Source organism: Phaethon aethereus, assembly GCF_964289735.1.
Source record: "Phaethon aethereus genome assembly, chromosome: 5".
NCBI lineage: Eukaryota > Metazoa > Chordata > Aves > Phaethontiformes > Phaethontidae > Phaethon > Phaethon aethereus.
Genome location: NC_138579.1, coordinates 37352782 through 37641139, shown reverse-complemented (window position 1 = coordinate 37641139; position 288358 = coordinate 37352782). Strand labels below are relative to the sequence as shown.

At 40.2% G+C, this 288358-nt stretch overlaps 5 protein-coding genes across 5 annotated transcripts; 3 read left to right on the top strand and 2 right to left on the bottom strand.

Annotated features, from left to right (window-relative positions):
• Positions 1 to 45624: 45624 nt before the first annotated feature.
• Positions 45625 to 48901, top strand: SRP14 (signal recognition particle 14; the record flags this gene model as incomplete). The annotated part of the gene is made up of 5 exons (XM_082000912.1): positions 45625 to 45648; positions 46090 to 46162; positions 46731 to 46843; positions 48424 to 48456; positions 48812 to 48901. The coding sequence occupies 5 exons, from the start codon at positions 45625 to 45627 to the stop codon at positions 48899 to 48901; spliced, it is 333 nt and encodes a 110-aa protein (XP_081857038.1).
• A 2088-nt stretch (positions 48902 to 50989) lies between these two features.
• EIF2AK4 (eukaryotic translation initiation factor 2 alpha kinase 4) lies at positions 50990 to 94022 on the bottom strand (the record flags this gene model as incomplete). The annotated part of the gene is made up of 39 exons (XM_082000740.1): positions 50990 to 51044; positions 52231 to 52355; positions 53475 to 53519; positions 54143 to 54211; positions 55956 to 56053; positions 57182 to 57240; positions 58771 to 58883; positions 60415 to 60501; positions 62120 to 62248; positions 64203 to 64310; positions 64440 to 64574; positions 65177 to 65347; positions 65874 to 65939; positions 66593 to 66709; positions 67192 to 67360; positions 67452 to 67501; positions 69734 to 69855; positions 71549 to 71624; positions 72223 to 72459; positions 73473 to 73523; positions 74138 to 74239; positions 74928 to 75007; positions 75696 to 75753; positions 75988 to 76092; positions 76497 to 76619; positions 77844 to 77924; positions 79046 to 79115; positions 79886 to 80298; positions 80641 to 80798; positions 81346 to 81455; positions 81830 to 82365; positions 82794 to 82951; positions 84001 to 84116; positions 86348 to 86496; positions 87002 to 87082; positions 87930 to 88103; positions 90635 to 90737; positions 91928 to 92043; positions 93882 to 94022. 39 exons carry the CDS (start codon positions 94020 to 94022, stop codon positions 50990 to 50992), a joined length of 4956 nt encoding a protein of 1651 aa, XP_081856866.1.
• A 5077-nt stretch (positions 94023 to 99099) lies between these two features.
• On the top strand, positions 99100 to 149697 carry GPR176 (G protein-coupled receptor 176; the record flags this gene model as incomplete). Its single annotated transcript, XM_082000678.1, has 3 exons — positions 99100 to 99328; positions 146669 to 146921; positions 148590 to 149697. 3 exons carry the CDS (start codon positions 99100 to 99102, stop codon positions 149695 to 149697), a joined length of 1590 nt encoding a protein of 529 aa, XP_081856804.1.
• Positions 149698 to 161029: 11332 nt separating this feature from the next.
• FSIP1 (fibrous sheath interacting protein 1) lies at positions 161030 to 245285 on the top strand (the record flags this gene model as incomplete). Its single annotated transcript, XM_082000005.1, has 12 exons — positions 161030 to 161155; positions 162480 to 162669; positions 164653 to 164751; positions 166138 to 166310; positions 167231 to 167315; positions 169903 to 170001; positions 173011 to 173111; positions 173843 to 173950; positions 179551 to 179715; positions 184577 to 184714; positions 243326 to 243868; positions 245166 to 245285. 12 exons carry the CDS (start codon positions 161030 to 161032, stop codon positions 245283 to 245285), a joined length of 1947 nt encoding a protein of 648 aa, XP_081856131.1.
• Positions 245286 to 257073: 11788 nt separating this feature from the next.
• Positions 257074 to 269762, bottom strand: THBS1 (thrombospondin 1; the record flags this gene model as incomplete). The annotated part of the gene is made up of 20 exons (XM_082000149.1): positions 257074 to 257296; positions 257407 to 257504; positions 257924 to 258195; positions 258349 to 258576; positions 258942 to 259176; positions 260831 to 260949; positions 261348 to 261507; positions 261890 to 261997; positions 262579 to 262797; positions 263316 to 263468; positions 263587 to 263714; positions 263902 to 264075; positions 264414 to 264590; positions 264979 to 265152; positions 265488 to 265581; positions 267041 to 267166; positions 267345 to 267541; positions 267788 to 267863; positions 268410 to 268987; positions 269690 to 269762. The coding sequence occupies 20 exons, from the start codon at positions 269760 to 269762 to the stop codon at positions 257074 to 257076; spliced, it is 3612 nt and encodes a 1203-aa protein (XP_081856275.1).
• Between the last annotated feature and the right edge of the window lie 18596 nt (positions 269763 to 288358).

The following is a 288358-nucleotide window of genomic DNA, read 5'->3' as shown; positions in this document are numbered from 1 at the left end:
GTCTACCCGTAGCGATGTGAGACTCAGCCTAGGATGGAAAACCAGCCCAAGAAAACTAAATATTTGAGCAGCTAATCTGTGCCACATTATCAGTACCTGAGCTAGGTAATCAAAGCTGGCTCTTGCACAGCTACAAAGTCTTTGGTCATACCTTTAGGTTGCAGCGTAGGCATACCGCTGGTGCCTGAGAAATTTGCTTCAAGCCTCAGTTTGTAACTATTTAATGTGCTAAATGCATTGTAAGGTGGGGTTCAAGCATATTTAGGTAGACAGAAATATCCCTGTGGATATGGTGGAGAGGACTTCTTGATGCAAAATGCTACTCATGCTTTGGGATATTACGCTCCAAGAGGCTGCACTGTGCTGGGACAGGCAGGTCACTGCTTCCCAGGAGGAAGTGACCGTGAATACACTGTACACACAGTTCGTCCCTTCCTTTCTGCCCTTCAGCCTGCCAAGTGCTTTGGTGGCCTCACAACTGCAGGCATCATGTGAGCAAATCTTTGGATGTTTGCTCTTCTCAGTCCTGTTGGTTAAACATTTGGGAAAGCTGGCTATACCATGCAGCTCACTGAAATGCAGGAGAGATCCCAGTGTTTTACAAATGGTATTTAACTCATGATTCATCCCACTTAATTTAAGGAGTTCAGCTGGAATACTTAAATTGAAGCTTTGGCACTTCAGTTCAGTTCCTATCACCCAGAGTAAGTCATCTATCTCCTAGCAATCCCTTACCCACTACTGAGGTGCTGCTTCCCCAGCCTGAAACACCAACTCCCATCCCAGGAGAAGAAGCTGGGGACCAGGAGGTGCACGTCTTCATCTCACTGGGAATTCCCCTGCTTGCAGCGGGATGGGGTGGAGGGGGGAAGTGCTGTCTCATGGAATGCCCAGGATATGGGCAAACCCCTCTGTTTGCTGGCCTTGACTGCTTCACATCCCTGTCAGGTGTGATCATAGAATCATAGAATCATTTAGGTTAGAAAAGACCTTTAAGATCATCAAGTCCAACTGCCAACCTAGCACTGCCAAGTCCACCACTAAACCATGTCCCTAAGCACTACGTCTTTTAAATAACTCCAGAGATGGACTCAACCACTTCCCTGGGCAGCCTGTTCCAACACTTGACAACCCTTTCAGTAAAGAAATTTTTCCTAGTATCCAATCTAAACCTCACCTGTGCAACTTGAGGCCATTTCCTCTTTTCCTATTGCTTGTTACTTGGGAGAAGAGACCAACACCCACCTCGCTACAGCCTCCTTTCAGGTGGTTGTAGAGAGCAATAAGGTCTCCCCTCAGCATCCTTTTCTCCAGACTAAACAACCCCAGTTCCCTCAGCTGCTCCTCATAGGATTTGTGCTCCAGACCCCTCACCAGCTTCGTTGCCCTTCTTTGGACACACTCCAGCACCTCAGCATCCTTCTTGTAGTGAGGGGCCCAACACTAAACACAGGATTCAAGGTGCGGCCTCACCAGTGCCGAGTACAGGGACACGATCACTTCCCTACTCCTGCTGGCCACACTATTTCTGATACAGGCCAGGATGCTGTTGGCCTTCTTGGCCACCTGGGCACACTGCTGGCTCATATTCAGCCAGCTGTCAACCAGCACCCCCAGGTCCTTTTCCACTGGGCAGCTCTCCAGCCACTCCTCCCCAAGCCTGTAGCATTGCATGGGGTTGTTGTGACCCAAGCCCAGGACCCAGCATTTGGCCTTGTGGAACCTCATACTGTTGATCTTGGCCCATTGATCCAGCCTGTCCAGATCCCTCTGTAGAGCTTTCCTACCCTCAACGCTCTCACTCAACTTGGTGTCGTTTGCAAACTTACTGAGGGTGCACTTGACCCCCTCGTCCAGATCATTGAGAAAGATATTAAACAGAACTAGCCCCAATACTGAGGCCTGGGGAACGCCACTTGTGACTGGCCACCAACTGGATTTAACTCCATTCACCACAAAAATTTGGGCCTGGCCATCCAGCCTGTTTTTTACCCAGTGAAGAGTGTGTCTGTCCAAGCCATGAGCAGCCAGGAGTACGCTGTGGGAAATGGTGTCAAAGGCTTTACTAAAGTCCAGGTAGACAACATCCACAGCCTGTCCCTCATCCACTAGGCAGGTCACCTTGTCATAGAAGCAGATCAGGTTGGTCAAGCAGGACCTGCCTTTCATAAACCCATGCTGACTGGGCCTGATCTCCTGGTTGTCCTGTACATGTCACAAGATGACACTCAATAGGATCTGCTCCATAACCTTCCCTGGCACTGAGGTCAGACAGACAGGCCTGTAGTTCCCCGGATCCTCCTGATCTAATGCACAATAGTGTGTGTTGCCCTGAAACGACCGTTCTTACCACTGGAAACACTCCGGGATGCCGGTTTGCTCAGCCAAAGCTGGGAGAAGCAAGTTGCTCCTTTGCAGGAAGCCAGGGAAACCCCTGACTGCAGAGGCAAGGCTTGGGGGTGGAAGGCACAGAGATGAGCCTGGGCCCCGTAAACCCACTGGCCACACAGGAAGGTTAGGAAAAGGAGTCAGAAAGAGAGGAACATGCTTCAGAGCACATGTAGCTGTGGAACCTGTGTGTACAGAAAGATTCTGTGGTTCATAGGACAAGCTATGAACTGCTGGAAAAGGGTCATGGACCCCCGCCTTCCTAAGCCCAGCTCGGAGCTTGTTCTGCACTGCAAAGGAGCCGAGGTGGGGAAGTGCCAGTGATGCTCACTACTCTTGCCAAGGTCTACATATTGTGCTATCAAAGGGACAGATTACTTGTTTTAGGGTCCTGGGGAAAGTCTGCATGCTATGTGCTGTACCTAGTGCGTGCCCCACATACCGCATCTGTATGTTTAACAGATTTAAACCATTCCCTGACGCAAGCCTGGAGCTTTGGGACAGGGTGTGCTGGAGCTTCCATAGGTCTCTCTAGTTGAACTTGTCCTTGGAGCCTAGCACAGCTGGCTGTGTTAGCCTTTCTGCCTGTGAGAGGGCAGGGGATGGAAAACTGAAGGAAGATAGTGCTGTAGCCCACTTAAATCACAGGATTCTTAAATATAGTGGATTATGGACCAATACAGCCACCAGGCCCCCTTCTGGTCTTGCTGCAGTAGCAGTGTACACCACGCACGCCTTGCTCAGGAGGATAAGTGAGCCCTCTCAAGGACAAGGAGCTTGATGGATGTTTTGAAAATGCCAGTCCTCGTGGGGACAGGAGGGATGCCGTGTGCTTTCTGACCCAACAGGTCTAGCAAAATGCCTAGAGTTTGGCATCATGTCTGCAGATCTGCAGTGAGTGTATGTGTCTCAGGAGGGATGGTGGTTACTTTGCGCCCTTCTGTGCTGTGGTGGCAGTCCATTTTCACCTCTCTGCTGCTGGTGCAGTGGTATGCTGGGCCATCTGCCCACTGCCTTTATTTTTCAGATGCGGTATGTAATTAATCAGTGGGACTCACTGCCACATCACTGCATCCAAGAGTGAGTAAACGAAGCTAGATGGTTCTGTGCAAGAACATTGCCTTTCAACATTAAATTAAAGAGAGATGTGATATGAAGAACGTAAATCAAACTCTTGCTATTGGCAACAGAGAAGCAGTTTTCCCCAGGACAGATTACTGCAGAAGATTTCTTGCATCTTCTGGAAAAAGAAACGTTGGCTGCTGCCAGAGAGACAATACCAGAATAAACAGACTGCCTGTAGGAATGACATTGCATGTCCATGAGTGAATGGGCCACAGTGGCAACAAATGGCTATCGCCCACTGCACTGCTAAACATGTTTCCTGAAGTGAGAGCAAAATACTTGTTGCCTGTGTCGTCAAACTCAGAGGTAATAAAAATCAGCTGGCCACGTGCAAAGCCACCCTGGCTTTTTCCCCTCCCCTATCTGCAGTAAACAGCCTGGGCTACTTGCATGGCAAGGCGGCAAGCCACCCTGCTCCTCTCCATGGCCGCCCGGCTCCCCTTGCTCCCCAGATAGCCCTCCATCCCCACCACAGGGCTGCCTTCCCCACCCCAGTGGGGAGGGTTAAGCTCAGCTGCGTGTAGTCTTAACGTGATACGTGTACAGGCTCTTCTTGTTACACTCAGGCTCAGTTAGCAGGTACAAGCAGTGATGGTGAGTATTAAGAGCTGCTTAGAGGATTGATTTTTCATTAAGATGAATGTGTTGTAATTAAGCCTAACAAAGATGTTCGTGCTAATGCTGTGTTATTTATTGCCTGAATGCAGTCATGCTAATTTTTTTTAAAAAAAAGCATGTGAAGTTTCTTTACCTTTCTTTCTTTTTCTTTCAGTCTTCTACTATTCCTGTTTCTCCCTCTAGAATATCTGTTGGTGTGCCTTTTCTTCTTTCAGTGTCTGTTTTCTCTCAAGGCCAATTTTTTTCTGTTGTGTTTAATTGTTTTTCTCCTGATTTATTGTTCCAAGCCCATACTAGGCAGTCTGTTTATTTATAATTTGGATTATTTTAAAATGGATCCAGAGCTCTAGGTCAGTGTTTAAAAATTAACTAATAAAATACACAAATGAGGCCCAATGGTCAACATAAGATTACACATCCTCTAGGATTCGCATGCTACTCCATATAAACCACTGGGGAATACCAGCCCCAGGCCCCAATAGCATGGAAAATTCACTGATCTGGACTGAAATGGGCTGGTATAGAAAACATATATGGGGACCCTTCACTGATAGCACTGGGCCATTCTTCTTCTGATTGCACCAGCGGGTGTTAGTGTGAGCCCTTGGGAGGAACAATGGCGATGGTGGGGTACGGCAGGGAAATTCTGGGCTCTGCCCAGCACAGGTGTCCACCTCCTAAGAACCAATCCTCTCACTTCTGGGTGTTTTGGAAAAACGCAGCTCAAAGGTCCCAGACTGCTGCTGCACCTTCCCCCTTCCACCACAGAGGCTGCTGGTTCCCATTTGAAAAGAAAACCGGTGGGAGGCAGCCTGTGGCTGTTCTGCCCAGAGATGCAAACCCACCCAACACCTCCTCACCACCGTTTTGGCACTACCCCATGCGTGGTACCCTGACGGTTATATCCCTCCCTTCACACTCCATTGCAAAACTTCTCCAGTAAACAAACAAGTGGTATCAGCCACTGCGCATATTTGGAGCGGCAGCTTTGGCTTGTGGAGGAGGACGGGCAGGAGCGGCAGACCTCGGGAGGGAGCGCGGCGTATAAACAGCCCCGCTGGCAGCAGGCTGAAGGGGCAGCCATGCCGCAGCCTGGCTCAGCCGCTTGTGGTATGGCCGGGCAACGGGACCAAGCCAGCGCGTCACCCGAAGCGAAGCCATCGCGGTGGTCAGCTAGCAGCCACAGATACCACCCCCCGGCAAACGTGGTGTCCCACGGCTGGTGCCATCAATGCTGCGAGGTCGATTGTCCCCGCGTAAAGTGTGCGCGCAGGCACCGGGCTGGCTTGAGGCCGCGAGGAGGAGGCAGTACCCTTCATCATCCTCAGAGATGCCTCGCCGGCCAAGCCAAAGAGAAAAGCACAGAGACAGCAGGCTTTGACGCGCTGGTTTGACGGCTGGGCACGTTTAGTTGGTGTGCATGAGCGCATGAAGCAGTGGCAGGGGGTGGCCAGAGCAGCGTGTCCTGCTCACCTCCCTGCAGAGACAGGGGCACGTCCAGCATGGGCAAGAAAACTTCTGGAGCTGCAGGAACTACATCCACCTGCTCCGTCAGTCGCAGCCCGGGCTTGCTGCTGCCCTGAAGACACACGGGTCTTTCATATTGGTGCACAGCGGGAGCAAAATCCTCCCCGGCCCCGGGGGCTGGCGGTACGATGTCCCCAGACAGAGGTACGGCCGGTGTGCGGAGATGCTGATGCTGAACATGGGAACCAGCGCCACTCCCACTGCGAACAGAAGGGTGTTTTTAGCAGTCGCCCCAATGAAAACAAGATCAGGCTTTTTAGTGCGGTGTTAACAGCTATGTTAAAATCCTCACACTTTCCAACAAAAGAAAGGCCCTCAGAGAAACCCAAACAAACACTCACACAAGCAACACTGGAAGTTGGCTTGAGTTACAAACACAGGAAATTAAATACAAAACCATGTTACAATAGCATTGAGGATCTGACTTAAAACAAGCCAGACAAGAGCATGCACTGTTCAGATTGCCGTATTTTTCCCTACCTCCTCTCCCAGGGGGATTGCCTCTATAAATACACACATGCGTGTAAGTAGCGTATGTTTGTACACACACATGCATGCACAATTTCTACCATGTTAAATAAACCAGCAGAATTAAAATAATACAGTAGCCTTTCTCTGAACTGAGCTTACCCAGGTATACATGCACATGAAGGTGCTTTTACCCAGGACTGCAAATACCATATGTTATGGGGGAAAATGGTTCTTTGTGGGGTTTTTTTTCTTTCCTAAACAGAGATCCTTGCAAAGATTCAGTCTACAGCACAATTTCACAACAAACGAAAGCGCAACTGAGAGCTGAGCAAAGGTGAGAGAAAGGATAAGAAGGGAGAAGTTCCTTAAATACTTTTATTGCTGAAGAAAACACAATATTTAATCTTCAGCTTCAATTGCATTAGCAGAAGACACCTTTACTCCAACAGAAATGCACACCGAGGGTTATGCCAGTACAGCAGCATTGCCTGGAAAAATATACCCTCCTGGTGGACAAAACTTTACCGGGCTTTACAACTGGTCTCCTCATGTGCCCTTTCATATCACAGCCAGCAGGCTGCTATCAGGTGATACTATGTGCCCTCTGCAGAAGCCTCGTCCCACCTCCAACCGCAGCCGCACACTGCTGGAGGTCAGTGGAAAGGGGAGGGTGGCCTCATGGTAACATGTCTTGACTTGTCCCTTTCTTGAAGCAAAGCCCTTTCCCTTTGCCGCAAATCCCTATCTCGTGGCCTCAGTCCTAGGGTACGCGCTTGTTTTTCTCCTTTTATCTTCAAAACACTTGCAAATGTATTTCAAATGAGAACTCTATTATGTTTTCCTTTCCTTTATTACACTTTGCTACAGTTTGTCAATACTGGCTACCGGTGTTATTTGAGGCCACAGTTAAAAAAAAAAAAGAAAAAGGTCCTTCCCGAGCGCTGAACATTTATCTGAAGTTCTGCGTAAGGTCACATGTCTCCTCCAGCAGAAGGTCTTGCAAAGTTAAACAAAGTCCCCTCGCTTGCTCTGTCTGAGTAAATACAGACCATATTGGAGTAAATAAACAGCCAGGCAGTGTCTCAGACAATGGGGCTTGGCGATGAATTAATAAACTCTGCCTCTCGCATTAGCAGAGTGTGACTGGAACTGGCAGGAGGCCCTGGCGGGACTCCAGAAACGATTATTACTAGACAGAGCCAAAGGAGACTTGGCACGGCGCGGAGCCCACAGCTGGAGATTAGGTAACAGAGTCAAAGCGCTCGCGGAGCTGCCAGGGCGTTGGTTACCCTGCCGGAGAGGGTCAGGACTCTGTTTTTGTAACTCGTATTCACGCAGGGTGCCTATCTCCGAAACCCACGCTGCTCCGGTTTGTAATCCATAGATTTATTCTGCAGGATCAAATTGCCATCCCAAACCGAGGTAGTCAACCAAAAATGCCTGGCTGGTGAAACTACAGAGGATGAGCCTGCACCATCCCTATTCTCTCTACCACCCGGAGACCCTGGTGTCCTTGGGTGAAACAGGGCTTGGGGGTACTGCAAAGGGCACAGCCAGGCCATGCAGCTGGGCAGTGCTATTTTGGTTGAGGGAGCAAGGAGGCTTCTGTAAAGAAAAGCTTTATCTGGGTTTGTCTTCTGAGCTGGGTGTTGAATCCAGAGGCAGGAGGTCTGCTGAGGAAGCAGAGCTCCCCTAATGGCTCGCACTGGGGGTGGGCTGACACCCATGGGGAGCCACTTCTAAGCCAGGCTCTTCCTCAGCTGGACAGAAGTTGTCACTCAGAAGCACTAATGAAGGAGGTGTAAATAGGAAGGGACTGTGGATGGCTGGTAAAAGTCATCCCCCCAGTTTCCACATCCCCAAAAAATGGCGGCTGCATTTCTTCATGGGCTGTGGCGCAGCAGCCCCTTGAGGTCTCTCCCAAACCAGAAGAACCATCACCTTGGAGCCTGGAAGCCCAGCAGCCACACTGGATGAGTGCTGCAGCAACTTCAGGTAGCGGGTTTATCAGCTGGGCTACCTCCAGCATGGATACCCTGCTGACACAGCTGTCCTGCTTCCAAAAGCTGAGCTACTTTCTTCACCCGGTGTTGTACTGGTTTATTTAGACCTATTTCTTGGATCTCTGACATGGGTCCGCTCATTGCCATGCACAGACATGCCTGTGTTTGCAACTCACATCCCTACAACAAGCTATAAACATGTTAGCAACGTCAGGTGGGCTTGGCACTTGTGTGCTAGAGCATGGGTGGAGAGGGAAGTGATACCTACTCCTGCTGTGAAGCATTTTGAGAAGTATGAATGAAAAACTCGGGCTTTTTCAGTGTCTGCTGAAGAAGGGAGGCTGTATGCTAAACCACTCTCTTCTCATTCATACATGGTGAGAAGAGTGTGGTCTGAACTCCGTCCCTTAGGGCCCCCACACCATTTCGATGGCCCTAACTGCAGGAACATCTCTGTTTGGAGCCCATGTCTTTTACATCTCAATGACTGCAGCCCTGGAAATGAAAAAGAGAAATAAATCAGTCTTTCCTACTGCCATTACCATGAATGGAACTACCTGGATTGCTTGAAAACACACCTTACCATATGTACGGTGTTCAGTGAAGTTACCAAAATGAAGGGAATTAAGTCTTTTATTTCACATATATGCTATAGTAAATGGCATTTCTTATCCTCATTTACTGCTGAATCCCCAACCTGTCCTGGACTGAATGCTTCCAAAGAAAAACAATAATAGTTTCCAGCTCTGAATACTGCCTTTTGTCATCAGGTTTGAAAGCCCTTCACAAAGGAGAGGAATCTCATTTTCTGTGTTTTTCCACAGGGAGAAATGGGGTCACGCAGGCATAGCCCGAGCCCTGCTCTGCTCAGTGCCAGCCTGCTGCCACGCCACCTCCTCAGGACACCGCTGTGCCCTCGCCAGCCTGCCCCGCGCTGCAGAGGCCGAAATGCCGAAGGTGCCTTGTGTGGACTTGTCCTGAAAACATTTGTTATCTATGCAGAAGACTACAAATGCTCCTGGTGTGAGTAGCTGATGGTTGGGTCAAACGGAGGAGTCTTCCACTTAATGCTGACAAGCGCTAAGGCGAATCAGACTCTGCAGCCCTTTGCTCCCCAAGCTCCTTCCTCCTCGGCAAGCAAGTGGTTTTTTTCTTTCATAACAAAATCTGAAGCGACGAATTGCTTTCCACTAGCCAAGGCGCAGATTTTGTTCTCCTTAAATCACCTTCAGCTTGATGAGCATGGGCACTCCTTGCTGGTGCCTCTAAACATTGCCTGGAGAGAAAACCTCTGTGGAAAGTGAAATTCAGAAGAGCTAATAAAACATTTTCTGAAGGGTTTGAATCTCTCATTCCAAAGAAAACAAAGAGGTCGGCTGACCTTTCAACCTGACCCTTTTCTTTTTTTTTCTAAGGCATTAAGAAAAACATTCTGCAAACAATGAGTGCTCATGGTAATTGTCCCTCCCTTGTGCCCCAGTTCTTGCCAAAAGCAACATTTCAATGGCTATGGGGGGTGGAGGTTGAAAGCAAATGAGTGAGCAAGCAAATGCTGGCTTTCACACATCAGTGGCTGGCTATGCCCTGACCACATCCAAGGAGGTTCAAGGTGAGGGAGTCAAGCGCTCAGGCTGTTCCTCATCGAGTTTTACCATTGCAGGTATCTGAACTATTGTGGTCCAAGGACGGAAATCTGTGTCAGAAGCATTCAGAGAGCCCAGTCAAAGGGTAAGGAAAAAGGTCACACAGCGATAAAGTGGAGTATAATTTAGATCAACATCTCTTCAACTGACTGTTGAATTCCACCTTCATGTCACACGCCACATCCACTCATCCCTCAGCCTGCCACAGTCCTTCTCCTAGTGTTGGGGAGAGGCCTGGTGTGAAAACAATTTCATGTCAGAAAACAAAAAGTGCTGGGTTTATATGAGAAAAACCTTCCTGTACCGTTTATCTCCATTGTTTTCCAGCACTAGGACCTGCAGAGGATCCTGCTGTGACATGTTTCCAGCTGCAAAAGGAATCAAAAGATTTAGGGTTGAGTTCCCTCCTGATTCTGGAACATGTTCCACTGTGCAATCTTTTGTAATATCTCTCTGCAATAAAAGCACTAATGCTCTCCAAGAGGCCTCCCCCTTTCACTTTCCTCATAAGAGGTGATGACAAGCTCCCAGCCCAATTGTCTACACACATCCTTAACTGCAGGGAGCCAGAGATTTAGCTACCTTTCCTGGTTCTGACACTAACCTGTCCACTGTCCTGAGCAAATCGCTTAAGCTTTACCCCACCCCGGGCAAATTTTTTGTTAGAAATCCCTTGCTCCTAACACTGGAGCAGCATTGTTAGCGCTGCTGGGAGATGGCTGTAGACAGGGGGGCTTTCTGCTGTCGTCGGGACTCTGCTGCCAGAAAAGGAGACCTGCCTATGGCAGGGCTCATCTTGCTCATTCTGGGGCAGCTGAACCAGTTTTGTGAAAGCACACTGGTACTGTCAATGTCCTGCCTTTGAACGTGTTTCTCCATCTGTAAAATGTGGATAGAAACACTGAGCCAGCTCTGTAAAGGTCTGCTGAGATTTAAGCTATGTTGGCATCCTCCTCCTCGGTGTCAGTAGAGCTGGCAGGCACAAGGAGAGCGCAGGACGGTTTCTACTTTTCTCTGAATCATACTGTAAAGCCCCGCAACCCTGAGAACAGACCTCGTAATTCCCAACAAGCACACAAGTGGGTTTAGGTGCTCGTGTGGGAGGGAAAGAAGAGGTTCGGGGGGGTTAAGTAAACAGTGCATCCAGAATCTTTTTGTTATCCTCCAGATTTACTTCTTCTCTACAGCAGGAGTTTCTACAGCAAAATACAATTTTGTGGCTCTTCTTCAAGACCATTAACTCAATATAAAAATATCAGCACTGTTTTTATTATCTGAAAAAAAGAGCTCAGAGCTGATTTTTTGCGAGCAATGCTCGGTTCATTAAACAATGACTCAGAGTAGGTTTTGTGGTGGAGGATTCAGCTTTTCCTTAGCGGTAGGATCAAGATGTCCTGTTTTCATGATAATCTACCTTTCATCTCTCTCACGTTGCAAAATTCGTTTTTGCCTTGATCCCACACAAACCTCTTAGTTTCTTGCTTTTGTTATTGTAAATTATTTACTTTAGAAATGCTGAATCATGACACTGAGGTTAGAGAAAATTGCACTTGTATTTAAAGTAAGAATTGTTCCCACATCTTCTGAAGATTCCTGGACTACTATTTTTGTGTGTCCTTACGTTTTATGGTTTAAAAAAGTTCAAGTCGCACTTGGTTTGGCCCTCCTCGGAGAGGTCTAAACCTGAACCTTTTGCCCCGGAGGTACTCAATTCTAGCAAAAGATGCCTGCTAACATTACGTGGGAGGAACTGTGCCTAGACAATGGAGGGCTGCATGGGCAGTCATGGTGCTGGCTTCTCTCAGACCACCCCAGAGCGTGTCCTCCTGCGCCACTGCCTGTTGGCCTCCTCGAAGCCTGGAGAGGCAGAGCACTGGTGTGTCCTGGGCTGCAGCTGCACAGGCTGATGTTGTTCGTGAACAGCATGGCATGGGTGAGGTGGGTGTTGGTCTCCTCTCCCAAGTAACTAGCGACAGAATGAGAGGAAATGGCCTCAAGTTGCGCTAGAGGAGGTTTAGACCAGATATTAGGAAAAATTTCTTTACTGAGAGGGTGATCAGACAGTGGAATAGGCTGCCCAGGGAGGTGGTGGAGTCACCATCACTGGAAGTACTCAAAAAACATGTGGACATGGCACTTCAGGATATGGTTCAGTGGGCATGGTGATGTTGAGTTGGTGGCTGGACATGATGATTTTAAAGGTCTTTTCCAACCTTAATGATTCTGTGATTCTGTGAAGTGCTCCAGAGTTTGTGTGAACACCTGAAGCTTATGTTAATACCTTGGGCTTTCAAAAAATGGGCTAGAAATCTGCTGAAGAAAAGATATTTGTAGTTCCCAGTTCTTACTTGCCCAGAAATACTAAGAAAGGGAGCCGGAGCCCTAGCCCCAGGCGTGCACTGCAGCCTGCTGAGCAGCCTGGAAACACAAGGATGTCATGGCCTCAGCCCACAGCTTGGTTATTACCCAGCTGCAACCCCAGGCCACCAGCGCAAGGGCTCTCTCTCTCCTGTGCTGCTCACCATAAGCTATGCCCTGGCAGCTGAATCGCATCTGCTGCAACCGAAGACATGTGTTGGTTACCCGTCATCTGGTGACAGGCAGCTACCAAGGGGCCCTCCATACGCAGTCACGAATTAAACTAGTAACTTGTTAGTGTGTCAGATGGCTACAGTGAACGCGAAAGCTGAGTTAGGGTGACCTGCAAGGTGGTATGCGTAGTGCAGCAGTGAGTGGCAGATAAAAACAGGTCAGAGCCCGGTATCCCTTTTTTTACCCCGTTTTTATAGGTTTTTATGAATGCAAAGATGAGATGCAGCAGGGCAGGTATGAGTGTGCATCTGGAAAAGCCGTAACTTACACTTTGCTGTGTTATATCTGCTTACAGGTGCCTGCTTTACCACCCCGTGCACTGCCTACGGGATTACTGCAACACCAGCACCTCCTCAAGAGTAAACTGGGTTGGGATACAACTGGCAGGCTGGTGCTGGCAGCTGAACCGCTGCTTTGAGCAGTGGCTAGCCCCGGGCCATCATGCACAGCTCCTGCGCCCTCTTCTCTGAGCCGGTCAGTAGCCCACCACGTCTAACAGTGGCGGCTGCTCGCCTGCTGCAACTCTGCTCCTCTGAGCAGCGTCTGACATGCGGGAGAGGCAGACAGGGGCCACCTCGTTAGTCATTTAATGAATAAACAAACCATTTCTCCAGTGTTATCCAGGATCACTCAGCCTGAGCCGGGACGCCAGCCTGGCAGTAAAGGGGCTCTTGTTCTGGCCCCCCTCTGCAGCAGCTGGCGAGGGGCTTGTCCTTCAAAGCAGAAGGGGGCTGCCATGCAAACGGGCCCACGGTCTACAAAGCACGTGGGACAACCTGTGCCAATGACTTTTTCCAGAGGCCAGCTCAACCTGCATCAGTTATCCATGTTCTCTCTGTATTAGACCACAAGTTTTTATATTACAGCTGATAGCTGAATTTTCCCTTTCCGTGTCTCTCATCTTTGGAGATGTTAGCAGTGCTCTGTAATTGTGGATTATTTAAGCGCCAGCACACCTCTAAGGCAGGTTTTATACCCCTCATTTTACAGAAGGGCTGGGTGAGGCCTGGCAGCCATTGGAGGGTACGTGCCAAGCTGTGTCATGGCCAGGGCTAAAGCCCTGTTCTCTGTTTCTGCAATGAGACGTTTGTTTAATCCAGGCAACTGTGTCAAGGGATGGGGTTTCCCAGCAGCACAGCGTGATCATTTGTGTGCATGTGAGAGCCCAAGCAGAAGCCCAAATGACTGCTGAAGTGCTTCTGACTTCTCCAGTAGCAAAGCAGCTTTGCCTTGCGTGTTACAGCCCTTCCCACCCTGCCATCACCTCACTCTTTCATGGATGGGCTCTCAGGTAGTGGTTAGCCTGCTTACAGCCACAGCTACAGGGCAGCCACTAATTTAACTCAGGCTGTAAGGAGAGATGTTGGAGTGCAGAGCTGCGAGGAGCTATAGGACAGCAGTAATGCCACCAGCCTTTTCTTCTTCCAGGCTTTACCAGGACACCATGCACGCACCCGATGCTTGCTCCTGCTCCATATGTGATCCTTTGACACCCTGTCAAGGAGTTGCATGCATGGTCTCCCTGCCAGCTCGGAGGCAGCACTGCAGGCAGGCAGACCTCCCTCCCCTGCTGCCTGCACCCCGGAGCGGCAGCAGCGGGAGAAGCATGCTGGGGGACTTTGAAGCAATGCAGGACTCGGGCAGGAGAGCGCAGGACCCACAGAGCCAGAACCTTTGGGTTGCGTGTTAGTGGTAGAAACCTGCCAGAAACGGGACAAATGCAGGAGTGCAATTAGTGAACCATATTCCCGGCTGTTTCCAGGGAGTGTTCATTCTCCCTTCCCAGCTGTGCTGGGGTGGAGGTGAATTTCCAGTGCAGCGGGAGCACTAACAAGTTAATGTTTAACATTATTATTACCTCATCTTCCAGAGGCTCCTTCTAAACATAACAATTGACGACAGGCTCCTGATAGTTTGGAGGAGACCGACCTCAGTCCTAAGACTATGATGAATATGATTTCCCTTCCCCCTCTGTTTTGATTTTCTGCTCTGTTACTCCAGAGCATTGGCTGGCCATGACCCCTGGCTGCTTTTTCTGTAATTACCAGCTCCTGCCAGATTTACTGTGGAAGTTAATGTCTGTTCCAGCCAAGTCAGCCCCACTGTTATATTGTATGAGACAGTAACCCCTTCAGTACAGGCTGAGCTGTAGCGAAGCAAAACAAAGAGTCAGGAAGGGGGCTTCTCAAGGCCCTGGGGAAAGCCTCACGTGCTTGACGAGGGTGCCGCGTTAACACTAGCTCTTTCATTATGCAGAGGCAGGCCACAAAATCTTCCTCAGCGTCTTTCAAATCCTGCAGAGCACACGAGGTGCTCGACGAGGAAAGCGACTCTTACCAGAGCTCTGACAAACTCTCAGGCTTTCCTCTCAGTCCACTATGGTCCTCCGGGCCTTTTCTTCAGAGCCTGTGCATGGTCTGGTGGGACTTTCTTCAATAAATTAACATTCTGGACGGTTACCCTCTAAAATTGGAAGGACTTTTTTCAGATGTTGTTTTTGCAAGCACTTTTTTACATGCTCAACTGAAGCTTGCTAAAAAGGGCAAGAATTGGACTCTGATGGCTATCCAGTAGAGGCACATGTCTCATCTTCAGTCCAGCCATCAGAAACACCTCGTCTTGCATCCACACATTCTGCCCAGCCGATCAGAGCAGCTCCTGGACTGCGGCTATGACAACAGCGCACAAACGCAAGAGTATTTTGAAGGTCTGTGGAAGATGAAACATTCTTGAAACAGTCAAGGGCTAAATGCAGTTAAAATAAAGGCCAGATTCTGATGAAAATTATATTCAGTTATGTCTGGAATAATTCTATCTATTTAAGCCATTGGAGTTGTGGGGTGCAAATCCTGTGCCATGGGGTCATGGGAAAATTCATAGAATCACAGAATCATTAAAGTTGGAAAAGACCTTCAAGATCATCAAGTCCAACCATCAACCCAACACCACCATGCCCACTAAACCATGTCCTGAAGCGCCACGTCTACACATTTTTTTAACACTTCCAGTGACGGTGAATCCACCACCTGCCTGGGCAGCCTGTTCCAATGTTTGACCACTCTCTCAGTAAAGAAATTTTTCCCAATATCCAATCTAAACCTCCCCTGGCGCAACTTGAGGCCATTTCCTCTTGTTCTATCGCTTGTTACTTTGGAGAAGAGACCAACACCTCACCTCACCACAACCCCCTTTCAGGTAGTTGTAGAGAGCGATAAGCTCTCCCCTCAGACACTTCTTCTCCAGACTGAAATTAACTGAGTAGCCTTAGTACGGTGTGCACCACACGAGCAGAAGTGGCCACAATAGCAATAAGCAATGTCAGAAACTTCTGCTCTAGATGCAGCTGGGAGATAATTGTAAGGAATCAAAGAGATGATGCAAGTACCAAACTGTTAATGCGACCCGTTACTACAGATGGGAAGACACTAAGAATAGACCAAGTAGGCTTGAGTAACACATTTGCAGCAAATTCTCCTCTAGGGTTCCCATATTCTGTTCAAGATTTTGCAGACAGATGCACAGTAGGTGCATGGTATAAGCAAGTCTGGTGCTTCCAGGAAGTATCATCAGATGTGCTGCCCTGTACAGTTATTCTTTGCATTTTAGATTCATATTTAGATATATCGGGCAGTAAACGTACAGTCGGTCTGTGCATCAGACTTACCTCATGTGGCTGGTTTAGCAGAGTGCATGTGCACAACAGCGTGGGTTGGGGTGCTGCCTGTCCCAGGTACCCCGGGGTGGTTCCTGGGCACCTGTCTGAGACTCTGGGACGTGCTGTGGCGTAGCAAGGGGCTTTTGACCTGATGGGCCAACAAGATATTTGCAAAACCACAAGAAATCCATAAAGCTTAAAAAAAAAAAATCCAAAAAGTTCCAACTGGAGATGTTTATGTGTGGAAAAAGAGGACACATCTGAAAATGTAGATGTATGGGCAGCCCTAGTCTTCACCACAATTTGAATCTGTGGTTCATGGCAGATGGCCCACTCCTGAGGAAAAAACAGCACTCTCTTCTTCACCAAGGCCATCAGAGCCAACTTCAGGGTTTGTGGGTCTGTGAGCAGGACAGGGTGCCGGAGCCGCTTGGAAGGAGAAGCTCTGTGTTTATTCCCACTGTGGAAGCTGGGACTGGAGATGTGCCGGGACAGTGGGGCTGGAAGTAGCAGTTTGACATGTGGGGGCTCACACACAATCCAGCTTTTGGGTAAAAGACTTTTGGACCAGCCAGCGATTACCGCCACACCTCTGGCGTGAAAAGAACTGCTGGCTTTCTGCGTCCAAATTTGACAAGAGCTCACCTGTACCGACGTCCTGGCGGGTGGATCGGTGTGGGTCTGGGGCTCACCTGGGCTGCAGCTTCTCTGCACTGACAGGGAGTGGGAAGGGAACATCTCTGCCCAGGCCACATTGACAGCAGATTGCAAAACACAAACCAGAGTAAACACAGGATATCCCCACCAGAAAAAAAGGGGAGCTGAAGATCATCTGAAGCCATCCGCAGCACTCTGGGCACTAATTCTGGACCAAAACCAGGAGGAAGCTCACCCGCCAGCCCCTCTCAACCCCGGGCTGGGTGAGGACAGCGAAGGGGACCCTACGTGGGCCTCTCAGTGATGAGGCAGACCGCTCAAATCTTTTCTAGCGTGTGAGGCAACCCAGTGGCCTGTCACGCGACGGGGGGACGTGTCTGGCAGGCTGGCCCTGCAAGATGCAGGGGCTGTGGCAGGAGGCCACGGCGGCCTGGCCGCCCGCCAGCCTGTGAGGTTCGCCTCCTCCAGCAACCTGCCAATCTGCCGCCCCTGGACGTGCCGTTGGGGAGCGGGAGAGCAGCCTGGCCGCGCGCTGCGCTCAGGCGTGAGGTATTTATTATCCCAGCAGCGGGGAGGCGTGGGGTGGGAGACAGATCTGCGAGGTGCACGGGGGCTGGCTCTGCCCTCGGCGTAGGAGACGCCTGAGCCGGGGGCAGGAGGGTGCGGCGGGAGCCATGGCACTGCGGATGGAGGTCTACGTCTTCTCAAGGTGCACCCGGGTGCCACAGCTGCCTGTTGTTGAAAGTTGGCTAAAATAATCCCTGCCAGCATAGGGTGGGAGCACTGCCCTCTCCCTGCACTGCTTAGGGTGGCATCTCAGCCCAGTTCCCAGGAGATCCCCCCACGGCTCCAGCTCTCTGCGCCCAGGCTGGCGAGGCCTGCAGCACCGCCTGCAGTGTCCCGCACGGAGTGTGCCGGACACACTCGGGCACACTCATCTGCCCCCTGGGTGCTGCCACTGGCTTTTGGGAGGACCCTGGGCTGCCGCTGAGGGAGGCTGTGGCAGGCATGAAGAGATGCTGATGAGTGTCCCAGGGTGAACCAGGAACAGAGTCGTGCTCTTCGTCGCCGTCCCATGCATGCTGAAGCCCTGCATGAATGCTGTTGCACAGGCCGAGTTGTTTCAAGGCACGCGCGTGAAGCACCCTGCAGGGTGTCGGGGACCGCCGTGGTAGGGCCGGCTGTTGATCTGGTCCGGTTAGCCGGCTGCCCGCCTCTGGCCACGGCCCGTACCCACACTGCGGAGAGCGAGGAAGATCTCATTCCTGCACCTGAGCGGTGACGCAGTGCAGGACTCGGCAGGCAGGGAGCCCCCCACTACCCCTGGGGTACTGACCACCTCGCCGAGGCACAGGGCTATTGTATCATCCCTTCGGTACGGGGTACATTCCTGGCCGTGTGGGAAGCCGACAGGTATTTTCATGTTAGGAATCATACAGGGCAGATAGATAAACATGTCTTACAGGCCATTTGCAACATCTTCACCTTCTTAAAGCAGAGGTTAAAAGTTTCCAACCGTTGCAGCCTGGCATCATCTCGGGCACTCAAATAATTTTCAAACCTTCAGATTCTCAATATTGAAAGAGTTGGATTGGTGAAAAACAAGAATTAAGCTTTCTTTTATATTGCTCACTGTCTCTTTTTGAAAAGGTATTTTCAACCTATATCGAAAGGCGAAATACATTGTCAGTATCTTTTTAAGTGTCTTCAGGTGCAAGGAGATGTGATGGGAAGCCCTCAAACGAGGGCAGGAGTGGGAGGTGGCCCCGTCGATCCCATTTACGATGCAGACAGGGATTTGCTGCAGAATTTGTTTGAGTTTGACTGCAGCTTTCTTTTGATTTTGGAGTGGCTAGTTGTTGCGTTTGAGTAACTATTTTAATAGTTACAGCCTGGGAGAAGAGCTTTTTGTCTCTGTAAATCTGCTGGTAAGGATGTGTAATTTGTCAGTTTGAAAAACCGAAGGATTACACCTATGTTGGTGTGTTGGTCAACAATGATACATATGCAGCCCGTTTATTATTGGCAATTACGTGCACCGAAAAGCCTGCGTAGTGAAACCCTCCCTATCGTAAACACGCTCAGCTATCTGGTCATGAAGCTGTGGGTTTCTTCTAGTGGGGATGGAGGCTGACACCAAACCCAGCAAGAGAACAAAAGCTTGGTCTGAGGGGAGGGGGTTTGCAGCGTATGAAGTGAGTTTTGATTCATTCCCGAGCTCAGATGTTGCTTTGGGAAATGTATTCACTTCAGGTCTCTCGCTGTGACTTTATAAACAGAGGCAGCGACTTGCATTTGGAGGCACTAAAAGTGATTTAAATGATTCAGCCTGGGATTTTTGCCAAGCAGCACCTCCTTCTGTTTGCTGCGGGGGCTTTTCTGCCCTCCCCCTTGCTGGTGAGTTGGTTGTTTTGGTTTTGGTTTTTTTTTCCCCTCCTTCCACGCAAAAGTTTTTGAGACTATCCTTTGAGACAGTCTCTTTCTCCTAAACGAAGAAAGGGGGTGGGGGGAAAAGTTTGCTTCTCCAGATGGACAGCTGCTCCCTGCTCCTTTTGATGTTGCTTTTATCTGCCAGGCCAGTGCTCTCTCACCCTCTCCCCTCCCCCGGAGGCAGTTTCCATGGGGGTCTCAGGGGAGCTTTGTCTCTCACATGTGTTTAAAGAGAAATGTGGAGCTGACACAAAGGCTCCACGGCTCGACCTTTCGCCCTGCGGAGTTATGAGGGCCATAAAGCTCGAGTCCCTGGTAACAGCGCCGATGACCAGGGCAGTTCTGGACACAGACAGAGCTTTTTTGGCAGAAAATTGGTTAACTAAAAATAGTTCTAGGGAGGAAAATAAAAGGTTGTGCAAACTAAGCAATGTCTTTTATTGCCTTATTTGGTGTTACTGGTAGTAGTATGAATTTCTTCAGTATGGCCAGAGGCAGTTTCGTTGCATTTACTATCAGATTTTAAATGCATGGGGCACAGATAAAAAGCAACGCCCGCTGAGGCACAGGGCAGCAAGCCTGTGATTGCAGATCCGCAGATGCAAAGGATGAAGCCTGCTCTGCTGCAGCACCTGACCTCCACGCAGAGCTCAGCGGTGGCCCGCGATGAGGCACAACCTTCAGGCATTGAGGCTTTCCCTACCAGGCAACAGGACAGCTGCTTCTCCTTGCTAGAGAGGAGGAACCTCAACGTCCAGCAAAGGCCTGAGGAGCCACCAAGCCAGCCACCAAGCCACCTTTAGCCTCAGGTCTCACAAAAGTACTCAAGCGCCTTAGCTCCAGAGCAGAGGAAGGAACCGCTGTTCCCTTACAGCTCACAGCTGTGAGGATCTCTGTGAGCTAGGTGTCCAAACTGGGTGTCTCCCACCATGGTTTGAGTCATTAGCAGTGCAATCTTCCTCTTCTTTTAAATTCCTGTTCAGCCTTGGATCCAGGTGCTCCACAGTTAAGGCAAAAGTTTCACTCTCATTTGCTTTCCTGCTGAAGCTCTTGCCTTCTGCCTAAAATGGGCCAGACATAGAATGAAAGGGGAGAACGTCCCCTGGATTTTCTTGCCTCCTGCAGAAGGTGTTTATTTGCAGGAGGGTTGTCAGAGTGTTGAGGCCCTATGCATAAGTCATAATAAGTGGAAAAGCTTCCACGAATGAGTGACTTGCCCAGGATATCTATTAGCCTAATGTCAAAGCTGGTCTCCACAGAGGTGCCAGCTACCAGAACAGAAATTCAGAGATGAATCCTTCATTTCCTTGAGGGAAGCTCTAATGTTTGAATGCTGGCTGTGATAAAGGACAGGTGACCATGAAGCCTTGTCCCCCAGTTTTCTTTCCTTCGGGTTAAAGGTGCTGCAGTGTGGCCTGGCCGTGCAGACAGCACAGGCGGCGGGGGGTCAGCTGCTGCTGAGCTGCGGTGGGACTGTGTGCATGAAGACTCTGAGCAGGAGTTTCAAAATCTTTATAGCTTTTAAATATGGTGAGGAAAATGCCTCATTCTCTTTGGGAGCAGGTTGTTTGGGAGCAGGGGCCACCTGTTACATATATATGTGTGGGTATATCAGCTCAACGGGGTTCTTATCAAGGCTTATGGCTATGGGAGTAATAAGACATTTCCCAGGAATCTTTCCTTAAACTTTTGTTCTTCTAAACAAGATAAAGTGAGGGTCACTTGCTGTGCAACAGAGGGATAGGTTTTTCCTACTCACAAAAAAAATTCAGGAGAGTTTTAATTTAGGTTAAAATAAACAAAGCCAAGAAGCAGGGGGGAGGGGAGAAATCAAGTCTCTGAAAGAAAGAAAAACCTCAGTGATTTATGCTGAGACATTTTGTGTTTTTAACCTAAATACAGCTACTGTTAGAGCAGACAGGGAGAATTTTTACACCAAAAAGTACACATAGAAAAGACAGCCAGCATCTCTCTCCACTTACATAATCTCTCACCCTGATAGTCTTTTTGCTTGAAACGAGCAGCTTTGTGCATGAACACGAACTAAAATTCCCTGTGCAACCATGTACCAACAACCGCATGCAGTAATTCTTCATGTAGCTACGTTTGTCTGCCTGTCTTGCATGATAAGGTGCACATATGCACTCTCATTTTCTTCCTATAAATCTCCTTTTCTTTTCAGAAAGTTGTAAACCTAAAGATAACAGCACACACTCTCTGAAAAGCGAGGTTGACACTGAAATCCTTGGCTTAAAAATGTTGCCTGGAGGAGAAAAATCTCCATCAGCTCAAAAGCAGCAGATTTGGCTCATGTGCCAGTTGTCACTCTCCCACCACACCATGGGGAACACGCTGAGGGGAGGAACGGTGCAAAAAAAGGAGTGCAAAGGGCAAGCAATCCTTCGGCTCTGGCGATCCTTCAGTGGTATATGAGCCTTAAGGGGATCACATGATGGGAATAGAGTAAAACAACCCTCTAGCTCCTCTAAATCACATCACCTTGTAGAATCAGCGAACACAATCTCTTCCCTCCCATATATCACCCTCACACCAGACAGATCTCGAATGCAGAGGAGAATTGAGCACTTCTGCTCCAGAGCATGCGTCTGCGGTTAATAACAGATGATCCTAATCACCGCTCCTGGAGCCCAGGGCTAGCTGATAACTCTCTCTTCTGACTACTGACCCCCAGAATCTTCTCGTTCCTGAGAAGGAGCAGATATTATAAACGATAGGTTTTAGCCATTGGGACAAAAATAGCCCTCCTTCTGCTCAAGGAATTCAGATAGCAAACTAAGGGAGCAGCAGAGCGGCTGAGCAGCCAAACTACAGGGCTGGGAAAGATCTGCATCGTGTATCTGGCTCTGCCACAGGCTTGCTCCTGGCGACCTTAGGAACATTAGTTAAGGTCTCACAGCCTAATTGTCTTCCTCTGGAAAAATCAAGATAATAATAGACAGCAACTCTGGAATGGCATTGTGAGGATACATTATTAACTGGTATTTATAATACGCTTTGAATTTTCCAGAGCAAGGTGGGATATGATATTAACAGCTGAGAAACAGGCTTTACCAAAAGTGCTTCTTTCCTAAGAGTGGTTTCACTGCTTCTGCAGCAGCCCTTGAGGCTGCATTACCACCGAAGGGTAGCCTCACCAACTCTCCATTTATACTTTAAAACCTCTGCACAGGCAGCAGCAGAGTCACAGATGCAGCTGCAAGAAGAAACCACACACCACAGTCGTGCAGGTGCATGTGGGCCCCAGTGGGAAGGAATATTAACTATTTCCTGGTAATAGGGACACAGAGGTCCTTCACGCAGAAAAAATAATCTCAGCACAGTTCCAGGACACAGCCTGTGTGGGAAGCTACTATCCGAAGGAATACTCAGCTGTGCTTAACACATCCTAGCTTAAATGACTACAGCCTACGTATTCTGGATTCTCTTTCAAATTCAGCTACGTTCCTGCATTATGTGCTCTGTATTTCCATTGTGGCAAGGAAAGCTTTCATCCTACGATTTCCATTAGTGTTAATTTAAAGCTTTGTGTCTGGAAGGCATAGTTGATATTTACCACAGTATTTCAAGATTGGATCATTTTTTTTTTTTAACAAGCTAATTGTATTATTGGCATCTGTCCTTGACAAAAAGTTGCAGCAGGATCTTTCTTTGTGCCTGTAAGGTACCTGGGAATTAGAAGAATGATTCATAACTGATACTTTTTGGAAGCATTTTATCTTTTTGGAAGAAAATTGTCTGTTTTGATTCTCTCTAATATATTCTTTAATTACAATTATTGTCTGAAATGGAAACCACATGATTGCTCGCAAAAGTAACAAGGCATGTTTCCCTTCTCTAAAAAGACTGAAGTGATAATCAGGCCTCCGGTATGAATGTATACATAAACTACATTTAAAAATAATTTTCTATGAAATTGCTTCCAGTTATCTGGTTTGCCAGAATATTAAGATGCAAATCTAGGCAAAGCAGATTTTTTTTAGACACTTAATATCTGTGAACCTAGTAGGGTTGGCTGAGCTGAAGCTGCTGCCAGAGATAATGATGTTCTGCTGAAACACAGCAACGCTTCAATAAACCCTGATGATGATAATGCATTGAAATAACAACATGTGGCACTGCAATCCACCCACGCATCATCATGCATCACACCAAAAATGTCACAATGTGCTGATGGTTAAGTTTCTCTTCTAAAATGACAAAGCTGGCAGTTCTAGCTGCAACGTTCACAACAAACTCTGACTTTTTCATTTCATGTCTTTGGCTGGATCTTTCTTACCCAGGATCTTTCTCACTTGAGATGGTGATGGGGGATGCTCCTTAAGCATTTAAAAATGAGATTTAGAAAAATGCTTAGTTGTCCAAGTTTCCACTCTTACAGAGCCCCACCTGAGCAGTAGGAGGCTGTAAGATTAGGCAGAAAATCTAGTAAGAAAGATGTCTGGCACCAGATTGCCATGCCTTCTTGCTTTCAAGCAGAGCAGAAAGTAGCCTCTGTCTTTCAATTCTACTTGAAATACAACTTCTGCAGGTTTTCCAAATGCCTGTGAATGTATACACATTTGAAAGTTCAGATTTGGCACAAGTTTCAGCAAAGGTTTAGAGTAGTAGCTAGTTGGAATGATGGCAGAGGTGGAATTTTACCTTTCCTTTATGTCATGATAACAAAATAGTTATGAAAACTTTTTTTTATGTTTGCCTTCTTGTCTGTTTGATAAATAAGACAACACATTCACAATCACTTACCTTCAGGAGCCTCCACTTTTCCTACTACTGGTGGAGCTAAAGTAAAGATGAAAAATTTTAGGGAAAATTGCTTGAATGGATCAGGCTAAATTCAAAGAAGGCCTGCCTGTATTTAGGTCCTGGATGGAGTTTTGGTGCCTATACCCTAAATTTTAACTTTGATAACCTCAGCTACTGCTTAACTCTGCACATACCTACTTTCAATAGGTGCTTCAACTCTTAACATCAAAAAATCCTATTTAAGCACTCTTAAAGTTCTGTTTCTGCTTACTAGTACTTCAGTGTTCGTAGGTCAGAGTAAGTGTGACTTCTACCCCACATTGAAGGTCAATGGAGACCCAGACACAAACCATTTCTTCTCTCCACCCTTCCCTCTTTGTACTTGTTGGGCTGGATGATAGTGCCTGCTGCTTTTTTGTTTTTCCTCCGAGCAACAGCGATGATGATGATAACCCTGTGTTTTCACACAAGAGCTTGGCAGTTGCAGCAGTCTTCCCAGGATATACATTAGATGCCACAAAGTAAGTGACAGTCTGAAACATGGTTAAAAGTCCATTAGGACTTATTCCATCCTAACCTGTCCTGCTCTCATTTCATGTTTCCAAGGCACTGGGGAGATGGACATAATTTCCTTCAGAAGGTCTTGAAATTCACATTTCCTGCCTCCCTAGAAAGTGTTACAATGATCAGAGGAGAGACTGGGGTGGGGCAGTTCTCTTCTTGTAGGTCTTCCAGCAGGGAAGGGAAAGAAAATTGGATTCACTATGTCAGAGAGAAGAGTAGCCATGGCTGATACCTCCTGGCTAGGGCACTTGCTTTGGCTTCCTTGCCCTGCCTCAGGATTGCTTCTGCATTTTGCACGAAGCAGCTATTGCGTGAAGTACCTAAACAGCCCTGCGTGTGGAGGCCAGGACATCCCTTACTGCCTGAGTGCAAAATGAACAGAGTTACATACTTCCATTCTGGTCCGACTAATTTCTAAGTCTTTCCTAAAGTTGTCTTTCCAACAAGAAAGCTTGTGAGTACCCCCAAATCTCTTGTCTGGTGGCCAGAATACCCTAAACAGCCGTGGCTTTATGGGGTGCAGAGGGGTAGGAAAGGGCAATAGCAGGACTTCACTGCATTTCACTCTTTTGGCCAATTGCACCTGCTAAGATACCACACGCTCATTAAATACATGATGTGACAGCAGCCATGCAATTGCGCTACGTATTTCCTTCCCCACTTAGATCAGAGCTGTGGCTGTCCTTGCCTCCTGGGAGGTCTGAACCTCCTCAGGGTCCTGGCTTCTGCTCCATGGGGCTGCAAATTCGGTATTGCAAAGCCTGGCCCTGCACTGACAAAGTTTCTCTTTTGGACCCAGCAAGTATAGTGTGGGAGTGAAGCTTAATTGTATTTTGGTACCATTCAGTCCTTGATCTTTTAGGTGATACTGCCAGTAATAACTGGTAATGATGGACATTCAGTTTTGGCAGTGATATTTTGTTATGGGAGCTCCATCCACTGCCCACTGAACTGAGATGGCAGGTGTCACATCGCAAAGGCACGCGAGCAGTTCCTCTCTAGTGAGAGCTTTGGATGGGTCTGGTGCACAAACAGGTTTAAAAACAGGGAAAGGTCTTACATTACTGCTCAACAGAGCCACCGATTCCTGAAGCATGGCCAGCACACAAATATAAAAGTAAATGTGACGCAGTGCACGGTCTTCGTAGGGAAAGGACTTTGGGAACTTCCTGTACAGACATGGGCTATGTCTCCTCCTTGTACGTACCGCAGGGGAAATGGAAGATGAGAAACACCAAGGGTGGGAATTAAGACTGTGTTTTCATTTCCTCTTTCTTGTTTGTTACTTGGTCCTTCTCTAGTAAAAGGAAAAAAAAAAAAGACAACAAAAAACCCAGCTGCACCTGGGTTTTTACATAAATGTTCTCTTGCACTTCAACTCGTTCACCTCCTGGCAACACTGAACTCCAGAAAATACAGTGTGCGCTCTCTTTAAGAAAGACTGCTCCCCTGCCCAGCTGTTGACTTGCCTGAAGGTGAGACCTCTGCTTAAATTCATGGCTCCAGCTGTCAAAAGCAAAGAAAAGCAGCTTTTCCTTGGCGGCTCTCTGCTTTGGGTAGAATTTGACATTTTCCTCAGTCAGCAGAATTTAATCAGCATCAAGTGCCCAGAGCCGCTCAGCTCCACCACTGCTGGGCTGGGGCTGGGGAGCCAGACCTGCGGAGGAGAAGAGGGGGAGAGTCCGCAACGCAGCAGGCACAGACACAGCCACAGTCGCTCATGTCTGTAAGAAAACCAAAGCTTGTCACCATCTAGGGAGAGCCTCATTATACCCATTGAGAGCCTCATTATACCCATTGACTTAAGAACTGCTGTTATCTTGCAGTAACCTTACCCAGCTCAGGCGCTGCTGTGTCCTCCGGAGCAGCTGAGAGCAGTAAATGGAGTGAGTTACTGACAGCTGACAATGATACCGATTTCCAAAAGAAAGCTGGTGAAATGGGCTCAGGGATATGGTTTCCCAGACTTGAACAAACAGGTAAAGCCAAGAGGGCAACCCCTGAGATTGCCATGCCCTGCTTGCCTTCTGCCTAGGGAAGAGAGTGTCTTCAGTTATTTTCACATAGATGTCAACAAACTAAATGATCCAGTAGCAAAACTGTTAAGCCGAGTGTCTAACCTATGAAGTCCAGCATTTGAAGTATTCACGAACCTCAAATGGTCAGATCGGACCGGCACATGCAGGCGTAGGGACGTGCAGGTGTAGGGACATGCAGACTTGCGTACGGACGCGCTGCAGCAGGAGGGCATTTGCTTTTCCCCAGTGCTGCCACCTCCTTCCAGCGACCAAGCCCCAAACCCCCGCAGAGAGAAACGGCCTGGGGAGAGATCAGGGTACGGTGGCAGCAGGGAGGTGGTGTGGCAGCTCCCCTTACCGGTTTCAGCCCTGCGACCTGTGCTGGGGGGCTGTGCCGGTTGCTTCCCTCCTGCTGCGCTGTGCCATCGCTGGGGAGCCAGCCTGGCTGCCCCGGGACCCTCTTTTTGGGGGGCTCGGTAAGTGCAAGATGGCTGCTGTTACAGCTGGAGTGTGCGTGGGGTGTTTTCTCACGCAGACTTTGTATTAGTGGTTACCCGTTGAAAATAACCTGTTCACAGTAAGCATTATCTGCCTATGTGTTTTCGACACGCGGACTCCAGACCTTCCGATACATGTAGTTCATTTCTAGCACCTGCAGCTGTTACCCATTTCCTGACAATATCATCGTGCCCATTGAGGAGAGGAAGGACATGTTGAGGAGTTGGGGTTTTTTTAATGTTTACCTCCTCCACCTGTTTGATACGAGCCTGCATAATGGCACGCAGTGTTAAGGCAGGGGAGGTGGCTGCTGGAAGCAAACAGGAGATGAAGCAATGTCCGAGGCAAGGGCAGCAGGGCTGTGGAGAAACAAGAGTGCGGGGGTATTAACTGGTGAGTATCTACTTGCCTCTAAGCAGAGGGGTCATTTAGTTCTTCCCCAGATCCAAGCTAGGTATTGGAGGGACGCTGAAGCAGCGAATGCCCCCACCTAGAAAAGAAGAGAGGTGAGAAGGAAGGAGCCGCATGAGGGGGCAGACGCTGTGGGTGGAGGTGGGAGTGCAGGTAAGGGCTTGCTGCTCCGGCAGCGGGGGAGAGCTCGCAGGTGCATTGCAGCCCAGGAGCTTGACAGTGATCAATGTAGAGCTCAGGCTGTGAACTGTGTCCTCTCGCAGCCTGTAGCCATGAATGTGGCGGGTTCCCCCCTCTCCCCCCCATCCCTTTGTATTTGGGGAATGAACTTCATAAAACCTGCATTCATCGTTTCTGCTCAGCCACATGACAAACTTCTACTGAACTGTGTCCTGGAGGGGTGATGCAGCCACAATAACAAGATCCCTCCTGCTCCAGTCATTAAGAACACTGCATTTCTCATCTCACAGCGCTGGGGGAGGGCACCGCGAGCAGCCGAGGAAGCAAACCCCACTGAGGGTACTCTTGCAATATGAAAGATACCATTAACCCGGAGCATTTACCTACAGAACTTAGCAAGAAACGCCCTACCAAAAGAGCTACTTTTAATCTTATCCCGGTATTGCTCATCTTCTTTAACATTTACCTTCAAAAAAGCGGTTCCTGATAAGCAAAATTGCAATCTTGCTTCTTTCTTAAACCTCTACTATTTAAAACTTTGCAGTGCTAAAAGGTACAACGCTGATCTTGCACAGTGCCTGGAGTCTCCCCTTCACAAATGATATCCCCCTTATATGAACAGCTAACTGAAGACATATGTTGGATGCAATTATCTGAATACTGCACATTTGTTATACGTATTATTTTTTATATTACTTGGGGATAATGTATCTCATTATGTTTTTCTGACAGTGATGTTATTTGTGAAGATGGTTTTCTACTGTCCACCAAATCCAGTGAGTGGTCAGATATTGCTTGTCAAATTTCTAGTACAATTTTTTTATCGATTAGTGATGTAGATGTGCATATTTAATTATTTTAATAATTCTTCCCTGCCTCCTGTAACTAGAAGAGGTGAAATGCACATTCAGGTGCAGATCCTTAGCTTTCCTTAGCTTTAGTTTTCCCTGTAACACAGTTTCATGGCAGGTGAACTCTGCTACAAGCTTTGTCTGTGGGATTACCTGCTGTACAGCGCTCTGCTTGTGGGAAATAGGCCAACTAATAACGTTGGATTAAAGAATAGATGGAAATGACTGAAACATATTTTCTTTTGGAGTCAGAAATATTTTGCTAGAAGTTCTAAAATTTTCATTAAATTTTGTGACAGCAGCTCACATGACTATTTTATAAAGTACCAGGGAAAACACTTTCAGCAAATGTCTGCAGAAAGCCTTTCTCTACCAACTCCATTTTATCTGTTTTCTAAAAAAAGGCCCTATAGACTCTGACACAGCCAAGTGGCTGTGGCTTACTAAAATACCAGTGTTAGCTGAACCCTGGTAATTGTACAAACACGTGCTTTTAGCTGGGGCAAACACAAGATAAATGACATTAACTTTTCTCTAGGGTATAAACTAACATGTTTCATCTCACAGTGGGAGATGTGATTGCAGGTCAGGCAGTGTAACTTGCTAACAGAGGATAGCCTGAAGACGCGTCTCAGCTTGGTGTGAAGCCCTGGTCCTTCCCAACAAGGACAACAAGGGTCCTTCCCTCGTGCCTGACCTGGTGAGCACAGAGGGAAAGCGTATTATTAGTGTTATTTAATTTGCATTACTGTGATACTTAAGAGCTCCGGTTTGGATTAGGACTCTGTTGTGCTAGGCACTGTATAAACACACATGAAAGCATGACACTGTCCTCAAGAGCTGCCTGCCTTATACAAACACACACGGGAGTCGGGTATGGTTTCACACTGAGGTTGGGCTTTGCCCTCCTTAGTGCCTTGTGCCGTGCCGAGCATGTTGCCAGCTCTTGCAAATCCTCCGTATTTAACAGCCCACACCTCAGCCTGCTCTTTGCTGAATTGGTAATTTGGCAAGTGCCCGTGTTTGTGTAGCATGCAGTAAGTTACCCAGAAGGATACTTGAGGCCAAGCTGGGATAGACCACGTGAGTCTATTTTAAGGGCAGCTACAAAAAGTCCCCACGTATTGCAGTTCTGAGTGGAGAGAACTTGAACTGGCTGAGTGTAGAAAACAAGCGCCTAGCACTAGGCAGCTCGGGGTCAGGAGGAGATGGAGCTGAGCCGGCACCGGCAAAGCTACGAGGCTGCTTGGGTCTGCTACATGCTTGATCCATGCAGAATGACTGAGCAACCTGAAGGGCTGCAGGGCTCACCATCCCATGGGAAGCATCTCTCCATCAAATCTGAGGCAGGCTGTTAATAAACAATAATAAAATTGTCTTTTATACCTCAGAGGACTGAAGCAGGACCAGAGAAAAGCAGTTAGTTTACTCTGAGAGAAACATTTATTCATTTTCCCCATAGGCTGTTAATAGGATTTCTGGCCTTAGGAGAAGAAATTCCACCTTGTTCCCTGAAACTTCCTCAGTAAAGATGAGTCATAAGCAAATTCTGTGTTTTGAAGCAGTGATCCTTCCTTCACCCTGTGTAGGAACGGTGGCGTGACTGGATAAAAGGAACAGGATAAAAACCTGTTTGGATAATACACTGTTCAGAGGCCTGTAATGACAGTCTCATAGTGGTGTGCATCCAAACAGTGCTTGGGATTTTTCATTTTCTAAAAGTCAGTAAAGAGCGCTCTATGCAGTAATCTTCTCCTAATTTCCCCTCTTTCTCTCAACATTAAAGATCTGACTACATTACTCCTTCAAAACTCATTTAGAAAAGCTACATCGCTTTTTATAGATAGCAGGTAAGTTCAGGACTCCGCAGAGTGCCCGTCAGGACAGAGCTCACCGGTATGGCTCCGGCATCGTTTACACGTACGCTGTATGGATATGTGGTGTGCTGCTCGCAACTGCAGCGCCTTGTGGGCTAAACAAGTGATGTGGGCAGCTTGCGACGGGAAAGCGTTTACATCAAAAGATGTAAGAATTCTCAAAACTGGTATAAACCTAATAAACAAGTCTCATCAGGTGTTGTTCAAGGCGGTTTGGTTTTGTTCGGAAGTAAGAATGCAATGCAGTCAAGGTGTTGCGGTCTGACTGATAAACCAGTTCTGGTCAAGACGGGGCACAAAGCCTGCGTCGTTTAGCTATCCTCGCCGCAGAAGTGAAGCCTCTCTCCTTTGTTTCAGTGCACTGCACTCTGGCTCACTCATGCGATCAGTCACTCCCTATTAAAAATACACATCTTTACTCTTGTAGACAAAATGCAGAAACATTTGACCCCTGGAAATATGATATACAGCTAAAGACAGCCTTTGAAAAACCTGGAGTGTACATGTGCATTATAAATTCCTCCTATCTCACAGGACCAGTGTAGTAGGAAAAAAGATAATTGGTTGTGTCTCTTGGTCTCGCTCTCCACCCCACTCCCTCATCTCCCTTGCGCTCCCCCTCCTTTTTGCTGCGGGATGTGCCAGCACTTGTCTTGGCAAAAGCCAGCCTTGGATCTTAAGGCTGAAGGAAACTCCAGTGCGTTCGTGACTAGCTCAGCCTTTACCAGGCCTCCCCCGCTCGCCGTTCAGTCTGGTCTTGGTCTGTGTTTTCAGTGGGAAGGTCGAATGAACAAGGGCTTTGCCGGCAGCTACAGGGACCTGGGTCCTTCTCTGTGCTCGGGGCCAGTAATGTCAGCTGACGACCCCGTGATTTCCACCCACCACTCTCCACTACACTGCACCCAGCTACTGCCTTGTTCACTCTCCCAGTCCAGGCAATCTTTGGCCTTTCTAGAAAGATTGCCTGCAAAACTTACCACCATCACCACTTTTGGCGGTGGTGATTTCACGACACAGAAAACCACCCATTAGGAGCTGCACAGCAGCTCATTTTCCGGAGAAGCTACCAACCAACAGCTGAGTGGTAAAGCCCTAATTCTTCTTCAGCCACACGCAGCCTGGTCTAGATTTCAGCCAGGGACCGAGATATGACAGGTTTCAGTTCTCATCCCCAGCACCTCACAGTGTCTTGTCCTGATCATTAAAAATTAAATCACCCCATAAAATGAGTAAACACCCACGCTGTTCTTAATGCATACGCACCTTTAAAGTCCACACCAGGACTTTGGATGGAAAGGGACAACTGGGCCTTCCACATCGTAAAAAGTTGTTAATAATTTGTGAAGCTTCATCCTAAGCTTGTTCTCTATTTTTGCCTTGTTAAACTTAATGGACATTTTTTATACAAGCTTGTTCCCCTAGTCATTATTTTATACCATCTTGTTCTTGTGTTAAAGTCACGCTTTAGTTTAAATGATTACTTTTCTCTCCCTGCTGTTTTCTCCTCTGGCATATTTAAAGGCTCCTGTTCCTGCTCATCCATTTTTGTTGTTTTGTTGCTGTATCAATCAGTTTCTTTTACAGACTTCTAAGACAGACTCTTCATTTCCCTGATCATCAGCTGATCTGGTCTATCTTTTTTGTAAATATGGGTGGCAAATGCTGTATATGTTGTTCTGGATGATGTTTTGTTACAGCCTTACACAATGGCTGTAATGCTTTTCTAATTAGCAAAAGCATCCTGTCTAATACCTCCTGTGACTGCATTTACCTCTTCTATGGCTGTCACGCTGGTGGCTCAGTTACCCTGTAATGGATGACAATACCTTCATCTTTCTTCACCGCTTTTTCTTCCAAATGCTGTGTCCCTGTCTTTACAGCAGGAACTCCTGCTGCCTAGGTGTATGACCTTTTGCGGTGTGAATTTCTGAAGTAACCAATTTTTTTTCTGATATTCTACTCATCCTGGCTGTTGATGAGACATCTCATCTTCAGTAAATTTCATTAGCACATCATTATTATTATTATTATTATTATTATTATTATTATTATTATTATGATGCCTCCATCAGCCCTGCTTAAGACAATTGATAAAAAAAGCTCCTTAACTTTCATCTCACGCTGTTCCTGGTGGGAACCTCATTCCTTAAGTTACAACACAAAACTTCTGTTGTAACTTCTTTTCATCCATGGCAGAAGGTTTGCATCCACCTTTACCCATGTATTTCTGCTGGACGATTTTCTCCCATGCAAGAAAGGCAAGAGTTTCCTCTTGCAGACTTCTTAACCACGCAGCAGAGAACAGAAGCACGCTGCGGTATGATCACCCTTGAGCAGAACTGAGGGAGGGATTCCTAGATGTAGTTGGCAAAGCAGCTGACATACCTATGGAGGGGGACGGAAAATGATTTCTGCTACTTGTATACTCTTCCCAAATGGGCCTTATCCCAGAGCAATGTGGGAGCCGCTGTGGAGGCACGTTTTACTGGGGTTCAGCAACATCTAGCTGTGCCCTTTACTCCAAGTACAGAAGCAGCTAGGGATAAAAAAACCAGTCTCGAGTTTGTGTGGCAGTTCATCGTCTTCAGTCTGGTCAGCTCCACAGGGGAAGTCTCAGGGCTCTGAGTGCAGCGTTTCCAAACATTGAGAACAAACCCTGAGCATTTGTAAAAACCGCAGAGCGTACAGTTAATACACCCAGATGTGCTGTCAGCCCCACAGCACTGCATCGGAGTGGATGGAGTGTGTAAATCTTGGAAAGGTTAAAGCTGAGAGACCAGCGATATGCATAAAGACTCGTGTTCCTTCCAGGAGAAGGAGGGGGGTGAGGTGTTATCATTCTCCATTAATCACTTACATCTCCAACCTGCCTAAATCCTCTGAAAAGAACCAGCAAAGAAAACACCAGCTGCTGTAGCTCCTACTTTTTCCTCCATACCCACCCTCCAGTCTCCCTCCCGCCTCCCTGCCTTCCCCAGACTGTTTATTTTTACTGCTCGTGAATCAGCCAGGAACTTGCTCCCTGCAACAGGATCAGCTGAGAACAAGCTGAAGATTGAACATTCCCTGAAATCCTGGGTTTGTTTTGTAGCTTACCACCAGCAGCAAAACAGTGCAGGAAAGGAGAGAAAGTGATACACGTCTTATTTCTCTCCTGAGGAGACGGGACTTTCATTCTGCAGAGAGCGGGACTTCCCCAACTTGCTCTTTGAATGCATGGCAGTTTTCACTAGAGATTTTGAGCATGCTTCGCTTATGAAAGTCACTTAAACGGCGAGCACTTTGGGAAGGGAACCATTGTTCTATACAGGAGCGCCTAGCTCCTGCAGAGACCCGCTGCACCAAAACACCGCGCTGCACCGCGAGCAGCGCAGCAGCTCTGCCGTCGGCAGCAGCTATTCATTCTCACCTCTCTGCGACGTAAGAACTGTCCTGTCTTGAATAACAGAAGGATTCACCGTCCAAGCTTGATTGCGCTGTGGCTGCCCCAGCTCTGGCATTGGTGCGACGGCTCGCACCGGGAGCAGGGGCAGGCGAGCCCCTGTGTTAGGGAAGTCACTGCCCTGCTTAGCAAAAACCATCCCGGGTGACAGGCAGGTACGCGACAGCGTGTAGCGAAGAATGGCAACTGGTGGTGGAGGAGTGACGCACAGGGAGGAGAGAGATGAGACAGAGGGGAACGAGAGGGGAAAAAATGGAAGGGAAAAAGGAATTTAAACACCCCTGAAAAGGTGTGGGGGGGGAAATAGAAAAAAGAAAAGGGTGAGTGTGGCAAAATCATTCTTGGGAGAACGAGCATCTTCCTCAGCCGGGGCTGGGTTGTCTCCCTGGTGCCTCTCTCAACCAGCCGTGTCTAACCAGAGCACCCACGAGGGCAAGACCCGTCCCAGGATGCATTCTCCCACCATGCTGCCATCCCAGTGCCTAAGAGGACCACACTATCAATCCCCAAGCAGTGAGAATTAGGGGAACCAGGTTTGGAGTCCTGTATTTACAGAGTCACTGAAATAACAGCTTCCTCCAGACTCTTGTGTTCAAACAGTCCAAAGGCCACCCGGACATTTGCCATCTGACAAATCATGTCATCCGATTTAAATCCAGCATTTCAATTCATACGCCTTCAAAAGGCATGAAGTTCTACCCTCGTCTCCAAGCCAAATGGAAAAGCACTCGACTCGTGGAAAGGCGTGTGTCCCCTGCGCAACGCTCCGTCACGGCACGCACCGGGAGGCTGACTTGTCACTTCGGCACTGGTCTGGTGCAGAACTGCTAATCTCTTTCAGACTGAAGAGGCTGTTTGCTGCCAAGACTTCTCTGCCAAAAGATAACATTATAATACTGATAATCAGGCACCCTGTGATGATAAAATGCCTGTTGCTTGCCTCTGTATGAGGAGTTTCTTGCTGACAAACTGCTTATTATGGCAAATCATTTGTGTTAGGGAAAGAGCAGAGCCTTTTACTGAAAAGTAGCAAAAAAAAATCTTAGCCTAGAAGTCGAGAAAGTGCAATTAATTAATTTGTTTCTGAGTCTGACCTCTAGACATAATAGGTTTTATAGTACAGCTATATATTGTAATTACAGGATAGAGCAAGCCTATACTGTAGCTTGTAGTTGAGTGTGTAATGAGGAGTGAAAGATTGATGTTCGGTGTGGTCAGATGACTAATACACTGGTAACAACTGAACTGGTCGAGCAGGAGAAACAGGCACCTGAGATAGATAGCATTTGATGTCTTGCTGAATAATGACGTTGTTTCCTGTGTTGATTATCTTCCTCTAACCTGGTAGTCAACTTGTCCTAACAGCACTGAGTGCAACACAACATTCAAGACACCACTGCTCCATGTGTAGCCACTGCTCACCCCTGTGCTCTTTATCCTCCCCAAAGGAGCACTGTGGGACTTTCCCCAGTGCACACAAGTAGGCAAGGATATATAAACACTTATGACAGATGACAGATGCCTTCTGAGAAACTTGCGTTAATGATACTCTTCAATCTTGTCCGGAAAGACAAAGAAAGAAAAGATGAAGGTGAGAGAACATCATACCTTGATTGCAAAGTAATGTTAGGTAAACCTTTAGTGTAGATGAAGCCAGTTTCATCCTCGGATTTGTGGGAGGGTTCTTTTGGTCTTGAATATATCCTTTTTGTGATAGTTTTCATAAAGACTGAGGCACTCTTCCTCCAAAGCAGTTCAGTTGGAGTTCTAGCTCTCCTGCTATGTTCAGGTGATGCTAAAACACCGTTGGGTCATTGTAAGGTTTAAGCATGATAGATGGTCTACTCTGTCTCACTGACTGAGCTCTATGCAAAACTTCACCGTGTGCTTAGTAGTTTAAGCCCTGGAAATTTTCCTGCTTTTTACTGGCACTATAACCCAATCACAACTTGTCAGAAAAAAACCCCAAAGCAAAACCAACAGGTGGTATTCTTAGGTGAATATTCCCTTAAAAAAAAAGAAAAAGAAAGAAAAATTAACAAAAATCTTTTGATGTGGAGGTTTCTGGCACACTTTTCTGTAAACCTCGTGTAATACTTGCATGCCATATCTTCAAGCAATGCCACTCTTGAACTTTAAAAGCTGCAGGACTCAATTGTCACAGGTTTTTAAGGCTACAGGCAATAACAAATGAATTGCATTTATAATACCTGTATTGCTTCTGAGAACTTCCTTGGCAGGGTTGCATTTAAGGCTCCGTGAGCTTGTTTGGCAATGGCTAGGTTACCTGCTACTGCAAGCAGGGGTGACTCACCTGGGATTTCTATAGCCTGAGCACTAACAAAGAGCCTGTGACTTCCAATGTGCCTGGGGCTCCTGTCTGCTGCTCTGTGTGCATTTGAAAACATGTATTCAGAAACAGAGAGGGGGAGGCAGAAATAAAGGGACGACGATAGCAACAAACTCAGATTATAGTTTGGGTACCTGTGTTTCCTGTTTCTGAGCGACTCCAGTCGCAGTTAGAATGCTTAATCTGCTTTACAGAGCTACCCCCTGTAACCCTTACTCCCAGAAGATGCATTTGAAAAACAAGGCCAGTAAGTGAGGTACAATTTGGATATGAAGGGGGATCATGCAAGCCAAACTCCGGCGTGGTAGCAAGGGATGCTGCCCGAGTGCGTAGGCAGTAGGAGAGTAAAGGCACTCTGTGAGCTGATAAGAGTGGATTAAGGATTTGGCACTGAGCAAACCATTAAAGAAGGACGTTGTTGAGAAAAGCAGAGTGAGGGATCGCTGCCAATGCCGTTCCCACTCTAACGAACTGACCGCGGCTGGAAATGGTTATCTCAGGACAGTGCTGAAAACCATCTACTAGGACGGATGAGATGTTTTAGGTGTTGTAAGAAGGCATGAGTGACTCTTGCTGACACTGATGCTCCAGAAGCACTGCATGTGGATCTCATTTTCTCTCTCACGGGAGGCAGAAGGAAAGACACACACTAGTAATATTCAGCCTGCTATTTCAGACCTGCTGCCAAAGGGATCCAGGCTGTTTAAATGGCAGAGATACCTACGAGCCCTCATTACCACAGCCTCGAGTGCCTCTACCTCCTCTCCTCCACTGCCGTCCACCGGCCGGGGTGGGTGCGTGAGGTGGGGGGTGGCCAGGGCAGAGCGGGGACGCAGGCGGACAGCTCATGTAGAAAACAGTTTTGCTATGCTTAGATCCTGCAGTTTTTTCTTTCCCCCTATTGTTAAGTGGCATTGAGCACCAGCAAAACAGGAAACAGCTTCCTCCAGCCGCTGACCCAGCAAACCCAGGGCAGCTGCTGGCTGCACAGAGTGGCCTCCTCACGCCACCCTGTTCCTAGAAAGTGTCTGGACATTTGGAGAAGCCTGAGGGAAGAGCAAGAAATACCAGTAGAGCTTGAATAAGCAGGTACACTTACTTGGCAGCTCTTACAAGAAAGGAGTCATACTGGAAATAATCTGGCGGTAATGGTCAAAGCTGTCTCAGTTTTTCCAAAATTAGGGCGCATGGAAGTGAGAGCAATAATGTCTAAGCCAATCTCGATCACCTCACTCATCTGGTAACTAACTTAATTGTCTCTTTGTTGTGCTGTGCAGCTCTTGTATCAGGCATCCTCACTTGGGCTGTGAAGAAGCTATTGTTTTACAGGCACTGCAGCTTGTGTTGTGAACCTTAAATCTCAGAAGTCCAGCCAGGTCTCGCTTCGCTGGGCGGCCTCAGCAGAGGCAGGAAACAGTACTGGTGAGGTGGTAGGTGACCCTTTTCTTCCTGAGAAAGCAACACCCCACGGTATCAAGAGAATATACGCTGCTTGGGTTTTTGTCCTTCTGAAGAGACTACAAATGGAGGATAGCAAAGACCTTGTGGCTCCTTTTCTAATTGCACATCCCCTGGTGTTCTCTGATATCAAGGACAATGTCGTCCTCCCTGGTGACATTCTGCTGACTTAGAATTCCCATTGACTTGTTTTGTTGGGTTTTTTTAACATGGTGTGATATTCTTCATTCTGTCTCTTAAATACTTATATAGAAAAAAAAATCCTGTAACCTCACTCGGAATGTCTGGTGGAAATTTTTCACAACTGCATTTCTGTATTTCTGAAAGTAGGACACATCAACATGAAAGAAATGATGCTCAACCCAATCTTTGTCACCTCATTACTCTTGAGCTCCAACTTAATTACCTCCCTGATGCTTTGCACAGCTCTTAACCAGACGTTCTGTGTCTGCTTAGAAATCTGCCATGCAAAATGAAGTGATGACTATATACCCTCTTCCTGCTGGAGAGATGAGCTGTGAGGTTTGGTAAATATAATTTCTAGAGCACCCAGAAGGTGCATCATATTGTACAGGCCTGATCCTGCACCACTGGAGTTCACAGATGACTTACAGCATGAAACCAAGCTGAAAGCTCATATCACAAAAGTGGTTTAAAGATAATAGCAAAGTTTTAACCCCAATGAATTTGTGGTTTATAGTTTACAGCTCCAAAGACAGAAGTTACGTTAACAGCTCCCACGTTTTGACCTCCTGTATACCACTATGGCTGTATTGATGCCAGTGGGATTGCAAGGAAGAAGAATTTGATGGTTTATTTTCAGAAAGTCTTTGGGTCACTTTTGTGAAAGTTCATACCCCAAAGTGGACATGTCTGAACGCCTTGTAAACCTTACTCCTGGTTCAAACACAGACCAAGGTCTGCCATTTGAGTAGCTCTGCACCCTACAGGCAGCTGCCAACTGAGAACTGCCAGAGGAAAGCGGCAGTGGGGACAGGACAGCTCAGCTGTGTCACCTTGCAGGTGCACTCCTTCAGAACAGGCTGTTCTTACACTTCCCTCTGCTCTGCTCGCAACTGAAAGTTATCAGGACAAATGTACCTTCAAAACACAGTGTGGATGCCCATACTGCATCTCTCTCTTTTTTTTTTTTTTAATCTGACTTTTACTGCAGTGTTTTGCATTTGTTTTGGAGGTCTGTGAAACTGTGTTTTGTTTGCCATGTCCTTCAAAAGCAAACACATCTGGAAACATGTTGCTGCTTCTCCCTAGGCCTTTTGTAATACTCAGGGTGTTAACTAAATTGCCTCTTTAATTTCACCGTTCCCAGAGGTGTGTTGTGCACTATGGCATTTTTCATGGATTCATAACATACATGTCATTGCAGGGGTGCACTCTCTCTGCTGCATCGTCCCCAGGGTGAGCTGTGCTGCAGGGCTTCCCTAGAGAGCACAGATGACATCATCAGTTGTACAGATGACCAATTCAGCATCTGGGCTTCCTTTCTTTTGGCCCTTTTTCCCCCCATTTTTTGTGAGACAGGGCTTGTCAGAAAACCATTTTGAGCATGTGTGAGACACTTACCAATATGGTAAATATACATCCCTTATCTTCCCTGACAGTGAAACTTTCTAAAATCTGGATGGTACTTCAAAACCATGAAGTTCCTCTCCAACAAACAATCCTTTTGTGTCTCACTCCAGATAGGCTTTGGTTTTAACTAGTAATGTGGTGTATTTGAATTTTAAGAAACGTGTCTCTATTTCCTGGTCTCCCTCAGAAAATATAAATCACCATAACCATTGCTATTATGCAATGAAAGTCACTGCCTGCTGAACTCAAGGTTACACTTAACATATCTTTGAAACTCATTTTGTGTAAATAAAACATAACATTAAATAGGAGGAATTCAAGATGAACAGAAGTGTTTAGGAAAGAGCTCAGGGTACATGAACTGGTTCCTAAGACATGAGAGAACACCTCCTGTTTCTTGTGGGGAGCTTCTCTTTGGAAGTTGGCCTTCTCACAACGGGCTCCCTTATAAAGAAGGTTAAGACCTGATCTGGGGACTGACATTCACCTATACCCACATAACCTGCTAATTTCTTTGTTGGAAATCTACCTACCACTAGAAAAAAGAGTAACTGTTCACTGCTGTAGTTAGAACTTTTCTTCTTTATTTCCCTGGCACAGAGCTTGGGGATGTTTTGGTAGCTATTCCAGGGTTAATTGTCTTTCTGCCCAACCAGCTGCTGTTAAATCTTGGCTCTCGGAGGCTTTTCCTTTGCCCATTAATCTCAGATCTGGTGAGGCCAGTAAGGCAGTGAGGTGTGCATCTCTGCTTTCACAGTGCTAATGATAGACTTGTAAAGGAGGGGGAGGCTGTTACTGGGGTTTTGCTATAACACTGACTCTTTTTCCTGTGCATAGCTATACTTTGACGTCGTATGCTTGAACTTATAGATCAAAGAGAATTACCAAAATGATCCACTTGTGAATTGTGGGCCATTATCTGTTATTAACTCATCTTGAGCACTGTGGTGAGCAAACTGTAATTTACAGTATGTTATTACACTTCTGCTCACTGTGGTGTGCAGCAGCTGAATGCGTGTGATAGTCCATAACAAGAAGTAATCTTTTCTAGCTAATTCAAATAGGTTTTTGCCAACCTCTACTAGGGTTGAACAAGAATTTAATTTACTTCTAATAATTTTGTTCTTCTGCTTCCTGCCCCTCCCACCACATTTAGAAGGGGAGAAGGTTTCACCTTCTCCATTTCTCTTCAGTACACGCTTGCTTCCAGGAAAACTTGGAAGCGCAGCAACAACCTCCTCCAGTTCTCTGCCAGATTTCCTTCAGGATTTAATGATTCAGGTGGCTTCATTTGCTAAATTTTTGCCAAAAAAAAGTAGTTCTCTACTGACACCATATAATAAAGTTGAGCAAACAGGAGGGCTGGTAGGAGACTTATTTTTATTGCCTGGCTCTAGTCACATGACAGATCAGGTTACAAAATACTAATACCCCTGCCAACTCTCAGGATCCACCAATTCCTCTTGCTACTGTTTTAATCCAACCTGTCTTTTCTTTTTTTTCCTTCTTTTTTTTTTTCTCCTTTTTTTTTTTCTGAGGGCATGGGGTGAAGGGGAAGGCATTAGACTAGGGCAGGAGATAGAGTGAAAAGCAAGTATATCATGATTGGGAGTATCCCTTTAGCTCCTTCAATGTTTGTTCAGCACTTTTTCGCCAGCTGAATAGCTTATTCCCTCAGAGTGTTGGCAGCCTTTGGCAAAAGTAAAGCAATGTCAGCATTCCCCTGTTCCATCTTTTTTTTGGAAAAGAATCGTTAAAAATATTCCATTTTCACCTTGTTTGCAAGTTGTGATGAAGGCTTCTCCCCCAATTAAATTGTGACATTCTGGCTTGAAAAACAACTTCAAGATCAGGAAGATAAGCTAGCACACACACAAAAAACTCCTCCTTCTTTCTTATGAAAAGAAATTCAGCACTTCAGTGGAGCCACTTCTTTCATTAGCAGAGAGACAAATATATTTTCAGAAAAATTGCTGATAAAACAATAGATTTGAAAAATGTAAACTTTATGCAACTCTCAGGAGTTCTTCACAGTGGTTTCCCCTCTGTCTCTTCTTCTAGCATACAGCAGTACCAGAAAATTTGGTGCTACAGGTTCCTGCAAGGAAGCTACCTAGATAGGTAGATGCCAAATATCTTTGTACAGTCTCTGATGTCATAGATACACTGCTACTGGTATCTCAGCTACATTTAGGCGGGCATGACTATGTCCATGGTGTACCAAAGGCACACCTCAGCAACAGATGTATCTCCTAATAGAATCATAGAATGATTTGGGTTGAAAAGGACCTTAAAGATCATCTAGGTTCAATCGCCCTTCCTGGAGGGGGCAGATTCCCCACTACCTGGACATCTTCCACTAGACCAGGTTGCTCAAAGCCCCATCCAACCTGGCCTCGAACACTTTCAGGGATTGAGCATCCACAACTTCTCTGGGCAGCCTGTGCCAGTGCCTCACGACCCTCATAGTGAAGAATTTCTTCCTTATATCTAATCTAAATTTACCCTCTTTTAGCTTAAAGCCATTGCCCCTTGTCCTATCACTACATGCCTTTGTATAAAGTTTCTCTCTAGCTTTCTTGTAGGCCCCTCTTCAGCCCTCACCAGAGCCTTCTCTTCTCCAGGTTGAACAACCCCAACTCTCTCAGCCTGCCCTCATCGGAGAGGTGTTCCAGCCCTCTGATCATCTTCATGGCCCTCCTCTGGATCTGCTCCAACAGGTCCATGTCTTTCCTGTGCTAAGGGCTCCAGCGCTGGACACATTCTCCAGGTGGGGTCTCACCAGAGTGGAGTAGAGGGGCAGAATCACCTCCCTTGACCTGCTGGCCATGCTTCTTTGGATGCAGCCCAGGATATGGTTGGCCTTCTGGGCTGCAAGTGCACATTGCCAGCTCATGTTGAGTTTCTCATCAACCCAGAGACTCTCCTCAGGGCTGCTCTCAATCCGTTCTCCACCCAGCCTGTAGTTGTGCATGGGATTGCCCCAATCCATGTGCAGGACCTTGCACTTGGCCTTGTTGAACTTCATGAGGTTCGAACAGGCCCACGTCTCAAGCCTATCAAGGTACCTCTGGATGGCCTACCTTCCCTCCAGCACATTGACCACACCACACAGCTTAGTGTCATCAGGAAATTTGCTGAAGGTGCACTCAATTCCACTGTCTATGTTGCCAACAAAGATGTTAAACAGCACCAGTCCCAACACTGACCCCTGAGGAACACCACTCGTCACTGGTCTCCACTTGGACACTGAGCCGTTGACCACAATTCTTGAGTGAGACCATCCAACCAATTCCTTATCCACGGAGTGATCCATCCGTCAAACCCATGCCTCTGCAATTTAGAGACAAGGATGTTGTGTGGGACAGTATCAAATGCTTTGCACAAATCCAGGTAGATGACATCAGTTGCTCTTCCCTTATCCACCAACACTGTAACCCCATGGTAGAAAGCCATCAGATTTGTCAGACATGATTTGCCCTTAGTGAAGCCATGTTGGCTGTCACCAATCACCTCCTTATTTTCCATGTGCCATGTTCATAACAGTGGGTTGAGGTTTTTGTGCAAAAGGGGAAAAAAACTCTATGGTGCTCATCCCACAGGCATTGATGGTTTTGTTGCCTAACAGGTATAGAGAATAACTACATATCTTTCTTCACCTTTCTGAAAGAAAAGCTGTGGTACAGGCAAGTTAGGAGACCAGTTCAAGGTGACACAAGACTGCTCTGGTGAATTCAAGGGCCAGAATTCAGGCAAGAGTTGTAGTCCCTGTGTTTCAGCTGCGAGACCACCCATCTTCTCTTTTGGCAAGCATGGGTGGAAAAGCACTTCTGCCTTGCAGTGTCTGTGACCATGGTAGCTTCCAAGGGGGACTATGTTGCAATTGTTTTAGTTTTCCATTTCTGCTCTTCTTTCACAAGTTGACTATAAAAATCTGCAACATTGTTGCACTATTGCACGGTCCTCATTCAGAGCTCTCTTGAAAACTCGACCCTGCTCTGATTTCTGACAAAACAACCTCTGATAATTAGGAGTTTGTTATGACTGCTCCTGCAACCAGGCAGGGTTAGAGGAAATAGGTGTCAGCAGTGAATGACTCCTTGCATCTACCTGTCTTCACTTGTTGTGGACACTTGACTGTAAGCTCTTAGGGGCAGGGACCATAACTTTCTGCAACTGTACAAGGCTTTGGCCTGTCAGTACTTCCAGCCACAGCACTGATGATGTCCCCTTAGAATGCCCGTTTTCAGAAGACTTAAATAACATATATTCCTCACTTCAGTTTTTATCAGTTTTTAATGCTACGAGAAACAACAGAATTTATTTTTCTGAAGTCTTTCCTCCTCAACTGCAAATAATACAAGTGCAAAAACATCAGGAGGATAATACCATCCACAGCTAGGGAACGGCAGTGTTGGATCTCTACACTTGCTTTGACTCCAACATAATGGAGTTAATTTAATAAACTGATAGATTTTGATAAACTGTGTAGTGATGACCTGCTGCTTAGGTATTTGTTTCCTTGTTCTTTAGGCAGTTTCATTGATGTGTGTGCAATCACAGCACCCTCTACTGCCTCCTGCTTCACCTGCAAAAAGACAGCAAATTCTAAAAAGGACTTTTGGGAGTGTTGAGACCAACTGATTATGAAGTGTTGTTTTATATATGACACAACACCCTCACCATGAGAATGATAATGCAAGAAGGTATTTTAGTTCTGTCTAGAATGCAGTCCTGAGCTCCTGAATGAACGGTATGAGTTCCACAAGAGCTCAAATACCTATCAGCCCGAGAGCAGTTTTCCCCTTTTATCTGTATGTAAGGCACTATCTTCTACTTTTATTAGGTCCATGGAGGAAAAAGAAATCCATTTTCCTAGTGAGAAACATGAGAAGGCACCAGATCAAATGCTAATTCTGTGTGTTCCCAGATCAACTAACATGGGCCTGACAGAAAACAACCCCTTTCCAGAATCTGCCCCTCAGATTGGTTGGGTTTGATCATCTTAAAGGTCTTTTCCAACCTAAATGCTTCTGATTCAATTCTATGATTCTAACTGTTTCTGGTAATCTCAAAAGTGGAATTTTTTCCATTTTTTCCATAGATTCAGCATAAAAATATAGATTCACCATAAAATAAAAAGTTTCTTTGCTCTGATTCCACTGGGGATCATCCGAGTTGTATGTAAATGAATGTGTTCCACTGAATTTTATGTCTTTTTTTAAGGCTGACCCAGACTCTGATTATTGAAAAGAGCTGGAAAAGAAGAGCGAAGTCAAAGTTGTAAGGGGAGAAATAAGACAAAGACCAAATAATTAAAAGAGGCAGTCCAGGATTTTTCAAAGTGAAAGTACCCATCTATAAGTATATCCATCACTAGATGAAAACTATATGAGGCATATTTAAGTCTCTGCTGTTGGTTTTAGTCTGTTACAGTTGTTTAGTTGGCTGTTCATAACATACTTCACATTATCTTCCTCCTTCTACTTCTCAGGACCTTCAGGTAAAATGGCTGTGAAATGCCCTCTCACCCCACCCACATGCTGGTGGCCTCTTAGCTGTTTCTTGGACAAATCTGGGGGTCTTGCTCCTTTAGTCTCAAATCACACCCTTCACCCCCCAAGCCTTCAGCCGGTCGCACTCGCCAGGACCCTTTGCAGCCGCCATTTCAGCGCTTCACCGGGAAATGACGGCCCGTTGCAGGTCTGTGTTTCCACGTGAGGCGAACATGGCGGCTTGCCGCCGTTGCTGGCGCCTGGGGACGCCGAGGCACACGCGCCTCGAAACACCCGCTCCGAGGAAGGGCAATCCGGGCGTCGGAGCTGGCTTGGGACCTCCCACCCCTGCGGTTCGGTGCGGCGCCCAGGCGAGCGGCCAGCCGCGGCCGCACCACGGCCTCCTGTCGGGCCATGGCTCGGACCCCCGAGTGCCGGCCGCTACGTGAGGCCGCAGAGACAGGGCCGCTCGGGTGAGGCAGCCACGGGCCCGCCGCGTTAACGCGGCGTTGGAGGAGGAGCCGAACTCTCGGCGGCCGCTCTTCCAGGCTGCGTGCACACGAGCTGTTTGCCTGGGGAACACCCCGCTACTGCGGCCGCTACCGGCCGCCAGCCGCGGAGGGTAGAGCGGGTGTTGCGTGCATAAACGGCGGCGGCTGCATAGCGCCAGCCGGAGACGAGCCCCCGAGGCCCGGCCCCTCCCGCCGGCCTGCTCGGCGCCGCGGGTCAGGGCGCGGCTGCTCCTCCCCGGGGCGCGTGAAGGCGGACCGCAGGGCGCCCCTCAGCCCCGGGGACGCGCTCGCCGCGCGCCTCCGGCCATAGGGGCGCCGGGGCGGAGGAGGGGCGCTAGCAGCGCGGGGCTGACGTGGCTCTCCCGCGGGGCGGGGCCTCGCCGCCGCGCCCCGCCCCCTCAGCGCGAGGCCCTCTCCGCTCGCTCCGTTCCTCCACTGGCGCGAGCGGCTGGGGGGCGTGGCCGCGCGCGCGCGTCCGTGGTTTCCGGCCCGGCGGGGCAAGATGGTGCTGCTAGAGAGCGAGCAGGTGGGGCTGTCAGCTTCCTCCCTGGGCGGGAGCCATGGCCATGGCCGTGGCCGGGTCCTCAGGAGTCGGCTGCTTCGCTGGCTGCCTGGGGTGTGCCCTGTGCCGGCTGCGGTGGGAGGGAGGCCACGCAAGGCCGCGGGGTGCGCCAGGCCCGCACAGGGCCGTCCCCTCGCCTCCCCCGCGTGGAAGCGGCGGCGGGGGAGGGGATGGAGCATCATGGTTGTACCATGGTTGTGCCTCGTTGTCCGGACTCGGAGCCTCGGGATGGGCCGCCCCTGGCTGGGACCTCGAGTGCTGCAGCTTCGGCCCGGGGTCTCCTTTCCTTGGCCGCTATTCCCGCGGAGCTGGGAGAGCCCGGCCTGCGGTAACGGCGGGGCAGCAGCCAGCCGCTGGCTGCGCGGCGGCCTGCAGCCAAGGACGGGGTCTCTCTCTCTCTTGCAGTTCCTGACAGAGCTTACCAGACTCTTTCAAAAGTGCAGGACATCGGGGAGCGTTTTCATAACGCTGAAGAAATGTAAGTTTTAATTACTGGGTTAAATAGGTGTTCGTCTAAATCAAACCTACGGTGGTGTTTGCATATATTCAGAGTATCTGAAAACGAGAGTAGTCATAGGGACAAATCAATCAGCTGCAGTATTAATAGCCTTGAAGTAAGACTGTATTTCAAACTGCATATTGGAAATACTGTAGATTTCTATAAAAGGAGAATTAGAGTGTTGCTTTAGCGTGTTTTTTGTTTCTGTGGTTTCTGGCTAGCTGGGGACTGCTTGAGAAGTCAAGTGTCCTAGGCTGCAGTTTGACATGTGTTTAAAACATAACTGCTGTTGAAGCGCGCAGTTCATGCAGCATGTAAGGGGAAGGATTACATTTTTTTCCTGGCAGACATAGTTTATGGAACAGATCATTCTGGGACTACAGGGGAAGGTGTCTGTGAACAATTTGGCAGCAATGTCAGTTCAGATGGCCTTACATTCCAAGGTGTTTCACAGATCTCTTCATGAGCAATTTTTAACATCTCGTGTCAGGAGGCATCTAGTGATTTTACTGAAATATGAATAAATATTCTCTGTTTTTCCATTCAGATGATGGTCGAACAAAACCAGTCCCACGCAAAGGCCATGCAGAAAGTTTTGAACCAGCAGACAATAAGTGTCTTCTAAGAGCAACTGATGGAAAGAAGAAAATTAGCACAGTGGTAAGTGACAACTTTGCGTTAGAAAGATTAGTGGCCCTACTTGTCTTTTGTTGAATGCCCCATATTTTAAGTTAAATTTGTCTTTACATGAATTTCTTGAGAACTACCCTTTTAATTTAACACATGGTAGCTAAACACGCAGCTGATATTGGGATACTGAAGCGTTACACTTAACCTGAAGTCTTAGCAATGCTTACACTCAGCGTTACAGATGGGGTAACGCATTAGTTGTACTCTGTATACTGGACTTTGTTTCAGAATGGTATTGCAGGACAGCAAAAAGGGACCCTGCTTGTTTTAAGCAACTGTGGCCGTTGTGTTGCAAGTCAGCTGAAATTGTTTGGAGGGGAGAGCAGAACTGCTTCTAGAGGCATAGGCGGAAGGACGCAGGGCAGATACAGAAGCTGCAGTATGAGGACAAATGGTGTGGCTCCAAGGAGAAGAAAGGTCCTGCACGCCTACAGTCAAGCCGGAGGTGGCCAATAGGTAGATTCCTATAGACCTGATGGAATTGCTGAAGGTTCTTGAAACCAGCCAAGAACTGAATGTTCCCAGACTGTGAAACAGTAGGAAAGGGATCCTTGTTTTCAGTCAAGAACATGTAGGCATGGGTAGACTCTCCTAAGCCTTAATCTTGCTTAGCACACCTATTTTTTTTTTTCCTCATTTACAGAGCTATTTGTATTTCAGGAAATGTTAACTAGAATCAGAATCAGAATCACAGAATCACTAGGTTGGAAAGGACCTTCAAGATCATCTAGTCCAACCATTAACCCAACACCACCATGCACCCTAAACAATTTCCTGAAGCGCCACATCCACACGTTTTTTGAACACTTCCAGAGATGGCGACTCCACCACCTCCCTGGGCAGCCTGTTCCAATGCCTGACCACCCTCTCAGTGAAGAAATTTTTCCTAATATCCAATCTAAACATCCCCTGGCGCAACTTGAGGCCATTTCCTCTTGTCCTATCACTAGTTACTTGGGAGAAGAGACCAACACCCTCATCGCCGCAACCCCCTTTCAGGTAGTTGTAGAGAGCGATAAGGTCTCCTCTCAGCCTCCTCTTCTCCAGACTAAACAACCCCAGTTCCCTCAGCCGCTCATAAGACTTGTGCTCCAGACCCCAGTTGAAAACCTGATATGTGTTTCCTTTGAATGAGAGATTGGGAAAGGCTTTAGCTGACTTTAGCTCTCCTCTGTGATGTAACCCAAGGAAAAACATTACTTTCAGAAATAGCTGAGAGGATCTGGGCTGCAACATACTTTTAGGGCCCTACAGGTAAATAAAACCTTCCTTAGAATGTTTATTCACATTCTTCCCCATTGAAAACACATGGATTTGGGAAGAATGGCCTCCAGAGGCTTTTATTAATCAAGTAAGGACTGTTTTTCACTTTTCTAAATTGGTGAAGTTCTATGACATGTCAGTGCAGCCTACATACCACTGAACGTGAGGAGTTGATCCAACTGCTGCTAAAAAGACTAGATGATCACTGTTGGGTAAACATGTACTGGTACTTGGTTTGCTGTGGAAGCCAGTGTTTTCTTGGTTAACCTCCACTATTACTCTTGCAGGTTAGCTCAAAGGAAGTAAATAAATTCCAGATGGTAAGTTTTGTGTGCCTTTTATCTTCCTCTTCTGTAGGTAGTGGGGAGAGGCCAGTAGGAAGCACTGGACAGCTGTGGACGGGTTGATTCAGTGCTGAACTGGCACACAGATTAACCTTAGACTATTATTCTATTTGTTTTAAAACATATATTGTTTTAAAAAATGAAATCCCATTTTATTTTCTTTCTGCATTGATTTAGAAACAATAGTTTCCCAGTGTAGGGTGTAAGAGCATGATCCTCTAACTAACTGAGGAAATGCAGATACCTATCCATAAGCAATATGTAAAATTTTACCTCTAGTGTATTGTCACTTGAGTATTTGTTTATATAATGGCTCTGATTGTTGTTTCAGGCATATTCAAATTTGCTGAGAGCTAACATGGATGGCTTGAAGAAAAAAGACAAGAAAAGCAAAAACAAGAAGAGTAAAGCAACACAGTGATGGAACAGTGTCCTACCATCACTGGAACAGACTTGACCCTTGCTCAAAGCAAAGTCCATTTCTTTTTGAGTTACCACTTGTCTTTAGCTTCCCCTCCAGCAGGATACTGAGATGCAATCAGTACTACTGTTTAAACTGAGAGCAGAAGGTGCTTCCTATGGATTGTTGTATGGCAGGAGTATTTACAGGGTTATACTGAAGTAGCTTTACACTCAGCTGCCAACTAGTTTTGTACTTACACTGCTGTTTGGTTTGTATTATACAAGTGGGCAGTGTAAAACCTGTCTGGAGGTGACACATGGTGAAGTGCATTGTACCATGAGCAAAGTGAGACTGGAGCAGGAGTCTCAGTGACAGATGCCCAGTTTGTAGATAAGCCTCAGTAGTACTAGGGAAAGTGGGTGCCAACATATCAGAAACAGCAGCTTTCCTATTTCTGTCTTGTTTTGAGTGGTGTGTCTACATGATGCAGGGCAGATATCCCTAAGGCAGCCAGCACAATGCTTGAGCTCTTTGCAGAGCCAGGCAGCTGTGCCTTTGCTCCATGCTGATCCAGTTGTGCTGACCCTGGCTTAGGGTGGGGGGGAAGGCAAGACTCTGCATCATGTTCCCTTCAGGCATGGCTTAAAAATGCTCATGTCACCTGAACTTTTTTTTTTAAAACTTCATCCTTCAGTATATTCAGGGTTCTGAATTTGCCCATACTTCACATCTTAAAGTAGCTCCTTCATATGAGCAGCTGTAAAAGGTGAATATTTAATTGTTCCTATTAAACACAATAAGAAATGGATTTTGTTGTAATGACTGATGTGACTTGTCTTGGTGAATTGCTAGGAACAATACTGTTATCTGCATCTTTACACCTGACTCCCTGGATGCTGCTTTGTGTGTTGCTGTTGCAACTTCCACAGTTCTTCGGTTTGTCTTTAAAGTTACCTCTTCACACACTTTAACTTTGCCTTCCTCTTTCCTGCCCTTTTCTTGTAGTAAAAGCAGGTATTTCTTAATGCAATGAGCCTGCAGAGCTAAAGGCAATCATTTGAGTTAGAAAGAGGAGTAAGCTGTTTGAACAGAAGGTTCCAGGTGGGGAGGGAAGGTAAACACAAGTATATTTCCAGAAATCCCTAAATTTTCTGCATATTCACTCCAGTAGTCATGTAATTTGATGGGAAATATAATGCATAGTTAGCTAGAGCTGCTATAACTCATCTTCAGCTTCACTCAGCTTAATTCTTCCTTGATGGGGTTGTGTTACAGTTTAGCTTCAAGAAGATAATTAAAAGATTCCCATCATTCCTATGTCTTTAACTTCAAATCTAATCTGACAACCCATCTGAAGAAAGCTAGTTCAAACCTTTGGTTATGCCTCTAGCACATGTAGGCTACTGCTTCTCTTAAAAAGTCTTAGGTTTAGGTCCTTTAGGTCTGAAAAAATGTTTTTCCTGTATTAGGTCTTGTTTCATCTCCCAGGAAGCTGCTGCTTGATTTGAATGCAAAAGTAGAGGCAGGACAAGCGTAGGCAGGCAGGCTTGCAACAACTCACTGAACCTGAAATCTACCATCTTTTATACAGAAATTAGAACAGCAGGTTTAGAAAAAAATACAAAAAGCTTGTAATACATATTTCAAAAAGGCTCAGTAGCCAAACTTTTTATTACATAAAAACCCTTCTTCAAAAAAGTTTAAAACAGTTTGTTAGAGCTGAAGATAATTCATCCTCTCTAATTGTTGAACTAAATTTCTCCTTTCAGTACTACTGCTGCATGTTGACCTAAAAGGCATTCTGAAACTTTTTTTAAAAGATACAATGTAGTTTTACACCCGCACAGCTGATAATCTCTTTTGTGGCATAAGGGGGCAAGATTTATAGGTCTCTGGTTGTAGTCAAGCTTGCTCCTTGAGTGCCTATAAAACATTTATTCCCACTTTTTAGCATGAAATTTACAGTTTTATATTACACCTGAAATTCACTCTGGACACATAAAAAGGCCTTAGTTGCCCGTCTTGCATTATGACAGCTTTCTGAAGTTCCTTTTGACAAAACTGTTGTCTGTTAGTAAAAGCATCCCATAGAAGGTGCTTTAAGCACTAAAACAAAACCTTGTATTCGTCTCGGTAACTGTACAGGATAAGTGCAGGAACCCTGCAGAGGGAAGGAAAAGACGATTTTTAAACTGCAGGTTCAAAAGCTACAAAACATGGCAAATCTTAGCAATAAGCTAACAGCAAAGATTCAGCAGAAGAGCAATGAAGTCTTCGTTCCTTTGGCTGTGACTACAATTTTCCCCTCCATTCTCCTTCCATTGATCTAGCCTGTTCAGTTTTCATTCAGTGACCTGAAGGCTTACGGCTAAGCAGTGTTTTGTGTGCAGGCATCAACTGAGAAAGGAAGACTTCGTCAGCAACTGCATTACATTCACACCCAACACTGCATGGAATATTATTCACATGTAGTAACTGGGTTCTGTTGCTTACAGCCTTGGAAACACCAGGAAGTAAAAAAAAAAAAAGTTTCACTGAGGCCATTTTGGTGCATCTCTATAAGAAAAAGGAATCAAAGTAAATTTTAGTCTCATTTAAAGGTTAAGTAGTACCTTCAAGCTGAACATAGGTTTAAGAAAATGTATTCTAAATGAAACCTACAATAGGACATAATTACCCAGGTCTTGCTTAACTGTGCCAGTACATACAAGGGTTGAAAATTAGAGGCTTAAAACTGGATGTGCCCAGACTATCTGTTTTTGGCCTCGCCAGAATCCACCAAGGAGACTACGAGTTGAACATAAATGTTTTTATGCTTAGAAAACAGAAATGGGCTTTACTGTACATGTTGGGATAGCATGCCTCGCGTTTGCTTAAAGCTGGGCAGTCGGTCAGCTGTGCCAGATTCCCACTGCATTCCTTCAAAGCAGGAGGAACTAAATGTGCTCACGAGTTTTAAAAGGCAAGCCGAGTCCCTCCCATGAGAAAAGAGGGTTACTAAGTAGTAGAGCAGCAGCATACCTGAATGTATATAGTTGTTTGCTATTCAGTTTTAGGAACAAAGCAGCAAATGAGGTAAGGGTGGGAACACATTTTAGAATTTCTTGAAAAGGGTTATCAAAATGAAGACTTTACATGGCCAAGAATTTACATTTTAGCACAAGAGAGGATTAGATGAGCAGTAAACTCTTCCCATAGTACTCGATGAAGCATACATGTTTCCTGAGTATTTCTTTTTTCCTCAGAAGGAAATGGGAGGACAAAATAAGAGCAGCTTATTTAGTAAAGTTTGAATGTAGAAATAATTAAAGATGTTTTATGTATATATAAGAGCTTAACAAATTTACCTCTTTTCCATTTTGATACTATAAATTTCATCACAAATTGCTTGTAAGTATGAACATCTCTGTTTTGGCCATCGTGACATCAGTTGTCTCACAGTAGCATCAAAGGCTTGTCTATCTCCATAAAACTAAGAAACAAAAATTGACAAGGAACTATGATACAGTTGTACATTCTCTTGAAAGAAATACTTCTAACAGGATTCAGTCTTTTGGATACTATGTAATGCTCCTTAATTAAACAGGTTTCAAACAAAATTCATATAAACAGTATGTGCAAGTTGATATTTCATTTTTTTTAAAGAAAATGTATTAAGAATTTAGTGATCAGTTTCTTAACACAGATAGGTTAGTGATAAAATGGCATAAGCAATGAAAGGGCTCTATCCATTTTGCAATGCTGGATAGAACATAAGAACTGTGGTGTAAGTGTGGTCAAAAATGAATGATGCAAGCTGATCGTGTGCATTTAAAAAAAAAAATTAAAGTAAAAGGTATTAAACTATCTCCATGATTTGGACAGACTGGATGAACTAAGTATTTTGAAAATATTTTCAAATGTTTCGCTGGGGTTTGATTACCAGACAAGCACTGCTTCAGAGCAGAAGGTGTAAGGTATGAAAGTACAAAATCCACTTCCAGGCAGGACACCATTCCTGAGTTTGTTTTTTGGGTGAGTGGGGAGGTGTCCATCTCTCTAGTAAGAACTGATTTTAAAGCTACTGCTGTCATTGGAGGAAAGAAAAGAGCTTTGTCTTTGGTGGGTTTTTTCACCTCATTGAGCAGTTTCTGCGTTGTTAAAGGTGTCAATGTAATACTTATACATTCTCTTTTTCTCTTGGCTTCAGAGATGTTTCAGCTACTCATAACAATTGCCTCTGTATTTTGGGTCCTCTTTCATTAACAGTTTCAAGAAACACCTTTGTTGAAACTGCTGTTAACGCTTACTGGTTTCTGAAAATGAGCAGCAAGACTTAATTTCAGTTAACTGTTCTTGGGAAAGAAAACCAGAGCTTTGGATTAGGACTTCTGAATAGTGTCCTGTGTAACTCCGGTGTTTGACAAAAAGATTTTTCTAGTCTCAGTCAAGCTGTTTCGGTAAGAAAAATCCTTTTAAGTTTTAAAACCTAATTCAAACTCCTTACAGGAGAAAAACTACAATGGGTGAATTTTACATTCCACTTCATTAGGAACAGAATTTATCATCTATAGTTCAATTAGAGTTTCAATGACAATACTTTATTGCTTACCTCTAATGATAAGAGGTGTATCACAGTTGCTTTTGGCAGATCTACCTGTAACAATACCATAAAAAAAAAATCAATACTTAACAGTTCTTTGTTATCAGCTTGCCAAGTACAGATTAGCTACACTGAAGGGAGTCAGACTTTTTGATTTCCAAAGAAGCACACATGCTGATAGAGCTGGGAATTTACCAAGGTTTTAAATATTTTTAACAAACTGTTCATGACAGATTCCAATATGAAAAGTTCCAAATAGGCATAGGCAAATAGGCAGTATGTTTTCCAAAAAGCATATACCATTTTAAAGTCCTCTGTGACATGCTCAGCAAAGTCTAAAAGCTATACACAAACAAAAGCTATGCTGGTTTAAATGTAAGAGCAAATCCAGCAGGAACAGGTTATTAAATCTACCACAATAGTTAGCATAAGTACAGCTACAGAGTTTACAACTAAATACTTGTTTTGTTCTATGCAACTGTCCAATGAACACAATTTGAGATATACTTTTCAAGCATTAAAGAAACATGCCATAGGTCTTATTTAAAAACCAGAAGTTTGTTTCATTTGGTATCTCTGAAGTGATGGTATTGAAAATATTTTGTTCCAGATAGCAACTGCATCATCCAGTTCAATTAAGAATTCAAAATTAATTTAGGCTTCTCTCAGATACTTACTGCTAAAATCTCAATCTCACTTGTTTTCTGTTGCAGGCCAGAAATGAATGTCTGAAGTCTTGTTTGCACCTGGCAACAACAAAAATAGGCAAAAGTAAAACACGCTGCTTCTGTGACACATGTTTGGAACACTTATTTTCTATTTCATAGATGATGAGAACAGGAGGCTACTTCTAACACAAGATGTAGAACTACATTATATTTAAACTAAAATTTACATATAATTTTCAATAACAATTCCACAATAATCCTTGATGAATTCACAGGAAGGAGACTGGGGCTGAGCCACTCTTGCAGCAGTGGTAATAACTTCATAATACTGGTACTGTACCAAAGCAGATAGAACCTGCACGTTACAATGTGAATTCTCACGTACATAGTTAAAAACTGCCTTTCTGTTTCTGGGTGTTTGTTAGATAACTTTTCAGAGGAATGTCAGAACCTGTGACTGGATGCAGTGAATCATCTCTAGCTGAAGAAGGATGACTGATTTGGAAATCAAACCAAAGTATGGGTCATGCATTGTAACACTTTTTTCCAGAGTGAGCTAGTAATCCTGCACAGCTAGCACTTTACAAATGTAGTTGCAGCCTTGCACTATGTTGCCTTTTGTACCTTCGAAAGATGCTTTTACACATTAAAAACCTGAAAACAGCAATTCTGTTTAGCTCAAAGATCAGAGAATAGCATCCACTTCTTTATTTGGGTTCTGAGAACTATTTATAGGGGGGATTTTTTTGTTGCTGTGGTGGTACATTTCCCCCTGTGTATGTATCTCTTTATATGTCTCTATATCTACATCTCTCTGTGTGTATAATTAGAGAAGTTTATCTAAAGTTTTGAAGTTGTTGTGGTGTTAAGCTTTATGAGAAAATTATATAATCTAACATTGTGATTTGCCTTAATAGTGAATTTTAAATTGCTGCTATTTTATATAAGATTGTTGCTAAAGTTACACAAAACACAAAATCCTATGTTACATCACCACAGCAAGATCCCCTGCATTTAATTCCTTTAGTCATAAACCGTTGACCAAGTATGGGACTAGGAGTAGATTGAGCTGCACCTATACTGCTCCAAGTAGGAGTTTAGAAAAGAAGGGGGTCCATCCTGAACCATGTGACTCAACGGAAGGGTCTCCATCACTTACTTTCCCTAATCCACGTAAGTCACACCAACCTGATTCAATTTCCCTGACTCTGTGAAAATAATTTCCTCTGATCCATGTGTAAATCATTCTAACCCAATTTTAATTTGATTTCTCTTTGTATGCTTTTTCCATGTTGAATAAGGAACATCATGGACCTTGCCGTCAAATTCTGCTAAGTCACGCGAAATTCTACATTATTATAATATCACATTTTAGGCATGTGGGTGGTGTTTTTTGTTGGTTTTTTTTTTTTTTTTTAAATCTGCAATTTTTTCTTAGGCCTTTAGTCTGAGACAACATAATGAAATACATGGAGCATCTGTCACAAACTTATTACAAATTACAAATGCTGAACATGCACCTTTAACACTCTTCAGCATTTATTAAGGAAAAAAAAAGGAGGAAAATTCCAGAACCATGGTTCCTGCTAAAAGAAGATTTCCTATATGTATGTACAATGAGGGCTGAGCCACAACAATGTCACAGATAATCCCCAAGATCCAAAATGTTAAAAAAGATGGTCTTCAACCTTCTGTGTTGTTCAGTCTATTTTATAAATAAAGAACAAACAAGATGTACTTGTGTAAGTTAGGCTATAGTGAAAATATGAATTCTACCATTCCTTAACTTCTAAGGATCACTCCTTGTTTGATGTGTGTGTACCTGAATTTCTTGACGACGCCTGGCACTGGCAGATAATTTTTCAGGAGCTATAACACTAACATTAGGCACTACAAGAGTTCCATGTGATTCAAATACACCTAAAATGCAAACACGAGAGTTTAGACTATATTATTACTTTAGATGAGAAGTAACAAGAAATAGCTTATTAATATTTGTGAATTTTCTAAGATCTGCATAGTATAGGGTTTGAAAAGCTGTTAAAAAAAAAAACCTCAAAAAGTCAGTCAAGTAGATAGGATAGCAAAACACATGCATGTAAATTCTCAGATGCTCACTTATGACTTTGAAGGACTGGTTGGTAAGACTAAGAAATTTGGTATTTTACATCAGTGTTCCCTGAAACTAATAAAAGGTTCCAAATGGCTTGCAGAATTTTACAGAGGAATGTAGGATACCTAATATAAAAACAAGAAAAGCTATTACAAGAATGAGGCAAGTATTTAATGCAGTCCCACAGCAGAGTCAATGACAGAACAAACAATAAACTCTAGCCTCCAGCTCCCCCAAATAATAATAATTAAAATTTGAAACTACTTATTTTGAAATCTGAATTGCCACTTCTGGTAATCACACACACACACACACACACATATACAAACAACCCCCAAACCCAAGTTAAGCATGGCTACTTCTCTCCCTCAGTGTTATGCAAGTGGGGAAAATGAGTTTCTTTAAACACACCACCACCACCACCACACCACACTCTATCAGTACTTAATAAAATAATTATCAAAAGGCAAAACTTTATCCACACAAAAAAGTACTTATGTTTTATATACAAACTTCCATTATCAGACTAAGCAGTATAAATCTGTAGGTAGAAATGTAAAGGCATTTTCATTTGATGAAAATCTTAGTAGAAGAACAGGTCAACGTACACGCGTCTCAACACTGTAACAATCACAGGTCACAAAATTTTTCATCAAGATGACATTTAATTTCTCCTCAGTTAGGAAATCTTCATGATTTTTGGCTTTTCCCCCTCCTGAATCACTGCATCAATGAATGCCTGTATGGGGAATATTCTATGTGCTGGTCTGAGCACTTAGTTTGGAGAACATTTTGGTTTCAAAAAGTGCTGCTAGAAAACACTGTCTTGCTCTGACTTTGGTAATACTTTTATGTTCCAGCAATATTTTCTTATAAAACCGTTTTTAAGCAGAAAGAGAAACAGTTTGTGCATTCTGTAACTAGAGACTAAATACCTGAAATATTAGTAAATGATCCCTTTTGATTTGGTACTGAAAGATTATCTGAGGTTTCTCTAAAAATAAAACAAAGATAGTTAGGGAAACAAATTTACAATAACCAAGAAATACTGTAACAAGACATGGTTTCAGATTATCATACAACATACTTATTTCATTCCAACAGATAAAGAAATTTATGGAGACTTCCCAGCACATATCTGCAGATTAAATTCTATTCTGGAACAGACAGGAAATCATACAAAATTACATTACAAAATCAGATCTAAAAGCAATCTTTATGTTTCCTATGGATACAAAAAAATGTGCTCCCCATCATGCAAGAGCGGTTTAGATCCTAGTACCAGAATATACTATAAGAATATTCTCTCTACATTACTAATTTAATCGACAACTTCTTACAGGTTTCTGTGAGATAATACTAAAGTATCAAAGTAATATTTATACTTAAGACCACAAATATTCAAAGAGGCTTTCAATAATTAGTTTGTATCCCTTTACTTTGCACATTCAGGATTCATTCAACAAAGAAATTTGCCAGTGTTATTACAATCATAGTTACTGCATTTCTCTGTTCAGTACTACCAAAACCATGTTTTGCTGTATTCTGCTCTCAGTATCTAGAAACAAAGTAGCTTTTAGAAAGAATTATTTTCTTTCACAGCTTCTAACAGATCCTGTACATCTGTCACAACACACCTGTTATTAGGTTAGTTGCAAAGTTAAATGCCAAGACTGGCTGAGGCCAGACAGAAGAGATGGAAGAGGTGGGTAGCAGGAGATGTCAACCACCTGCACAAACTACTGCTTGAGTTAAGCGTTTCCCAGCTTAACTATTTCCTGTATTGTTTCTGAATTGTAGTTTGTGTGACTAAACCACGTCTGTTTCTGCTGCCAGTACATGCATACATATATATGTGCACACATATAAATATATAGATGTGTGTATAATTATATATTTACAAAGGGATACGTGTGAATAACAGCTATACTGCTTATGCACAGAGGTGTAACTGTAGCCCCTCCTGTGATTTCCATACTAACTTCTACTGGTGACAAAAAACAACAGTAATTTCAGCAAAGTGAGGATGATGAGGTATTACTGTGTACCCCGAGTCTTTGCCAGGTGTTACTTTCACTTGTGCCAGCCAAAGTGTGCTGCAAGTACACCTCGTTTTTACCATATCAACACTGCCTCAGAATGAAAGGCATTTTCTGCTTTAATTCTTTGATTACACAGCACACAAACGTAATGGACTTCTGCTCAGTAACAGGGACCTACAGGCAGTCCTGCCATGCAAAGAATACTGGTGTGCTAGTAGCACTTGAGCTGGATAACTGCATGGACTTTTAATTTGTGAAGTACTGCAGATGTCCGAATGTAACAAGCAGCTAGGGAAATCAATAGAATTCTATAACCAAGCCTTTTCTTTTCTTTTCCTCCCCTCAAATGGAATTCAGCAAAGCTCTTTTTTATCAAATAAAAATCAAGGTTTAACTGAGCATATCTTAGAATTATTTCATTAAAACAAACATACACTCACTTCTGATTTTGGCTATTCATATTCACATGTTATGCTACTTACCTACTACATCTTTCATCACAGATTTTAGTTTTCAGTTTCTGGATCAGGTGATCTAGTAAGTCAGATTCTAAAACCCTTTTCTCCGTCTGTCTGTCTTTCTCAAAGGATTTCACCTGCGATGTAGTTCAGTGGTTCTTAAGATTGTTGATTCTTAAAATGGCATATGAATAAACTTATCAAATTTAATCAAAACCAAACTGGATTATTCACCTGTTAAAGGTGAAGCAGTGAAAGGCACAAGCCATCATCATTACCAAGCGATCACTGCCAATTAAATTTTTTGTAAGATTTTTTTTTTCCAACCAACTAATTCTTTCTGAATTCCCAAAGCTTAAACAAGCTTGGCTACTCGTCTTTAATATGTGATAATTACTTTTTTAACAGAATGATTTATAGATGCAAATACCATATAAATAATAACATATTTGGTTTGGGGCTGTTTTTGTTTGTTAAGGAATTATTAGAATAAGGCCTGCCTTTCAGTTTGCAAGAGTTACACTCAAGCATTCAAAACTTAGGAATATCTGCTCCATCTTTACTGGGAAGACATTAATCAGTAACAATACTATTCACCTCATTATCATATTCGTGGCTGGTTTTGCTCCAATACAGCTGCATTTAAAAGAAAACTGTAATAGTCTTATGGAAGACAGGATGATTCGCATCGATACTTGATGTATCGCATTCTCATCATCAAAATCTACTTGTTCATACAGTTATTGCACAGTTATTTGCTATCTGTTACAATGACAAGGAGAGTGAATAACAAGTTAAAAATATTTTAGTAATGTACACTGGCTAGGTAACATGGTATTGACAGATTCTGTCAAATGGTTATTTTTTTTTTCCCCAGTCAAAGAATTAATCTTTATTCAAAGAATTATGATCTTTTTCCTAATGATCCAGAATCAAGAATATTTTAGAATCATAGAATCTTTGGGTTGGAAGGGACCTTTAAAGGTTATCTAGTCCAACCTCCCTGCAATGAGCAGGGACATCTTCAACTAGATGAGGTTGCTCAGAGCCCCGACCAACCTGACCTGGAACGTTTCCAGGGATGGGGCATCTACTCATCTTTAAAACTTTTAACTTCTAAAAAGGTACCAGAACCTACAGGCTGCAGAGCACAGAAGGTGGTTAATTCATGTTGTGACACAGTCCAGTCTTTTCACCTTAACTTTAGCTTAGAGGGGTAAGGAGGGTGGCTCAGACTCTGCTGTCTCAATTACATGGATTTTTTTAGATTTATGTTTTAGTTACATTTGTTTTGTAATACGGAAAGCTGTCAACTGGCAAGATGACCGAGTCAACTAATTAATTGTAGATTAAAAAAAAAAAAAAAAATCAGACAACAGGAACATTTTTCCATGTAAAGACAGCAATAACTCAAAGTCAAGCAATGTTTGCACTCATTTTCAGACTTCCCTAAATGAAAGGAGGTCTGTGACTAACAGTGTTATGAACAGATAAAAAGCAGGCTTCTTCAGAACTTTCTGCTACTTAGGAACTGAAACCGTTTACCTGAATTCAATCTACTTAAATACTTTACTGAAAGTAATCATGATCTTAAAAAAATGAAATGCAGAACTACAGATTATAAATCTGAAACACTATGAAGCAAGCATCCTCTGGTCTGACGCTTACCTTCACATGGCTTCCTTCTTTATCTGACACAAGAGCCACATACGTAATTCCAGAGCATCTGCAATATTCCTGCAGTTCTTCCTGGGACTAAAATGGGAAGAGGGAAAGAGGAATAGGACAGATTATAAAATGATCACATTAGGAATCTGTTTAATTAATAAATCTCCTGTCCTTAATTAAAATAACTTCATATGCAGCAGTTATTATATAGGCTTCTGAGTGAGGAAAACTTTATTAACAAGTCCAGGAGGTGAAACTTCATTACGCATATATTTATCTACTTAATGCTCCTTAAATATTGAACTCTGTCTACACCTACACTAGACTGAGACAATGCCTAGGGCCTGCAGTTCTAGTTCCCACATGGAAGAGCTGGCTGGATCTCGAAGTGCAAGTTCTAGGTAACTGTAAAATTTGCTATGTAATGTCAATCAAACAGTTACCACCCCACTGTCTGCAGCTTTCAGTAACAGCTCAGTCCTGCATGACTGGTAGTCTGTCATGAAAGCTGGGTTTCAGGTAAACCTGAGGCTGACTTACATCATTCTTGGTGCTGACTTTACTGAAGGGTTTGCTATGCTGACTTAGCAGTGGGTTGCAGGATGGCATTAGACAGAGGCAAGAACTACCCAAATCTTCATTCCTTAAGAATTGCAAAATGAAAAGAACCCAGGGTGATAATAGGAAAAGCATAACGATCTGGATTTTTTTTAAATTCTGAGGGATTGAAACTGTCAGAAATGTTACGGCAAAAGATTACAAAAAAAGTCAATGAAGTGAGCAAGCTCCAAACTGTCTGCTCTACAGCACATGACTCAGAATGGGCAACTGCACAGTGTTTCTTATGTTAGTCACCAACTGGCATACTTAAAGGTGAACCCAGACTCATAACTCTCATACAACTGCCACCACTATTAAAAGGGACTTCGGCATCACCACGTAGCTCACTACTCCAGTGAGGCAGTAGTGGCTAAAGGTCTGCTTGGTTTCAAGTGGAGAAAAAAGGGCACAACTCAGCTTGCCACCTTCTCTCCCTCCTACCACATCTCTCTCCGGGGACTACATGGGGACCCCATAGTGTTACCTGGTAGCTCAGTTTACAAAACTGTTTTTCTAACAGTAGGATGATGTCAGTATTCCCTCTATATCTCATAGTCTTCAGGCATCTGGATATATGTAAAAGTTGATGCTACTGTTCTGTTCCAGACGTGCCCTTTATTAAGGATTAACTCATTAATTAAGGGATCCTACTTGCAGCCATCATCGACAGGAAAATTTATTTCCTTCACTGGTACAAAATATGCTTCTGCTTTGAAGCATCCTCACTTCACTTAATCGGAGCTAACCGGCCTCATTTTAAATTCATTATGCAACTTTTCCCCTTGATTTCAATAGGCCTTAGACTCCACACTCAGTGTATAATTGCAGAAGGTCACTTAATTCTTCTGTGCTCTGAGAAGCTCATAAACATCCTCCCTCACACTTTTAAATACTCCGCAAGATAAGAGATGAAGAATACTGCAAGGCCAGTGAGACCTTCTTAACATTATTGTATCTGAATAGAACCCTACAAGCTCAGTTATGAGTTATGAGTCTGTAAGTCAATAAAAACTAGAAAAAAAAAAAATCAAAAAAGGATGGTCTCAGGCTGCACTAATCTTAGAGAATGACGATAATAGTTAACACATGGAGATAGAAATGCTACCTGGGACCAGTCATACATTATTTCGGCTGGAATTCCTGCAGTCCAGAGTTTCTGAACAATATTGATCGCTCTACTCATTGACATCTGACCAACACTTACAACCAGCAGGTCACATGAGCTGACAGAAACCTAAAGGCAAAAGTAAAAACAAGGAGGACAATATTAGCTACAATACCACCTTTTCTCCTCCATAAGGGAGTTAAAGTAACAAAGAAGGATAAAAATACTAATGTTTTTCAAAATGCATCAAGCTGAAAAAAAGGGGTTATAGCCAGCTCTTTTTAGAGCCACAATCTACCTAAGCATGTTTGAAAGTCACTGAAGCTTCATCTTTGATGAAAAGCATCTGCACAGCCTCAGCTTGCAAAGTATCCCAGCCTATTCTGGTCTTTCCTGCCCACTCTGCTTAGCAATGTTAATTTATTCTTATAAAGAAAAGTTAATAAAATACACATTCCACAACCAAGTGAAATTGTGTGACTGTGTACAAAGTAGTCCCATTTTCCGAACCTTCCTTCCAATCTCCATCTTCTATACTTTTTTTAAATGGAGAAGTGGTAGTGGGAAAGTAACACTTTGTTTTGGGTTTGCATAGCAAGGTTTTGGTAGTGGTGGGGGTTGCTGCAGGGGTGGCTTCTGTGAGAAGCTGCTAGAAGCTTCCCCTATGTCTGATGGAGCCAGCTGGCACTGGTTCTAAGACAGATGTGCTGCTGGCCAAGGCTGAGCCAAACAGCGATGGTGGTAGCATCTACGGGATAACATATTTAAGAAAGGAAAAAAAAAAAAATGGCAGGCAGCAATTCCAGCCGGGGAGAGGAGTGAGAACATGAGAAAACAGCTCTGCAGACACCACAGCCAGTGAAGAAGGAGGGGCAGGAGGTGCTCCAGGTGCCAGAGCACAGATTCCCCTGTAGCCTGTGAAGACCATGGTGAGGCCGGCTGTCCCCCTGCAGCCCAGAGGAGGAGGAGATATCCACTTGCAGCCCGTGGAGGTTAATGGTGGAACAGATATCCACCTGCAGCCTGTGAAGGACCTTACACTGGAGGTGGATGCCTGAAGGAGGCTGTGACCCCATGGGAAGCCCACGTTGGAACAGGCTCCTGGCAGGACCTGTGTCGACCCATGGAGAGAGGAGCCCAGGCTGGAGCAGGTTTGCTGGCAGGACTTGTGACCCCATGGGGGACCCACGCTGGAGCAGTCTGTTCCTGAAGGACGGCACCCTGTGGAAGGGACCCAGGCTGGCGCAGTTCGTGAAGAACTGCAGCCCATGGGAAGGGCTCATGTTGCAGAAATTCGTGGAGGACTGTGTCCCATGGGAGGGACTCCCATGCTGGAGCAGAGGAAGAGTGTGAGGAGTCCTCCCTCTGAGGAGGAAGGAGCAGCAGAAACAAGATGTGATGAGCTGACCGCAACCCCCATGCCCCGTCCCCCTGTGCTGCTCAGGAGGGAGGTGGTAGAGAAATTGGGAGCAAGATTGAGCCCAGGAAGAAGAGAGGGATGGGGGATGGGGGGGAGGTGTTTGAAGATGTGGTCTTATTTCTCATTATCCTGCTCTGACTTCTGATTGGCAATAAATTAAATTAATTTCCCCAAGTCGAGTCTGTTTTGCCCATGATGGTAATTGCTGAATGATCTCTCCCTGTCCTTACCTCAACCCACAAGCTTCTCGTTATATTCTTCTCTCCCCTGTCCAGCTGGGAATGGGAGTGATAGAGCGGCTTTGGCGGGCACCTGGCATCTAGCCAAAGGCCAACCCGCCACACTCATTTACAACCAAATATCTACGGTTGTACTCTTCCGTCTCAAACAATCCACAGGCTGAGAAAAATGTCCTATTTACATTAAAAGGGTATAAACCTGAAGGAAGATCCTCTCTTCCCTCAATTCTTATTTTACTAAATAATTCTATGTAGAGAAACACAAAAGAAAACAGGTCATCTTGATGTTTGCTATTTCAGTACAGTATTGTTCTGGAACACATCTGAACATCTTATTTTTTGCCTATCTGTAGCTACAGTTAGGTTACTGAACTGTCAGGAGTAAACAAACAAACGCCTGCCCCTCCCAAAAAAAGAGACTTACAGAATCCTCCACACTGGAAACAGCAGCAGTTATTTTATCTATAGCTATGCTGACTCCAACAGCTGAAGGAATTGGTCCTACTGTCTGTGGACCTCTAAATTGTGGAATCTGAAACAAGACAAAAACAAAATGGAAGACCCAAATAGTTATCTTTGCAAAATGTCAAAAAGGTTTTTAATTTTTTCATGTTTTTTTTAAACAAATTTAGATTTTTTTGTTAAAGAGATGAGCACATACCAGATGATCATATCTGCCCCCTGCAGCAAGAATTTCAGGCACAGTTCTTTGTCTCCTTTTGATGTATGCTATAAACTGAAAGATAATACCATTGTGCTGCTGTATTTTGTAAACTAGTCCCAGATTTATAGAAACCTGTAAAATAAAAATGAGTATGTGTATAAGACCTGTACCAATATTACCAGTTAATTAATTTCCTATTAGCAGTATGGACTGAAAATACTGTTCTCACACAAGGAAGACATACAGAAACACTCCTTATCTCCAAAAATTTAAAATACAATTAAAAATAAGAAAATGGTGCTTTAATCTTAAAGCATCCCAAGAGACCTACAGCACAAAACCCAAAAAGCAAGACCTAAGGAAGGTGGAGGAGGGGAGGAGGGGAGGCCTTTAGTAGTCATCAGCTTTCTATGTTTTTAAAATATTTATAGTTTGTTTCAAAATTTAAATTTCTTTTATGATCTAAGTAATGCCTTCAGTCTTGGTTGGAAAAAAAAAAAAGTCTGTGTGTCATTAGATAGAAATTAATCCAGACTTCTGCCTGGAAGAGTCTTAATTCTTAAAATGAGTCTTAAAAAAAATATATAAAATCAGTACCAGTATTATTACTTATCATCAGAAGATACTTTGATGTGTTTTTTCTATTCTAAAATATAATTAACTTGTTTCCTGGCAAATTACAAGGCCCAGCAGCCTATAAATCCATTAATTTATTAGCAGAGTATTTTACAAACCTGAAGTTTTATTCCAAGTTGCTTTAATAGACCAATGATTTCCTCCAAATCCTTCATGCCATGCTTCAACAGCTGAGTGACACCTGGCTTTTGTTTTATCATTGTGTTTAAAAATGGAAATACATTACTTGCTTCTCCTTTCTGCTCAATGAATCTGTAGAGTCGAGAAAGCTAAAACCAAGAATCAAATCAAAGACATAGATAGCACCACTGACAGCGCTCGTAATAGGTCACATCTTAAAAATGAAAAAACAGATTTGACTTGGTGTGAGTAAGATATCTACCTTTTTTGCCTGTTTTGCCCAGCAGCCTGTTTTTACCTCATGAGTTGAGGAAAGGAATGGACAGGCACAGTCTCATCAGGGTGCCCAGAAGCTAACCTCAACTCTTTACGCACATTCATCAACATCTGCAAACAGCTTTTTTAAAAAAAGTTTCTCTCAGTTTGTTTTACTAAATACCACTATACAGTATTCCATACACCCTTTAATTCCACTTCATGGTCTGAAAAATACATTTAGAAGAAGAAACAAAAACAAAATCTGACCACTTCCAAAAAGAGACTGATCTATTTTCAACAGCAAATGTTTACAGTTTATTTTTCTTACTCTGGTTGATAAAAAATTGCAAAGTAAATGAAATATTACTGACTTATGGCACGTTACAGGGAAATTAACACTGAATTAAAATTACTTACACTATTTGATGTGAGAGAAAGATTACAGAATTTGGCTTCTACTTCTCTTTTAGTTAGTTTTTCAGTCTACAAGAGAAACAGATGCAAACATATCCAACAACTCAGTTACCAAAAAAAAAAATTACTATTGCTGAGAATTAAAACACAACTTTCCAATACCTTTAATTAAAGGTTGCATTTACAAACTGCAGTAACACTCTAGAAGAACAAAAAAACAATAACACATTTTTCCACATATCTTGTAATAGGGCTATATTTAGCTTGGTTTCACAAAGCAACAAAAAGTATAAAAATAACAACTTTGTGGAAAAGCACTTCTGCATAAATACTGAAATGCTTATGTAAATTAATAGACTAAAAAAAGAAAAGAATGAAACAAAAAAGGCATTTTGTGGGATTTAAACAGTACCTTAATTATTCAAATGAATTCAGTCTATTTTCTCAGCTTGTAAGTAGAAAAGACCAACATGATATTAAGATACGTTTTAAAGTTTTTATTGACTAGCCTACCAGTTCTTATTTATACAGATGAGTAGTTTTCTTGTAAATAAACATTTAAAAATCATCTTAAAATGGCACAAAGATAGTCAGCCTTTTTTTCTGTCAACAGGATATTCCTTGTTATGATGGCACACTGTTACTCATTTTTAGAGATAAATCCATGAAATAAAGATATACAGTGATGATTACAGAGGTTAGATTGATGACTACTATCTTACCACAGCATCATACAGAATGATGTAAACTTGATTGAGTTTATCCTCTGGTATCCCACAGTGCAAAAGTATAGCTTTCAGTAACGCAGTGTGGTTCAAGTAAATACTGTAATTTCTTTCCTAACAAACGGTAAAGAAAGAAAGAAAAAAAAGGAAGAAAGAAAGGGGAAAAAAAAATTTATTTGCACGCCATTTTGCTGGGGGCAGGGGAAGAGGCTTCCTAAATGTTTAACAATAATTCAAAACTAACTTCAGACCTCTTGCTACCACCTTACCTTCCATCTATAACTGAAGAATGGCAAGGCTTGTCCCATTCTACAATAATCATTGCTTGACAGAGGAAAGATGTTATTTCAATAGCACTGTAAGGGTTCAATTAGTATCTCCTTTGTCCACAAACCTATGCTACATTTTAAGTTTACCTACAAAATATATTTTGATTTAAATGACCGTGTTCTATAACTGACTATCAATAAAATGTGAAAACAGTTCTGTACTTGTTAAGGTTAAAGGAACTATCATTTATAAACACATTAGACTGAATACTTAGATTAAAACTTTAGAATGGAAAAGAGAGCGAAAGAGATGAGTAGAGAATCTACCTGTAGCACTGAAAACTCCTGAATGATTTCTGAAATGGCATAAATTGTTTCTGCTATGGGCAAAAAGCTATTTCCAGAAGACGTAATGATGTCAAATGCACATTCCAGGAGTTCTTTGGGATGACAGCGGTCTAACTTCCGAGGTCTGAAAACTCGCTCTATACAGTATCTAAAGGAAACATGGAAGAACATATAAGCAACTTCAGTGGTCACTGTCATAAAGTATGGCATCTGTGCAACACAATCTCTGTGTCACTTACCTTTTCAAGTTTGATATGTTATTTCTAGCAACAAATCTTGCAAATGGAATCTGAAAAACAAAATACATTAAAACTGTTGGAACAAAACATTCAGTCTGACTAGTCTCTGAAACTGGAGATGAATTACTACTGTGCAGTAACACTTGTACTCTCACACGTGTAATAATGCCTTAAGATATGTGCCATAACCAAGTAACAATAACCTAATCATTCTTGCTGCAAGTTTTATATAAAAACATCCAAGAAAAGCTTGGAGAGGGACAGAAGGACCTTTCTTAATTACTCTAATGCATGGAAAATGGATCATAAATCGTCTATGAGCATATTAAAATATACAAGCAGACATTTTGCTGTTCACATAAAGATATAAAGGAGGGTTTTTTAAATAAATCTTTGGCCAACACATTTTCCAAAACAAGTAATTCCAACACAAAAATCAATACTGTAGATCCTGCACAAACCCCTAACTATGAATCATATTCCATAGCTTGATGTTATAAATGCAAAGGATAGATGAATGTTGTGGGTTGATCCTGGCTGGATGCCAGGTACCCACCAAAGCCGCTCTATCACTCCCATTCCCAGCTGGACAGGGGAGAGAAGAATATAACGAGAAGCTTGTGGGTTGAGGTAAGGACAGGGAGAGATCATTCAGCAATTACCATCATGGGCAAAACAGACTCGACTTGGGGAAATTAATTTAATTTATTGCCAATCAGAAGTCAGAGCAAGATAATGAGAAATAAGACCACATCTTCAAACACCTCCCCCCCATCCCCCATCCCTCTCTTCTTCCTGGGCTCAATCTTGCTCCCAATTTCTCTACCACCTCCCTCCTGAGCAGCACAGGGGGACGGGGCATGGGGGTTGCGGTCAGCTCATCACATCTTGTTTCTGCTGCTCCTTCCTCCTCAGAGGGAGGACTCCTCACACTCTTCCTCTGCTCCAGCATGGGAGTCCCTCCCATGGGACACAGTCCTCCACGAATTTCTGCAACATGAGCCCTTCCCATGGGCTGCAGTTCTTCACGAACTACGCCAGCCTGGGTCCCTTCCACAGGGTGCCGTCCTTCAGGAACAGACTGCTCCAGCGTGGGTCCCCCATGGGGTCACAAGTCCTGCCAGCAAACCTGCTCCAGCCTGGGCTCCTCTCTCCATGGGTCGACACAGGTCCTGCCAGGAGCCTGTTCCAACGTGGGCTTCCCATGGGGTCACAGCCTCCTTCAGGCATCCACCTCTGGCGTGGGGCAGTGCTCTGGTGGGGTCCTCCATGGTCTGCAGGGGGTCAGCCAGCCTCACCAAGGGCTGCAGGGGAATCTGTGCTCTGGCACCTGGAGCACCTCCTGCTGTTCCTTCTTCACTGGCCTTGGTGTCTGCAGAGCTGTTTTCACATGTTCTCACTCCTCTCTCCGGCTGCAATCCCTCCCTTCTCTTTTTTCACTTCTTAACCATGTTATCCCAGAGGTGCTACCACCATCACTGAGTGGCTCTAGCTTGGCCAGCAGCGGGTCTGTCTTGGCTGGCACAGGCTCTATCGGACATAGGGGAAGCTTCTAGCAGCTTCTCACAGAAGCCACACCTGCAGCACCCCCTGCTACCAAAACTTTGCCACACAAACCCAATAAAATTAGTCACACTGGCATCCATGGAAGTCATAAAAAGTCATGTTGTCTAACTGTGAATAATAAACAAAAAAATACATACATTGAGGTGTTAAATTAAGTGCAAGGTAATTAACTAGGCCAACACTGCACATAATTGGGTAGTATTGATAGAGGAATCCCAGACAGTAAAATTTCAATTGTACAAACAGGAATTCCTCTCAAGAGTAGAATGATGCTTGACAATATCTGTTTGAGGAGAACATATAACTGGACAGTCTGTTACCCACATTCTCTATAAAGACATATAAATAGGAAAGGGATGGGAATATAAGATTTTTCACTGGTCATCAGAAAAGTCTCGTCTCATACATACAAGAACAACAAACAAAAAACCACAAACCCAACCCAACAGTCACATCTACCACATTTATAATACAGCATTATTTTCACCTATGTTAAGCGGGTGGAAGTATATTTCTTCCTTATGTGGTCAGGGCTTCAGCTGTCAAAACCAGGACAGCACTAAGGCATACAGGAACAAACACTGGAAGACACACTGCTTCAACAGTCAGAAGAAATATAAGCCTAAACCAAATTTGTGACTAGTGAATTGAAGGTATCTACAAATACCACAGCACTCTTCAGACCCAGCCTTGCCTGCAAAGATGATACTACTTACTCTGAGGTCATAAGGAAGCATTACCAGCATCCCACTGTGATCCATGAAATACGAAGCTTCATTATGTTCGTATAGTTTTTTATTTCTGGGCATTAGCAGTGGAGTATGCAGCTTGATGGCTCCTGCACAAAAACAGCAAAATACGATTATCTCCCATTTCAGAAGTAACATCTGCTTTTCACAAGCTCAAGAATAACCTTGCAGGGTATGACAATCTCAACCGATACTTTTAAAAAACGGTATTATTTTAAGTGTTCTTAATAGACTTTCCTCTTCCACTGTTTAAGGAAAGCCACCAAACAAACTTCGATGTTCTATCTTGCACATTTCTTGGGCTCAGCAGGAAGACCACAGAGAAACAGAGGACAATCGCCAATTCCACAGCCCCAGCAGAATCCTCACCTTGCCCTCCCTCTTTAACACCACCTTTCGCAAAAGCATGCATAAAAAACAGATGAGAAACACTACAGGTACCAGGAGAAATGTTTTGGTTTAGAGGCACTTCCATAGAGAACAAATATTGTTCAGACATTGTTCAATATCCTGCGTCTCAAAAACATACTAGAAGTGTTTATGGTTCACTTTAGAACCTCATGAATACCATGTTTTGCTGGCTATATTTTGCAGCCATCTATCTGTATGAATCTAATCTTTACTGAAATGTTACTATTAACAATAACATCACTAATCATTGAATTGTTTCCTGTTTTAAATTCTATACTGATTCTCAAACAGCTATTTTATTATAGAAGCTTTACTCATGTCTTCAATTAGATTTCAACATAAGCATTTAAATCGGGGTGGGGGGCAGGGGGGGGAAGTGCCCCAAATACAAGGACATGCTTCTAACCATTACAGATGGCAGATATGATCTAATGGAAAAAAATATATATATCCAACCCCTCTGCCCCCCCCCCCTTTTTTTTTTTCCAGAAAAATGAAAACATTTCAATCTCTAAAATGCTGACAAACACTTTCCAAAGTTTGGCAAGCTTTAAATGTGGGGTCGGGGAGAGAAAGTAACTTCTCCTTACTTGAGTTGGCATTTATCAGTTTCCCATTATTTTGTATTGCCAAACCCTGGTCATACTTAATCAGATTATGATAAATTAGGAAATCTCCCAGTTTCTATTTTAAAATTCTCCATTTTTACATAAAATAGTATCATGAATGCCTATAAAAATACAATTTGTAACATTTCAAATATGACAGTGTGTGCATAAATTTTCTTCCTCTCTTAAAAGCAAATACTGTTACTAATGACCAGATATAGAGTCATGGAAAGAAAAAGCATCAAAGACTATTAAACACCATGACACAAGCTCTGGCTCAGGAAGTTCCTAAACAGCAAATCATTGCTAAGGGCAACATCACTGAGAGTACCACTATACACTTGCTCTGTTTCCACGCTCTTTCTTAGGCCATTCCCATTCTTGCTATGTTCACAGAGAGGTTACTGCACTACGTAGATGCTTGGTCTTTCACTACAGAGATATCTTTATATTCAGATCTGGACTTTATGTAGCACTCCCTACCTCTAAAAGCTCATACAGACCTATTTGAACCACCAAATACATTCAGAGATACAATTCAGATTTTCACTGTTCTTTCTATAGAAAATTTAAATAATTCAGATCTGAAGTTAACAGCTATTACTAGGATACTAAAATAACAGCAAAAAACAATGCAGTAGTTGCATATCATTTGAAGTTTTGAACATGCTTTGACTCATGTGATAGCAGTAAAACCATTCTATTCTCTTAAATCCATTCAATCATGAAAAAGAAAATCAACAACTTTTGTAAACACACCCACCGTGTCTTTTAAATATCCGGCTGACAATCTCACATACATGCTGCTGTATCTTGGCTGCCCAAATAGAAAAACTACCCTGAAACCATCACAAATAAAAAGTACATATATAATTCATGTGGCATGAATACTCGATGCAATATAGGCAATCATTCCACATAATATAGGCAATAATAATTCTGCTCTATCATCCTACTATCATAAATTGTAATGCTTACATAACAAAAAACAGTAAGAGCTATACAAAGCATTATTGTACTGTGTTACCTTGTATTTCTTTAGATGTAGAAAGATTACTTTGATTGGCATGATCAGAAAGGGAAGAAAACAGTCAGAGGCAACACATTCCATTGGCAATCAGATGCAAGTACCGTTAGTTTGACAGAAATTCAGAGTAAAGAAACTAATCACCTGGACAGAAGCTTAAAGCTTTAGCTGCTACAATCAAACACTGCTTGTTTCTTCATTGAAGAATGAATGTAAGGTTCAAATGGGAAGTACTTATTCAAGCCCACATAGTACAGAACTGTAGCTTTAAATAGGAACTGTGAAGGTTAATCTTAAGAGATAATGCAATTCTCTCAAACATGTTTTGAGTTTACCCGTATAAACACTTTTTTTTTTTTTAATTCAACAAAGGAAAAGAAACCCCACATGTTCCCTGAACACCTACAAACCTTCAGCATATCACTGTCGTAAGTATAGTCAATAGCTGGAGATATACGCTGTGAAAATATCTGATTCATCATAGTCCGGTAGGCCTTTCCGTCCACGTTCGCTAAGGTATGGTGGAGTACTTCATGGAGTTCAGACTCTTCCATTTGTGGTGGTGGAAGATGTTCACTTTTTAACAGCTCCACAGCTGTTGGTCGTGCTGCAGGATCATGGTTCAGAAGCCATGTAATCACTGATCTCTATAAGTTAAATCAAAATTGTACAGTTCAGAAAAAGTTTCTGTATTAGCAGTATTTACAACTTCTTAGTCACATCTCATTAATAAAAAACATTATGCGACTACAGGGGACAACAAAGAAAGCAGGATCTGAATCCTTGGGGTGGATATTCTTTGCTTATTAAATTCCAAGTATCTTTTCTTGTGTTATTACCTGAATAAAATTTACTGAAACACAAAAATTAGTAGAAAAGTGTCTCCTGGGATGACAAAATATGTAGTATCCTTTGTTGTTCTATGTTATTTGAGTTCTGGCATCTCTTTATTAAAAAAAGGTAAGAGAAAACAGAATCATATGCATAACTAACTCTCAAATCTTTGTTGTTATGAAAGAAGGGGGAATTTTCCTGGCATATTTCAGTACACTGCAGAAGATGGAAACATGTTTATGGTACTAGTAACAGGCAGACTGCCACTCCACAGGCATAACAGACAAAACACTAATGCTAATGGTCAACAGGAGTCCACTAGCACAAGGCAAAAAAATTATCTAGGTGGTCCAGAAAAGATTACACTGCTCCTTATCACTTCATTTCTCTGTCAGAGGCATCCAGAACAGCCCTTGGCAGCCCTTTTCAAACTCAGAGCAGTCAATTTACCTTCCACATCTCTTTCTGTTCTGTGACCCAGATCTCTTTCAAAAGTTTAAGTTAAGGGTTAAACAAAATAGCTGCCATTTGTCTGAGCGCCGCACCCCCCCCCCCCCCCCCAAAAAAAAAGAAAATTGTCCCTCAGATTTTAACAGGTATGCTATGAACTCTGGATTTCTTTATGACTGTGCTCAGGGAATTTTGTAGGTAAGTATATTTCCTTGTCAATTTAGTATATTCTTTTGAGATTTTTTTCCCTTACTTCTTTCTAATGTCATGTAATAACAACTTGGCAGAGATTACTAATTTTAAATTAAGTGGGAAAAATAATAATTAGCGTCTCTTGATAGGGAATATCTAATAGTTAAAACATCTTCAAAATTACCTGCTTTGCATGCTTGACTTCATCAAAGTCTTTCGGAAATACAATAGTGGGCTATAAAAAAAACAATAAACAACAAAACGAAAACCGCATTTGAATTATAACACGCAGTGCAGTTTGCTCAGGCTAGTCTTATTTTTAAGTTGTACATATTTAAACAGAGAAACTAAGCATTTTTATTGCCCATGAGGGGAAAAAAAAAAACAAAACAGCGAAAAAACCCCACATGGCAAATTTAGTTTGAAGAGCTAACAGGAAAAAGAACATCACTGAAATGCTTTTATGATGTTTTGTAAAATGAAGATATAATCCATAATCACAGGCATTTACCAACTGCAAATACCAACTGGTTCTTGAAAGAGACCCACTGGGTCTAAACCCAGGTGTACTAAAGCCATGATGTCTTTACCTGAAGTTTACACCTCTAATGTTCTGCACTATAAAAATTAGTTTAGCAGATAGAACACTGACTACTATTAGGAAATTCATAGTGCATTAAGGGAACACTAGTACCAGCTACAATTTTATTCTTCACTTTTCATTATATATTTTCTGAATTTTTTTTTTTAAGCACTCCCCGTGGAAATGTTTTTGCTATGTTTTACATCATTTTACTTCTCAAACTATGTGATGCACAGAATTAGTATCTTTTATGTCCATGTACTTACCAGTCTTAGCTGCCCAAGAACAAAAATCCTTTCTGATGCAGTACTCATTGGATGGTAAGACATTTCAAAGAATATTATACCCAGACTGAACAGGTCCACTTTCTAAGGAAGAAAAAAATGGAAACTTAAATGTAATATCTGTGAACTCTTTGCAGAAAATGACAGCAGAAAAAAAAAAATGTTTTCATTAAAATTTCACAGTATATTACAGCTGGAAAGGGATGGGGTTTTTTGTGGTTTTGGGTTTTTTTAGTTTATATTTTGCTAAATGACACAATCCATTAAGATATGGTAGACTTCAATGCCTTCTATCATCCCTGCACCTCCATGAAGTAAAGGACTCCCTTTCACTTTAAAAACATTCTTGCTTTGAAATTCAGCTTGTCTCTGCAACAGGATCCTCTTTGATGAAAATGTGCACCGTACCCCAAAATCAGTCTAGGAATCCAGAGAGCAATATATACTTCTCATGATGACATTTTACCTTAACTAGAGACTGTAAGATTTCTATCCTTTTCATTTATAAAAGGTCCTCCATGATTACCTGCTTTCAACTTGAAGTTGCTTGCATCTAGTCATGGTCACAGCACAGGCAGAAAAACTGACTTGCCCACATCCTTCTAACCTTGGCCTTCTCTCAGAGAAATATTTCTTATTCCCTTGCTTATCGCAGCAGTTTCACCACACCCCATTCCACCTTGAATTCACCTTTGTTGAGCAGGAACAACCTAAACTGTACCTGGTACCTTAGATTCCATGATACCTTTCTATTAAGTCTACTTAATCATACCTGATTGTATGTAGATTTAGTGCTTCCTTGGACCTCTGGGCTGACGTATAGTGCGGTGCCAACCATCCCTGTCAAATTACCTACATGCAAAAAAAGAGAGTACTAGTTTCAAGAAAGCTGGAGAGAAATACAGCATCAAGAAAAAAAAAATCTCACTCATCTTCCATCCTCATTTCTTCTAGGTTGGAATGCAGTCCTTAGAGAGACAGACCCAGTTGAGAACAGTTTGCAAAACAGACAGTTCTTACATTCACATGTCAAGTATCTGTGTCTCTCTCTAGTATCTAAATCTATTTGTTGCTTTACAGAATTGTAGCACACAAACGATACAACTAAATTCCACTTCTGTTACACTCATCTTAAGAAACACGATGTACTACAGTTTTCTCAAAGCACAAAACTCAAGCTGTTAAAGAAGGTACCAAAAAACCCCAACCAAACAAAAATCCCTGAAGTCTTGAAATTGTCCTGTACAGGCAAGAGAACAAAGAGCAGATGGAACATATATACAGGATCCCTATATTCCTCACCATGAGAAAAGCACTGATCTATGGCAGAAGGCTAGCAGTGGAAGCAAATTCATTTTTAGATAAGTCAAAACTGTCAGATTATACATATCTACCCAAACGTTGGTGGTTGTTTTCCCCCCCCCCAAGAGAAAAGGTTTTATTTTTAAAGCATGAATGGGAATTCTAACAGAGTATACAAGACTGCAGAATCTAAGTGTTTGCTTAAAATCATTTAGAACAAGCTATTATGTAAACTAACCTGATGGGTCAGACATAGCAGAGCTATCCGAGTGATTTTCTTCTTGTTTAGAGACCGCCTGAAATCAGGAAAACAGACATATTGTAAGTGGCACTTGAAATGCTTCTGTTGGCTTTTCTTGCTGCTTTGGTTGGCAGTACATGGTTTAATTCTAGAACCTTAGAAATAAAAAAGTGTATAGCATTCACAATATAAACTCCAATAATCACTATGTTTCAATGTTTTATTTTCATCTTTCACATTATTAAAACACCAAAGTCAAGTTTCTTCATTCACTTTCAGCTGTACTTACTGCATTTGCTGGATGATCTGTAGCTAAACCAAAATCACCAATTTTGACATGATCACTTGAATCTAAAAAAATGTTCACAGGTTTCAAGTCTCTGTGGATCATTCCCTGTTACAGCAGGAGAACAAAAAAAAAAAAAAAAAAGACCCACAGAATATTAAACAAAAAACACAATTAAAAATAAAACTCTCTTTATAATAGACTGCAAAACTGTATTATATAACTTTTATTAAACTGGGAAATCTACTGCATTAAGTCACTGATGATTAATCAGCTAGAAACAATTTTAAAGATGGTCAAATTCTTGTGACAAAGGGAAAAATCTGAAGCAGTTCATTATAAAACTCAATTTTATGATAAAATATTCTAAACCCCTAGAACAGATGAATAAAGGAAAGGGCAAGGAATGATCCTTGCTAATAAACGCCCAAAAATGAATAGAATATGAAAAAACCCATACAGAAGGAGACATAACATACTACGGAAAGGTCACAACTGTCATATTTACTAACCTTTTCATGGATGTAAGCTAACCCATCTAAAATTTCTCGGAAAAGCCTCCAAAGCCGACTGGTGTCTTCATATAATCCTTGGTCAATAGTATCCCTTAACGTGCTCTTTTCACAATATTCCATCTTCAGTTGTGCATATGTAGGTGACAGAGGGAAGAAAGAGCAGTTTTGTCAAGAAAGAGACCATCATAAACTCGTGCCTATGTGCATATTAATTCCTCATTCTGTAACACATTGTTCAGGAGCCAACAGTATCATCAAAACATTCAGATGTTTGGAATTTTCCTCAGAGCTGCCTTTTACCTAGAAAACATTCACTTATAGGTCCTATCCCATTTTCTGGGACAATGGTAGGAGCTTGTAGAGTAGTATATTCTCATAACATCAATGTTAAAAATAAGGTGAAACCAGCCAAGCCATAATATACATTTAAGCCAAACTTTAAAGACTCTCTGGTTTTATTTTACTTGGCGTCTTAACTGCTTATATTATGAATATACATAACACATGCAAACAACCTTATTAAAATCTAATTCCATCTAATTATATCTTCCTTCCAGACAAGCTCCAGCATTAAGTGTGTTATAAAAAACTGCACATCACCACAGAACAAGTAGCATGACAGTCGACTTCTTTGTTAGGAATTAGACTGTTTCTGGGAGGAGTTGTTGTTTGTAGTAAAGCCTGAAGTTGCAAACCTGCAGGAATTTTATCTTGTGCCTCCTGTTAGGGCCATACAATGGCTTTGCAGATCACTGTTTTCTGTTAAAATAAAATGCCTACACAATATAGTGCCTTTGAAGAGAGTAGGAAGTTTTCACATCTGTGAAATACAACTTCACCTCTGGAAGTTAACACAGTACACTTCCAGCTCCTCGCTGGGAATTAACATAGTCACCACACATAAGAACACCAGCTACGGTGTTAGGGCGTTGGGATGGATATTCTAAATAAATAACAAGCACAAGGCAAAACAATGCTTTGGAAGCCACAGACTCAGAAAAGTTGGTTGGTTGGGTTATTCTAAGGTTAGGTCAGGAGCTGCCAACTTTCACTTGTACACACGCAACAACAGCAATCCCATTACACACTATGGCACTACAAAATTGCTTTCTCCAGGCACAGCTATAGAACCTCGGAAGGCATAACGTGCCCTGTGCACTCCACAGTGCCTTCCACCAGCCAAGCCTTTCAGAAAACCAGTCCATTGCAAAAGCAACACTGAACTTAGTCTCCTTTGCATTTTTTAAAGGTCATTATTTTTTCTCATGCAAACCAGCAATTAATCTCTGCAGGCTGGAATAAACAGTATCCTTTTATCTGAGAAAACACAAGCATGTTTGTAACCTGAATGTACAGGTAATGCACTGTGTGAATGACTGATGTCCTGTCTTCTCCATGGCCATTCTTTTCATTGCCTTCTTCATCCTTTATCACAATAAAAGTAACAGAACAGTTAGCTACAGGCAGCCATCCAGAAGTTTTTTTTATGCATACTACTATTTTTTAATGGCTGGACCACATTGATGAGAACTTATCCTCTATGGCTAGGTTTGAGTAAAAGCAAAATAATATATTGACATTTTTGTAATGCCACTGCTTCTAAATAAACTAGAAAAACAGGCATGACCCACTGTCATTTTCAAACCAAGAATGAGTAATATTTGCTATCGTTAGACACTGGAGGAAAAACACTCCAGAACATCTGGATGAAACCTAAATCTTAGTGTGTGACGTTTTTTAAAAAAATAATAAATTTGAAACTAAAATATGCAAAGCTTAGTTAATAGAATTAATAACGCAACCCCCAACCCCAACCAACAATTTGATATAGTGTATAAATAGATATAGTGACAAAAAAATGCACTGTCATATGATTACATATCAAAAGCTTTTTCATGCCAATGTACATTATAACAGAAAGAGGAAGGAAACGAAGCTTCAATAAGAGCATGTTACAGATCATCAAGATTAGCGATGACACATTCCAGATGCTGTAGAAAACTGTGCATTATCTTTCTAATGATACAGTGCACTGACTGTTCACAGCAAGTGCTGTGATACAAAAAATCTTAAAATCGACTAAAACCTTACATATTCTTCTGACTCCCCGTCTCTTTTTGACTGCTAGCAACATGTACTGTCACCACTTTCAAAAAGTGGCTAGTATGAGAAAATATATTGGTTTATATCGTCTAAAAGCAGAACAGAATTTCAACTTTCAGATGATATAAGACAATCCATGTGGTTAACTGATACACCATGTACATACTGAACTATTAAACTTGCAATAACCAGACTCGTGACTATACAGTGCAACCCACACGTAGTTCATTGAACACTATGGGAAACAGGAGCCAGATTAGCTGCATCAGACAGATTTCTACAGAATGCAGCTCACGACGGCACATTCACTCTGATGGAACATATGCTTATATGTTTCTGTACTTGGACCAGAAGTGAAAAAAAATTTCCCAACTGACATCTTTGCTTGTCAAAGACTATTTTATGATCTTTTCATTTTCACTAGCTTTATTCTTCATACTTACCGGAGGATCACCTTTACTGTTTTCATCCTCATTATCAAAAATTATTTCACTTTCAGAATCTGTGGTTGGCCTGTTTAAAAAAAAGAGAAAGAAAAAAAACCTCCTAAGTTTTGGTTTTCCTTAAATAAATATTACCAAGAAATATTTACTAAGAAATATGGAAACTATTTGGGGAAAAAAAGAAAATCTAACCTTCTGTTGAAGATCCTCCATATCCCTTAAACAAAAAAGCAGAACAAAACCAAACCCAAAAAAGTATCCTGCTTGCAAAGCAACACTTCCTTTGACAGCCCAGTCTCTTAAGAGGTAGGTATATATTTGCAGCAATACAATTTAATTTCTATATTCAATAAGCAAAACTGAGCTAAGTTTACTTAGTTGCTTAAACAAAAAAAACCCCACCATGAGTGAAAGAACCACTCCATACAGAGGCAAGTATGGAATATGTTAATAAAAATCAAAACAAAAAAGAAAGGACAAATGAGGTATTTTTCAGGATTTCTAATATTTTTCAGTTATTGTTTATTAAAAACTTTACTCTCAAGGTTGGAAAAGACAATCCAACATAAAGTAAACAGTCGTGCATTCCAACACAAATGATAAGTAACTTCTAGAAGCCTAAACCAAAATTTTCCTCATACACTGACCTTTTTTTAGCTAAAAATTTTCTTTTCCCTGGCTATCTGGCTGCTGGCAAATACACCGTTTTTGAACCAGGGGACAGTACAAAAATGCAGTGAATTACCTCTGACAACAGAAGTGAGAATGACAGAAGACACAAACTTGGAAAAACGAACTCTCCTCATGTTCCCTACAGTGCAGATACTGAAGCCTACTTACAAAAATGAATGTGAAAACACGCCATCACCATCATCATCATCATCACTGGACTCCTGATCAGCTCCACTGAATTTGTTGCTGGAGGGTCTTTCACATGAAGTACTCCACTCAACTGAACTTGTCAAAACTGGAGGAGGAGCATTAGCTTCCACGTTATTTGTCTCCTCAGTGCTAAGGATGAAGAGACCGGCTTTGGGGGGCATTCTTTTCTCTTGGGTTGTTTCAGATGATGACACAGTGGGAATAGGACTTTCATGTTTTTCTATCCAAGCATTGTAATACCTCACAATATTCTCATGGTTCAAGCGGGAAAGCAACGTTACCTCTCCCTTAATCCTCCGAAACTGCTTGCTGGCAGGGTTTATGCGGATACGTTTCACAGCATAATAGCAACCATCAAGCTTATTTCTCACCTGCAAAATTCAAATAAATCTAAAGTCAAATGCTTATAAGTGCCTTACTAACTAAAGCTAGAAGTAGAGTAATGTCATAGAAGAGGAAATTTTCCTTCCACCTGGGAAATGACTACAAAATGCAAGCTTCCCCATACTGACAGGTCTCTCCCCAGACTCCCAGCAATCTCTCACAAAACTCATCAGCCTATTCAATCCCAGAGAAAAGCCACAACACAGGCACAGCACACTAGAAGGTAATAAATAAAACCATGCAAATACTGAACATACTGCTTTGCTTCAGAGAAAACAAACACATCCCCAAAAAAGATTCCATAGAGGGAAGTAATTTTTATACCATACCTTGATGACTGCTCCAAAAGCCCCTTTGCCAAGTAATTTTAGCTCTTCAAACTCATTGTAGTAGCGCGAAAATTGTCTCTGTGTTTCTGTGGAGAATGAAGCGCTGGATATCTGACTGCTGGGTACAACTGTCTCGATGCAATCTATACCTGCTGAATCTGTAACAAGGTTATCAAAGTTACCATTGCTGGCAATATGGGGAGAAAGTAAAAGGGACTGTCAAATAAGCATCAGGAAGAAGATAAAAATCTAAATAACTTCACTGCAAAACCTAAAATGCAGAAGTGCTCTGCTGTGTAGAGTTAAGCTCTGGTACAAGCATAAACCTTAATACAGTTTTTAATCACTAACATTAATTATTCTGGACAAAGGAAGTGATTCTAATAAGAACATAATGAGGGAAGAAGTCTCATTGGAACAGCATCTTCCAAGGAAAAAGTCAAGTCTGACATTTACACCATGCAGAAGTCAGATGAATTTAAAGGCTTAATTAAAGCATCAGCTGCTTCTGCTGATGAGACAACAGCCATCAGTCCACCCCAGCTAGTCATGGACATAAAAGCTAGTAAGGTCTTTAACTGCTAAGTTAGTTAATGTAGAACACTTGTGCAGTCTTGTGAAGCTCTAACACAGCTCAATTTTTCTGTTACTGCAGGCATGTAGTCCAGTTATTTAGCAGAATACAGAAAGAACCAAGTTTCTTACCATCTAGATTTTCTTCAGCTACAGGTATTTTCATTCGTGGAATGTTGATAAAACTATGTTGTAACAACTGCTGAGGATTCCATCTTTCCTTATCTTCCAAGCAAACACATCTGTTAGCAAGCCGAGAAGGGAACTGTTCAAAGATCTATTCCATATCAGGCCTAAGTGTTCAAAGAGGTCTCCTTATATTTAAGAAATTATCACTTTTATCATTCAGATGGGCATCAGAAGCAAAGACAGACTAAATGACTTATCCACAGTGACACACAAAGTTGGTGGAAGAGCAGAGAAGAAACAAGCACCAGACCTGTTCTCCTGAATCCCAGGTTAGCAGCCTGAGCCATGAATGAGCAATCACCTCTTCTCTAAAAACTATGACTAGCAACACAGGGGCATTTAGCTGTTCTTTTAAAAACACATTTAAGTCTTTTTTTTTTTTTTAAAAAAAAAAAGATAAAAGTATACAGGAACACAACAAACATACTTTTCCAGAAAGTCTTGGAAGTCAGGAGGTAAACTGGTAGGAACAGCAACTGGATATTCCTTGGTTACTTGGCCCTGGCTGAGTGAAAGCAGAAGCAAGCCCAAACTCCATACATCTCCTTTTTTTCCAGGTTTGCTGGGAAGACCATCCTCACTGAAACGAACTTTGGTTTGCTCAAAAACATCTGCTTTGCAAATATCAGCTAAGCGCTTGGATATGCTGTAGTCTGTCACCTTGATGTTTCCTTCAGCATCTACCAGGATACTTGAAGGACAAAGAACTTTGTGCACTACTGAATTATTGTGCAAGTAGTCGAGAGCTGACAAGATCTGGGTCACATAATGGCGCAACTGCTCAACTGGAACTGGAGTCTCTTTGTGTAAATATGTAGAAAGGCTGCAACCACTTATGTGCTCCACTAAAATGTCCACCACAATTGAATCGTCCCGTTCTTTAAGGTTCATACATTTATAATGTAGTATGTTTGGGTGACTTAGCTTCGTCAGTGAGCTGAATTCTGTTTCTGCACCCTGAAGCTGTTAGAGAAACACAACATAACATGCATTGTGTCATACCTCACTAGCACACCACTACTAAAATATATAACTTATACAAAATACATGACATTCTCATCCTTCTCTGAAAAGGGAGTACTGTACAGAAGGGGCAAGAACAACTTTGGTTTCTGCCAGGTAAGCTTGATGCTCTTTCTTTAGGATTTTACTATTTTATTATTTTGTTTATGCATACTTGCAAATACACTTTCTTGCATTTATATTATTGTAAATGATATACCCCTGAATACCGCAATACACCCACCTCCTTCTGTGGTGCACATACTCTAAACAGTAGCATTTTCAACCTCATTACTACCCTCTCAAGTTTATATTAAACTAGCAGCCTCAAGAAAAGCACTGAACCCCACCTAACCTTTATTAAGCCAAATGCAAAATATGGGCATTACCTGTTTTTTACACTTCTCAATCTTCTCTATTTCATGTGCTGTAAGAAATCTTCCCATCTTTTTTTGCCAGTGCAGAACCCACTCATATATTAAAACAAAGTCTCCACTGCGAATTTCCAAGGCATTGTAGACCGATTTACCAAGTTGTTCATCCTTGCCTATACATAAAGAGAGAGAAGAGGAACAGGGCTTCTTTTGTTTCTAAGGTTTTGACAACAGCTCCTGCAAACACTAAATAAACACCAGTAAGCCTACTTTCTACAACTTCAGTAACACAAACCTACTTTCAACTAAACAAGAGCCATACCTACATAGTAGCTATGGAAAATATCAGCTCTGATGAGACTGAATGCTATGTAGCATTAGACAAATAAAAGCAATAGCACATTGGCAAAAAATTGCTGCACATTTTAAAGAATTTCAGGTTTTAATAAACAAACACTGTTCCTGCTGAGCAAATGCTGAACTCCATGCACTGTAATGATGAATGAATCAGGATGATGAACGTAACTGTTCATCCTCAAACTGCAAAATAATAAAATTCTCTTTGCTTCAGAGACTTTCAGGCTGTTCATCCTGCCACTGAGGAAGTGCTACATTGGAAACAAACAATTAAAACATTTGATGGTCCATTCATACAGGCCCTTCAGCTCTGAAAGTCTCCTGTCTTTGCCTGTATTTATGTTTTTGCTAAAACTGCTGCTTTTATGCCATTGCAATCAGCAGCAATGGCAGGAGAGTAAGGATGCATTTCTAAGCCTGTGCTTATCACTGGTTTCACATGTTACTGAAAGCGAAATGACTTCTTGCTTGGTAGCCACGTGTATCTGGCAAGCTAGCTATTTAAATTTAAAAGCAAACAGTTTTCAGTATTATTTTAGTTATGTAAGGAATATAAAGTGTTGAGAAGGTGGGGCTTTTTTTTTTTTTGGTATGGCTATTCAGTTACGTAACTGTATTTGGAGAAGCAATTTTACTTAAAATAGTTCTAAGAAAATAGGAAATACTTACCACAAAGTAACTTTTCCTATTACCCTCTCCCACTCTTGACTGTAACATTTCACACTCCACAATGATATTCTCTCCACCCTTGCTACCTTGTACCTGTTAACATTGTTTAAGTTCTCCCTCTCAAAGAAAACAAACAAAAAAAAAACCCCACAGCCTGAAACCCAGTATTTCAAGCTGTAAGTGTAATTTTGCTTACCTAGACATTTTCCTTTATGGACAGTAAATTGTCCAGCACCACTTGTGCTGAAATTCAAAACTTCATAATTCCCAGGGGACTCTTCATTATTACTAACAGAAAGCTGGCGTTCTCGTCTGCAATATGAACAGAATATTTTTCTCCAACTCAAAAAGATAGTATTGTTGCAGTCCCTAAAGATATCAATTCTCCAAGAGAATTAGCTTTCAGACACTTTTGCATTCAATGACAATACTCATTAATTAATTAAAGACACTGAGTTATGCCAAAGATGTATGTCTGATTAGAAATTCATCGTTTTAGCAGCAACCTCACACGGCACTGGGTCTCTATATTCAAAGCCAGGATTTGAATCCAAACCTTAAAACTGCATCTTAGGATGACATTCCCAGTTTGGGGGAGGGGAGGGAGTGGGGGGTGGAAGGAGGGAATATAAAAACAGAGTAAACATACTACAGCTCTGAAAAACACGTAAGTTTGACTTGATTTGCACTCTCTTTCAAGACATTACAAAAAGCAAATGTATGCAATTTACGAAGTCCATTCCAGCTTTAGCTTAATTATTTTTACTAACTTAAAATGGGTTTCCTATTTGCCTCCTTTACTACTCTAAACTCATCCTTCAAGCAAAGGGAAGTTTTGAAAAATTTTCAAAGCAAGTATCATTAGGGTGTTTCTTCTCACATGCATGTACGGAGCTGCACATGAGATCAGGAAGAACTCAAGAACATTAACATCCATTACTTCTTGATACAATCTATTTCAAAATTAATAGCAATATCACCACTGCAAGAGTTTCCTGCAAATAAATGCAAAGACATATAAAGAGCACAGGAGTATATGACAGGTAACACAGAAGCTCTTTCAAAACCCCGCCAAGTTAAAATGTGCTACATAGAAAGGAGATAAGGAGATGCCACAGGGAAATTCTCACAAGTGCTGTAGAGAGAAAAGTATACAAAGAAAGTATCTGGCTTTCTGAATTCAAATCTATTTTATAAATTATTTTATATTGTAGTAATCTGTGTCCCAATAGCCAAAATTTCAGGCTTCATAAACAGATAAAAATACAGCAACACTCTTCTTGTGAAAAGAGACCTCAGAAAACGAAATATGCCTAGATTTTGCTTAACTCTACAACGTGGCATCATGAGAAGTTTCAACACTTCAAAATCCTTAGATTATTTTCACCATTGTTAAAATAAGTAACTCAGCCTTTTTTTTTTTGTAAAGTAAGAACATACAATGTAAGCATTTGTGTGGAAAATTAATACAAATTCGTTGTATGTGTTCTGCATTAAAGCATAGTAACAAACACTCAAGACACTTGTCTTGTTCCACAAGCACAGACAGTGTCACATTTTGTTATACTAAGATTAGCAAGAAGATAGGAAGAGAGATTTCTGGACTGTCAAATGCTATACAGAAACAACTGCCAAATATGACTTGTGATAGGCAAAAGGAAGAGATGGCAGCAAGAGTCGAAGTAGGAGAGATCAAAGAAGAACTTCTGCTTCAGGTATCTAGTGTTGCTGATAAATAATATGAAAACAATTCTGAAGTCTAGAGACAAGAAAAAAATACCAGGAATACACTATTTTCATTAAACCAACAGTCCAAATAACAAGTCATTGGCACAATCTGAATCAAAACTAGGAAACTTAATACCAGGAAATCTCCACTGCACTTGACAAGTTACATCAGCTATAAACACAGGAAAGGAGAAAAGAAAAAAAAACCCCAACCCCACCCCCCCCCCAACCCAAACCTAAAATCTCCAACCATATCACCACCAATCTAATAATTCATCGTCACCACCAATGCTAACTTGAATAAGTTACTTATCAGCAAAAGAACCCTCCAATAACTCTAACGTTCCCCCCAATAAGTTGCTCTGCAAATGCAACCACCATTACCTGATTCTCCAACAGGGAGCTTTATACCAGTGTATCTTTATAGCAAATGTTTTGAGATGAATATAAGTTTTAATTCTGTGCTATTGTGCTATTCTGAAACCTTCATTAGCTGATTTAAAATAAATTTCTTCTGCAATTGCCAACACATTGCATACTTTTAAGAAAGTAAGTAAGCCCTGAATATACCTTCGAATGACTGGCAAATACTTTCTGAGTTAAACTAAGGGCCAAGCTGACACTCTTAATTAGAAAGTTCCCAAGTTATCCATAGTTAATTAGTTAAACCATGTCCATTGAAGGCAGGGGGGAAGGAACCGAAACAAACAGCTGAGCAATGTGTCACACCACTCTCTTGCCTTCAAATTTCACTTTGAAATCCAATGTTTGCCAAAAAAAAAATTAAAAAAAATCATGCAAACTTACATACTTACTTTGAACGTCCACCTGAATTTGGGCGGTGTTTATTATTCACTCCATGTTCCAAACAGTTCCCATTTAAACCGGAAGCAACTCTATATCCTGCAGTATCTCTTCTGTGAGATTTTTCTTGACTTGTCAGAGCAGATATTTCCAAACGTTCCTGTAAATCAGGAAAAACACCAAGTAAGTACAGAAACTGCTCCTATCCGCAAAATATGCGAGTACTTGTCTATTATCCTATAAAGTCAGCCAGATCACGGAGGTGGTGGTGGGGGGGAAATCGGAAGAAGGAAGAAATGCTGAGATTCAGAAAGTATATTTAAGCACTGTCCACAGGCTGTAAAGATTCTGTACAATGAAACTGGAAACATTAACATACTACCTTTTTTCCCTATGTCTGTTTGAAAATACTTCTCAGTACACTTCAGATGCTAATATATTACATTATTATATAAATTATATAAATAAATATATAAAATTATTCAAGAAATAAACCCCCTATAATCAAGAAGTTATTTTGACCTAGATCTATTAGAAGCACTGGATGAGAAAAGATGTCTATGACAATTCAGTCACATAAATCTCTCAAATTTTTCTAAGCATATACTACAGTACTGGGAAGAAGTTATTGCAATGGTTTTTGCATGCCTGCTTAGAAAAAATACCTGTTTGGCAATCTCTTTCTTTTTTCTTTCTTCTCTTTTCTCTTCCTCTCTTTTCTGGATCTCTTTAAGGATTTCACGTTGCTGAAATGAATTTCGCTGTTGTTAGAGGTGCAACAGTACATGCAATGCAACTGCTAATCTTACCCTGGTTAAAAAAAAAAGCTATAATGCTGATTTTTTGGAAGTCTTAAGGAAGACTCATGGATCCCACAGGAATAAAAAAAATAGAAGTCAAATTAGCTCTCCTGAGGAAGTTAACAGCATCAATTGTATGATATAGGAGAATGGAATTGTAGACAAAAGAAAATTGCTTCTACTGACAGGCCTAACAATAAAGTTTCATACATAGAAAAGATAAAGGAATAAGCTAAAACATTCTTTTTAAAAAAAGAGCTAGTCTATCCATGTTCCAACAGTGTGGAGACTCCACGCTACTAGTCTCTGTGAGATGTATCCCTTCATTTCTAGTGAGGAATGTTTATGGGTCCAAGGTTTCTTTAAATCAAATTTATTGTGCACCAGAGAAATCTGTCATAGTGAACATTCCAGTCACCCTGTGGGTGAAGGAAGGTATGATTATCTATCTGTCTGGCTAATTCTTCCTAGTTTAAGATCAACCGCACTTAATATATACACTCGCTTACACTTTAGTATAAGGTCCTTTTTATAAGTAGTTTTCATAGGATCAGAGATCAACATTGAGGTTTCTTTCAGACATAAATATTTCTCAGGATTAAAAATACATCATTAAAATATTACAATTGCAGCAGCAGATAGTTCATTTAGTACGTATTGATCAACTCATACCAACAGCTCTGACAAGTTAATAACTCACTAAAACCCAATGCTATGCAGGATGATTTACAAAATCATGATTGTTTACGTTACTTTAAGAATACAGGGTTATTCACACTTTAATTTCTCTTACCTCCTGCTCCTCTCTTCTCTTAACTTCTTGTGCCCTACGCAATTCCTCCTGAGCCAGTCTTTCCTGTTCTTTTTGATGATTTTTTAGCATTTCTTCATGAAAAGACTTGGAAGGTGGTTTATTATACTCACTGAGAAATGACTGTACATGGTCTGCAAGTTCAAATATCATCACCTGAAAGAAAATAGGTATGAATGACACGCAGAGTTCAAAGAACAAGTAATCACAGAGTAAAATGACACTCAACTCAAAAAAGCAATACAGTAGCAGCATGACTGCTGATTTTGTTACTTATCAAGGAGAACTTCCCATATTTCAGTATTTTTGTCAGAACTACTTATTAATAAACTCTAACATGAAAAATCCATGACCACAGTAGCAAAGATAGTGAAAATTACTGAAAGACAGCCAACTCCAAACATCTCCTTTTTTCAAAATAAGTAAATAAATAAATATTTTTTTTAAATCCCTTTTCTCACGTTTTAGGCACATTTTTCTGTTCATAAAGATGTGTGTTTATGACTTATGAACTACAACGGAATAAATGCTTTGCAATACAGTCTATTACTGTATCTACTGCTATTAAGTAGTTACTTATTTCACTGTTAATACAGCATCTAATCCTTCCTCTGCAAACTAGCCCCCCCAGCTAGAAATGTAAAACCACTTACACTGCACATTCATATAACCACAATGACTAAAACAAGAACTGCACTGAAAACTCTGCTGAATTCTGCTACATGGTTTGCAAGGTTGTAATCTGTTTTCAGCTACTGCTTACTTGATCTACATATGTACTGATGATCCTGTCAGGGCTTACGCTTTCATCAGTCTAGTAGCATCCCTCTATTAATTCAAGCAATCCACAGGACTAGTAGTCAGCAGCAGCACTGACTGATCTGGATTTGCCTGTATAGGTCAGAGAACAGTCATACCAAATTGTACCATCTGCCTGTAGAAGGCTGACATTTAGAAGATTCTCAAACACTGAATACCCTGCTTGAAAGTTAGAAGGAAGCCAAGAGGCAATTTGGAATAGAAAGAATAGCACAATATGCATACACCTGATGTGCAAATGAAAACATCTTTCCCAGGTTACTACTCAGCATGCAAGGCAATCATGCATACACATATGTATTAAAAAAAAAAAAGAAGAAATCTCAACAATTAAAAAACAATCTGCTGTTCAGTTTGACAGGTAGCTGAGGCATCTTCAAATTTTCCATACTGCAAAATACACTTTAATAAAGAATATCTGTCAAGGCAGAGAGAACGGTTATCTCCCTTTCCCTGCACAGAAAGTAATTCAGGACTGCATTGTGTCTGTCATTCATCAAAAATGTGTACCATACATGTAACTCACAACTGTATCTACACCTCCCTGGAGCAAGCATGATTCTCCCTTTAAAAAATTAACATTGGGAAAACCTGTGACATGTCCGTAGCACCTTTCAATAAGATCAAGAATCAAACTGGGATTTAAAGTTCTACAGGCCAATAGCACTTCTGGGGTCAGTTGTGAGCAGACTTAGTATGAATCTCATGGTTTAGAGGTTGTTTAGAGAACTTGTACCTTGTATTTCCTATCAAAAGAAAAAAATATATACTGTTAAACTGTTAATTTCCAAAGATACTGAAAAAAATGAGGGAATTCTTGGTTACTGAACAGAATGAACAAAACAGTATCTGGCTAAAACAGTGCTTCTGAAAGTCTCTGCATAAAAATTGGCAACCAAAATAGTAGTATACAAATGGAAAAAAGGCTCTATGTGGCAAGACTGAAAGACAGGCAACCCCTGCCAAACCTGTAAAGTTGACAGGGTCAGGAAATTGAAAGCAAAGTATTACCCCATTTCAGCATAACAACAATTTCATAACAGCTTCCCCAGCTGTGTATTTCTCACTTTTAAAAAGGCAAATTGAGCAAATCAAATGTGTTCACCTGTAACATTTCCAAATAGTGATAAGAAACCATAAACCCTGCTTTTACCAAGAATTCAATGTTTGCTAGTACTTCTTTGAATCATTTCAGTTCCCAGCAACAATGGGAAAAGGTATTGTCAATACCAAACATACATGGGGACCTATAAATTTCCTTAAAACAAATACAACTTCTAAGCTCCACACATTTCTCCATCTTTCTCTTTCTCCTATTAGGAGGCTGGGGGGAAGTCAAGTATCACTATTCCTAAACACAGTAGAAAAAAAAAAGGCACAATGGCATGGAGTCACTGTGCTACAGGCACAGAAGTCAACCGTTAAATGGGTGTTATAACTAATGTCTCTTGCCCTTCAGTTCAGCATTAGATGAACAAGATCTCACTGAAGAACTCCCCATGTAATCGTTGTTTGCTTAAACAGGTACAGCCACTTACAACATTCAAACTAATCTGAAAAGTGCAGCAAGCTCTCAATTTTAGAGTTAGTATTGCCTTTCATACTGTGAAATAACTCAGAGAATAACATGAACCTTTGAATCTGCCTTTAAACGGGGATGAAGCTCACACAATTTGTACATACACTGTATTTTAAAGGCATGCAATTCATTAGTTAGAAACATTCTTAAGAAAGCCTATCCTTCCTTAGGAGCAATGCAACTTATACTTCCAATGTGGATGTATTCCATTACATTATATCACATCACACATGTTTTTAGAACTATTTAGGTCCAGAGTATATTTCTCAATGAAGTGAAAAGCTCTTACCTCTCCGCAGCACTGTTTTGCTAGTTGAGCTAGTCTGGATTTTAATTCATTTATTTTCTCATTTGACAAGCCCTTTGAATTTTTTAGTTGTATTTCAGGGACACTGGGGGACAGCAACAAAACATAAAAAAGTCCACATTAGAAAAATTGAGTGTAAAAAGCGACAGAATGCTGATAAAAACAGTGGGTAAGGGAAAAGGAATGGAGTTCATAGTAACGTGGCAATTAGTCAATGCTCAAATAAGCAGTACATAAATACTACATATATAATATAAAATAAAGCCAGAAATACTGTTTCGCATTCCCTATCATCAATTTTTCTGGCTACAGATTACCTGTCAGTTATACTTAACAGAAGAACTACCAAAGAAACCCTGCAGACTTTTATAATTCATCTCTTTACCAGTAATTTACATAACAGCCCTTTAAAAATATTACTAGCTTAACATTTAGGTGTTTAAAGTTTATTTATCACCACTATACAGGTTACACAAACCTAAAGAAACATGTGCAATTAATAAGTAACAGCTAAATAAAAAAAAAAAAAAACAACACCCTAACCAAGTAAGATGTCTGTAGCTATGCTATCTTAAATGAAAACAAAAAAAATAGACTGGCTGGTATGTCTTAGGGCGTAACTGAGCTATCACTTGGTAAGGAATAGCACCTCCCTTGCACACTGCTCAAGCCACAGCACAAATGGATGGGCTAAATAGAGTTGGCTGTGCACACAACCAGTGGCCTAAGGGCTGAAAGAAATGGGGCACAGAGCAACACTTGACTCAGAAATTACTTGCCAACCCAAAATGCGGGGGGACACTGGTTGCCTGCCGTTCTTTTTACATCCTTTATGGAGAACTCTTCCAAAAGGATAATCCAGCAGACAACAGAACAGCAGATAGAACTAAGACAGCAGATTGCTTTAAAAATGAAGATTCAGTCCCTCTCTCAGCACGTCTGAAAAAGTTTAAAAAGCGCACTAAGATGCTAGCAGGTATTCTAGCAGGTACACCTGTGTTTCCATCTCTTCAAGCTTCAAACTGGGGCTGCAGCCTTGCACTGACAAATGCATCCCTATTACTCTCCGTTGCACAAGAGACGGCTTCCAATTCAAGTGACAAATTTTATAGTCACCTATTATAAAATACCACCGGCTTAACAAATACAGACATGCAGAAAGCAACAATAAGAATGATGGATAAAACTACATGTTTTTTCAACTTATACTGTATTACTATGGAAAACAGAGAAAAGTGTTCAGGGAAAAAAGGTTGTATTTTAATGTTCACTCACGTATCAGGGTAAGTATGTGGACACTTGACCCACAGATCAACTTTGGCATATACTTCATTATCACCAGTCAATCCCTGAGGACGCAGAACTAAATTAATCTCAGGAGGTTGTCGTACCTAAAATGGAAAATAAAACTTTTGATTTAGAAGGGTTTTTCGGTTTTGTTTTAATGAAAGCACAAAACTATCACAACCTATATTATGGCAGAATTTAGGTTAGACCATCCAAACCATGAAAAAAACACATTAATGTATTGACGTTGATCATTGACAGAGAACTGGTTCACTGATTATCTCAGTTTACCCAGTATATTTTTAGAACTTCTTCAGGTAAGTGTAGTTACAGTTATTAGAAATATGATTCACAATGAGCAAAAGGGAGGTTTCTTAATAAGCCCCTTGTATTCTGCTTACTGTAGGCTAATAGTAGGAAAAAGTTAAATAAATGTAATACAGGTTATTTATGGAATATCACAAATTAAAACATTCATTATATGAACAATATTGTTTCTTTTGTGTTTGTTTTAGATCATTAACAAACACCAATCAATATTTTTTTTTCTGACATGGCAACAGACTATAACACCACATCTATATACACCTTGTGTGGCCCAACAAATGGATAGTAATTTTTTTGTATTTAGATTTTTGGCATAAAACATAATCTTAGCTAGGATTGCTCTTCCCACCGTCCTGTTCAAATTGCCTACTCAAAATCAGAATAAAGTAAAACATGCCCATACGAATGTTATAAACTTTTTCTTTTCAATTAGGAAATTATTTTTTGGGGGAAAAAAACCAAAACAAACACACCAGACTCAGTAACATGACAAACAGGTAGGGAAATAAGACCACATAGAATAACAAATACGGAAACAGGTTAAAAGATGGTTACCATCCCCTCTGTTTTCTCTTTGCATTTCCAACAAGAAAAAGAACAGGTTAAGTGAAGAGGATGTGAAGTATGAATTTAATAGGGAGGGAGGTCTGCAGCACTTCTGAAAAACCTAGCAAATTACTAACAGTGTTTGCATCGAAATCTATTACAAAAAAAACGCAAACCCACAAAGTAATAGGTTCCTGCAAGAATTTTATGTTCAGCTTCATGGCAGAAAGGGACTATGATATTTTGTAGAAACAAAAGACACAAGAATATAGATGACAGTAACAGTGAACTTGGGGAACTAAAAAGAGTGGCCAGTACCTCCAGGTACAGTAAAATAGTGCCACAGATGCAGCTGGGGAAAAAAAAATTAATTAGACATTGTGGACACAAAAGAGAAATGGAAAGGAGTACCGAGTACTAGACCTGAGCATTAATTAGTTGTAATTGAAAAAAACCCAACTATAAAAATGAAAGTTGAAGTATTAAGTTCTCATGGAAACAGCCAGTTTGAGTAAAGATCAGCAACACGTATGCCAATGAGATTAATTAATTAAGCAGGTATGTAGTTAGTTGGTTAAGGCATGAACAAAGCAACAATAAAAAACAACTGACAATTAATTAAATGCGAGTTACATGCACACCATTAATTACAGCGCGAAGCCATGGAGCTAGAGTTTAATTGCCAAAGGCAGCCGGTTACAGGGCTGCCTACCGAAGCGGGGGAGGACAACGGGCGAACGGCAAGGGCCGAGGTGCGCCAGGCAAGAAACGGACTTGGACTAGCTAGGACTTGGGCTAACTAGGACCTGGCACTAACCGCGTCCCCAGGCGAGCACCACCACCCAGATCCCCAAAACGACGGGCCCGCTCTGCCTCCTGCTGCTGCCCGCCCGCCAGGAGAAGGGAAAACGAGCGGCTCTGCCTCTGCAGCGCTGAATGGGCGCAGGAAGCGCCAAGAGAGAGGAGGGACGAGGCCCTCTGCGCTCCGAGGGGCCCGGCCCTGCCGCGGCGGCCTCCCCCCGCCGCGGCGGCCTCCGCGCTGGCAGTAGCTGGCGGCCTCGCTCACTACCTTCCAGGCTTGGCTCCGCCGCAGATCCTGGAAGTCCTGCCCGTAAATGGACTCCAGCACCTGGAGCTCGTTCTCCTGCCGCAGCTGGTAGCTCTCCGGGGGCTCGGCGGCCACGTCCGCCGCGCCGCTCGCCCGGGCCATGTCAGCTCCCCGGGCGGGGGCCGGCGGCAGCCATGGCGGGCGGCCCCGCGGCGCTGCCAGGCTGGAAGTGGCGCCGGCCGCGCTCCGTCCCGCCTCCGTGGTGCGGGAGGAGGAGCTGGGGGGCCGGGGCCTGGTGGTTCGTCCAGTAACGGCGGCTGCGGGAAAGGCTGGGGCCGGTTGCTTCGCAGGAGCTGTGCGCCGGGGTGCGGTGGGCTGGCGCCGCCTTAGCCCCAGGCCGTGCAGGGACGTGCACCCGACGGCTCTCGGCGGCCTTTCTGGGGCTCCGCCACCCCATGAGGGACCGCGGCGTTTTGCGCCGTGCTGCCTTCGTGCTCTGCTCAGCCCCTGCGGCCACTCGTGGTCCCGCCTGCCTCGTCCCAAACGCCCGGTCCTCACAGCTATGCCGGCCCGGAGTAGCTGTGCCTCATAGAGTTCCTCGAGTTGGAAGAGACCCATACTGCTCATCGAGTCCAACCCCTTGCACTTCGTAGGACTCCCTAAAACTAAACCATCTGACTAAGAGCATCATCCAGACGCGCCTTGAATTCACACTGAGGCTTGGTGCCGTCAGCCCTTCCCTGGGGAGGCTGTTCTGGTCACCGTCCACCCTCTTGGTGAAGAACCTTTTCCTAATGTCCAGTCGGAACTTCCCCAAGACATGCCTCCAGGTATACCCGCAAATACAGACATACGCACCAAATATGAGTAGTTACTGTGCGGAATTTCTGCTATAGACCTTGAGAAAGATTTGCAAAGGGGAAAAAGAACCACAAAATTCAGAATGGATTTCATGTAGAGCTGGGCCAGGATACAAACCCATGTAGGCAGGAAGAAAAAAAAAGTTTCCACTGAGAATTGCTTTAGCAACTACTAGGAGGTGGTGTGTGAGTGGCCTTACTCTCTGGCTGGTTGAGCTCCAGGCACAAAGTGAGGCCAGACCCTCAGCCCTTAGGTCTCCTTGGTGGGACTTGCCAGAGACGGGCAGCTGGGGGCTGCCAAGGGAGGCCCTAAGAGAAGAGGAGAAGAGAAGCAGCAGAGAAGAAAATGTGGTTTTCTTCAGTCACTTCATGTGGTAACTACGGAACAGAAGGGTTGCCACAAGGTGATGTAGCCTTTAAAGTTTTGGGATCTTAATGAAAAAGCCCCAAGTAAATTCATACATACAAGCTTATCTATGAAGTATGTAATCCCCGGGCAAAGAAAAATGCTACAGTAGTCTGTAGCTCGGTACCATGCACCCACATACTATGCTTAGACTATTTCATTTGTTTGGAAATGTAGGAAATGAGTGTGGTATACTGAAACTGAATGGACTGAATCTTGGTTTTCTTTCTGCCTTAGACCTAAGGCAGGACACCACGATCCCCATTAGTGATATTACCTTTTTCCTGAAGATCAAATTCCATCATCTTAATTGAAAACAAGTAAAATAAGTTTCAGAGCCATACCTGCATTATTTTAAATCTCTACTGTTGCAGTGGACTCAATTTTTCTTTACTTTTGTAATTGCATGAAAAATCTTTGGATCTTCTCTTTTACTTAGAAGGTTTGTATCAATGGAGTTTTGGTGATCCACTTTACTCCCTGACCTCTGAATACAGTCTTTTTGTTATAAATAGACCACGTAAGGAGGGACTTACTTTAGTGAATAGTTTCTCTAGCCCTCAATTTTTCCTTCTGAAATTGAAAAACCTGTTATATGCCTACTTTTGTTTATCTTTCCGTAATTCTTATGGTCCCAGCTGGGATTATAGCTTATTTAATAACTGGTAGTTTTGTGATGTCATTAGTATCTAATCAAAACCAAATCTTAAACTGTATCACTGTTCTGATGCTGTTCTCTGTTCCTTACCATGCCTGGGAACGCCTGGAATGTGCCTTTAGTGGTAGTGTTTTTCTGTCTCATCTTTTTTTTTTGTGGGGAAACGCATGACCAAAGCTGTGTAGCATTTATCTAACAACAGAGCTCTCCTTTTGCGCAGTCACATGTGACCTGGGGCACTGTAATTGTCCACTAGTTTCCTGCACCTTCTTAGAAGTAACTGCAGTATTCGAACCACTGGTGCAGTTGGGTATGCTCATCTATCAATTTGTATAAATAGTCTCTCTGTGTTAAAGACTAGAAATAAAAGTCTCTAGGCCCCGGATTCAACTTCTCTCCCACACAAAGATGCAGCAAGAATTGCCAATTTGAAGATACGATGCAGTAAGTAATTAAGAAACTTCAGTAAAATTTTCTTCAACAAAAATGATGGGTTTATACTTTCCAAGCCCTTTGTGCAGGGCATGCAATCCAGCACATGGGAAACTTCTCCCATGTTACATTGAATAAGGATGGGTGGGTCAGGTAACATTATGTACTGTTAAAGCTGCCCGACTGTTCCTGTTCCTCGTGACTTGGCAAAATTTTAACCAGTTGGGATGAAATGTTCTAGTCCAGATGCCTACCTCAGGCTATTTTATTTTTTGCTCTTAATTTCTTCTACAATGATTCATTGTTTCCGAGAAGAAAGCCAGAGAAAAATAACTTCATAAAAACATTCTGAGAATTTATTTTTAAAAGTCTCGTACCCCAGCAGAAGTGTGAAAATTTGATGGGTGAGTGGAAGAGACAACCTTTTTCAGTGCTGTGGCTTTGCTAGATAGCCTTGTGAAAACCTGCATAAAGTAAACCAAATTATATTAAGGGCGGTGGAGGGGGGTATTCACATGCTCCGCACTGATTTACTGGAGTACAGTAAGCATCACTGAAGAGTCCACTTGCCCTGAACATATGTCAGACTGCATCTGGACAGAAGCTTGCCTTCAAAAATTTAAGACAAAATTTAAAGCTCTCACATCCCACAACACTGAAGTTTAATTCTATCCATTTAACTTCCTCCTATGCATGGTAAGGGAAGGAGGTGAGTGTCCCCAGGTGAAGCGCAGGAGAGAGGGGAAGGGTCCCAGAGGGAAGAGCTGAAGAAAGGGGTGGCTGAGTAAGGAAAGGCACCTTGCTGGTGGCTGGGAGGTGGAAGGGAGCATGTCAGAGTCTGGTCACAGAGACCAGCCAAAATGGCCACGGGGATGCTGGGGGACCAAAAGGAGGAGGAAGCCTATTGCAGGAGCCCCAGGAAACAAGGATGAGGGGAAAGCACAATGGAAGCGGCTCATTATTGCCTAGGCAAAGTGAAAAAAAATACCTGGGACTGGTTGGACAAGGTGAGTGAGTTGGGAGTAGGGGTGAGAGGGAAGGGTAAGCAGGTGAGTGAGCCTGGGGCCAGGCTGGGAGAAAGGAAAAGACGTGAATTACTAGAAAAGAGCCTGAAGCAATGAGTTGGGAGAATTCCAGAGGAGAGCAGGCTGCAAAGGGCAGGGCCTGAAAGCAGGGAGGCAGAAGCAGAGGTTGCACCCACAGCCTCCAAGGCTGGTGGTGGGATGAGGTGGTGGCAGTCCGCATCTCTGTGGTCACCAAACGCCTCTGAAGCCACAGCAGAGCACTCATCTCTTTCCCGTTACCATCTGAGCTCACAGGATGCAGATCACAGAAAGGCATTTTGTCAGTTTGGGGTGCCTGAAAAAGCCTTGCTGTGCAGGGGTTATGCTCATGGGTAGCTCTTCTTCCACAGAGCACTTCCAGATTCGCTGACCAATGGCTGAAAAACCTTTTTTGCCTTGATTTTTAACTATCCGTCCTCCTAAAATCTTCAAATTAAAGGCAAATGTGCACCCGCTATATGGATGCGCACTTCTTGCACAATTAAAACCTGAACGTATTATGTCTATAGAGGAGCTTTCCTGGCAAATTAAGTATTAAAATATATATATGTTTTAACAAATAGTATGCATATATAGAAGTTAGCACTGTCTTTTGAAATTATGTCTTCAGAGTTACGGACCTATTTTAAAATACCGGTTTAGAAAGTGCTGGTGCCTCCCGAAGACGAGCCGCGGGGCGGAGCGCCGCCCTGCGCGGCTGCGGCGACAGGCGCTTCCCGCCGCGACGTCCGCCCCACCGCTCCCGAGCAAAATGGCGGCCCCGCAGCCCGCGCTGAGCGCCGTGGCCACGTGATGGCGGCACCCCGCCGGAGCGCGGCGGAGGTTGGAGCTCGGCGGCCCCCGCCCCGCCTGGCCCCCGCCTCTCGCCGGCGGCGGGGCTTGGCTGCCGTCCGCGGCGTGGAGTGGCGGGGCCGCGGGCGGCGGCAGCGCGGCGCAGGTCGGCCCTCGGAGCGGGATGTTGGCGCACGGACGAGCAGGGGTGTCACCGCCAGCCGCGCTTGGCGCGGGGCGCGCTCAGAGGGGGTCACGCAGCATCACACGGAGGGTTTTTGGTTCCGTGGAGGGTCGAGTGCCCCCCGCCTTGGGATTCAAAACCAAATTAATTTTCCCCCAGAAATAGCTGGAGCGCAGTGGAAGCCGTCGAGCAGTCATTTACTTCTCTGGACGCTAAGGGTCTTGGCGTCCAAGCGTCGCGCAGAGCGAGGAGGGACGCGGGACGGAGCCATGTCTCGCCACAGGAGGAGTGGGCAGATGGAGAGAAGAGAGCGCTGGGAGATGTGCCACGGGGAAAGAGGTCTCTCTTCTTTCTCAGGGTTGTGAGGAAAGCTAAATCCAAGGCTGAGAGTGGAGTAGGGGGACGGAGCCTGTGGTCCATCAACTTTTCCAAACCCATCTTAATGCATAGTAAGTCCGTGTGCGTGTGAGTGTGTATGAAGTGGGCGCGAGGTGACCTTCTGGCGGGGTTAGGAAGGTGACCTGCCGTGTGGACTGTCATTTCTTCATTCACGTTTACTGCAGTAAAACATGCTGAGGAAACACTGTGGTGTTGTGAAGCAAGAAATATGGGACAGCTAATCACAAGGAAGAGCCTCCCTGCCTTTCTTTACTGGTTATCATGATTTACGAAGTGGAAATGTGAAAAGCCAAGCCTGCTTTCTGGGATGCAGAAATATGGTGAAGATGTCTCCAAGGGTCAGAGATGGGGCTTTGTCCTCAGAAGTGCTTTTTCTTTGCCTGTGGGCTCTGTTCAGTCATTAAAAGTCAAAGGCTCAATAACCTGTGGTTATTAGGTGACGGTAAGGAAGGCAGGAACTTTGCCATGGGGTATGACAAAAGCTGGATGTTGAGGAACGAAAGCGAGCAGGCCCCGTACCCGGCTGTCACTAGAGCTCTGGAGATGAAGAACCACTCGGCTGGGCAGATGGTGTGGCAGGGTGGGAACGGCAGCGAGGCCGGCACAGCGGAGAGCGAGGAGCATGGCGAAGAGCAGACCTACAGGCATTTCACTACCACGGTGCAAATTGTCATCTTCGTAGGCTCTTTGCTGGGTAAGTGGGTGTTGCTGGAGTTTTTTGTTGATGTGGTTCGTTTGTCCTCATGGTCAGGGACCAAAAGATAACAGGCATCATTTGCTGCTTTAGTGGTGACTCTTATTTTTGCGTTTTTAGATCATCAGGTATATGATTTCAAGTTCCTTGTGTGTTTTTGATGTGTAAAAGCTGTTACTATAAAGTGCTATTCATCACAGATAAGAACTCGGACATGATATGTATGTATTACTTAGTAAACTTTTCTATCAGAATTTAAATGGTCAAAAATTACATGGGTTGATTACACCCTTATTTTTAACTGCAATGGGAACTATTGCCTTTACCATAGAAAAGGGTGTGGAGTGTTTTAAACAAGTTTTACTGAATTTCTGTTTCACACTGCAGTAATTCTGTATTTGTGTCCAGATTTTAAATTAATCCTTTGGAAGCACTTTATGCTGTAACTATGTATAACCATGTGCAATCTTGCCTACTTGTTATCCTTGAAGTAGGAATCATACGCTTCAGATATGTGGTAGTAAACTCGTGATATATTGCCACATAACTTTACAAATGTGTGTATATTTGCTTTCTAGGTGCTGATATTATGTTGTTTTGTTAGGAATACGTGTGCATTTGTTACCAAAAAAAAAGGACAAAATAAGCCTTACTGTGAGCCAAGTTAGCACTGTTTGGGAGATCAGTAAGCTGGATTTCAGTAAAATGCCACTACTGGCTAAATCCTTCAAAGCTGGTTGCTGGAAATGAGGCTTTTCACACAAGGCTTGACTGAGAAAGTCTCCAGGTCTTAAGAGAGCTTAGTAGGACTTTGCTGATGGTCATTGTCTGTTATTATGAAGGGTTTGTTTCTGTTTTTCCTGTCTTGGGTAATGCTAAAATCCATTTCTGTGGTTGTGGGAATTAATTCTAATATTGATTTATTCCTGGTAAAATTTAATATCACTTAATTTCTGAGAAGATGGTAAGCATAGTCTTGGAACAGCGTTGAGCTCTGGGCCCAGTTATTACTGTAAATCATTGAGTCTTTTGGCCTCAATTATTCCTCTGTCCAGTGGGGGTAGTCTTCAAGGTTCTTGCTTTTTTTCTACTTACCGCATAGGTAGCATGGGGAAAGGACTCTCCTTTTCCATATGTTGGATAATGCCTGCCATAAAATGATAGCCAGCAAATAGTGTCCTAAAAATAACAAGATTGGATGAGAAAAGTCAGAATTGTAGTTCTTGAACTTCTGGGTTTTGAGTCTCTTAAGAGCATACATTTGGGTCATATGTCCAGACTTCCTTTCGTGAGCATGGATCCTCAAATTTTATTGGAAGAAGAAAACAGACACTCTCAAGTAATCATGCCTTCAGCAGCTAGGAGTTTTTAAAAACCAACCAACTGACCAACTAAAAAATACCATAGCTATAAATTTTGCAAGACTACTACATGGTTGTCACTTCTGCAATTTGCTTTCGAGAGGTGGACTCTGAAAAGATAGGACCCCTTAGAAGGGGTTTATCTGCAGGTTGGATGTCTGGGAGGCTGATGAAGCTTCCAGATCAGTAACCTCTCCAGGCCTATCAAAGTGCAAGACAGGAGAGGAGATCATGGGTTTTTTTTAAGTATGAAAATGCAGTAGTCCAATTACAAACGTTAGCAGCTGGCCTCATGAATTTAGTGATGGAAACCAATTTTAACTATTGTTTGGGAACTGCCGCCTTTTCTAGTCTCGCTGCTGCCCCGAAACACTATTTTAAGAACATTTATAACGCATGCTGTTGTAACAGCTGAAAACTTGAGAGTCTTAAAAAACGTTTTCCTGTATCATCCCTATGAATGTATTAGTATTCCCTCTTTACTGAATGGAAACAAAGCCACAGAGAAGCTGAGGCCCTGATCTCCAGAAGGTCTCAGGGTTTCAGTGCCTGCATGCTCCACCGTCATATGTGCCAGAAGTTTTGCTGGTGCACATGTTGCACACTATCTCTGCATCAGCAGGGGAGAACAACTTGATATTTACCTCATACTTAGGCTTGCGCAAATGTCGTTAATTAAATTTTCCTTTTCCTTTGTTCTTTGTCATGGTCCTTAGAGCGTGGGTGGCACCTAGCTCTTTTCTCCATCAGGTGAGCCTCTCAGTTGAGCTACAGAATTGGCCCAGTGAGTGTCAGGTTCCCCTTTGCAGAGGCAAAACCCTTCAATGGGAATTAGGACTACCCTTCCCCCTAAAGCATGAGATGGGGGGCACACTCCTCAGAGGTAGGATATGTGGGTTTGAATCCCTTCTCGTTTGGGTGGATGTGCAACTTGTACATCCCACAATGTCAGTGTGTGCCCGAGCCACTTTGCTATTGCATAAAATAGCACTACCCTTTTGAAAGGAAAAAATGATTTCCGCTTCCAGCTTGAAAGGGAACAAATGGATATGCCTCGGTCTTGATAATGAATACTGGGGTCTGACATAAGCAGCAGTCTGCAGCATGGAGAGGTCCTACAAGAGGAAAGAATCACAGTTGGGGTTGTGAATTTAATTTGCGTTCCTGCTGCACAGAAGAATGTGACAGTCAGGTGTGAGAGAGATGTACATTATGTTTTTTTCTCCAGTTGAAGACCTTTATTTGAGACCTGTGCAGAGACTTGTAACAGTAGGGGAAGTCCTTGTGTTGGCTTTCCCTGTGTTGTGAAAGGACAGTGCTATGGTGGGTGTTTCACCATACCTGATGAGGACAAGAAACAGTCAAACTTTTCTTCTCTATGGCTACTTTACAACACATTGAAAGCAAATCCTCAGTTTATTTATATATCTTAGGTAGCAATAACAATGATACTAGATTCTAGAATTTTTGTTTGTTTTTGAAGGGGATTATACAGTTGTCACAAGCTTGCTAAAGCTTGAACCTGGATGTGGCCTTAACATGTACGTCAGAGGATCTAACTGGTAAAACCAACCAGAAGTATCAAGAAGAGGCTTGCTACTTGGCAGATTTTTTTCCTATTGTTTTTTGTCCTAATTTGTAGAAAGATTTCATTGTTAAAATTTTATGATTTTGTAAAGAATCATACCATCCTGTGTTTGGAATGGACAAAACATGATTATTAGTCTAAAAATCAGTTCTGATTTAGGGCAGTTAGAGATGAGAGTTCTTTGGATAACTTGGTCATGAGTTACTGAGTTAATGAAACTATAATGTGCTTAAATTCTACAGTTTTAAATAGCTGTTCATGTGACTTTGAGTCTGGTTGCACAAGCTTCCTAGCTCTTCCACTGCTTGTGTGGAAGTTCTTGCTTGGCAGACTACCAATGATTTTAATATTCAAGGACTGAGGAATAAAATGGGGTAAATCTGCATCTCTATACTTTGAACTCAACTGGTACTACCCCTTATGCACTCCTTTCTCTGTAGCTTACCACGAGGTTTCAGCACAAGACAGGAGGCAGCTGGAGGGAGAAATTTGGTCAATTTAGTTATCCTGATGAGCAGCTTGGTTTGCCTCTACGAAGGAAAGATTTGCAGTATATTCAAGACCTGCAAGCAATTTCTGTCTGTGATGCAGCTGAGCACGTGAACTGGGGAATTCATCTGGGGAGCTTTAAGTGCTTTGCACATGGTGATGAACTTATTTACCAAATGCACAAGGTGCGGTACCAAGTATGTATGAGACTAGAAGACCTTGTTAAATGCCGTCTTCCTGTGCAGCTCCATGGCTAGTAATGGCAGTTCTCATAGTAATGGCATTTCCTAGCCTGTAAGCTATCAACTTCAGGGCAGGGCTAGAATAAAAAGCTTGCCACCAGTGTTTCTCATTTCACTGTTTGAACTGTACTCGTATGAGGGAATGTGGAACATGTTACAGAAAAAAATACAAGCGGGCTGAGCACCAGCAGAAGAACTAGGAAGAGACCCATGCCGCTCATTACCACTTTACTTTTCTGATGTACACATGTGCTTGGTACTCCCTGAAATCAAGAGAGTGGGTGTCTCTGGAACTCTTGAATGACAATGACGTGTAGAGATGTGTTTTTGGTGTGGGGTCAGGTGAGTTGCACTCAGTAGTCTGCTTAGGCCATAGCTGCGCAGGTACGGTATGATCTAATCCATTGCATCTAAGAAAAGTTACTATAGGAGAATAGAGGCCGAAATAATTATGCTGCTTCTGTCAACTCGCTCATATGAATGACTGTTTTTTGGATCCCTCAATTGGCTTAGCAAAAGAAAAGCTAACGTGTTGAATTTCTGTGTGTAATGCAGCAGCTTTTTTTACCTTAAGTGAGAGGGCAAGTGAAAGGTGCCAATGGGAAGAACTAGCTGATTTTCCTGGCTGCTGGAATGATGCAGACAGGAGCAGTGTGACATGAGAAGCAACACATGCTGTCAGTACTGATTTCCTTTGGTTGATTTAATCCTATGTGGTAAAAGGTGTCAAGAGGTGGAAGCTTTGCATGTCCTGACTTGTTTTGAAAGGATGTAGAAGTCGTCAGTGGAAGAAAGGAAGGGTAGAGACTTGCTTTGAGATCGATTGCTTCACTTCCATTAATCCTGCACAGATCTATCTGCTCTTTGTTTCCCTGTGTATTCTGCCTGACTCATGTTAAATCATTTTTTAGTGCCTTGTAAGAACTGTAGGAACAGTTTTGTTTTGTCTAACTTGTGTTTCAGGCCAGTTCCCTCCACCTGCCACCAAGTGGATGTGGCTAAGATGACGAAGTCAGGGTTACTTGTGGAAGTGAGTGATGATTTGCACTCATGGTAATACTGACTAGGGTTCTTAGCTGCCAGATTCAAATGGCTGCTATCAAAGGGATGGTGGTGTTCATGTGAAGTTGGAAAAAGGAAGAATAAAATAAAATTTAGGTTTAGAACTACTGCCTTGTCAAATTACTCAAGTTTTGAAGATGGAAACCATATTCTCCATCCTCATGATTTTTTTTTGTCATGTTACCCTGTTTGTCTGTCTCTGTGTTCTTGTTTCAGAGTCTTTCGTATGAGTCTGTCCACTTCATAATGTTGGTTCTGCCACCTGTTGCCATAGTAGCAGAGTGCCATCAGTGGTACAAAGTCGTAACAAAAGTACAGTTTTTCATGCAGTTTCTAAAGTTGCTCCTCTTTGAGCAGGAGTAAAATTCTGCTTGGGATTTTTTGTTTATTATTATTCTTCTTTAAATTAAAAAAAAAAGAGATTTGATGAGTTTTGCTGATTGTGTGGGGATTTATTTAGAAGAGGACTGCCAAGTGCCATTTGAGTCATAAAGAAGGAAAATTTGTAGTGTTCCCATGTCCATGGGAATTTGATTCCTCCTGCTGGAGAACAGCTAGTCTTCAGCTTTTGTATCACTTGTTGTGATCATAATGGTCAGCATGTCCCAGAGCAATGCAGGGCACTGGTGGTTGTGCCTATGACTCTCCCATTGCGTTAGCTTGTCTGTACCTTTTGCCATGTAGGGCTTGTTCTCACAGGGCAAGTTGAGCAACCAGGAAGTTCAGGAGCTGTGCAAGGGGAGACCAGTTTCTGTTGCCTACTGCTGCGGTGAAGAGAAGGCTCTGATTTTTCTGACTGAGCTCAGTGGGCCAGGAAAGTGAGACTCTGCTGGCTTCTGCCATAGTGACTAATAGGCTGGGAGCTACCTCTAGCTGTGTAGATGTATCCACAGTGGCTTTACATAGAAGAGGACCCTAAGGCAGAGAAGTATCTGCCCTTTGAGAAGCATGCTGCATAGCAATTCTGTTATATAGGACAAGGGGTAATGGTTTTAAACTAAAAGAGGGCAGATTTAGACTAGATATAAGGAAGAAATTTTTTACAGTGAGGATGGTGAAACACTGGCACAGGTTGCCCAGAGAGGTGGTAGATGCCGCATCCCTGGAAGCTCAAGTTGGACAGGGCTCTGAGCAACCTGATCTAGTTGAAATGTCCCTGCTCACTGCAGGAGGATTGGACTAGATGACCTTTAAAGGTCCTTTCAAACCCAAAGATTCTATGATTCTGTGATTCTATATTATCCTAGGAAAGTATTTCTTGTTTTTTTTTTTTCATTCTCCCATGAGAGTCTTCACTCTCATAGTGAAGACCATATAGTGAGATGGAGCTCATGCAGTGATCTCACTCTACCATGTTTTGGGGCATGTCTCAGGCTGTTTGGGCTTCTAATACACAGAGCATGCTGTGAGGATTAACTACAGCATGGCAGGACTGCAGATAGCACTGCAATTCAGTAATGCACAGCAGAGCAGCCAGGCTGCAAAGGGGGATCACCAGTGTTGGTGTTGGTCATCGCGCATTCACTGTCAGAAGAAATAGAGGCTTTCAGATCTTTCAGTCTGAGGTCAAAAGGGTAGAACAAAGTTTATAGGTTGTTTTCTTTTTTCAATGGATTTAAGAATTTAAATTTGTAACCTGAAATTTGTAATATTTTTAAAATTCAGATGATTTCTTCCCTCCAGCCCCTCCTCCAGCATGAAAAGAAAACAGCAAAAAGCTCTAGTATATTCTTGGCTGCTATTCAAAAATGAATTAACAGTTTATGAAAATAGAGTGTTTAGGCATGGTAACTGTGAAAAAAATATTAGCGATTCGATTCAGAAGAATATGGAGTTACTGCTTTTACTCTTGTGGCTGTCACTAGTTTGAAAAAGGATACATGTGGCCAATGACTTTTAAATAGGTAGACAACTGATGAATAGCAAATCAAAGATGCTTTTTTTTTTTTTTTTAAGGTTTGGGATGACATAGGGCTCCTTTTCAAAGTGAGTAAATTTTTAATAGCTTCCTTTTTATCAAAGAAGATTTCTTGAGATCAGATTTGCAATGAATAAAGGAATAGAGCAATATTACTCTACAAAAGATGTTTTTATCTTGCCATTAGAGGTAATCAATCAGCAGAAAGTAATTCTCACTTTAGCACAGCAACCAAACTTTTGACAGAAGGGACAGGGAGCATTTCTTCTGAGCTTGGGTAGGGAGAGGTTGCTGGAGATGGCTGCAGCTGCTTTTGAGTGCAAGCAGTGGGAGGGGATCTTGGAAATGAGGAAGAGGATCTCCAAAGAGCACTTGTAGCCAGCATGCACAGTGAGCTCAGCTTGAAAGGGAGATAAAACTGATGGATCAAATGCAATGGACAATAGCACCTTCTGTTATTCTCAGGAGAAGGGAAGGAATACCAAGAGTAACAGTTTTGGGGGAGATCTGGATACGGGCTCTGTCACTCCTATCATGGATTTTTCCACAGTTCATTCATTTACGTACAAATTCACATACTATTATGGCTGCGGTTAAATGCAGGGGCTTACATGAGTTGTGCTTTTACTGACTGTAGCAGGGGTGTAGCTGAATCTTTGTGTTGTGTTAGGCTTAGGCGAGATTATATCCCATTATCATGGTTTGTAGTTTCTATTCTTTTCATATTTCCCAGATCTGAGAGTCTGCGTGCGCTTCTGAGATTATTTGAGTCTGTTCACAATTTTCATATTAGCCATGTAGATAAAACTGTATGAATTTCTTCTTTAAAAAAAAAACATTCATTTTGGACATTTAGGACCCCTCCCCACTAGACAATTAATGAAAATTATAATGAGAAAGAGATGTCCCCAGTGCCAGTGTCTACTCGTCAGACTGAACATGCATCTTAACAGTTAGTAAAAAATGCACAGAAAGTATCCCAAATAATCCCAAATCCAGGAAGATTTCCCAAACCTTGTAAATCAGTGCTTTAATCAGGGTTTGGGGAATGAGGCCCTTTGTTAGTTGCTCTTTTGTCTTCCCGAATCTGTCTTGTGCAGAAGGAAATTTCACTGGAAAGGTTGAGGATTCTCTGATGCCATTTGCATTCTAACCTAGTGGTTATAGCACTTTTTTGGAAGCTGTGGGTTAGGCTGATTGCCTCCTGGTTTCTAACCACACTCTGATGATATCCAAGGGGGGTGCCCTTTGAAAGAAAACAGTGTGCTTTGAAACAGGTACCAGATTTCCAAGTGAAAATTGGAACCCCTGCTGCCTTCCCAGTATCCTGCAGGACAAGCAGAGGCAAGGCTTGAGGCTCGCCCCTTTTCCAGAGGATTGCCCATGAGCTGTTTGGCTCCAGCCTCTCCCTGCCCTTGAAAGTGGTTTTCATCTCCCTGTCTTGACATCTGTGCACAGCAGATGTAAAATGAAATTGTTACAGCACTTGATTTATAAAGGAATAGTGCCCTTCTGGGATACAATCTGACATTAACTGGCAGTCTAGATAATGTGTTTGTGAAGAGAAAGGCATACAAGTGCAAGGAATAAACATTTGTATTTTGAAATCGCTACCAGTGACGTTTGCCACAAGCATCTTCTATAAAGAATGAAGCAGGGAATCTTGCAGTAAAAAGTACTGCAGGTGCATGATTAAAGGCTAGGCTGAGTGAATTTTTAGAGAGAGGTACACCTGCAATAGAGCCAGCAAAAATTTGCCCTGCCTCCAAAAAAGGTAGAACCATCTGAGGGGGGAAAAAAAAAGTGCACCAAAGGTTTGGGGATGTGAAGGATGATGTTTTGTTTCTACTGGTGTCATTCTTACAAAAACTGGAATTGTTTTAGGTGAAATCTTCTAAGTCAGGCACTTTGCACAGATTAACTTTGTTGCTGATCAGCTGGAATAGTTAACGTTTTGGCAAAGCAAAAAGTGATTGAAAATCAAGTCTAATAAGAAGCACCAGGAAAATTTAATTATATGAGTGGTAATATTTTCATGTAATAATATTACATAGTAATAACTTAGTATCATAAAATTATTACTGTAGTGTTCCTCTGCATTTTTCTATGGGCAAGCCTCAGGAATGATGGACCCTGCTGCAGTTCAGGCTGCACCCTTGATAAAGTCTGTCCGGGAGTAGGTATTATGCTTTTGCTTTTTGTGTGTCTTCAGGTGAACTACTAAGCAATTCGCTTCCGAAGAAAAATTGAGTTTGGGGAGTGGGTGAAGAAGAGGGATTGCGAGAGCCTCTGCGGTCCCCGTTGCCATGGAGAGCTCTTTTCTTCCTGTGCTTCAGCAGCAGCGCCTTGTCTGGCTTTGGCTGAGGGGCTGATCAGCACCGCCACGTTTTAAAAGAGAGACATTGGGAAAATAATGATTTACCCAGTGTGGAAATCTGCGAGGTGCAGTGATTTATACCTGTAACGCGGGTGCCTGATACTCTGGGGATACTGTGTGCTAGAGAGTTCCTCAGACACATGCTGGGGGGTTAGCGGATGTCTTTAAACGTTCTGTGTGTCGAGGATGTTAAACTGATCCCTATTAGGGTGAAACTGATTGATACCAGTCGTTTGACTGTCTGTAGTACCCCATGCGAACACTTTAATGATGGCTATGAACCAAAGCTGTTTAACTAAGTGACTGGATGACATGTTTTGTTTTTCATTGTGAGTTACATTTGCTCAGATCCCAGCTGCTGTATATATCACTGACTGTTTTGAACTTCAGTGAAAGTTTACATACATCAAGATTTTGTATTGGATATTATGGGCAGTAAGTTAGTATTTCAGGCATGAATGAACCCAAGCACTTAGGAAGAATTTTAAATGGTGTTAGTTCTGTTACAGACCTCATTTATTGGCTTGCTATTGAGCAGGCGCCATGAGCACTCAAATGAGATTTTTATTCTTTTCTGTTCATCTTTAATTACTAATTTCTTATGTGTATGGTGTTGGAAAAAGTAAGTTTGCCACTTATTGGGAACATTTCTCAAGATCTAGGAAATTGTATACTTTTCTCCAACTCTTCCCTAGAAAAGATGCTGGTAAGTATTTAGGTGCTGCTGAATCCCACAGGCTGATAGAAGTGAGCCTGCCGCAGCTCCTTGCTCTCAGGTCCAGCCATAGCAAGGCTGAGCACACATTCCCAAGAGGCACACATGCACACAATACATATATACATATATGCATGAGCAGCCACACAGACCAACAGAGAAAGAAAACGCAGCACTCATGCAAACGCGAAGAGCACAAATGGCCTCATCTTCTTCCCCTCTCTGGCTGCTCAGGATGAAAGCCCATTAGTGTAAAATACATAAGCATATACATATATCAGCATGGATCCCTCTGTAGTAGCTGGTCTTAGACATGCAATCTACCCAGTAGCTGGCCTGGGATCCTCTGGTCTCCCAGTTGCCTCACACACAGACCCAGAGATGTAGACAGGTCTCTCCAGTTGCTGGCCTGGAACTATGACCTTACCAGTAGCTGACCTCCAAATCCCAAGGTCTCTCCAGTAGCTGGCTTGGACCTTCTGGACCTCCCCTAGCCAATTTTCAGAGTCCTCTTTTTCCCCCTGATTATCTGGCCCAGACTTGTGGCCACACCGATACTTGCCTCCTAAGCATCTTATCCTACTTGCTGGTTAGTCTGGCTTGATGTTCAGTAGTGATTACACAATGACATACACACCTGCCCAAATGCACACTCTCTGGTCTCTCCTGTCATTGCCACCCCCCATGTGTGGGCCCTGATTATCCCATGGTCTGACTCCAGTTACTACACTTAGACCTTTGTATGCACACAGACCCATGGAGTAGAGAGCCCCTCACCCACGAGAAGAGTTGGAAATGGAGTTTAATAGGAAGATGGGATAGACTGTGCATGGCCAGACATACCTACTGACCAAACGACAGTTTATACATGGCGTTTATCCTCATTCCCCTCTAGTCTCCCATACTTGTTCCTTCCTAGATCACCCTGAACTGTCGCTTTACCCACTTTTTTCCCCCTACCATAAACATCCCATAGTAAGTTTTGTACAATCCCAAAATGCTCATTCCCTGCATCCCACAGTGACTCCCATACCCCAAGGCTAAACCCCCTCAGCCTGAAAGAAAACCTGGAGACCCTCTCCCACAGGCTCAGGGATGGGGGCCACCCCTGGCCCATGCAACAGCCTGGGGAGGGGTTACGGCAGGGGCTCCTTTCTCTGAGTAGGTTTTTGGGGTTTCCCTGCTGCTGTTGTGTGTGTCTGCTCCTTCATCTTGATGGAAGCAAGCCTGTAATCACATTTGCTAATATAAACTACAAACTGCACTTCTTTTTGATAATTTGGGTATGATGAGGCTCTGAGATCATACCGTAGATTGTATGTGTACTAGTGGGAACATCAATGTGAAATGTTTTGCAGAGAAAAACAGAAGCGGATTTTATATACATCCTGTATCTATTTAAGGTAAAATTCCCAAATGATCAAGATAATGTTTTGTTTTCCTGCTGTAATTCTTTTGATCCCTGCCCTCCCCCCCCTCCCCCCCCTCAAATTTGTCAATGAGACTGCATTCTTGGGTGTCCAGTATAGGTGGTCACCAGGCAATAGCTGAACAGCAAGTCAAAGACTTGGGACTTCTCTGTGTTATGTTTCCTCTGCTTGCTGTCTCAATATCTAACAAGGAGGGAGTTCTCACAATGTGGGCTAGGTACTGCTAGAAAGTTTGCAAATGGCAGAAATACCAGTAAAACAATTACTGTATTCTACCTCTCTTCATTTCACTGCTGATTAAATGCTATCCCTGTAGGAAGTACAGGCTCCTGCTTTCTGAACAGTATTGTTACATGTAAGCCTTTTTTATTTTTAGTATCTTTAAATTAGATTTAGCAGCTGGAAGCAGGAACAAGAACAAGTGCCTTGTAGTCAGGCAGCTTCCATAGAAACATTGCAATAAGGAGAATATCCTGGATTGGAAGGCTGGCTGGATAAGAAATCTCATAACCTCTCATGATAAGTCATTAGATCAGCCAGACAATGCAAATAGCAATTATGGTAGTAACAAAAGCAGTAGTGAAGCTGGAATGGTGACAGCAGGGAGAGCTCCAACTGTCTTATCCTCTGCTCATGGTCTTTCGCTGTCGTTGGGGATTGCTGTGGACTGCTGCCTTTTTAAATGCTTTATTAGTTATGATATTCAACACTGTAATTTACGTTCTTCTCCATCATGAATAGTCTGGCTTGCTTCCTGACAAATGTGGTCCTTCCTTCTGTTCTGCCAGTTCTCTTGGGTGGGAAAAAAAAAAACTTGTAAGCTTTTGGGGGTAGAGACTCTGTTTTTAGTCTGCTTTTTTCTACCACCTTTGACTTACTCTGTTGTCTGTCAAAGCAATTCCATGCAAGAACTCAAAAATTTCTTCCAGAAGACTGATAAAATATGATGTGATCTTGCTTCTCGTGTAACCTCTTGTATCTTTCTCTACATACCTTGTGTAACTTGGCTTGTGTTCAGACTCCAGCAGGCCTTACTTTTGTCGTGTATCTGTATTTCTTATGGCATAACTGGATCATTTCTCTGATACTGTGGAACAAACAACAAAGTCAGTCATACAAGGGGTTAAAATACATTTTCTACTGCTATTGCCTGAATTAATTGGAAAAAGTGGAAAATATTGAGGTAGGGTGGTTTTTGTTGTTGTTTCAATTTAATATCTGTAGTTTTAAGGAGTATCTAGAACAGAGAAGGTAGTCTGATTTGCCTTTACTATCTGTTGTATTAGGCTGTTTATTTCCCTTAGCCTTTCCAGAGGAGCATTAGCTACAACCCTTTTGTGACTGTGTCAGTCTGAATCAGGTGCTCATTTGTGCCTTTTGGCTTTCCCTAGCTTTTAGTTTAAATGCTTTCCTGCCATTTTCAGCCTGTCCTTTTACAGGTCTGTCTTGTCCCAAGAGGTACCCCTTTTCTTAACATATCTAAAACCCCCTTTCTCAGCATCACCATCTCATTCATGCAGTGAGAACACCAGTTTTCTGCTTGCCCTTAGCCTATAGAGCTCTTAATAAGCCTCTTAATGACAGTGGTTATGAAGGTCCTGGGCTTCAGTATCCTGGCTGATCACATGAATTGAGCCTTCAGAACATCCCTCTGATCCTTCCCTGTTGTTGGTGGTACTGATACAGACTGACCATCGACCCTGTTCTTCCTTGTGAGCTATTGGGAGATCCCAGGAGGATCTGGGACCTTTTTATTTTTCTTAGCTGTTCCAGTTTAGCTGCTCCCACCTGAAGAGGTTGACACACACAGAGAAAAAGAAACATGCCCTGGAACAGTTCATCCCATGTGCTGCACTCCACCTAGTAGCGCTGTCTGTTCCTGGATTTTGACTGGCATGTTGAGCTTAACATGTTAGTTTTTCAAAAGTTTTATTAGTTTAACTTGTCTTTTTCTTCAGTGATTAAGATTGCTGTCCTCCTACTGTACTGCACCCTTTTTAAGATGCTTAGCAGTGAAGTAAGATGTAGCCTAATAGGAGGTAAACTGAGGAATGGGTGCATGCACGTGTGAGTGAACATGTGTGGAGAAGCAAGCTCATCTGTACCTTTGTCAGTGCAGGCTCCCAGTGCACTCTTCCATCCTGGCTGCCCTTGTTCACTACGCTCCTCTGGTTATTTAGCTTCTGCCGTTTGTCCTGTTGTCGCCTCTGCCCCGGGTACACTCAACCCCCTTGTCAGGATCAAGGGATCATCTTCCAGACCTCTTCGTGTCCCAGCCTCTCACATCCTCCACAGCAGTCCCTTGGCAAACACTCAGAGTAGCTTCAGAAAACTCCCATCACCCGAAGCCCGTGGCCACCAAAGGAAGCAGGCCAGCCCCAAACTCACCAATCTTGCTTGCCTTCCCACTGTTCAAGTCCTTCCTGGCCAAAACAGCTGTGCCATCGGGTCTGTTTGATTGCTCTTTGCTACAGGTACCCCCACCAGAGAGAGATAAGCATTCATCCTATTTTGTATGAAGCGCACAAATACCCTGGGATCACTGGATGTAGCATTCTTCTGTTTTTTGCGGACATGTCATGTCTCCATCTTGCATAGGTTAAGTCTGGCAAACAACACATAGGTGTACAGTAACAGGTGTATGACTACTAATCATCAGGAAATTATAGTGGGATGTTGCCACATATACTACTCTTTAACACGTCCATATTTTTTGGAGTCCATGTTTTAAAAGATGCAGTTCTTATTTTGAACCACTTCACCCAAACATTGATGCATTAATAGAGAAAGGGAACATTGCAGGGAACATCATGTACAGGTCAGCTGAATTACTGTAATACTTACAGAAAAAGCTGCAGAACTCAATAGTGTATTACAGAATGTTCTCTTACTCACAAAAAATTTATCTATTATCCTTATTTTCATCCAGTACAGTCCTCTAGTATTCATGATAGATTTGGCTAAGTTCAGTGTTCTACGTGTGCAATTTAATTTGAAAAAAGAAATAAACTGCCATCACACAAAAAATTTCCTGACTCTAACAGGCCTCTGTAATAGGACAGCAAAGACATCCTTTTGTTTTATTCAGTTTTTAAAACACAGTCAGCAGCAGAAAAGAATCTGCTTAAAGGAGATACTGAAACACCTGTGCACTTGGCAAAGGCTGGTACTGCATGATGTGGTACCAGCCTTTGGAGACTTATTTTGATTATTTTAAGCATTTAAGAAAGTAAAATTGCACATCAGGTTCCAAAGGAGCTGAAAAACACTGGATTACTCTTTGGATTCTGTTTCTCCAGTAATTTCTTAGAGCGTAATGTGGACAGATCTGTGTAAGTAGCTGTCTCAGAATACCTGGTATTTGCTGGGGCTAATCCAATGGTCAGAGGCAATTCCTTTGTGACCGAAAATGCAGGTTACAAGGTCAAAGACATTTCTATGTGATAGGGTCTAAAACAAAGAAATTATATGCGGAAATGTCTAGGAAGGGCAAATAGAGCCCTAGAGCCTCTGATATTTAGATACACTGCTAGTAAGTGGTCTTACCTTCATTTAATATCATGTGGAGAGCTAACAAAAATGGTAGCTCTTTGCACAGTTGTCTTTTAATAATGTTACAATTTACATGTACCTTAGCATCATTGATGAAGTGTTCTTAACAGGCTCTGTCCATACATTCTACTATTTTCAGAGAGCAGGTAACTTTGCAGTCTTGAGAATCTGATACATGAAAGAGAATTTATTTGATTTTTGCTTGGAGGGTTGGAGAGAGACCTGGTTCAGGTCTGTCCCTAGGTGAAGTAGGGTGAGATAGGGTGCTTGCAGGCTGCCTGCAAGACTTCCCTGTGGACTGCATGACAGGCAGGCTTTGAGTCTGCTTCAGTCTTCTGTCAAAGCCATCTTCATATACCATGTAGTCATATCTATCCAATAATACTAGTCTGGAAGAATGAGACCACTCCAGCAAACTGGCTCTGTAGGCTTTCTGTGCTGTACATCCAGCTCTAGTGTGAAAGTAGATTCTAGATTCTCTCTGAGACTGGTGTGGCAGCTTCGGGTGGGATGGCTGTCTTGTGGTGCTGCAGGGTAGAAAGAATGTGTAAAACCAAGCAATAAGAACAGCCTGAACGTGAACTGATTCTACACATATCATACTGCAAGGAAATGGCTCTATGCAGTCTGTGTTGGAGCCTCAGGTGGTGAAAACGCTATTGTATTTCCCTATGTTCTCGATTGTGAGCATGAAGCATAGCACAGTCAATATAAGGTAGCAGCAGCTCTTTAAAGAAAGTATTTTTTGTTTGTTTGCTTTTAAGGAATAGAATTTCTCAAATATCTTTGTTTTATTTTAGACATGGACTTGATGTGTTTGGCTTTACCACTGACTTATCCAAGCACACTAAAGAAGAACCTACTTTTGCTGTGCAACAAGTTGTATCTGTTTACCTAGTCATCTTTTAAAGATGGGTTTTCTGGGAGAGAACAAATTATCCCAAAAGGCCAGCCTCCTGTTAAAAAAACAACAATATCCATCTTTGTACACATTTTTACTTTGCTCAGTAATAGTTGAGATTTACCTCATATGTTATCTCTCATATCTAAAAGCAGAGCTTTTTATCTGGTGTTTCTTCTTATTCAGCAGTATACTAGCTAATTTATATGTTATCGTTTGTAGGCTGTGTTTACACACAAACTTGCATTCGTTTACATAAACCTGCTTTAAATGATCACTCTTAATCAGCGTCAGCACCTCTGTTCAGATTAAAACAAAATTAATGTTCAAATGGTCTTTTGCACTTGATAATGGAGTACCAGCTGTCCTGTGCCGGGTGACACTTGAATTGGGGGACAAGCATATTGGCACAGTGTGCTGAGGTTTTTTGGTGCCTGGCCTTATTAAGTGACAGGGGCTTCAACCCCTTAGTTTATTCTGATAGCACAATAATTTCTCTTGAGCTTTGATACTTTGGTCATTAAACTTGTTTATCATCTTTAATTTCACACACAGAAGTACTTGCCACCAACAGAAAAATTTCCCCTTCTTTCCCTTGCCTTCTCCTGCCTCTTGTTTTGTTACCGTTAGTTTAACTCTGGGGGAAGAACAAGACTTGGTGAATATCAAAGTAGGTAATAGCCATTTAGATATCTGATAAGCATATCCTAATCATATATGTACACAAAGCTTAGCAGCCGGTGATGTGCAGCTCTTACACCTGATGAGGTGTGCTCCAAGCAGTGCTGAGTGCCATAAGTGTGTGTGGGAAGTGGGGCATTTCAGTGGGTCCTGATGGAAAGTACTATTCTTACTACGTAAGAGCATAATGAAAGTTATCATCAGCCTCATCTTCTTCACCATCACCACCTGCTGCACTGGCAAAGACACCGAGGGGAGGACATTTGTCTTGAGACCCCATTACTTCCCCTCCCTACCAGCATGGGGCAGTTTTTTCTATTTCACTTCTCTCTCTCTCTTTCTCGCCTTTTTTTTTTTTTTTTTAAATCTGTAAATTAACTTTGAAGTCCATGTATGCCATCAGTTATGGACCCCATGAATAAATTTTTGTGCATTTAAGCCAGTGTCAACATCTTTTGGGCAATGAATGGTGAGTGCTCAGACACCACAAAATTTCTGAACCTATTTCTGCTCTCTCATTCCAGACAGTGGCCAGGGTCAAACTAGTCAAGACTATGTAATTTTTCTTTTCGCTGTAGCAGTTTACTTCATGTCTATAATGCTTCTAATTTCTAGACTAGTTTCCTTAGCTATGTCTTGAAATAATTTACTGTTCTTTTCTTCTTCCCTGACTTAGTAATTTTAGTTAAGTTTAAAACTTGAGATGAGCTTGTATTGTGCATTATGGATCAATATTTGGAATTGTGCTCCCCCAGCATTTGGAAACCTTCATCATGGCTGTATAAGTCACTCTTCATTTTGCCTGAAGTTGTCTGAAGAGCTTATAATTTAGATTTCAAAAGCCCAAAGAGCAAAGGAAGCAGTAAAAGCAACTAGAATACATGAAAGTAATAGCAGAAGGAGCAATGGTTGTGATGTGCTTATATGTCCATACAGCTGAAATTGTCAGATTTATGAGTGAGTTTTGGCTGTTTGTCCTGCAAAACCATACAGATGGATGTTCACCATCTTCTGAGTATAAGGCTTAGGGTGTCACCCAGCAGAATCATTATCTGCTCTTGCAAAATTGGGCCATAAGTGACTTCCAAAGGTAACCTGGCTACTTAGGGAACCCTGTGATTTTTATCTCACTGCTCCTGCTTCTGGTTTCTCATTCTAGACAGTGGCCAGGCTCTACCTTTGGAAGCTCTAGAAATCAAATTTTCATATGCTTTTGATTTAAAAAAAAAAATCACACACAAAAATTCCCCCACTTTTATTTTGCTTCAGCTAAGTTATTTTTAAAATAAATTATGATTTGAAAAATTATTCCCTACATTGGAAGAGTCTTAATTAGAAAGACTCTGTTGAGTGCTTTCAGTTATTCTGATTAATTCCACGGTGTGGAATTATTCTGCCACGACTTGAGGAGTCTTTTGAACAATCTGCTGCTGCTCAGGGGGTCCCAAAAGACTGGTTATAAACTGAAACCGTCACAGGAGCATGCAATTAAAAAAAAATTCTCTGCTTTTTTGACTCTGACAGTTGTAAAACCTGTAAAGAACTGTAATAAAAACAGAAATCTGCCTGTAGATACGGAGGTGAGTTACAGAAAATTACTTTGGTCTATGGGAGAAGACAGCAGTCAGACTGAAGAGTTACCTCACGTCTCCTTTTTTCTGTAACCTTTTGACTCTGGTTTGCTGCTGAACCTCCTGAGTGCAGAGATTTTTTTTTTTTGAGAATTGTCTTTTTGGCACAGTGACTTCTGCAACAGCAATATGTAATGGCAGTCACAGATACTAATAATGTGTTAGTAGTCAGCAGGGAGTGTTAAATTACAGACCTCTACTGCAGCAATACTTATCCAAGAAATACTAGAAAGAAATGCTAGAAAGTGCCATATATTTCAGTGAAGCAGTGGGGAACCTTGGTTTGGTCTTAAATATAAATGAGAGCTTTTGATTTGTTGTATTTAATTTTCTTTGACATTAGGAAACCAGCCGTAGAAATAGCTACCCCAGCTGGAACAGAGAGGGAGTTTCTCTGGTCAAAATAAAAAAAGAAGTTACATAAAGGTTAAGAGTAGATCCTATGTGAGATCTACCATCTTTTTAATGCCCGCTCTCTCTTAAGGAGGAGGAAGGTGGCAGCAGACAATGTATAATCTCTTTAACTGGAAAACAAAGTGACACAGGTCTGAGATCCACCCAAGAGACAGAGCGAGATACGGGAGGCAGGCACACCTGTAGCCAGCCTGGTGCCAGGACTGGGTGCCCATGCCAGAGTTTGAACGCAGCTGCCGGAGCCATGGGCAGGGGCTGGTGGTCCCAGGTGAGGCCAGTCCCAGCCACTAAGGCCTTCATAGTCAGCCTGTGTGAAATTTTCTTTTGCACATGATTGTAAAAAAGCATATGTGCAAGATTGATGTTAACACATGATATCGTGTCTGTGTGAAGGTATATGTGTAACCCTGCTTTGAGTGTTAGCGGCAGTGGTTAGTGCTTCTCTGAACACCTTTCTGGCAGACAGGGGATGGCCTGCTTTCTGCCTTTCTTGCCCAGTCATGCCCAATCTACGTCCCCACTTAAAATGCTAAGAAAAGCGGTAGGTGCAGTAGCTTGCTAAAAACCTGTCAGGCAGTGCAACCAGATCTGTAATATACTTCCGCCTCCCTGCTCTGATCACTCAGGCACAATAAGAGAAAAAAGTATACTCTCCCGCACCTTGCGCGCTGTGGTAGCTGGTAAGAGAAAGCGACTGAGCTCTGGGTGCGGCTGTTAGCACAAGCTGCACCAGCAAGCCCGGGGCCGGCACGTCGGGTGTGCTGGTGTGGGCGCCGAATCCCCTCTGCTGCGGTGAGGAAACCAGTGCCTGCCGCCTGGCTTGCTTTCTCAGGATTTATCATGGTGAGGGCTGAGAGGGATTTCTGTGCTCTCTTACCTGAGAAGCAAAGTCTTATACCAGGTAGTAGGTGACACGGAAAGGCAGTGTTACAGGGAGGTGCAGAGAGAAAGGGTGTTGGGGTGGAAGAGGCTCCTGCTGCATAGAAGTGTGTGTAGGAGAAAAGCAGATGGGGTTGTTATTCAGAGCCCTGATGGACTGGTGATGTTTCAGCAGGAAAGAGGGAGATTCCTATATTTTGTTCTGTCTGGAAAAGAAACATTTTGCTGATCTACTATCAGCTCTTCCATGAATCACTGTCTTAGGTACATAAAGCTGCTGGCCTCTCTATTTTATGGGGTATTGTATCAGGTTGTATGCCCTTGCATGTGTTGATCTAGTTCATGCTAACAGCCTTGGTTACTTTTCATAAAGGTTTTCATAGGAAGATTTATAGGGAAGTCAGTCACCAGAGCAAAATGTTTTCAAAATGAATAGAAAAGGTACTCAAAAGTTATAGATGTGACTTTATAACTGGCTGACCTTTTATTTTTTTACTGCTGCTAACAAGGACAGCAGCCTATATTTGTTGTAACAGCTGAGTCCAGAACCGTTGGCAGATCTGAGTTTTCCTTTACGGGTCCATCTTGGACCTCAGAACTGGAACAAACAAAGTATGGGAGTTTGCTTTGGTTTTCCTTGCACAGATGAGTAGGTGTAAGGAAACTCAACGTCATGCCAGGAGCAATGAACTGCTCTGTCTCGTCTTTGTGGACTGAAGATAGAGTGGAAGTGTGCTGAAGTGTTTACATCCTTTGTACCTTTATGTCAAAGGTACAAAGTCACGGTTGTGATTTGTGCTTAAGAAACAAGTATTCAGACTCCTCATGGCTGTTTCTTGCTAAACAAAATCTTTGTAGTATGTTGCAGTACTGAGATGGCTCATTTTTTACGATTCTTTTGTTCCGCAGATTAATGAAGTTTGGGATGGCCTAAAGATTCTAAAAAAAGAAATGTTGGCCTGCCTTTCTAGTGTTGTTACAATGTTTTTTGGCATTTATATAGGTTTTTCACAATAAAGGAAATTTTGTTCTTTAGAATACATTGTTGAAGCTGTAACCTTGTAAATTTGCAACTTCTCCAGGGTAAAAAAGACATCGTCTTTAATCAAGCTGGTTTATTTTTCGTGACTTATCCTTAATTCGGTTGAATTAGCATGATTAGATTTTATTTTGAAAGGCGCAGAGTGAAGAATATGAGAGATTTCCCTGGTATATTTGATTGTTATATGCTCCCCTGTGTTTTTTAAAACGTATTTTTTTCTGAAGATCACAAAAGTGTTTGTCAGTTTTGTCCACAAAAAGCAAAATAGAGGATTCCAGACGATCCTGCCACTGGTACCAAACAAAAAAACGTGCAATTATGCTGGAGTTTTACCTCCACCTGCTCTGATTGCGGTCTCTGTGATATTGTGTGGAGCAAGTGCAATGATAATCCAAGTAGACAAAATTAAGTTTAAAGGCACATGAGTAAAGGTTTTTAGGTAAATATGCTGTGAAGTGCCTATGAAAAGAGCTAAGTACTATTATTGTATCCAAATGAACAGGTGAACTGTGTACGCACTACAGTGTTAATGCAGTATTCGTCTCAATGACAGCACCATTAGGGTCATAAAACTTAGCTTTGAGTAGTATTGACATTTGTAATAAACTCTGCTTTATTTTGCATTTTGTTTACTTGCATTTCAGTAAATGTAAGAAATATCCTACCGGATTTGTGCTAAACCAGGTAAAAAAGAGCTTTTGTAAATAATAATACGGATCAAAGAGTACTGAACAACTCTCAGGTCCAAGGGAGTTCTGTCTTTAGCCTGCAAGCTTCTCTTTCTCTTTCCCCCCAACTTTTGCAGTCTTTTACAGTTGGTTTAATGAAAGATATTGCCTCCCATACCATCTTTGCCTCTCATTACTTTGCAGAGCTGTGGTTCTTGTGGGTGTTTGTTGTACTGAAACGGTAACTTGAGATTAGATTTTTTTCTGCTTCATCCTCTGAAAAGACGCAAAGACCTCAGTTGTAGAGCAATTCCATGAACTGTACATGACTCCTCCAATAGAGCTTTAGTAATAGGTATTGAAAATGTGTTTAAAAAATACACAACCATGAACAATTCACATAGGGTGAAAATGGAAAATTAGTACATAAAATTAATCAATAATGTTTACAACATAACACTTGGTAGAAAGAGGATACAATCAGAGAAAAAAGAATACTACTATCTATTGTAGCCAACAAACACAGCATGAAACCAGCCTTTGTAAATCTTCATGTATTTAAATGCGATAAAGAATTCTTAGCAACAAAAAATTACCCCAAGAGTATACAAACTCTGTGGGCTTTGTGGACAAAGAGGAGAAGGCATGCATTTCTTCTTCAACATTTGTTCTGTTTCCCAGCAACATGAAGTTCGTAAAACAGTAAATTAACAAAATGAAAATTAGAGTAGAGGAAAAGGAATAATTTTAGTGCCAGTTGCACTGAATTACCGTTTTTATGTATTTTCAGAGCAGTGTGAATCTGGTAATTGTATTATCAGTGTTCATCTAAATGTAATGTTTGAAGGAAATAGGGATTTAACCAGATAATGCCTTCTGGTTCCTCTGGTAGGCTGCAGAGAGGAGCACTGGGGCATGTTAACGCTGATGACACTGAGGTGACATTAGGTGATGCAAGGATTGAACTGCTGACACAAGAAGGGTCTGCTGGCAGCTTGGGCTAGGTCCTCTGTTGCAGAAAGAATTAAAAAATAATGATCAGATCAATGCAGATCAGTCTCTGAGTCTGTGCCTCTGGGAGGCTAAAGCTATAGTTTTATATTCCCAGTAGAATTTGAACTTGGCATGTGATACGCATACAGGGGGTAGTCTTTTCCTCTCTTCCTTTTTTTCCACCTTTGTATTTCAGAGAAAAAACAACCTACTTCCCTCTCTTTGGATGGCATTACTCTTGCTAATTAACCCAATAAAAGGGTTGAAAGAGTAGAGGAAAACTGTCCGTCTTCTTCTCTTCATTCAATTGTCCATAGCAGGGAGAATTAGAGATGACCTGCAAGTCCTGCTTTCCTGTCACTGCTTGTGTCACAATCTTAGCAGGCTTGAGAAGGCAGTAAGGTAACTTTATGATCATGTTCATCAAAATAAATATTGGGACAGCCAAATTCAGTGACAGTGGCCTGCTTGGAGGATGAAGAATGGGTTCAGGTCTCAGTTTTGCATTTTGTATTGGTTTTAGCTTTTCTAGGTAGATTTATTTATAACGTAAGTCTCATTGTATGTCCTACAGAGACTCCATCATCTCAGCAAAGGAAAGCTAGTTATGAAATATTTTACAACTAATTCATAAATCAGGCAGCCTGGGATCAGTGGAATGAAAAAAAAAAAAAGGCTGTATAAAAATGCTTCCCAATTTAGTCTGCTCATTTCCAAGGAATGGAAATAGTCCTTTGGGTCATTCCACAATTCTCTTAGTGCGTGGCATTATAAAATTTATTTTTAATTTCCATTTTCTTTGCAGAGGATCATTATCAAGTCACATTAAAAACATACAGCCTTGAGAGAGTGAGTAGTGCCTTCCACTGACATTTGTAAGGGAGCTCTCTGTACACTAGCAGGCACACCTGTGCTGTGTGGTTTCAAAACATTGCAGAAGATAAAGCTAAGTGACTGCCATTTGTATTGTAATGAGCCCTGTGGCAGAAATCACTGGCCAAGTATTTGGCCTGGAGGAGAGTTGCTTTTCTTTAAAAAAAACCAAAAAAACCAACAACAAACCCATACATGTTGCAAATGAGATACAAATAATTGATGCATTGTTTAGTTTAACCATTTAAACTTTAAAAGGCTGTTGACATACTGGCAATATTTGCTCCTCTGTATGGCCAGATTAAGACTTGTAAGTAGGCTATTAAACAGCAATTCAGTAACAGTAATTATTAATGTTAATAGAACTCAAATATTAATATTGCATTAATTTTTGTTGCATTTATGTATACACTAGATGCTTTTTGAAATATTTATCTACCCTCATAGTTGTCAGTTACATCTCTCTATTAGCATATTTTACCAATAAAGCTTGGAATTATAAATTAACATTTCCATCCTTGAAATACCAGTAGTTTCTGATTTAATTGCTGCTGGAACACTGAGGCATGAACAAAAAATTAATAATCTCCACTAAAAATAATTTTATAGGAGGCAGTGGAGTGCGATGTCATGTAAATTCTGCTTTAGGATACAGGTGAGACACCCTTGCTCTCCTCAGTGTGCAGGCTCTTCTGTGGCCTGTTGAACTACTCACACAAGCAATGGCAGAATGAGTCAGGATTTAATAACATGTCTTTGAGTTCCTGTGTATTGATTTTTTTTTACATCATTATAGTGCTGATTTTTGAAGTTAAATTTTTATTGAGGAGGCTCCAGAGGCGATTGTAGACTCTCAGTAAAACGCTGTGGGCTTTTTGTTTTTTCTTTCATTACTTTCGATCTAGAACATAATCTGTTTTAATTCCAAGTTTGCTACTTTACTGATGAAGTCTTCCTCTACTATGCTTTTAGAAAACAGACTTCTTCTGAAGGCAGTTGTCACAAATTAAAGCTTTTAAAGCAGCTCAACAGTTCGTGGTACTCGTACAGTGTTAGCACAAAGGTCCAAATGGGTCATGGATGTGGAGCATCCACAGGCTTCTCCGTACATAGGAGTGAGTTGGCAGGAGAGGGCAGAGTGGTTGTCATATAGCTCTGTAAGGAATGAGTGATTTGTGTAAAGAAAATCTAGTGAATATAAGCTTGAAGCAAATGTCATTTATATTGAAATAAAGGAATATATGTAGGGCATGACCATAAACAGAGGAGTGGTAGTCTTTATGTAACTTCCTGATAAGTGTAGCTTAGGTAACTCCCTTGATATGTGTAGCTTATGTAGCCTCCTGATATGTGTATGTTAGTTCCTGATATACTAGTGCAAACCAGTGTTGTAGATAACCGCAGAAATGTCGAGAAAATGTATAGCCAAATGAGGTAGCATAATATAAGTAGAATAACGGAGCGCATGCGTAAACAGAGAGGTCATGTAGAGTGCACTGACGAAGAGGAGCATCTTCCTCCCAACGACCACCAGACGACCACCTAGAAAAAGATGAAGCATGCGCAGACCGGGGAAGTGGTGGCGTACTTAGAGAAAGGGTCATCTTCCAAGAAAAAGGCGGAGAAAGGCGAGAAACGAAGCCTAGAAAAGTATAAAAGAAGGAATTGTAAGAAGTGAAGGTGTGCGTCTAGGTGGAGCGGAGACTCCCGGCGCACCCAGGGCTGTTTGCTTGCCTCTATTCGTTTAATAAATTGTAAACTTAAATTGGAATCCTGTTTGGGGCTAAATCATTTATCACAATTGGGGGCTCGTCCGGGATGGTCTTGGTTCCTGAATACTGACTTGATCTAGGAGGGGCGCCCCACCATTTGGTGGCTCCTGATCGGGTCGGGTCGGGACTAACACCATCCTGAACCCAAATAGGGGCAAGCAAAGAATTTAATTTTTATGAGCTCCCTTGCTGGCTGCAGTAGTTTATTTTGCCCGTAATGCTGCGCACGAAGATCCGAACGAAGACGACGGGGTTGTAAGTGTTTAAGGTGTATACCGTTCGGTTGGGTGGGATTCGGTTGCCTGTGTGTGTAAGAGCGTGACTAAGACGGAACCTCGTTCCGAAGCGATTGTGGAGGTCTTCTAACCGCGGTTCATCTCCCGCGAGGGACTTGGCCGGTGAAGGACCGAAGCGATTTTTTATAGGATCCGTAGGTGAGTGACAAGTTTGAAACCCCCTGCAAGACACTCTTACTGACAACCAAGGGCAGTGGGAATTGCCAAAATAAAATTCCTAAGATGGGTCAGACAAAATCGAGAACCCAGGATCAGAAAAAAGGGAGCAAATTACCAGATATACCTCCGGAGAGCCCGTTGGGAATAATGCTAAAACATTGGAATAATAAGGGCCCTAGGAGAGGAAAAACAAAGGAGGAATTAGTTAAATATTGTATGATGGAATGGCCAAAGAACCCCTTGAGACCCCACGTTTTTTGGGCTGTATTTGGGTCATTTGAGGATTGGGTTTGTCAGGTGCTAAACCTGTATGTAAATTCTAAGGAACTGTTTTGCCAAGAGGAGAGCGAGTATGCTAGTTTATGGATAAAGGCCCGTGTGGGCATTTATAATCTTAAAACAGGAGTAAGGGAAAATAAGACCGTAGGGGAGCAATACATGGAAAAGGAAAAGAAGGATTGGGACCCCCTAGATCACTTACCTCCCCTGTATGATCCAGCTACCCGTCAAACACCGTCACCTAATTTGACGACCTCCCCTATGGCCCCGGGGTCAAATTCAACTCTAAGGAAAGGATCCCAAACTGACCACCCAGAAACGTCTTTGTATCCTTTACGGGAAGTACCTCTGGGTGGAAATAGAGGAGGAATTGGATATGTAACTGTCCCATTACATACAACGGAAGTAAGATCTTTTAAAAAGGAATTGGGTGCTCTTTTATATGACCCTTTAGGAATATCTGACCGTTTGGACCAATTTCTAGGTCCAAACATTTATACTTGGGAAGAAATTCAGTCGATCTTGACCATCTTATTTACTACAGAAGAAAGGGGGATGATTAGACAGGCGGGAATGAGGATATGGGAAAGACAAAACCAAGCGGGACCCCCGGGGGATCAGAAATGGCCTAATATAGACACCCAGTGGAATCCTCAAGTCCCCGTTGATAGACAAAACATGAGGGATTTGAGGAACCTAATTATACAGGGCATAAGGGAAGCAGTCCCCAGGGGACAAAATATTAATAAGGCATTTAGTGAACAACAGGGAAAGGAAGAATCTCCAACTGAATGGTTGGAGAGGTTGAGAAAAAGCTTACAGATGTATTCGGGAATTGATCCAAATACTCCGGCTGGAACTGCTCTCCTAAGGACCCAGTTTGTTGCAAAATCCTGGGGGGATATAAGGAAGAAATTGGAGAAGATAGAGGATTGGCAAGAGAGAGGGTTGGAAGAATTACTAAGAGAAGCTCAAAAGGTTTATGTCAGGAGGGACGAAGAAAAACAAAAAGCAAAGGCAAGAATTTTTGTAGCAGCAGTGAGGGAAAGTCAGAGGAGTAAGACTCAGATGGGAGAGAAAAAAGATAAGAGACCAGAACAGCCACCCCGGGGACAATCTTATCAAGACAGACCCACAATTCCCGTCTGTTACTATTGTAACAAAAAGGGACATGTTCAGAAAAACTGCCATAAACGGGAACGGGATGAGAAAATGTTTAAAGAGGATTAGGGGTGTCAGGGGCTATATCTTCTGGGGACCACAACATCAACAGAGCCCTTGATAAAACTATTAGTTAGGTCCCCAAAAAGAAGAATTTTTATTTTTGGTAGATACTGGAGCTGAGAAGTCAACGATTCAGAAACTCCCAAACGGGGTAGGAAAAGGAAAAGCCTATATGTCAGTAATAGGTGCAAAAGGAGAGCCCTTCAAAGTCCCCATCTTAGAAGAAGTAGAGATTGAGACAGAGACAAAAATTTGCTTAAATGATTTACTTTTATTGCCAGAAGCAGAATATAACCTATTAGGGAGGGACTTGATTTTAAAACTAAACCGTACTATTCAGAGCCAAGGAGATCGGTTACATATTAACTTATGTACCTTAACCCAATTTGATGAGGAAAAAATTGACCCCCAAGTATGGTATAAGGAAGGAGATGTTGGGAGACTAGATATGGAACCCATCAAGGTACAAATAACAGACCCTCATAGGCCAATTAGAATTAAACAATATCCTATATCTATAGAAGGCCGGAGGGGTCTAAAACCTATTGTGGATAACTTACTAAAAAATGGGACTTTGGAACCGTGTATGTCATCCCACAATACCCCGATACTCCCTGTAAAAAAATCAGATGGTACATATAGGATGGTACAGGATTTGAGAGCTGTGAATCGGCGAACAATCACCAAATTCCCTGTCGTAGCAAATCCTTACACTTTATTGAGTCACCTGTCTCCTAAACATATTTGGTAGAGTGTAATAGATTGGAAAGATGACTTTTGGGCCTGTCCTTTGGATAAGGAGTCCAGAGATTATTTTGCCTTTGAATAGGAAGACCCTGAAACAGGACGAAAACAACAATTAAGGTGGACTGTGCTACCACAAGGGTTTACGGAGTCACCAAATTTGTTTGGACAGACCTTAGAGAAAATCTTACAAGGTTTTACAGTACACGAGGGGGTAAAATTATTACAATATGTGGATGATTTACTGGTAGCAGGAGAAACTGAAGAGGAGACCCGAAAAGCCACCATTAGATTGCTAAATTTTTTAGGGAAAAAGGGATTAAAAGTGTCCCGCTCGAAATTACAATTTACAGAGCAAGAAGTAAAATATTTGGGACATTGGTTAAACAAAGGAGAAAAGAAATTAGACCCTGACAGGGTTTCTGGTATTTTAATCCTAAAACCTCCACAGACTAAAAAGGAAATAACACAGGTATTAGGATTATTGGGATATTGTAGGCCCTGGCTTGAGAATTATAGCGAAAAGGTAAAATTTTTGTATGAGAAATTATCTAACAATCAACTCAAGTGGTCTGAGGAAGACACTAGGAAGCTGGGGAAAATTAAAAGAACCCTTCTAGAAGCACCTGTCTTGAGTCTCCCAGATCTGGAAAACTTTTTATCTTTTTGTGAACACCTCTAACCAAACAGCTTATGGGGTCCTTACCCAAGATTGGGCGGGAATGAAAAAACCAGTGGGATATTTATCCAAATTATTAGATCCGGTGAGCAGGGGGTGACCAGCATGTCTCCAAGCCCAAGTTGCTATGGCATTATTGATAGAGGAAGCTAGGAAAATTACCTTTAGTGCACCTCTAAAGGTATATACGCCACATAATGTTAGGAATGTCCTCCAACAGAGGGCAGAGAAATGGTTGACAGATAGTTGACTTTTGAAATATGAAACCATCTTAATAGATTCACCTAATTTGGAATTAGGAGTCACCTCTGCCAAAAGCCCCGTGCAGTTCCTGTTTGGGGAACCCTCAGAAGCAGTAGCGCTACAACACAATTGTTTAGAAGTTATAGAATCCCAGACAAAAGTAAGGCTCGACCTTAGAGATATTGAATTAGAGGGAGGAGAAAAATTGTTTGTAGATGGATCCTCCCGAGTAACAGAAGGGAAGAGAAAATCAGGATATGCAATAATTAATAAGGACTTAGAACTTGTGGAACCAGGACCTCTGAGTCCCTCATGGTCAGCTCAGGCTTGTGAACTTTATGCTCTATGTAGGGCCCTGGAATTATTAAAAGGAAAAAGAGGGACCATATTCACAGATTCCAAATATGAATATGGAGTAGTCCATACTTTTGGAAAAATTTGGGAGGAAAGAGGCTTGATTAACACTCAAGGAAAGAACTTAATACATCAGGAGTTGATAGTAAAAATCTTAAAAGTGTTAAGAGGACCAAAGGAAATAGCAGTGGTGCATGTGAGGGGACACCAAAAGGGATTAGATTATCGAATTAGAGGAAATAATTTAGCAGATAAGGAGGCTCAGGAAGCAGCCTTGAGGATTGAAACTGTTAAAATTAATCATACACAAACAAGGGAGGACACTGGTGGAAGGGGACAAGAGGAAAAGGGAAAAAAGTTTACCTTGGAGAAACAAGCAAAATTAGAGAAAATAGGAGCTAGATTGGAACAAGGGAAATGGACATTGCCTGGTGGGCGAGAGATGTTGCCAAAAGCCTACACCAGGCAAATATTAGAACGCTTACACGCGCAAACACATTGGGGTATAAAAGCATTAAGTGATCATTTCCTTAAACAGTTTGGCTGTATTGGAATTTTTGAAATAGCAAAGAAAATTACACAAGGGTGTTTAACTTGTCGAAGGGTAAATAAGGCCGTGTTTCAACAAGTGGCCATGGGAGGAAGAAAGCTAGCTTATAGACCGTTTGAAAGGATTCAAGTTGACTTTACCGAATTGCCGAGAATAGGAAGATTGAAATATTTGTTGGTTATAGTAGACCATTTAACACGATGGGTCGAAGCCTATCCTGTAGCAAGAGCAACAGCTCAGACGGTGGTAAAAATGTTATTAGAACACCTAATCCCCAGGTATGGGATAATACAATATATTGATTCTGATCAAGGCACTCACTTTACTTCTAGAATTATAAAATCCTTGTGCCAATCATTAGGTATTAAATGGGAATATCATACCCCATGGCATCCTCAAAGTTCGGGGGTAGTAGAAAGAATGAACCAAACAATAAAACAACAGCTAGCGAAACTAATGGTTGAAACACAGATGTCATGGATTAAATGTTTACCGCTAGCCCTTCTTAACATAAGGACCAAACCGCACAGTGAGACTGGATTATCGCCATATGAGATTTTATACGGCATGCCCTATCTCCAAGGGATGCCCATTGGAAGCAATATAGTGGAAGATTATAATATTTGGAAATATATTATCGTTTTGGGAGAAAGGTTGAGAGAACTAAGAGATATAGGAATCATGGCACAAACCCCACCTTTGGGATTTGCAATCCATCAATTCAAACCAGGGGATAAGGTATTGATCAAAACTTGGAAGGAAGGAACTCTAGCTCCTTCATGGGAAGGACCCTTTGTTGTATTGTTAACTACAGATGCTGCCATCCGGACCGCGGAAAAGGGGTGGACACACGCGACTCGAGTAAAAGGACCTATGAAAGACTGGAGAGTTATTTCACAACCTGGAGCTACAAAAATAACATTAAAAAGAGAATGAACTCATGGGAAATGATCACGAATTAAAGGCTATAGCACTAAGCAATTGTCAGGCAGGACTAAGTTTATGTTCACTATGTAAATGATGTTGTATGTTTATAAGAGCTAAGTGTAATCTGTGTAACAAATATATCATTTCCCACAGAGGCAAACAGGAACATTTTCTAAATCAAAGCTTAAGTTTCTTCTACATTCGGTGTGGGCGGATCACCTTTATAGACGATTTCCGGTGGGTGAGATATTATTGCTGTCACCGAAATCAAGGAGTCCGCTTGAGATAGATTGAGGGTGAGAGGGCAAGACCGGATAGGGATTTTCAGTCGCGACCAAGCAAGGCCAGTCAAGGACGAGCACCCCTTGTAGCTGACGCCTCCGACCTTGAAAACCCTTACCGGACCTCTCCTGATTCTATTCGGACTCACCACCTTAGTGACAAGCAACCTGGATTGCACCGAGTGCATGAGAACCACACGGCACGGACGAGTAAGTACTAAAACATTAATATACCACACCTATTATGAGTGCAAAGGGAAACAGAACAGGGGTTGTATATATAATGGAACGCAATATCGGAAATGCTTAGTGGGAAATGATACTATTTGTTATAATCCAGAAAATTTTCCTGCTATGTATTGGATTGAACTCAAGATTGGAGGACAATTGGCAAATTGGCAACCAACGTTTAGTAAGAAGTTGAATACTAGTGTAATAACAACAAGCTTAGGACAGCCCATTTCAATTATTTTTGACTTTTGTCAAGCAATAGACTGGGAAAAAAGCACCTCATGTGGTGATATTGGGTGGCAACGTTATTATGCAACATTACCCAAGTACATTTGTATGCCTCCCCCGGGTACTCATTGTACACCTGTACTGGGCGGTCATCATTGTAACAACGGTTGGGATTGTACCTGCTGGTCTACCGAAAAAGGATGGGGATATGAACAACATTGTCGGGAATTAAAAGCCACAATAACTGATCTCCCTGCTCCACCAAATTGTGGACCAGGGGTGTGCACTTTAGTAAATTTAACAATAGAAAATCCTCAAAAATGGAAAGATAAGAAGATAAAAGAATTTGGAATAAAAATATATGCTAGCGGATATGATCCCGGAGCTCAGATTAAGATGGAAATAAAGGAGGACATACGTGAAAGTAAAGAAAACCAAATTTTGTTCCATTCTTTTTATCATGAGATGGAAACGGGGACCAAATATGAAATCCCAACGGTTGCAAAAAACCTTTTTATAAATTTAGCCGAAAACATAGCTAAATCTTTAAATGTAACATTGTTATGTATGTGGTGGAACTAATCAAGGGGAGAGTTGGCCCTGGGAGGCCCAACAGAGCAACACATCAGACCCTAATGTTTGGAAAAAATCAACCCAGGTTAGGAAGCAACAATGGATATTACAAACAAGCATAATAGGAAGAAGCTGTTGGCAAAATGAAGGCGGGAATAAACCAGTCGGATATTTAGTATGTGAAGGGGGATATAACTGGAATAGTACTTACCAAAAGTGGGATAAATGGGGCACTGCCCAAGAAATAAGTGGAATTTATGCAAATTGGACCAACGGAACCACTATTAATAAAGGGTGGTCAAGTCCAGGGGGGCAATATTGGATCTGTGGAAAATTTGCGTATAACCGATTACCAAAAAATTGGGCCGGAGCATGTGTGTTAGGAACTATTCAGCCAAGCTTTTTCTTATTACCTATAAACCGAGGAGAACACCTAGGGGTACCGGTATATACAGACGCATTAGAAACTCTCAACCGAAGGGAAAAAAGAGAGCTACAAATAGGAAAATGGAAAGATAATGAGTGTCCACCTGCAAGAATAATAGCATATTATGACCCAGTAACATGGGCAGAAAATGGGTCCTGGGGATATAGGACCCCCATTTATATGTTGAATAGAATAATCAGGTTGCAAGCTGTAGTAGAAATAATTGTAAATAAAACAGATAATGCTCTAGGATTGGTGGCTAAACAAAATACTAAAATGCGTACAGCCCTATATCAAAATAGACTCGCGCTAGACTATTTACTAGCACAGGAAGGAGTCGTCTGTGGAAAATTTAATCTCACAAATTGTTGTTTAGAGATAAATGATGAAGGAAAAGCCATCAATGAATTAGTAAGAGAAATGAAAAAAGTAGCCCATGTGCCAGTCCAAACGTGGAATGGAATAAATGTCCAAGGACTATGGACAACGTGGGAAAATTTATTCTCAGGAAACTGGGTAACAAAAATCATTATCGTTTTGTCAGGATTGTTTGGAGGTATGTTAATAATACCATGTCTAATTCCTTGTCTTTCACGAGCTGTAGCTTCTGCGATTAATGGAATGAAATTTACAGCCACTCCAATAGAACCAACACAAAGTGAGAGAAAACATGTTTTAATGTTGGTAAAACATATAGACGAACCCGAGTTAATCCCCATCAAACAAACTTTAAATAAATTTTACACGAATCACAGTGGTGAAAAAGAAAACGGGGGATTGTGAGGAATGAGTGATTTGTGTAAAGAAAATCTAGTGAATATAAGCTTGAAGCAAATGTCATTTATATTGAAATAAAGGAATATATGTAGGGCATGACCATAAACAGAGGAGTGGTAGTCTTTATGTAACTTCCTGATAAGTGTAGCTTAGGTAACTCCCTTGATATGTGTAGCTTATGTAGCCTCCTGATATGTGTATGTTAGTTCCTGATATACTAGTGCAAACCAGTGTTGTAGATAACCGCAGAAATGTCGAGAAAATGTATAGCCAAATGAGGTAGCATAATATAAGTAGAATAACGGAGCGCATGCGTAAACAGAGAGGTCATGTAGAGTGCACTGACGAAGAGGAGCATCTTCCTCCCAACGACCACCAGACGACCACCTAGAAAAAGATGAAGCATGCGCAGACCGGGGAAGTGGTGGCGTACTTAGAGAAAGGGTCATCTTCCAAGAAAAAGGCGGAGAAAGGCGAGAAACGAAGCCTAGAAAAGTATAAAAGAAGGAATTGTAAGAAGTGAAGGTGTGCGTCTAGGTGGAGCGGAGACTCCCGGCGCACCCAGGGCTGTTTGCTTGCCTCTATTCGTTTAATAAATTGTAAACTTAAATTGGAATCCTGTTTGGGGCTAAATCATTTATCACAGCTCCCCATGCTGAGTATTTTTCTTCTTCTAAGAGAGCACTGGAGTGGTGCAGTCAGTCAGTAATAATTGTCTTTTTTTTAAAAAAAAAAAAAGAAAAATGGGATCACCTTGACAGAATCTGAAAGAAGTCCATATGCTAGTTTGCTAAAATAAAGACATTTTGCAACACAGGTGGCTATTTTTCCTGCTACATTTATATAATTTTCAAACTATGAAAGAGAGATTATTACAATTATGCAATCTAAAATGACCATCACTGTGAAGCCCTCTGTTTGCTTATATTAAATTTGTCTTTAAAGCTTACAGAGTGATTCTAATGTGGTTTTCCCCGGTACACATCTGGTAGCAAACTGTTTAAAAAGGTTCCTGCTGATGAGTTGTCTCCCACTGCAGTATCAGAAAGAGTCAAGGTAACCTCCGACAGCAGATAGTGCTGTTATTTGAATACCTGCTCATTAAGCATTACTTATGCTTGCATTGGCACTTTAACACCTGAACGGCTCATTACAATGTCTCTTAGAAAAAGAGAATTTCTGTAACGCCTTTTTCTTAATTTATTTTTTAATAAAATGCCCTACCCAGATTGAATTGACACAAGGAAAACAACTCATATACATATTCATTAGTTTGTATTTGAGATTCTTTTATAGTTTATGCTTAGTGTAAGCACACTGATGGTTTGCTTTTGGAACTTAAATGACAATTTGATAACATAATTGTGAGTATTTTTTCTGTTATATGACATTGTGCACCATGTACATTACTGTTGTGGTTTTTTTTTTAACCGATCCTAGTTGTTTTTTTTTTGTCTGCAATTCATTTATCATATATTTTGGATGAGAAATTAAGAAAATGAGATGAGATTAAGAAAACAACCCAACTAAGTTTCAAATCCAAACAATATAACTGTGAGTTTTTTAGTTGTGGAATGATTTTGCATTTGTATTTGTGAATGTGTTTATTAAGTAGTTTGATCATTGCTGATACAACGTAGTATAATCAGTGAAATAAAAGCTATCTAAAAAATTAAATAATCTTCCTCATAAACGAATCAGAGAGATATGTTAAAATTTTATTGATATCAAAACTAATAATGTATGGTTAAAAAAAGCTGAATCTTCTGATAGCTTCTTAGAGGTTTCTTCTGAAAGTTAGCAAAAGCACTTCAGTAAGGAAGAATTTAGTTTTTCATGTGCAATAGCTCAAAATGACTAAGACCAGGAAAAGATGCAGAACTGGTTTGGACTGTCTGTCTGATGCAGTAGTGTTCTAAAGATGTAAGCAAGGTAAGGTTTCTGAGGAGGAATAATGTATTTTATCCTACTGAGTGGTGTAGCTGGAAAACAGCTACATGAGGTGAGAAGCAGACAAAAGAACTGTAAAATTGGGTATTGTGAAATTAAAAAACCCTAGTAACATAATAGTGTTGTGCCCTTGGAGCAAAGACCAGATTTTCTTTTAGGATTCTTTAATTGTAGCCCAGATTCTGCTCCCTGGTTAATTTCTGCTGGCTGTGCTGGGCTCTGGGCACATGTAGCTGCCAACAGTTGCTGAGACTATGTAACTGAGACCTTGTGAGGAGGAGAAGTTCAATATCATTTAAGCCTTTTTTCTTCATTCAAACTCCATTAGTGGGAATTATGTCCAAATTGCAAGGCATTGGCATGTTTCGGGATTGGTGGTGGATAATACCATTATTTCTTAGCAGGAGGTTCCTGTTTAACAAGGTAAAAAAGCAAAACTAAATTTAAACTGGTATCTTAAATTCTGCAAGAATTTAGGGCAACCAAAATTGATGTGAAACCTTATGAAAGGGAGATATGTTTTTATTTTTTAAAGAACACTGATTTCAGCCCTTATTCTCTGGCACATACTCACAAGCACTAACAAGTCTGTGTTCAAACGGTCTGTATTACTTGTGTGCAGTGTGGAGGATGACAATGAAATGGTTTTTGAACAGGTCTTTTAACCTTGTTAGGAGTCAACAGTTAACACAGGAGGTTCTTCTGCCTCAGAATCCTTCTTTCTGTGATTTTTCATTACCCTCTGTAAGTCCTTGGCAAGGTTGCTGCCCCTTGTCTTTGTTCCATTGTTTTGGGAATCATTAGAGCTGCAGTCTGTCTGCCTTTCACTTCAGGATATGGTTTAGTGGGCATGGTGGTGTTTGGTTGATGGTTGGACTTGATCTTAAAGGTCTTTTCCAACCTTAATGATTCTGTGATTCCTGCTGGAACAGGGTGAAGAGCAGTGACTGTACTGCTGTACTACAGCCTCCTTGCCATCCTCCTGTTTTACAGCACGAGTCCTCTGCTGACAAGTCATCTCTGCTGTGGCCGTTTCAGAGCAGAGGCCTCCTGGTCTTGATGCAAACAGCATGTTCCTCCTTGTTTCCAGGTTTTACTGCTGTCAGTGGTGTCCTTGTTTTATCAATACATGACATTCTTTTCATCCTTGTTCTGTTGTTTCATCTGATCCTTTCACACACATTTGCTTCCATCCATGTTTCATTCAGACTGATCTTACTATTTCTGTTGCAAAGCTCTACAGGTAAATCTCTATAAATGCCTCAGGAAAGGATCCACACATTTTTCATGTATTTAGGTCACTAGTTGAAGTATGCCAAATGCCTGTAGATAAATTACCAAGAGCTTTTTCTTTGGCTCTGCTATCTTAGAAGACGTTTTGCATTTGCAATAGCAATTTTCCAGGGACTACTGGAATATGCAAACTTAATATTGCTCTACATATTCACCCTGAAGAGTGCAAAATATGTGTATGTTTCGTTGGCAGTGTTAAGGCAGGTTTCAGTGTAGAGTATACTCTGCTGTGTCCATTAACTTATGAAGTCCAAATATGGATGACTAATTGTAACACTGCGGAAGAAAAGGAGATTTACAGTAAAAATGACCATGTTATCTTCCTTTTCCAATAGGGCAGTGGATTCTTGGAAGGTTAAAAGAAAACTTAAAAATTCTTGTCACACATCAGGGGTGTATTTGGGGTGAATGTTATGCAGTTTTACAGCTTGCCTTGCCCTCAGGACTATTTTGATGCTAGAGGGTGTCCAGACCTAGAATATTTAAAACTTTGCTTATTCTTAAGGTCAAGAAAAATGTCAGTATTTCTTTAGTTTGTGTAACTGCATCTGATTCCCTTCACTTTAGTCAGTCCTGGGCACTTGCATGTCTCTCTGGATTTTGAGTCAGCAATCCTGATTAGCTCAGTCTACTACCCATTGGCCTTGCTGAGGAGATACAAAATGTGGATCAAGCTTGATTTCTGGCTTTTTTAAATAAAAGGGATGCAGTAAGCAATAAAAATTAGTTTTTCGTAGTGTTTTCCATGAAGGCATTTGAAGGACAAATGATTGTGGCCCATTTCACCAAGCCCAAATGTATTCTGGGCTTAACAGTGCAGTCTTGCAGAGAATGGACCTGGGAGGATTTTGAGCAAAGAAAAGGGAACTCAGTTACTGAAAGAGTAAAAGCAAGCAGATGGGAGAGGGGACACTACAGAAGTATAGATGGGGGACTGTAGAAAAATGAGAGAAAGGAAATTTGGGGATAGTCCTAATCAAGAATAGTTGTTGTACATGAAATGCTTGATCAACAAAATCTCAAATTTTACTTCAGGGCTCTATAAGTTTTAAGGGGGGGAAAAAAAAACCCAAAAGAAACCAAATCTCCACCTCTTGCATTCTCTCAGGCCAGAAATGTCACTGTGATCTTGGCAGTGAAGCACCTTGCCTGCCCCAATGTATCCCATGGGAATACATCTCTTCCCTTTGGCAAGTCAGAATAAATCTGACTTGGCTGTGTAAATTCATGTTTCTTCAGTGAAATGCCTTACTCTGGAAACTAGAGAGAATTTGTTCCATGTGTTGTTTATTGTTTTGTTTTGTTTTGTTTTTTTTAAATAGTATTTGAGTTAGGGTCATACTGATTTTTTCAGTTTATAACTGGTGTTTCAGACACGTGTGTCAGAGTCCCCAACTCTATTTTCTTCTTCCTAGTGAAACAAGGATCTAAAACAATTATAAGGTTTTAGCATGTGTAACTAATCAACTGTAGGTTTTGCAAATTTCTTAATATATGTACTTTCTGGAAGGTTATTGATTACATGATTAGTTTAACTTTAGTATAGAATTCTTTAGCCTAATAACCATGTAATTATGTTTAATGGCCTACTCTTATAGTCCTTAGGCTTTATTTGCCTCAATGCTAACATTGTAACTGTGTGTGAACAGTTAATCACAAGGAAAACAGGCCTCATGAAAATTAAAACAAAGAAGAGTTAAGAGCAAGGACTGAGAGATTAATGGGTACAGAGGAGATGTCTTAACCTTGAGCGTAGAGACAGACTGGCAGGAATGCTCTAACAAGGATGATAAGAAGGAACTGCTTGGCTGCACAACAGAAGGGGCAAACATCCAAGGAGAAGAAATTATCCTCAAGAGACCTGTGACCATAAAAGGGAAAAAGGAGCAGGGGACTGACTCCCCAAACGACCACCGACGATCACCCGAGACCCCCGTGCACGCGTAGTGTAGTTTTGCAATGCCAGCATTACGTAAATGTAGTAGATAAGCAGGGAGGTGGTGATTTCGCAGAAAATGTGTGAATATTCATGTCTTTAAGGTATATAAAGGATGAACTTTTGTTTCAGCGCACGCATGTTAGGAGGAGATATCCCCCATGCGTCCAGCGCGGCAATAAAGATATCTGCTTAATAACACTTTGATGCTATTGAATTTAAGTTTCTTAAGTTTGAATTTCTTTGACTCACTAGTGAGAATTGTTTGAGTCCATTCACAGGGCTAGGAGGAGCAGAGAGAACCATTCATTTCAGTTAGCTGTGGGGGGGAGGGAAAAAAGCTTGTTTCTAAATATAATGTAAATTAAGTCTACTGTGCAGGATGTATTAAGCATATGTAATTTCTGCCTGAAGACATCTGTGTGTAAAGAATCCAGAGCAAATATGCCCAGCTGGTTACCTGGTGAATGGCTGCATGGCAAAACTGTACAAAGAATAAAATTTTGTTTCTGATAACCTGGCACCTTGGAGAAAGGGAAGCACAGTCAAACAGACGCAGAAATGACATCAGATCTTTCTTAGTTGTATAAAGCAAAAAAAAAAAAAAAATCACAAGACTGTGGAGTAGGCCTGAAAATAATTTCTGCCCTATGAAATAGCAGTTACTATGATGTCTTTCAGCTACAAATGCTACCATTTCAGCTGCAGCAGAGGATGAAAATTGATGCTAATGGGTAGGAATTATTTTTTTTAATCATGAGTGCAATATAGCCTCAATTACGGAGGAAAATACAAAGTCTGTATTCTAACTACTAGTAATTACCACAAGCTTTTAAAATTGTGGCCCTCTTTTAAGTATCATTCATTTTAAATTGTGTGTATTTCTGCCTTTTTCCTCAATTAATGAACCAGGGAAATCATTTGATCAGTAATTTAGTCAGATTGTCCAGTTGGTTGTATACTGTTAGACAGTATAGATCTCACATATCCACTATACTACAATATGACACAGCAGCTGATTCCTTTTATAAGTTTTGTCTTTATACCTTTAGTGAACACTGGAAAATTATTAGATACACAAAAAATAATTTTGCATAAGCGCGATGTTGTTGGACCATGTTCGCATTGCGTTCTGGTCTGGTAGCATTTTGTACAGACATGACGGTGAAGGCAGGAAGGAGTAAGACTCTGAAGAGCACAGGAGGTCGTCACCTCCAAAGTGGAAGGTGGGAAGTTGTTCCTGTCTGCTGTGAATGCTGGAGGAGCTTACAGCCCAGGCCAAATGCTGGAGTTGCTCTAAAAGACAAGAAGTTTTTCCACAGCCTCACAAGTGCGAAACTGTCAGTATCCTCCTGGATCTGACCTTGGCACGTAGCGCAGAGGGGACAGGGGTCCTGCAGGTTTCTCCGGGAAGAACCTAGTAAGGACTGGGGCTGCCCCTGTAAATGAAGCAAAGTTGAGCCACATCTGCGGTGTGGAAAGTCACATCATAGTGACCGGATCTCCTTAACAGCGCCAACATGCCTGCATATGAATTGGCAGGTGTATGTGCGTGAAGTTAGACAAAAAAGGAGCATCTGAAGAAATGTGTCTGGACGTACATAGCGAGGTTACCAACAGAAGTGGCTACAGGCTCTCTACGAAGAGCTATTGGCAGATAGCATTGTTATTTAAAAACAAATCTTAAAAGTACTTGCTCCCTATATTAAGACTGCTATTTACAATTAGATTCAGCACAGCAATCGGGACCTCAAGGAAATTACTGTGTTGCTTGACATTGCCTTGTGTAAGAAGTGCATCCCCTCAGTCATTTCATGACATACAGGTCCAAAACAGTCCTTTTCTGAGTTCTTCAAAAGACAAAGGGACAGAAGCTATTCCCTTAGTACCAAGGATGATGAAGAACAGACAGGCTGGCTGTTCAGAAAAATGACCTGCCTCACTTGCATCCCAGACCTTGTACTGTTTCAGTAAGAACATCGGATTTGCTCTCTGAGGGCAGCTGGCACAAGGCCAGGTGGTTCACTAGATGTGATACTTGGTTGGCAAAGGAGATGCAGGATCCAGCACTTCTGCTAATGATTTAATGTACGTTGATGATGTGGACACCAATATTTTTACCTCTTCTATATCTATTTCCTTTTTTATTTCTATTTCCTTCCTTTATAGAAGAGGTAAAAACATTGGTCCCCATGTCATGGGGGTCATGTAAAGTCCTTGGGTTTAAAAATTTTTGGTTATATTTTTGCAATAAGTAAAACAAGCTGGTCCCTTAGACACTGTGATTCAAAAAGTTAGTAACTTTTAAAAAGATTTATACTCCTCTTAGGGTTAGAGCAGTAAATCTGGACATTCTTTTTTCAGGTTTTTAATTTCCTAGCTTAGGTTTCAAAGGTAATGCCATAAATTTGTCATATTTTCTTGACCTGAGAATAGTCCAAGGTTTTGAAGTTGCAGACACAATAGTCTTTTAAACTTTTTTCCTTCCAAGGAGCTTGAAGTGTTTCAGGTTCTTTGACGACATTATTTTTAAAATAGAGGCAAGGAATTCAGACAAGTCAAGTGTACTTCAGCAAAATAGGTGGGTTTGGTTATTTTCTTGATTGACTGAAATGAGGGTAATGGTTGTTGAAGAACTGTAGTTTATCGAAACGGAGAAAATGATTGTTCCTGTCCAGAAATTCAGTCCATTTAATGAGACAGTGAGTACAAAAAGTGAGGTGGAAAAAAGTGGCAGTGGGTATGAAAAACTGGAGAATTATCAGTGCAGCACTTTCTTACCTCCCTTCAGATAGGTATATCTAAAAGAAATACAAGTGGGCATCTGAGACCTTTAGCATGATGCAGTGACTTTAGAATGTGGCTACAGACACTAAATTCATAAAATACTAAGGACAACAGAAAAAAGATCACAAATGGAATTATATTAATGATAATTTCGCATAGTGGTTTTGATATTACAAATACCATCATATCACACAAGTTATGCTTGCTGTATGAACAATTTTAAATTTCTTCATATATGTTTTCTAACTTTACTCCATCTTCACAACAGTCTTCACAACAAGTCGGAGTAGCTGCTGCCAGTGGATTGTGTAGGCGGGTGTTGACCTTGGACTAGACCTAGGCAATACTGCAACAAAACTCAAATGACTTTCCTGTTCCTGCATGGAAATCTTATGTTCACTACCACACTCTGAATGAAAGGGCTTCCAATATAATTTACATCTATGCTGAAATGCTCTGCAGGTAGCTACTCTGTATGGAGCTAATTCCTGCTGATGTAGTTCCGTTGAGCTGAGTTTGGTGACCAGAGCTCCATGCTGATAAATCTCTTACATAATTATACTTCTAAATCAATACTTATGATGTGAGTAGGAGCATGTGAATGAGAATTCTAAGAATAGGAGTGAGAAACGTTATCTTAAAAGTAAGTAGATCACCTGTTTTACGAAGGAAAAAAAAAAGGTTCGGTATACAGCAGGCCTTGTTCCAAGCTAGTTCTCTTGCAGAAGACACTTCATCTTGGATATAAAACATTTGGTTGCACATGTGCGCAAACTGAAAATAAAAGAAATATTGCCCACTCTTTTTAACTGGAGTGCAATTGTTATTTTATCACTGTATTTTGAAGTTGGTAGCTAGAATGTTAAAAGAGGTTGGATTTGGTTTCAGGAAGTTTACTTTTTGTTTCATGGGGTTTTTTCATCTATATAGGCAATTCTGTTAGTCTGGTGACTATGCTTTTTAAACTAAAATATACAAGAATTACAAGAATTTGGCCTTGCTTGAGCAAGGGGTTTGGTCCAGATGATCTCGAGAGGTCCCTTCCAGCCTCAACTATTCTGTGACTCTGCGATAACGTTATGCATTTCTTCAAGCTACATAAGCTGTTGATGTCTGGCAGTGAAATCTGAGGAGGGGACAACTTGGAAGAGGAGCAAAAATATTTTTTGCTGCTTTGAGTCAGACTAATGTACTCTGGTAACATTTCATGCTCAGAGAATGTTACTCCTTGCAGATACAGTGAACTGGAAACACTGTAAAGGCTTAAAGGACATTTTCCAGGCAACGTGCTGTGTTGGACCATTCTTGTGTTTACTTTCTCAGTGTAGTTGTGTGCAACTTCATGTACTGTGTGGCTGCTTTTCTGTGATAGTTCTCAATTTAAAAAAAGTAGAGGATGACTGGAAACAACCATCCTTTTAATACAGTGGAATTGGTACACAGTACATGGAGATTTTATTGAATGTTGATATTTATGATAATGTAAGAGAATAAAACAAGCTCTGTTTGACTTTCTTTGGCAGGCTTTATACATGTGTTTGTTTCTAACATGAAAAGAGCTGCTTCTCATGCAGTGGTTACCTTTAGTGTTTCCTATTCCTCTTTTTTACCTGGAGGAATTTTCAAAGGCACAGACAAGCTGGATGCTTACTCCCTGCTCATTCAGTCTGTGTATTGACAAAGTTGTCAACTAACATCAGGTGTAGTAAGGGTTTTATGTAGGCATAGCTTATTCTCTGAGAAGACCAAAGATACTCTTTTCCTTTTCAAATGAAAAACACTTCATCTTTTTCTTTTAGTGGTGGAATGGGGGATATGGAATAGGGGATAATCAGTATGGGATATGCTTTGTCACATGTGATCTTTTATAAGTGACACTCATGTCCCAAGCAGTATTGACTTACTGGAAATGGCAAGTTGCTATGTTTTCCAGGTGCTTCTTCACTCTAACATTCCTTGGATGCCTCCCAGCTAACCAGTACAAGTCCATGTAACTTACGAAGTTTGAATGCAACGTTATAGAGCCCTAGACAAGTTATCCAGCAGAGACACCCCAAAAACTAACCCATGGTAGAAAACAACAGCTTTGCCCACTGTGAGGATGTGCAACAGCCTAGTACAGTTGTAAGCCAAGGAGAATACTGGTGGTAGACTAGTGCCTTTCACGGGTTCAACGGTGAATGGTGTACATACAGAACAGAAAAGTGCCCCTAGATATTGAGAAAAGATTCAGAGCACAATTGCTATAATGCTTGTTCAGTTACCTTGTTGCCTGGAACATTGTTATCCTCTTTCATGGAAAGTAGTTGCTGGAGAAAGGTGGGAAGCAATGAAATGGGAAATGCAGGCAGTGTTGTTCTGAAGCTTCTTAATGCTGTGTGCAAAATTTCTGGTGTAATTTTTTCTCTGAGTGGCTTCGAGATGCATGAAGAGAAATACTTGATTTGAAGGCATCAGCAGAAAGAGCTATCACTCTATACTGAAGCTGGTCTGGTTCATCAGAGCAACTTATTAATATACAAGTTACTCATAGTTGCAAGTGGAAAAAGAATGTTTCCCTGAGGAATATTAAGTCACTAATTTTCCAGTGTCCCGAGTGGACACTTTTGTTTGCTTATCCTTTTTTCCCCTTTCAGGCTCTGACTTTATTTTGTCTGTCTAAAGAGTTCTTCCTCATCCAAGAACCAGTAATTTTTTTACACTATGTTCTTTCCAATTCCATTTAGGATCAGAGCTAATTTCATTTCTTTGTGACTCTCTGGTGTATAAATGACTATGACATGATTTGTAGAAGTAATTCAACGTCTGAGAATCTGGAGTCTTGAATGAGGGTGCTCTGTAGGACCCTGAAGAATAGCTCAGGAGTGCTTTAGCACCTTCTGAAGTATTAATGAAAAACTCTCTAATTTCTTTTATTTTTCCATTCTTAATTTATATTCATTCTCATGCAGGTGTAACTTGCTTTGGAAGTAAGGTTATAAAATCAACGCAGTTCAAACTAGATTAAAAACTTAAATAAAAAAACCCCCAAAACCAACCAAACAAAAAAACCCAAACCAAAAAACCCCCAGCTTCTCCCCTACTCCACAGCATTGTAATAATACATTATTACTCTGTGAGAAGTACTTTTTTAATAACTGGAGAGTTCAAGATATTTTTGAAAGCAACTGGTTTGATTGGGTAAGTATCTCCTAGCAACTTAGGAAGCTTTAAATACAACTGATTGAATACTGCCTGTGGAATATATTGTCAAGCGCAAAGCACCTGCCAAAACCAGATGATGGTTCCATTCTTTAAAACACATCAGATAATAAATAGGTAACTCAATATTTTGTCAGCTACCAAAAAGGAATTTGCATAAGACACATGACACAATATATAGAAAATTGAATTCCAAATGACATTCAAGTACTGCAGACCTAAATAGTATGTCTGTGAGGTAGATTTTAAAGTTAATACTGCATGCTTCTATTGAAACGGTGCACAGTTTTAATAAGAAACTAAACTTGGCTTTCTGGTATTTCTTGGTAATGGTCACTTGGTGTATACATTGACTGTGTGAACATGAATATGATCTTGCTGGAATTTTATGTGGGCAACCGTAGGAAAACTGTACTTGGCAAATAACAGCTTGAGGGTTTTTTTATTGGTTAGAGGAAAAATCAAGCCAAAGAGTGGTAGTGACAACAGAGAGAAGTGTGGCGGACTGCAGCTGCTTTTTCATATCTCAGTCAGCAGCTTAAGATGCTGTTCTCTCATTGTGTATATTTGCAGGTGCCCTACAAAAAACACTAACAAATCTGACTGCCTCATAAATCAATTACACTTCAACCTAAAAGAGCTTCTGGTAGGTGTCATCAATATATAGTATCAACAACATGTGGTTGTTGATACAGTCTGCTTAATTTTTCTTGGAGGTAGGAAGTTAAACTCTACTTTGCATGCTGTCCAGATGCAGCCAGAGTAAATGGAGTTGTCTTGTCAAGCAGTATTTTTATGCTGGTAGCTATGCTTTGGTTGATCTGGTGTTACTGCTCAGTATGTCTCCAAGGGAAATAGAATAGAGGAGAATCTTATTTTGTCAAGATGATACTGCCTTTACCATGTAATTACTACTAGTGTCGAACAACTAGCTCATATATGAGCTATGCACTGAGCACAGCTGCATAATTTGGCTACTAGTGAGAATTTTACTAATTCACTAATACCTGTCATTCATGACAATTTTTGCCTGGTGCACAGTGAACTGGATAACAAAGAATGATTGTAATATTTCTTCAGTGTGAAAATCTAAACATAGTTTAATCAGTCTCATGCACTGAGCTATTAGACTTTATTTTTGTCTTGGATTTGCTGTCCGGTAAGATGATTTAATGACTGTCTATTGCTTAGTGTCTTATGGAGAGTGAGTTATTTAATAAACTACATTAGAATTGATTAGATAGGGGATAGTATCATCAAGAGTCATGTGCTCCACTTGAGATTCTTCTCCATTAAACACACTGTGAATAATTACTCGGGGGAGTTGTAGAAAGTATGTTTGCTTTCATTTCTTTATCAGATCATTTCATAAAAGGGTGGATGCTTTCTGAAAATAACTCTGATGCCTTGTAAGTTTACAAAGAATGCTTGTAAAACACTCGAGAAAACTTTGCATGTTTTTGTGCTGCTTTTATGATGTTTTTGCGACATTTAGCTGAAACATTAGGAAGCTTTCTGTTTCAACTGGACAACTCAGAAATATATGATCTGTGCATACCTTTAAAAAATGTGTGCTTCTAACCTACTCTGGTCACCTTGCACGTTCACCTGCTGCCTTCCCATTTTAACACAGAAAGTTTGTATTTCCTGTTGCTGTCAGTGAGTCTTCAAATGCTCTGTCTGAGGACGGCACTAAAGAGTTGAAGTGGTAGGTGCTGGAGCCTCAGCCAAAACAGTGACTGTGCAGGCACGGGTGGAAAGCTGGGACCAGGTTATGTGATGCAGAATGTGTGTGCCCTGCTCAGCTGTGCTAACAGAGATCCTCCTGCCTCCTTAGCTCTGCTCTAGTACATTCCCATCTGCGTGGGTACCACAGAAAGTGTCTGCCATAGTGCTATCGGCGTCAGAGTTTGCTGCCTCTTGTGTGTCACCTGCCCCGGGAGGGTAAAGCCAGAGACAAGAACATGGGGAGCAGGGAAGCCTGAACAGGGCTGCCTGCTTCTCGGCACCCTCTCCCTCCTTAAGATCGCTCCCCTCTGCCCATAGAGACGCAGGGAAAGGGACTTCCCAGGCTGAGCAGACCAAGGCAGAGCAAGAAAGAGCTATTGCTGAGCCAGCATGTGGTGTAGTTCCATGTATGTCGGGTCCGTGGAGCTGAGTGTGCTCCAGGCAGTTTGCAGCACGTGGTTAAGTACAGATGTGCGATTTTCACTGTCAGCCATCCTGGGCCGACCTGTCTTTGGGAGCCCTTCTGTGAGCATAAAACGCGCTTTGGGCAAGTAAGCATTTCTGTGGTCGTACAGTGGTTGTCTGCATTTCTTTCACCTATAGTGTTGTCTTTATCTTGTATTAATTGGAAGTGGCAAAAGCTTTGAGAATTGTGGGTGTTTTATGACATTCAAGATAAGACTTTAATATTAAATTGATCTTCATTTTTGCACAGTGCTATTAAGCCTTTTTTTTTTTCCTGGGTAGCACTCCCTTCTATTTTAGCACACTTTTTCTATTTTAAAAAAAAGCAAACATCTTGCTAAAGGCAAGTTTTTAAAGGAGACATAAAATCCTATATTGTGAGTATGAGTTTTCTGGCATCATTGTATGTGTTAGAAGGGGCCCAGAGCTGCATGCAGTAAGGACAGATTGCTTCATTTGCTCTTGTGCTGTTTCTGTGTGAGTTAGAATCATAGGGAAATTTGCAATGGAAAATTCGTTTCTATGATATGATATTTCTTTCTGAGATCTGGATAGAATAAGATACAATAATAAGGGAAAAATACCATCTTAGCTAATGCTGGTTTCTCTCTGTACTTCTGCTTCATGGTCATCCCTTCACCCTATTTGAAACAAATGTGTAGGGCTTGAATATCCAAAACAGCGGGTTGCATTCTGTGTGTGCTTTTGTGAAGTTATGTGCATCAAGTCTGTCTTTTTTTTGTTTTTGCCTGTCCCATTTGTTTAATTATATGTTGTTATGTATATATAGAATCTCTTCGGGGGGAAAAAAAGACAAATTTCTTCTGGCTGTGGCTTCACACAGGCTGGTCTGTGCCACTGAAATGGCCAGTGGAAAGAAAAGCAAGCTGCTGTGATCCACTTACACACAAACAGATCAAAACCATATATTTATATCTATATTTTAACCATATTTATATTTACTTACAGTGTATTTTTATCTTCAAAAAATAAGCACTTTAGCAAATTCCTATATTTGAATACTCAGGATGACTCATTTAACGCAGGAATCAACATAAGCATCTAAAAACATGGTTTGGATATCCTACTTAGGCATTTGCCTCTGAAATTCCCTAATTCTCTCATTACTGAAAGCTGGGAGGAGGTAGCTGGGAAGTAAATGTTTCCAGTCATCTGATTTATAAAGCCGTCAGCCATTACAGACTTTTTAGTTTGAGCAGATCATTCTCGGTATTTAGTTGGAGTCATCTTTCAAATCAGTGACTTCTGGCAAACTCCAAACAATTTTTTTTATTTGCAGTACTAGGGAACATTCAAATATTTTAAAATTATTGTTGTTGGGTTTGGGGGCGTGGTTGTTTGTTTGTTTGTTTGGGGGGGGGTTGTTTGTTTTGTTTATCCTTCCTGTCTCTACTTGCAGGTAACATCATGGTGCTGTGGTCAACTTGCAGAACATCAGTACTTAAATCTGTAACAAACCGGTTCATCAAGAATTTGGCCTGCTCGGGGATCTGTGCCAGCCTAGTCTGTGTGCCTTTTGACATTGCTCTTAGCGCCAGTCCACACTGCTGCTGGTGGATCTATACGATGCTCTTCTGCAGAATTGCCAAGTTTCTGCACAAAGTCTTCTGCTCAGTGACCATCCTTAGTTTTCCAGCCATTGCTCTTGACAGGTAAGAGAGCAAATTTGCCAGGATTCTTGGTTTTTCTGTCTTCTTTCTCCCTTTGAAACCCTTTTCTCCCTTTAATATTGGTCTTGCTCTTGTTCCAATGCTTTGCTCACAGTGTACAGCTTCTTTCTAGAATGTATTGGGATAAACATTCTTCTCCATAACATTGAAAACCTTTATTTTTCAGTTTACTCTGATACCTCTGGACATTTATAAAGGACTTTTGAGTCTATGGATTTATCTTCAGAGAAGACTTTATCCTTTCTTTCTTCCTGTTAATAATTCTTGTTCAGTAATGGATCTTGAAAGCAGACAACTTCAGACTATAGACAAGGTGCACATTTTTATCTGTGGAAGTTGAAAGCCATTGCCTGTTAGAAGAATTTATGAATGCCTGAGGTAGACTGTCCATCAATTTAAAATGTAGATTTGTTTTAGAAAAAACCCAAACAATACGAATACAACCAGAATTAATTCAGAGAGGTTTTGTATGTAGAAGATCAGTCTAAAACAGAAGTGTCTCTTTGGACTGTCCTAAGTTTTTAGGTTCTATTCATTTTGCTTATTATTATTAGCAGCCACTGATCCCACCTAAATGCTCAGCTCTATCGTCTTGACAGTGACTGTAAGTTAGATATTTTTAAGGAAGGGTAGATACAGGTTTAATACAGCTTACATTACTAAAAGAGTGGATTTATACATGTTAGATAAAATTATTGTTAGTCTGTTACAGTGTTTCACCACAGAATACGTTAGCTTTACAAAGCCAAACTGTATATCTAATAAAGCGGTATGTCTCTTACTTTAATGTTAAGGTCTTGATAAATACAGCATCACCATCTGTAAAGCACATCAGCGTTGCCACTGAAACAGCATATCATTTGCCCTTCACCAATAAAACTTGTGATCTTCATCACAAAAAGCACAAACTGCTACTGCTTATAATGATAACTGTAAGAGGATGGATCTCTCCTGAAAATTCTGTGAGCTTAGAAGTCCGCAGTAGTGAGCAAACAACGAATCAGTGCCTGAAATATGAAGTGCATGTCAGAGATGCAATTTTTGTTTTAATGCACACAGAATGTTCACTGTTTGACTACTCTTTTGCTCAGGGCATTGCCAACCAGAGCTTGTGCAAAACAAAATTCCATTGTACCTCCAGTAGATGGGTACACGTAACTTGTGACCAACAGCTTTTTCCAAATACCCAGAGAAAAAAAATCTATCGTAAAGCAGCTTTTCAAATTAACTATGAGTCTGGCCTTTCAATGCAACATATCTATGCCTCCATCATGTTTTCTGAAATTTTGTGCTGTGTGCAATATACTGGCCAGTTTACAAGGAAGTAAATGATGAAATCTTCAAAATAATGTTCATGCACATCAGGCAAAATTATATAGTCCCAATTATTGAAAGAACTGTTTACCACGAATAACGTCATTGTGAAGTTTGAATATTCAATTTTTTTTCTACAGACAGACCTGCAAAGGCAGACCCTTGGGTTTTTTTCTTTTTCTCTCATAAGCAGGTAGTCAGTTGGCAACCCCATTAGGGATTTGGGGCATTATGCTTAGACAGCTCCTGAGAGGCATCTCATAAGCACTATGCTCATTATAGACTTCACCCTTTGCATTGTATCAGTTGTAATTTTTTAAATTTTTTTTTTGACAGGTACTACTCTGTTTTGTACCCTCTGGAAAGAAAAATATCTGATGCAAAATCCCGAGACCTGGTTATCTATATCTGGGCCCATGCAATAGTGGCCAGCATTCCAGTATTTGCTGTGACCAATGTGTCTGACATTTATGCCATGTCCACCTGTTCTGAATCTTGGAGTTACTCCCTTGGCCACCTGATATACGTCATCATCTATAACATCACCACTGTGATTGTACCAGTGGCTGTGGTATTTCTCTTTATGATTCTTATTCGCAGGGCACTGAGTGCCAGCCAGAAGAAAAAAGTCATCATAGCTGCCTTAAGGACCCCTCAGAATACAATTTCCATCCCTTATGCCTCCCAGCGAGAAGCTGAGCTTCATGCCATGCTGCTTTCCATGGTTATGATATTTATTTTCTGCAGTGTCCCCTATGCGACTTTGGTGATTTACCGCACCATACTCAATATTTCAGATATTTCTGTCTTCTTGCTCCTCACTGCCATTTGGTTGCCCAAGGTCTCTTTGCTGGCCAATCCTTTGTTATTTTTAACTGTTAACAAATCTGTACGGAAGTGTTTAGTGGGGACAATAGTACAGCTGCACCGAAGGTATAGCAGGAGAAACATTGTCAGCTCAGGTGGTGTTGCAGATGCTAATCTGGAGCCCAGTGTCCGTTCGGGGAGCCAGCTTCTGGAGATGTTTCATATAGGGCAACAACAAATCTTCAAGCCAATGGAAGATGAGGAGAATGAGACCAAATCCATTGGCTATTGTGACTTTCAACAGAAAGAAATTCCTACCACCAGTTTAGAGGTAGGAGAGACTTTGGTCCACAAATTTATACCACAGACGACTGCAGACTCTGCAGCTCAGGTGGCACCAGCTGTGCCCACAGAAGCTGACATGGTAAATGACAAGTATGCCATGCAGTTTGGTTTTGGACCCTTTGAGCTGCCTCCACAGTGGCTTTCAGAAAACCGAAACAGTAAGAAGCGACTCCTGCCTCCTTTGGGGAATACCCCTGAAGAGCTAATCCAGACGAAACAGCCTAAGTGTAAAGCAGAAAGAAAAATCAGCAGAAACAATAAAGTCAGTATCTTTCCCAAAGTGGATTCTTAGTAAGAGCAGAAGCTTTAAGTCACAGAGGAAGGTCACCTTCTATTATATGTGTGATCCCATGGATCTTTGTTATGCTGAAATTTGTTACAGGCTGATTTTTTTGTGCCAAATGTAATTTTAAACAAACAAACAAAAGGGAAACTGCGGGAGAAGGATGGACTTCACAACTCTATGAGAGTTATATTCCGAAGCCATTTATTGTCTTGTCTGACTCCAATATATATCATAATTTTCGCTTAGTCACTGCGCACACACTCATGATTGGTTACAGCTTGTTACACACACTATTGCAATTGGCTGTGCACAAAATATCACACGCTGTCCATGCGCCTCTCACACAGTCAGGATTCGCTGCTTGCAGGTGTTCCTGTTTTCCTCGCTTCTTCTTAGTTGTTTATCACAGCTCCTTCTCCTCAAGGCCGAGCCGTGCAGATATCCAGCTGTTTACCAGCTTCTCAGTGCCACAGCTCCTTCTCCTTAAGGTCGAGCCGTGCAGATCAACGCCACAGCTCCTTCTCCTTAAGGTCGAGCCATGCAGGGTGATCCCAACAGGAAACATATATACAAGTGTTCCTTATTAATTTGTTTTCATGAAAATAGTATATCAAAGGATGGTGGTTCTTAGTTTTATCTGTGAAACCCCTACAATGATACCTGCCTGAATAACTTCCAAAAAGTATACATGGCTTTGGGAACACTTTGTACGGCTGAAGTATGGAAAGATGGCAGTCAGTTTGCTGGGAGAGCTTACATTTATTAAAATGGACTGGGTATCAAAGTAACTTAATAGGAAAGGCTGTAGGGAGCAGAAGACAAATGCAAAACAGGTTAAGTCCTAACTTCTGTAAACAGACACAGCAAGGTTCTGCACATTTCATTGACGAAGTAAGATGGACTATTAAGTACATCTATTTTTTATTAAGCCCATTTCTTAAATCAGTGTTAAAAATAAAACTTGCTGGACTTTTTGCACAAATTAGTTACCAAGTATCTGACAAACATACACTTTTTTTAAACCTAAACCACTATTTTTTGGCTTAAAACTTCAGCAAAGCCAAGGATGCACAAATCGTCATGTGTTAAACCTTAGAAAGACCTTTTTTTTAAAAAAAAAAAGTATTCTTGTAAATTTAAGGAAAAACTGGATTGGAGACTGTGCAGGACAAATCCTGACTCCAGTAAACAAGTATGTATGTGCCAAGGGCATAAATAGAACAGTTTGATCCTGTGATAAAGGGCACATACAAATGTCCCAACAGTGTAATGTATGTATTGTGTAAGTAATCAAGGGGTCAACCTTAAAATAGACTCATCTGCTGGTGCACTCTGCTGTTTTCTTATGGGAAAGCTGGCAAGTGAAAGAAATGGGTCAGAAATGCTAGTAGCCTTGTACTGAACTGTGGAGTGAGGAAGCTGGTAACAGACCCCAAAAGGCAACGTTTGTTAATGCCATTGCTCTACCGTTGTCAGGGGTAGGGAGGTTTTCCTTCTGCCTTCACAGATGCAGATACCAACCATCCTGCTACACTCGTCTCACAGACTAGACCAACCAGTGTATGAACTTTCAAATCTGGTGCCTAATTCCTGAGTGAATCAGAGTCACGCCATCCCTGGTATCGGCACACGAGCCTTTCTGTCAGAGTTCAGGCATTGTACTGCACCTTGCCCCCCTGCACCATCACAGTCATATTGTCTTGTTTATACTGAGTGTGAATTTTAAACTATATCTGTCTGTTAGATGACCTGAAACTATTGTAACCCTGTCATTTTAAGCCTTGTTCAGTTGCAAATTGTCTTTCTGCCTTATCTGCACTCGCTACTGTCTCTGTGGGTAGCTTCTTAAAAGCGCAGTCTAGTACCATCTGTGTATACTCCTTGTGCTTCTCCTGTACTTTAGCCTTTTGGTGCATGCTGAACCTTTACCTGTAGTTACTGCCTGTTTATGAAAGTAGTTTTCTTTAAAACATACTTTTAAAAGGGCAAGGTGAAGAATCTTGCCAAATTCACAGTAACTTACTCAATCCAACCGGTTAATGTTAAAAGTGAGAAAAAATTCTGCTGAAGCAGAATTTGGAGATGTACCTGTTCTTCCTTTGACATGTTTGAAGAAAGTTGGCAGTTTCCGATGGCTCCAGGGTGGTGTATTTCGACAAGGCATTAAAAGCAAACGTTTTAATAAAAATGAATTAAAGAAAAAAGTTTATAAATTACTGTGTAAATTATGTTTTTCTCCATTTCCTCTTTAGTTTCGGTGCTCTTCACTTTTTGCTATTTCAAGGACTTCTCAGCTTGGGAGTGAGGAGCAGCCTTCAGTGGGTCCAGACGGGTGGTGGGAACCCCAGCTGCCCTGCTGCTTAGATACAGAGATGAGAAGACAGACCTAGCGTGCCTGAGATCAGACAGAAAAAATATTCCAGGAAAAGGTGTTTCTTCTGTGGCAGAAGTAGAGATGTACCATAGCAGACTTTTTTTTTAAAGTGTTGATAAAAAGTAATTTAATGGAGTGTTTATTTTTCCGAAGTTAGTAAAAGAACAGATGCCATTCAAAAAATCCCCAAAACCCAAAAGCAAAGTACAACTTCTTGTTTCCTTAGGAATGTTGGTTAAATGTAATATTTATGGCCCACTTACATATAGATACTGGTCAAACTGTCTGTGATTAGTGAATGTAAATGGTTACTCAGATCTGAACTCCCTTTGAGGAAAACAAACTTGCCCCTTTCAACTCTTGTGTTGAATGAAATGCCAATGATAAATTCAAGGAGCCAAACTGCACAGAATTTAGCCTTATCATATCTGGAAGGCAAGGCGTTTGTGGTGTTTTTTGACTGTTGAGACAAAAATATCATTTTATTTCAAAGAGGACACATGTAAAAACTTGCTTGTGTATTTTTTTAGCAGATTATATCTGAAGACATTGAAACCTTTCACCAAGAAATTAATTAAGGTGGTTTTCCATACCTGAAAAATTATTTGGGAATGATTTATTTTAGTCCCTCTTTCAACAGTTTATCCATGTGAATGTTTAAGGGAGGTGGAAAAATACACGAAAGCACATTGTTGGATAGAAAAAATAATTTGTGCAAAATTCATAATACAACCTCTGTGTTAGAATTGTAATCAGAAAACAGTAATTTGGGAGACTCTTTATGCAAAAGGGACTATATGAGTTGCAGAGTTTGATTTTTAACTTCATCTAAGATAGTGGTAACTTTTGAGTCATTACTGCTGTCTGTTGGCTTGTTGTTCAAACGATTTCTACTGGGCAAAATGTTCTCCAGCATCCAATATGAAAAAAAATAAATCAAGACTTGTTTTCTTCTTTATCATCACATTAAAGATAAGCAAAAGTGGTTTTTTTTATGATGCTTGTTTTTAACCACTACAGGTGTCGATAAGATAAATTCTTCTCTGCAGATTATTGATGAAAGAAAGTGAAGTACAAAGTAAAACCATGGGAATTGAAGAAGTGAAAGCCTGGGGTAATTTGGCCTCTGCAGATAGATTTAAAGGACAAATCTTACTACTGGAGAATAAACTTGGAGGAAGGAAAGTTAAAACTCATTATTCTGGCACTTAGGAGAGAAAAACAGAAAATGGAGCTCATAATAAACAAAGGAAGAAATCCTTTGAAAAGGAGGAAAAGACTACAGAGACAATGTCAATAAATATTGTTAAATTCAAAAAAACATAATGTAAAAATTAAAAAAAAAACCAAAAACCCACAGTCCTTTAGCATCAAATAATGCTATATTGGTTGGCTACTTGGCAACAATGTATTTTTCACAATGAGATACACTTCCAGAGAAAAGCAGTTGTTTTCTAGAAACTCCCCAAGTAGTATACACTTTAAAAGATCTAATTGTTACTAAGCTGCAGTAATTTAATGAATGCCTTTGTTCTGGTTTTAAAAATACTTTAAAATACACCTATAGATAATGTTTTTCAGAAGAGGCTGGCTGGATTTCTGTAGCAAGTTTTCTTCTATTTCGCTCCGTTTCCTGGGAAAATATTCCCATATCAGTGAGCTGTGTCTTGAAGAACGGAGAGGAGAGTCAGACTGTGGTTCCTGATCAGTAGGACTGTGACTTAGCAGCTGGTTCCAGCTAAACGGGCCCTTGTCCCATAAGCTGCTGTGTAGGTACCCAGCTCTGGAGGTGATAACATGTCCCACAGAATTCTGGTAGTTCCTCTCATTCATGTCACCTGAACTTGCACTGCCTAATTTGATAAATAATGTAAACATTAAAAAAGCAAAATCCATGCCTTCTAATCTTGCTTGATATAAGTTACTGTGTAATTGTGCTTTAACCTAATTAGGAATCAGTATGAGATAACCAGTGGGTTTAGGTTTTTTTCTTTTCTTTTTTTTTGGCCATAAAGGACTCACCCCCCCAAAAAAGATGGTTGAAGTCAAAGTAGGGATATTAGCAGGATTTCTAAGCGAGTTATAGTGATGCCTTTAGCTATCAAACTTGGATTACAAGGTTAGTCACTGCAATCTGCAGTAATTTATAATTCAAGGACGGTTTAGGAAAACAAAACACATCTTGTAGAAGATTGCAGAACTCCATATGCTTGCACTCAGGAGCAAGTTGATTCCTCCCCTCCCCTGGAGGACACAGCGGGAACAGCAGGAACCAGCCCAAAGTGATCTTAGTTCCTCATCTGTTTTTAAGCTGCTAACCAGCCAAAGATGGTGAAGAGTAGAGAGAGGCTGATTTTTCTGATTGCTTTCTTCAGGGACAACACCACAAGAGTGGGATGCGGAACCGTTCTTCATCTCCATGAAAGCCCCTCTGCATGTGCGTAGGAGCAGTTCTCTTGTTTCGTCTCTGTGAGGAGAAAGTGGACTATTTTTTAAAGAAGGCATAAGAAACACCAAATCAGATCCAATTCCTGAATATATGTTTGGTCACACAAACCAGGGTTTCTCTACGCAGCTCTTCTTTTGCATCCTGAGGTTCCCTAAGGCTAAACATAACGCACTGTGATGGTGATTTACTCCAAAATTCTCTTTGTGCACAGTACTTAGCTAAGCAGTATTCCACCTTATTTGCCTCCATTTTCTGTAAAACTAAGCTCTCTACTTTTTGCCTGGATCATACCCTAAGCCACAGAAGAAGGTCCTTAGACATTTGTAGGATCTCATTCTTTTGGTCTCCTTGTACCTGTCCGGTAGCAAACTCCAACATGCTGCACCCCACGCCATTGAGACATTTCAGCAAAACACAATCTGTTTTGAGCACCTGCTTCCTAAACTCTGCTCTTTGCCAGCAGAAGAAGGTGTGGCAGCATGGAAGACGGTCTTGTCAAGGCAGGACCTTTCCCAATGCAAGCCAAAGAATGAAAACCCAGCTATATTAAACACGATGGAAGTTTTAGTATTGACTGTGGACTTAACATTTTAATTTAGCCTTTCCTCCTCAGCTGACAGGTTACTATGCTGATAGAGCACTCTGCAGAACTCTACTCACCCTCACTGAAGGTTTCTGGAAAAGTTAGAATATGGTCCAAAATTCCTGGCTGTTTGCCCTCTGCTTGGTACCAGCCAATCAAAAGATGTTAATAGTTTGTCCTTTGCAAGAAAAGGGTCTGTTTATTCCCCTAACACTTGGGGGGAATTAATATAAGGAAAATTAGATGTCCTTGTCCTGATCAGTGTACTGGAACTGTCATAATCTACTGTCTATCTTAAACATACAGCCTGGAGTAAAGAAAAGCTACTTCAGGTAAGTACACAAAATAATATTAAAAATAGCAAAGACCAATAACTAATAAGCATTAAAGTCTTGGTAATTTGCCCTCCAACCTGTGTGAGACAATGAAAGCATTCTGGCTACCTATTTGTGTATTAAAACGCTGTTCAGGAGAAGGGTATGAATATAAGCAGTAGTAATGGGAATAAGTTCCCTCTATTTTTTCCCCTCACTTGTGTTTCTTCTTGATTGGATTAGGGAGAAAAAGATAAATGAATTCGGTTACTATGGTGACTGTGTTCTCAGTATCAAGACAGCTTGTCCAAATGTGTCTTCATCATGTTGTAACCTATCTTTTAGGATGAAAAGCACATCTTGGAGTGTTATTTTTGCTGTGCCCTTTCTAGACACAAGAGTTTTCTCTAGTTCAATGCTTTTTCTTTTTGCCTTTTTTTTTTTAATCCAGATCACACTTCAGATAAGTATCGTGGAACAAAACTGACCTATTCCCAGAAGGCAAAAAAGGAAATTGCACCCTTTGTTCTGCTTTTCTAGTTCAAACTTCATAATAAATACACCTGCCATCTGTAAAAATACTTGAGATTCTGTAATATTTAGTGATGTTTACAAAGTTCAGTTTTCTTACTGCAGATGAAAACTCTTATGTCCCGATTTGCAGGATTTAAGATGAAGTCTATGAACCTCCTCTTTTCCTCTCTGGGTCCTCTAGGACACATAACACTCATAGATCATAAGATTGACTGTGGTTTGAAATACGATCAGCTCTGGTTTGAGATATCTCTCCTAAGCCACTGTTACTAACTCTCGGATGTGACAGCCTCATAGAAAACCTGCCCTGATTCTGTGTAGACAAGCAGCAGTAAGGAGCCTATTCCTGCACCGCTTTAGAGGAGATTTATGTCACTTTGTTACCACAGACAGAGCTGGACACTCTCCTTTTATCCGCTCTTCTGAGGCTGTAGACAGTCTGTAATAACGGGAAGCTGACAGCAAGTCAGAGTCTGTAGCCATTGAGCATATACACTCTACTGTAGAAAGAAATAAATATCGGGGTAGTTACACCTAGCTGATTTGCATACCTCATTATTCATAGTTAATATAATTCCTAACACAGCAAAAGGCAAATTTTAGTTTAGCTAGCTCTGAACAGTATTTTCCATTTTGCTGCTTTCTCGTTGTTACTGGCCTTAAATACTCAACGTAAACATTCAATCTTCTGGTTTTGCTTCACATTATGATCTGCACCATCTGGAAAGCACTATACATTCCAAGCATCACTACAGTATTGCATTAGCAGTCACAGGGTTAATGTTAGAATTTTAATATGTCCCCATGTGAGGACAGGCTGAGAGAGTTGGGGTTGTTCAGCCTGGAGAAGATTCTGGGGAGATCTTATAGTGGCCTTCAAGTACTTAAAGGGTGCCTACAAGACTTCATCAGGCACTGTAGTGATAGGGTGAGGGTTAAAACTAAAAGACGGTAGATTTACATTAGATATTAGGAAGAAATTCTTTACTGTGTGTTGAGGCACAGGAACAGGTAGCCCAGAGAGGTGGTAGATGCCCCATCCCTGCAAGTGTTCAAGGTCAGGTTGGATGGGGCTTTGAGAAACCTGAGCAGCTGGAACTAGACGACCTTTAAGGTCCCTTCCAACCCAAACCATTCTATGATTCTATAAAATACAGGTGGTTCACTAGCCTATTTCTTGACTGTAAACCACATTGCATCGTTACTGCACTAAATACCAGGAAAACTGTTCTTTTCTTAACTGGCATTTCCCAGGAATATGACAGTAAAATGCCATACACTGTAAGTAGCAATAAAAACTCTATTGTTGGGGGCATGTATTTGCTGTCTGCAAAGTAAGATTTTGGCAGAAAAATTTGTCAGTCAAAACCTTACTTTGAACAAGATGCAGTTTGTTTCTTCAAACTGTTCCTTTTAAATTTTTGCCATGAATGTAAACCTGATTTTAACATACATAGGTATCAAAGGACTGTCTCCAGTTTTTACAAGCTAATCAGAAGACTGGAATCGGTCATCACATCCTATTTAAATGTAGAAAAGAAATAAAAAGACATGAGATTAGGAAGGTAATCACATTCCCCTTATTAATTAAAATTCATTATTAACAGTGAATATTGAGGTAAAAAATGTTGACCACAGAATTAGTTTTAATGAGTTTATTTAAAACAGTCATTCAGCTGTTCTTGTTTGCAAGTAAAAATGACACAATTTACGCAGGACACTAGACAAACAGACTACCAAAAGAAACAATGATAATTCACAGCATAAGCATATTGTTTAAAAGGCTCAATACAGTAACTTTTTTCTGTTGGATTAAACACTTCAAAAATTGTTCTTTTACTGAAGTGGGAAAGACAACAGCTACGAGAATGATGTTACCGTGAAGATGGCTGCAACTCACATCCACAACACCCTGGGAAACAGGTTTTAACACTGACTTTAAAGGACAACCCCCTCCTTTCTGAGCCCAGTGTGCCCTTCTAGGCCCTCAGCGAGGGCAGCCCTGGCACCTGCGAGGGACGCAAGCACCCACTGTTTCTGGCCAAGGTTTTGGAAAAGCCAAGCTTTAAGTGCTGTATCCGCATGCCACTCACTCTGCTGACAGCCCACCCTTACTAAAACCGACCCCTCTTCTAAGACGCTGTTGCCGTTATTGGCGCTCAGCGGCACACGCCCCTGGACCCAGGCTGCTGAGGGCCTCAGCATCCGCAGGCGCCGGCGCCAGGGATGAACCAGCCTCCCCTGGACACCGAAACGCGCCGGCAGGACGCCCAACACCGCCACCGCCCCTGCGTCCTGGCGACAGTCTCAGCCGGACTTGGAGACCAGCCCTCCCTTTTCCCACAGCCCAGCCTCCCACTCCTCGGTGCTGCCCAGCTCGGCCCAGTCCGGTCTGGCCCAGCCACCGCGCCTGGCCAAGCCCAGCTCTCTGCAAGGGGCAAGGGAGGAGAAGGACGCTCTCCATACAGCATGTCTCTATCAGGATGGAGAAGGCAGGCTTCAGTGGGGTGGTCTGCTGGTCAGACTTCGTGAGCAAGTGTCACAAACGAGTGGTTGGGCTGCTTAAAGAGTCACCACCAAAGATCTCAGAAAGCAAATGATTTTAATATGGATTTGTAAAAAGGTACGACTTAACAGAATTCGATGGCGAGGTTCACTCTATTACTCACTTAACATGAAAAGGTGTACAAAGAGAAACCAAGTTACAACTAGATTGGAATGATTTGCTCGTGGATCGAATCGGGTAAATGTGGCGTGTATGTGTATTGAAGAGAGAAAGTAGGGGAGAGCCTCCTGTTGAGTCGGACCGAAATCCACCCCAGTCCCAAATCTGGTCAACAGTTTATGGCTAAAGGAATAAGGTATCAGGGATTCTGGTGTAGTGCTTGGTGTAACTTTAAAATGGCAGCAATCAAATTCACTAAGACTATAGAGATAAATCGCAGTATCAAATCATATATAATTTAGTAACATGATTAACCTAAAACTTACTGAGATTAATGATATTGAGACAAATCACAGTATTAAATCATAGCAACGTACTAAGATCAGACACTTAAAAGAGATATAAAGAAAAGAGATAAAAGAGATAAATATGTACAAAGGTACCTTTAAATGCCCCCTCGAATTTGATCGAGTACTCTGCATCGCTCAACGGGTGATCAGCCGAGCTTCTGAGTCGATCGCGAACTTGAGGGTTCACGGGCTCTAAGAGGCGACCCGCTCGGGGCGGGGGGGTGCTGGTCGCAGCAGGAGAGCTCAAAGGGTCTCACTTGGGGCCGCTGTTGACAGGACTGGGAGATGACTGCCTCTAGGCGTCAGTAGATTTCCATCCTTGCCACAAATCATTTGTTGGCAATTGCTGGAATTCTTGACATCCCAGTGACACGGGTCCTGAACCACCCGAGTCGCGGCTAGATAAGAGCGCTTGGTGCAGTCAAGGGGCCCTTAGCCGCCAAACGCTCTGCTCCAAGGCCAAGGTTTGGCGAGCACGGGGGGGGGGGGGCGGGACACGGGACACGCACCACCACAGCAAGAGCTCGATTACATTTGATCCCTGGAAATCGGTAAAGCTCCGCCGCCCTTCACCCCCGTCCCGACGATGGTACCGCCCCACTTGAAGGCGGAATCCTACAATTCTCGCGAGAGGTGAGTGAGTTGGTCGTTATGGGAACGGCGGCGGCGGCGGCTGTGCTGCCTCCGCTGGCCTCTGCGGTAAGGAGGGGGCGTGCGCGGGCGTGCCGGCCGCTGCCGGGGGTGCCGGCCGCAGGCGCTCCCGGGCGGGGAGGGCTTTGCCCGCCCGTTCTTCCCTCTCTCTTTGCCTGGCGGGGTTGTCGGAGCTACGGCTCCGGCGGGCAGCGGTCCCGTCAGGACAGCGCCTCGGAGCTCCTCTTAGGAGCACGGGGAAGGGCTTCCTGCCTGCCTGTTCGTTGAACCCTTCTGTGAGGTTGTGGGTGTTTTGTTTGTTTGTATATTTGGTTTGTGGGGTTTTTTTTTTGTTTTTGATTTTTTTCTTTGTTCCGTAGTCCTTTGGGTCTCAGCCATTCTTACCTTTGGCTTCTTCGTTCATGTTATTTTGGGTCGAAAGATGGTACCAAGCACTTGCTTTTCTACCCACCCCGGGAAACTTAAAGAAGCTCTTAAAAAAATCTCCAGGTGGTGTGGGGCACCTGCTGTTGGCGGAGGCCTAGAGATGGCCAGAGCTTGTCAAAGGGCCGGTGGGTTTCCAGGCTGGCCGTTGTAGGCCGTGCTGTCAGTGGGTGTGGGGTGGTGGCCGCTCGGAGCCCATTTTGGGGCCTCTCCGCATTGGAAGTGGTAGCTGGTGTGAAGGGGCCTCCCCAGTGAAAGAGCCTGAGATTCATGAGTTGGAATGAGTGAATATAAACTACTCTTTTTCTTCTCTGCCCACTCTTCCATACCGTGTCACATTACACCTGTAGATGTGACTCAATTTGTTCTGTTCCTTGTACTGAAGTAGAGTTGTATTCACTTGGACCTTCTGAAAACTACCGGTGCGTGTCACATACTCATATCTAATTCCTGTGGATTCATGCAGTTTTTACAGAGAATCATGTATTTCTGTTGTTTACACTCAAAATTGAATTGGGACTGGGAATGTGATTGTTTGGAGTTGGGACCTGCCCCCTCATTTAGAACTACTGAATACAAAAAGCTTTTGGCTGCTTTATTTGATATGTTCAAGATGTCTATAAAATACTCTCATTCTTTTGTTGATGCTGTCTTTGCCAGTCCCATGTTTTTAAAAAAAGGGGGGGGAAAAAAGAGCCATGACATTTCCTTTGTTGTGAGATTACTTGTAAGACTTAAGCCATTTCAAATTTCTTTGACAATCAGCACATTTGAATACTTTGGGTGGCTTGATGATATGTATATATTTGTACATATATTAAACTAGCTTGAGTGACAAGCTAGTTCATGCGGCAAAGACCTTTCAATATTGAATCACTAGAAAGGATTTGAAACTTGTTCAATCTACATCTGAACTATTATTTGGCTTGTATTGCTTTATTATGAAACTGATAGTTTGGAAGGTTGTTTTGGTTTTTTTCCAATTTTAGGTCACGATGGATATTACAAGGGGGAGCTTGGATAAAATTTCAAGGCCTGCATCTAGCTCAAGAGTTTATCCTAATTATAGATCTTTAAATACTTCTATGGAGTTATTAACACCAGAGCCATGTTTGCCAAAGGTAATTCTTTTCACCTTCAGCAGGTTAGAAACTCTGTGCCTAATTCTTCTTAGTAGAATGCCAAAGAAATAAGATTCTGCTTTTTTAGCTTCATCTAGAGCTCTGGACTCTGTAGGTGTGCTAAGGGGTTATGTAAAAGTTCATTAATGTGAGCTGCTTCTTGTGCATGCATGGAATGATGTTTAATTTTTCTGAATATGTGTTACTTTTATATTTGCCACTCTGTTCGGCACTACAACCTGGAAAACTTGGTTGTCTTCCTCTTTATATTTAATAAGATTATTAAATAAATTCTATATTAAGGAAAAACATTTGAAATTCTGGCAATAATGTGTATATACACAGCTATAGGTTGTTAATGCATGAGCCAGCGTATGCATAATTTCACTTCCATCCCATTTGTGCTTTTAAATTTAATTTGGAATAAAAATTATTTTGCTTATTAAAAGAAAGCATTTGAGCAATCCTCACAAGTTGAATTTTTGACTACAAGGTGCTCTCAGGATATGTTTGAATCAAGTTTAAAAAAAATAAAGTTATAGTATTCCAAGAGATGTCAGCTCCAGGGATTCAACAAAGTCTGTCAGAAGTAGGTGTTCATCCATCCTCTGAGAAAATTAATATCAGGGATTAACTTAATTTTGGGAATGGGATATGTGATACGGTTGTTGGGATGTAGGAACTGGGACTTGGGAATTAGAGATTTAGATTGATTTACTTGGATTAGTACTATTGTATTGTACCTCTGTTCACCTGTCTGTAGAGTGGGATCATACCTAGATGCTTCACAGAAGTATTAAAATATTTTTTTATAGGTTCACAGGTACTAAGGTTATCATCAGATAACTCTGAATCCAAGTTCTGACCTAAACATCATAGGCTATTGCATGAACGTTGCTGTCTCCTGAGACTGATGAATTAAGCATAAGCTTTTCAGCCCTTCAAAGACTATGAAAAACTCTGTAGTATGAGCAAGAGATTGGGATGCTACCCGGTGCAGAGCATCCGGAGTGTCAGGAAATGGATGTTGCGCACACAGATGTGTTGGCTGTACCCTCTGCTGCCGCAGAAATGGCATAAACATTGGGAATCATTTCCTAACCTGGCAATCCCAAATGTGGAAATCTGTGGAATGATGAGTTTGAGAATCAATGTGATATCTAAGAAACAGAACTGTATCAGATCTGAAAATGGTTCTTTTGTTTCAGAAGTACTCTGTAGCCTTATATAGAATCGTTGTTAGCCTTTGTGATAGTATGTGATTATCTCTTTCTTCTCCCCAAAGATTTCTCTCTTTATGGCAGTAATTAATTTGCATTTCAAGGTTGATTCACCTGTCAATTTGGCTGGTAGTCGTCAAAGAGGCAGTCTACAGGACTGTTGTCCAGAAGAAAACAAAGGTGATGACAGAGAGAAATTTGATGTCAAGGAAGTAAGAACAGATCAGCAAACCACAGTGGAGGGTATGACCTTCTTTCTTCAGCAGTGTATATTGAATCTCAACAAGCTGTCAGGTGTGGGAATGACTAACACTTTCTTGTGTTGTGGCTAGACCAAATGACTACAAACCAAAATTGTGTTTGTAAGGCCTGGGTGAAATTCTACTGGTGGAGGGAAAAGAAGATGCAAATAGATAAAATTCTAGAAGAGAAGGATGTCAAAATTCATACCTTCACTTCTCTGTGCTGTTTTGAATCCATCTTTGAAAGAAATGTGTTGTAACTGCCATTAGCAGTACAGCGTATGTCTTACGGCATCTAAGCTGCGACCTGTGCCTTGGTGATGGCCTAAATGTGCAGGAGAAACCATTTGCATGGGTTCCATGTTTAGAAAGTGTTTTCAGTAAGGTGTTTTTATCAAACTTTTCACAGAGATCATGATCGTTTGTTAGAAACTTTGTATCCTAATCGGGGAGAGATGGATTTGATGGGTGGACTGTTGGGTGGATGAGGAACTGGTTGGACGGTCGCATCCAGAGGGTAGTGGTCAGTGGCTCAATGTCCAGATGGAGATTGGTGATGAGTGGTGTCCCTCAGGGATCCGTGCTGGGACAAGTACTCTTTAGTGTCTTCATCAATGACATAGTGGGATCGAGTGCACCCTCAGCAAATTTGCAGGTGACACCAAGCTGAGTGGTGTGATTGACACACCTGAGAGATGGGTTGCCATCCAGAGGGACCCAGAGAAGCTCGAGGAATGGGTCCATGTGAACCTCATGAGGTTTCCCAAGGCCAAGTGTAGGGTTCTGCACCTGGGTCAGGCCAACCCCCGGTATTAGTACAGGCTGGGGGATGAAGGGATCAAGAGCAGCCCTGCTGAGAAGAACTTGGGGGATGCTGGTGGATGAAAAGCTGGACGTAAGCTTGCAATGTGTGCTCACAGCCCAGAAGTCCAACCGTATCCTGGGCTGCATCCAAAGCAGCATGGCCAGCAGGTCGAGGGAGGTGATTCTGCCCCTCTACTCTGCTCTGGTGAGACCCCACCTGGAGTCCTCTATCCAGGCCTGGAGCTCCCAGCACCTGAAAGACATGGACCTGTTGGAGCGGGTCCAGAGGAGGGCCACCAAAATGTTCATAGAGATGGAACACCTCTCCTATGAGGACAGGCTGAGAGATTTGGGGTTGTTCAGCCTGGAGAAGAGATGGCTCCGAGGAGACCTTATTGTGGCCTTCCAGTACTTAAAGGGGGCTTATAAGAAAGATGAGGACAGACTTTTTAGGAGGGCCTGTAGCGATAGGACAAGGGGTAATGGTTTTAAATTAAAAGAGGGCAGATTTCGACTAGACCTAAGGAAGAAATTTTTTCACCCTGAGGGAGGTGAAACACTGGCACAGGTTGCCCAGAGAGGTGGTAGATGCCCCATCCCTGGAAGCATTTGGGGTCAGATTGGATGGATCTGTGAGCAACCTGATCTAGTTGAAGATGTTCCTGCTCACTGGAGGGAGGTTTGACTAGATGGCCTTTAAAGGTTGCTTCCAGCCCAAACTGTTCTATGATTCTAATAATGGTCCATCAGTCCAAAAAATTGGATATTATGGTTTTAAGTGACAGTACTTAAAAACAGAACAATGCTAATACTAATACCATGCTTTAAATATAAATATGCAATATCTCTTTTTAATGAAAGCAAGTGCTTCAGAAGGCATTTTGTAAATGGTAATAAATTAACTTTCTAGAGTTTCTGTCTATTTAAAAATAGAGTAGCAGAGGCCAGGATGTGAAGCAGAAAGGTTGGATACCTTCTGCAAGTTTAGATAAGATTTCGTGACAGAATTAGGGTGAAAGAAATCCCTTGATCCCTGCTTCTGTGTTTAACCCAAGTCCTGGTGTACTAATACATACAATTTTTTTAAACAGTAATCCATTGCAGAGGCTCTGTGGTCCCTAACTGACAAAAATGTATTTTGATCTCTTAATAGTTAACATTTAAAACAGTATCTTTAAAAGTTTATTTCACATCTATTTTATTGTGAAAGGCTTTTTCCTGTGTTTTTCAGGTTGTATCTCTAGTTCAGATTCTGGAGAGGATAGTACTGAAACACAGACTTTGAAATTCTGTGAATCTTCCCAAGGAAAACTAAGTAATGCAAAAGCAGGTATTAATTTTCAGGTGTATAAAGTGAATAGTGCAACAAACACACACCCCCCTCCCCCCCTCCATTAATGCTTCTAAGAGAGTTTGGTGCCATACTGTATTTGTGTGTATATTATATTGTTATGAAGAAATATTACAAATTGAAAATGCATATGAATTGTGATATTCAAGAGGTGTTGGATGAATTCTTTATTTAAAGATTATTTTATTAAAGGATATTAACTTTCTTTCCTGATAGGATAGTATTTGAGTTTTACATAGATTCAGTCAATCTAATAAGGCAGAATCCAGTGGTGATTCTATCTAGTGCAGCAGTGCTGGTCACCTAACATAATATTAATTTCTTCAGATCAGAAATTGGATAGAACTCAACTTCAAAGTTTCACTCAGTAGTTTTAGGTACAAACCTGTCTGCTGGGTTCAGACCAGTTGAAATAAGTGCTCTTTTTTTATCTTCTGTCCCTGGGGTTTCCCTGGAGTTCAGTTAAATTTTTATAGTTCTCCTCTTGTTGTATCACTCATCTCTTTTCATGGCATAAAGTAGACCAATGCATCACAGTAAATGCTTGGGATCAATGGGTATGTAAAGCATTTGATCTCAAAAGATCAGAAAATGAAGAAGTATTGCAAGACTGCAAAACTTGTAGCACTGTCCCTATCCCACAGACTTCCAAGTGTTTCTTCTACTCTTGCTATGGAAGCTAAGGTTGACCAGAAAAGAAAGCGAAGTATGAGGATGCTATAGGAAGGGGAAGGGCTAAGAGTGACTGTAATCTGCATGTTTAGGGAAGAAAAGAGACAATACAGAAATCTAGTAGATAATGGTAGTTTCCATAATGTTTCACCATTTCTATTTTTCAAAACAACATTTTTCTAGAACCAGTGAATCTGGTTTAGCTGAGATGTAAGTCAAGACTGACACTTCTATAACATTTACAAGTAGAGATATTACAGTCTCTCTTAACCCCAGAATTACTCATTTTAATGAATGACAATTCAGCGTGTATTCTTCTAGTCAGGCTCAAGAAATTCTTTCTGATTTTTAAGCGTATTTTTTCTGTGATTTTTGCTGATACTGTGGAGGTATTGTCACTCTTCCATTAGAAATTTGAATCAAAACAGTTGCCCAAAATGAGGGGACTCTTCCTCCCCAAACACCCATATCCAACTGCTACAGCTCAGAGTTTCATTCAGCATTCTGTTACAAAGACTTTTACATTTTTCCCTCGTAAAACAGGTTTAGAAATTAACATGATATATATGCTTGAGAATAATTGTACTCTTGTCTATGGCTGTTAGCAAATGACTTGTACTGTTTTTTAGTTGCTTGACTTTTTTTAAAATTGAAATGCTTCAAGCTAACATTTATTTTAAATATATTCTACAGCAAACTCTTCCAACTTGAAATATTCTGAAGAAACAGAGGTAGATCCTCAGATTCAAGCAGCTATAAAGAAAATGAACAAACTTGACATAATACTGGCAAAAAAACATTTTAAGGAGAGAGCAATTAAAAAACAAGGCAAAGAGATGAGGGCAAAACTCTGGGAAGAACTTCAGGTTAAAAGTGTTCTGCTTATTTTGTAAATAGTGTATTTTACAGTACTGTCTTACAGAATTATCATATTTCACAGATACATTGTTTTATTAAATAACTCACAGTTGGCTAATTAAAATGAAGAAATGGATCTTAAAAAAGTAACTGAATAGGTTTTAATAGGACTAGGCAGGCTTGGGAAGAAGGCCATGGTCCTTAAAAATTGATGTGACCAATAGCCAAATACATAGCAGTCTAGGTATGGTTTACTGGCATAGTCTTATGCTTGAGCTTGCTACTTGCAGGAATAAGGCGAGACAGGAGGTAATGTCTGTGAACCCAGACCTAGAAGCATTTATTCTGCTCTAGTATGACCCTTCTTAGGCCCATCTATTTCAGTACTGTCTATTATTGAAGAAATTAGAGATGCCCCCTGAAGAAGGAATAGGAATGCTACATGTACATGCTACAATACAAATTCCTTCACGTTATTCCTGTCCTGGTCTCTAGCAGTTAAATGTCTCTCTAAGCCTTGAAACATGAGAGTTAGTATTTCCTCTGAGGTTAAGTATTATATAAATTACATGAATACAAATGTCAGTTGCTAAAAAGGCATGATTGCAGTTGGTTTGACTGCATCTTGTAATTTCAATGGATTTGGATTCAGAGCCATACGTACATTGCAGAACTTCCTTGTCTGGTGAAATGTGTCTCCATGTAAGAGACGATATATAACAGAGGATTTAAAGTTCCACTGTGCCTTTATCATAACTTTAGGAGATGTTCAGATAGCCTCCAGAAGAAAATAAAGTGGTAAATAAATGTTGCCAGTGAACAGGGAATTTTTAATAGGGTCTGAAGTTCATTAGACCTGATAAGCAGACAACATATTTTACTTTAAATATATGCATGTATCTGTATATTTATGCTTTGTTTTGAATAGTCTATCAGAACCACTGGAAGCCATGACGAGATAGAAAACACAAAACTTTTTTTAGCTTTGATATCATCATGGCAGGTTACAGCTGGTAAGTAAGAAAGAGAAGTAGATACCCTTTTATATAATTATCCTGTATTTTGATTAATATTCATATTTTTGTTGGATACTATAAAAATAAAGCTTTCAAACCTTTACAGTAAAATAATATTTGCATGTAAAAGTACCTCAATTGAATATTTGAAAAATTAGCTGAAATAATTTTTGCATTATCACAAACATAGAAGTTGTACTTTAGCATTAATTTTGTTTATAGAAACTGCATTTTTTTCAAAGAACTGGCTACTCTAGAAGGATAGAAATCCAGTATAAATAAAGCTTGCATTTTTCAAGTTGATGGCAAACGCAGATGATTTCAGGAAGGATGCATGACTGATAACACTGGTAAATTAAAGTAATGATAGCAGGTATAGGGTAAACAAAGAGTGGAAACCTGCTGAAAAACCTGTATGTCTACCATTTTGGAACATCTGGGCAATAACCGAGGAATTCAAAATTGCTTTGGTAAACAAACAAGATGATGAAGTTACTGATGTGTTGTTACTGGTGGTCTTTGAGTTCGCCAGGCTGGAGTACTTAGTGTAGCAAGGGCAGGCAGTTAAAAAATATTAGGCCTAAAAATGTTACTTAGAAGCTCTAGGGCTGTGGGCCCTGCCACACATGTATCTTGGAGAAAATTTTCATGTGGCAGTGGGAGACAGAGAAGGAAGTAATGGAAATGCCATGGTAAGGATCTCATAATATGACAGGTCCAGGAGGAGTGAAATCCTGAGCCTTTTTAGGAAATAACAACAGAAGTACCAAAAGAATGGGACCAAATTGTGATATTAACTACTGAGTTGTATGTTGGAAGAGGAAGATGCATGCGCAGCCTAGGTCTTGGAACATGGTCCAAAAGAGAGTATGGGTCACTTACCCTAAATTTGATACTGATTTTGTTACATTTAATTCCCTTCTAAAAATATAAGATTCTGAACATGAGAGAGAATTTGAGTAAAAGGGATCATCAAATAATTTAATGTGATTCTAAGGAAAAGATGTGAATATGAAACATGAACTTAGGTTTTTTTTAATTGACTTTTTTCCTGAGAATTCTAGGGAAGAAAAGTTTAAAAAAGTGAAACAATGTTAAAGACATGCTAGCAGACTATTCTCAGGAAAAGACAGGAAGTCTGATAAGATAATTTCTGAGTTTCATTATGATATGACGATGAAGACAAAAGTATTCAAAGTGGAAATGAACACACTGATAAGAATAAACATTTGCATTTTAGTCTTTTAGTAAAAGTCACTTCCATGTTAAGTAGCATTTAAAACACCAAATTCTATAGCTGCATTAAAAGCAGACAAATGATTAATGAAGGATTGAGTTCTTTAAGAGGAAAGGTAAAAAAATGGTTAATGATACAGAGAAGTGTGGAATGTGGTACATAACAAAAAAAGACTGACTCTGGTGAAAATTACACTGAATATCAATAATGTAAATCTATAGGTAGAATAGAGAAAGAAAAGTTAAACTATTTAGAAATGCTTTCTCTACTTGGAGTCAGAAGGACACAATTCTATTTGAGTTCTAAAACAAGTGGTTGAAGCACAGTCTGAAGTATTGGTAGTTTTCTTCAAGAATGCACAGAGGATGTGCATGCTTGCAGTGACCTGGAAAAAGAAAATATTTGGAGTCTTAAAATGTCCTTTTTCTTTCTGTGTCTAGACTCTTCCTGGGACAGACACTGGAACAAACTGTAGACATTCTGCTCACAACATCTTTATTGGGAAGGGCAGGGGGAACAAAACCAGACTGACTTTGTCAAGAATATACCATGTCAAAACTGCTCCAGAGTGGTTTTAAAAAATCTGCTGTTTGAATACTTTGTCTCCATGCTGGAGTTCTCAGACATGTGACAATCACATGCACATTTTGCATCCTGTCCTTCGTCTGTATACCTTGGTTGTAAGGAAACAGAATTGTGGTGCATCCTATCTTTTTTCTTGTTGGGGAGAGAGCAAGAATTTGAGGTGTGAATGGTTATCGCTGAGCAAAAATCTCATCTTTAATGTTGGAATTATGTGCATAATAATGGTAGCAATGTGTGGTTCAAACATTTCAACAAAACTTATTATTACAAGGTAACTTGCTTTTATTTCTATGCTAAAGTTTGGGTTATTAAGGTATGAACACAGAATATGATATGGATGATATTTATAAAGTCTCCAGTAGATGTCAGGATACAGTAAAAAAAAAAAACAGTAGGCAAGCAAGACTATACGGTTGTTAATAAACTCCATGCTTCAACTCCTTTTATTTCAAAGGTAACTCCTTGCTGTAGAGATCATGAGCATCATACGGATTCTGGTGTACCATACTCACAAAACTCTGCATAGTTTAGATTTGTATTTTTCCTCCAACTTGATCTTTATCTTGAATTTTCATAATTATTCATGAGACACACTTTACACTTTTCCCCCTTCTTTATTTCTTGAGAAATGTGGTGGTCATGTAATTTATCCAAGTAAATTTCTTTATCCTTCATGTGTGAGATATTGTAATATGATACCCATGAAACTAGATCTTTTTTAAAGACATTTCAATTAAATTTTACTGAAAAACTTCCTTGCAGATCCCTCCCATGCTAAAGAAGTTGAAATATGTACTCCAGTGTTTCACACACAAATTCATCCAGAAGATTATGATTTCCATAAAACCCAACATAATCAGGGTAAGCTTTACTAATGGTATAGTTTGTATTTCTAGATATGGTAAAATGAGTAGTACAATGAGTGGGTAGTGAAGACTTGGCCTTTGTGGCTAGGCCAATGAAATCAGAAAAAGCAAGGCTGCTTAGTGGAATGGCAACAGTTCTTATTTTTTTTACGAGTGATAAAAGTTTGACTTATCTAAAACACTTTACTCAACACACTAAGAAAACTTTTACTTTGGGGTTTATAAAGCTTTTTTTCTGTCATTGCAAAATGATGAGGTGTGTAACTGATTCATTGTAAAATGTATCATTGGTTGTTCATGGAAATTCTTTAAAAACTTGTCTTTGCTGTTATTCTAAGGTACTGTAACTTTCACTAATAGGCTTATATTCAAGAAACCATCTAAAAATGGAAGAGTGGTGCTGTATACAGTTTCAACTGTTCTGTAATTTTTTTGTTTTCAGGAGAAATTGTATGGCTGCTGTGACAAACCTGTATCTTCAGACAACTCATTTTATATTTTGTTATGCTGGTTATTGTAAAGGCTGCATTGCTTTTATGGATTAAGTACTTTCCGGCAAAAATGAAACATCTGTGCTGATTCTTTTAGACATCACTTGTTTACGTGCACTGTATAGAGGTTTCAAATGCTGGTAGTAGTGTAGTGTGTCCAACACTTCAAAATAAATGGAATTGTGGTTTTGTGCTTCTGTTCTTTCCCTATTTGAAATTCAAATTTATATGGTTGAGTAACTTCTCACATGTGTTGTGACATAAGAAGAATAGCTTCAGCTTCCATTGCTATCAGCTGCAATTGTTTATTTCTTTGTCATCTACCATTCTATGTAAACAGAAGGAATCTATCTGCCTGGTGACTGGCTAAGATGACAAGGACATAATAAACAGGAGTTCCTCAAGGTTGAACCATTGATGGCAGCAGAATCTCTGCTCTTTTTAGAATGTGACTGCATGTTTTAATTTTTAAACTTGGGCCACAGCTGCCTTATCATTTTATCACTTGTCTTAGTCCACAAGTATGTGACCCTAACTTTGTGTTATTAAAAGTTTCTTCACACTGGGTTGAAGCAGTGCTGTGCTTTTGATTTCTCTGTCTTTCTATCATGTGTCTTCATTCCTCCCTTAAAATGAAGCTTGAGCCTCAGCTTCTACCTTAGCACACTCTGAGTTGTGCTGGAGTGTCCTTGAATAGCAATGGCAAGTTTCATTACCAGTATTCAGGACAGCAGTGACTTCTGAAGCTCCCAATACAGGCATAGTTGGGAGTTGCTGTTGCTTGCACTGTTTTGAGATGTTCTACATTCTCCTAGCTCGGGAATGTATGAGATAGAGATCACTTACAACTTAGGAGCAGTAAATTACTTAAATTACTTTTAGTATTTCTGCTGGAGGCTTTTGATATGGTTTCTGAATAGCTAAGACTTTTGTTTTGGTTGCTTTTGGATTTCTGTGTAACAGTTTTCGTAAAGGCAGATCCTGAACAAGAGGAGCTTAACTTGTGAAGAAGAACGTATGTATTAGTTTATAATATTACTTTAGCAGTCTCATCAAGATTGGTACCAAATCTTTGAAATTTGTACCAAGTCTACCAAAACTCGTATGCCAAATTTCTTGAGCTTCAGTCTCTCTTTTACTTACCCAGGGCAATCTTCAGTGTATTTTTTTTATCTCAGTGGTCTGTGTCTGTCCTTCCTTACTTGAATGTGTTGAGATGTTCTGTGTGATAGCTCCCTCTCAAAAACACTTATTCTACAGTTTGAGGAAGACATAGCTTAAAAGTAATGTTTCAAGTATGTTGCATGTTATGTTGGTGTTTGGTGTGTTTTGCTGATTTCAGGATACAACTTGTCATGTTTATATTGACTGGTAAATTCTTGATAGATTCAAGATGTTACCTGGTGATGTTAAAGACCATTTGGGATGCTTTCAGTAAACAGTTGTGCATTTGAACTGGTGACAAGGTTTTCTTGGTCAGATCCAGCACCTCAGTCCTTTAAGGTTTACCTGCAATTTGAGAGTAAGTCTTATTTGGCGAGAATGTTGCACAGGTTTTTGTTCACAGTGTGTAAAAGGATGCATGGCATTTATTTCATGTCTTTGAGAGTTTGCTTTCAATCTACTCACTCTGAAAAAGAGTTACTTCTATGTAAACTTCCATAGCGTATCTTCTATTATCTAACATGTAAAATTGGGGCTTTTTTTTTGTAGGCAAATAGCCCACCCATTTTTCAAATCTCTACTTTCCAGAAAAGCAAAAAGTACTGTGCCTTCTTTTGAAGTAGTTTTTGAGACTTAAGTTGGTTGTAGTTGCTTAGAATTATTATATAATGTGATAAATATTTGCTGTTCGTAAAGGAATTGCTGTTTTAAAACTGGTAAAAGTCTCTGAAAAACACAATATGTGCCCATTTCTGTATGATGGATCGAAACCCATTGTTGAAAATAAAATAATACATGTGATGTTTTCAGAATATCATGTGGCTGTTTAATAGCTTTACAGCTCTGTGATGAGTTTTATTTTTAAAGAAAATTTGTTTTATAAGCTGTGTTATAATAATATCAACTATATCATCTGTTCTTCAGCTGTTTTATTTTAAAAAATGTACTTGATATGTCTCCAAATAGTTCTGTGGTTTTAAAAAAAATTATTGTCTGGTTTTGTAGTGATGATAAAACTGAAACAATGATACAGTTTGAAGGAATGCCGCGGCTTTTAAAGCCGCCATGTTTAACATTTTTGAGGTCAGAAATCAAGAAGTATTTTAGCCTTTGCAAGATTGAATGATCTCATATAATAAAAGCTTAAAAATTAGATTAGATTTTGACAATGGTTATGTTTTAAATATAGCAGTATAGTTTGTATAAATAATGAAAACAGCATGTAAAAAGTCTGTCTATCCACTTTATATGTTTTTTAAAGATTTAAATGGGGTTGCTGTTATTACAGCTCTCATTGAATCAGAAAAACAATGATCACAACTTAGCAACTATTCTTCCTCAAATTTCAGATCTTCCAAGTGAATTAGAAACAAATGAATTCCTTAATCAAGCAGAAAAAATGCGCAGCAAAAGTAAAAACAATCAGGATTTCATTAAAAAGAACATTGAGGTAAGCATTAAAGCATAAATCATTACCATTTTGTTAAATGTTAACTAAAAATAGTATAGAAGTACTTCTGGAGACAGTTGGGTTATTTTACCAGGAATGTTAAAAGCTAATTAGGCATAAGTGAAAAAAACCCTTGCTGTTATAAAGTGTTGTTTATGGTAGAGTACTGTATAAGATAGTTCTCACCTTTGATGCTCATACTGATGGGGATAATACTGCTTTTATGTATCTGCTAAAGAGTACTGGAAACTGAATTGTTCTGTTTCTGCCTGGACATAGCTTGGTTTGACTTTATTTCCTAAGACTTTATTTAAATGTCTTTACTGTTAAGTTAAAGGAAGATGTCCTTATGCATAGATAAGGAATAGTTAGGCAGGTTGTTCATGTATAGCCTGCATGGGACCCTTATTTACAGAAGACTTCTTTCTGTCACGAAGTAGATGCCTTGATTTTCATGTGTTTGGTTGGTTTTTTTCTGTGAAGACCTAGTAGCTATAATGATTTTTCATTCAATGAAAAATATCTGCCCCCCTCGATGTCAAAGACTGTTATAAAATTATCAATTTATTATATGTAGGCTGCTAGATTTTTTTTCTGTCAGAGTGATAGTTTGTATTATGGCAATAAGCAAGATTTGGATGTTAATTTCAGAGTTTAAAAACTTTGTTTTGGTGCTGTTTGAGCTAATAGAGTTCTAAAGTTTATTTTTTATCTTTTTGTAAATATTTCAGCTAGCAAAGGATTCAGGAAACCAGATTGTTATGCTTGAGGGAGAAAGGAAAAGGCTAATTGAACTATTGAAAGATACAGAAGATGGAATTGAGTTGCAAGGTCTTGAGGTATGGCAACTTTAATTTGTACTGTCCTGTTGTATTTGGCTTATTTTTAAGGTAAATCTAAATTTGATTTGGTTTTAGTCCTACCATGAAGTAACCTACTGAGATATGAGAGGAAAGCTGGACAAATCCAATTGGCTTTTTCTCCAAGAATGACTTTTCATTGGCTGCTTTTTTCATTTTACTAACCCTTGGACATCCCTGGCCTCAGAAAAACTGCATAACTTAAAAGAAAAGTTATATATGGGTGGAAGGAGCCTTAGAAGCACAATCAGAGAAGATGATGACCTATTTTCGCTGCATAAAAAGCGAAGTTGTGGCCTATCCATCTGAGTGGCTAGTGCTGTAGTCTCTGGTAGAAGGGCCAGCAGCAACTTCAAAAAAACTTCAAGAGTTTTTTGAAGACATGAAGTTCAGAATGCTGCAACTGGGGAAACAAACATTGATGAAGCTTATGTGTCCATTTAGAAAGATAACATGACATCTTTGTGTGGCTTCCAACTCACTCTGTCTAAAAAGTATACAGAGGAGGCAAAGTCTGCTTAAGTATTAGACATTTATGCTTTAATGTTTTATGCTTTAATAATATTGTTGAAGAGTGTACATTCTGCATACTGCAGTGGATAGCAAGAGCTGAAGTAGACAGAAATACCTTTCCTCATGGAGAGTAAAAAAAAAAAAAGTGTTTGATTCCCCCACCAATCACTGCCTCTAGGAGAGTCTGTGCCACAAAATTATTCCGAGTAATGTGAAGCATCAAACAGTCTTTTGATCTCCCAGTTGTTAGGAGATGGCCTTTATTTCTTAATGCTTTGAGTAGAATGTCACAATGAAGGGGTTCTCAGGGGCTCTGTTGTTTTACAGAAGTAATCATAAGGCTGCTAGGACGGGAAGATCAAATTCGGTTGAAAAATGAACCATACTAGGAACTTATAGTACTTTTCAACTATATATGATATAAAACATGATAAAGATATGTGTTTTCGTAGAATGAACATCTTAAAACTATGAAAACTTGATGTAACACTTCAAGAAACCTGCATTTTAATAAATAAGAAGGAATAAAGCTTGCTTTCTGTAAAGGAATTAGGTGACCTTTCTAATTTGTTTTACATTAAAATGTACATTACATTAAGTCTATAGTAATGTTATGAACTTTTTCACATTTGTAAGTATACACCGAATCACAGTATCTAAGAAGAAAGAGGTGAACTCTGTGTGTTGAATGAACAAAATATATCCAAGGTCTAGTTTCTGTTTAATTTATACAGCTAAAAGTGATCTGGACTAAATTATTTTTCAGTAGGTTGAAGAAAAACTTAGGTGTGATAGACAATTTTTTTTTTCAGTTGTTTCTTCCCATATTTTATTTTGAGTTATTTTCTAATAAGGTGGTGAAGACATGCAAGAGGTGATGCTCTTCATTTCTCTTTTCTAAAATGTGTCTAAAATCTGTCTTTTATAAATTACTGTTTCAGGATATGGGGTAAGGAGGTGAGCTCAGGGTTTTCTTCATCTGAATACAAACTTGTTGTGGAAACAGAGAACTAGCCTATCTGTGGTTTGTGACATTAAACAAATTTGTGATTTACCCAACTTCAGTGTGATTTCTAGGTTGAAACTCGTTCAGTCTGTGGTCCAAAACTTTTCTCTTTACTCTAGGGAAACTAGTAAATATGCACTACATTTTGGCATTTTTAGAGCTTTGTGGGACAAATATAAGTGAAGGAGTCTATATCAGTCAGGAAAACTTGATGGACAAATGTCTAAGATTATATAAATATGCAGTATTTTAAAAGTAACTGTTCTCTCACAGTTAGTAAGCTAAAGTAGAAGCACAGAAAACGTAACCTTTGCTGATCATTGGTATGCAAAGGTTTAAAACTATCAGCCATACTCAGTGCTTGTGTTCATGAGATTAAAAACTTTGAGTTCTGTGAAATTGGGTCAGTCTTCCTGTTGACCGGACATTTGTTCCCTCACTTTACATAATATTTGATTTTTTTGGACATAAACACTGAGCTTGCAAATTGACTTATTCATCTGTGTAAAATACTCATCGGTTAATGACGTTGCACAGAGATGTTTGACTTAACTGACATAGTTTAGCATTAAAAAAAAAAGCAGTGCAAGGCTCTTTGGTCTAATGTTGGTTAGGAGAATTGATTTTTATTGTACTTTTGTTACATGTTAGAAGAGCAAAGTTAAAGCTCATTGGATCATTATTTAATTCATCTTTTGTCTGTGCACTTAGGAAAAGATTCAAGGTATTCTATTAGATCTGCTTGCAACATTTGGCATTTTAATCCCACGTAAGGGTGACAAAATGTTCAGCTGAAACAGTACTTCATCCAGCCTTTGAATAGGAAGAAACTGTGGGGAGAGGGTTGTGGGGGTTTTGTGTTTTGTTTTTCTCCTCTTGTTGGAAAGGTTGGTGTTTGATTAACAGTACTGTCTCTTGTTCTTCTTTCCTGATTAAGGATGTGTTTCAGTTTGAGGAGATGGTCCTTCATTTAATAAACATCAGCATTTAAAGATCCAAAGATGTTTTGAACAGCCTTCTGTTAGTAAACATCATAGCTTTCTGACCTAGAAAATTGTGGCTTTTAAAAATAATTTATCCTTTTGCTGATTGCAAAAGTCTTGTCTCATAATACATAGTTATTGGATTTTCTTTTTCTTTAAGCTAGTCTTCCTCACAGAATTTAGAGGCATTTATGCAGAATAGCTAATGCAAATTCTGACTAGCAATGTGTAACTTTTTTTTGCACCAACTCTCAAGGCATCAAGGCAGTGGAAAAGTATAACATTTATCCAAATGTTGTATTTGGCACATGTCACTATCACATGAGCATGTATCTATAGAGATTTAACTGTTCGTATCAGATATTAAATAGATCACTACGTAGGATGTGTGTTGCTGCATCCTTTTGATACAATGGATGAGAATGGGAATGGTAGTTTGTGGGTTAGTCTAGTCTGTATTAGATCAACTCTCTAAAGAAAACAGCTCCTAAATCTACTGCCAAAGTAGAATAAAAGAAAGGATAATACTTAGTTGCTTAAACCTGTCTAGTCTGGAGATGGATTTTTTTCCTCTCCCACATTTGAATTATATTACGGGTGAGGCATTTCCTGTGACTGCTTTATAACAAAGATCACAAGGAAATTATCAGCTAATGAGTAATCTAGACTGCTTCAAGCTGGCCCAGGTAACTGTGCAGCTAATAGCCACTTTCATCTTATTTCATTCTGACTTTTAAAAAGCTGGTGCAAGCACATTGGCTAAAGTAATGTTTTGGAGGTTATCAATCAAGGCAGAGCTGGCAATGCTGTATGGATTCCTCTGTATAGTGTAATGTGAATTAGATAGCTTCACTTGACTTGTACTACTACATATGTCAAATATCCAAACAGCACTTCTCACTTTTTTAAAAAAGTGTTTTATGAGTATTTAAACTATTTTAGAAGTACATATTCATGCTAATCTAATTTTCAAAGCTGCAGGGGTATAATTTGTTTCAGATGTTCCATGGTAATAAGCACTGACTGTGCTTTTATAAAAGTATTGTTTTGAGTTAACACACAGGAAATATTGACAGGACAGAAGCTCATTTTTTCCAAGCAAAGCCATCCTGAAAATACAAAAGAGAATGTGTGAGTCCATTTAACCCTGGAGTACAGTGACAACTGGAGTAATTTGGATCCTTGGAGCATTGAATATGAGAGCATGGGATATAGACACTAAACTGTAGGTGATGAGCCCAGCTGCAGCTTAACTGGCTCCTGTAGAGTCATTTCTGTGTGTTTGCACTGTGCTCTTCAGTGTCTGATTAGGGGTTGGTTAACAAGGCACAAGTGTCGTACCACATTGGATACTTATGACAGTCACTGTCTCACCTGAACAGATGCTTCCACAAAGCTGGCAAGCTTTTAGAGACATTTCTGAGTGGCTCTTCTGGAGTCAAGTCACGTCCAGTCAGGCTTACTAGTTGTGTCATGACAGTTGTATGAGAAAACATTAGAAGACCTGATTTTGTTTCACAAAAGAGATGACTCTTTTTTTCTGTTGTGTTTATTTGCTTATTTATTTATTTATTTCATATGGAGGTAATTTATGACGCATGTTTGGGGTATGCTTTTTTCTTTTTGCAACCAGTGTGCTTTAGGGTAATGGGGATGAACCGGGGATGACCTCATAGCAGTGGTATTGTAATTGGAAGCTGATATTTCCTTCTCCTGTGTGGATGTGGCTGCCTGAATAGCTGGAGGACTAATCTGGAAGCTGTAAAGGAGTGGTGGACATGAATCCCTTGCAAGACAGATGTTGAAGTCTTAGGGCAAGGTGCTGTCCCTCTTTTCTTAGGAAGAAGAAAGGAAACCAGCAATACACTCATGTCCTCCCCCACATCTCTGCCCTTCTAAGGACCTACCTGGTGTTTCTTTGCGGTCAGGACAGAGATGCAATCTGCTAGTGTCATTCCCAGTGCATGGTGGTTGTGCAGACTTGCTTCTCTGAGTGTGAGACAGGAGTGCCAGGTTGCTGTGGAGAACCTTCATCTGTTTGTGAATATGAGCTCATTTGTTTGGGCTAAGTGGGCCAAGCTCACTCATAATATGCAACTAGGAGCACATATTCATATTGGTTAGTCAGGTGTTACTGCTATCAAGAGGAAAAAGTCATGTAAATCACAATCAGGAAAAGAACTCTGTGTTCTGTCTCTCCCAGTATTTCTGTGATAACATACTGGGGCTCTAGAAGGGTGGCAGCTACTTACCTTGGAGTTTTTGCTTTCCTGTGGATGCATTGTTTTCTTCTTTGGTGATACATTGCAAGTGTCACAGTACATGTCATACCCTCATTGTGGGATTTGGCTTCAGTTGGTTTCTGCCACAGCATCAAGCTCTGCAGTTTCATTCCAAGCCTGGTTTTGGTGAGGTTTTCTCTCTTTTTGACTCCTTATCAGATGAAAAGTGGTTATCTGTAGGCATAGTTGCTGCTTGTATTTCCTTCTTTGACTTGCACAGGAGTCTGTTGCTTCCACTTCCTTCAGAAGACAATAGAGAGTAGTGTATTATGTTCCACTTTATTTGGACTTCTAATGTGCTGCTGTGCTGGTGTGATTGGGTGTGTACCAGAATAGATGTGTCTGTATTTGCTGCCAGGCTTTGAGATGCAAGTTCATTGGAGAAGTTTGACGAGATGTGTTCAGTGTAGTTGAGCAGGTCTCATTTTTATGCCTGTTCATTTACATTTGTCGTTTTTAAAAGCAAAAAATATCTTGCTGTCTCAAGATTGCTATATGGTCAACTCTCTGTACAGTTCTTTGAACTTAAGCTGTAATATGATGTCTCCAGAATAAGTGTGCAGACATGGAGTGCCGAGATGCAAGGTGTAACAGAAGTCATACAAGAAGATGTTGAGTGCAATTCTAGTGCAGTTTCTGAGGGGTGTACTTTTCCACTTCAATATTAGCATTGAAAATGTGAGCTTATAGCATGTCCTTGGTGTTTTCTGTCTCAGGACCGGTGGATCTATGTCTGCCTTTAAAATCTGTTTCCTTTGGGGATGAGGATTAAATATTTTCTGTATCTTTTAATAGGAAGATGTATCTGGCTGGCTTGCACCAGGAGAAGGGTACACACCTGAACCAATGGAATTTCATCACCTGAATGAGATAGACGTTAAGCTTCAAATACTACTATCTGATGGGGATTTTTCTGCAATTTCCAGTTCTTGCTCAAAACCCCCAAGCCGGATTTATCAGGTATATTACAGAACACAATTTATGCTGCAGATTTCTTATTTGACGTTTGTGTTGAGATCTGATGTAAATTAAAATACAGCATGTGTCTGTATTTGTATTTTTTGCGTTTTTCTTTAATATCATCTATTTGTTCTCAAAGTATATTTGTTAAAAAACGGAGTGGAATCTAGGGCTATTGAAATCATGTGCAAAAATATGTTGTATTTTGAGTAGTATATAATTCAAGGACTGTTTTGGTTTTTTTAACATTTGTTGATTCCACACTTTCAATGAGAAATTTCATATGCAGGAACTGGTAACTTGGATGTTTTAACTGCGTGAGGGCCTCAGTGGTTTTGTCAGCATAGTAACGCATTACCCGTGATAATTCATCTTTGGGAATTAGAATTAGGTTTTTTCTTATCTCAGGATTCCAAAAGTACCTCTTCACTTATGATCTGAAAGCTAGAGCAATTACTGATAAGCAATGGTAAAGACTGTAGAAAATTGATTGAAATTGTATGTCCCTTGTTTTTAATGGCCTTTGTCTTTTTCCCATGCCAGCAGTATTAAGAACCTTTGGAGTCTCAGCCTTGAGAAATGATTGTTTGAATTTTGTACATAGAAGACTCAAATTTATCCCATGCCTCGGTAATGTTGCCCCTGATACAATGGGAGAAATACAACATAAAATACCATAATTCCGATTTTACATTAATTTGCACAAAACTTACTTCTGTAAAATTTACAGTTTATAGCCAGAACAGGCATATCGGAGGCTCTGTAAGAGTGCACGTTGGCAAAACTGTTTTCAGTTACCAGAGTATGAGAAACATCTCTTTGAATGGCTAAAATCCCTATGGGCTGTTTTTTCTTTTTCTAAAGAGCACTTTAATGTCTTTTCTTTTTTTTTATTGACTTCTTTCTGAACATCGGGTTTTGTTTTACCTCTAGTAGTATATTCTGTTGCTTTGACAGTTCCGGAGGAGTCCCATTTTGATGTTGATCATTTAGCAACTGGGGTTTAATGTGTGAAACAGCGACTCCCTCTAGTGGGTAATCAGTTACGTAAATACAGTTGTTACCCAGGAACTTCAGATTCATGGACCTGAGCTTGCCAATGGTTGCTGGATCTTGTGCTCACTGTTATGAGACATCAGCTAGTGCAACTGCTTATGATAATGAACACTCTGTGAACGTTTCTCGAAGTGGTGGTTATTGCTTCCTTTTCAGGTAAAAACTAAGAAGTGTTTGAATAGAGTATTCAAATAGAATATTCAAATAGAACCCTCACACGTTTCTCTTAAACATTGTGCGAGACAAAGTATTTGTTGGTGAGACTGGTATTCAAAACCGATAGTGATAATCTGGTGTTGTTCAAGTCTCGGATAAGTTTCTATTGATTTCTTTTATTCAGAGTTTCAGCTTAGGTTGTATCACTACTTCTCCCATAACTGAGCTCAATTCTGTAAACTTAATTGCTAGATAAAGATGTTGGCACAGATGCTATGGAATGCAAATTTAAATGCACTGCAATATTTACTCCTTAGGAGTTTTTGTTTTTTTTAAAGCTTGTGTTGTTTTTTTTTTTTAAGGTGCCAGGAGAAGAAAAAAAAAATCCTGAACGTACAGAATTTATTTTGAATTAGTCTAGTTGTTATGGGACACAAGTCTGATTTGGAACATGGATGTCCGTTGCTTTAGAGAGGAGGCTGATTTCAGTGACATTAATCTTTCTTCTAAAAATCAGCGCTTAAATTCTTTCTGATTTCCATGAGATGTGGATTTCATCTGTTGTGGTTGAGTAGGGTATAATGCATTAGTATTGGGGAACATTGGGAAAAAATTGTTAGTAAAACATCTGCTTGGATTTTCGCTTAGAATTTTAGAAGTAATTAAAAAAAATATCTTAGGATTGCATATTATAAAGCATGTTCTTTTCTTCCAAGAATTGCATTAGATATAACTTTCAAAATGCAAACACTTAGTCACCACTGGCCCAATGGGGAGCTCTTTTCTGCCACTGGTAGATACTTTGGCAGGATATAGGATCTGTGCTCTGACTCTGAAATCTTTAACAACTGGCTTTAATTATCCTACAGTACCATAGCTGAGCTGTTACAGAGGAGCGTACAGATTCATCTTTTTGTGCAATGAGTCCAGCTAGATTCAGGCTGCTTTTCCATGACTAACGTTCTCTTTTACATGGAAATGTTTCTCATCAGAACTGTTATTTCTCTCTGAAACATTTCTTTGTTCTGATGCCAACTTTATTAAATATTTAAAAATGCTTCTTCTGTCTTCCTTAATATTTTTGGGAAAGACCAAATTAAGTTGAATATAACCCTGGAAGAGACAGGAAAATGGTAGGATGAAGAATATGAATTGTAAGAGTGTGTGTGATGAGTGCAGTTACCAGCTTGGAAAAACTGGAAAACTACCTGAAAGTAAAAGGAAATGGAGATGGTGTTTAAAGAAACAATAATATCTGTCTGCTTGACTGTCTTATACAACATTAAACTAATTATTTTTATATTACCTTGATGAATTCTTTCATACCTGACTGGGCTTCTTTTACCAGAAAAATATTCCATTTTTCAATTATAGCAGTAGACTATAGTTAACAGTTTAAAACTAAATAAATACTCAAAATGAGAAAAAATTCTGAAGATATACTAATGTTTCAATTAATGAACTGTTTGATAGCCTGCATGTGGCTGCACTTCACCAAAACAAATGATTTTGTCAGATATCTCTCTTTCAAGGTATGGTTAGAAGCAGGTTTATAAGCTGATCAGCCAGTTTTGTGGCTCAAGAAAATTGTATGGCACACATTGATCTTTCTTTAGGTGGGATTTTGTTTTTATTTATTTATCGAATTTTGGAAGAAAGGGAGTGCAACAAATAATTTTAACCATTTCAAATACTGGATATTTCTGTTTTGCATTACAATCATTACAGCTTTGGCTGTTGCTAGATACTTGTATCTTCCCTTGTGTAACATATCTAACAGTTTTATTTTCTATCTCATCTTAAAGATTTTTAGATCTTTATTAATCTCAAATGAACTTCCATTTCTTTACGTGCTATGTAATTGAAACTTAATGTTTTGAAGTATTTGAAACATCGACAAAAATTTTTTTTTTCTGTGATACAATGCTTTTTATGTTTATTTAATGACATCTTGAGAAAAATACTAAAAAATTAGTAAGTGGGAGACAGTCTTAACTTTGCCTATATGGTGTGAGTTCTGCTCAGTTACTATTTGGGGGTGAGAGAAATGAGACTGCAAGAACTTTCTGTGAAAGCAGCAACTTAATATCTGACAACTATGAAGCATTGAATAGATTATTATGAAAGGAATACAGAATGAAACAGGAAATAACACTGTGCTGCTGTACATATCTGTAGTGCACCATATAGCTTGACTATTGTGCAGTTGTGGTCCCCAGATCTCAGAAGCAGCACAGAAAAAAAGGAAAACTGGTTGCCAGAATGCTCAGAAGTATACAATTGCTTCTATGCAAGGAGTGACTTACACAGAGACTTTCTTCAGTTTGGAAAAAAGGAGTAGAAGGGAATGTGATTGAAGTGTGCAAAATCATGCTGATCAGAGAGAGAGTAACAATAGTAACAATTTTTTTTATCATCACATCTAAACAGAATTACATCACTTGTGGATGATGTTGGAGAAATGTTGAAACAAGTACTTTTTAGTGCTGTTTTCTGTTAAATGTTCATAGTTCAAGTTTTATCCAGCACACTCTGATAAGAATTGGTTAGGTATCATGGCAGAGATCAATATTCAAGAAAAGTTTATGGATAATAAAATCATTGTATTTATCCCTGTTAAGAATTTCTCTTGATAGAACAATACTGTCTTACTAGAGAAGCAACCAGGCTTAAAATCATACTGAATGTGATTAAAAGGAAATATAACTTATGATACATAGTTTTCCTAAAGTTTGAAGAGGTTGCTCATAAATGCTTGCAGCAGTTGAGCTGCCTGTAAAATGAAACATGTATGCCTGAAACTATTTGAAAGACTAGGACAGAAATCTGTATAAAGCTTTGCTTCAGAAATGTGTGTTGAAAAGAAAGTGAAAAATTTGAAGGTAGTAACTTTTCTCTCACTGTCACCGTTTTAAATCTGGCTGGTATTGCAGCAATGATATTTTCGCAGATGCTGTTTGCAGTGTGAACTCTGTTCTTCACTGAAGGCTGAGTTCATATAAAAATATCAACCAGTAGTCCATGCATACAACCCCCCAAATAAAATACTGGGAAGTATAATACAGTTTTTAGTGAATTCTCAGTACCACTAGTTGCATACTCTTATAGTTGTATTCATAACATTGCTTTTTAAAACAAATCATAACTGCAGCTCTGATCCATGCTGGGCACTAACTGCTCACATGACAATGCCTCTTTATATGCACCGATCAAAAGATTGGATTTAGAAATGTAATTGCAGAAATAGCTATAACTTATTTAAAAAAAAAAAAGAAATACGATACCATCATCTTCCTCCCCACCCTTCCATGAACAATTTCACTTGTATTAAAATCCAACACCCCCCCCCCCCCCCCCCCCTTATTTGAATTCCTTGGGTTCTTCTATACAATCTTTGGTTTGCAAGAGAAAGCCCTGTTTTTTCCAATTACAACATAACTTTGCTGTTTTGCCAATACTTGTTGTTCTTAAGGATCTAAGTTACGTGTAATGTTGAACCTTGAATACATAATGGAAACTATGCATTTGACAAATTTGAAATTGACACATCATTCTAAACATTTCAATGTTTTCTTGATAGAAGTCAAAAGAGCACTCCTCTGGCTTTGAGGCAATATGTTTAATTTCTGCCTGTTCTTCCTTTTGTCAGGAGTCTCTCGTTTATGCAACCAAAAACCTAGAAGCAATTCCAGGTGAAAAGGTTCTGCGAGACAATAAGGAACAACGTGATCAACAAAATCGTCTGAAAGAAATAGATCATCAGCTGAAATCCCTAGAGAGAAGTCTTGTAAGTCTCCTCTTTTTGTTGTATTTTTTCCCCCTTAGTTTGAAAACTTTGGAGTTTATCATTCCATGAGTCTTAAAAAATTCTGCAACCTTGTGTAAATTCCTGAAGGAATCCCCAAAGAAATATACAAGCAAAAGTCTCAAATAATTTTTCTTCATCTGGGAAACATATTTTTCAGTCACAATACATGTTTCCCATTAACATGGTGTGAAAGAAATTATTCTCCCCTCTTCCTCCCCAGAGGGCAATAGCATAAACAATCATATGTAAATACATCCTAAAAGGTGGTGGGTTTTTTTTTATGGCTCATATAATTCAGTGTTCTTTGAAGGACCAGGTCTGGTGGGAATGTTGTATATACTAAGTTATTGTGGGATTCAGTTTTGCTGAATTCATTTAGTGTATTTTTGTAACTTAATCTTCATTTAATATATTGCATTTCATAGGTGCAAGGGCCTTTAAAATAGGAGCATGTAAGTAAAATGGTAGAAAAAATCATTACTGTTTTAGAATAAGTACATCTCATCTCATCTTTATTACTATTTTGAGTAAAAGTAGGTAGGGAAAAGGCAATTTAAAATCTAAGAGGATCCTATTGTTAACCTAGTAGGCAGAAATTATGTTTATTTGTAAGTCATAGAGCCAGGACTGACAAATCAAAACTTATGTGCCTCTTTCAAGTGACATATTACTATTCTTTTCTCTTTCAGTTAGTATAATTTATTACATTACTTTCAAATTACAATAAGAAAATTTAAATAAAGACTAGTGACAGGGGAACCTCAAGGACTTCAGGAATCTTTTAACTTGTTATGAAATATACACTGTAAATGTGCTGTTTGATCTGTGCTGAAAGAGCTACAAAGCAGCCTATACAGAAGAGAATTAGGGAGAAAATACATAAAACACAGGAAAAAAAAAATCTTTAAACTAGATTCGAAGGGAGAAGGGGATAAAACCAGGCTCACTAGAGATGAGCCTAGGGGTGGCGTGCCAGTATTGGGGGTGAAATCGATAGCCCAGCTCAAGTGCATCTACACCAATGCACGCAGCATGGGCACCAAACAGGAGGAGCTGGAAGCCATTATGCAGCAGGTCATCTATGACTTGGTGGCCATCACAGAAACATGGTGGGATGACTCACATGACTGGAGTGTTGCAATAGAGGGCTATAAGCTCTTTGGAAGGGGTAGGCAAGGAAGGAGAGGCAGTGGGGTGTCTCGGTATGTTAGGAAGCATTTTGATTGTATAGAGCTCAACAATTGTGATGATAAGGTCGAGTGCTTATGGGTAGGGATGAGTGGAGAAGCAAACAAGACAGATATCCTGCTGGGTGTCTGTTTTAGACTACTCAACCAGGACAAAGAGGCAGACATAGCATTCTGCAAGTGACTGGCAGAAGTCTCACAATTGCTAGCCCTTGTTCTTGTGGGGGACTCAACTTACCAGACGTCTGTTGGAAATATAACACAGCAGAGAGGAAACAGTCTAGGAGGTTCCTGGAGTGTGTGGAAGATAACTTCCTGACACAGCTGGTAAGTGAGCCTACCAGGGGAGGTGCCTCGCTTGACCTGCTGTTTACAAACAGAGGACTGGTGGGAGATGTGATGATCAGAGATTGTCTTGGGCTTAGTGACCATGAAATGACAGAATTCTCAATTCTTGGTGAAGTAAGGAGGGGGTTCAGCAAAACCACTACCATGGACTTACAGAAGGCAGACTTCGGTCTGTTCATGACAGTGGTTGAGAGAGTCCCTTGGGAGACAATCCTGAAGGACAAAGGGATCCAGGGAGACTGGACATTCTTCAAGAAGGAGATCTTAACAGTCCAGGAGCAGGCAGTCCCCATGTGCTGTAAGATGAGCTGGCGGGGAAGACGACTGGCCTGGCTGAGCAGGGAGCTTTTGCTGGGACTCAGGGAAAAGAGGAGAGTTTATCACCTTTGGAAGAAGGGGTGAGCAACTCAAGAAGAGTATAAGGATCTTGTTAGGTCACGCAGAGAGAAAATTAGAAAGGCAAAAGCCCAGTTAGAATTCAATCTGTCCACAGTTGTAAAGGATAACAAAAAATGTTTTTACAAATATATTAACAACAGAAAAAGAGACAAGAAGAATCTCCATCCCTTATTGGATGTGAGGGGGAACATAGTCACCAAGGATGAGGAGAAAGCTGAGGTACTGTGTATGAGGTTTAACAAGGCCAAGTGCTGGGTCCTGCACTTCGGTCACAACAACCCCATGCAACACTACAGGCTTGGGGAGGAGTGGCTGGAAACCTGTTCGGCAGAAAAGGACCTGGGGGTGCTGGTTGACAGCCGGCTGAACATGAGCTGACAGTGTGCCCAGGTGGCCAAGGCGGCCATACAGCATCCTGGCCTGTATCAGAAATAGTGTGACCAGCAGGAGTAGGGAAGTGATCGTCCCCCTTTACTTGGCACAGGTGAGGCCACACCTCCAATCCTATGTTCACTTTTGGGCCCCTCACTACAAGAAGGACATTGAGGTGCTGGAGTGTGTCCAGAGAAGGGCAACGAAGCTGGTGAGGGGCCTGGAGAACAAGTCTTATGAGGAGCGGCTGAGGGAACTGGGGTTGCTCAATCTGGAGAAGAGGAGGCTGAGGGGAGACCTTATCGCTCTCTACAATACCCGAAAGGAGGTTGTGTTGAGGTGGGTGTTGGTCTCTTCTCCCAAGTAACTAGCGATAGGACGAGAGTAAAAGGCCTGAAGTTGTGCCAAGGGAGGTTTAGACTGGATATTGGGAAAAGTTTCTTTACTGAGAATGGTCAAGCCTTGGAACAGGCTCCCAAGGGAAGTGGCAGAGTGTTGTGGTTTAGCCCCAGCCGGCAACTAAGCACCATGCAGCTGCTTGCTCACCCCCCCACGGTGGGACATGGGAGAGAATTGGAAGAGTAAAAGTGATGAAACTCATGGTTTGAGATAAAGACAGTTTAGTAGGGAAAGCAAAAGCTGCACACACAAGCAAAGCAAAACAAGGAATCCATTCACCACTCCCCACGGGCAGGCAGGTGTTCAGCCATCCCCAGGGAAGCAGTGCTCCATCACACATAATGGTTTCTTGGGAAGACAGACACCATAACTCCAAACGTCCCTCCACCCCTTCCTCCTTCTTTGTCCCAACTTTATATACCAAGCATGACGTCATATGGTATGGAACATATCTTTGGTTAGCCTGGGTCAGCTGTCCTGGCTGTGTCCCCTGCCAGGTTCCCATACACCTCCAGCCTTCTTGCTAGCAGGCCAGGATGAGAAGCTGGACTGTCCTTGACTACTAGCACCAACTCAAAACATCAGTACACTATAACATTTTCTCATTCCAAATCCAAAACTTAGCCTCCCAGTAGCTTCTGTGAAGAAAATTAACTCTATCCTGGCTGAAACCAGGACATGGAGTCACCATCATTGGAGGCATTCAGAAAACTTGTAGACGTGGCACTTCGGGACATGGCTTAGTGGGCATGGTGGTGTTGGGTTGGCAGTTGGACTTGATGATCTTAAAGGTCTTTTCCAACCTTAATGATTCTGTGATGCTGTGAAAACCGGATGAATTTACAAGGAGAGTCCTAAGATGATACAGTTGTAATTTGTTTGGCCTTAAAGCCGATGTTGGTATTTGTTTTTTATGTTGGATGTCTCATAACCTTCTTAAGAGCGTAAGAAGAAAATCTGTTTCCTTTTTTTTGTACAAAACTTTGATGGCTTGCCTTGCTCAGGTGAAGTCAGGAACAAAACTGCTGAAGATTCAAAAGAGCATTACTGCATTTACCGAGCTGGCAGTAGTGGTTAAAACCTGGATATATATGCATATTTTTAAGATTTTAACATCTTTTTTTAGTGTTATTTTTCTGCTTTGAGATGAGAAAGCTTTTGTTTCTCCACAGAATGTGCTATGAGATGACAGCTGGCATGGGTGACCTGACGAAACTGGATTTTTTAGTAGGAAACCCCAAGTATTTTGGTATATTAGGAAGAGATATCAGTATAGGTAATTGACATAAGACGTGTGCAGATGAAGGAGGTGGTGACTGAGAATAATGAGCATGGATTTACCGAGGGTAAGTCATGCTTGACCAACCTGATTGCTGTCTTTGAAATGATGACTAGATCTGCTCTGTAAGCTGGAGGTCAGGGCTGTCACTCACTGGGAGTTAGGCTGGAGGAGTGGGCTGACAGGAACCGTATGAAATTCGTAAAGGACAAATACAGAATTCTGCATTAGAGAGGAATAACTCCTTCTAATAACAGTGGAAGGCAGAGCCTGGCTGGCCAGGGAGCAGCCTTGCTGGAAAGGACCTGGCATCACTGTGGACAATAGACTACACATGAGCCAGCAGCGTGCCCTGCAGTGGTGAACGTTAACAGTGTACTTGGCTCTATCAACATAAGCATAGCCAATAGATTAAGGGAAGTAATTACTCCCCTTTACCTTGTACTCATAGGACTCTGTCTAGAGTATTGCATCCAGTTTTGGGCTCCCCAGTAAAGAAAGGTGTTGATACACCTGAGCAAGTTCAGCAGAGGGCCACCAACATGATTTGGGGCCAAAGCACTTGACCTCTGAGGCTGAGAAGACTTGGTTTGTTTAGCCTGGAGAAGAGATGGCTCAGGCAGACCTAACAGTAGCTTTCCAGTAACAAAGAGGATGTTGCAGAAAAGTCAGAGCTGTAGTATCTTTACTGAGTTACATGGTAGGAGAACGAGAGGCAATATTCATAAATTGAAATGGGGAGGTTCCAACTGAATTTAAAGAAAAATAAATACCTCTGAGGGTAATTAAGAATAGGAAGCCAGTTGCATGGAGAGACTGTGAAATCTCCATCCTTGAAAATTTTGCAGACCTGGGTGGACAATGATCTGATCTCATAGCTGGCACTGTTTTGAACAACAGATTTGACTGGAGACCTCCTGACATGCCCTCCCTTACCCCAGTCTGATGATTTTTTGATTCTACAAAGAAAAGAATCAAGAATTTTTATGCATTTCTCAGGTAGTAATCTTTCTTTATTATCACTACACTGAAGGAAAAAAATAGTGATTTTTCATGACTGTACATTGTAGAAATTTTTCTTGTGTGTAGCTGAATTTAGTGTTTTTCATGCAGTCATAAAAACATTAATATGAGTTTGTTTTGTCAGACCAAAAATCCATGTAGTCTACCTTTTGGCTTGTGGAGGTCTTTATTCAGCAAGCAACCTTACCTTCTGCAGTAATCAGTGTTAGGACAAATACTGTTCCAGTTGCCTTTCATCGCCCTCCAAAAGGGATCTCCAGTGCAGATCAAAAGCTTTGTGATTCAGATAGCAGCATAACCACAGTGGTATAATCTCAATTACTGATACACTGTCACTACAGTTACATATGCAGGGTTTATGCTGGTAGAGCTGGAACTGCACAGCCAATATGTTTGGACTTCTAGCAGGTTTCAAGCTAATTTGGATACAACTACATGCCGTTCCATCTTTTCCTTTTGAGGAAAAGGCTAGTTGACACATTGTTCCTGATGTCAGTTAACTTTCTGTATTTATGGATTATGGGAACAAAGACTTCAGACAAGGAGACAGTGATTGCTTTAGAGGCTGTTTACTTATACATATGTGTCACTACCATAATGCAGCATATTTAGCTCTTATCTGCTCACAGTACCAAAACAACAGCACACCTGCATTTTAATACACTGCTCTATTATGTTAGACAAAAGATAGGAGGCAAATAACTGGAGGAATTATGTGGACCTTCAGTATACTTAATAGGTTAATGAGTAAACAGATAAAATAAGCCTGCACATTGTCATCTTTTCCTAGTCATTGACCTTTATATCACTTTTTGTCACTACTGACCTTGTTCATGAGGCAAACACAATCTGAGGAAGTGCGTCTGGGAACTGTACGATAGTCTACAGCGGGCCTGGGAAATGCAGTGGGCTGCTGACTCATTCAAATGTTTTGTATATAAATGGGTCAGTTCCAAGTCTTGGTTGGGTTATAGCAGTATTGTTTGGTATCACATTACACACAGGCTGTTGCAACATACCACGCATTTTTTCCTTGGCTAGATTGTGTGTATTTAGAACTCTAAATCCATAGACTGTAATGTTATTTTACAGTGTTTATAAACATAGAATGTGTCGTCTGTACCAATGTGTAACTCATGGCCAGACTAGCATTGCTGTGTGCTATGCAGCACCAGGTAAGGCTTCTTCAGGGGCACATACTGTGTCATCTTATCAGTTCCTGCTCTGTAGCATGACTCTGAGATCATAGCATATGGATATGAAATATTTGTGTATTAGGTCCTCTGCGAGATACTTTGGTTGCCAGTGTAAATAAAGAAGTATTCAACTCTGAAGGAAAGTAGGTTTTTACTTCTAACAGTAAAATAAATAGAAAATGTACACTTTTTTTGTGTGAACAAAAAACAGCCTTCACAAAATACTGCTTTTTAAAGTTTTGTGTCCTTGATACATTCTAATCTTATTTCTGGAAAATACAGTTATTACTAGAGAACATTGGACAAAACAGCATGGTATCACCTTCTGATGCAATGTACATAATTGAATAAAATTTTTCTTATTTGGTGTGGGAATGTCTAAAAATCGGATAACTCTTACGCAGTGTGGATTGGGTGCCTTGTTTCTATACCAAAGCAATATTTTGGCCATCAATTCTGTAACAGCGTTAGCAGCAAAACTCCTCTCTGCCAGGTAACTGTGTGTGATGAAAAGCTAAACTGAATGCTTGGGTTGAGGGGGGAGGAATACATACATGGCATGTTTCCAGAATAATTTAATTATTTCTGGAAATACTGTTTGTTATTCAATAGGTGGCACTCTTCACTGTATGTCAGAGGAAGAATGCCTAGGCATGGTTCTAGGGGATATTATTACTGGTGAAAATGTAATTTCTGTGGTATAAAATACAGGTTGTGAGAGATTGCCTCTCACTTTTGGCACAATTCCAGCTGTGCAGCTTTTAGCATTCAGTTATTTTTCTAGCTTAGCTAACTAAATTGTCTATTTAAAATTCACATTGCATTTAAATTTCTCCTTTACATTTTTCCTAAGCCTCTGTAATTTGCGGCATAAAATTGGACATAAATTCTCTGCTCTGAGTAGAGGAGGTGATTTGTCAGCAGTTAGGAATGTTATTTCATATACATGCATTTCATATGAATAGCTATACTGGGCTTTATAATTTTAAAATATAGTATTTTACAAATTTAACGTCTAAGAGATGACTTTTTAAAATGTGTTGTAAAAAATCCCTCAGATAAAAAAATTCTTTTCTGGTTGTTGTTTCTTTGGTTGGTTTGTTTTTGCTTCCTAGTTTAACTAAGCATAATTTAGCTCTGTGTGTTAGGGAGTAACTTACAATAGGTATAAAGGTGACTCTATTAATGTTGTTTTTTTGGTGTATGGTAGAGTGCTGTATTTCTTCTGCTACTGCTAAATGAACGATTCAAAGGGATTTATATAATGGCAGCTTTACTCTAACCTTCTCTTCAAGGGGGAGAAATACATTCATCATATTTCTGGAGCAGGCTATTTAGTAGGTGCTGGCCTCTGAAATTTTAACATTTATGGATTCCTCCACTGCTCTTTACCTCATGTGCTGTGAGACTTCATGGTTTCAGCTATGTCTGGAACTGAGCATACAAGGCTGGAAGATAAGATTTTAATTCACTTTACAATTGATATAAAACCCAGAAAGCCTGCGAACTATTATGCTTGAAGTAATGAAACTAAGGGCTCTGGGATCTGAGTTCCTCCTTTATTTTGAAAAAATTGTCCCCAGTGAATTAATATACCAAAGAATGTATTGTATGCATTGTTGAAATGCATTGTGAAATTTCAATCCAACTGAAATGTATCTGTACTGTGGTTTCTGGGCCCTTGCTGAATTTCTTTTAGGTTTTAATTTGACCTTAGTTCACTTGCTCTTCATTTGAAACCATGGCTGACTCTCTCCACATTCTTTCATCTTTCAGTTTCCTGGAAACCATTGAGCTTATCTTTGTTTTGTGAATTGCATTGTTAACTGCTGCTTCAAAAAAAAATGTTCAGCTGCCAAATGCGTGTTGCTGAGCATTAGTGAAAAGAATTTTATATAGAAAGAATAATAAATGTAGTTATTTTTCAATTGTGGCTTCTACTAGTTGGCCATTTGTGATAATCCAGTAGCATGCTTGATGATGTGTTGAATTTCTTCATTGCAGTGGGTTTAAATGCACATCCAAGCAAGCTGTTAAGTAAGACAGTTTCACCTTTGCTGGCTATATGTGTGTTTATTTCAAATATCTTACACTGGAAGCTGATTCTTTGCTGCCATAACCTAGCTACAGATGCCTGTTTTGGGCTTTTGGATAAATTAATAATAAATAATATAAATTCCAAAATATTTCAAATGCATATTGAATATATATGAATATAATTGTGTGTGTACACACACACGTAAAAACAGTGATACGTCTTAGGATGACTGAGATACTGATACCTACTTTAAAAAATAAGAAGTCTGCTTACTTGCAGCAAGTACTTTTAAAACACCTGCTAAATCTGGTTGGCTTAGTCTTAAATTTATCACATGTCCATACATCTCTAGGAATTATTTTTTTACAAGTTTATGCAACTTGGTGGCCAAACGCAATATTGATTGTTAATTATTGAGGTCTTTTTTTATATCAAATAATATGAAAATACACATTCTGTTATCTGAATAGCTGAACTTTGCAGGAAGGTGAACAATTGGTGTGGATGGTACAGAACAAAAATATAAAAATAGTAAATATATAAATGCTGTCAAGAGCTTTGATGATCTGCAGAAGCTTACTCCAAAAGGCATGATTTCTATCTTCTTGATGCAGAATAATGTATATCTGTGGGGAAGGAAACCTCAGAATAAAATTACTTGTTGTTTAGTGCTGAAGAAAGTCTCAGAAACTATTTCATGGTTTGCCCTGCATCAGGATGATGAGGGGGTTTGTTGTTACACATCATCTTATTCCAGCTTTTTCCCTGAAACTGATTTAATTCAATGCACTTGATCCCGAGTCTGTATTAGGCACCTTCCAGAAAAGGAGAATAATTTGTTCCTGACTTCTACCATAATTCCTTTCTTCTCCTTTAAAGGGAAGAAGAGGGCAAGATAAAATCCTACCGTATATCTGGAGAGTAATTGTCAATTAGCCAATCCTGTAATATGGTTTTCAATCACAGTGTCTGCAGAAATTAATTGCTAATACTTTTGACCACAAGAATGTAGTAATCTTTTTTCGACTGCTTCACTTTGTGTATTAGTAGCTTTTCTGGGTTATTCCGATATCTGTGCAGTAACATATAAGTAGCAAACTTCTTTATTTCAATTCACATAATATCATGTAGTGGCTGGTTTCTGAATAAGCTTATGTTTGTGCATAAAAGTAGAACTTGATGAATAAAACATTTTCGTAACACATATTTCATAGCACCAAATAAAGGGAAAAAGGACAACTTACCTAAAGAAGGTTGAGATGTACCACTTTCTACATTATTCCTTCAGAAAGTATCTACGGGGTCCTAAAGTTGCTTGCCAGGTTGTTGCCAAGCTTCAATACCTTTACTGAAGTTTTACAATAATTTGTTCTCATCATGTGATTGTACAAAATTGTTTTAGAATGAAATGTGGTAGCATTTCCACCTGGGAGAAAATATTAGTGTGAAACCCTTATTTTCTTCATTTAACAGCTACTGCACACATGAAGAGAGCAATAAGATTAATAGCAGATTGATAAAATTTAAATATTTCACTCATATGATTAAAAGAAACTTCCTATATTTATTGATTGTTTTTCACAGAACTGTGGACGAGAATGAAGCAGCTGCTAAAAGTATTTATAATAAACAATTTGAAAACTATAAATCCTAGTGAGACTTAATATAATGAAATATATTTTGTATAAATGTTACTTTTTAAATACTAAATTACATTAATGTATTAATCAGTTAAAATTGTAATGATGATTCTAGTTTGTATGGGAAACTATTAAGATAATATTTACATAGATGCTGGAGCCAGTTAAAGTGAAGTACACCCGTATGATGGTAAGTAACATTGCCAACCTGCATCATAAGTATTAGTTATGCACTGATACCGTGTATGAGAAATCACTGCTGGGATTTGATACCTGCAATGATACCTGTTTTAAACATAATGGGATTCTAGATAAGAATGATCAAATTCTTTGTCAATTCAATTTACTGATCCTTCTTCTCCCAAAACGTGGAGAGTTTCCAGTGAAGTCAACTCCTCTGCTAGTCATTTGCCCCAGAATGTGTAGGAGAAAACTGAGTAGCATCTCCCTTCTTGTACTTTTCTCAGCTAATTTTGAAGGAAGCCTTTTGTCTTTTTTTTTTCCCCTCAAACCACCATATTTGTTCCCATTCTCTTTCACAATGTCTTGCATATGATCTCATTTTCTTCTGTAGAGTTGAACTCTCATCTTTTTTCTCCTATGTATTATGTTTGCCATCTTAAAATAACAAACAAATCATCTTTGACTACCCACCCATCTCTAAATTCATGTAGTGCTATTTATAGTACTTGTTCAATCTCCTCCAGTTTTGTGTCTCTAACGTGATTTAAAATTAACTGTAACTGCACTGCTTTCTTAATTGTCTTCATTTATAAATAGCATTTGACACCATCAAACAGATTCTTCTTGGAAATGTGTGTAGTCTTAGATGATGACAGAATTAATGATAACTGATTTTCTTCTATGGTCTTGTATTATTCTTTCAGTATATCCTTTGTCACACCCTCTGTCCTCTCTGACCTCAACAGATATAACTGTGTTCCTGTATTTGCTGATTACTTTTTTTACTATGCCATCCATTTATCTGCTTCCCTTACGTCTCCCACCATCATGTCTAAATCAGGTTGCATGTATCCTCTCGAAAGGCCCTTCTTCATTCTTAACTCCCCTTTCTCTCAACCTGTCGTCTTTAGTTCATGGTTGAGGTAAATACATGGCTTCAAAGTAGGACAGTGCCCTTCAGCACCCAGTTGTATTTTCAAACAATTGCATATTGTTCTGCTTGCCTCATACCTAAAGCCTTTCAAAACACTTTTCAGTGAATTGATGAGGATTGTATTTCTGATTTAAGACAGTCAAGCATATTGATTAGTGGAGTTTCAGTGTTTTCCTGGTACTTGACTATCTGTCTATACGTAGCTTTTGTATGGATATACTTATAGGTTTATTTGGGGTTTTCTTTTCTCCTTTCTCTTCCTGCGTTTGTATAACATCTAGCATAACAGTTCAATGCAATGACTATGTTTTCCAGCTGCGATGGTATTAAAATAATGATTAAAAATTTTTCTGCTTAGTACAGGTGTCCACAGCATAACATTTTCATCACTGACGTGTGCCTGTCCTTTTGACGCAAGGAGAAGGTGTTTACTACTTGTTGCACATCTCTCTTGGCAAATCTAGGAGTTCTTCATTCCTTGCTGCCAGTTAGCACTGTTCTTTAATCTCTGTAGGAAAAAAAGCCTTGTTTTTGTTGGCCTGCTTGCACCCTGTGGACTAAAGAGAAATAGTTAGGGAAAAATCTCTGTTTCTCTGCAAGTGTTGTAGGGGAAGGCTATGTTTTTACTTTGCCCTAAGATGTCACGTTCAAAACTAGAAAAGAAAAACAACAGGGCTGATGTGGAGGAAACCTTCTGCAATGTGTACTTAGGTGTAGTTTATCCTTTATGGGTGAGTATTAACATCTTGATCTTTTGATAAGTAGCATATAAGTGCATCTTTCCATTTTAGGGTTGATGATTATGTAATTTAGAGTCTGCAATAAATGTCAAAATAGAAATGTTTTGGCTGTAAATTTATCTCACACATGTGTCTGTATGTCTGCATGTACAAACTATGTAGTAGAGCTTTAATGTTTTCTTGAGACACTTTACCTTTTTAGGCCAGGATGGATATGTAATCAAACAGCGTCTCTAAAAGTGGAGGATGTAAAGCATGTACCAGATGCACAGGGTGCTGATACTCTTGTAAACTACATCAAACCATTTGGCAGCTACATGGGCTTGCAAAGCTGAAAACATCTTAAATGTCCTAGCAGGATGTGACTTTTATAATAAATATTTGTAATACGGGTGTTGACATCTCAGGTATTTCAGTTTAAGCTACATAATCATTTATGTATATTCACCTATAAAAGGCAATAGTATGAAAGAAAAAAGTTATTTTCGGTATGATTCCTAAAAGCGTACAAATACCATTAAAACTATAGATGGGTATTACAATTAATATTAATTAATACAATTAATACTATAATAATACAACTAATATATTAACACAAACTGATGGCATACTGTGATAAATCTCATAACCAGGGGTTTATGACAAAGCTTAGTTGAAAGCTAAAGTATTTCTGATTGATTTTTGGCTTCTAGAAATAGTTTCCTGAGGTGACAACAGCAGTATTTCTAGCATGAATGCAATAATTTTCTTTTCAGAAACACTGTAATCCTGCTTACAGAGTCAAAGAAAGTTGGTTTGAGAAAAGCTTTGAAAGTTTTGTCTCATTGATCTAAATAGTCTAATTACACAGCATATTTTTTAATTATGTTGCACAGTGCAGGCCAGTATCAAAAACCACTTAGGAAGTTGGGATGTCCCTTTTCTAGAAAATCTTCACTTAAAATATTTCCTCTCATTAGAAGCTCATGAGCATATAAACTTTTGATGGAAAAATTATGTAGATACCTAACATTCTGCTACTGGGTGCCAGTTTGTCAGAATTGGGCATATCGTGGCCTGTCTATGCTTAAGTCTGTTTAATTCCCACGCTGAGCATTCCTTTGTCTATGGGTTCTCTTTGCTAGACGTGCTCAGAGCATGCCAGTACACCCAAGCAACCTTAAGTACAAATCATGTTACCAGCCATGAGCCATATTATGTGCGTTTTCTTTCAGAAACACAACCTATGAAGTTAGCATCTATGTTAGAGTACTCCTGCACTTTCTTCAACCTCAGCAATTTCATCTCAGTAGCTTTGTCTCCATTTTTCTTCACACAAGAGAGTGACCCTACCCCTACATAATTTTTTGTAGGTTTGATAGGAGGAAGGACATCATCTCTCCAGTGGTGAAATTAAGATATTCATCCAGGAACATAAAACTCAGGGCCAATCCAGCACAAATTAGGAGGAGAGTGTTTCTCTAGCCCAGTGATGGCCAGGATGCTCCTCTGGAAGAAAAGATAACATCCTGAGTGCTGCTTGTAAAGACTTTGATTCTCTCATGCAAAATGCATAGACAGATAATTGTGTGGGAACTTCCTTTCTGCAGATGACAGTCTCATTGTTGATCTAGATTAATGGTTTCTAACACCATGAATTTTGGTTTTCCTAGCGCTTTGTTTCAGGGCTCCGGTTAAGAGAATTTTTATTCAGACTTGCCTATATCCTTGTCATGGAAGTCTCCCCTCATAAAAAGGGGAAGTAGGTTGAGACTTAGAAATCACTTTCTGGGCATGTTCTTTTGTAACTATGAAGGACAAGTGTAATTGTCATCACACAAACTGATTGTGTGTACCTAAGAGGCATGGCCACCTACTTAGTGATAAATCCTGGTCTTTAACACAGTCTTCTGATTCTGAAGGGAGCAGGGTTGTAGGTTCTTCTATTTGTCTCTCTTTTTCTGTTTGATTTAGTTTTGGGTTTGCTTTCCCCTTCCCCCCATTATCTCTTAATTTTGGCACTGTTTTGATTAAAAATATTGAGAAGTGTACATTGGTACATAATACTGCATGATAGTGATCATTCTTTACAAGTTTTTGCTTCTAGAGTGCTTATTTATGGTCATATGCTTACTATATGGTGTGTGACCTTTAGCTTCACCTATTCAGGTAGTACCTAAAAAAGCAGCCCATTGTAATAAGTTGACATTGAAAGACTGAAGATACTGACTAGACTTTGTAAGAAATGTTTTCCTCTACTTGTTAATATGACCCATTTTTATTTTTCTACTCTGCCGATTACATTTAGGAGAGAATAAGATTGTTTGAATTCCTTACATAGAAGAAGTCCCACACTTCTAAATTATTCCTTCAACAGTACTTGCACTATATCTTCACAGGCTTTTTTCTTTTTTTTTTTCTTTATAATTTAAAGAGTAAACCAAATAATGTAGTCAGATTTTTTTTTTCGCAAATGCAAAAAGCAGTCAAAATTAAAACACACATCCATACTAAGAATATTGCTTTGTATGCCCTCTGTGACTGCCTTTTTTTTTTTTTAGAGCACCTCCACATTCTTCATGTAGTTGTCTTAACTTTCTGACATGCAGGGCACTCCCCATCCCTTTCTGGTGGGATCTAGTGGTTATTCCTATCTTGGTCATATAGTCTTTTCTGCCTGAACTATCAACAGTCTTTGGTTAGAGTGATATATTATCCTTCTGAGTGAATTTATCTTCTCTAATGCCTCATAGCAAACTAGTGTAATTATACTCTGTGTGTGTATATATGTATGTATTGAACACTAAACCATATTTGTTGTTAAGAAGAGTATTTAACTCTAAATGTTCTGAATGGTTTCATTTTCTGGGATGTTCATGGAAAAAAAATTTAAAACTGAGTAACTGCTTATACAAACATGAATATGTGGTTGTAGCAGACCTCTTTTTCTTCCTAGGTGCTTTTCTTTCTGTAAATCAAAGCTTTTCTTCAAAGAAATCTCAAGGAAAAGTGGTGTCTCAGCAGGGAGTCTTCATTCTACAGGAAACAAACATTTTGTATCTGTCCTCTGCTATTGGCTTAAGTGTAATAGAAGCTTATTAAAAGAGTGCTGGAAGCTCCTGGAAGGAGGACTTCAGCCTTTGGTCGAAGCCATGTGTATTGCTTTCTCAATTTCATAGAATCTTCCTAACTGAATAAGCTCTTGTCAATGCAAGCTTTTGCAGTTACTGCTCTTTCTATTAAAAAAATCCAAAGATTCATCTATTAGGATAAGAAGGTTTGCATATAAATATAGCATATTTTAAAAGTTTTTGGATTTACCATATACTTAACAGGTATACCTGTGTAACTGGGAATGTAGAGTTGTTTATCACTGGAGTTGTCACTCATATGCAATATCTTGTACTAATTTTTAGTTTAAGATAACCAGCGTAATAAAACCCACTGTAAATACTGACAAGTGTTTTTATTACTAGTATTTTTAGGGACAAAGCTAAAAAGCAGTATGAGGAAAGTGACTTCAAAGTGGCAGCAACAAGCAGCTAAGAATTTTTAGTGTAATAAAGCAGCAACAGAACAGTGACCTTTTTGGTGTTTTATACAAAGAAAGACCTTGTGGCCTATGTTTGTAACTTCAAGTACGGTGTCATAATGGGTTCAAGGTACTTTCTCAGAAAGGCATGTGTTTAACTTGAACTTACATAATAATAATAAACAACTTGAATTATGTGAATTCAAGAAATTTCAAAAGTCAGTCTTGTGTAGAATGTAGAGACTATGGACTGATTTGTGGAGAAAATTAGAAATAATAATTATGCATATATTAATCAAACTCTTTATGAATGATACACATAGACTGTAACCTGTAAATAGATCAGGGGTATAGATATGAAGTGTGGAGAGAAATAAGTGGTGTGTAATGAATTTGTGCCAATAAATTTATGCAAACAAATGTCTCTCCAGTTGTAAATAGTAAGTAAACTGAATTCTCAATGTTTGAAATTATTACATGAATAACTTTGATAGCTGGTTTAGTCTCTGTCTCATTACCAAGTGACTTTCAGTGACTGTCTAGTTTCTAAAGGTGAAACAGTGTTGCTTTGTTTTTGAATGGATTCAACTATCAAATAATTTTTGATTGGAAGAGGAGGAGGGAGGGTTTGTGCCATGTGAATTAATCTTTCAGTATAAGTTCCGATACAGAAATAGCCTATTAACTTTTCTTTGTATTCCTTATTTTGCAATTACCCATACTTCCTTATCTGACAATTTGTTTTTTAAACATTTGCAGTAGAATGTTTCTAGTTTGTTTGTGAAGTTTTGGTACTGAAGCTAGGTGTTTCAGGTGCAATATCTTAAAGCTAAAAAAATACAGCATAATAGTGGAAACTGAATTGATAAAATCAGCAGAAAAATCAGCTGCAAAATTAGATTCCATATGTTAATGACATGTTTTTATTCTCATGTAAATTAACAGAAGATAAATTAGGTTTAATTTGTTCTATTGTTATATGCTGTAGGAATTGTTTGGTTTTGTTTGTTTTTAATGCAAGTGTTGCTTAATAAGAGGACGTTCTTAGTAGGAAAAGTAATATCTGTATCTTGCTTGTTTTAATACCAGGGGTTCACAACAGCATTTAGCTGCAGAGAAGAGTGAGTGAGCAAATCTTTTAATTAACCTCCATGATTATGCATCATGGCCTCTTCATTAAACAGATCTAACAGGGAGGAAAGCCAGTTGTTTCTAATAATTTTCTGGTGCTTTTGTGGTTTGTGTACTTCAGTGTTCTGAAGGTCGGATAGAACTACCAGACCATAAAATCCAGCCAGCGAGAGATCTGGAGCTAAGAGAGCTCAAGGATTTATTAAGTGATGTGAAACTCTATTGTTTTGTGCATGTGTTACATAATTGCTGTCAATGCAAGGCTGTTAAAATTCCCTGCTAGTAATAACACGAATACCATTTTATAGCTTCAAGAGGAGATAAAAGAAGTTTCTTAGTCAGCACTTCAACAATATCACAGCACATGTCAGTGTTATTATTCTGGGGCCTTCAGTTTTGGCAGATGCTCTCCATTCTGGCTGTGGTGTGGTAATTACCATATAAATTAAGCAGTGAAATAAGCAGAGTGCAGCCTTATCCCTGCTGCCTGTAACCAGGTTGCAAGTACTGCAGTGTGAAACAGGCATAACTCAGGCTGATTATATTTTGAAATGCTGGGCCTTTATCTCTATTCAAGTCAATTTTAAAAGTAAATTGAAGCTGTTTAGTTGCTGTGCAAACAGAAGGATCATTCTTTCTCCGCAAGGTACTCTCCATAATAGCATTCCAGGAATTAGTTTAATCCATCCAGGTTTAATTCATAGCCACTAATTATATTTCAGCATACATTCTAATGCTTCAAATTATATGTGTCCTTACTTTAATGAGTTGTAACTAGTCCTTAAATTGGGAGCTTTGCACTTTTCTTTTATATCTAACAGGCTTTACTTTTGGATTTTATGGAATTAAACTACTATGGAAAGTCTAGGAAAGTGAGCTGAAATGAGTGGATTTGTTTTCTTTCGCTTGGTGTTTTTTTTCCTAATTCGGTTAAATCTGCTCATTTGGGAAGCCTTGGAAATTTTAAAATCAAGAGCCCAAATGCAGATTCCTGAGATGATAGTGATAAATGGGACCTTTTCCTCCATGTGATAAGTAACCGCATGTGTCAGGAGTGGGCAAAGAAAATAAAGATGATGTGACTGATGCTTTTGAAATCAGAAGAATTGTGTTGGAGAGTAAATGCCTCAAAAGAAACTAGTGTGTTACGTAATTTCTTTTTTTTTCCTGGTCTTGCATTACAGAAGTCAAACCATTTTATAGAACTGGGTGTGTTATGAATGGTGTAGTGGACACAAAGAAACATGGCCAAGGTCTCAGTGAGCTGGTGACAAAGCTGATGATGCAACTGAAATACTTTGATTTAAATTCTTCTTTTAAATTTGATGTCATGGAAAGAACTAGAACAGAAACTCATGGCATTAGTGTTAGGCTACAGTTAATTATATTTTGCTTTATCTCTATAGATAAAATGTGAATCTGCAAAACTGTTGCTTCAGAGAGAACTTCTGATATCTCAATAAGATGGAAAGTAAAATTAGGGATTTTGATTCTTGTGCTTACTTTTAATCTCTGAGGGATACATTATTATATATAAGATATTATTTGAAGTTATTACATTTATAAAAGTATCTTTATATCAGTACTTTTGAAATAAAACCTGTTTTCCCTGTTTTTGTCTCTTCATGTAGAGTATTTGGATTTCCTTTTACATTCTTGACATGGGACTTGGCAGTGTAAACAGTGAAACAGAACTGAAATAATGGGATTTTTAATCTTTAAATATCAGAATTTTGTTTAACTATAGTAGAAATAAACACCAATGCCAGAACCAATTCCAGCTCTGCTAATTTTATTATTCCTGCTTAAACTCCTCTTTGGTGTCAGGTATTTCTTTTGCTGCCAGTTGTATGTTGTTTGGCTGGGATATTTTCTTTCTTTCTTTCTAATTATATGCATTGCTCAATTGTTGACTTATATTTCTAACTGACAATTCAGGTAGTTTCATGCAGCACTTCAATGGCCTTTGGAAACAAAGGTACGACATAAAAATAAGCTGTTATCTGAATAACTTGATTTTGAATTGTTAAATAGTTGTTAAGTATTAGGGTAATCTTTATGTGAGCGTAATGAATATATTTTGATATAGTTAAGGCAGAAGAGGCACCTCCAATCTACCCGACTGATGGTACATGACATTAAATGACTTTTTCTGTGTTGGAGAATCCTATCTTTTTCTCATTTTTTAAGTCCTTCCTGAGGAGAACAGAAATTTAGAAACAATGTTTAAATACTTGTTTTCTGTATATGTATCTCCTCTATGCATTTTTATTAGTTCTCACCACATAATTACCTTCATTATGGCTCTTTTATATTTGCATTTTCATAGAGATTAAATCAATTAAGACATGCCGTAATCCCACAGAATCTTTAGAGGATTCATGGAGGAATATGAGTGGTCATAGAGATCTGCCTGGGCAGAGTAATTTTGAAATTTAATGCTGAAATTACTGCTTGGTTTTGATACTCGGACCTTTCAGTAAATGCTTAGTTTAGCAGCCATGCTTCAAGTGTCTGGTTTGGAAAGACCTTCATGAAAATATTTTCTGTGCTTGACAGAAAACATCTGAGAACACAGCTAATAGTGTATAAAACCAGTGAATTGTTGCTGAGAATATGGGAAGACCTTGGTTAACCATTAGAGATGTGTTATAGTTAAAGTTTGATACACGATTGAGCTTGCTTCACAAGCAAATACATACAACAAAACAACTCCAAGCTGCTAATTATATTATACTACTTGACTCTTCTGGATTTTTGCCAGGTAGAAAATGATTAGGCTAAATCTTACTTGTACTTTCACAGTTGACCTCTCTGTAATCCCATGGAGGAGGAAAAAAACCAAACCATCCAAAAAACATGGGAAGCAGTATTTTGTGGGGAAAAATGTGTTTGAGTATTGGCAAACTTAATATTGCTTGTGGAAAAACTGCATTCCACCGCCATCCTTCACTCTTAAATGTTATTAATTCACAACTTTACTTGTCATTCCTTTACCAAAAATACTTGTAAATACAAGTAAATACTTGTTACACATGGCACGGAGTATTTGATGCGGCTATCCAAGACATTTGTAGAAGCTATTACAGTAACTCCAGAGGCTGGATTATTTGGAAAGAGCTCTTGACAGCTTTAGCTGTGCTTTTCCTTCTCTGCTGTCTCCCAGGGTTTCTGTTTATATTCTGCTTATTATTATTTGTAGTGCTTCTCTTTGCATTTCATAGTGTGCAAGTGGACTAACCATACTAAGCAGGGCAATGGTAGGTCTCAGCCCCTGCTTGTAGAGTTAGGATGCTACCACCTCCACCTATGGTTCTGTGTGGTTCCTCTTATGTTTAGTCAGTTTTGATTATGGAGTAATATCATATCCTTTTATAAATTCCATTGAGCATACAAATAACTGAAAGCAAATTTCACTGCGTGCAATTTTAATCTGCATTTATGATTTTCCCTCATTTTGGTTCTAGAACACCCCATGCAGGGTGTTTGTAATTCAATTTGTTCTTAATCATCTGCATTTTAAACCATTTCTGTGGTTTACCTGGTAATAATTTATTTGAAACCATAAGCTCCCGGGTGATGTACAAATTCACTAACTATATAAACTTTTAATTTAGGTTAAATTAAGTGGTGTTGATGTATACTTTTTGGTGCAGGACAGCAGAATCTCATGCAGAAATGCAGTGAACTTATTTATGTTTTGATGAAAGCTAGAGAGATCAGTCAAGTTATGTGTTAATTTGTCTCCATACATCTTTAGGCCTTACTAGTTAGTCATTTTGCACTGAAAAAGAAAAATTGTTGCCTTAAAAAAGCCTATACTCCTCTTCTAAATGTGACCAAATGTGATGTAGACAAAAGGCAACAAACTATACAAAGTAAAGATGGGAATGACTTTCAGCTCTTTAATGCAATGAAACTGCTAATGTCTTTAATAAAAGTTTTAAAAGAGGGTAGCAGCAAGTAAAACAAACAATATAGTATGAGAACAGCAAGATTGAAAAATGCCCATTTTTGTGGGTTTTATGGTATAGCAAGCTAAATTTTTAATTTAGTGATTTTAACAATTGGTCTGGCTGGGCTAGCTAGTATGACAGCATTTCAAGTGCAGTCTAATTAATCATTAACACAACTTTGTGAAATGAATGCCCCCTGCAATGACTTTGCTTCATCTACACAACAGCCGGTTGTCAGCCACATCTGAAAATTGTAGGTAGTTTCTGCTTCAAAGCAAAACATTCAATTCTTGGTTATTCACTATTGCAAGAAAAAGAAAAAACTTCTTAGAATCACACTTCAATATTAATTTGGACTAAAATTGTAGGAATGTTCTTTGCATCATTCTTGCATAGCCATCTAGTGTAAAATGCTTTAAAGTAGTTAACATGCATATTTCAACTTGATGAACTAGTATTACATTGGCACAAAAAAATGCAGTCTGCAAATAATTAAACAATAATTAAAACAAGAATAAACTAGCTTTCTTTTAGTACTGAGATCATACTTTTGAAAGCTGATGTTCTCTCAGCCTTTTGAGTTTCTTTTTTTCAAGAAAGGGGAAGTCTGCCCAACTGTTCTCTGTGCTGCCAGATCCTTCACAGAATGCTTATGTACAGAAAACAAAGTGGCTTGTGCGTATTGCTCTACTCTGAAGGTTTTGACTGTAGATGCAGAGAGTTAGGCAGGTGTCAGGTAAGTTCAGAGAGGGAGATTCCTTGCAAAAGATCATTATAAGTCCATACATTTGTTTTTTTCCATAGGTAATTAAGATTTTTTTTCCCTGAATAATCTGGTAATTCATATTCTATTAAAACACTGCATCTGTTTCAAATATGATTTAAACACTTGTATCTTTACAAGAATGATCACTATAGAAAATCTTGATGTTCTATAAACAAGTGCACAATGCAAGTAAGTGGAATTCATTTAGTTTAATGTAGCTGTAGTCTGGCATGTGCATTCATGTACTGTCTGTGAATACTGTTTGTGCTTGGGCATCAGGTTGCCTAAAAGGTATACCACCCCCCACCCCCCCCACCCCCCAACCCTCGTAGTTTCATAGTTTGTACTTGAAATGTTCAAGGGACCTGCTAAAGTCTGTCAGTTTAAAGTTCTAAGCTAAAGCTAGTCATAATCTGTGCTCATGAATGCCATTAGTAACATTAAAAAGTCTGTTAGACTGATTTTTACTAATATACCTTCTGAAGAACTGGAAAGTAGAGAGCTGTCCTTTCATTTTGAGTAGAATATTGTTCTTCTATATTTTGAGTACAGGATGAGTATTATTGCTTGGATAAAATAACAACTCTTTCATTCTCAGGACCATCTAGTTTCAAGGAATGTCATTTATGTGGTAATTTCCTTCAGCATTTATTGCCTGTCTAAATCTTGAATGAATCAAATGGAATATATTACCTATGGCATAGACTTTAAAATAAGATCGTCTTGAATATCTCTCTTGAGAGGGGGAGGATAGCCTGATACTGTGCTGCTTCTGACACTTTCTTAAAACTTTGGAAATCAGTCATTCAGAATTACTGCTTCTTTTGAAAACCAAGAATTTTATTTAGATATAAACATACATGCATAATAATCTTTACAGGTAAACTAGGTAATTGTTTAATAAGCTATAATCTTCATGTGTTTTGGAACATAGATGTTCAAGCTGGAGAATCGAGAACCCCGTTCTTTGTTGTGTTTTTGTAATTGTTGTGACAGAGAAAGGGTGGAATAACTATTTGAAAAAGAAGATTCCAAACTGAATTAATTTTCTTGAAAACACTCACCACGTTCCTCTTTGTAGACATTTTGTGTTTGAACACAGTAGTCTTCACAATGAATTCTGGAATAGAAAACTAGCAATAATAGAAATAGTGGCCTTGTATCTTGGACTTCTCTAGTGAGCTTCTAATGTACAAGTTGTTTAAAACATTTATCTAAACATCACAAATATTTAGTTCAACATAGAAAGTATCGGATACATAGTTTTGAAGTAAGTGGAAATAAAATTTAAAAAAATAAATTAAAAAAAATTCGTTCTTCCTCCATGTAGTTTGGTTTTGACTAAGAAGGTTTTCAGAGAATCATAGAATCCATAGGTTTGGATTTCCATAGGTTGGAAAAGGCTTAAGATCGTTGAGTCCAACCGTAAACCTAACACTGCCAAGTCCACCACTAAACCATGTCCCTAAGTGCTGTCTTTTAAATACTTCCAGGGATGGTGACTCAACCACTCCCTTGGTCAGCATGTTCCAATGCCTGGCAACCCTTTCAGTGAAGAAATTTTTCCTAATAGCCAATCTAAACCTCCCCTGGCACAACTTGAGGCTGTTTCCCCTTGCCCTATCACTTCTTACTTGGGAAAAGAGACTGACACCCATCTTGCTACAACCTCCTTTCAGGTAGTTGTAGAGAGTGATGAGGTCTCCCCTCAGCCTCCTCTTCTCCAGGCTGAACAACCCCAGTTCTCTCAGCTGCTCCTCATAGGACTTGTGCTCTAGATGTTTCACCAGCTTCATTGCTCTTTGATTCTGAATGACTTCTCTAAAATAGTAAAGTAATACCTCAATCATGCAAAGCAGTAAGGAAAAAGAACTAGCCATTCAAAGTATAATAATTGGGCTGAAACGGTGGTACAATACAGAACACAATGAATGACGTATATTTAGCTCTATACGGTGTCTATTTTGTGTCTTCTCATTTTTTCAGAGTTAATACTTCAGTTACGGGTTTTGTTGGAAAAAACAAATATTGGTCACAAAACTATTAAAGCTATTGTTATATAGAAGATGTTAGAAATAATTTTCCTCTTGAGCTACCATAATTTTCTTTTCATTCTGACAGATTTATCAGAACCATTCATATAAAAAAATAAAGTAGTAGGAAATGTCCTAGGCTTATTTTCTGTGGAAGAGAACAATGTATACAAGTCACAAAGATGTTACTCATGTTGTTGTTTATAGAAGCAGGATGATAGTTCAGCGTAGGGTGCCTGAAATGTCAATAGTTCATCTCTAGCTTTTGGCATCCTTTAATTATGACTATGGTTTAATGACAAATATCTGCACAACAGTCTTTAATAAAATGGGAAACGTTGCTATAAGTGGGGTTTTGTTAGTGTGACAAGTAGACTAAACAGTGAAAATGATTAAGTTTTAAGAATCCATATTGGATTTGAAAGTGCTTCTCTTCAGAGAAATGTTATCAAGTTCTCTTTCATATCGTATATGAGAGACATATAATAATATATAATAATATTTCTAGACATAACTTTTTTCTCACTTGTGTTTTCAGTTGTTTTCCTTCTCCAGAACAAACATAATAGCTCTGTTTAAAATATGTGTTCAGTGTTTGTGTATTTGGATGCTTCTGTGGTGTAGATTAAGTTTCATAGATGTTTCTGTGATGTACTTGCATACACCATGAAGTGGTAAAATGAGCGGTTTTGTTTGTCATAAGTTTGTGCACATACTTAAGATTGTTCAAGTACACAAAGAAAGCTTTACTTGTTTCATATTTTAAGGGTTTGTCATTCTGTCTTCACTACTTAAATTGATATTATAAAGCCTGATCCTGCAAGTCCATGCTTGTAATATGAATTCAAAGAAATGTTTATGATTGAATTTTGTCCTGTGTGTATTTAGCATTAGGCCGGTAATTTGCATTACTGGAAATTATGAAAGTTACAGAAAAATAACATAATTCATTATTGTGGCCTATGTTTATGACAAAATTTTGAAAAATAATTCAACAAAAAGTTTAGACCATTTCAGAGATTTCTTAACATAGCAAAAATGGATACTTCTAGGAAAAAGTGCAATTTTCTGGTTGCATATACTAAATGTAATACTTTGATTTTTACATTTTGTTTATGACAATAACTTAATTGTGAACTTGCTCCTGTTACACCAAAAACTGGACAGAAATATTATGATGGTCCTATGTATGAAATTAGTGTTTTGTGTGATTTTAAAAATTATCATTAGACGAGCTTGATACATACACGTGTGCATTTAGCTGTGTATGCTTGCTTAGAACACTGTCTTGCCTAGTCAGGCAACAGAAACCAGGGCCAAATTTTCAAAACACTATCATATCACTAAACTGTGCATAGTGCACATATGCTCTGTGCGGAGTCATTTTCTCATGCAAATTAATGTTTGCATATGTAGTTACTGCTTTTAACATAGTAACATGGAGATTTGCTTTCACAATAGGAAAGTGCCCATTCTATATATGTAACAAATTAGATGCATAACTCTAAGCATGTGAAAAGAGTTTTTGTATGACCAGATGAGGCATTGTAAGGTAGCTATAGCCCCTTGAGATAGCTGGCTGTGAAAACAGCCAGTGAAAACAGTGAAAAATACAGTGAAAACAGGATAGATATTCTTATGTTTCCATTTTGCTAGTTGTCTGTTGTATTCAGTCATTTTGTAAATCTGACTTTAAAAAGTTTGTTTCATCTCTTTACTGGTCAAGAAATAGCAGTCTTATGATATGTAAATCATATCATTGGTTCAGCAATGGTTCATATGCATGAATTTTGTATAAAGGAATAAGAAACTCTTTTGCTATAGATGTATTGTTTGGCTGGATGTGGTTTCTAACTACACTATTTAGATGTACTATTACTGATCTACTTTAAGACCAGCTATTTTCTACTTTTATGGGAAACAGATGGAATGTCTGGAATTCCACTTAAAAAAAGGAATCTGTATCCTGCTGAGTAATAGCAAGACGGTTGTCTTTTTTTTTTTTTCCTAGCTGCAGATGTAAAATTCAATACCAAAGGCACGCAAAATATTGAAGGTAATTTTACTGCTAAGATTTAATATTGTTTCTTACATTACATAGCTATAAGGAGTATATCTGGCTGCAGGATTAATTTCAAGAGATGTAGCTTAATCTTTTGGAGGAATATATTTCTAAAAGGAAGAAATAAAAGTCATAAATTTAAATCTTTGAATTGCTGATATTATTAGCATTTTTTATTTTGTCTATTTGTTGCTGTTTATAAGCACTTGTTACATACATGTCTACTTCCTATGACTTTACCAAGTTTAGGTACATAGTGCAAATAGAAGTGCAGCACATTGCTGAATGTGTTTTGCTTATGTTGATGAGAGCGGAAACTGGAGATGCTCAGAAACTTGTTGAAAGACGTAAGTTTATCATATTCTTAAGAAATTTAAATACATTATTCTTAAGACTTAAATATCAGGCACTTGTGAAAACAGCAGCGCGCCAAAAAGTGTGGGTCCACTTGCGTATTATAAATAAGCAGTGCGTATATAACATCTTCTTATGAACTAGACATGTATCATTATTTTAAGGAGATGATAGTTTGTATTTATGCAGTAAAATCCCTGACATAATTTTCATTGACAGTATTTTGTTGATATTATTTCCTAGTTTTCAGCCTTCTCTCAGAGGAAAAATATGGTAGTAAGATGAAGATATTGGAAATAATACATTAAAAGAACTTCAAGCCATTACTCAGTGTGAAGCAGATATGCTGTGGTGAAACACCAATTACCTTGTAGTTAATGCTTGCTCATGTATATGAAGTCATGTGGCTCTTGAATAAAATTAATATGAACTCTGTGACTGCACCCCCTACATTTGAAAATTTAAGGAAATAATTCTTATTTTTATAATGAGTTTAACTCTTAATTTTCTTCTTTAATAAAATACTTGGGTTGGCAGGTGAAGAGATATGACCAGTTTCTATGTTACTAACATTAAAAATATTTACTTGAACCCAATTTTTGTGTTAGCAGATACCCAATTTTAAATTTGAAGTCCTATTAAAAAATTTTAAGCACTCATTTGGCTTTAATATTAATGACATTGGGTCATTATTTGATGGCTTGTTTTAATATTAATGATCAATAGAGACAAAAAATAAGACAGATGAGCTGTTGACTACTGTTCGGAAGTACACCACATAAATACACAGTCTATAAAGATATTTTTTAAATTTAGAAGGAATTCTTCAGAAGTAGTTTAAGTTTTGGATAAGCAGAGGAACACTCTGATTTTTTTCTACAACCCTCTGTTTGTAGAAATCGCAGTGCTAATCTGTTAAGGATGTCTAGCAGTTGAAAAAATCCCAGGTCTCTAGGAAATAAAGTTAACAAATGATTTTTTTTTAATATCAGAGAGCTTTTAAATTGACAGTATTATTACTTGTAAACTCTGGGTTCAAAGTACTAGTACAGGATCATGATACACTGCAACATATTGTGTCAAATTTCTAATAACATTTGAATACATAATACCTCTGTCTTCTATTATTATTCATCTTCTTAGGGTTCCTTTTAATGACATCTGGAATTTTTACAGACTTCAGCAGTAAAAGTGTGGGAGAACAGTACTTGCATCAATTATATGTCAAAGGCAAACACTTCATGACTGAAGAAGTAAGCGATGAGATGTATGCACTGTTTCAAAGGGAGAAATACGATTTCTGGGGATGGAGATTTTAGAGTAATTAAAACACACAGCTCATACTGAAGTCATTGGAATTTGGTTGCCTAGTTAGTTTTTATAAATCGCATTGTATAGGGTTAAAATAATTGGTTTCTAGACCAGTTTCTTTGTGTAATTGCTAATGATGATTCTGTTAGGACTGAGTCATCTAGACCCCTATAGTCAGGTCAGAACATGGGTACTTAACTGGTTACCAGTTTGCTCCTTTTTGTAGTTTGATTTATCCCCCTTTGATTGCTTCCATAGATTTTGGGTTTTGGCTTTTTAGACTATTTCAGGGAAATAAGTTTATTTTACTACTTTACTCATGGCTTAAAGACAGAAATATATTACCATGTTGGTAAATTATGCTCAATAAATTCATGTGGTTAAGTCCAGAAGGTTGAGTAGTGTGTAGGTGCCCTTAAATAAAGAACAAGACTTTTGGAGAGAATGCTGTCATACTGGGGGGAAAAAAAACCCCAAACAACCCATGGCATTTTCTCTTGACTTGTTCTCTGTGGCTGAGGACACAGTCTTACTGAAAATTTTAGAAATCATTCTAGGTGTGAAATGTCTATGAGAAGTTTGTGATTGGAAGTCATCCCAGAAACACTGTGCTATAAAGGAAGACATAATAATTATAATTATACTATTGACTCGGATCATTAAATGTGACATTATCATGTTAAAAGTATCACAATACTAGCCAGTGTGAAAAGGGATACGAATACATCTCTATCAATTTGTCGTGTTATTTCTTATCCTATGTAGAGCACACCAGAAACAAGAGGCTTAAAGCATTCATTTAACAGTGTAGATGACACTGTTATAGGGAACATTCAGCATTCATACTGTTTTCTGAAAGTCTGGGGCTTTGCTGCTTGCTTTTAGGATGACTTGCCTTTTTTTGTGTGTGTGTGTGTGCATGCAGGTTTGCCTCTTGTGGTTTGTCTTTTTTCCTCACAGGTGATTTCAGGTGGTAAAGTAGCAGGGCAGTCAATAAGGTGAGCAGAACTGTGGCTTCTGATTCATGACTCTTGATAGAATTTTGAGGCAAATCAACTGTTGCGATGAATTGGAAAATAATTTTTGGTTTCCCCCCTTGTTTCTCAAATTTGACTTGTGGTGTATTTCTTAGTATTTCCCACATCAACTTCTGTTTGCCTGTTCTGATGTCATGTTCTTTTTCCTTCTTTCTCTATTTTCCTCACAATAGCGATGGTCTCTTTTGAGTTGTTATCAAACTATTATGATGGTTGCAATCCACTCATCCCTTAATTTCTCACAGTATCTTTCCATCATTGGCACTGCCTTGTGCTTTGTGTTGTCTCCTTTAGTTTATGTAGCTTCCCTCCTTGATCCCTGCATGCTCCTTCCCTTCCATGTCTCCTGCAAGATGTTTCTGATTTTTAATCACTGTAGAAACTAGTCTTTGTAGAGAAGATAAAAAGGGGAATGTAAGAATAGATGAGCAAAGTATAGAATCTCCTTCGAGCTCTTTTTCTCCCCTTGTTGCAGAGAAAGAGGTAGAATCAGAATGGGGAATTGTTTCCCTACTCTCAATACCTTCTTAAAACACTTTTTCCCTACTAGGAAAACAGCTTGACTCTAACCAGACCAAATGAGCAGGCCTGATTATCTTTTCCAAGCCATTAATAAAAATAAGTGTTAGAATTCTGTTTCAAAGCTTTGGATCTTCAAATTAGCATCCAGATGACTTAAAGTCAGGAATAAATATAAATATCATAATACACTTTATGAAAAGATTTGATTTGTACAATGATTTTTATAAATATTGCTCTCAAAATGTCTTACTGCCATTCAACTGGATGATTTTCTTAATTGTCATTACCATTGGGATCTTTGTATTTATTAAAAATTATAAATGACAACATATTTCTGGGTGTAGTAAAAAGAAGAGAGTTAACTGAAGGCTTGAAAAGAGAGGTCTGTTTAAAAATAGAAGTTATCATTACCGAACCCTTCAAAAAGGTATAAAAACATTCATATCTAATAAATCAGAGTCATTATCTATTACAACTGTATTTTATATAATTGGCTTGCTACCAGATTTCTAAGAATAGTGTAATATTCTCTGCAGTTCTTGAAAATTAATATCCTTATTTCAGGTCAATCCAAGCATGCCACTTTCCATGCTTCTTTAAAACACAGCACAAATGCCTGTTTGGTTAAAGCTCCACTGAGGCTGTATACATTTATTCTACTTGTAGTCTGTAAAGCTTTTAAATTCAAGAAGCTTTTAGTTGCCATTAGCGAGACTGGATTCAAGACCAGGTGGCAGAGATGAATAGACAATGTCTGTGAACAATGCTTTGTTGAATTCCACATCACAATACCTACCCTGATGAGATTCTTTTCTTCATCCTGAAATAAGAAATAGTGCACACTGCATCACTGAATAATGCTTTAAGAAATATTAAAAAAAAATATGTGAAGTTATTCTTTTGGTTTCTTTGTCTAAATTCAAACTGTTTTAATCCTTCAACCCCTGTTGTTTCTTGCATTATTGCTCTCAATGCACCACACATTGTTATTTCTGCCCAAGTTCCCTTCAATGAGAAAGGCTTGGTCCATTGTCACTTCTAACCTCATATTGTGGGGAAATATTGTGAGTATGAGCTACAGAGATTTTGGTTTTTTTGAGTACTACTGTGATTATTAATATAGCTGTATTTTTTTTTTTTCTTGCTTCTCTTTATCAGCATGAACCTGCAATTGGGTACTGAATTTGGTATTTGTACTGAATACTTGCCTCTCTAGAATATGTGACTCCGGGGGAGGAAAATTCCTCTGCTGTGACATCAATTAATGGTATTGTGTTGTATAGTAAGCATGAATGGAAGAAATTCAGCCAGTCAGAGGAGGCATGTAACTTCAGGTTCTTTTGTTGCAATAGTCAGACTTGATTTAAGCTGGATATAAAGCGTTGGTTAGTACCTAAAATTTCATCAGTTCAGAAAGTAGCTAAATCATACTTAATTAATTGGAGATGGGAGGGGCATGGACACTTTCTTGAGAGACTAGATTTTACTTTATCGTGGGCGGCTTAGCTTGGATAATGTATTTCCAGAGAATAGGATGAAACTGGGAAGCATTATTTACATAGGTAAATACTTTTGTTCATAGTGATTATGAAGTACAGTATAAAAAGTGTTTTTGTCAAGTTTGAAGATGATACCAAATTGGGGGGGGTAGGTGGGAGATGGCACCAGTCAATACATTTGGGGGCACAGGGCTGCCATGCAGAGATGCTTCAGCAAGCTGGAGGAATGGGCCAACAGAAACTTTCTGAAATTCAGCAAGGGTAAAAACAAAGTCCTTCACCTGGGAAAGAAAGAACTGCCAACAGCAGTACAGGCTGGAGACCTGCAGGCTGGGAAGCAGCTCCACTGAAAAGGACCTGGGAGTCCAGGTGGACAGGGGGGTCAAGCTACACAGGAGCCAGCAGTGTGCCTTGGTGGCCAACAGCATCCTGGACTGCATTCATAGGAGCAGAGCCAGGAGAGTTGGGGAAGTGATTAACACCTCAGCTCAACACTTGTTAGACCATATCTAGATTTTTTTCTATACAGTTCTGGACACCACGGTTCAGGAAAGATGTCACTAAGCTGCAACAGAGAGAAATCTGGGGGCTGGAGCACTTGCCCGGTGAGGAGAGGCTGAGGTAATTTGTCTTGTTCAGCTTGGAGAAGTGGTGGCTCTTCCAACATCTGTGAAAATACAGGCTGTTCATGGTGGTAGGACAAGAGACCATGGGCATAATGTGAAACGAGATTCAGACTGGATGCAAGAAAGAGCTTTTTCATAACAAGATCAATGAGGTGGTGGGACAAGTTGCCCAGTGAGGTTGTTCCATCTCCATCCTTGGAGGTTTCCAAGACCTGACTGCATAAAACCCTGAGAAGCCTAGTCATAATTTTCATTTCAGCAAAGCAAAGAAGAAAGGTGGTTCTGGACATCCTGAGGAGTAACTGAGGGCTAACAGACCACCTCTGCTAGCTAGAGGAAGATTAAGTCAAATTGAGAAATCCTCTAATATGGCTAAGCTAAAATCAGAAGCAACAGGTTAGGACTCTGAGCATATATTAAATGCCAACTGAGGAACTGAACAATCACTTCCATAATTGTCTTGGATTTGCCTTTTGGAATATTCAATTTGCCATACATTCACATCATCTGAATGTAAATAAGTGGGTAGTCTTAAAATCCATTGAAAACTAAATATTTGACGTTCTTCAGCTTATTTCTGAAATGAAAGTTCATTTCTTTATCTACTTCTTTGGAGGATTAATTTGATATGAAAGTAATTTTAACATCAGGTTCATTTACAATAATTGTTAAATTTTCTGCGTATGATTACTTAATATTTTCTTGTTTAAAATGATTTATTTTCATATTCTATATTGTTTTTGTATTTATAAACACAGAGAGCATTGTCTACTACCATTTATGTTATTGTCCACTTTACAGATTTTTGCTTCTCCAACTTTGGGCAAATTTCCTTCTTTTTTGAGGGCAAGCTTCTATATGTATGAAATGCATTGCTGCATTTCAGCACGTTCACTGGAAGTTGGAAATACTTTCCATGCAATTATTACCTTTCTCTCAGAGATAATTCCTATTATTCTACATTTCTACATGTTCAAAAAACGTGTGGATGTGGCACTTCAAGACATGGTTTAGGGAACATGGTGGTGATGGATTAATGGTTGGACTTGATGATCTTGAAGGTCCTTTCCAACCTAGTGATTCTGTGATTCTGTAAATTAAAGGAAGGTGTATTTACAAGGTGTCAGTCCACCATGGTACTTCATTTTGTGTTTTGCAAAGAAAAAGCATGTTTGAATGCTTGCCCATTTATCTCTCAATAAGTAGTTGCTGAGGAATACTGCAAGGCTCTGCAGGTGCTTTTTAAAAAAAGTAAAAGATTGTACAGGTATTTGAGACCTGTATTGGGTATTCTCCAATTATAATAAACTCTTAATTTAAACTCTAATCAAAGTTGCTACTTGCCCTGCTAGTGACTGTCAGCCTAGGGCATTATGAAGTTGAAAACATATCTAGCAAATGAGACCCAAGTTGGATAGGAACGTCTTTCCTCACATTACTGCATTCATATTTTATCAGGTTTTTAATATATAAAGATTTAACCCCTTCCTCCAGTTTATAATATTTCTAAGCCCTACTGGCCTCTATTTTGCTTAGGCTTCATGCTTGGCACTTTCAAATCACTTTTTACTGTCTCTTACCACATGTTACAAAAAAACCCAAACCAACCACTAAACATAACCCTTCACAGATGTTAGCAGGGTTATAGCACAGTTGTTTTAATAGAGCACAGCAACAGCTTTGTTACAGGAAATGAGGGCAAATATCTGTTTCAGTGGAAAGTATGGGAAGAATTTAAATAGAAAGAATATTACCCAAACTAGAATTTGGGTTTTTAGGTGGTAAACCTAAAACCTTTATGCTTAAAGTGCCAAGGGAGATCTCTAGCACAGTTGTTAAAAACACCAATTTTAGATCTTATTCCAAATAAGACTGGTCATATTATAGGACCTCCATATGTCTCGTAGGACAAAGATCCATTATTTATCCAAAAGTCAACTGAGTCATGAACTAGGAGTTCATCAGATCTCTCTTGTACAAATTCTGTGCTGAAGCTGATTCTGCTTATAGCATACAAGATCATGTACAACCTATAGATGGTAGGTTTCTTTTCTCATGCATCTATGTCAAATGATATTAAATCTTTGAATTTGAATATTCCTTCTGATGGTATCCACAGGTTTGTGATATCCATCTTCAACTTCCTTTAGGAAAAAAATCCCGGTATAATTTACTATCACTTCAACCATTTAGTCTTTGTAACCATTTTGGCATCTTTCTCATTAGTAAGAGGTGATGTGAGTGTTAGCGCAGAAAAAGCCAAGGTGTGGCTGATGTTTTAAAAAGAAGTTTAAAATAAACTACCAAATTTTAAGCCATCTTGAACATGACACACTGGTAACTTGTTAAAATATTAATTCTGATTTATTCTTCTATATTCCTATTAATTAATGAGAGAGATATAAAGGGAACTAGGCAAGTTACAATATATTCATGAGTACATCCACTGGCACAGTATATTCAAAGAACAAAGATTCCAGCTGGTTAGAAAAGTTTGTAATATCAGCATTAACAGGAGAAACTAGCCACTGCTATTTCTGGTATCATCAGAAGGCAAATTGTATTTCAGGTCTAGTTAAGCACCTGTTAAGAATGGGTATGCTGTCCAGGCAGGAAGTGAAGATGAAAACCCAGCATTTGAGAAAGAGGAGTTACACTGCGGCAAATGCTGAGAGGATCTTGGATCTGCGTTGCAGAGGCACCAAAAGGTGGGAGTGGTTGATGGTTCCACCCTGAGAGTAGTTAGGAGACACCAGCCTAACGTACTTGTCTGGCAGGGAAACTGCTTCTTTCTGGGATTCTTAATATGAGGTATTGCTGAAAGGCTGTTGGGAGTCATTAGATGACCCCTGCTCTGTGCTTATCCATATAGGTTGCTGTTCCGGAGAGTGCTTTTAATTTTTGACTATAGGATGATGCTTCACGAGGTGTACATAAAGTAACGAGAGGCAGAATGAGTGATGGAAGTGTGCCGGTAAACAGAAATGGCGACTTGCAGATTGGTCTAGAAACTAGAGTGGATATGTATCTTGAGAACTGTTGGGGTGGAGTGGTGCAGGAGCAATACATAGATAAGTAAGTGGATGTTAGATTAGTACTGTTGCAAGAATTATGCTGAATAAATTTAAATATATTTGGAAGTCTTAATATATGATTAATGTATGTGACACAGTTGATGTGACTTAGCAAGAACTCATATGAGTGGAATATTTCTATAATGGGATATAGCCTTTTCAAAGACAGACCAAAGATTCGGGAGGAAAAAGCATATGTACTGAAAGTTTAGAGGAGCCTAGAGTTATGGAACCATCTGGTAAAGTCTGAAAGAAAAACAAGATAAAGTCAGAATAAGCAGACCACCACAGAAGAGGAATAAATGAATGCAGCATTCTGTGAACAGTTTGCAAAATAATCTAGAATTTGGTTGTATGAAGAAATTTTTAATTACCCAGATATCCTTTGAGAAAGGTATAATAAAGTTTAACAAGCATTCACTGGTGACTTTTTTTCTTTTAATAATGTCATAGTGCCTTTTTTTTTTTTAAATAAGGAAAAGGAAAGCAACTTGCTGGAAAGTTTCTATAGATGTAATTTTAAATAGTGAGAAACTAGCTAGGAATGGGTAAGTGAAAGGCAACTTGATTGATGTGATAGTGAAATGATGGTACTCACAACATTTAGCAAAGGAAAAAAAAATAGAAACAGTGGATGTCAAGAAGCAGACTCTGAGAACTAATAGAACTAAGGCTCTCAGGGGAATAAGGATTGAAAGGAAAGCTTTTTAAAAGACAACAACCCTCCCACCCCTGCTAACTTCCCAATTAATTTGAAAATGGAAAGGTCACAAGTGAAGGTAATCCAATTGCACAGGAATGATTGGGACTTGCTTGTTGATTTCAACACACTAAGATAGCATATAAAAAGGGCTAATAATGTTGTGGTAATAAGGGTGAATATAAAAGAAAACAGTCAGTTTAGAGAGATAATTTCAAAAAGGCTAAGGCTCATAAGAGCTAAAAATGAGCAAGATATGTCAAGGAAAGCAACATGTATGTTAGAAATGCCTTGTACTAAAAGGAGGACCGAACCCACCATTCAGTAAAGATCTCTTTTAAGTCATGCTAAGGACAAAGTTTATAATACATTTTTTTACATCAGTCTTTGCTAAAAAAATTGTCTACAAGTGCCAACCTTACTATTTCTAGTATCAGTGGCCTAGCATTTCTATCCATAACTAAAAAAGACAAGGTAGATTCTGTACATAGACTGGGTGTTCTAAAATTATCTGTTTCATGGACCTCATCAAACTTAAATTACTCCATTATTTATCAGAAATATTAATAGTCAAAGTTAAAGATGGCCACAGGACTGGTTACTGCAAGACCAGAAATGGCAAAAGTAGTGATTATTTTTTTTTAAATAAAAGAAAAATAACAAGTATGCAGCAACAAACAGATTTGTCAAGAAAAATAGTACTGAGACAAAGGACTTCTTCCTCTGACAGGGTAGCAGACATTGGCCATTTAGGTAGAAATAATAGGGTGAAGTTGGGCTCTATTTACACAAGCAGGCTAGAAATATTAATGGTTCACTATCAAAATGTCAGGGAAATGTGGCTCTGGAGGGATTTGTCCTTGGCTCAGTTTTATTCTGAATTTTCATTTATGACCTGGGAATTGAAATGAGCAGTATGCTTATTAATTATAATAATACATAGGTGCTATTACACCATGTTAATTGTAGTAGCATGAAGTTGACAGATGTGTCAATATCTTTAAAAAATGAGGATTGTATAGAAATTAGACCATTTAGAAGTTATCTAAAAAAAGTTAGGATGCAGTTAGTTCTGCAAGGTCCTATGATTAGAAATAACAGCACAAATACAAAGAAGAATACCTATTTAGGTGGAAAGTTTCTCAGGTTTATAGCAGATAATGAACTGTGTGAGTCATATCATGTTGCAAAAAATGTGAAACATCGTCCTGTGGTGTATAAAAATTAAGATATAATTCTTCTTTATGCAGGTTTGTTAGGTCTCAGTTAAAATTCCACATTCTGTTATGTGAACCGTGGTAAAAGACTGTGGACTGTTTGGCAAGAGTACAGAGGAGAGCATCAAACAATGTCTAGATGCCTAGATCACAGACTTAGAAAATACCTAAATATAGAAAGAACTGGGGTGAGTTGGAATGAATGAGAGAACTCTTGTGAGGATGTGGTAACAGTCTTCAAGGATGCACTTCTGCAATGTGGAAGGAAAGGAATTGTTTCCATAGTGAGAAGACAAAAGAGCAATTGTGCTTGATACCCAGATTGGATATTAAGAAAACGACTAGCTAGGGTTTTTATGTAACGTCCATCCACTAGAGGCCTGAAGAGAGATTAGACAAAAGTTGTGTGAGAAATGGCATGAGGATAGTTAAATATTTCTGGAGGGCTTGGAATAGGTGGTATCTTGCAGTGTCTTCTAGTTGATTTTTCATGTTTGTTTTCAAAATGTCCGATTTCCTATATGGGAAAAAGGAGATGTTGCAGAATTTCTTACAAGTTAGAGCTAGATGCATTCACAACATGGCAGACACTTGTAACAGGGAAACTTTAATCCTCAAAAGAATTAGTTATTACAAGACCTGGAGTGGATATGCTGCATAAGATGTTACGGGGAGGTTACAGTTTCCTTAGATCATCCGTAAATCTTGTACCTGTAAAATGCTGAATACAAACTATTGTACATCTGAAGGCAATCCAGTAACAGTCATCTATGAAGTGCATGTAAAACATCCTCAGGTAGTAAAGAAGAGAATTAAGATAAGCATCTTTTCACTAAAAGAAGATCAACATGTACTGTGTAACATAACTTATTTTTCATGATATGTTAACAGTCTGTATAACATTGCCAAGTAAATGTTTTCTTTGATGTATTTTATCTTTTATTCCATTTCTAATTCTGTTGCATTTGAAAGCATTAAGTATGGATTTGATTCTTTAAGCAGTCATGAAGCTTCAATAAGAGTTAAAAATGCTTTGCATCTCAGGATATGCAGTATTAACTTAACCTTAGACCTGGAATTGGTTTCATAATGTGAATACCTTAGTTCTATACAATGAATCACTTAAGAAAAAATATATCCCTGGTACAGAACAGTATTTCCCAATTCATTAAATAGAATTATTGGTCTACTAAGACACATCTAGTAAATTTCTCATTGTCAAAGAAAACTGATAGAATTAGTAATCAGTGAGACAAATCTTATTATTATTGTACTAATATTTTAAAAAAGAAATAGGGGGAAAAGCAATAGGGACAATGACTTTGAAGAAGTCAGTTGAGTGTTAGTATTAATTTACAGTTTTGTGAATAAAGTCAGAGCTTTCAGCCAAGGCTGAGAGGCTTAAAATAATCTTTGAGCTATATGATTCACTTGGATTTCGTGATGGGATATAGCAAGCATCAATTTAGTTTTATTGCACAGATGTCATATGTCTCGACTCTTACACTAGAAATCTCTGGAGTTTTTCTTAACTTGCAATCTGGGGCTTGTTCTTTGTGGCTGAAGAAAGAAACACTGTGAACTGGAGGAGGTTGCGGCTCTTAAGTCACTTGCCTATACATTGTGGGAACAGACATGATATTTAGCACAAATCCAGTAAGTGCATGATAAATCAGCTGCCCTTAAAACCATCTGGAGGAAAAAAAAAAAATATTTGATGGTAGCGATCAGCAAGACTGGCAGAGAGGCCTCATTGTCCCAAGAGGGTTGGGAGATAAAGCAGAATTTCTGTATGGATTGATGCAACATTGAGAATATGAGTATTGTATCACTGTGTGCCATCTCTCACTCTAGAGAGTCCAGAAGTATGACCGCAGTAGTGGTGCTAGTACTAATAATGGAGCCGTCATTAGAATGGATTCACCATGGACTGCAAATGCTGTCTGGGAGATCCAGAGTAGATTCTATAATAACTGGCCCAGGTTGAGTTCTCTGTTGGTGTGTTTTTCTGGCCAACAGCTGTTTTCAAGATAGTTTATGTATGACTTGACAAACAGCAGCCTCCCTGTTAGGATAGCAATCCAGACACAACTTTAGACTTGCATGTGCATTTGATATATTTGACACAGAGCTGTTTTGTACTAAAAAGTTCTTGGTAAAATGTTTAACTTTACAACAAATTGCAGTTTAAAACTCAGGTGAATGTCATCCATTCTTATATGTACTTAGAATTTAAGATGTCTGAGTTTTTATTTTGAAGCTTAGTTTAGCCATCTTATCTAACCCAACAGTAGACTGGTTATTTTGGTTTTCAGAGTAGCCAAGCAAATAGTAACTTTAGCAAACCCAGAAAAGGATTTAAATGTTTGTGAACAATGTGTTGTTAAAATGTTATGATGATTTACTGAGACTGTTAAAGGAAAATTAATTAACTTGGTGTTAGAAGATAAAATGTGAGAGAAAGAATCTTCCTTGTGCTTACATGGTGGCACATATTGTTCTATTTTTTTTTTTAAAAAGAGCTTTAAAATCTTGTTTTGGTTAAGAGTATTAAATTCCTGTCATTGTGTGAATTTTTTTCAGACACTCCTTTCTAAGTATTTCAAGTTTATTGTACTTTAACTAGAATCAGAATGCAATTGGTGGAAACTAGCTCAAAAATCATGCTTGGCAAGCATTACTTTCATATTTTTTCCTGCAGAAAAAGAGAGATGGGTACAAATTTAAATACAAGACTTTTCTTTTAAACATAAGGGGGGAAAACCCCCAGCCTGTAAGAGTGATTGACCACTGGAACAGGTGGCAAAGGTTGTGGAGTCTTCATCCTCAGAGAGTGTCAGAACCTGACTGAACACAGCCCTGAGCAACCTACTGTAGTTGACTTTGCTTTGAGCAGGGTGTTTGGACTATGCAATCTCCAACTATCTCCTCAACTATGCTATGATTCTGTGATTCTGTATCTGATAAAATGTGTTCGTCTCTTTGAAGAAATCTGACTAAATATTCGATATCTATTTACGTTAGCTTCTTTGAAACAAATTAGTTTTCTATTTCTCTATTTTTTTAAATACTTTTTTATTATTTTATTGCACATACTATGTTGGTTGACTGTTTCATGCTGAATAAAAACAGACAAACCCAGGATTCTTAATATTTATCAAGAAAGGAGGAAATGCCCTAAAAGCATGAATATGAGGCTTTTGGCTACCATGCATATGGACAGCATACTTCACCTCTTATTTCTACAAATTACATCATGGTAGTAATCCTTGACTTTTGGCAAGGATGGGATAAGGTGCATATCTGAAAATTGTAAGAGTGGAATTTTGTCTATGTTCATGTTTTGGTGGGAAAATACCCTAGGTAAAAGTGCTAAAGGATATATAGGAACACTAAAGGTGGTGTGTTTTACAGGAGAAAAGTCCTCTCAAGCAGGGAAATACAAGTAGGTATTTAATACTGCTTTACAGGTATTTCTGTAATTTGTAGATGTCAAGGGAGGTGATGAGCAGGAGGGTCAAACCACAGTGGGCCACTCTGTAATGGTTCTGAAGGACCTTCCCCCAAGCAACCCCTTGAACAAGCCCAAATTAGAAAGGAAAAGTTTTTAAAAACCTTTTGCCCTTTACATTCCATAGGCTGTGAGTTCCCTGATGGTATTAAAAGGTCCATCATTCAGTCTCACATCTGGATATTGTCTGTGGCTCTACTTAAGCTCCTTGTAGTTACATGACAAGAATACTGAAATATGCAGGTGCAAAGAGCATATCAATATGCCATGGCATCATCTCATGGTATTTTCTATCATCTGAATTGTTCATATGTTCAAAATGTATTGTTCTCTTCAGATGGCCATGTGAAATGTGCAAGCTAATTGCATTCAGAAAGCTACCTTTGGCACTCATCTTTAGCAGTGGTTTTAGTGTGTTTAGTAATGCGGTAATTTTAATTACAGTTCTTTACTGTTATGGTGTTGGACATATTGTGCAATAAGGGCTGTGTAGATAGTTGGCAATTGTAGGATATATAGCAGTCAGGATTAAATAGCAATAAAGGATTCATTGAACTGCACTAACAAAACAGACATGATTACAGTCTGTGTCAACGCCTATGCAGAGATTAGAAGATGTGTGCTGACAAATAGGCTGTAGTCCATTTGCTTATGTTATTTTTCTTTGTGTGAGGTAAGTGAAGAGAAAATGGTAGTATATGATCCTAAATTATATGATTTTTTTTTATGAAGGCAGTAGTAATTGATGAGGTTGAATTAAACAGTCCTTCATTTTTATGATGTATGTCACCTCTCATTTTTAGCTCTGTTCATCAATGTTTTCATATTTCCACTATTTTTTAGTAATCTTACCATTATAAAGTTCTCAATAAAATATTTTGCATTAATGTTCAAATAATGTAAGACTTAATCACTTGCAGTGTCCTACTCTTTCTAATTTCTGTTTCCAGAAGAAATATAGAATTCAGTTTTCTTTTCATTATTTGACTTTTTTTGTGCTTGCCTTTCTCAAACTCTTAATTTTTTTGCTGTAATCTCAGTTTTGCAATCAGATGTATGAATAGAAACACAGCATTGTGTTGTGTGAAATGATGCTCGTTCTGAGCATGTGCAATATTGCATAGTTTGCCCATATTTGTATTCTTTCTTGCCATCATATTTTATTGAAGGAACTCAGAGCTCTCCAGTTAGGCTTTTGGGCTGAAGCATTTTGTCCCTTAAATAACATTTTTTTTCAGATAGATAAACAGAGATACAGTAAATGTCTGAACAGAAAAATTTCAATAGAAAAGCCAGGAATAGACATTGGATGGTAAATGTAATTTACCCTTTTATGAGTACAGTATCTTTGGTCTTTATTTCATGCATGGTAGAGACTGTATATAGAACTTTTAGTATCAACTGAAGTATAGCAGGTTAAACTCCTCTTCTTTAACAAGTAGCAGCTTCACAATAGCCACAGATGTTTTTTAAATTCAGGATCAGGTTCACTTTTGTGTTAGGACAAGAGATTGAATAAGTTGGATCATTAGTTCCAAGACTTTCAAGCTGTTCTTGTCCCAGGATCTGTTGGCACCTTTTATGCAGTGCCGTAACTTCAGACAGGCATGGTTTTATACTGTAGCTATTAAACCAGATGTAAATGCTCAGAGCAGGGCAAGGCTTTCCCTTCTTTGTTAGAGTATGTCCCTTTTTGCGTAGGGGACATGAGTACTTGGCCCTTGGGGTTGTCCAAAAGCCGGAAGATTCCCTCCTGGTAGAATGCTCAACCAAGTACTGCTCATCAGAAATAAAGAGGCTTCATTTGGAGAAGCAAAGCTGTCCTTTTAGTTCTTATCTCATTATATCTGTTGTATTAACAAATATCCACCACTTCTTGCCCCCCCATCCCACCTGTTAAAGTTTTCAGCATGAACTTTTTTCCTGTGACATGAGAAAAATATATCTTAAGTTCCTCATTATAGAAATTATTAGAATTCTTTAATGAATTTTGTTATTATTCCTGGATATTTTTAAAAGGTGGATTTTTCCCATATGGTTTGTTTCATGAACATATGGGTCTGTTTTGTGGTTTTGGGAGATACAGTGACCAGATTTTCTCTGAATGTCCTAGAGTCAAATATTGGGATTTTTAAAATTATATAATTGACTACCTAATGCTTCAGAATAGGAATTTGCATTTTACACATCCACTTCGCTTATTAACTTATTCTTAATACTTTATTATTTTCTACTGTTTTCATTTGCAGCCTCTTCCTGTGTCCATCCTGATATTTCTGGTTTTGTGAAAAAGCCAGTAAATGAATAAATTAATTCATTAGGGTGTGTGATTGTTATATGCATACATATTTGCACACCCTCACCCTATTCCACATACATAGATATGAATCAAGCAAGTGAGAGTTAAATCACTGATGCCTTTTCATTAGTGAAACTTGTTTGGTTTTTTGTTTGTTTGTTTTTTAAGCAAGATGTGTATTTCTACCAAGTAGGCCCTAGGAACATCATGAGAGAAAGGTGAGTACAGTGGCTCAGCTCTGCCCTCCCACCTCGGGCAAGTCAGTTAAAGCTGTATTGAGTGAATGTATGTTAATTCCTGGGCTTTCTCTGCAGTTCAGGGTGAGGATTAAGTGGTTTAGAATAATATTTAGAGCAGCCAGTTTACTGAGCTGGGAACAGCCTACGGCTAACTTATAAGAGCAAAAATAACCCCAAAACCCAAACCTGTCTGGACTGTAACCCTTTTTGGAGATTAGGTATTTTGTGTGGGCTCCAGTCAGATGCTTTTGTCTTCTTAAGGTCTAAAACCTAGAGTAACTTTGTAAAGCTAGGCGCATTTAAAACATTTTTGTTTCAAACAAGGAAAAGCTCTTCTAACTACTCCATATCCAATGGTTCAAACATTTGCCTAGCAATGGTAGAGCTGAATTTAGTTGTTTGAAAACCTGCTGTTTCAAACTACATCTGTGATCTACTAAGCAAAAACCAGTGTCATCTAGCTAGACTTCTGTAAGGCCTTTGACATGGTCCCCCACAACATCCTTCTCTCTAAATTGGAGAGATATGGATTTGATGGGTGGACTGCTCAGTGGATGAGGAATTGGTTGAACGGTCACATCCAGAGGGTAGTGGTCAATGGCTCGATGTCCAGATGGAGATGGGTGACGAGTGGTGTCCCTCAGGGGTCTGTATTGAGACCGGTACTCTTTGTCTTCATCAATGACATAGACAGTGGGATCAAGTGCACACTTAGCAAGTTTGCAGATGACACCAAGCTGAGTGGTGTGGTTGACATGCCTGAGGGATTGGATGCCATCCAGAGGGACCTGGACAAGCTCAAAGAGTAGGCCGGTGTGCACCTCATGAGGTTCAACAAGGCCAAGAGCAGGGTCCTGCACCTGGACTGGGACAATCCCTGTTATCAGTACAGGCTGGGGGATGAAGGGATTGAGAGCAGCCCTGCCGAGAAGGACTTGGGGGTACTGTTGGATGAAAAGCTGGACATGAGCCGGCAATGTGCACTTGCAGCCCAGAAGGCCAACCATATCCTGGGCCGCATCAAAAGAAGCATGGCCAGCAGGTTGAGGGAGGTGATTCTGCCCCTCTACTCCGCTCTGGTGAGACACCCCACCTGGAGTCCTGCATCCAGCTCTGGAGCCCTCAGCACAGGAAAGACATGGACCTGTTGGAGCAGGTCCAGAGGAGGGTCACAAAAATGATCAGAGGGCTGGAACACCTATCCTGTGAGGACAGGCTAAGAGAGTTGGGGTTGTTCAGCCTGGAGAAGAGAAGGCTCCAGGGAGACCTTATTGCAGCCTTCCAGTACTTAAAGGGGGCTTCTGAGAAAGATGGGGACAGACTTTTTAGCAGGGCCTGTAGCAATAGGACAAGGGGTAATGGTTTTAAACTAAAAGAGGGCAGATTTAGACTAGATAGAAGGAAGAAATTTTTTTCACCTGGAGGGTGGTGAAATACTGGCACAGGTTGCCCAGAGAGGTGGTAGATGCCCCATCCCTGGAAGCATTTGGGGTCAGGTTGGACGGGGCTTTGAGCAACCTGATGTAGTTGAAGATGTCCCTGCTCACTGCAAGGGGGGGTTGGACTAGATGACCTTTAAAGGTCCCTTCCAACCCAAGGATTCTATAATTCTATGAAAACCATCCATCCTCAGTAAGCTGTAGAATACATTCAGTGCAGTACTACTTAACGGCTGTCAATGAAACTGGGCTCTGTTATGCGAGGAAAGCCAAGCCAAAGAGAGCATTCCTGAAAAGATGCAAGATGTTATGACCTAGTGCTTAGCACATCCAGCTCTGAGTAGGGAGACTGAAGTGCCTTAATCTCCTCTCCCAAGAGTGACTTGAGGATAAAATGCAAAAATGCCTGTGTCATGTCCCTCCCCTTGTCATTCTCTCCACACTCTGTTTTATGGCTTTTTAGCATGGGTACTTACAGCCTACTGCTTCCACTAGCCAATATTAAACTGGCTCACATAAAACTAGAAATGAATGACCCATGTAAGGAATATACTTCCAATAATGCATAAAATAACACATAGATTGCATCAAATGCATCAGGTGCATTGAAAGAATTTTTGTATCAACTGGGGCTCAGTACCATAAGGGGATACATCTGTGAATAGATTCTGCAAGGCAAGAACAAGTTGGTTGTGTCTCCTGCCAGGCAGACCAGCAAGATCCACAACAATTCATTCTTAAAATTCCAGAAGGAATGGATTTCTGATGTCTCTGAAAAAGATAGAATATCATTGTGTGGCACAGAACCATGATGTGTCTTTCTTAATTAAAACTCATTCGTTTTAGCAATTAGATATAGCTCTCAAATTGTGCCATTCAGACTGTTATACATACACGTAATCACGTTGTGGAGACTACATTACTACACAGCATCATCCTTCCAGATTGCAGCTGTCTCCAATCTTTGTATTTATAAAGACTGTTATGTCTCTAACAACAACAGGTCAGATATTTATGTGGTTTTATTATTGTCATTAGCATTTGAAATATCAGATATTTAGAACTTCCATTTTTCTAGTGTGCCCTTATTGCATCTTATGCTGTATAACAATGCTAGAAACTGCTGCTAAACTATGTGTTTTCAGAGGTGTATATCTTTCTATGAACATCTGTTATACTTGTCTTAGCTTGATACATGAACTGTGTTTCAGTCAGATCCTTGGGCATTTAACTTGAATAATTTGCCCATCTGTCCTGAAACTCCTTTAAAAATTTGAAATACTAATAAGCTTAACGGAAAAGCATGCTAACCTAAGCAGTGTGTGTCCTTGGTTAAAGCAGTTATGACTTTTAAATATTTATCATCCACGCTAAACTTCTACTTTTTGTTTCAAAAAAATATGATCTGTTCTCAATGTATTTCAACAGGAACTCTCTACCTGAATTAGCCTAATGAATAAGTAGCTTTCTGCTAACTGCATGGAAGAAGCACACAAAACACTTGACTGTGTCATTGCCTACTGATTCAGTAGCTGTGATTCCACATATCTGAGTAGTGTAGTGTCCTCTAAAACCAACAATGTCATTATTAATTCATCAGAAACACAGCTGTGAACTTTGGTTGTTTTTTTTAACCAAAGCAACCGGGCAAAAACATTCCAATGTGCAGTAAAGAAAGTTCCAAGCAACTGGGGTGCGCAGCGCTTTGTGTTTAAGCCATTGACCTTGTAATGTGATCACACAGACTTTTTGTAAATTAATCTTTCAGATCTTATGAGTGACATGTGAACTTTGACTTCCTGGGCAAAAGACAGACTCCAGCTCCAGTAAAGTCACCTGTATCCGAAATGCATGATAAATTTACTTAACTTTCTTTTGAAAAACATGAGTCTTTTGGTGCTTTTTTGTCTGTTACTAGGGGAAATATTAGACTTTTTTTCCTTTTTGTGCAGTGGTGTACATCATTGAGTATAGATGGGATTGTCCCAAGCTTCATTTAAAAATATATTTTAGCTATTCCTATAGCAATTATATGTTTTGAACTGCAAAACATTAACTTCTCTGTGAGCTACATAGAGCTGTACTGTTTTACAATTTGGTAATTTGTTTGTTGTTTCTAGAATTGTCTTAACTTCCCTAAAAGCAAAATTTCTTAGAGTCAGTGTTTACACAGCTGTTTTGAATGACATTTTATATATGAGCATGTTCTGCAGAAAACGGATGAAAAATTCAAACACTAAAATATTCCTGCATCATCAAGACATTGTTTTTTAAACTGTGAGCATTTTTACTATAAAGCTTTTAGATTTCTACCTGAGTATGATTATTTTTTATCCCTGGCACAGGAAAGCTGGTATGCTTATGCTTAGTGTATGCTATTTGGGCTATCTGGTTTCCTGTACATCTGTCACTTGGCTTGCGGCATTCTCTTGGGTGCTGAGGAGTAAGCCTGCCCAGTGTGGTTGTGTGACCTGTTGAATGCCATCGTTGCTTCTAGTTACAAAGACGTAGCCATCTCTTATTTATCAGGCATGGGTTTACCAGGAAATGAGTAAGTGGAGGGAAGGAAATATGTGCCACAACATATTGTTATGTACTTATTGGCCTACAACTTCCATAGTCAAATTGACCTACTGTCTCTGTAAAGTGAGTAAAGGCTTTCTTGCTTTTTATCTGTATGCAGATACCTATGCTTCTGATTACATGGACCAGGATAATAACAATAAGGATGCAACACTTTGAATGCATGTACTTTTCTAAACATCTGTTCTGGGACATGAGAAAGGATCTGTGACTGAGAAAAAGAACAACAGAAGATGCTGAAAGGGTGTTTTATTTCGAAGGTCTAGAAAATTAAAAAACTATTATAAACTTAGTGGCAGAAAGTAACTGTGAGGTTTTTCCTCATCACCCCAGAAATAAAAGGAGGGGGTTGGCTCTCCTACCTGGTCTTATAATGTTTATGCTGTTTCTAGTTTGGCAAGGATGTAAAATACATGTATTTTTGTTATAATAATATAGGAAACTTATCATGCTAGCAGGAATATGGTAATTGGTACTGTTGCACATTTACTGTATGTGTTACATAAGCCTGAGGAAGAACTATAAGCGTTTTAATAAATGATCAAAACTAAGGTTTACTTTAACAACTAGACCTTCTGAAGTGCAACCTTTGTAGTTAGATGAAAAATGAATATTATAATTTTGCATTTCTTTTTTTAAAAACAGCTATCACACGTAAGTAATAATGATAGATTATCACTTGTTTTATTTCAGTCTTAGCTTTTTATTGTTATGTGGTAGATGTAAATTTCCAGGTAATGTATATTTGAATGTTTCAGTGTTTAACTCCTGTTCTTGTACTTATTGAAAAGATCCGCCTCCTGCTTTCCTCAAAATCAAAAACGGGTGCAGGCAGGCTTGAAACTCCAAATAAAATGTTTTCCCTGGGGCAATATTGTTCATCACATTCTTCCTAAAGAAAGTCTTTTGGGTTTTCGTTTGGAAATAGAAGAGCCAGATGCAGGTATCTCATTTCAAAATACCCTTCCATTCTTTAGGAAAGAAAAAGATTTTTCATTATTCTCTTTTAAAAATGTTTTTTTCAGCACTCCATAAAATACATGCTCACATGGACAAGCACAGCTGCAACCTGACATTCCCTGTAGAAACTTTGCACTTGCCCTGTGGCAACAAGCCCCACCAAACAGAAAAAGAAAATAAAATTCTTCATCAGTTCTTTCTCTGACCTCTCATAAGCAGAGACTGAGATGTGGCAAAACTATCCCAACCCTTACTCCTTTATCTATATTCATGCATAATGATTTTTCTCTAAAAAGCAATGACAATTTCATAGATTTTAGATGGGATGTTCCTTCATGAGCAAAATTATTCATGGCATGAATTGAAAGGGTCAGAAACATTTCATGAGCAGTAAAGGGGAACTTGATTTTTTTCTTTTTAAGAGAGACTTAACAGTCCCGCCATTGTGAGTTAGGATTCCATATTTGCAATTCACATAATTACAAGTATTGCCAACTTCTCTTTCCCACAAGTTGTGTAATTTTTTGGTACTATTAAAGCTCTAGATTTTTGCAGTGCCATAATTGCACTAGAATCTTTGTTCCTATTAAAAAAAGAGACAAAACCAAGCCTTTCTTTAAAACTGTAACAATTAAAAGATCAAAATGAGAGAAAATTACAGTTTCAGATGTACTAGACTTGGTATTTTTGGAGAGGTGTCCTGGCTGTCAGTGTTTGAATGCTTGCATTTGCCAATACATGGCAGTACTGTACATACTCTTTTATTGAGCTTGTGGGATGAACTACAACAAGACGATGAGAGCTAAACCAGTGTGATACATTATGAGTCTTGTTATTTAAAACCAGGTGTCTTTACAATTCTGTACTTCAACATATTTCTTGGAAACAAGTTTCTGAAAAGTAGTGCCAGGCTCTGAGCAACCTGATCTAGCTGAAGATGTCCCTGATCATTGCAGAGGGGTTGGACTAGATGACCTTTAAATGTCCCTTCCAACCCAAACTATTCTATGGTTTTATATACCTTTTTCTAATCCGCTGTGATTTACCAAATTTCTGTTGTAATACTGATCTCTACTTCCTCCCATTTATTCTCTTTTTGCTTACTGTCCGTCGAATTGCACTGTCAGAAAGGCTTCAGTTTTAAAACAATAATTTGTAAGCAAAATTCTAAGTGTTCTTTCTTCAGATTTTAGCTGGGTTGAGTTATGATCTAAGGCGCCAGTGTCTCTCTGCCGCCTGTGAGGACCTTGGGGAGCTACTTGACGTTGGCGCTTGGCTGAGGCTCTTGATTTAGGTGGCATGAATGTGAAACAGAGAGGAATACTATTTAATACTGAGTCAAAAGCTCTGTAAGAAAACCATATTTATAAGAGAAACTGCATGCTTTTTTCCTTAACTTGGATAATTGAGATTGTACACTACCCATATTACTTCACTAGGGAACGCTGCAGGTTTCTGTATCTTGTTATTCCACGTACAGCAGAACTTCCTTCATATCAGTCTCCCAATAGCAGAGGTGGGTATTTCTGTCTCCAAAATATATATCACAGGTCAATTTTACCATATACGTTATATTATATAGAAGTCGTCAGTATTCAGAGGTGCCTGTTGCTGTTGAAACACAGGGCCAATTAAGAAGAGTCACTTTAAAAGATACCTCTGAAGAATATCAGAAAATATGGTCTGAACTCCTAGAATACATAAACTATTATTTTGTTCCGTTTTAAGCTTCTGTCTGTAGATGCTTTTGATGAGTCTATGGCTTACTGCTCCTTGGGCCAGTTCTTTCTGGTTTTAGAAAGACTAAACTACACCTAACTGCGTAGGTCATCTAGGTCATGTGTTTATGGCTTTTTACTTCTTACGGGATGGAGGCATTTTGTTAGTTTTATTGGTGTTTTAGCACTTGCAGTAAAGTTTCTTACGTTATGAAGAAACAAATCTCTGCCCCTAGTTTTATTGCTATTTATATTTTCTGTTTCCCCAATGGCTGTAGACCTATATGTATCCTTAAAATCTTGAGAAACTTGTTGCAGAGTTTTAAAGTCTATAATAAGATACTGTGGTACCATTATGCTAGACTGTATCTATTTCTTGGAGAAAATAAAAGCCAACATGACCAAAAAAAGAAAAATAAATGGATTTTGGTAACAGAAAACAGCTGCAACCACATCAAGGCATTTTTGTCTACTTCACTGGCTTTGCTGAAAATTAAAGCCACAACTTAATAATATTCAGGGAAGATATTTCAATGGAATGAAATCTGTTAAATGCTTAAAAACAAACAGTTAAAAACAAAAAACAGGATGTTAAGGAAACTGTTTTTGAATGCTAAATAGGCTAGATTGCAGAAGTTCTGCTTCTTCAGTAGAGGCTAGAAAATGAAAGTCTTATTCAGAGTGATGGATTGTAAATACCAGTTCAGGAATTTGTGTCTTACATTTTCGCACATGTTCAGTGTGTTCAATTAAAACCAGCTTGCTTTCTAACCGAAGAATATGTGAAAGTATATGAAATCATATGCTCTAAAACCAGGGAGCTATCCATTTGTTGAGAAAGATCTTAGAAATGAGAAAAAAATTATACGGTGATTCATATATAGTACAATGCTTGATTTTTTCTATCTACAAATGCAGTAGGTTAGATGAGCTAAATGTTGAACTAATCTGAAGTTAGACGAGCAAAACATCTGTTGACAACCTTGGGGTAGATGGATTTTAAATTCAAAGGGATTTAAATAAGAGACTTTTATCATAGGTTAGTATTTAAATCAAGGAGGGTTTACATCATAATTTATGCTGCTTTTACATTTCTTAAACTTTTGCATTATTTTTCAAAGGAATGATTGATGCTTATTGTTTAGTGACTACTAGGTTATGTTGATTTTCAGTTAAATATGCCCATTACATTGGGTCAGTACCTCTTTGCCCTAGCCAGGAAAATATACTCTATGCACATTTAATTAGACAGTTTAAGGTATGCTTACTTAGAATTATAGTTCTTACCTTTTGTTCCATTAAAGATACTGAATAAAATTTCTTCGTTCATTCCTGCTTACTAGAAATTTGTACCCTGCTGCTTATGATGGAAGCTGGGATATAATTCAGCAGCAAGACAGCAGTGTTTAAAAACTATTGAAACTTAAGTAAGGAAATTTTTTATCATACAATATATACAAAAGTCAAATACGCAATGCAATTACAGCCAGGATTTGGATCTTAGGGCAAGAGGTACGAGAACACTAAAAACACTGGTCGCAGTTAGGGAGGAGAATAGAATAACATTATAACATTTTAGGATATCTCTTGGACAGAACCAGATTTCATTATGATGTTGGAAATGTTAAAAAAACCCCACAACCCAACAAAGAAACCCCCCCAAAAAACTCTGTTTAAAGGTGCTTGTTTTCATGTTAAAAGGAAGTAAAAAGGAAGTATTATCTCCAGTTAGTGGATTGATTCTATTGCTTGAAATGTGTCCATGATTTTAGAATACTAGATCTCTTCTTGCATTTGTTTTTATTCATCATCAGAAGATCAAAGCTAGTTGCTTGTTCTTCCAGTTCCTGTTTGGTATCTCAAATTCAGATGAAACAGGATTGAACTAAAGAAAACAGAGTAAATTCAAATGCATAAAGTATCTCTTAGTACATCTGAAAGAGACTATAATTACCAAAATTTGGCCTATCAATTAATTTAACTCAGCAGACTCAGATGCTTAGGTAGTAATAATTCCCAGCCACTAATAAAGTAGTCTTTATATCTTGCTTTTGATTGCATATAACTTTTTATTTAATGTATAATAGTTTATGTTTTAAGAAGGTCGGGCTTTACCAGATTTAGCCATAGTTTCACACTCACCAGTGTTTTAGGAAAGGTTAGTTAGATAGGAAAAATATCTCTAACTTAAAATAATTTCTACTACCCTTTACTTGCTTTTGTATTTAGGTATTATATACAATATATTCAGAATTTGCTTTGATATTCCTTTGTCAATTTGTCAATCATTTGCTTTATTGTGTAAAACCTACTATTCATAAGTTAATTGGGTAATAAAATAAGGGAGTTTTTGTAACACTTTTACTGTTTTGTAACAGTAAATAAAAACTCACTTAGCTTTCCTTTATAACATGATGCGTAACGCTTTTGTTATATTAGCTCCTAAAATGAAAGAAAAAGCCAGCATGCTAATGGAAATACAGATTTTAATGAGTTATGTTTGATATTTTAACTGTTTAGGGTCCAAAGGTTACAAATAACATATTTCATTCAGTTAATGAAAATGGAGCTTCAAAGTCATAATCTTCCTCTTTGCAGATATAGGCAATTGAGAAAAATTACTATGTAGTAATAATAGTCATTATAATAATATAGTAATAACAATAGAGTAATCTTCAATTACTTTAAAAATACTGATTTTTTTAATTAATAAATAGATGCCTGATAGGAATGTTAGAAGCTTTAAACCTGTGTGACATTTTCAAATTTTGTTTCATAAAGTTACCTTCTTAAACCTTTGGTGAGGACATACAAATTTAGGTTTTGGTGTCCATGGGTGAAAACTTCATTGCTAATATGCAGGCACCTAGAAAATGTTACACAACCTGTAGATCAAAACCTACCATGAAATGAATCTAAAATTGAAAGTAAGCTTCAGAAAATGAAGGTTAAAAGCACGACTTGTAGCAATTCAGAAATAAAGCTTTCTGGATCTTTAAAAGTTATAAAATTACTTCCATATAGCTTCCAAGAAGAAATTCACACTCACAGCCACCGAAACCTCTTCGTTATATCCTAGTGTAGTACCATGCAAACTCTGCAGCTGTGAGTAATGTAGTTAAGTGTCTATGGTATCAAATGAGAAGAAAATGATTGTAAAAGATATTTTAGCTTCCTTCTTTTTTTTTCTACTTCTGTCATCTCTGGCAACCACTTGCTTTCTCTTTCTAAAGTCTACAGGGTGTGGCATAGCTGATGAAGCACAGTTTTTCATTATTTGCACATTCAAACCACAAGCAATTGAGTGGATATTTTTAAGAAAGATAAAACAAAACCAACTATTATGCCTTTTTGTAATGACTAAAATATGCATGTTTAAATTAGTTTTGCCTGCAAGAACTTGTCATAATTATTTTTACTTGTATAACCTGTACGCTAACTTAAAAATCAGAAAGAAATGAACTACTGCAATTACCTGCAAGTGTCTCTTCTTCACAATTTTCGCCTACTTTGCTACTCTAAATAAGAGCAAAATTGTATAAACTCATGTCTCCTTTTGATTTGGGGTGCTGGTGGATGAAAAGCTGGACATGAGCCGACAATGTGTATTCGCAGCCCAGAAGGCCACCTGTATCCTGGGCTGTATCAAAAGCAGTGTGGCCAGCAGGTTGAGGGAGGTTTCTGCCCCTCTACTCCGCTCTGGTGAGACCCCACCCGGAGTCCTGCATCCAGCCCTGGAACCCTCAGCACCGGAAGGACATGGACCTGTTGGAGCAGGTCCAGAGGAGGGTCACAAAAATGATCAGAGAGATGGAACACCTCTCCGATGAGGACAGGCTGAGAGAGTTGGGGTTGTTCAGCCTGGAGAAGAGAAGGCTCCAGGGAGACCTTATTGCAGCCTCCCAGTACTTAAAGGGGGCTTCTAAGAAAGGTGAGGACAGACTTTTTAGCAGGGCCTGTAGCGATAGGACAAGGGGTAATGGTTTTAAACTAAAAGAGGGCAGATTTAGACTAGATAGAAGGAAGAAATTTTTTCACCTGGAGGGTGGTGGTGAAACACTGAAACAAGTTGCCCAGAGAGGTGGTAGATGCCCCATCCCTGGAAGCATTTGGGGTCAGGTTGGAAGGGCCTCTGAGCAACCTGATGTAGTTGAAGGTGTCCCTGCGCATTGCAGGGGGGTTGGACTAGATGGCCTTTAAAGGTCCCTTCCAGCCCAAACTATTTTAGGATTCTATTCTCTGATTTCTGTTAAGATTTCTCTTTGTCAGAGAAAGGGAAAAAATCCTGTATGTTTTTTTTATTTACAATTTATTAATGAAGTTCATTTTCTCTTCTGAAATTTTATACTGTTTCTAAACTATTTTTTTAATGGAGGTTTTACATGATTCCATGAGGCTGATAATGGCTTTGACGTTGTGGTTCTGATGGCTCATGATGTTACAAGTGGAATTTTCTTTTTAGGCAGTGATGTTACCAGATGCCCACTAATCTCCTCCTCTTTTTTTCTATTTATTTTCTTGCCTAGATACTTCTCTCCTTTTTGCTTTCTGGCTCTTAGCAGCAGCAGCAGCAGCTACAGAAAATTGACTACCAGCCTTTTTCATTCTGCCCTTACACAAACAGAAACATTGGAAAAAATAAGAGAAGGGAAAATGTAACTAACAGAAGGAAAGATAGCAGAAGGAGGAAAAGAGCAAAAGCAGATTTTCTCCTATGGCTCAGGAATCCTGTTCATTCTTAAAGATTTATGCCTTTCCCAAAACAGTACAGAAGTCCTCAAACCACCCAAACTAGACATAAGCACAGGACCACCAGATGGTGAATCATGACTGTAGCACAAAGAGCTCTTAATTCCTGGATCCATTATTCGGTTTCCAGTCTTAATTTTTAACACCATCAAATTGATACACATTACTGTCCTCTCCGGACACAGGCTCACTGAGTTGTAAGCGTGTTTTTGATCTACTGCAGTTACACTTTCTCTCATTACATTCTGAAATAACCCTTCTAAAATAGCCTTACAGAGGATTAACCTTTTTTCTTTTACATTTGTTAAGCTTGATCTTGTAACATAGTGTTTTTAAAGCAAACAAGCAAGCACTAAAAGCTGTCATGGGACATGCTGGACACTTAAAAATTTCTTTGTAAAGGTGGATGTATGGGTCTCTGTACTGGATCTGGCTGGGATGGAATTAATTTTCTCTGTAGCAGCTGATATGGTGCTGTGTTTTGGACTTGTGACCAAAACAATTCTGATAATACACCCATGTTTTTAAGTGTTACTAAACAGTGTTTGCACAGCATCAGGGCCTTCTCTGCTTTTTGCTCTGCCCTCCCAGTGAATAGATTGGGGATGCGGCATAGGCTGGGAGGGCACACAATGAGGCAGGTGACCCAAACTAACCAAAGAGGCATTCCATGCCGTATAACATCATGCGCAGCAATAACAAGGGGAAAGAGGGGCTTCTAGAAAGTTACCCATCTTTTGCCCAGGAACTGGCTGGGCATTGGTCTACCCATGGGAGATGGTGAGTGATTGCCTTTGCATCACTTGCTTTGTTTTCTTTCTTCTTTCACTTCTCCTTTGCTTATTAAAATTTTTTTATCTCAATCCACATGTTTTATTGCTTTTACTCTTCCTTTCCTCTTCCTTTGGCCCGCTGGGGTGGGGGCACGACTGAGCAAGCAGCTGTGTGGTGCTTAGCTGCCTACTGGGGTTAACCCACAACAGTCTCATTAGGATGTATTCCCAGAATTTAAATTAGTTTACAAGTTATGGACACCAATCCTAACTTCTGTGGTGCAAAAGAACTTTGGGCTTTTAGCATTTGTGGAAATTGTAAGAAGCTCTGCCACAGTGACATGATGTGTCTGTTTATGTATGCAGCATATTATTCCACAGTAGCACGGACCAGTACTGTTCATAAACATGTGCATGGTGCTTCGGTGTGATGCATAGAGGTGAGACCTTGGAGTTGATGGTGCATGTTGAGTTGAGTAGTGTGGAGATACAAGGCAAGGGTTGCCTTTTCAAAGCAAAATGGAGCTGTTTTAGTTATTTCATGACTTTATTAATAGTTTCTCAAACTCTTAAAATGGAGTCTTTTTATCAAGAAGAGAGCAGTTACTTTAGAATTGACTGTTGCAGTCCTACACATCAGTAAAAATGTAAGTAAATTAGATCATCAAAGTAAATTGTTTCAAGCAAATAAAGCATTTTAAGAACTGTTGATTATAATGCTTTCAGATTAAGCAACAAAATATACATGTTTATAGACATGCCAGCTACATGAGTCCTTAAATAGTCCTGGCTTTCTAGTGCTTATTCATTTACTGTGTGTCATTTTATGATTATTTACTATAATTAGGAATAATCCTGACATATTAGCTTTCTCGCCATGCTAAAATCTGATAAGGGCTTTCAGCGTTAGTCTGTTTCTGTTACTGTGTAGATGTGGAAAACAAGCCTAAAGCTGTGAACTTGCAAGCCTGTAGTCACAGCAGGTCTGTCCACAGCAATCTCCAAGTTTGCATTCCTACCACATGCAGTAAGGTTTTCTCTATAGACCCATGTTGCTGAGGAATTCAGCAAGGAACAAGAAATCTTCAGTCAGAGAAGGGCCACAAGTGTGTGAAAGATTAGCCACACATAAACAGTAAAGGTCATTAGCAGGCTCCTAAACTCCTGGCTAGGAATTAGTTTTTTGGATCATTAACGGTAAAAAGCCTAGGAAATGAATAGGACTCAGTGTCCTATTAAAAATTAGCTAGAACAATTAAAAGGTTTTCCAAATTCTAATGGGAACCAGACCTAATAGCTCATTTTGCCTTGTCTAGTGGTCTGTTTCTGCATTTTGAATTACATTATTTTTATGTCCTTGTATTTTTAAAGAAACATCTTGAAGTATTTTTTCTGTATAGGAGTTGTAAATTATTTACAGTGAGGGCAGTGAAAGCTTGGGAGAAGTAGAAACTAGTGTCTCCCTAAGACTCTGTTACTGATTCCAAGTCTTGTGACTCTAAACTAGTAGAGTTAGCTGTGACAGGATTTCTTCTGGTGTGTGCAAATGTATACTTTGCAAACTCCTAATACAGTTGCTGTATTATGTGATCCTATGAGTTAAGATGCTCATTTGGTTGCAAATGCACAGCCTGTTTTGGTGTGAGGTGTCTCTCCTTAGGGTATTACATGTTTCCCTAGACTCAATTTTCTGATTTCAACAGCAGCCTTTCTGCTTTCATTTCAGTATAAACTTCTTGCTGCTGAGTGGATGACTGATGGCTATTTAAGAGCTATCTTCTCCTCTACTGTTTATTTTTCTTTAAACCTAAAATGACTTTGGCACAAGAAAATCACAAACAGTAAGCCTTCAGTATTTTAAGATTTAATTTTTGGAGAGGTATGTTAAATACTTTCTCTTTCCTTATCTTTGCATCCTTGCAAGCATGTCTTACAAAACAATCCAAAGGGAGGAAGAGATAAAGAAAGAACAAAAATAAGTAATGTTTTACACTGTCTGCTTTGCCTGCAGGCCTGCCACTCTGGAGGAAAACAAGCCCGCAAGTTACCAAACTTTTTCACTCTACAGCTGTTACATTCCTCTCCCTCTCCGTTTGCCTTAAGCTCTAAATCTCTGCACCTAGCCCTCTGGTAATAATCAAGGTAACCTGTGAACTAACTGTCAATACAAGCCATAAGATTTTCCCAAAAGGAAAAAGAAAATTAAATTTGGGCAAGGAAAAGTAGACTGCAGATAAATGGGGTAGGGATGGGGGGAATAAAAGGACAAAAGAAAGGCAGGACAAGATGATCTTCCTCACTATGTTAATTTTGTACTCAGTCATTCATTTACACCAGATGCAGAATTCCTTTCTGCAGTGAGTCAATTGCCCTGTCATTAACGTAAAATTAGCTCCAAATGATCTTGGCCAAGAGCTTTGAAATATGTTAGTATAGAACCACACATGTGGGAGTCCATGTGTGTTTCCAGATGTGAGAATCTTCTGTGATACAAATATAGTTGTTTATGTAGCATAATATTCTGCTCTGTGGATATGCTCTAGATGCAGCTGTGTTTCCAGTAGTGGTATAACTATGTTACTGTGGTGCTCTATCTGTGTGAAAGCATCTTGTTTCTTATAATGAGTCCATTCTAATAATGACTACATGTAAACAGACATTATCCTGCAAATTAAAATACTCCTTCAAGAAATGTAGGGAAGTCAGCATGGGCTAGTAGGCTAGATTGAGAGTGAAAATTTGAAAAATTCCACGTTTCATTTTTGATTTGTCATGTGTTTTGTTTTTTCCTGTCTGGCTTATTTTTTTTCAGTGAGTACTTTCTGCACTAGGATTAAAATTTAAAAGCCTGAGAAAAGTTTGAGGAGGTCATAATCTTTTCTTTGTTGTCTAAATAAGTGCTTAAGGTTGTGGTTTGATTTCAGTTATATTATCAGAAGTACATTAATTGATACCAAGATTAGCTGAATCTCAATATAATTACCTGATTTTATGTTCATCTAAATAAAGCTCTCTACACATAATGGTAGTCTGTTGATGCTCTTTTTTTGTTTAAAAGCTCTTAACATCTCAATTTCTTCAATGCAGTTGTCTTTTGTATGTGTAGGAAGTGAACTCAAGGTATACTTTGGGAGGGAAATTGGTCTGTGCAGGAAAAGGCTAGTGGGTTGACTAAATCTGTAAAACTGAGTTTAAGTACATCAGCTAGTGCTTGAACTGTAAAGTAATCGGTCTATAGCAGTGGTTATTAGCTATTATTAACGCTTGAATGTGTAAATACAGAACGGTGACTGAAAGTAACCTAAAATGTCTGTTTTGTTCACTTTGTAGTGTCACCCTGTAATTTTTAATAGCCACAACAAGTTTTACAAAGAAATGTTCTTTCCTTCTTGACTGAAAACTGTCCCCATTGATGAACATGAATAATCAGTTTTCAGGCGTAATCCATACACCCTCTGCTACTTAGGCTGCAATCTCAATGTCATATACATCAAACAGGGTCATATCACTCCTGTAGTTGGATAAGAGACCTTCAGAGAAAAAAAAATAAATCACCTAGACTTCTGATCTTACCTCTAAAATGACAGTAGCTCCATGCTCTAGCACAATGTAAAGTAAATTCTGTGTAATAGTCATTACACAGTGAATAAAATAATTGTTTGTCATAAATCACTGCAGCCTTAAGGAGTTCATCAGATTGTCAGCTGATCCTTTGTCTCTTGAAGGCCAGGTAAAACAAAGCAAGCATCTTTTTCCATTAAATGTTGCATAGTATCTATAACATTTATAATATATATTATTATATCTTCTATATCTCATATTTCATGGGAAAATGTATTATGCATATCTAAAATATGTTTTTTCATTATAATCTTTGAATTGTCAGGGAGTATTGTGCTTCTCTATTACCAAGGAGCATTAAGGATTGTAAAGGCTAGAAGTAACTCCTCATTGCAAACCTCTCTAAGCAAAACATCCCTTGCTATTCTTCACCATTGCCAGCTGGTATCAGTCATTTTCTTTAATATAAAATTTTAAGAAATGTCCAGTAAAGGAAACCTGCACGATAAAAGTGCTGCGATTGTGCCACTGAATAAGAAGTTGGCTGAAAAGCTACATCTTGTAGAAAGCAGTAAAACTGCTGTCATACAGAAGATAGGGCTTTCTTCTGTCATGTGCCATGGGACATACTTGACGTTGTAGGTCCTGTAGGTCCTGTAGATGAGTAACTGATGTGCTTTTTGTCACATGGTTGAGAGAGGCTACGTTGCATTTCTACAGTGAGCGGCTAGGACTACTTCAGTCAGTATGTGAGAATCTTTGTGGGCTGGTGCTGTCCAAAACCATTTTTGACCCGAGTTGCATCACCCCAACAGCTGAAAGTCTTTTAGCAATGTCCTGTTTTGCTTTCTGTAACTGAAACCTTAATGTGTGTGTGTCTGTATGCATACACAACGAACCAAGATATATGAACAAGTACTTGCTTTGGTAATTAAAAAGCAGTGATATCTAGTGGAAGACTGAGCAAAATCAAAGGCCTCTCAGTGCCTTGTGGACATAAGACTTTCCTAACTTTCAGCATCTGATCTATCTAGAACCTACTGAAGATGTTACATAAATGATGTAATTATGTAAATGTATATTTAAATTCGGTTTGAATTGAAAATCATTTATATCAGTTTAAGAGTTCTGCCAGTGCTTTTACATCTCTCAAACTGTTTTATGGTGCTGCTTTTCATTAATTATATTTTGACAGAAGAAATTCTTGCCATTTTTTTTCAGACTGAAGAACAAACGGGCCTCTCTGAAGAGCAGCTTAAGACCCTTCTGGAAGAATGTATGCAGCCTCAGAGAACAATAAGCAACGTTACCATGCCAAAGTCTCAGGAATCTCTTTCTTTTGGATTAAATCCCCCTTGTTACACAAGTCAAGACTCCATTCTTCACTCCACATCTACTCTTTCCAAAATGTTAGTTGAAGACCATATTGTAGGGATGTTAATGGCTCAGGAAAAGGCTGGACTCGAAGACAAAAGCTTATGTGTTAATGCAGAGAGTGAAATCCCTGGCTACTATATCAGCAAAGCATTGGCTGATAGTCACTTATCAAAGGATTCACTGGCCCAAACAAGGGAACCAGATGACCTAGAAGTTTTACAGAAGGTGGGAGATAAGAGTATTACTGAAGGTTACTTTATGTCAAGAGCACTCAACACAAAAAGGTTGAAGAAACCTTCTTTCTTGGGTGAACCATTATGTTGCATCAGCATGAACAATGAGCCATCCACAGAGGCTGACATTCTCAGCATACCACTGCAAACCAAAGGAGGTGAGACTCTTAACAACCCTTTAGAATAGGCTTTTGATTATGATGAAAAAAACCAGGCAGGTTCTCACCAAAAGTATGCACCAATGCACCCTGATTATTATGGTGGGGCAAGGCTGTACTTTTATAAAACACAAAACTGTGCCAGAAATAATACACACAAAATAGCAGAATGTTTATTAAAATTCTTGCCCTGACATAATTGACTATAAGGCTAGGATTCTTATTAAATATGATATTGTCGTTGATTAATTCTGTCAACTGGAAATCAGTGTTGACAACACACATGGGTTATCTTTTTGGTAGTAGAAAGTCATGTTCACTGTTCTGTGGAGAGCAAATATTCTCCCAGTAGTTGATATAACACTTTGCACAAAAATCCAAGTGTTTCTTGAATGTTTTTAATAAGGTTGACTTGGTAGTATAGAAACAAACATGACCTAGCTATATTAAAAATAATAAATTGCTTTCAGGAAGTTCAAATTTACACATAAACTATACCAACATGAATAAATACAGCATAATTTCTGTAAATTACTTTTAGTTCAGTAAAAGAAAGCATAGACTTTAACCAACAAAAAATTAAATTCACTCTTTCTGGTGTTAGAAAAAGATTTTGGGAATGTCTCTATTTTTTTAATGTCCTTTATTTAAATGCAATTATATAGTGATATTGTGATCTAAATCTGCATTTAGATTTTTAGCTTAAGACCAGTTTTCTTTCTGGAAAGCAAACTGTTCAAATAAGCCAGATTTTGGGCAGGTACATCTACATCTTTTATTTCTTTCATAAAAGTTATGACAATGCAAAGTTGTTCATGATTAAAGTGCTATGTTTAATTGTATTAGAAATCAATAAATTTTCTAGGTTTGTCAAGATAGATCTTTGTTATACTGGTGATCTATTCTGAATTTGGAGAAACATTTTTTCACATTCATTGGTAATTTAGAACATCCTAATACCTCTTTCCTATGTTACAATTTCTTAATTGTGATCACAACTGTTTCTTTGATTGCTCACACTTAACTTTTCTACAGTGAAGGGAATGTTAATATTTTTTTCAAAGTGATTCCACTTAGAAATCAAGAAGGCTTGTTATTGCTGTTTTTACACTGCCAGACAAATTTGGTATCCAGACTCACCTTCCATATTTGACAGTACGAGATTTAGGCCATAACTGCAATAGGAAGAAAATAGAAATACAATACCTGTAGAAAAGGTTGGGGTGGTTTTTGGTTTTCTTTAGTAGGTTAGTTTTCAGCTAACTTCACATGCCAGCTTTGCTCTTCATGTAGATGCAAGCATCAGAAGAGTGGAGCAAGGGAAGAAGGAAGTGGTCTGCCCCAGAGGAGAGCGGGGTGGCAGTGGTGGGATGGGGAACACCACAGAGAACCACCTCTGCAGGGGCAACCTGATCTCGTGCAGGAGTAACATGACTACATACTACACCACCGGTGTTCTTCAGCAACTGACAGTGAGAAAAACTCAAGTTCAACTTGCTGCCTTCACATGAATTAAAGTTTTCCTTCAGTTTGAATAGATGTATTTCAGAGTCAAGTGTGACTCAGCCCCAACTACCATCTCTCTTTATTAGCGTATTTGAAGATGGGATGTGTTAAATCAAGAAAAACACCACGCACTGTAGCCACTATCTAGTGAAGTGAGCAGGTAACTGTTTATACCTGTTGCAGTAGTCATAGTCATTATGAGGTAATTTTATTGCACAAGAGAGAAAGGAGATTTCAGCTATTAAGTAAATTTCTATATGGGACATATCGTGGTAAAAGTTTTTGAAGTGCATGTGTTAACGTTTATCACAAAATAACTATCTTTGAGTCATAATTGTGCACTGTCAGAGAAATGCAATGGGGTGTTTCGATTATGTATTTTCAGTAGTGGCTGAGTAATGTTCAACCATATAGACTTCAAATCTGCGTGGTTAATAAACAGCTTGGGTTTATGGCCATTTTGCTTACCCAGTTTTTTTTGGGGGGGGGGGGAGCGGGAGCAGGGAGTGTTCTGAATTTTCAAAGTCTCTAAATCTTTTCCTTTTTGCTAAAAACAAAACCAAGGATGTAATGATAGCTATCACAACCTTATCAGGCTTTGAGTCTTTGTGTCAGTGTCTCATTTTTTAAAATGGTGTGAACACGTAATCTTTAGGCATAGTAAAAGTAAGTTCAAAATAAAACCCACTTCGGAGGTTTGTAATTGTTTTTGTATTAGTGCTAAATATCTTGCAGTCATCCATAAGTTTAAGTTTAAATTAATTATAATCAGATTTATTGCATTCCATTAATATTACTGTAATGCTAAAACATAAAACAAAAATTAGCATTTAAATAGACAGCAGTCCATTCTTCTTATTTTTGTCAATGTACTGCTTATGAGAAAGTGTTCAGCATAAACCAGAAAACTCTGATACCTTTCCATGGAATTAATTTGTTTCCCGCAAAGTTGGCTCAGTTCCATCTTAAGCAATTATTCATGGCCATAAGCAAAAGGTGGTGATGTTTATCAAATTTGTAAATTAGCCTAATGTATTCTATAGGTAAGCCTGTTGTTAGTTCAGACATGATTACGTGTGCTAATTGTCTTGAGGAATGGAGATCCCAGTGGAGTCCACTTTAAGGCAAATACATCTGCAGAAGAAGGTGTGAGAAGTGTCAGGTGTTGTTTTTATTTGTGAGAAACATTTACATAGTTGAGCTTTGTTACGGTCTTAATTCCAAAGGACGTTTAAACATTTATGCATAATCTTCTGTAAATAGCTTGATTTTCTGTCCTGCTACACGTGGCTTAAACAGTGTGTAATGCTATGTAAGCAAACAGAAGTGTGCGTGAAACTGGTTTAGCAGGATTTCTGTTTTGCAGTCATTGTGGTACTGTAGTCTGTGATATTGATTTACTGTAATACCTTGAATTATATCTATTTTAAGGAAAGCATAATTATTAACATAATTCATACATATATGCTTGTGTATATATCTATCTATATCTATCTGAAGGAAACTCTCATGTGCCTTCAGAGATAAGTAATTCCTCTTTCTAGAAAGAAGCAGGAATCTACATCAGGGTCTTGCGCACGTAAATATAGGTGATGTTTACTGAGGTAAACAGGAACCAGAGTTACCCACATATAGATATGAAAAGGCTGTTATATTTTTTATATATATATATATGTAATTATTTCCAGCTCTTTTTTTTTGTCTATATTAAGTTTTAAGTAGAAGCTGTATCACAAACTGTTGTTGCTTTTTCTTCTTGCAACTAATATTGTGCTTGCAGCAGTTCAGCATATGATTCTTTTCTTTTTTACAGATGATATGAAGATGGAAAGTTGAGGGGAGAGTGATTATACGCTTCTTTACACAACTGTTCTTCTGAAAGTGTGGTTAAACCTCCGTAAGTGATACGACACTGATAGAGTATCATTTCGGACAACCTGAAGGGAGTGAATTATCATCATTGAAAACTGTTCCATGAGCCGATTTATTCTTAAGAGATAATTATTATTGTCATTATCATATATTGTTACAGTTTGATTTCAAAATAAACTCTTGCATTTCATTAAATTTCCTGGGAGTGTTCTATCTAATAAATAAATGTACATATGCATTTGTGTAGCTGCATGTCTGATGGACATGCATGTCTTTGTTCAAGAAAAATGTAAAATAAAACTTGCAAAGTTCACTTTCTACTGATGAGACTTTATTAGAGCGGATGTGAAATCTATATAATAATTTAATTCTTCTTCCTTTACACCCAATCTACTTTTTTCATGGAGTGTGCAGCCTGTCTGACTGCTGAGCCATGACTCAGTGAAGGACCCAAATATGGACTCAGTTTTCTGCCCCGGGGCTGTCTGCTGGACTGCTGGTTTGATCGAAGGTGAAGACTCACACAAGTCCTCTGCTGGATCAGAACGTGAGCACCAGTCTGCTCAGCTGTGTCTGATTCTTGATCCTGCGAAGAGCGTAACCGTATAGCAAACTGTCTTACCCTCTAGTTAAGAAATGTAGCTAAGTGATGAAAGATCGCAGTCCCTCGTGGAGGCTTGGTGTGGATAAGAGTGAAGGAGTTCAGAAGTTTGCCCTAGCAGTTACTGGATTGTGAAACCCTATAGTAATGGCTAGCTGGGGGAGGGTGATACAGCTGTTTTGTGTTTGAGATAATAATAAAAAATTCATTACAAGTTTTTGCTTGTCTACTCTTTAACTACTATTTCTCCTGAATTTTCTACTCATTTACTGAGCTGAGGGTTAGTTTTTCATTTCATACACTGTAGTGTCAGAATAAGAAGACATTATTAAAAAAAATCATTCTTTTTTAAAAGTAGTTTTTTTTTTTTGAGGGGGAAGAATGATTCTAGCAAAGAAAACTCAATGGATTTTCCCATTGACAAGCTCTCATTTGACACAGACTAAAAGGACAAATTCTTTCTCAGATACTATACCAGCCATTTAACATTCAACAAGAAAAATGTATGGATAGAATGTTAACTATACGGTGGCTGTGTTATGGCATAGGGCTTGCTTGAACTAATCTGAATGTTTAAAGTAATGCACATATTTGGCCCAGATTTTAATCTCATTTACAGTGTTGCCAGTCTGAGTGGATGCACACTCTTGAGGAAGTGGTAATTGTGTGGATATAACAGAGATCAGAATCTAAGCTACTTTTAATTACACATGTAAATGGAACATTATATGTGTGACAAGCAAGTGCTGTTTATTGTTTTATTTTCTGATACTTTTACTTGTCCTGCAACAGCAATAACAAGCCCATGGATGCTGGGCATCCTGCGTAGCCCCGTTGCTCTGCATAGGATTGCTGTAAGCATGTTTCACGGAGCTTTGCAAATCTCACCAGGACGTATTTCTTCCTTAAAAATGTTAAGCCTGTGTCATAATTTCTTTACCATAAATACAACCAAAGGAATACCAACAAGTTTTTTCAAGAGTATTTTCTGTCCCTGTATGATATTCATGCAGGACTGTCCACTGGCTGTAATCTTTCCACAGTCCAGTTATTTTCACGCAGAACTTGTGTTTTATAAAGTCCTTCTCAAAAGCAGTGTTAAGGTGCTTGGATACTTTTTGAAGAAAAATAAGTTCTGTTTCAAGTTCATACGTAGAATATCTACAACATATATTAAGAGAAATACTAATTAATTCTTAATTTTTTGGTGTATTTTATTAACTTAATTCTCTCACTGCTGCAAAAAAGCTTTTCCTAGCACCCTCAAGGAAGAGCCTATTGCTGAGTAAGCCTTACAACTCTCCTGAAGCCATGAATACAACTTTTTATTCACACCTGGCATTTCAGGGATGAACAGGAAGATTTTGTTTCTTGCTTTATGTTACAGGTGAAATATCAGCTCAAGCCCTCCTTTCTTTCCTTATTTTCAGTTTTAAGTAAAACTGTACCAAATAAAATTATTTGGTAGAACATGGTTGCTGGTATGAGGTACAGAATAATGGAGATATTATATAAAATACAGTGACAAAGTCATTTGCTGAAACTTCCCCCATGTCAGGGTAAAAGGAAGGCTGAGCCCAGGGGAGGATTCATGGGTTTTTCTTTGTTTTTCCAGTGTCTCTCTGTTGTGACCTGCAATAACCCCTCCATCGGGCTCGCCACTGGAATTCCAGCTGCACTGGAATGCGGCGGCTTCTCCTCGGGGAGAATGATGATTAAGATATTTAAATGAATTTTCATTTGCAGCCTAACTCAGGATTTGGAAACAGGTTTTCCAAAATATATACTTTCATTCAGCCTAAGTTGTATTTGGTAAAAGATTCTGACAACTAGCTTCTTTACGGTCTTTCCTAGCTTCGTTCATCCCAAAACGCAGCAGAGCACAGGAGGCTGATTTTTAAAGTTATCCTTCTGACTTTTGTGCTTTGAGATGTTTTATATTGAGGAATAAGAAATCTCATGTGTGTGTGTGTTAGGTTTGTGCTGTTTTGTGTTCCTTATCTTATTTCCCCCTGCGAATTTACAGCACAAGATAGGTAATTTTGTTCCAAAAATTTAACATTGGTGAAAGCAATATACCCATGAAGAGAAGATTTTGGTGTGCTTGCATCTATTTCCTGAACAATATATGACCAAACCATTCTGCCATTGTCGCCGAGACTCCTCAGTAACATATATACGGTGCTGGTGGTGGTGGTGGCCAGAGCTGAGTTGTCGGTATTGATTTACTCTAGTGGGTATGTTTTGATGCTGTGTGTTTTGCCCTTTAAATTACAAACTCCATAGTGTTTTCCTCTGAAAGAGGAAAATACAGGTGACAACAATTTTCATGAATCATATGTGTATATATAAATTATATGTATTAATATATGTAATATAAATACATATATTTGAGTAGGAAGATTTCAAGAACTATAGTGTTGATTTCAGTATACTGTAATGGTACAAGAAGTTCAGTCCAGTTTTACAGCTATGATGCAGATTTAGAGCGGTTGAGGGTCTTTTCCATTTCAAAGAGAAGTGACAGACTAAATATCCTGATTAAAAAAAAAAAAAAATTGTGGACTATAGACAACAATAATAAAAGGAGTGAAGTTATTTTTTGTATGTCCAGAATTCAAGTTTAAATTAAAGTAATTCTATCAAGGGGTGAAAAAACTTCTAGCTTCATCATGAAGGAAAAAAAAAAAGAAAAAACAAACAGAAGAGGAAAACGCCCCACAAGAATTCTCAGCCAAATGCTTTTTTCCAAGCCAGACAATGGCTGGTATCTACTTTGTGGATCTGTAGCGCATGCTTTCCCTCTCGCTTCCCCGAGCAGAGCTCCTGCGGAGTCGGGGGACATGCTGCGCGCAGAGTGAAAACAGGCTGTGCAAAAATTATCTGCCGCATAGATCAGAGAGGAAAGGGCTGCTTAAACATGTCATCGGAGTAGCAAGGGCTAGCCTAGAAGTGCAAAAAAGTATGCCAGTAATTCATGTACTAGAAAGGGTGCAATTTTACCTCCAGATCAGGGAGGGATAGGTGAGAGGCTGTTTGCAGCTCTATTTCTGTAATTTCAATAATGATAAGAATTTTTATATTTTATTAAACCCCCCAATTTTCTAGATAAAAATTCAGCAAATAACATGAGAATGCACCTCTTCCCTCTGTTATGCTTCTTAGAAAGGCTTTCTAACCGCAGCTTTGAATGAGATGGCTCTCTCTTGCTTTTTAGGTGCAAAATCTGCTACACTTTACACTTCCAAGAGTGCGTCGTCCACCAGTTCCAAAAGAAGAGCCTCACTTCTGGGAATCTCACAGTTTAAAGGGTAGACAGAAGACACAGAAGACTAGGTGATTTGGCACATGCTTTGGAAATTGTTAAATAGGAAGGTTTTTGAAATCTAGGAAAAACAACAACTGATTTTTTTTTTTAATAATTTTCAACATGTATTTATTGAGAAATAATTGCTCTTTTATTTGTAGCGAGATTTAAAGGTCAGAAAAACTGTTTCCTTTTAAAATAGAAGTGCTTGAATACTACTAATGCTATAACATACAGTTATCCAATTATACGTTTCTTTGAGGGATTGGCTGGAATCCAGGTGCAGTATTTAGAATAAAAGGCTCCCTGTCATTTAAGTCTATGTGAAATAGTTCACTGCTAGCAATTGAATCTGCAGTACCTTATCTATAAGGCTTTAAAAAAACCCCAGCAAACTGGAATACTCACAAGTGTGTTTTAATTTCTAGAGTGCTAAAATGCATCAATAATTTTGACTTATAGGCAGGTATTTGTATTTTGAACTTTTTTTTTCCCCCCACTTACAAATTTGCTGTCTTTTTTCAGAAATACTGTTCTATGCCATTATTTTCCTATTGTTTGCTTTGTGTATTTGGTATGCATAGTTTTGGTGGGAAGGGTATTGCCAGAGGCATTCTACCCTAATTTTAAAATAACACTAAAATGGTCTCTCCGTACGCATTTTGTGAGTGGAGTCATCAAGGGAGACTGACACAGTGTCTAAGCAGCACTCAGTTGAGCCCTTGTATGTGTTGCCTGGGCTAGCGGTTCTTGAATTTGAAAGCAGTTGAAAAATTAAAGACAAATGATGGCTGGGCTTCCTAGGATTTGTCTAAATTTGAAAATCCAAGTTTCTCTGTGATACTTGCCTTGTTTTGTGGATTTCCTATGGAAGATTTTATCTTCAAGACTTTTGCTTGCCAAACACTTTTCTCTAATGAGTTTTCTTCCTCGTCATAACTCTGCTTAAATACTCATACAACTTTGTGCACCTGTTCTTTCTCTCTTGGAAAAGGTGAGAAATAAGAGCTGGAACTCCCCTTGTGGATATATTAAGATTCTCTCTTCTATAATCTCAGCAATCCTTTCCAAAAGTTTATGTTGAAAATCAGCCAATTACCATGCTACAGAATTCACTACAAAATCACGGCGGTATCAGTAAAAAGTGCACTGTTGTCATTAATATGCGGATCTTGCTATGGTTATCTCAGTCTTTATCTCCAGAGGTTCTCAATATCTACAGGTGAAACTACTACACCTCTTGAACATAGGTTTGATGCAGAAGACCACTTGAAAACTTAAGCTACTGTATTTGCATGGGCTCTGAGAAGAGCATGCTATGGTAAGAAAACGTTGCACTCTCTGCAATGGCATGAAACTCAGAGATTGTTTATGAAAAAAAGTTGGCCAAGTACCCAGTAGCACCAGAGGTGGCATGCATTAGTTGGTACACTTGACGTGTCCCACTGATGAGTCTCCCGGGAGCTGGGAACAGCGTATTTCCCACAGGGTTCGCCTACGGAGCTTTTGCCCTGTGAAGTGTGGCCATTTTCCACGGCCTTCCTGTTTAGTTTTTCTTTGACAGTTGTTTCTTTGGGCAAGTACAGGCCTAATCTACCTCAGCTATAGCTCTTCCTTGTGCCCTACTGTAGTCACACTCCCCAAGCAACAAGTGGGTGGGCTTAACCTATGGGTAACACAAGGCATATGGCTTGCCTTTATTACTCTAAGGCATGTATCATCCCCAATCCAGATACTACACTAATATAAACTACATCAGTGCATGAAATTAATTAGCATGGAAGTTTGGCTTGGGCCAAGGTCATTGGAACGGGCTGCCACGGCTATCTTCCCTCACATCAGCAGCAGTTCTCTTTTTCAAACTGCCAGTTAGACCTACTTATATTCATATATAGATATATCTGTTCATGCAACTGATTGGCTTTCTGAGTCCAGGGTGTCTCATTCTTCCTGCAAGTACAGTAAAGGGAGTTCTCCAGGTGGGAATTTTCTTTGTTTTTTATAGTTCTTGCCCTTCTTGGTGTCCCTGGGAGGCAGGAAGAGACTTTGAGACCAGAACTGCAGGACATTTGGTACAGCAGGCCCCGATAAGATCAGATGGTGCTCTCCCACAAGAGACTACCACGTCTTGCTCCGAAGATGTGAAGCAGACAATCCCGTAACAGGCGAGGGCAGAAATTCAGCAGCCACTCATATTTTGGAAGCAACAGGTCAGGAGTTCTTTTGTCTTTTTTCCTCCTCATTTTCATTGGGATAAAATAAAATATACAGGACTGTCCTCAGAAAGTTTAGTAACAGAAAAATAGGGAAAAAACTTCACAGAACAGGACTCTTCATCCTCAGGAAAAGGAGATGTAAAGATTAATTTTGTATACCTGCAGGACCTCCTAAATACGCTTCTTATGTGGATATCTGGCACTCTTAATGTAGTACTTGGCTTTGCTAAAGGACCCATGGGACAAACTGCTGCTGTAAGTAAAGCCTGAGCGGCTAGTCTTAGCTGCTCTTTAGCAGCGCAGTCCGGCGGTTGGTATAGGGCCACATCATCAGCTTTTTGATCACACTAGCAGTCTCAGTCTAGAAGAGATTTTAAGCAATATTCATCTGCCCCTGCAGATGACCATCATGCTGCCTCTTCTCACATGAAAAAGAAATAGGGGGGAGGCCTGGCCAGGGATGACTGAAATCCCTCAATAAGCATTTTGTCAGATGGCTGTAGCAAGGGCAGCATGGCTGTGTCCATACTTAAGGAAGTCTTGGGTGAAGCCTTCAGGTGGACAAGCTGTTATACTTGGGGTGGAAGCTCAGGTGCCTTCCCTTGCCATAGTTTTAATGTAAAGAGTGTAGAGATGTCTTTCTTTGAAGCCAAATTTGACGTGAATAACATATCAGTAATCCACAGGAGTATTACAGAACATGAATAAAACTAGAGCAAAAGGTGTAAATATAAATGTCCATGGTGGTTTATTGTTCTTTGTATGTAAGAAGCTTTATTGTACAACTTACACAACTTTAAAATGGAAAATGGTTAAAAATGTTTACAAAAAAGCATGTTCTTAGAAAATTATGCTAGCAAAAACCATCAGGAGGAGGGAAGCAAAAAAAATCTTCAGTTCAGTGTGCAAACATTTTATAAAAATAGAAATACTAACTCTACAGGTAGCATTTCATGATAAATTATTTAAATAGCATATCTACACAATTATGTGATTACCTATTACAATGGCAACGAGAAAAATAATTTATAAAAATACAAGCAATGGTATACAAGATGACAGGAAAAAATATAACACAACATTAGAAATTGTATTTGGCTTTTTTTTCTAATGCCATTTCCTTACCGGGAATACATTTTCTGCAAAGAAATTTTGACTATGTACAGCATTAACTTTAGTACTACAGTAGCTTTAAAGTTTGTTAGACATTTGAACTCTGCTTAATCCAAGGTTTTTCTCAGCCACACAACAATGAGGTAATATTTGTACGTAAAACTTTCACTGTGTTAATTTCTTTTCCTTTTTTGAAAAGACAAGGAAATATGATAGTTGTAAGTGTTAAGGGAGAAGCTGCAAGGATGCTGCCCCTTCTGTTGGGGAAAACAGTTGTCTTTTAATGTACATCAAGCCCCCTCCCTCTTTTGCAAGGAGCTCTTGAAATTCTGTCTAGTCCATGAAGAATTCCTTCTTACACACTAATTATTGTAGTTACAATAATTAGTGTGCAGCAGCACAAATAGCCGGTTTGAATGGTTACAGATTGTGGTCACTGTGCCCCTCTGCAGTCTCCTCAGGGCAGGTATTCTGGTTTTGTGTCAGCCCCACTGACCAGTGGTAGAGCATGGCAGACATTTCCCAGCACTAAATCACCGCTAAGATAGTAAACGGCGTTCCCTCAGCTCTAGCACTATAGATGAGCCCGGAACTGCTACCATCTACAGGGACTTGAGTTTTAGCACTGCGGAACAGTTGCCCGCCAGGCTACCAACTGCCCCGCACAAAGAAAGGAAAAGCCAACATTGAGCTCAGACTGAGAAAAACAAACATCCTATTCCTCACCCTGCCACTTTTCCCTGCGCCTCAAAGCCTTTATGGGAAAATTGCTCTTTGTAACAAATACATCACCCCTATCTGCTCCAGACAAGATTTTTTTCCTCACCTAAAACCCCTCTAGTTTCAGTATAGAACCGAGTTAATAAATAATCTGTATTTACAATCTTACAGTCATGAAAGACTTGTAACAATGATTAGGTGGATAGTCTTGACGCATTTCTTGTTGTTTTAATCAATAATCCCTCAGTCATTATAACATCAAGGATAAGTAAAAATAAATATTTTACAATTTCAGTATTTTTATCTACAGACCCTTTTCCCTCCCCTCCAAAGAAGTGAGGGGTTTGAAGCGTCTATGGCATGTAGAAAAGGAATGTTTTCATTACTATTATTTTTGTGCCTTTTTAACCATAAGTGAAGCACATGCTGGTTTCCTGAAGGACAGCATAGTGCTAGCTGAGATGTTGGTGCTTTCTGGCACCGTATCTGAAAGAAAACATTTGAAGGTAAGAAAGATCTGCATCTAATCAGGAAAAACAGAATCTAATTGTAAATCCAAAAAGCTGGTGTGATCCAGTGTGCCAGTTTTTATCCTCTTTCCCCCTCCCACCATGGAAAACAGTTTTAGGATATCTGTTTTGTCCTGTGTAATAGAGCAGCTCATCTAGCTCTCCACAAATAAAGTAAAAGGCTGTTTTTTCATCTGAAAGTTACGACATATAAAACAATAATCATTTCTCCAAGTTAAATGGATGTAAACCAAGGTAGCACAGCCCTCATTAAAAAATTCTTCTCCCCCATAAAGAAAAAAAGACTTGGAGTTCACCCTCCCACCCAAAACCCCTTTTCCCCCCGCACAATGAAAGGTCTTTAGTTTAAGTAGTCCACAGCACATCCAAAGATGTTCTTTTTACAAAATGCTACTCCGTGGGACCTCCAGTTACAGAGGCAGTGACACTGCACTGTGATAAACAGCAAACAAATGTCTTTCCTACTGAAAGAAGTGTGCTTGTTCAGTGAAGACAATTCTTATTTGCAAGACACATTTGTTTCCTTCCACTTCAGCAGAGGTCAGATACCAAGTATGTTCTCGCTTTCATTCTCTCAAAAGCATTCTCTTGAGGCAGGTCATGTGTTTTGAGTCCACATTTATGCAGAAAGAAGAAAGGAAGGAATACTATAATGGTCCCAGGATTCGTAAGGCTAAACGTTTCAGAAGGTGCAATACCAGCATTTTTAAATAGTCTCTGGATCCAATAACCTTGTGATTATGGATCTGTGAAAAAGAAAAAACACAAAATATTTAAATATTTCTGTGTATTATGCATGATTATGTCTAAGACATTAATCCCTAGAGACATTTGTAAAGAACGTATTGGTAAAGAAAACTGGAAGTGCTTACGTACTTCCTTGAGTTAGACTTCAGAATCTAGTCTATGCAACCATTACATAATGAAGTCACAATTTAAGATGACTAGGGCACCTGGAACTAGTCTTATGCACTTAACCTCCACTGAACTGCAAGAGTGCAACATATGGACAACCTTCTACTTCGCTTGCTTTTAAGCAAATAACTTGTTTTTGGCATGTCAGCCACCACTGTCTTACTTGCTAAAGCCAACATTTTGCATTTTCACCTTGGACTGTGTGAGCTACGTTGATTAATTTTAGTCAGCATTTTAAAGGAGATGCAAGATACATTTCATATCTTGAACTTACATACATTTCTAATACTTTGAAATAACATGATAGAAATATACTTGGATTTAACACATTTAAACTTTTAACTGTGAAGAGTGTATCTGTTTCTGCCTGCAGGACTCGCTTGAGATTGAGCCATGAGAGATCATGGGTGAACTTTCCCTCTTAGCTCTTATCTCTTGATCCATTCCATTTTTCTTGAACGAATTCATTTATATAGGATCTGTTAAATTCAATGTCTTCCTTACCTCTGCATTCATATTTAAGATCTGAGAAGAACACCATTTCTTGAGAGAAGACAAATAATCCTAACCGACCACCAGCATAGGTTTTGTCATAGATTGGTCCTGAGTCTGCCATGATTTTCTTCCCTTCATACATTACAACCCTACAAAGGGACAATAGGTCAGCCATCTTTGACAAGCTTCTGTTAGGTTCATCTTTACAGACACCCACTTTCCTTGTGATAATTACTTAAAATAAAAGGATGATGCCTACCTGATGTAACCAGTCTTTGGTCTATGGCTAAGACGCCATCTGTATGCAGTGAAGTCTTTCCAGCCTATGTGACGAGGGTCATGCCACAAAGTTCTCACCTACAAAAGAGTATTTTTATTAACCAAAGGCCTGAGATAACATAGCCATTATTTTGACATGAAGGTGCCTTGACACTCATCATTATGACTAATAAAGGCTTAAAATAAGTCATTAGGCTCTGTAATGGTGTCTTTTGAAATAACTGCATTTACTTTTAAATATGTAAGTAGGAAACTACTTCACAATTCCAGAAACAATTCATTCACTGCTGTTCGAAAGCACGTCTGCAGCATGCAATCCTATTAATTTTTCTGTAATATTGTAATTATCCCAAATAATGCAAAAAGTTACTGGTCTTTGCCAAGAATACCATGCCATTCTGATGAGCATGCACAGACCCCCTATAAGTATCTAACTTGTTGGAAGAACAGCCTGCCTTACAGTGCAGAAGAGTCGGTTACCAAAGTGCCACTCTTACCTGGCCAGGAGTGTTGCCTGTGTGCCACAGAGCATTACGAAGGTGTTCTCCTGGACCAGTGGTGGAATTCACAACTTTGATGGAGAGACCTGAGTAGCCTTGAGCTTTGGTTGGTGTGGAGTCCCAGTAAGACTGGGTGATCTGTTTCCACATGACAACATAGAAACGACTGCTAGACTGGTAGCCAAATACAAAGCCAGCATAATCATCATCCCTTTCTGTATTGATGAAGAAGGTGCCACTGAAGTCCACAGCATTGAATTCATCAAAACCTATGGGGGCGTTAAAGGAGAAATTTTTAGGTGCTGCTCTCTTGCAATTCTTAAACAACTCCCTAATAGTTTCTCAGGTTCTCCTCCTCCCCTGCAGCCCCAACCAAAAACTAAACAGTGTAATGCCTGTTAGAGTTAAACTTTTCCCCTTACCGACTGCAAGGCCAGGGTCACAGTTGACTGTCTGAACCAGTTCTTTACCCTGGTGACGAACAACCCAGTTTGGATCATTTTGCGATGTTCCTTTGGGATCCAGGGGAATCATTTGAAATCTTCGGAAATCAGTCTCACTAATGTCCACATTTTCAGGGCAGATATCATCGATGTCTGGCACACTGTCTTGGTCAAAGTCATCCTTGCAAGCATCTCCACGTCCATCACCTGCAGGACACAAGTAATTTCACCATTATATCACCATTGTTGTTTGCTTCTGAGTCTTACCACTTGGAGCAGAAATCAATTGCAGATCTCTGACTGCCCAGGTGCTGCTGGCAGACACTACAGAAGCCACAGCAGCTACTGTGTAATGTCTTTTCACTCTAGCCTGATAGTGACTTAGGATTAAGTTGGATATGCAGTCATTTTTATAGTGCTCCTCAGGAGTAAGGAGCAAAGTAACAACAGTATATTATATCTTTGTTACTTGGAAGTTTTGTCCAACCCTAAGCAGTTCAAGAAAAAGAAAACATAGCATCAAACTATTGGAAGATACTCTTAAAATGTTACTGTGATACTGGCCGTCTTACCATCAGAATCAGCTTGATCTGGGTTGGCAACCAGTCTGCAGTTATCTTTGTCATCAGGGATACCATCATTGTCATCATCATGGTCACAGGCATCCCCTTTTCCATCCTTGTCATGGTCAGCTTGATTGGCATTGGGCACGTAGGGGCAGTTATCAAGATTATTTTGATGGCCATCTTCATCTATATCCTGGTTGTTGTCACATTGATCACCTATGCGGTCAGAATCAGTGTCTTCCTAAGAAAGGGAAAAAAATTAAAGAACATTTTAAAAAGCCACTTAAAAAAGGCTGAAATAGGAGTCTTAATAGCTAGAATTAATTGGGATTTCTGCTTGCTTTAGCAAGAGCCAAGATGGATATAGTGAGGTATTAGGATGAATACATGCTTACTTAAACACGCCTGCGCTAACTGCTTTTGGGCTGCTTTAGTGTTGCCCTGGTTTCAGTTTGAATGCACAGCAGCAGAAAGCAGCGTGGTCATCAGCTTCTTTTCTCCCTTCTGCCACATGACTCTTCTGTCGCTAGTCTACCATGCTGGACACAGGGTACGTCACCTCCCACCTTCTCTGGCAGCTCCCTGGTTCCAAGGGCCAGATAAGGGTACGACTACTCTGTACATAGCCAAGAAGAGTCTGTAACATTAAAATGTAGTCTACCACAGCTTCCACAACACGTCATAGTTTTCTGTGTCATAAAAGCCTATAATGCTCTCCATGCCCCCTGACTCAGTCAAGACAATTATTCCCTTAGTGGTCAAAGACTGCATGTGCTTGCTGATCACATATTTTAGCCAGTCATTTGCTTAGTCAGCTTGTGAAATAAGAAAAACAATCCAGACGTCCCTGAGGCTACCTCAAGGTTTAGTCTAGTAGTTTCGTCAACACTGGTGGATGACCCTGGCGTTGGTGTCGACAGACGGCATACCACACAGTTTGAACAGCTACCAATTCTGCCGTTTGAAAGCTAGTATCTCCACTCCTAGATCTTCATTAGTAAAGTGTTTGAAAACACGATTAGTCTTGTATTAACACTTTGAAACACTTAAGAGAAACATTGCCTGAAAGGATCTTCAGGCACTGTCAACCCTCAGGTGTGGAAGTAGTAAAGCAAGCGACAAAGACATTTTATATTATCTGTTTGAATCCTTCAAGTTACATTGCTTTTGGCCTACGTGACCATACTACACTGGATTCCACTGATTTGTAACAGCTTTTCTAACCTTTCAAACATTCCAGTTATGTCCCTGAAGCTATTAAACTTACAGTCTTGTACTTGACAGGATGGCCAAGGCTTTATCTACTTCTGCCTTCAAACATTTTTGAATCAGTAAGAGGTGTGAGACTGGATCTCCCTAGATTTTTATGAAGGGGAGTTTTAAAAAAAGTGTCAGAATATGCTTTTTCCTTAGAAAAAAAGCAACCTGTGCTGCCTTCAACTTACTGGTAGAAACATTATCTTTTGAAATGCAGCTGTTTCAAACTTAAGGACAAAGATTGAAGAGCGACTTTGCGTCTAAGTGAACACAGCACTACAGGCTATGAAGAGGGTAGTTCCTGCCTACCTAGATTTCATACAATGCTCCCAGGAATTTCATATCCTCACTGAGAATCCCTGCAACTGACAAAACAAACCTAAGGAATGTTTAGGAGACAAGTACACGCAGTAGTCTCACAAATCTTCACTAAGGTTACTTATCAGAAAATACCTAGCAGCTGTTTGAACTGTGAGGGTGTGTTATTTGATAAAGGCACCATTTAGCAAATTAGTAAGAATGGTTTGTGACAAGTCAAATTTAAGCTGTAACTTGTTGTTCAAGTATTTTCTATAATACGCAACATGCTATGTTTTTTATAATACCAGTCTTGTATTTATATAATGCAAGTCCCCTACCTGGTCAGGATTGTGTTCCAGTGGACAGTTATCACACTGATCTCCAACACCATCCAAGTCTGTATCCCTCTGGTCTACATTGTAGACATATTGGCAGTTGTCCCTTTCATTAAGGACCCCTGAAAAATTAAGGAGAGTTCATTCATGAAAGTCAGACATCTAAATACTGCAAAGGACTGTATAAAGCCACCGCATACTTCTTGGTATATTTTTGAAAGCATTTTGAGCAGCATTTGAAAGCTTTGAAACTTGACTCGTCACTAGCTCTGCCACACAATTCTGTTCCTACTGCATGTGCGAGTAGAGCTAGAATTTAACTGTGCCAAAAAGTGTATATTTCAAAGTGGATTTCCATTAGCTATAACTGTTACTTAGTAGTCTTCATGTCCTGAAATCACCAGAGGAACTTTTGTGCATTCAAGGATGAAATTCTGATAGAAAATCAGTGGTACATTGGGTACATTTGATCAGTCTGTGATTAGAAGGCCGTCTAAAGGAGTGATTAGATGTCACCTACCATCTCCATCAATATCCACCGCACAGGCATCTCCTTCCCCATTGTTGTCAGTGTCGGTTTGATCAGGGTTGTGATTGTAGGGGCAGTTATCACAGCGGTCACCAACATCATCCCTGTCGTAGTCATACTGCTGTGGGTTGTAGATGAACGGACAGTTGTCCTGCAAGAGCAAGAAAGAAGTCAAGCTTTAAAAAGTGAAATTAAAACTTTAACCAGATTCTGCTTATGCTTGTACTGCTATAGGAAAGGAGAAACGAAAGGCAGGGAAACAGTTTAAACTGGAATGCTTTTATCTCAAAACACCCCATTGCTTGCATGAGTGTAGGAATGGCTGAATAAAAATGAAGATTCACTTTCACAGCTCAACCAGCTGCAGAAAGTTTGTCTGCATAGTTATACGTATCTAAGGGTTTCTAGGATAGCTGTCAGTGCCAGCAATTTCCTATGGTCCTCTCTTAAGATTAAGGTCAGAAGCTAGACCCCAGCCTTAGGAAGGGGAATGGGAGAGCTACATTGTCAAAGGCTGTATTTTGTATTCTTACCCGGTCATCAGGAATACCATCATCATCATCATCATTGTCACAGGCATCACCAATCCCATCCTTATCATAGTCTTCCTGCCCGGAGTTGGGCAGATTCGGGCAGTTATCCTAGAAAGGAGAAAGTAGCCAGATGTGTTTAGTCCTGGCATGATTACAATGGGGATTTTAGCAGGTAAGATCTAATCATTAGGCAAAAATCATACCACCTCAATCAGGTGGGTGTTATCTTACTATAATTCTCTTAATTTTAGCTAGTCATTACTGTGAGGATAAGTCTCAGAAAGCCATAGTTCAAATAATTTTTTAAATAAAGATTTGGCTGCTTTCGAGAATCTTACCCTCTCTTTCTTCCCCTGGAGATAGCTATCTGTCAGAGCAAAGCTGGTATAGGTATAGCCTAAACTAGAGTCTTCCTAGAAGATTTATAACCAACATTTGTAATTGTCAGGCTTCATTTTTTCCCATATTGCAGGAATATCTGAAGCAACAGCAAAAGCCTTTCAGCAATACCTTGGAAGTGGTATCCCTACACAGAGGGGTATTTTACCAGTTTTATTTGCGGAGAGAGGATAGTTTAATAGCTCTAACTAGATTGAGACTTGCTTTATATCTCAAACCTAACGTATTTTGTACATTTCTCACACAGACAGGCTGTTGTAACAGTAGATGGGAAAACAGGATAAACTTACTTTTTTACAGTGGTAAGTGGCATTGGCAACACAAACAAGGTTCTCATTTGGCCATCCATCCAAGTCAGTATCTTCTCCACAGATTATGCCATTGCCAGCATAGCCTGGTTTACATTCACAGCGATACATGGGGTCACTGAAGTGGCCAAGGTAATTGCATTTGGCATTCTTGTTGCAGTCATGTGTTCCATCTGTGCATGGATTACGTGGCTTGCAGACCTAGAAGACCACACAGAAATTAAATCCATTGGAAACATCTTTTTATCCCTCATTTTTCCCCCAGAGATTCAAATAAAACATGGAGGATACATGCTTGTTTTGATCAGAGATCCTTCAATCAGAAAAAAAGCAAAGCCTCATACGTTACTTTCTTCCACTCCCCAACTCCAGCAGCAGCCTTAGAACTAATTATTAATTTTTCTTGTTCAAACCTTATTTTCAAATGGAACCAAGCATTAAAATATCTCTAAAGCACAGAGGGTTGGATCATAAGTGAATACTGATTAAATTACTCTTCTAAAATTAGGTATAACATCTGAACCCTCCATGGCTGAGGAGGACAGTGATTTTTAAAACTCATTTGAAATCGAACAGAAACTGCTTAATGCTCCTCCTGTTCTGAGGCACAGAGGATGGTGTTTTATTAAGTGTACCAAGTCCTTCTCCCCTGAAATGCATAGGTGTTTTCTGTTTAGAAACTGTGAGATTTCATAACCCAGAACAGTTCTTAACAATACCTGTTTGTTAGCCATGGCATCCTCAACACTGCGACCAAATGGCTGTGTCCCAGTGAAACGTGGTGGACAAGGCAGACAGTTGTACCCAGGTTCAGTATTCTCACACCTGTGTACTCCGTTGAAGACAAAGCAGGCATCAGGGACCTCTTTGCACTGAAATACAAGTTTGAGGTAGAGGAGAAAAACAGTTAGCATTGTAAAACTCAGGATTTCATTCCCCCTTCCCATTATCTTTCACTTCCTTTCAAGGAGCAAACTCTAGTCTTCTTACCTCATCAATATCTTGGCAGTGGACACCATCACCATGGTAGCCAGCAGGACAGGCACCACACTTCCAGGAGCCATCAGGGGAGCTCGTACATGTAGTCCCCGCAAAGCAGGGATTAGACAGACACCCATCTGAGAAACAAATGAGAAAGTGTTAAGATGAGGGACGCATACCATGCTGCTAACAGAACTGTATTTGACCAATATCCTGGTTTAAAATTCTAGCACTTGTGTTTTACAGACATATGTAATGTTTTTTGATCAGTATTTTGAAGATTGTCCACAACTTTCAGATGTTTATAGGAAAATGGATACTCACCAATTGGACAGTCCTGTTTGTTGCAGACCTGGGTCCCTCTAGCTTCACCTACGCAAGTCTTCCCACCGTACTGAGGCTCAGGATTATTGCAGAGACGGCTACGTTTCTGAAGTCCTCCTCCACATGTCACTGTGCAAGCATCCCATGGAGACCACGGTCCCCAGTTGCCATTAACTAAACGGAGAGATAGAAGTTAGAAGACACGTGTAGCTTTAAATTCAGTGATACAACTACTTTCTACCTGACTAAGGACTATTACTTTTGTAGTGAGAGTACTTCAGACATTGTTCAGACATAAGTGACAGAATTAATGGACTCCATGGAAGAACCATAGAAAACAGTTTTGTTTCATCTAAACAGCTTAGTTTAATCCAAAACTAGCCTGTAAGGTTTTACCTAGCCCACCTCTAAATTTAGAGAGAGAAGGCTACTAGAACTAGATTATATAGCAACTACTCAGAAAGTTCACTGTTTAAGCTACCAAGTAGTAGTTACCACCTCGACAGACTTACTTGGGCAAGGATCTTTCTGGCAGGATTTGTTTTCTCTTGCCTCTCCCTCACAAGGTTTGCCATTCAGCTGTGGTACTGGAGAGTTGCAGAGACGAATTCTAGTGATGATGCCCGTGCCACAAGTGACAGAACATGATGACCATGGTGACCAGTGACTCCAGCCACCATCCTGTTTAACTACAAGGGAGAGATGTGTGTTATTAATAGAGTTGCTGAGGAACAGGCTTCAGCTGCACAGCACCTAGGACATAGCCAGTACCAGAACTGTACCAAAGACTATATATACATTGGATAGCCTCAGCAGTGTTACAGATTAAGTTGTTTTGTCACTAGAGAAATTGCATACCTAAACTGGCCTCAAATTTTGTGCTGGGAGCAGTGCCCAAACATGCCTCTCTACTGCACTAAATATCTGCTCCCCTTTACCAGATTAATATAAGTCTTTAAAACTAGAAGCCAATGCTCCACCCCAGTGACAGAGCTATGTGGTACTCTCTGCTGTTATCATTAAGCCAATAAAAGCAGCCTATGTTTTATTACCAGTGTGATTAGATTAAGTACTTACATCTCTTATCGCACTCCTGAAGGTGGCAAGTCCGCGTCTGTACAGAAGACCCTTCACAGCGGTTATTGAGACTGTCACAGGATCGCCCTCTCTGCTGAATCCCATTCCCACAGGTCACAGAACATGAAGTCCATTCAGACCAAGGAGACCATCCATCATCTGCGTAGTCGCTAGCTGCAGAGGGGTACAGCTCTGTTACAGCTCTGAATAAGACTCCAGGGATGTGTCCACAGTCTTTTCTCCCAAAAGAGAAAAGGACTCTCTCCACAAAAAGGACAAAACTGTCCTAAAAAGCCACATGCATCTTCCTTTCTTGTGCAAGATAAAGGCCATGAACTCCAATGTTTCAGTGCTCAGATGCATCATTTAAGTGATTAACCTCAAAGAGGCATCAGGCTAACCTTACTGCAGTGGTGCAAGGTTATATCCAGTTGTGGTGTACTTGAGCAGCATGTGTCTAGCTAGATGAAGCCAACTGCTATAGAAGTGAGAAGGTATTAAGTACTTACGCCAGCATCGGGGGCAGCACTCCCCATCAGGCACAGTGGCATTGGAACAAGGCATGAGAGGACAGGACACTTTCCGGCATATAGTGGCAGAGTTCTATAAATAATTGTGAGAGTTGCAATAAGCAAGTGGAATATAAACCATGTCTGGAGTCTGGTTAAATGTTAGAGAACTTTTCTGCAGCACTTAAAGACTCAATAGCACATCTAAAGCAGAGACCCTTGTAGTTAGAGCTAATACAATCCAAGGGTAGTCCCAGGTGTGTTAGTCAAGCTTCATCTCATTCCCATTCTCAAGCATTTTTCAGTCAAGAGCAGAAGTATTTTGGTTTTGCAGAAGTTGATCAACATCAACCAGATGCTGGCTAGAGTAAAAGACTATCACGTGATACCCAAAGTATAAGGTCAGACTTCAAGGAAATAGAATAAGAAGCCAGCTTTCTTTTTAGTTAATATGGATTTAAGCTGATTATATGGTAAAGATAAAATGAGTTTAGTGGACTCTGCTCAAGAGCCATAAAATCTATAACTTATACTTAGAGGCCTTTGATCTTTAAGCCAAGCAGGCAGGGTAAGAACATCCACCTCCAATCTCAATGAGAGCTAAAGGGCAGCCTGTAGTTTTGCTTCCTGAAGGTAGCAGCTTGGTCAGAAGAATGCCCTCATGATTACTATTTTAATCTCCAAGCAAATGACTACATTAAGGCAATTACAGCTAACATTGAGTAAGAGGGTTGGTAGGAGAGAGGCAAATGCAGAAGTCACAGTATCATTTGCTGACTACAAGACAAAAAGATGTAGAGACCTATAGAAGCAGATGCAGAACTTGGTGAGATGCCTTGGATTGCACATGTACAAATACTCAGCCATTAGTTTCTAAACAGTGGCAGGCTAGTTACCCACTGTTTGGGGGTAGACTGGTACTCCAAGATGCTTTTGCCAAAGTATACTTACAGTTAAAGGGAGCAAGCAAAGAGTTTAAAGAAACTCTGAAACTGTATGTTTTGGTGTACTTTTACAACATTCCACAAAAGCAGAAAGCAAAGCATAAATATCTCGCCAGGAGATCCTGGGATTTAAACGGTTCAGCTGAAATCTGGAAGGGATTGCTGTCCCATAGTAGCTGTAACAGCTAATAGGACACACCTAGAAGCATTTGTTAGATAAGGGAAAAACCCGTAAGTTTTTAAGTATTCCAGAGAGCAAAGCTGATAATACCATGAGTTTGTTCGGTTGATGTTGACTTTTAGTTTACTCATGGACTTACATAAAGAATATAGGCATTCCCCAAATTAAGGCCCTAAAAGTGTGTTAACATCTGTATCAGAGTAATGTTTTGTAGAATTTTCTAAAATACTGTTGTTGTAACACTGCATAAAAGCTGCCTTTATACCAGGGATCTGGTAGGATGAAAAAGCCTGAACAATCCTCTGGCTACTGTAGTATGCCCAGTTCTGTGTAGGATTCACTCTAACAAAGAATGTCTTTTAGAAGTATCTGTTCATTTCAACTCATGAATTTATATACAGAGGATTTATGAATGTGAGGAATCTTACCTGGCAGGTACATTCAGTGCAGCTGTCAATAGTCCACTCTTCTTTATTTTTATGCAAGATTCCATTATGAATGCATACTCCAGGAGTGATCTGGACCACTTTGGCAATGAGTTCATTTTCTTCAGTCTTGGGGGAAGGGGGACAGGGAGAGAAGGTGTTTAGAAGTTAATACAGAAAACACCCTTTTCCACAAAAGTCATAGCATAAAGTTATTACTGTTCATCCAGGCTCTCAAAGGGCAGGCTATAATTCATTCACAAAGTGCCAGTTAATGCAAGGTACCATAAATTTGACGAACACTCACCACTTTGCGAACTCTGTCTTGAAGTGTTGTCACCATGGACCGGAGCCCTTGCAGTTCCACAAACATATTTGTTAGTTCATCACAGGAAAAACCACAGACTGCTTGGATGTCCTTTGTTTTATGGCCAATGTAATTGGTACGGATAGCTGGGCTGGAGCCATTGATGGGGTTGTCCAAAGTAATGATTGCACTAGTGGCTAACAGACAAAAACACACATAAAGTAAATGCGTTTTTTACCATGTGCATTTATCATTCCAGAGTAACACCTGCTAAACAGCTGCACCAGATTCATTAGGGTGCCTGCAGAAATATAATCTTATTTCTTATGCAACATGGGTTTGCATGTCAGCATACTTCTGAGTTCTGTTTCAACTTGTCTTTCTAATGTAATGAGGAATCTTATTTTTAATAGGCCACTGGATTCGGAAGATTGCAAACTTACAGCTGGAGCAGCCTTTGTTCCTCAGGATAGTTTCCAGAGTCGTTCCAAACACAAACCGCACATTCTGCAGCAGTCCCTGTGGACAAGAGGAAGAATTACAGCTACTTGCAGCGACTGCAAGGGGAAGAAGTACAACTTGCACAGAGAGCTTGTAGGCACTTAAGGTCACATAAGATCATTAAGAGTAGTTTCATGACAGACAGATGGCAGAGTGAAACACATTGCTTTATTCTCCTTAATGATAAGAAGCCCTGCTTCCTAACATCCTCATTCTTGGCCACAAGGACCTGGCAATTCTCCAGGCAGGAAGGAAAAAAAATAATGAATTTCTCAGTCTCCTGTAAGAAGCTGAGCAATGAGGCCAAAACTACCTGTTTGGAAGCTTATTTCTACAGAAAGTTCTATCCCTGCAAATCTAATGCTTCACCCTTCAAACTCCAGTATTAAAACTTAGTGGATTTAGAGGTGGTCCGTATCAGATGCGTAACAAATTTAGTCAGTGGTGGAACCCTTTCTCCCTATTACCCATATCTTTGTAGCTATTTAGGCTGGTTGAGTAGCTAATGCACCTTCAAGGCAGATGACTGAAAATACTAAGCAAAAACATAACTGAAAGTCTTACCTGGAAGTTGTCATTGACTCCCCCTTTGGCAATATGGAGCCTGGCACTGCTGGCCAGGTCCCTAGTGAAGATGTTCTGGATGGGGATGTCCAGTTCAGCATTCTCCATTTTCTCACACCCCACGTAGAGCTGAGCCCGGTCCTCCTGCACAAACAGGGTGATATTCTTCCAATGTCCTGTAGCTAGCAAGGCATCCTCTACTGACACTAACTGCTGCTTGCCGTCACCAGAAAGGCTCAGGTCCAGGGTGCCTGCCTTGCCATTTGATACTAGACTGAAGACGTGACCAGAGCCATCTTTCTGTTCCACAGACAGCAGTGTGCCTCTACTCTTCTTGGCTTGCCGGAGAGTGGCCAGGAGGATGAAGCCCTTCTCAGCATGGATGGCATCTAGTAAGTCTTGGAACTTGGAGTCAGGGACAGCAGGGATGCGACTGGCATCTTCAATGCGGTAAGCAGGGCTGGAGGATTCTGGTCCCTTTACCAGGTACACCCCGGGTGCCCGGCGCCCAGCTCCCTTCCGAATGAAGCCGATGAGTTCAAAGAGATCAAAGACGCTGTTATCATCACTCCTGGACTCTGCAGAGAGATCAGAACAAGCCTCATGAGCAGGGCACAAGAAAAGGCCGAGTAGGTGCGTATCTCCCAGGATGGCTTAACATATTGGCCCGTGGTGCCTATCGTGGAAGGTGCAGCGCCTCACGTTAGGGCACAGACAGCAGCTCCAATGGATGGCAGTCCCACCAGGAGCTGCTGTGCAGCAGTACATGTGCATTCTTGTCCAGCGGCCAGTGGGCACAGGAGTGCCAGGGACCTGCTGACTGACAGACAAAGGTAGCAGCTCTTCTGGCACCTCGTTAGACTCCAGCAGAGGAGGAATAGACAGCAGAAGCCCAAACTGCGATATTCCTATGCTGGGGTACAGCACAGCGAGCTTGCTTAGTCCAGCTGGGCGACAGCAAGCACAGTAGCAGCTTCTCTATAGCACCATGACAGCAGCCCACTGCCCCATTCCTTCGTGTTCCCCCTTTCCTTTGCCCGGCAGAGGTGGACGAGCTACGCACTCAAGTCCTGGAGACTCTGCGTTTCTATTTCTGAAGGTTACACAAATTCCGTGCCAGAGAAAGTTTCCTGTTCCCAGCTAGCTGATGCTCATCGAAAGCTTTGGAGTTCTTCACCACCGAGCACAATTTCAGCTGCCTACACAGACACCAAGAAGTGTTTTCTTTTTTTCCTCCCCTTCCCCGACGGCTCCGAGTACCAGCACAGAGCTGGTCTTACCTGCAGTGCGCTTGGCCTCCGAGGCGCCCAGCATGAGGAGGAGGAGGAGGAAGACGACAGTCGTTGTCCCCATGGCAAAGGTCTGTCTCTGAACCAGCCTGGGGACAGGCACAAGGAAGAAGGTCACCGCGCTGCCGTCGCACCCAGGACCTACAGCCCAGCGGCTCCCGAGGCTTCCCGGAGGCAGGAAGGCTGCGGAGCGGGAGGCAGCGGGGACAGGGCAGGTGCCCCCCGGCCGCCGCCGCCCTCAGAGGGGACAGCGAGCGCGGCGGGAGCCGCTTCAGCACTTACCTCGGGGGAGAGCGATCCCGGCGGGCAGCGCCGGACTCCTGCACCTCCGGGTACCGGCGGCTAATATCCTCGGGCAGCCCTCTGACCGTCCTCGGCGAGGGAGGGCGAACAGCGGCGCCTCGTCGGGGCGGGCGGAGCGGCGGGTCCCGGGCGCGGTGGCAGTGGCAGGAGCGGCGCTGCCGGGACACTGCGGGCGCCGGGCGCCGCGCGCGCCTTTAAAGGGTGGCTGGCATTCCTCGCGGCGCGGCGGGCCAATCAGCGGCGGCGGGGCAGGAAGCGGGAGGCGGGTGCCGGGCGGCTCCGCGGCCAGGGACAACTTTCCACGGGAGGCGGGCCCGCCGCCGCCGCCGGGCCCCGCCGGCCGGGGGAGCGGGCGGCCGCCGCGCCGCTACTGACGGGCAGCGCCGCGCCCGGCCGCTCCACTTGGGGGCGCCCCGCGAGCTCGTACGGCATTTGCGCTTCAGGGCCCGTTCGCCGCCGGGAGCCTCGTCCCCCGAAGCCCGCCGTGAACCGCGCCTGGCACCCGTTCCCCGGCGCTCCGCGCCGGTCCCGCTGCCCGCCCGGCGTCCCAAGGCCCTGCCCTCCGTCCCCTTGGCTCCCGGCCGCTCGCAGTGGCCTTAGCCCCGCGCTGAGGGGCAAGGTGCCCCGGCCTTGCTGCGGCCGGCAGCCCGGAGGAGCGCCTGAGGCGGCGCGCCCCGCCGCAGGTGCCGCCGGCGGCCCGGCCGGGACGCAGAGGAGCGGCGTGCCTGGAGGTCGCTACCTCCGGCTGTCTTGAGTCACTTAATGAAAGCAATCTTCACTTAATGAACTTAATTCACTTCGTGAAAAGCTTCTGCCCGCTGGTCGCGATACACGGGGCATTGGGTCCACAAAAGGGGAGATAACGTGAACTCTCCTTGGCTCTTTCTGTCCGCCCTTGGAAAGGAGACGGGCCGGGCCCTGTGGGCCAGAGAGGGGGACGGTGGCGGGGGAGGAAGGCAGGCCGGAGGAACGGGGCAGCCTGGCACCTTCTCCTTCCCGCTCTACTTCTCCGTGTCGTTGGAGAAGGGTGCATTGGGATGCCCCTCGGTTAACGACTTTGCTTACGGGATGAAATTGCTAACGCTGAGAGTCTCCCATAGCAGGTTTTCTTAATGAACAAAGTGACTAACCTACTTCAGCCAAGAATTTCCCACTTAATCCGGATTTCAGGTAAGAGGAAAGCTTTTGAAGGTTAAAAAGGCACGTTTGCTACCTCATGTCATACTCTGTATGACCAAAAGTGACTTGAGTGTGTGAAATGTCCTTGAAGTAATTGAATTCCAAAAATAGTTAATTCTTCTGCATTCCCCGGCTTTTGTATGCTTGGCATGTGCTCCTGTGGAAAGCTGAGTGTCAGTGAACGAGAAGGATCTTGTCAGGCGATTGCGTGTGTGGTGACGGAAAATTGGAGTGAGTTTGGCAACCCTGAGCAGTGACTGAGTTGGACTCTAAACTGAGCTGTGTAAAACGCATCAGGCAATTGCACTGGCCAATGTATGAGGAGGCATTACTGCTCTACAGATTATCCCAGGAAATGCCTTGGGAAATTCTTGACCCAAAGAATGAGATAGCTGCAGAATTGTGTATACTAGGGTAAAGCCAAAATGATTGTCTGCCCTTTTAACTTTAGAGGTAGAGTATACTGTCTGAAGTAGGCCTCTTTATTGTATAATGATTCACAGAAGAAAAACCTCAAGCATCTCAAGATAAAAAACAGAGAGAAGAGAGATGATTGATGATGATGATGATGATGATGAGAGCCCCACTGGCGGAAAAAAAAATCATTGAGAGAGAGCAAGAAAGAGACATTGATTGCTCCTACATGGACAGGTTTAACTGACAGATAGTTGTAATTCTTAGTGGTCAGCCTACTAAGCCTTTCATATACCAGTGAATGTCTCTTACGGATTGTCTCATGGAAGCTAAAGGTGCTACTGCTCATGTGAGCTTGTGTCTTGGAGCCTAGGGTGTTATAATCAGGTTTTTCTTCATGTGGCAGTAAGTAAGCCAAGGTTAAATTTGAAAGGCAGTGAGAGAACCTCAGAAGTGTTTGTACGTTAAGTGTGGAGATTTGGGCCAGCAACCAGGAACTGTCCACTTCAAAATGAAAAATAACATCCAAAATTTAATCTCTTATTTCATCCAAAATTGTGTGAAACTGCAGTCTTTCATCAGCATGCTCCTGCTTGATGGGTATTGTGAGATTTTGTAATTTGTACCCATCTTTAAATTTTAAATAATGCCTTTTAAAACATGAACTCAACTTTGAGCTATCTCATTACAACAGCAATACACCACAATGGTTGAGGTTAAAATCTGACCCATCATTTCAGCACGTTCTACACTGCTAGGTTCAAATTCTTATCACAATGTGTAAACCTAGCTTTGTTGACTTCTGTGGAGCTAATACCAATTTACACCCTTATAGCTGATGCCGGAATTTGACACTTAGCTCTGCTGTAGTAGGCAAGAGATGACTGACTTGTTGAAACACTTTTAGTGGAATTTACCTGTTGTCGTTTGGATGTGTTCAAGAATGTGAGCTCTGTTAAAACTGATAGCTTGGGTCTTGGGAGTGCATGGATGTCTTACGTGATTCATAAAACATGTCATTCGCTCTCTTGACATGAATCCTGGAGTCACATCCTTTTCCTTACTTTCTCTTGAGTTCAGGGTCCTTTTATATTTTCATTGAATATTCATTGCAGAATATATTTACAAGTCCAAAGCTTCTTAGTATTGCTTCATTTGAGACTGTAAAAAAAAGTAGTTGGAAAAAAGTAAGGGATATACAGTAAATATTTGGGAGAACATTAATAATGGTTTCACTTCTGTGAGTGTAAATGTAGTCTCATTCCATTGTAGTTGGCTCAGACTTAGTTCGTGAAACCCTCAGAATTTGAATAATTAATTTCTATTGCAGTACCATTCATTTAATTGGTGATACACGCAGGATTAATTTGGACTCTTGCAGTTATTGCAGGCAGAATAATTTTTGCTTACTGCATAAAGCCTTCAGTGAAAACTGTCAGAGCTTTTTATAAACTTGACTTGAAAAAACAGATTAATTTTCAGTGGGAGGGGTGAGACTGAAGTATTGATAAGAGTATGGTTTCTGAAGTGCCAATGTTGGAAACAAAAACTGAGGAAATGTGGAGCTGGATCTTCAACTTATCTGGGTTCTGTAACAGCTCACATTTTATACTAGTTGAGATTATTTTGCTCCCTTCTTACAATCAGTATCCTCCTTCTCAACAGACAGTGGAAGAGCAAAGTGAATGCACTATCATATCATATCATAACATATAACATCACATCTCGGAGTGTTTCACATCCATAAGCATAATGGTAAAGTAGAAGAAAGAATAGCAGATCTGCTATGATAACAACATGCAAATTTAAAAAAATAATCAGTCAATGTGGTTTCAAGTATGGTTTGATTCTAGGGCAAACCACAAAGAAATACAGAGTTGCTGTAATAAAAGTAGTGAACTTTTCTCTAGACAAGACCTGTCTAGAATCTCTTTATAATGTTATCCCATAGCACACAGAAAGAGAATTTTTTTCATTTAAATTTACATAAAAAGAAAAAAGAATCTTAATAACCTATGCTGAAATTGTAATTTAGGAGTAATAGGACAGACAATGTACATTGGAATGATGCTACTGAAGTGCATGGTATTAAACCAATTGACACCAGTTTATCTGATACGTTTTAGTCATGTAGGAGGAAAGCTTTAAAAATATACAATGTACCTTTTTAGAAAGGTATAAAGTATATGAATATAAAGGTATGAATACATAAAATATCAACTTCATGGTACAACGTTGAAGATAGAGTTGGGTTGTTTATTATTACTATAATTTTACAATTTAGCAAAGATCTAAAAAGTTTTTATGGTGCACAAAATTCTTTTGGCTTGTTTTTGGTGTAATTCATTTTGCCTGCCATCTAAAAGGTAGACTTTTAGTCCAGGTTTGCCACTTAGGTCCTTCTTCTGTTAAATAGTCTTCAGAAGCTTACATTTATTTTAGGATGATGTGAATCCCCTCCTAGAGGTGCTCCCTGTCTCCTAAAGACACCACTAACTAGTTTAGTTTGAGGGGCTAAAGTCAGATGAGAAGGATCTCGCCATTTACAGCTTTCTGTGGCGTATCCTCTGCTGGCGTTTATTGTGCTATCGGTAGCGAAGCTAATGGTTGGCTCCCAGAAGAGATAGATACCTGTTGGAGGAGTGTGGGTCTGAATGCAGGGCATAACCCTTCCCCTCTGGGGTGGAATGCAGGACATCGTTGTTTGGCAAATCTATGTCATGTCTGTGAAAGAGTCACTCTACGTAAATGACAGTTAAGAAATATGTTGGTGCATATGTGCTTGACAAGGATACCCTGCTTATCAGTGTCCGTTCTTTGCAGACATATTCCCCATGCAAATCGCGGCTGTAAGCTGCCTGCATACACAAATCCAGTTGGATTTTTTTTTGCCTTTGAAGTTCTTGCATCAAATGCAGACCGGTTCACTTCTCAAAAATGTGTGGGAAATTGCAATGTCTGATTAATGGATAGCTGGCTTATTGAGCTGAGCCTTAACCCCTTAATAAGCAGATATTTGTAGCTGAATTTCTTCTGAATTATAATGGGTGTGCAACAAAATTGTTTACCATTTGCCAGATTTTGGGGTTAGTAAAAGGTATTCCAGTTTGATGAGAAGAATATGCTGTAAAGGAGTTTACTGTATTGATAGCATTTTCTTAGAGGAGTTGCATACAGCTTTGTACTACTCTAACACCAGAGAAAAAGTGAAGCCATTCAATAACTGTCAAGCCTTTTTTTCCTAGAAGGAAAAAGCATTTCTTTTTAATAGTTAGAATATGCAGTATGAAGCAAAAAATATCCCCCCCCATTCTATTCCTGAAACTAAAAACGTTTACTGTACTTCAAAGTTCAAGTGGGTTTCCTTTGTCTATGATGGAATAAAGAGGAAAAAACCTTGTATTCCCTATCAAAAGGCTTTTTCATGCACTTCCTTTGTCAGCAGTGGATCAAAGGTAACCTTAGATATAGGCACCTAGTCTCTGCCTCAGTAAAGTATTTCTAGACACTGAATCATTAGAGCATGTATTCAAATTCAGGCACATGGCAGAATTTCCTTGGTTTTCGTTAGAATTCAGAGCATACTTGTGGACATGCACTTTCAAATGTTTTACTCAGCAGAGGTGAGCACAAGTACATATGTTTGTACATTTATATACTGGGACTTTTGATCCCATGAAGTGAATGAAAGCTGCTCATTTGCACCCCTTAGCAGTCTGTGTCCCATGGTGTTTTTGTGTGGTGTAAACAAGCAGCTGCAGAGCTTATATTCCTCTCAAGATAATCAGATGAAGTAAAAAAGAGACTTAAGTTTATGTTCACCTATCAAACAGAGCATCTCTTGTCTCCAGCATTAACTTCGTATTACACAATCAGGCAAGTCTTGATTATACACAAGACGGAACATATATATTTTACCACAACATGAAACCACATTTGAAAAAAATGCCATCATATACAAACCTTTACTCTGTTCTTTTCTTCTTTTAGTTAGGCAGAAGCAATCAATTATTCACAGGTCCAATAAAGCACTCTTAATAATGCCATTACTTAATATTGCATAATATCTTTTAAGCATCAGGGAAAAAAAACATTGAAAGATCTGTGCAATACATAGGTGGGTGTTGCTGGCAGTCATGTGGTAGAGAAAGTGAGTAACATGTATATTAAAAAAAGACTGTGCTGTCATTACACAACTCGAAAGATATGCATTTAAAATAACTAAGAGAAGTGATGAATACACAGTAATGTGCTCCTGAGAGGCAAGATTGTGCTAGGAAGTGATGTGCCTCGGAGTTTCTTAAAGACCAATTACTTAAAATGTAGTGTCTAGAAGGGACTGAAATATAAAATAAAAAGCCTGTTTTGTCATTCCCAAAGTCCTTTCCATGTTATCACAGCATATGTAGCTGTTTGCTGTTTTCTGCTTTTCATGGAAACTGTTAGAGCATCCTATATTACAGTTTGTCTGTGTTATGAACTTGGTCTAGATTAACAAGATAAGGCAAATGCTGAACTTCACTGTTGAGCTGTAAATTAAAAAATACTGGCATCTAGTCCTTCCTTTATTCTGCACAAATATCTGCAGCAGTTTGACGCAGCAGCTGTTGCACAACGTGCACATACAGAGTAACAGTAGACACTTCAGGAAGACTGGAAGAGATTCTGTTTCATGTTGAGGAAGGAGGCTGAATAGCAAAATTGCCTGGTATAGTTATTTGCAGGCTTTTATTACAAACAATGCCTTGGGGGCAGGGAAGTAAGATGTCTTGCCAAGAGATTATTTTGAGCAAATAAAATCATCTATGAAGTTTATGACTAAGAATCCTTGACACGCCCCAGTTGAAACTCCCATGGAGTCTGCTGCTTAATGGAACTGCAAGCTGCATAACATACATACATGAGATAAAAAGTGCATAGAAAATATGGGCACATTTCTTGCAATTTCAGCCTTTTCTTTATCCCAGAGGTCATAACAGCAGTGTTGAGTCCTGCAAAGCCTTTCTCATTCCTGTGATTTTTAGATACATCATTAGCCCCGTTAACTTGCTTAACATTAATAAGGACTACTGGCATGAATAAAATTCTTCAGGATCAGATTCTTACACTGCTTTATTGGAAGTGCAGCTTGCTGTGACTCACACCTTCTAAATTCAAATCATATATAGCATAATACTTACAGCAATTACAGTCATCTAAATTGTGTCACATTAATTACTATTGGGAATGGGAGAAAATTTTGAGAAAGTTGTCTTTGCAGTTTGTTTGACACCATGTTGTTGCCTAGTTGCACAGCATGTGGAGTAGAGTAAGCTGTTCTGGAGAGACTCATCCAGGAGATAAACAAGTGTGATGTGTAGCACATACCTCCCTCTCTCCCCTGAAAAAGTAAAACTATTCTTTCCCACTATCCAGCCACCTCTGCATTCACTGAAACAAAACTTCTTAGAATATCTGAAATAGGACAATCTGGCATTAGAGAAACCAAATCATTTGATCTTTAGTGAGGAAAACTTGTTATGGCCCTTTTGAGGCTAAAGGCTTGGTCTACAAAAAAGACTAAAGCACAAGCACTACTCTACAACAATTTTGCCTTGGGACGCTTTCACTCAATATTAGGGAAGTCCTCTAGGAAATGACCGTGGGACATGTGGGCCTTAAATTCACAGTTCAGCATATTCTTTTATAGCTTCCCTTTGTTAGTAAGCTCCTCAGTCTAATGAACACAGCAGTGGAAATGGTTGTTAGAACCTGAAAACGTAGACATCCAAATCACTTGATTTGAATGAAATGGAGTTAGTAGGGGTAGATTTTTTTTGCCCAATTTTGTAAGGAAATGAAGCATATGTGATCATGCTCTGTGTCTGTTTGGCTATATCTGTGTAACACGCTGCTCTCTCCCTCCCCACCTGATAACACTGTTTTCAAACACAGTCAAACACATATTTGACAGAGGAGCAGAAATTTTAAGGAAGTTAAATCACATGAAAATTGGCAGCTGAGCAAAGACAGAAAACCTATATTACACAGGTAAAGGTGACAGGTCAGCTGCTTCTATGAACTAGTCAGCTGCCAGATGGCCAGTCAGCAGCTCCATCCATGCTTTTTATTTGCAAGCACTCTTAACCAGCCCCAATGTTTGCTTCTTTATTCCCAGACAATAAGCAGGGAACTGAAGACATAGAGTAGATAGATGAGGCTCTCAATAGGAGAAGAAACTGGGGCTGTCAAATGGCATCTCAAAGCACAGAGCGCTGGGTGAGATGAGAAGATACGCAACATGGCATACAAGTACAAAGGAACCCAAACTACTCGTTGTTTTTGTAAAAATTCTGTGTTGTAGACATGTATTCTAGAATGCTAGCAGCAATGTGAGAGAAAAGAACAGACAAATGGGATAGAGATCTCAGATGACTGTCTGTCCAACCCAGTCTTCTACAATAAACCAGGCTCAAGTATGGCAGACCATCCCAAAGGGATAGTTGCCCAACCTCTTTTACAGTTGCCTCTGTAAACCTTTTGTTCAATAAAATTCCACAGTTTCACCATGCAGTTTGCTTATACCTCTACTTGTAGAGGTGCTTTCATAATACAGTTTTCTTTATTGCAAATTGCTTTGATTTCTTCTTGTCCTTCCTTCAGTGGACATAGAGAGAGATTGGTTACTGTCCCCTTACAAGCAATCTTTCATGCATGAAAGCCTGCTATCATGTCTTCCCTCAGTTTTCTTGACTAAACAAACTCAATTTCTTCATTCTCTCTTCATAGGTCATACTTTTTGAATGTTTTCTTCTCCACTTTGGACTTTATCCAGCTTTTCTTTAGCTTTTTGAAAAGCATGGTAACCAAAACTCTTACACAATGCAATGCTCCAGCTGAAGCCTTAATAAGACTTAGTGAAGAAAAACAATGACTGTCTTTTATATAGAATATTCCTGGTGGCATATGTGAGCATGAGAGTGGTCTACTTTTTGTTTCCTTTAATTTTAGTTTTGCAACAGTGTCATACCATTAATCCACATTCTACCTATGGTTTAATGCAAGCCTCAAGTCCTGTCAATGTCTTTTGTTGTCTTGCCAGTTATTTTCACATTGTATTTGATTTCTTCTTCCTAAGTACAGGATTCAGTCTTCGCTGTGATGAATTTCACCGTAGCTATTTTGCATACAAGACTGTTTATAGGGTAGAGCTCTTTGTATTTGAACATGGTTTTAGCCAACTCTGCCAAGATAAGAGAAGACCAAGAATCTGTTATACCTGCACAGAGCAAGCCAGGAAAGCTTATCTTCTGTTTGGAAGTTATTATCAGTATTACAGCATTTATTACGGAAGTATTAAAGAATATTCTTTAAATATTTTTTGAGAGTTACGTTATTCAGTTGCAGGGTTGGAAATTAGAGGCATGAAGGTTTTGACAGTAACATTTTCAAAAACAGCCAGTGCCAAGTTTTGTGTTCTTGCAAAACAGCCTTAGATATTGTTGCAGTTTAACCCCAACCGGCAGCTAAGAATTGTAAAAAAGGTTAAACATGTGGGTTGAGATAAAGGCAGGTTAACAGATAAAGCAAAAGCTGCACATGCAAGTAAAGCAAAGCAAGGAATTAATTTACTACTTTCTGTTGGCCATCTCCAGGAAAGCAGGGTTCCATCAAACGTAATGGTTACTTTGGAAGACTAAATGCCATAACGCTGAATGCCCGCTCCCCCCCCCCCCCCCCCCCGCCCTTCTTCCCTTAGCTTTATATGCTGAGCATGACATCATATGGTATGGAATACCCCTTTGGCCAGCTGGGTCAGCTGTCCCAGCTGTGTCCCCTCCCAAGTTCATGTACATCCCCAGCCTCCTTGCTGTTGGGGTGGTGTGAGAAGCAGAAGAGGCCTTGGCTCTGTTTAAGGACTGCTCGGCAATAACAAAAAAATCCCTGTATCATCAACACTATTTCCAGTACAAATGCAAAACGTAGCCCCACACTAGCTGCTATGAAGAAAATTAACTTTATCCCAGCCAAAACCAGCAGAGGTATATCAGCCAAATGTAAGCAATTTGCTTCCTAATAATAAGCCTGATTTCCTGTAATGGTGAAGGCATCCAAACTTGAAGGCTGTTTAGAAAATTTTGAGCGAAGGAACCTATCTGAAAACATCAAGCCAAGATGGAAATTGGAATGTAATTTATGTGTCTGTATCTATGAGTACACACTATCTTATGTCTTGGCAAAGGGTCTGAAGTAAAATATACAGCCTTGCAGCTATGGTTTTTAACCCAGGCATGGCAGTGTCTCTGTACCACAGCTGGTGCATGTCTAGCTGGCTCAGTCTACGAGTGGAGTTAACACAGGACGATCTCCATTGTCCATTTCGGCAAACACTGAATCTCTGTTTTCAGTCTTATCCTCAGTGGGTAGATGAAGCACTGCGCTGCCTCGTACTGGCAGCCTAACATTTTTCACAAGTGATAAATGTCAAGATTTGAGGATACCAACTGCAATTTTCTCTTAGGAGCTTTCACCTACCTGAAGTTTACCTGTGCAGAGTGATGCTAAATGAACTTATTAAAGGAGCTGATTCATCAATGCAGAGGTACTCCTATAGATTGCTAACTGTTGCATGCATGTGTGCACAGCCAGTATCCTTGCTCACATTCTCAGGCATGTAGAGATTTAAAAGACATCGCTCTTGATCCAAAGTGCCTATCCTTTATGGACATTTTTAATTCTATCTTTCTGCTTTTCTCTCTTGTCACTGAATTTACTTACTGAGAAACAACTGTAGGCACTGTGTGAATTCCAGTATACATATTTTCCTCTCACGGCCCTTCCTACAAACATACTCCATATGCTAAGAGCTCTAACAAAACCAAATGCTGGCTTTGTGGCGGTGAACAACTTTTTTGCCATGCTAAAACCAGAATATTATTTAACATACAGATACAAGAAAACCAGAACTGCTAGAACATATTTCAGAACATGAACAATAGTCATGAGCCAGGGATAAAGTACAGCCTCCAATTCACTTGCAGAAACATAAGCAGATAGAGTATATATGTATTGCATTTAATAAAGTGTATATCCTCAGGGAGAGATAAACAGAGTATTTCTTCTTTTAGATAAAAATAGACCAAAAAAGATTAAAATCAGGAAGACATTTAGTTTCTGGGGGTAAAAAATCTGCCTGTAGTTTTTCAGTTCATTGTATGCTAGAAACCACCTCTGTATTGCTGAATAAATCAGTCTGTGTTACTTTGTGTTTGACAAGATGTTTATTTCTGAGCCGGTGATACTCACCACAAAACAATCACTCTGTAAACAAGTAGGAAGTCATGTTTAATCAGAGCTTTCAGGAGACAGAAACTAAAAAGGCAGTGGAATGTGTGATCGGCATGAAGAAGTAGACATTTTCCTTTGTGCCTTCCTTTTTTCTCTGTTGGAAGATGTTATTTGAGGTCAGGTAGCTCATGTAGGCTGAAGGAAAAAAAAAATAATTCCAAAGCCCATTGTCTATGATATGTAAAGGAAAGGCATGTTTATGGAGAAATTCTCTGAGCAGCTCAGGTCTCTGGATTTTGGAAGCAAGCAGCTAAATATTTGAACTTAAAATGGAAACAGGAAATTCTGCACACCTTTTTGCACCCCAGCATGCATGACCATAAGGCTGTGAGAGAGGATTAGCTTTAACAAATTAGAATGTGATAGTAGTCAGATGTTGCTGTACCAATTATGACCATGATTTTGGGACCTGACCATGAATGAGCTAGCTGCTGTTGACTGCATTACGATCCACATGTTCTTCATGCGTAGTAGATTGTCAGTCAAAACACTTTTTTTCTTCTTTACTGACATACTTATTAAGGGGAACATATGGTAGGCACATCTTATTCTGATGGAGAGGAAATATGAGAAGTTTTCTTCATTCAAAAAAGGCATTCTGTGTCTTGAACTTCATATATAAACAAGATACTGAGCATATTAATAGGTTAAAAAGTACTTACAACTGAAATACAGAAAGCATGTATATAAAGGTTATGGGCTTTTTAATTGGCATACCACCTGTAACCACCAAAAAGGAAATTTTGACAGTATTGATAATGCATGCATTGATACATTTCTGGGGGAATGCTAACTCATGTATGATAATTCATCTGCTTTTAGAGCCTGTTGGCTTATTACTTTCTCCCTGTAAATGATGCTTGAAGAGCACTAGCTTGTAGTTGTTTCATCATGCAAGGATGTTAGCGACACCAAGAGTATTTTCATGTATTTCCTTTTCATAGTTAAAGTATTTTTTATAATTGCAAAACTCTTCCTTAATTACCATTGTTATTTCTACAGTGGGAAGCTCACCCTGTTTTGGAGTGTCAGTTTTGTACTTAATTCTTTGCATTCCCAGCTTGTGTAATTCTGCGTAGACAATTATTAAAATGTAAACTTGTCTAGCAGCAAAACGACCACTGAGGTTTCCACATAAAGATGAGTAACTGTAGAGTCAGGTAGGAAGTGAAAAGTTTGAACTTGAGTGGGAAAAAGGAAGAGAAGAGAGCATTTATGGGAACACTTGGTGGGAGTACAAAGGATGAAGAGCCTACACGTTTGGGCCTTGCCATTCACTTGCTTTGCCTGCTGTGTGGCAAGCCAAATCAGTTTTCCATACTGATTGCCCATCTCTTCAATGAGGACCATAGCACAAACAATAGGATAGTCATGAAATACAGGTAACATATCAAAGATATGATGCTGTTATGAATTCAAAGATTTTGAAAAATATATCTCTATAAAATCATACATCTCCTTTGCAGATTCCACCAGATTTCTATTTACCCATTTCAGTCAAAAGCCAGCAGGAAACAGAGGGTAATGAGTTGTACTGGTTCTTTACAAAACTGCTTTAAAAAACAATTAAAAAACCAATGTTGTTGGCACTGGAAGGGGTGAGGAGGCTTCAGCTGAACCGCATTAGCAAAGTTTAAACCTTATGCAGGTGTCTGGAGTGAGGTAATGAGACATGGCTAAGAACTGATGGCTCAGGGACGTTTCTGGAGGGTGGGATAGTTGAAGATGACTCTCAGAGAGTAGGACTAGGTAGAAGAGGGTTGGGCTTTTTTTTCCCTTTTTTAAAATTGATTTTAAATGAATTAAAAGAACTTACGCTCTTTTGTGCTTTGAAATGGTTTGTGTCTCTTGCACAAAAACCTTGCAAAGGCAAATACTTTTGATTAGGATTTGACAACAATGATGTCCCTGCTGATTTTTGAACGCTTCGTATTTTTAAGGCAGAAATTAGTTGCTATCCTCTGTCCAGAATTTAATTGGGTCTTTTGCAGGCTTGTGATTCTGAATTCTCTGCTCAGCGTCTTGCTGGGGTCCATTTAAACAGTTTAACTGCCAGACTGCTAACTGTGCTCCTCCTGGGGTATATCTTTAGGGGAACAGAGAGTTACCAATGAGGACAGGAATAACAGGCTGTTACCAACAGCCCGGACTCTGATCCTGAATGACAATCTGAATCACACTTGCAGAAGCTCTTTGTTATTGTCTCCTCCTTGCTGAGTGCTCATGTAGGATGCGATGCTAAGAAAATCACAGGGAATGATACTGGAGTGTTAATCTAGTAAGAGCAGAAAGCTGGTATGTGTGGGTAGAGTGAACTTTTTTGTCCTGATGATCAAGTGAGAGAATTAACTTTTTTCCTGTCATTTGTATTTTGCTTTGGGTTATGTTATCTTTCCAAGTTTTCAGTGAGAAAAACATTTGTTCCTTAGAGCTTAGTTTTTGGCTGGAGACGGAACTCATTATTGAAATTCTAGCAAAGATATAGCTAGATGTATGATACAAAACTGTAGTCATTGGTGTGACCAATTTATCTGAAAAACTTACCACAGAACAGTGAGTGATGTACAGGGGGGTTTGGAGTGAGACACTGTACACCCTAAACTCATAAAATGATGTAATAGTCTCATGAACATACTGATCATTAGGTAAAAAAGAGTGTCTGCAGCCATATGGTATGGGACTATATAATTTTATTATGTAAAGAAATGCACAAGGAAAATGTGGTAAGTTTTTTCTGAAGAGTAAGTTTTGCAGCTACTGTTAGAGCTTGATTGTTGCTCTCTCCTGGTCCATTCACATGTGCAGTCATAGGCTCTATTTAATTTATTGAAGCAATGAGTAATTATATGTTTTCTCAGGAATTGCAACCAAACAATGCATTCCCAAGAGTTCCCAAGAGGTGTCACATCTCAAATGTTCAGATAAACCTCCAATCATAAGAATGCTTAACGAAAATTCTGCAAAGGCCATTTTACTAGGGAAGAACCAAAGTAAACTCCTTTTGTGTACTGGAGATTCCTCACAGTGATGAGAGTTGGCACATGCAATGGTGTTAGGAAAGGAAAACAAGCATGCACAATATAAAGTATTTAGAATGACGAGGCTTTTCACTTTGTTTATCATTTCAAAGACTAGCTAATCTCCATACGGAGAGGAGAGGACAAGAGAGAGAAGAGAAGGAGAACCCATAGTTTTGTTATAAAAATATTTTGAGAAAAACAACTACTTTCAAGTTTCTTCCTTTCTGTGCATGAGTACAAATAAATGCCTGGCTCTATAGGTAGTCTGGGATGGTAGAAGTACAGAATGCGCATGGTAGAAATGCACTGTAAGAACTGTCTATAGACACAGTATTAATTTAATGAATACTGTCAGCTAGAGTGTTAAGTGCAGTCTGCTTACTGAAACATTTGGAATCTGTGCTGCTGAGAATGTGACCTAAAAAAGTTGCCTTTGGACTTTTATATAACCTCATCTTGACCTGGCTGCATTTCAGCTGAAGTTTTCAACAGTCAGTAACTTACACTCTTTCATGTGAGCAGCAGGGAAGACTTCAGACTGTGGGACAGCAAGTAGAGAAATTAATTGTCTAAAAAAGGGAGGAGGAAAAGGATGGAATGAGGAAAACATGAGAACAGAATCACTGTGAAATTTGGTGACGATGACAGTAAGATTATTCTTATTGTTTGGTTTTACCCTGGGCCCCATAAAACTTTAATCCAGTCATGTGGGGAAAGGAAAGTAGATTACTGTAGAAATTATTCATATAAAAGAACATACACTAGAACATGCTTTCCTAGCAAAAGAGTTTGGGTTAAGCACTCAGGATGTGCGGAATGGGAACAAATATTTATTTTTGAAAAGACCTCAGAAAGAAATACAAAATAATCCTCTTGAGATGGGAGGAGTATCACTGACAGTATGAGTGTGTCATATCATATGAAGAGTAGAGTGGTTACTTGTGTGTTGCAATGGCCAGAATAACGAACAGTTGCTATGTTGCTAGAGAACAATACTGGTTATTTTTCCTCTGGTGGTGGTCTTTTTTTTTCCTTTTTTTTTTTTTCTTTTTTTTTTTCCTGTCAGGTTTAGAATCTGATACTATCTCTGATAATTTGTTTGAGGGGTAAATGTAGCTGCAAAGAGCAAGACTCTGCAGTTGTATGAAATCCTTAACAGATTTTTCTACAAAAAACCTCAACCAACCCAGCTTTTCATTTTGGCACAGATTCAATCATTAATTGGGTTTTGTTGCTGTTAGTAAATTGAACAAGATAGTATTATGCTTTTTGAGGCAAGGTTATTGTTCCAAATAAAAGTCTGTTTTGAAGTTCCATTTGGGTCAGAAGTTGGTATCCATTCAAAGGAGATGGGAACACATAAATGAGGAAAGATAGTAAGAGTAAAATTCTTTAAAATGCTTGAAGCATCTTAGACTCACAAAGGGTTTGTGTAAGTGAAACCTCTAATTGTTTCACCTGTACCTTTTGATGTAAGAAAACTTCAAACATTGCTCGACCTTGTTTTTTGGTGACATTTTGCTGTAGCATTGATGGTCTAATGTGACTTACAATTTTAATCTAATGACTTGCAAAAGCATGTATAAACTGATGGTCAAAATATTTTTTGGAAATGGAAATTTTGGCTCTGAAGTCCTTCTAGGTAGTTTTGGCAAATGTTCCCTGTAGTCTAGAGTGCCACACTTACTTATGTGTTATTTGTATGTCCTGGATATAAATGATCAGACTTGTATACTGTCCCCAAGGGAGGCCTTTGCCATGTCTTTTACAATGTCACAGACATTGCTTTGCTAGAAATAAACTGACAAATACACACTGGCACTCAATTATTTCAAATGATACGACTTGTCACCAATGTGACAAAGAGAAATAGTATTTTAATTTTTTTTCCAGCCATGAACATTTTGATAAGCTTGTGATGGGATAGTCAGTGGCCAAAATGCCATCCTTCAGTTCAGTCATCATATTGACACCGGAAAATCTCCTTGCAGTAAAGGACTCTTCCTAACTTCTGCTCACTCAGAAATTTCTTAATGTGTTAACACCAGCAAGTCCTCCTTGTAATCATCTTCTGTATGTGAATTGACAAGACGCCTTAACTTCTTTCCTAGACTGGATTTTAGAGAAGGGCCCCATGTGACACTCTGAACCAGCTGAGCATTTATGCTTTAAGTGTATGAAAATTACATGCAGTTTTTGTCATTGGCCAGCAAAGAAACTTGGCTTTTATCCCTGTTAAAGGAAGTGATATGTTCTGATGATAGACTCAAAAGAAATATGTCCTCTCTGTGTCTATGTAAATAGCAAATACCTATTTGCTAAATACCTTCCCCCTATCAGGGAAGACTAATGCAGGATCTTACACTGGTCAAAATTAGGTTTAAAGAATTAGGATCACAAAATGCCATGCATGAAGTAAAGGTTTTCTTGGTGAGGTGCCAAAGATGCTATTGTCTGAGATTTACAGAAAAAGGTGAAATTCAGTCCTGTGGCATTTTGTTCTGTTTTCAGTGTATACAGATTTTATGGTGAAATTTCTGGGACCATAAAGTTTCTGTATTCTAGAATTCTTCAAGATGTGTGCGTCCTCTCTCACATCCCCCCCACCCCCGGTGTGCACACACACATGCATACCCACACCCTCCAGAAGAATCAACACAGCATGTCACATCAGTCTGGCAGGATTATGTTCATTAGAAGTTCATTTTTGTTCCTGACCTCTACCCACCCCCTCTCCTTTAATTTTCATTGTGAGGAAACAGCTCTTAATAGCGGGGTTATTCCTGGATTAGTTGAGCTCTCTAGCATAATGTCTATGGCCTTGTTTACCTTGCAAGAATCATTGAGCCTGAGCTGAGTCCCATAGCAGTGTTGCAGAGCACAACGGCCTGGCATGAGCAGTAAGCACAAAAACTCAGGGCTATCAGCCTGGCATAGGGAATGGCAATGGTGAAATGCTGCTGCAGGTTATTTGAGCTGGCAAGAGATTGAGAGCTGCTGCCAAAAAACCAGCAGAGACCAATTTCTGCAAAAGATCAGAATGCCCTGCCTGAGGAAACTACTGTGTCCATCTATCCTGTGATAGATACCGGGAGTGGTCTCAAAGTCTAGTCCAATTGGTTTTGAAGAGCAGAAGAAAATAGCTCTTCAAGTTGCACTGTCCAGTTGTGGACATGGGCAACAGGAGAAATGGCCTTCAGCACAAGAGATGTAAAGCTCTTTACTTAGGTGATCCCCCTCCTCTTCTGCCAGCTCCCAGCTCCTGGACCTGGAGGACATCACTGAAAATTTAGATCACAGACAGTTTTCACTGTGGAGACCTCGGTGTAGAGTGAGGTTTATGTTTTAAGTTCTGATAGCAATGGCAGAAATAATGGATGTCTATTTGGCACATTTATCCCATTTCTGTTCTGGGCTGCAGTATAAATTTATCCTTGGGCTGAATCATTGCCTGTACTCACAGTGTGGTTCTTGATCCTGTTTTTTCCTTTTTCTTTTTTCCTTCACTGAGAACTGTGTAAAAGGCCTACAGTTCAGAGTCAGGATCTTGCACCTTCCCTCCCTAACGTCCTTGAATGCTTACTCTGAGGGTTGTGATTTGTGAGCTAATTTAAAGTTAGATTTTGATGTTTAAATTCACAACCAACCTCCCCTTCAAAATAGCCACTTGCAGGCATGAGTAAGAGTCTCATATCAGCCTTCTGTTTTTTATCTTGGGAATTGAAAATACCGATTCCTCGCATGGCAGATGGCAATTGTTAGTTATGCACTGAATTTTCTTTTACTCTTCTCCCTCCAAATGTCATAGAAACCAAACTTATTTCATTTTGTCCCAATGCGGATTTTTTTCTGAGAGGCTATTTGGATTTGACTGTGACCACAGTACTCTTGGCAGGCTTATAATAGACCTATAAACTCCCCAGTTGTGAGCGGCTGTTGGATGAAAGCATTAGTTTAAAGAATAGTTTCAGGGTATTCGTAGAAAATTCTGAAAGTCATCTTACCCAGTGGATTTTCACACAGTGGGTTTTGCATCACTGTCACAGTTTCCCCCATGATTTCCCCATATAATCCATTTGAATATGAATCTTATTAACATATCTTTGTTTATAATTGTCTTCAAGGCAAAAATGTGGGAGGATTGCAATTCCAGAATGTTTTGAATCCAAATAACATGACCAAAGAAAAGTCTGGAAAACAAGGGGGAAAAACAACACTGAGGAAAAAAGGAAGGCTGTTAGCAAGATGAAGGGGACTGGACTCTCCCAGAGCTTTTGCTGAGCCTTACCAGTCCCAGCCTGCTCCCCTGGGCTGCTCCAACATGTCTCCTTGCAGATATGCAAGTCCGGAGGGAGGGTGAGGAGTATTTGAAGCATGGAGAGGAATTTGTCCGGATTCAAAGTCACTGACAATCATT